The sequence below is a fragment of the Rhinolophus sinicus genome, chromosome 14 (genome assembly GCF_057876585.1).
Source record: "Rhinolophus sinicus isolate RSI-liver-muscle chromosome 14, RSI-T2T, whole genome shotgun sequence".
Taxonomy (NCBI): domain Eukaryota; kingdom Metazoa; phylum Chordata; class Mammalia; order Chiroptera; family Rhinolophidae; genus Rhinolophus; species Rhinolophus sinicus.
In genome coordinates this window covers 10,900,638-11,119,667 of record NC_142514.1, presented here as the reverse complement: position 1 = coordinate 11,119,667, position 219,030 = coordinate 10,900,638, and the positions used below count along the sequence as shown (strand labels likewise).

The 219,030-nt window shown below is 46.9% G+C and overlaps 7 protein-coding genes and 1 long non-coding RNA gene across 25 annotated transcripts; 5 read left to right on the top strand and 3 right to left on the bottom strand.

Annotated features, from left to right (window-relative positions):
• The first annotated feature begins 3,452 nt into the window (after positions 1-3,452).
• Positions 3,453-9,591, top strand: MFAP2 (microfibril associated protein 2). 3 transcript variants are annotated; one of them, XM_088790222.1, is made up of 9 exons: positions 3,457-3,612; positions 5,929-6,006; positions 7,062-7,148; positions 7,363-7,389; positions 7,491-7,577; positions 7,706-7,750; positions 8,496-8,583; positions 8,795-8,868; positions 9,075-9,591. In XM_088790222.1, exons 2-9 carry the CDS (start codon positions 5,970-5,972, stop codon positions 9,176-9,178), a joined length of 549 nt encoding a protein of 182 aa, XP_088646348.1. In that variant the 5' UTR covers positions 3,457-3,612; positions 5,929-5,969; the 3' UTR covers positions 9,179-9,591. The 3 variants fall into 3 exon arrangements, with proteins under 3 accessions (XP_088646349.1, XP_088646348.1, XP_088646347.1); XM_088790221.1 differs by having other exon boundaries at positions 7,059-7,148; XM_088790223.1 differs by lacking the exon at positions 7,706-7,750 and having other exon boundaries at positions 3,453-3,612; positions 7,059-7,148.
• Positions 9,592-10,729: 1,138 nt separating this feature from the next.
• Positions 10,730-58,132, bottom strand: CROCC (ciliary rootlet coiled-coil, rootletin). Of its 10 annotated transcripts, none has more exons than XM_088790214.1 (37): positions 57,937-58,132; positions 49,695-49,836; positions 48,342-48,496; positions 43,636-43,821; positions 43,456-43,539; positions 43,320-43,381; positions 43,070-43,235; positions 42,413-42,519; positions 39,245-39,481; positions 38,661-38,757; positions 37,952-38,035; positions 37,306-37,545; positions 36,270-36,469; positions 34,588-34,770; positions 33,561-33,705; positions 32,722-32,868; positions 32,050-32,280; positions 31,090-31,283; positions 30,687-30,814; positions 29,249-29,418; positions 27,524-27,703; positions 26,656-26,790; positions 26,130-26,273; positions 25,446-25,684; positions 24,805-24,964; positions 22,838-23,005; positions 21,302-21,674; positions 17,689-17,858; positions 17,467-17,587; positions 17,000-17,163; positions 15,666-15,881; positions 14,758-14,982; positions 14,182-14,331; positions 13,223-13,423; positions 12,882-13,013; positions 12,118-12,297; positions 10,730-11,358 (listed from the first exon to the last, which is right to left on the bottom strand). In XM_088790214.1, the coding sequence occupies exons 3-37, from the start codon at positions 48,474-48,476 to the stop codon at positions 11,272-11,274; spliced, it is 5,841 nt and encodes a 1,946-aa protein (XP_088646340.1). In that variant the 5' UTR covers positions 48,477-48,496; positions 49,695-49,836; positions 57,937-58,132; the 3' UTR covers positions 10,730-11,271. The 10 variants fall into 10 exon arrangements, with proteins under 10 accessions (XP_088646340.1, XP_088646339.1, XP_088646336.1 ...); XM_088790213.1 differs by lacking the exon at positions 57,937-58,132 and adding an exon at positions 55,463-55,593; XM_088790210.1 differs by lacking the exon at positions 57,937-58,132 and adding an exon at positions 52,438-53,244.
• LOC148755362 (uncharacterized) lies at positions 55,711-63,593 on the top strand. Of its 4 annotated transcripts, none has more exons than XR_016018551.1 (5): positions 55,711-55,851; positions 59,380-59,482; positions 59,751-59,888; positions 60,047-60,191; positions 63,137-63,593. It is a non-coding gene; the product is annotated as an uncharacterized LOC148755362 (long non-coding RNA). The 4 variants fall into 4 exon arrangements; XR_016018550.1 differs by having other exon boundaries at positions 59,751-59,901; positions 60,055-60,191; XR_016018549.1 differs by having other exon boundaries at positions 59,751-59,901; positions 60,047-60,150.
• NECAP2 (NECAP endocytosis associated 2) lies at positions 63,052-77,017 on the bottom strand. 3 transcript variants are annotated; one of them, XM_088790218.1, is made up of 8 exons: positions 76,859-77,017; positions 74,602-74,702; positions 72,251-72,355; positions 72,087-72,168; positions 71,023-71,131; positions 68,100-68,277; positions 65,021-65,123; positions 63,052-64,195 (listed from the first exon to the last, which is right to left on the bottom strand). In XM_088790218.1, the coding sequence occupies exons 1-8, from the start codon at positions 76,948-76,950 to the stop codon at positions 64,147-64,149; spliced, it is 819 nt and encodes a 272-aa protein (XP_088646344.1). In that variant the 5' UTR covers positions 76,951-77,017; the 3' UTR covers positions 63,052-64,146. The 3 variants fall into 3 exon arrangements, with proteins under 3 accessions (XP_088646344.1, XP_088646345.1, XP_088646346.1); XM_088790219.1 differs by having other exon boundaries at positions 65,021-65,108; XM_088790220.1 differs by having other exon boundaries at positions 65,021-65,105.
• Positions 77,018-78,180: 1,163 nt separating this feature from the next.
• LOC148755360 (spermatogenesis-associated protein 21-like) lies at positions 78,181-89,775 on the top strand. The gene is made up of 5 exons (XM_088791377.1): positions 78,181-78,534; positions 83,189-83,411; positions 85,083-85,234; positions 86,620-86,839; positions 89,476-89,775. The coding sequence occupies exons 2-5, from the start codon at positions 83,310-83,312 to the stop codon at positions 89,773-89,775; spliced, it is 774 nt and encodes a 257-aa protein (XP_088647503.1). The 5' UTR covers positions 78,181-78,534; positions 83,189-83,309.
• Positions 89,776-93,885: 4,110 nt separating this feature from the next.
• SPATA21 (spermatogenesis associated 21) lies at positions 93,886-113,445 on the top strand. The gene is made up of 8 exons (XM_088791375.1): positions 93,886-94,666; positions 95,097-95,185; positions 97,184-97,321; positions 99,363-99,434; positions 99,528-99,645; positions 111,653-111,828; positions 112,673-112,850; positions 113,388-113,445. Exons 1-8 carry the CDS (start codon positions 94,038-94,040, stop codon positions 113,443-113,445), a joined length of 1,458 nt encoding a protein of 485 aa, XP_088647501.1. The 5' UTR covers positions 93,886-94,037.
• Positions 113,446-114,206: 761 nt separating this feature from the next.
• SZRD1 (SUZ RNA binding domain containing 1) lies at positions 114,207-137,300 on the bottom strand. Of its 2 annotated transcripts, none has more exons than XM_088790205.1 (4): positions 137,206-137,300; positions 120,556-120,605; positions 118,562-118,816; positions 114,207-117,302 (listed from the first exon to the last, which is right to left on the bottom strand). In XM_088790205.1, the coding sequence occupies exons 1-4, from the start codon at positions 137,254-137,256 to the stop codon at positions 117,200-117,202; spliced, it is 459 nt and encodes a 152-aa protein (XP_088646331.1). In that variant the 5' UTR covers positions 137,257-137,300; the 3' UTR covers positions 114,207-117,199. The 2 variants fall into 2 exon arrangements, with proteins under 2 accessions (XP_088646331.1, XP_088646332.1); XM_088790206.1 differs by having other exon boundaries at positions 118,562-118,813.
• A 5,574-nt stretch (positions 137,301-142,874) lies between these two features.
• Positions 142,875-217,660, top strand: FBXO42 (F-box protein 42). The gene is made up of 10 exons (XM_088790204.1): positions 142,875-143,083; positions 180,469-180,735; positions 183,043-183,159; positions 190,426-190,560; positions 211,728-211,881; positions 212,688-212,798; positions 214,095-214,191; positions 214,672-214,728; positions 215,782-215,898; positions 216,410-217,660. Exons 2-10 carry the CDS (start codon positions 180,486-180,488, stop codon positions 217,523-217,525), a joined length of 2,154 nt encoding a protein of 717 aa, XP_088646330.1. The 5' UTR covers positions 142,875-143,083; positions 180,469-180,485; the 3' UTR covers positions 217,526-217,660.
• The last annotated feature ends 1,370 nt before the right edge of the window (positions 217,661-219,030 follow it).

Genomic DNA, 219,030 nt, shown 5'->3' with positions numbered 1-219,030 from the left:
CCTCCAAAGTCCTGCCAGCGTCGTTATTGGAAGCCCTGGTGCTATCCCCAGGCCCCCCTAGGAGCTCAGTAAATGTTGAATCAAACTGAGGAGGAGGGATATGGGGTGTGAAAAGGTAACTGGTAATAGGTACATCCATCCACATACCTGCACTGGGCACTGAGTCTTCAGCCAGCATCAGTTCAGGGTGGCATTTGCTGTTCAAGGGGAGGCCAGAGGACATAGGGAGAGGCCTGGGTTCGAATCCCTCCCCTCCCCTTAGCCAATTATTCAGGCATTGCTGGGGCAGTCATGTGCCAAGCACATGGGCTACACCGGTGAACAAAAACGGCCTCTGCCTGTGTGCAGTGTGTAACCTGATGTGAGAGATGAGCAGGGAAGGAACAAATCTCCATGGACGTTGGGAGAAGAGCACCCACATCTGCTACCCCCTCGAATAGCTGCCACCTCTGCTTCGGTTCGTCGAGCCAGGGGAGTGGGTAGAAGCAGCAGAGAGGACCTGGAAGCCAGGACTCCAGTGTTGGCAGCTTTGGGGCCTCAGTTCCCCCCTTTTGTTAAATGTAGAGGGCAGGGTTTCTGCCAGGAGGTTTCCTCTCCTACTCTACTTGGATCGCGCCTGGCAGCAGTGAAGGGCTAAGGAGGGCACAGAGGCCTGGATTGGCCCCCAGAGCCCTTAGCACTCCAGGGGACAAAAGTCCCTGCTATTCTGTGATAGACACTGGAGAGGGGGGTGGCAGATGGTTATTCATTCGTTCATTCATTTGACAAACCAGCACAGAAGAACAAATGATGCATGAGACATAGAGCAGTCCCCCCTTATCCACAGGGGTTACGTTTCAGGACCCTCAGCAGATGCCTGAAACCACAGGTAGTACCACACCCTATTAATACTACAGAGGGTGCCACAAAAATGTATAAACATTTTGGGGCGGCCAGATGGCTCGGTTAGAGCGGGAGCTCTGAACAACAGGGTTGCCGGTTCGATCCCCACATGGGCCAGTGAGCTGCACCCTCCACAACTAGATTGAAGACAACGAGCTGCCGCTGAGCTTCTGGAGGGGTGACCGGATGGCTCAGCTGGTTAGAGCGCGAGCGCTCAACAACAAGGTTCAAATTCCCGCATGGGATGGTGGGCTTTTAGTTTTCAACTAAAGATTGAAAATGGTGACTGGATTTGGAGCTGAGCTGCGCCCTCCACAACTAGATTGAATGACAGTGACTTACAGCTGGTGGGCTCTGGAGAGAAACACACTGTTCCCCAATAGTCCCCGATAAAATTTTTTTTAAAAAAGTAACATTTAATTATTCAAAAAAAATGTATACACATTTTAAGAAAACCATTAAAATTGTAATACTCAATATATACCGATAACAAAAGATGAATACAAGTCACATTTGACTTCTGCAATTACAAGAGATGCTCAAAGTAGTGACCATCATCAGATTCTAGACACTTCTGATTATGGCGAAACTACTGCTTGAGCAACGTTGACCAAAGTGTCCACCTGTATACATCTTTTTGGCACCTCCGATATGTTTTTTCCTATACATACATACCTATAATAAAGTTTATGTTAGGTACAGTAAGAGATTAACAACAATAATAAAATAGAACAATTATAATAACATACTGTAATAAAAGTTATGCGAATGTCTCATCAGTAAGCAAAATAAGGGTGACGAACACAAGCTCTGTGATTCCGTGACAGCGGATCTGATAATTGAGATGGCTACTTAGTGACTAATGGGCACAGAGCATATGCGTGGATACGATGGAAGAAAGGACAATTCATGTGCCTGCTAGACAGAGCGAGATGGTTTGAGATTTCATCACGCTATTCAGTACGGTGTACAAGTTAAAACTCATGAACTGTTTATTTCTGAAATTGTCTATTTAATATTTTCAGACCGTAGTGTTTCACGGGTTACTGAAACTAGGGAAAGCAAAACCACACATAAGGAGGGACTACTTTCTAAGAGCATTCAGTCTAGGGGACTGGCAGCTGAGGGTATGAGGGGGCGAGGAGATCTGATGACCAGGGCCTGAATCAAGGGGCATCCCAGTCTCCCCCCCCACCCCGAACCCCCTGCCTCAGGACCTCAGCTCCCATGACCAGGCAGGTCTGAGGACTGCCCTAGAGGCAGGGGACATCCACCCTCCCACGACCCTCTCCCACAGCCGATCTCTCCCGGGAGAATCAAGTGTACATTCATTCATTCCACAAATATTTACTGAAGAGCTGTTCTGAGCCTGGCACTCTGTCTAATGAGCAAAAACAGGATGAGAAAAAAACAGACCTAGTCCCTGTCTTCCTGTGGCTGAAAGGCTCATGGTGGGGGGAAGGGGCAGATTTCAAATGGTCCCACAGACATAGGACAACATGACAGCCATGAGCAGTAAAGCAGAAGATGCTTTAGAAACGTGACAGGAAGAGGCAAGGCTCCTCTGAGGAAGGGTGTGTTTGACCTATAACTGGAAGGAGGTGGACCTCACCAGCCATCCAGGAGGGAGAAAAGCTAAAGCAAAGGCCCTGTGGCAGCAGAGGAAGGGGTTTAGTGAGAGACTGCCAAAAGGCGGGGCGGCTGGATGGGGACCCGGCAGGGAATGACAAGGCTGAGTCAGACCACGATGAAGGGCCCTTGGGGGCCACAGGGGAGATTAGCCTTGATCCTAGTTACCATGGGAAAGCAGTGAAAGGCTTTAGGTAGAAGTACAGGCAAGGTTTGAGGTGGGCCGGGAAGGGCAGGGCTCACTTGGGAAGGCCCAGATTGGAGATTATTACAGAGTCCAGGCAAGAGACGGTAACTTACACCACAGTGGGGGCAGTGGACAGACTCAAAAGCTATTTTGGAGGCAGAATTAGTGGCCAGGTGCTGGATTGAATGCAGGAGCTGATGGCAGCGGATGAAGCCTGAGTAAGGTAATGTTAGATTGGTGGTGCCACGCTGAGTGGGAACACCTTTGAGGGCTAAGTCTGGGGGAGGGTCAGGAGGTAGTGGACTTAGATCCTGGTTGTATCTGAAGTGCCTTGGGGACATTCGTGGGGCCAGACCCAGTAGGCTGGAGCCCTCCAGCTGAAAAAAATGCTGGTATGGAAGCCAGGCATGGCCCAAAGATGGCTAAGGAGACCCAGAAGGCATAGCCAGAGAGGTAGGAGGAACACCAGGCCAGGGAGGGTATCCCGGAAGCTGGGAGAAGCCAGAGGGGAACGCAAGGCTTACTTCTAGCTGAGTGGCTGTGGGTGAACTACCTTTATGAACCTTGGTTTCCTTCCCTGTAAAATGGGGCAAAACACTCACCTCACCCACCTCACCACTGACTGAGGGCCAGATGTGATGGGGAGATGAGAAAGCGTTCTGCACAGTATGAAGTGTTGAGCAGACCTAACGCTGGCTCCTCAGGCGCCGCCCACTCCCCCAGGGCCGCCCCAGAAACGGGTTGAAGACCCCAGGGCGCGGCGACCCAGACGGCAGCGCTCGCGTTAGGACCCAGCGGATCCGGGGCTGGAGGGCGGGCGCCGGCCCGTCGGGGGCCAGGAGCGGGGCTCGCAGCTGGCAAAGGGGCGGCTCCAGCGGGCGGACTAGGAGCCGGCGGTGGAGTGACCCGGCCAGGTAGGCGCGGGCCTAACGGCGGAACCGGGCGGGAAGAGCTCGGGGTACCCGGGTCGCGGGCAGGGGCGTCGGAGAGCCTCCAGAGGCGGGTCCCCGACCCTGGGGGCGGCTGCCGGGGTCCCTGAACTCGGGCTGTCTGAGCAGATGCTAAGAGGGCACTTGGAAAGTTTGGGGTCGCTTTAGGCGGAGGGCTCGAGTTGCGAAGGGAGGAGAGTCCCTGTTTGGGGGGCGCCAGAGGTGGGGGCGTCGGGGATGGGGGTGGCTTTTGTTTGTTCTCCCTGGGAGGCTGGAATGTGGCGGGTGGGGTGGGGGTGTGTGGCGGGAGCGCCGGCACAGAGACGGGGAGAGACAAAGAGAGATCAGAGACTGGGAGAGCGCGCCGCAGCGCTTCCGTGGCTGATTGTTCCCAGCTGTGCGGGCCGCAACATCTGGTTTCCTCCAGCCGACCCCAGCCCGGCCTCCTGAGCTGGTAGAGCCTCCGTCTGAGTGAGAGTGGGGGCAGGGGGCTCCGAGTAGGCCCTGCCTGTGTCCCTCCCCCCGGAACCCAGAGGGGAGGGGGTCCACAGCTGTAGAAGGGGTGGGTCGTCTCCCAGGCAGGTCCTGGCCTCCCCCGCACCCCAAAAATCCATAGTGTAGAAGTGCTTGGAGATGTCCCCAGCTACAATTCATTACTCCCACTGGAGTCTCCTCTTTACAGCCACACCCCTTGCCCTGGATCCCTTCCCCCAATAAGCCTGGGCCTGGGTGCCAGACCTTCTGGGAGGAAAAGAGTCTGTGCAGGGGGCTGAGGAGCCAAGGAGGGGCTTTGGAGACTGACAGAGGCCTCTTCCCTCATACACCTCTCACTCAGGGCCTCCTCCTGAGTGGTGACAGCTTCAAGGAGCCTCACTACCACCAGCCACGGGGGACAAGGATGGGAGAGCGAGGCCCTGTGGGGAGTTGCAAGGAAGGAGCTCCAGGTCTTTCAGTCACTCCGTCCAGGAGGAGGCCAAGGGTTTTTGGAATGGGGATGGGGGGAGCCAGATGTCCCCTGCCTCTGGGGCAGCTTGTGACATGAGTCTCATCTCCTCCACCCACCCATTCCCCAGTTTCTTCACCCACCTCATCTGACTTCAGTGAAGGTTAAGGAAGGGAGTGAGATGTTACATGCATGAAATGGGCAGGGGGTCACGGAAGTCTCAGGACTGGAAGGAGGAAAAGATGCCTACGTTTCTGCTCCTTTCTTTCCCCTCTCCCTAGACTCCCCAGGGGAAATGGCAAAGTTAGGTTTCCAGTTAGCTTTCTGGAAGACCTCTCTTTGCTGTGGCAGGGAGGGGGCTTCTGGATAAATGACCCCTGTGGGCTCTTTCCCAGCCCTCCCAGCAGAAGGCTGACAGTCTGAGGTTGCCCTCCACTGAGCTGGAACTGGACGTGGGGACCTGTAGACTCTGCCAAGTCCACTGTGGGGCCAAAGGCTGGAGGCTAGACTCAAGCAGGGGTTCTTGAACTTCAAGAGCCTGGGAAAAGCTCTTATGTGTGTGTCCCCCCAAAATCACACACATAACACTTGTCATACAGTGTCAGCACCCCTAAGCTGGGTGACGTTATGGTCCCCTCCAGCGTTGCCCTTCTAGGAGCCAGAGAAACCCTCATTAGACTCCACCCTAAGTGCTTCCTGCTGCCGCAGACAAATAGACCACAGTCTCGTGAGTCTGATGGACAGCCAGGTCTTGGGAGGCCTGGCAGAAAAGGAATCTTTTGGGGGTGGGAGCCCTGCCCAGGCCTGACTCCCTTAGGGACCCTGGGGCCTATGCATGCAGTTTCCTGCCGAGCAAGGGCCCAGGCCTTCATTGGGAGCAGGTGGTGGGTTTGGCAGATGCTGCTGAGTCTGAGCTGTGATGTTAGCTGGACAGGGCTGGGGTCCCAAGGATGGGCCTGGGATCAGGGAGTCACATGATCAGTGTATTCGACACCTGGGGAGGTGCTGAACCAGAGGGTGGGTGTGGTAGTGGGTACAGAGAGTGGGGTCAGGGCTGGTGGGGGATTAGAAATGTCTCCTTACTGAGCAGGGCAGGGTAGGGTCTGTCCATTGGTCACGATCAGCCTTGGAGCCAAATTGGAGGTCTTGTCCCTTGGGACCTGAACACCCAGAGGGCCATCAGGGACAGCAGATGTCCCACCAAAGTAGTTCCCCCTTCAGATTCCCAGGCCCTCCATATGCCTGGCTTCTATTCCGAGGGCCTCCTTCTCCAGGCTGAATTCAGGGGAGCAGAGGTGGGTTCCACGGTCCTAGGTTAGTGGGCCTGGGATACAGCTTGTCCCCTCCTCTTCCTCCAGCTGTCCTCTGACACCAGCCCAGCCCGCCTCACCGTGTAGCCATGAGAGCTGCCTACCTCTTCCTGCTATTCCTGCCGGGTAAGTGGCTACTGGGGTTGGAGTGGGGGGCTCCCCTTATGTGGGTGAGAGTGAGGTTTGTGGGTGGAGAGAGCTGGCAGGGCCCTATGGACAGAACTCAGCTGCCCGGGCCCAGTGCCTCCTGCCTCCTGGACTACAGACTGGACTGGCCAGCCCCTCCCAAAGTCTGAGGCATTTCCTGGGCCCTCACCCCAACTGTCCACAGCAGCAGGCAGGCAGGATTCTGGAAAGTGGGCACACAACCAGGCTCCAGGAGTTCATGCATTTCCTCTTACTTACCGACCCTCCAGGAGCCTGTGTGCCAGACGGAGTAGGGAGCACCCCAGGCAGGGAGTCTGGAGGCCTGGGTTTTAGACCCATTTGGGGCCCAACCGCCCTATACAATCTTGACCTTAGAGGGGTCCCTGTTGGTCAAGTGAGGAATTATCAGCGGGGATCAAAAGGCCCTTCTAGGTCTAGGATGCATTCATTTAACAGATATTTTTTGAGCTCCTACTATGTGCCCAGCACTGGGCTAGGCCCTGGGGATATAGCAGTGAACCAGGCAGGGAAATCCCTGCCCTTGTGGTGCTGCCAGCGTAGGGAAGGGAGGCCAATATTATCAAGTAGACATGATAAATGTCTGATTGTGTTGAGTGCTATGATGGAAATAAACAGTAGGATGAGTTGGAGGGTGGGTGGACTAGTGAGAGCCTCTTAGCAGAGTTGAAATTTCAGTTGAGATCTGAAGGAGAAGGTAACTAGGATCATAGGCCTAAGGAGAGTCAAGTGCAAAAGCCCTGGGGCAGGCAGGAGCATGCGGAGTCCCAGGAACAGCCTGGAGGCCAGCATGGGGGAGATGGCAGGATGATGTCAGTGAGCTGACACAGGACCAGAGAGCGTAAGGGGCTTTATGGTTGAAGAAAGAGTTTGGATCCTGTGGGTCTGAAAGTCGGCTTATTGGCTCTTAGGGTTTTGCAGGCCTGCCTGACCTCTAGCTCCCCTCCCAGAAGTGCCTCAGGACCCTGCGTCCTGCCCTGCTGGGCACCCCCTCATGTTTTGCCTCCCCACAGCAGGCCTGCTGGCTCAGGGGCAATATGACCTGGACCCATTGCCACCGTTCCCAGACCACGTCCAGTATACCCACTATAGTGACCAGATCGGTAAGGCCTCGCCAAATGTCCCCCCAGGCCCTACCTCCCCTGATGTCCCCCCAGCCCTTGCCAAATCCCTTCGTGTGCACGGTTCAGCCAGGGACCGGGGAGGTAGGGTGATGGGAATCTCAGCAGGAGTGGTCCCTGGCTCACCTGTGACCTCCTTTCCCCCTGGGGCTGGGAACTAGCCTGACCCCCGTTCCATATTCATCTTTGTTTTCAGACAACCCGGACTACTATGATTATCAAGGTAAAGGGCGGGTCAGGGTAGAATGGGCAGGTGTCTGGGTGGGGGAGCCCATGGAGACCTGGGGGGCGGGGAAGGAGCAGACCCCTTATGACCTGTTGCAGAGGCGACTCTTCGGCCCCCTGAAGAACAGTTCCAGTTCCAGTCCCAGCAGCAAGTCCAACAGGAAGTCATCCCGGCCCCCACCTTTGGTAGGTCACAAGCTCTCGTCAACCCTGGGAGTAGGGGGTCTGTGCCAGGGATGGGAGAGGTGACCCCCGCATCCTGCCCTGAATAGACTTCCCTCAATGACCTCTGCTTGCCCCTTTCCTAACACTAGAGCCAGGAAATGCAGACACAGAGCCCACGGAGCCTGGGCCTCTTGGTAAGAGCTTTCCTGACAGCTGGAGAAATAAGCATGGCCCCGGAAGTTGGGGTGGAGTGGAGTGCAGCCCTGGTAGCACAGAGACAGCCAGGTTTTTTGCTCTTGCTGGGTAGGTGGTGGGGGTGGGAGGCTTGCAGATGTGCCCCAGCTTTAGGCCAGCACTCCAGGGCCCCCTAGGCAGCTCTGGGAAATCCCCCTGGGCCTGGCTGGAGACTGAGTTGGCTGCTGCCCTGGGAGGGGCCCCTGCTCCCAGACACTGGGGAGGGGCAGGGAGCATGCTGGGGGCTTCCTGGCAGCGGTGGTGCTCTGGCACGGGAGATAGGAGAGGCAGGAAGCCCAGGCTGCCCCAGCCAAGAGCCTGAGAGAGCGAGACTGGGAGGGGTCCTGTCTCCCCCTCCTGAGCTCAGGGGGGTGGTGTGTGTGCTCCTGTGAGGTTGGTTTGGACTTTTGTGACCCTGTGTGTGTGGGTGTGGATTTGTGTTTGAATTTATATGTTTGAATATATGCTTCAAGGTGTGGTTGTGAATTTGTGTATCTGTAAATACATTGTATAGAATTGGCAGCCCCAGAAAGTCCAATTTTGCGTATGCATGTGTTGGGCATGTGCGTCTAGGCTGGGCCCGGGGGTGCAGGGCATCCCTAGACCCTGAGATGAGAGGCAGGCTCCAGTGGAAAGGTTGGGGGCTGCCTCTCCAGCCCTGGGCCCCAAGCTGAAGCCCCCAGTCTGATCTCGCCTACCACCCAGACTGCCACGAGGAGCAGTACCCGTGCACCCGCCTCTACTCCATACACAAGCCCTGCAAACAGTGTCTCAACGAGGTCTGCTTCTACAGGTGAGCGTGGGCAGGGCCCTGGGGGCGGGAGAGGGAAGCAGCTCCAGCCAGCCCGGGTAGAGTTTGGGGAAAGAGTGAATCCTGAAGTTGAGCTCAACTCTGGTTGAGCCCTAGCCTGGGGGCTGCGACTCCCAGCTCCAATGCCAGGCCCTGTCCAGGCTCCCAGAGGCTGGGTGCGGGTGGGACTAACTCCCCCGGCCCTACCCCCCAGCCTCCGCCGAATGTATGTCATCAACAAGGAGATCTGTGTCCGCACAGTCTGCGCCCACGAGGAGCTCCTCAGAGGTAGGAACCCCCCCCCCCCAAGACCTTCCCCTCCCCCCGCCCACTTACCATTAATCCACATTGTCCACCCACCTGATATTTACTAAAACGTGTGTTATGTGCCCAGGGCCACTTCCAGGGGATCCTGAAATCAGGATCACCAGGGTTGGGGAGCAGTTTCCATTACCCAGCCCCACTCTGACCCCAACTCCTTCCTGCCCCAACAGCTGACCTATGTCGGGACAAGTTCTCCAAATGTGGCGTGATGGCCAGCAGCGGCCTGTGCCAATCTGTGGCAGCCTCCTGTGCCAGGAGCTGCGGGGGCTGCTAGGGTGGAGCTAGCACCCTGAGCCCTGGCCCCTCCTCGGATCTGGGGCCCTCAGGCACTGCCTGACCTGGTGCTTTTCTCCCCAGCCTGACATTCCTTTTATTCGTAACGTTAGTGGACTGCGTCTCCAGGGGTTGTGTCCGGCCCCTCCTCCAGCATATGGCTACCCCTGGGACACAACGGGGGCTCCCCACTGCCCAGTCTTTGCCCCCAGTTGGGGGGCATCCCAAGCCTCTTGGTGGAACCTGAGCCCCCGATATGCCTTCTCAATCCCTCTGAGGAGTCAGTCTCCTGAGGGCAGCTCCCTGAGGTAGGCTATGCCCCTCGCCCCAACTGGTCTGCTTGGATGTCCTACAGCCCCCGGGCATAGAACACCTCTGTTTTATACAAAATTAAAAACAAATTTTTACAAAAGATTCAGAGTCACTTTTCCAGATCAGAACACAGAGGGGGCAGCTAGTGCCTCCAACACTGCCTGTCCTCATTGAGCAGCTACCTGGCCCCTTGGGGAGAAGGGACTGTTCATATCAACGGTGGCCTGGCCTTTGCAGTCCTGGCCCTGCCTCCCCACCCACTGGCTTTAGTTCTGACCTTCCAGAAAGATGTGTGTGTGTGTGGGTTATAAACAGAAGGTTCAAGGACACAGCTTTGTCATTGTCAGGGCATGAGTTCCCCATCATCAGAGGGGTGCAAGCCAAAATGAGAGGCTACCTGTGTGGAAGCATAAGAGTGCATATAGGGTGTGAAGCAGGAGGTCAAGGTACATGGATTCTGAGATCGAGGCTTTGGGGGGAGGGGCTGGTGCCGTTTAGAGGGCAAGCCAATATAACACCTCCCTGTGACCAGCACGCAGGGACCAGGCTCTGCATGAGTGCTCAGCATACAGTCCTATTGAACCCTCCAGAAAGGCCTATGTGATGGGTCCTATAAATATCCCCACATTACGGACATGGAAACTAAACCCAGAGGCATTAAGTAACCCACCCAAGGGGCCACAGCTAGAAGTGGCAGAGCTGGGGCAGAACCTGACTCCATGGATTTGGGTAATTTCTCCTTGCAAACACTGAACACCTTCTACGTGTACTTCCTCATAACCATCCTATGGGGCAGGTTCCCATTTTACAGATGAGCAAACCGAGACTGACAGGATAAGCAGCTATGCCCAAACTCACTCAGCGGAGCCAGGCCAAGGTTCCACATTCACTCCCAGGCCTGCATTTGTTCACCAAGCTGCCTGGAAAGCCTGTCACTATCCAGAGGCTGGATCCCGTCCTGAGGAGGGGCCAGAAGGCCTCGGCTGGAAAGAGTCGAGCTGCACGGGTTGGGTCATAGCTCCAAGCTTCAACAGCCCATCTGTGAAATGGGGTGGGTGGCACTGGACCCTAGAGCCTCCCCACCCCGACATCCAGAGGTTGGTGGTAAGTGCCACACGCCTTCCTAAAGCCTCTCCACTCCCTGAGCCTGTCCCTGGGGACCCCATCCCTCTGGCCCCAGGCGTCTCCCTTCCCGTCTCCCAGGGGAACGCAGCACATTGATAGTAAAGGGACACGTCTGTACAAAACCGTTTTTAGAAAATGGGGTCTTGTTGCAAAAACACAGCAGTTTTGAACAGTTAACATTGTAAAAAGGTACAAAAATACAGGGACTCTGAACTCCAAAGAATTCCTGACAAACACTGAACTAAGGCGGAGAGATCTCTGGGAAGCCAGGGCAGAGCCTGGGTCGCTGACCCCTGCCCTAGGCCTGGGCACCCCTGTTCTTCCCCATGAGCCAGAGATTAGGGGGTCTCCCTGACCCCTGGCTTTGGCTCAGCCACTCTCAGGAGGGATCTTGTACAATCTGGAGTGGCTCATTGGTGGGCACCAAGGTGGTGGCCACAGATGGTGGGTTGCTCTGATGTTACCGGGAAGCCACAGTGGGCCTGGCCTGGCACCGAGGCCTTGCCCGGCAGAACTGCCCACCTGGCTCCTCCTCACCCCCAGGGGAGCTTTGGTGGCCCCAACAGGCCCAGTCTCTGAGTGGATTGTGCTAGTGAGGAGGTCCCCGTCCTGCCCCAGGCACGGGGCTGCTCTCCAGGACACCAGCTGGGAAGGGACTCATTTCTCCGGGGGGCCGGAGGCAGGGGAGAAGGATGCTGAGCTCCTTCGAAGCTCTTGCTGCAACTGTCCCTTCAGAGTAGACACCTGGAGAAGAAAGAGAAGGTAGGGCCAGCCCGGCCAGCCCAGGTCCTCAGTCTGATTTCAGAGAAAGGGGGGTAACTGCAGCTGGACCCCAGAAAGAACCGAATGCTGCCTTTTCCAGGAAAAAACTGGTCTCACTAAGAACCAGAGTATTTTCTCCCCTTCTCATTCTGTTCCATGGCTCAGTCAGGTATCCTTTGACTACTCAGCATCAATTTGGGGGCCACTCCATCTCCACTCACCACTCAGGCCCGGCCCTAGCCTGACCAGGGGTGGACCTGTGGCCCAGGCTGGCCCTGCAGACATACTGGTCAGGGACGATCAGGAAGGGGCATCCCCGCGACTTTGGCTGTTGCTCTAAGAGAAAGACCACCTCTCTCCTCTGGGATCGAGGGTTGTTGGGATACCCTGAAATCTGGAGCTACTGAGGCCACCTGTGCCACCCAGGGAGAGGGCCTGCCTGGGCATGGGCCAGAGGCGAGCAGAGCCATGGCAAAGGAACTGAGTTCCAAGGACCACTTGAACCCGTGTCTGCCATGGCTGACACCAGCATAGATCCACCAGACCGTTCCCGTGATGGGTGCCATTGACTTTATACCCAAAAGGTCACATTCAGCCCTCTTCCCCTTCTCCCCCTCTCCCTCCCCTTCCTCCTCGAGGTTCACACTCCCATCCTGGCCCAGACTCCCAAGGGAGGGGCAGGGGGAGTCCTGCTGGTTCTGCAGCCCCGGGGAGGGCCGGAGCCCCGTCAGACCTGAGTACCTGCTCCTCCAGCCCACGCACCCTCTGCCGGTGGGCCCGCTCCCTCGCCTCCAGGGTGCGTTCCGTCTGCACCTGGGCACTGCGCAGGCGCTCCACCTCCTGCTGCAGCTCCAACTGCTGCTGCTCCTCCACCTCCAGCCGGACGGGGCTATGGTCCTGCTCCAGTGCCACCACCTGGGCCTGCAGGAGAGGCCGTTAGTCGGGGCCTGGCCCTGTGTGTGCATGTATGTGTATGTGCAAGGGGGTGTCGGGCACCCCAGGGTAGGAGCCTGAAGGCCCCTGGGGCAAAGCCAGTGCAGGCAGTGGATGCAGGAGAGATCCTTGCTTGTCCCTGAGCCCCTGGCCCTCCTGGCCTGCATGTTAGGGTACCCAGACAGGCACGTGTGTACACACACATACACAGGCCCATATGCATACAGGCACAAAAGCAAGCATGTAAATACCTGTGTTTACACGGATGCAGGCATATGTGCAAAAGCCCAATAACTCCTACATACACCTACATACATGCCTCTATGTGTATGTGCAAGGCATGTACACACTCATGCCTCTACATGGCTGCAACACATGAACACAGGCTCACGTGCTAACCAGCCATTAGCATCTCTCTTCTCTCTGCTTTGGGCCGCCCCCTCCAGAGTCTGGGCTGGTGGGTTGTGAGGCTGGGGGCCCTGGGCTGACTATCAGTAACTCCTGGGACTGACTGCCTGGCACTCAGCCTGGGGTGGGGGTGGGGTCCAGGGCTGGTTGGGCAGGCGCAGGACCTCCAGCAGCTGGATCTGCCTCTGGGCCTCGGCGAGCTCCAGTTCTGCCCCTGTGAGCGTGCGGTCCAAGCGGCCCTTCTCTGCACTCAGCCGCACTGTGTCCTCATGGCTGCGAAGCTTCTCCCGCTCCACCTAGGTGGGGAGAGCAGGAGGGGAGCAGGGTGCCCAGGAAGGAGGGGGGTCTGGGGAGGGGGAGGAGCTCAGGGAGGGGTGTTAGGGTAGAGGCAGCAGGACCAGGGGTCCGGGGACCCAAGGCCCCCAGACCCTAGGGACATGCAGTTAGGACCAACCATGGCTAGGACCCGGAGGCAGTGCGGGGAGGACCCTGGGGAGCAGCCTACCTTGTCCAGTGTCTTTTTGAGCGCAAGCCGGTCCTTCTCCAGCCGCAGGGCTGACCGCTCCACCTCCCGCTTCTCGGCCTCCAGCTGAGCCAACCCACGCTGCAGGCCTCCCAGGCGCTCCTGCAACAGCTGCCGCTCGTCCTGCAGCTTCTGGACCTTGTGCAGGGCTGCAGCCTCAGCCTCTTGTCGCTGCCGCAGCACCTGCAGCAGAAGCCAGCAAGTCCCTAACCATCCAGGCCTCAGTGTGCACGTCTGACGCTTGGGCAGGACGATGCTACTCTAGTCTGCTGTGCCCGCTCACTCGGCGAGGTGACTGTGAGGGCTGCACCAGGGCACCATCACCTGAGGCCAGACAGCTGTCCTCTCTGCCCCTCAGTTTCTTTTTTTAAAATTTCATTTTATTTATTTTTAATTGGGGAATATTTGGGGACAGTGTGTTTCTCCAGGGCCCATCAGCGCCAAGTCGTTGTCCTTCAATCTAGTTGTGGAGGGCGCAGCTCAGCTCCAAGTCCAGTCGCCGTTTTCAATCTTTAGTTGCAGAGGGCACAGCCCACCATCCCATGTGGGAATTGAACCGGCAACCTTGTTGTTGAGAGCTTGCGCTCTAACCAGCTGAGCCATCCGGCCGCCCCTCCGGCAGTTCAGCGGCAGCTCGTTGTCTTCAATCTAGTTGTGGAGGGCGCAGCTCACTGGTCCATGTGGGAACTGAATCGGCGACCCTATTGTTCAGAGCTCACGCTCTAACCAACTGAGCCATCCGGCCACCCCTCTGGGCCTGTTTCTTCATCTCTATAATGAGGGTACCATGCTTCATTCCTGGGCCCATGGGTTGTGGGGGTTCCTTCTCCCAAGAGGCTGAGAACTGGGTTTGGATAAGGTTGAGATAGGTGGGAAGGTGCCCACCCCACCCCGTGAGTCTCAGAGTCCTGGGAACGGAAGGGTCTCACACTGGTCCTCACCTCCTGCAGCTGTTGCAGCTGGCCCTCAGCTTCCACCCGCTGCAGCTCCAGGTCTGCCAGCTCGCCCCGCATTGTCTGCACCTGCTCGCCCAGGGAGCTGTTCTGCTTCCGGGCCTCAGACAGCGCCTGCCGAGCAGCCTCCAGCCGTTCCTGGGAGATGGGAGTTGATGGTGCCAGGCTGGCTTGGGAGCCCTGAGGCAAAGGGCTCTCCGCTACTCTGTACCTCAGGCCAGACTCACAGCCCATACAACAGGTAGTCATCTCACCTGGAGGGTGAGCCAGACAGCAGGTACCCACTGACTTGCATAAGGTGGAGACCCCTCAGACCGGAACTCTCCTCTGGATCCCTCCAAACCTATACTGGTAGGCTGTTCTCTTTTTGCCCCCTAGAACCTCCTCTCATTGGCTGATGCTTTTATTAGGCCCTCCTCTCCCTCACTGATTGGCTTCTTTAGAAACACCCAGGGTTTCCAACTAACTGCCCATTGGCTGGCTCTCTCCCAGTCCCTCCAAGCCTGCCCTGTTGACTCACTCTCTCACTGGGTCCACAAGCAGACAGATCCGGAATCCCCATACCTGGAGCACTTGGCGGTCATGTTCACAGGCCTTCAGGGCCTTCTGCAGTTGCAGATTTTTGTCCTGGGTGCTGGTGAGGCTGGCACTGTTCTGGGCCAGGGCCTCCGTTAGACCCTGCACTTTGTCACGCAGGGCGCCTTCGCTCTCCTCCATCTTGGCCAAGGCCCCGCTCAGCCGGTCCACTGTCAGCTGCAGAGTCCCCGCCTTCACCTCACTGTCTGCCACCTGGCAGGAGAGCAGACCAGGCGGTAAAGTGGCTGTGCTCTCGTGGTCTCCAGAAAAACATCCAACCCAACCCAAGCTAATCCCACCTCTCTCTAGGCCTTCATCACTGATCCTCATTGTTCCCATGTGCTCCTACTGGCTCAGCCTACTGCCACCGAGGCCCTGTCCCACTGCTGGTTAACTACTCTCACCCAAAGCGTCATCAACCTGGTTGTCTCAGACCCTGTGGTCTCCTCCCTGTTCTCATTCCCCTCTCCTCCCTGCTACGGAGGAGAAAGGGTAGGTACCAAAACCCTGGAATTTTCGGTGTTCTTGACGTTGGTGGGTGGCTGTGCAGGGCTAGCAGAATTACTGAACATTCCAGTTAGAGATGAGCTTCCTGGCAGCCAAGGCAAGAGGGGAAATGAGCGAAATCTACGTCTCTAATTTGTCCCACATGTTTCCTATGAATACAGATTGTCATCAGCAAGTCCTAAATTCTAATTTTGGCTCTGCATCTTATTAGCTACGTGATCTTGGGCGATGACATCATCTTCCTGAGCCTCCATTCATCTATCAGTGAAATGACAATGATGATAAACATTGCCTCACGGGGCTGCTGGCTGGGAGGATTCCGTAGTCCCTGTAAAGCACTTGGCACTGGGCCTACAGATGAGGAGCCTCCAGTGGGGGAGGGGACCCACCTGTCTCTGCAGGGAGTCCACCCGATCCTGTAGGGCCTGGGCCTGGGCCTCACGGTCGCTCAGGCCCAGGCGGCTGCGCTGCAGTTCCCCCTCGAGCGAGCGCCGCTGCAGCTCAAGCTTGATGGTGCGGCTCTCAGAGGCGTCCAGTACCTCCTTCAGGCGCCGCTTGTCACTCTCCAGCTTTAACTCGTTGGCCTTCATCTTGCTGATCTTCTCCTGTGGGTGGGGGAGGGCTCAGGCCCCAGATGTCCAGCCCACCCCACACCTTCCACATCCCTCTGGAACCCTTCGGAGAAAGTGGGGAGCAGTCTAGAAGCTGCAAGTGTGTCCTGAGTTGATTCGGGCAGGAGCCCTGGGCTCTGCTGGGTTTTAGGGGATGATGCTCCTGCTTCCCCAGCATGGAGTCAGACGATGAAGGAGGCTTGGGGAGAGGGGAGAGAATAGGAAAACAGACTGGGGTCCTTCCATCCCTGTTACCACCCTGGAGACAGGACGGGGCGAGGGGGTGTTCTTACAACAGCCTCCCCAGGCCTGGCCCCTCTCCTGCCTGCTCAGAGCCCCAACCCTGCCATGTCTACACCTGGCAGCCCCACTCTGGCTCCTGCCCAGCTTTGTTCCTGGCCTCCTCTTGCGGCCCCTGCGGCTGGGCCCAAGGCCAGAGCTGGAGCCGCAGACACAACAACCCAGCTCAAGCTCGGCCTAGAGCCAGAGGCAGGGGGTGGGCTGTACAGGCAGCAATGGAGGGCCAGGGGAGGAAAGCGGGGAAGGGAGGGAAATCTGTGGCTGCAAGAAGGGCTCATATCTTTGGCAGCCTGGACTGTCACCACCAGGGCCTGTGCTTCCTGACACACACACACACACACACACACACACACACACACGCGCGCGCGCGCGCGTCCCCCAAACACAAAACCCCCAGAACATCACTCATGTGGCTACACAGAGATGAAGGAAACAGAGGTCCCCTGAGGACCGCCTATGTGTGGAGAGCTTATGTGCATCACCTCTGTAAGATAATTATCGGTCTCCCACTTTTACAGACGAGGAAAATAAGATTCAGGCAGCTAATAAGCAGCAGGGTTAGGCTTGAACCCAGGTGTGTCAGGTTCAAAAGCCCAGCTCTTTTCTTCTGTAGCTTAGTGACCTCAACGTAGAACAAGATGATGGACTCTGAACATGCTTTTGGAGAAAGAGTCACAGGCTGGTCCCTTCAGTGGGTGCTGAGAGATAAACCCAGGCAGACAGAAACAGATGCACACAGTAGGACTTACAAACATCCATTCAGGCAAGCACAGATTCCCACCTCGCCCCGCTGGTCCTCAGCTCCTGCCTACCTGGTTGGCACGGAGCTCACTCTCAGTGGTCTGCAGGCTCCTCTCCAGGGCGGCCACCTGGTCCAGCGCAGCCCGGAGCTCCCGCTCACTGCGACGCACGCTCTCCTCCTGCAGGGCCAGCTCCGCCTGGGCCCCACTCAGCCGCCCATCCACGGTGCGCCGGGCTGTGGACCCACCCCGGGTGTCAGGCCTGGCCAGGCACAGCCCCAAGGACTGAACCAGGCCACAAAATGCTGCCCTGTCTCCCACCCACCACAGGGCCTGGCTTTCTGAGTCCTTGAGGATCTGTGGGTTTGGACATGGGGTAGGGCTGACCAGGGATGGCCCCCCAGAGAAGACAGCCCCTGACTCAGGTCACAGTGGCCAGGGCAGGGATGCAGGAGCCACGCAGGGCAACCCCACAGCCTCCCACTTTAGATGCTAAGAGTACGAGAGAGCAAAGCAAGGACCCAGGGGGTCACACTCACCTTCCTCACTTTGGGCCATAGCCTTCTGCAGCTGCCTTGCTCGCGAGGTTGCACTGTCCCTCTCGGCCTCCATCTCAGCCAGCTGGTGACTCAGGGCACTCGTCTGGGCCCGAAGCTCATCCTGCAGCCCCAATATCGGGGGAGAGGGAAGACCGCTGCTCTGACAAGCTGCAGCCTCTCAGCCACCCGGTTCCCTAACCAGTCACTCATACCCAGCCTCACCCGTTCTCTCTGGGCGCTCCGCAGCTCCTGTATGAATTCCCGGAGGGCCCCCCGCACCGCCTCCGGCTCCAGGTCTGGAGACGTCGGGGAGGTAGCAGGTCGTGGGGATGGTGGCTCAGATCCAGGGCTGTGTTCCAAGGGGCTGGGGCTGCTGAGCCCTTCCCCACTTCCTAGAGGAGGAGATGTACTCAGGGAGGGAGCCACTGGCCTCTTCTGCCAGGATGGTGCCGGCAGGGTCTTAATGCATCCCCCCGTCCCTGCTGTACCCCATGAGCGTCCCACAGCACAAATCGGGTCCCCTCGCGCTCCTGCCCCACCCCTCACCGGCCCCCACAGCCCTCAGAGTCAAGGCAACTTCCTTGCTATCACTTAGAGGCCGTGTCCTCACCCCAGCATCAGCCTCTCACCCTTTACCAGCTGGCCACTCCGCATCACCCTTAGCTCCCATGTTCTGGGACATTCCCTCTTCCAGCACCAGGGCCTTTATACATGCTGTCCTGTTTTCTCCCCATAGCTTCTTTGCCTGGACCATTCATTTAGGCCTAAATGTAAAGACCGCTCCCCAGACACCTCCCTGGCCCCAGGCCTCACTGGGGTGAGCTCACCCAACCCACATGGAGCTCTGATGTCTGCTCCCTGCCCGGACCACAAGTGCCACAAGGGCTGTGTCCCGACACTCCATTACTTCAACATCTCCTTGTACTGAGTGCTGGCACTGGGCCAATGATTTCCCTACATCGCCTCACTTCATCCTCACAGTAATTTCCTGAGAGGTAAGGTAAGGACCAATTCCTCCCTTCATAGGCTGGGCGGGAACAAAGCAGTTACTTGGTCTCAAAGATGGGATGATGGGAACAGAGGCGGGAGGGGGCAGGGTGAACAGAGACACCTAGAGGTCAACATCGGAACTGCATGACCGGGTTCAGCCTGTTAGCATTCCTTTAGCATTCTCCTGCCTCTGCCAAGTAATACCCAAATTGTCGCACAGCACGCAAGGGACCCGCAGCAGGGGATCCATCCCCTCAGGGTAAAAGCCAACACTCTTGTAGTGGCCTGCAAGGACGTTTTGTGTGTTTTTTTAATTGGGGAATATTGGGGAACAGTGTTTTTCTAGGGCCCATCAGCTCCAAGTCATTGTCCTTCAATCTAGTTGTGGAGGGTGCAACTCAGCTCGAAGTCCAGTTGCTGTTTTCAATCTTTAGTTGCAGGAGGCACAGCCCACCATCCCATGCGGGAATTGAACCAGCAAGCTTTTTATTAAGATCTCACGCTCTAACCAACAGAGCCATCCTGCTGCCCCTCTGGGAGCTCAGCGGCAGCTCGTTGTCTTGGATCTAGTTGTGAAGGACGCAGCCCCCTGGCCCATGTGGGAATTGAACCGGCGACCCTGTTGTTCAGAGCTCGCGCTCTAACTAACTGAGCCATCTGGGTGCCCCTGCAAGGACTTCTTGAGCAGGTCCTTTGACCCCATGCCCTCACCCCCCCCTCCTCTCACCTTGCTCACTACACTCCAGCTACTGCTGCCGGTGTTGTTCCAGGACAGAGGTACTTCCCTCAGGGCTCTTGCACTTGTCCTCAGACTCTCTTTTCGCATTCTTCCCTTACCTATCACCTCCTCAGTGAGGCTCTCCCTGTCTCCCCCACAAACACCCCTAGTACACCCTGCCTTTGCCTTATCTTTAAAAAAATTTTTAAATCTGATTGGTGTCCTTACAAAAGGGGAAATTTGGACACGCACTCAAGAAGATCATGCGAAGACTGGAGTTATGCCGTCATGAGCCAAGGAACTACCAGAAGCTAGGAGGCCTGGAAAAGGTCCTTCCCTCGCACCTTCAAAGGGAACATGGCCCTGCCCACACCTGTATCTTGGTCTTCTGGCCTCCAGAAGCATGAGACCTAAATTTCTGTTGCTTAAGACACTGTTTATGGTACTTTGTTAGGGCAGTTCCAGCACACTAATACACTCTCAGACAAAACTCTGTACCCATTAAGCAGGAACTCCCAATTCCCCACTCCCCCAGCCCCTGGTAACCTCTAATCTACTTTCTGTCTCTATGAATTTGTCTGTTCTAGATATTTCATATAGGTAGAATCATACTATATTTGTCCTTTTGTGACTGCCTTATTTCACTTAGCATAATGTTGTCAAGGTTCCCCCATGTTGCAGCATGTGTCAGAATGTCCTTCCATTTTAAGGCTGAATACTGTTCCTTTGTATGGATACACCACATTTTTGTTTATTCATTCATCTGTCTACAGACACTGGTTGCGTCCACCTTTTGGCTATCATGACTAAAGCTGCTTATGGTCCAGTCCCTGTTTTCAATTCTTTTGGGACTATACCTAGGGGTAGAATTGTTGGGTCATGTGGTAATTCTAAGTTTAACTTTTTGAGGAATTGCCAAACTATTTTCCACAGTGGCTGCACCATTTTACATTCTCACCAGCAATGTCCCTTGACTTATTTTTCCTTACCTATTTTCCAGCCCTTACCACCACCCAATACATTCTATATTTCATTTATATATCACCTTTCTTATCTATTTCCATGCCTAGACTACCAACGCCATAAAAGCAGAAACGCTTGTCAATTTTACTGTGCCATCCCTATTGCTTAAATTGTAGTTGGCACATTGTAGGTGCTTAATAAAGTAATTGAATGAATGCATGTGATCCTGGAAGCTGAATCTGCAGATTTGAAAAGGCAATGACTCAATATCCCATAGTGCATTTCACACAGTTCTAAAATTCCACAGGTTCTATTCTAAGTCCTAGGAATCAAGATGTGACTGTTAGGCTGAGACAAGATGAATGCTCCCTAAAGGGGTGCTCAAACGCCCTTAAGCACAGGGCTGATTTTCCCAGTGTCATTCATGGGGCCTTGGGAGCAGGTGGAGCTGGGAGATTTCTGAAGGTGTTCCTAAGAGGGGTGTTGGGTTGGATGTGTATCTGTCTGGGGAGATATCAGGGTCAGAAGCCTGGTATGAACGGGGGTGGATCCAGGATGGTAGACTGAAGATGGGGTGCTGATGGAGAGAGGGTGGGGTCAATTATAGAGCATGGAGGCTCAAAGACTTGGAGGAGTTAGGAGCATCAAGAAGAGGCTCCCGGGCAGCCGGTTAGCTCAGTTGGTTAGAGCGCGGTGCTCTTAACAAGGCTGCCCGTTCAATCACCACATGGGCCACTGTGAGCTGCGCCCTCCACCACTAGACTGAAACAACTACTTGACTTGGAACTGTTGGGTCCTGGAAAAACACACTTAAAATAAATAAAAGTTTAAAACCAAAAAAGGGGGGGGTTCCTTCCATCCCACCACCCCCCTTTAAGAAGAAAAGACCTTTAAAAAACAAATTTAAAAAAAAACGAATTCCCTGGAAGACAGGATTCGAAAGGGAGGAGCCTCGGTGAGGGGACAGAGTTAAGACCCAGTTTCAAAAGAGGGGCGGGGCCCAGATGGGCGGTCCTCCGCTAGGAGGCAGGGACTAGCCAAAGGGGCGGGGTTTGAGGTTGCTCATCAAACGAGGGGCGGGCCTAGCCTGCGGCGGGCTCCACAGTACTAGACTTGGGGCGGAGAACAGGGGCGGGAACTCCAAGGCTCTGGCACACGGCTCACCTCCCGCGGGCGCGCTCCGGGTAGGAGATCCCGACACCCGCCGCGGGGCAGGGCTGGGTGTGCGGCCGAGACCCAGGCCGCGGCGCAGGGCCGAGCGCAGGCCGCCCAGCTGGGCCTCGGCTGTGCGCCGCTGCGCCTCCACGCGGGCCAGCTCGGCCTCTAGGCCTTGCGCCCGGCCCTCCGCCGCGCTCAGCCGTAGCCCCAGCTCCGCGACCTCGGCCCGCACTGCCTCCAACTTCAGCTCCAGGCTGCGGGCATGGCCCAGCTGCTGCTTCTCAGTGCCACGCGCCTCCTCCAGGGATCCCAACAAGCCTCGTTCCCGGGCCCGGAACTCGCCCTCTTGCTCCTGCAGCTTCCGTTGAGCTCCCTGGAGCTGGGGCAGGGGTGAAGCCAGGAGGTGGAGGTCAGCAAGGCCTCCCCCCTCCTCCCGCCAACCTGACGCCCCAACTCCCAGTCCCAGCCTCGAGCCCACCCAACCAAAAGTGGTGTGCACAGCATCTATTCCTTTAGTGGTCACCAAGCAGGAAAGGAATACACGGGAGTGTGGGAGGAAGCTATTAGAATTTTTTTTATCTCCCTTCTGTGTATATGCCTTATAATGTACAGTTTATAAGTAATAAACAGCTAACACTTCCATAGATAAGACTTCGTGCCAGGCACTAAGTAACTTTCAAAAAAAAAAATCAACTCTAATTACCACTATCAATCATCTGCATTTTACAAATGAGGAAACTGAGGCACAGAGCAGTTAAGTAACTTGCCCAAGTCCTCACAACTGGTAGCTGAGAGCTAGGATTCAAAGACAGGCAATCTGGCTCCAAAGGCTGTTCTCTTAACCACGAGGCCATACTGCTCTGAGTGCACATAATTTATCAATAAATCACACCATGGGGACATATACTGAAAAATTATTTACTGATGGAGTACATGATCACACACACATCCCTCTCTCTGGTTTAGAGAATGAGTCAACTTCTCCCGGTCATCAGTTTCACTGGACATATTTACTGAGCACTACCTAGATACCAGGACCTATGCCAAGGTCCTGTATACCTCCCCTGCTGTGCTAGCCCTTATCCCATGAGTGCTGTGAAGTACAGAGAGGTTAAGTGACTTAGTCAAGGTCACACAGTAGATTCAATGCAATAAAACAGCCAGAAAAAGCAGAGTGGAAAGAGTGCAGGCTTTGGAATCACAGACCTGCATGGTTGTGTGACCTTGCGTAGATCCCTTGACCTCTCTGAGCCTCTCTGTAAATTGGGGCGAACTGTACCTACCTGATGAGGCTGCTGGGAGATTCAAACGAGGTTGTCTACAGAGCGTCCCTCACCCCACTCCCACCTCTGCTACACAGTTCATGCAGTTGTTATTACTACTATTATATCTGGGGAAGAATCTCAAGGAGTAGGGGACAGGGACTAGTCCTAGGGAGCAGTTCCCACCTGCTCCTGCCGGGAGGGGGGAGAGAGGCAGAGCACCCTGCCTGCCTCCTAGGACCCACCCCACTCCAGGCAGCCAGCCCACCCACCTAATTACCTCCAGCCTCATGGCCTCCAGGCTGGCCTCACCCTTCAGCAGCTTCTGTCGGAGGCCCAGGGCCTCCCGTCGGCCCTCCTTTTCTGCCCGCTCACCCAGTGCCAGGCGACCCTGCAGCTCCACCAGCTCCCGGCTCAGCCTGGCATTCTCACTGTCGAGCATCTTCATCTGTGAGAAAGTGGACATAGGTAGGACTCAGGACCCATTCTCAGCATCCACAGCCCCTTCTAGGCTAGGGTGATGGTGAGTTGCCTGCAGGCTCCAACAGCAGCCTGTTCAGCTCTGCCTCTATACTCTGCCCAGTCCAGGCCTGGCACAGGGGACACTCAGGACCCACTGCTCTAGGGACACATACATCAAACACCACCCCAAATCCATGGGGTGCCCCAGATAACTCCACCAAGCTCAAGCCATGCCAGGCACCTGGGAACCAATGACCTCTGTTTGCCACCTAATCGTAACTACCTATCATGGGGACCAGGGGAGGGAAGGAAGAACCCCATCAGACCAGGAGTTCTGCAGGGCAGGAACCACAGCTCCCTGGGTCACCTTTCACCTATACAATGCCGGCTTGCTTAACATGTATCCAGCCCTATTCTACGCACTTCACTCATATTAACTCATTTATCCTCCACACAACCCTGTATGGGGTAGGTACTAACATTATCCCTATTTAAAAGATGAGAAAACTGACGCTCAGAGAAGTGAAGTGACTTGCCCAAAGTCACACAGCCCCCAAGCAGCAGACTGGGATTTGATCTCAGACAGATAAAAGGCAAAGGTGTGTTCTCAGGCCCTATTTCCCCACAGGAGTAGGTGGAGGGTAAGGCCTACCTACCCCACCGCCATATAGCGAGAACATGAGATCATGCTGTGGCATGCAAAGCACCCAGCAAGAGCCACAAATTTCAGGGACTACTCTGGTTTCCAGGATGTCACCCAACAGGAAGAGCCTGGGTAGAGAGGGCCATGGTGGGATGTAGAGAGGATTCGTTATTCATATCTCTGGGTGATGCAGAGCCTAGGCGCCCAATGGGGCTGAATGGGACTGTTTCCTGTTCTGCGAGCCTTCCAGACTGGGAAAGCCTGCACTCACGCCGTCCAGGGCGGTGCCCAGTATACAGAAGGGACTTTGTGTTGTTGTTGTTGAATTATTCTTTTTTAAAATATATATTTTATTTTTCAATTAGAGTTGACATTCAATATCATCTTATTTCAGTTTCAGGTGTAGAAGACACTTGTTCAATGCTTGTTCTTGTTGATGAGTTTGGAGATCATTTAGTTCAGAGGCAGCAAAGTACAGGCCAAATTCCACCAGCCACCTGCTTCGGTAGGGCCTGGCGCTAAGGATGCTTTTCACCTTTTCAAATGATTGAAAATGGTTCATTTTGTAAAAATAGTTGAAAGAAAATCAAAAGAATAGTATAGTATTTTTGACACATGAAAATTGTGTATAATTCATATTTCAGTGTCCATACTAAGTTTTAATGGGACACACTCCCACTCATTTACGTATCGTCTAGGATTGTGTTCTCACTGCAACGACACAGCTGAGGAGTTGAGGGAGAGTCCGTATGGCCCATGAAGCTGGAAGTACTATTGGGCTCTTTACCAAAAAAGTTTGCCAGCTTCAGATCTAGTTCACGGGTCCTGTACCTCTTGTTGTTTACAGATTCCTTTGAGAACTGGGCAAGTGCTTCAGACCCTCTCCTCTGAGAAATGTGAATCATATGTACACAAATGTACACACACACACACACACACACACACACACACACACACACAGTTTCAGGGGTTCAAGGACTCCTCAAAGCCCATCCATTAATACCCAGGTTAGGTAAGAAGGCTTGTTTCAGTTTAAGCCCCCAGTTTTATATACAGGGGAGCCTTGGCTCCAGAAAGGGGGTGCTATTGGCCCAAGGGCACACAGCTAGTGCCCAGGGAGGGTGCAGCGCTGGGGAGGGTACCTGCCGCCGGAGCTCCTGCAGCTCCCGCCGAGCCTCCAGCCGTGAGCGCTCCACCTCTTGCAGCCCAGCTCGCAGCTCCCCAGCCTCCTTGCCCACGGCCACCCGTGCCTCCTCAAGCAGCGCCAGCTTCTGCTCCTTGTCCTCGTTGGCAAGCTTCAGGCTGGAAGGGGCAGAGGTCAGAGGCAGCCCCAGGTTCTGGGAAGAGTGTGTGGCTCTACACAAAGTCCCTTCCCCTAATTCCTGGGATGGGTCAGACCGGCTCTTGGCCTGGGAGGGGAAGGTGCCCCACATTCTGCTGGCTCATGTGGCCCACTCCTGAGCAGACCCTACCAGGGCTGGGGCCCAGGCCCTTGCCTGGGAGATGTGGACCAGTGACTCAGGGTGCAGGCGTGTATACCAGTCTCCAGGGTGATACCAGCAGGAGGGGGGAGTCAGCATCTGGACCCAGCCCTGCATGCTGCCACCTTTCCCCTTCCTTCAGGTAGGAAAAATCACCTAAAATGACCCAAGTGCCAGGCTGTGGTTAGAGGGAAGAGACTCCCTACCTGTACCATGTCCCCCGAACCTTGTGGGGTCAAGTTAGCTTCCAGGAACTAAATTTAGTGAAGGACTTGTGGCTGGTGCCCCCCATGTCACCCCACCTGATCCGCTCGCTCTCAGCCTTCTTCACGGCAGCCCGCAGCTCCTCGTTGGACCTCCGCAGGGCCTCGCGCTCCTTGGCACCCTCACTCAGGCTGCGCCGCAGCTCGCCCGCCTCCTGGCGTTGGGCCTCGCGGCCATCCTGGCTCTCGCGTATCTTGCGCTGGGCCTCCAGCAGCTCCCGCCGCAACCCGTCGCGGGCCTCCTCCAGCAGGCGCAGCTGAGTCCGGAGCTCTTCTGCCTGTGAGCACAGCGGCTTGTCACAAGACAGGGGTTGCGCCCCACTAAAGCTGGTCCTTGGTGGAAAACTGGCCCATACCCATATCTCTGGCCACAGGGCACCGGCCCCATTGCTCTGCATCATTGACTCAGACCATAGGCATGAGTTATGATATGGGGCAGAGCGTGCTGGAGTCATGCTGGGGTTTTGCTCTGGAGTAATCAATCAGGATCATCCTATGGGTGACAACAAGACGGCAGGGACCCCACCAGCTCCTCCTTCAGTGCCCCGAGTCCCACATGTACACAACACACACTTAAATGCTTGCTGCCTCCTTTCTCAGTTGGCCGTTCATTTATCCTTGAATGCAGGGGAGAATCTTAACATTCTTCTGGGCCCCAGACGGACCAGGCCCCAGCAGCACTGAGGGGGTGCTGCCCAGAAGAGGGTGGGGCGCACGGCTCACCTCACGCACACAGGATTCCCGCTGCCTGCCCAGGTCTCGGGCCTGCTCTTGCAGCCTCTTCACTTCCTGGGCATGGGCTGTGGCAGCGTCCTCCAGCTGAGCCCGGAGGTCCCGCAGCTCAGATGTCAGAGCATTCACGGTGCTCTAGGATGGATGGGCTCCTCAGATGGTGCTGCGCCCTCCTTTCCCCTCTCCCCCCACCACTGGTTCCCAGCAGGGCCAGCTGAACTATCCACTTTCAGCTCCAAACACGGCCCCTCCCGCTGGCCTGCCAGACCCTCCGTGATCCCTCAATGCCTAGTGAGTACTATCCACGTAGCTGGTCTCTCCCGCAGACTAGGGGACTCGCAGAGCAGAGCTGTGCCACCTCCCTCAGATGGGGACTCCCAGGGAAGGGCTGAGGCTCCCCACACAGCCTGGAGTCTCCCCCAGGGCAGAGCCATGCCTCCCCTCAGACAAGGGGTTCCTCCAGGCAGGGCTGTGTCCCCTGGCTCAGATGGAGACCCGCCTACCCAGTCTACCTTACCCGGTCCTGCTCCTGCCGGCTCTGAGCATCTCGCTTCTGTCGCTCCATCTCCAGCGAGATGGTGGCCAGGCTGTGCCGTGTACCCATCAACTTTTCTGACAGCGCCGTCTTCTCGGACTCCTTCAGGGACAAGGCCTGGCAGAAGCGGGGAGCAAAGGGCCTGGGGTTGGTTGGTCTTGGGGGCATGCTCAGGTCTTTCCCCTACCCTGTGCTGGGAAATATGCCCACTGGGGACCTAGGGGCCTGAGTGGCCCACTACAGGTGGACCCATGGCAGAGGTGCGGGCTCAGAAAAAGGAACAGTAACTCTGGACATGGACGCAACTGATAGATCTTACTAACTGGCTACAACAGCCCTGAAGCAGGGTCTTTCCTTATTGCCATTTTACAGATGAGGAAACTGAAGCTGAAAGAGGTAAAGTGATTCGCCCAGGGTGACACAGCTGGTGAGGAGAGAAGGATGCAGTCTGCCCTGTCTCTGTGACATTATGGAAAAGTCAGGAGTTAGTTCTTTTTGAGGAGGGTCGGCTGATACATGTGGGCATCACAGGGATTGCTCGGGAGACAGCAATGGGGACTCCATGCCCAGTCTGGGGCGGAAGGAAAGATGGGGAGCTGTGGGTCAGCTTTACTGGAACTAGTACTCATGGGGTACTGTGGCTGCCACTCAGGAAACTCCCACTGTGTGCCAGGCATGGCTTACTGACATGGTTCTCAGAAATGCTTCACAAACACCCGTTGCATGTCCCCATCCTGCAGATGGGAAAACTGAGGCCCAGAGAGGGAATCCTAGCTCCTAGCTGTTGGGTGGCTGAGCGGGGACCAGCCCCAGAATAGGCTGATCGAGCAGCAGTGGGGGCCACACGAACCTGCTGCTTCTCACTCTCGGCCAGGAGGAGGCCTTCGTCACGTTCTTGCTGTAGGGCGGCGATCTCCTCACTCAGCTCTTCCTTCTCGGCCTCCAGCCGGGCCAGCAGCTCCTCCCGCTCCCGCTGCAGCTGACTCTGCAGCTGGGCCCGCTCTGCCTCCAGCTCCCGCCATGCTGCCTCCTGGGGGCCAGGCCCAGGCACATGTGACCCACAAGGCTGGGCCCAGGGAGCCTCTCGCCAACCTCAGGGCAATAAGGGCCACCTGTCCTCCACACCATGAGAGACCAGGCAGGTGACCAGGGAACTACCAGGTGGGGTGGATAATAAGGGCCGTGATGGGGACATGCCAGGGCTGTGCCAGCCCTAGGGGCAGCAGCCCAGGTCTGGGGCTCAGAGAACATTTTCTAGAGGAGAGATGAGAAGCAGTCAGCCAGAAAAAGCAAGAAAAAGGAAAGAACCCCGGGCCCAGAGTACAGCCCCAGAGACGGCCTGGAGGGAAGAGGAAACAAAATGTACAAGGAAATCATAATATTTAAGGGTCACTGGAGCTTGGACTACGAGGGGACGTGGTGAGCAGTGGCGCCAGAGCCACAGGCAGCAACCAGGCCAAATCAGGCCACGTGGGCTGTAGGGAGGGGCGGGCCTGATTCTGAGGACAGTCGGGACAACAGAGAACCTTAAGCCAGGCTGATAAGAAGCAATCTGAATTTTAGACTAGGGGGTGGGGGTACAGGGGAGATGGATTGGCTGTGAGAAATGCAGGGGGCTCGGGGGGTGGGGGGTAGCACAGTAGCAGGAAAGAATACCGATTTGGTGACTTAACTAAGAGCACAAGTTAGGTGAGGCAGGGGGACTAAAGAGGGCACGGGTTTGCTCCCTGGGGCCTGGGCGGGGTAGAACCCACAGGCAAAGAACAGCCCACTTGGGGTCTGAGGGCGGTGCCTGGCCCCAGCATCAGCCCCTAACAACTTTGTGAAACTTCAAATGTTTCACTGCCACTTGCTGGAGAAGTGTGATACGCTCTACCCAAATCCAAGAAGACTCCGGGGTGAATGGCGCCCCCTGGAGTCGAGCCGCAACAGCATGAATCTCTGCCAGAGGCAGTACTGTCCAAGATGGGGGACTCAGGTCCCCTGTCCTGAGGCCTAGTCTGGAGAGAGTCCTAGTACTGCAGTAACCACCAGCACTTAGGGAGCATGTTTTACAAAATGCCAGTTACTATACTGAGCCCTTTATATGGATTCTCTCACCTCGTCCTCACAATACCCTATCATTATCCCCATTGTCACAGAGGTGGCATGAAGGCAGAGACCTTAGGCACGTAACCAGTCTGTGGTCCAAACCCAGGCTATGTAACTCCAGAGCCATTGTTCTTAGACAGCTCTGTTCTGTCTCCTAATGAGCAGGCCCCTCACCTTTCTTATGTGCAAACAGTACTTCCTAGCAAATAAAAGTGCTTTCCTACTATACATTAGGTCAGCGTTTCCCAGTGTGGTTATGGACCCCTGAATCAGGTTCACCAGGGCTGGACCAGATTTGGGGCCTGAGAATCTGCATGTTTGATAAGGAGTTCCCGATGGATCCTCCCAGCAGCTCTCTGGGCCCCTGAAACAGAGATGAAGTCCCATTTCACAGATGTGGAAACTGAGGCCGAGTGAGAAGAATGACCTGCCTAAGGTCACAGAAAAGACAGTGGCTCAGAGCCCTGCCCACCCTGCCCTGAACCTTCTCTCGCTGGAGTCGCTGCAAGTCCTCCTCGTGGGCTGCCCGCTGCTCCCGCAGAGATGCTTGGGCCTCCCGTTCAGCCTGCACCAGCTTCTGGGCCATCAGCTCCTTATCCAGAGCCACCTTCTCTTCTGTAGTTGTCATCTGCTGCCGCAGGCCTGCCAGCTCCCCTGTGCAGGAAGGACAAGGGAAAAGAACAGGCTTGGGTCGGAACCTCCCTATGGGCCAGCAGACTCAGGTCAGTGAGCCATGTGGACAAAATCCCAGAGGGGAGAGGGCCCACCTGGTACCTAGGCTGAGTTCCCTGGAGAAGCTTCTCACCCTCTGTGCCTCAGTTTCCCCCATCTGCTGCCTGAGCTCACTGGTCCTGTCCCCCTCCCTCCCTCCCTCCCTGGAATGGCATCCGAGGAATGAAATGACTGACAAGGAGGCCCCCCAAATAGGGAGGGTAGCAGAAACATAACAACCCCCATTAGTGACTGGGTGCCTGGCTGAGCACGTGACAGATGTAATCTCATTACAGCTTTATAACACGCCAAGTTAGCTTATCTCAACCCCAATTTACAGATGAGGAAATGGAGGCTCCGAGGAGACTGGCAATTTCCCAAAGCAGCACAGCTTTCTTTAATGACTAACTGCCATGAACATGTGTATACTTGGTGGACAATTACCTGACAGCACCAACGGAGATGCCCACAGGGAGGGTACACCCCACTATGAACAACTTAAAAACCATCTCCTGGGTTGGAAACCCACCAGAGACTGTCAGCATTTCCCTTCCTGGTTCTGTCTATCTCAGCTGGACATGGACAGGAAAATTCATTTTCACATTCTTACCGTGTTTCCCCAAAAATAAGACCGGGTCTCATATTAAGTTTTGCTCCAAAAGACTCATTAGGGCTTATGTTCAAGGGATGTCATCCTGAAAAATCATGCTAGGGCTTATTTTCCAGTTAGGTCTTATTTTCGGGGAAACACGGTAGTAAATGTTTATTGAATGAGAAGAACCCCTGAATTCAGAGACTGGGTGGGGCATGTGGGGAGAAGCAGGGCTGGGATTGTGGGGCCGACAGTCATTCAGAAAGAAAAGCATCGATGGCTCCAGAGAACTCAGAACTGTCTAAGCGTCCTGACAACCACAAGCGGGAGGCCCTGTTAGCCAAGCCAGGCACCGTGCCAAGCCTTTGCATGCTTTCCTCACTGCATCCTGGCAACAGTCTTAGAAAGTGGGCATTATCACCTCTAATTGTCAGATGAGAACCTGTGGCCCAGAGAGGGAAGGGGCTTGCTCAGATCTAAGTGGCAGTGGCAGGATTGGAACACAGGTCAACCAGACTCCAAAGCCAGTGCCCCCAATTTCCATGAGACCCCAGAACTTGACAGGTTACAGTCCGGGCTGGAGCGTGGTGTTCCCCACCCATCCTCTGCCCTGCCATACCAGTCAGAGTCTCCTTGGCCAGCAGCAGGGCCTGCCCATCAGCTTCCAGCTGCTCCCGGCGGGCTTCGAGCTGGGCCAGCTGCCGCTGCACCTCAAACAGGCTGCTCTCCAGGGCTTCCTTCTCCAAGCTGCAGCACACACAATCCCTCAGGCCTTGGGACTCAGCCTCCTAGGCCCCAGGAAACGGTGGATCCCAGGGCGTGGCCAGCCGTGGGCCAGGTGCCAGCCTACCTGCCCAGCCGGGCCCACGCTCCCTGGGGAAGCCTGAGCCATAGCTAGGACGCGTTGGCAAGCTCAGCTCCTCAGTAACTATGCCTGTGGGCCAATGCCAGGGTGTGGCAGGTCACAGTGTGGCCCCAGGCAGACCCCCTCAGGGTGGGCTAGGCAGAGCCCAAGGCCTTACCGAAGGCGTGTGGCCTCCTCCAACAGGGTCCGGCCTTCACGCTCAGCTGCCGCCAGCTGCACCGCCAGGCCAGCCCTCTCCTTGGCCAGAGCCTCCTTCTCCCGGGCCGCCCGCTCCAGCGCCTCCACCTGCCGTTCCGACTCCCGCCGTGCCTGCTCCAGCTCCTGCTCTCGCCCATTCAGCTGTCGGGAGAGCTGGCACCCACCCAGACACTGTCAGAACCCCTCAACCTGCTCATCATGCAGCACCCCAAGCCTAGGCCTGACCCAGCCCTAGCCTGGCAGGCAGAAGACCTGGTTTAAGTCCAGGCTCTGCCCTAATGTGCTCTGTGGACTTGGACAAATCACAGCCTTCTCTGAGCCTGAAATGTACACACCTGGAATAACGAGGACCCTCACTCAGTCTGGGTCGTAACAGAACCCTTTCTGCACCCCAAAACTTCCAGAGAAGCTGAGTATACAAAACAGACCAAGGGAGAGCTGCTTTGCAGGCCTTAGAGTGGGGACCTGGAGCTCTGCTCCCTGCACCCCCGTGGCCCATCCCCTAGAGGTCTGTGTCAGGAACGCAGGCCCTCCAGGACAGACACATGGATCCCTGAAACCCTAAGGTCCCTTCCCGCTGTGATGTCCCAATAAGTCTAAGATTCCAAATTCTAAAATTCTCCACATAGTATATCAGTAATCTTTAGTGAGTGGTGACTCAGCTGTCAAGTGCTTACACAGGTGTCCTCTTCAGAACAGCCCTTTGTGGTAAGAACAGTTAGCCCCATGTTACAGATGGGGTGACGGAGGCATGGGGAGGTTGAGTAGCTTTCCCAAGGCCGCCAGCTAGCAGAGGTAGAGCTGGATTTAAACCCAGATTCAGGCTCCTGAGCCTGTGAGTTACCCCAGGACAGGGTGCAGGAGGCTGGGAGCCTACAACCCCTTCCCCACCCGCTCCCCATCCCCCACATACACCCACCTGGGCCAGCTGCTCCTGCAGTCGGCAGCGCTCCTGGTGCAATGTGGGGACCTGGTGCTCCAGGGCCTCCCGGGCCTGCTCTGCCACCCGCAGGGAGCCCTCCAGGCCCTGACGATCCACCTCCTGCTCCAGCCGCAGCTGTTCCAGCCGCTCCTGCTCCTCCCGTGCCAAGGTGGCCTCCTGCTCCACTCGCCTCTGCTGGCCTAGCAGGGCTGCCTTTTCCTCCTCCAGCTGTGGGGGCCCGGGGGGGTGCAGGTGAGTGAGCAGATCAGTCCAGACCCTCCACCTGGGGAAGAGGGTCCCACCCAGGTCCAATGACCAGCCACCCACCTATCAGTCAGCTCAGGGGAGGCTCCCTGGGAGTAAGGGATGGTGCGCTTGGGCATGTGGACACTGGGGAGGGGGAAAAGGGAGGAGGGCCCACGGAGCGTCTTTTCTCTCAGACCATGAGAGAGGAAAGACAGACAGATGGAGTCAGAGGCAGAAGGACAGAGACACAAAGAGGCAGGGACCAAGACAGATAGGGGCAGGGAGAGAGGGAGACAGGGAGATGTGCCGCCAGGCAGGGGGTGGGAGGTGTGGGGCGAGGCTGGGCCTGGGTCACCTCTGTGGGGTCTCCGAGTGGGGAGCACAGGTAGGTGAGGCAGGTGGGTGTGCTGGCACATGGCGTACCTGGGCGACAAGTTGGTTCAGCCCCAGCTTGTCCTGGGCGAGGCTCTCGTTGAGGGCGCTCAGCTTGGACAAGGAGTCCCGCAGAGACGCCTCTTCCGCCCTCAGCTTGGTCATGGACAGCTCGAGCTCCACGCGGCCAGCCTCAGCCTGCAGGGTTGGGACCAGGGAGGCCAAAGACATTCAGGTGAGGAGAGAAGGGGAGAGAAAGGGAGAGACGGGAAGAGATTGGGAATGGTGTACAGATGTGGAGAGACAGGTGAGATGGGGAGAAAGGCAGAGAGATGGGGAGAGGCAGGAGGGCAGGGAGAAACAAGAAGAGGCAGGGAGAGACAGGACCCCCAGAGACGGGGTCGGGGGACGAGGCAGACACTAGACAGAACAATCACTGTAGAAAGCCTACTGCCTACAGAGCTACTTGAAAGAAGCCGCACACCACAGAGGTGTGCAGGGCAGGGCCAGAGGTCAGAGGGTCCCCCAGAGTGGGGTCTAGGGGTGGCACTGCTCTGGGCCCAGACTACAGAGAGGGGGACCGGCATCCACCAAGGACTGTGCCCCCAACTCTCACAGACCCTAGGACCTATGTCCAGAGATCAGACTCGACCTGAACTACAGACACTTTCCCAGGAGCATCAGGAAAAGCTGGGATATGATCACTAGTAGAAGTCAATTCACATATGTATGGGATCAGAGGTCAGTCTGTGGCCTGGGTCAAAGGTCAGCCTGAGTCCAGAAGGAAGGGATCTGTGATCAGGGTCAGAGGTCAGCCTGAAATAGGGGTCAGTCTGTGGCCATGGTGAGAAGGCCTGGGGCCTGTCGTTGTGCAGCAAACAGGGACCCACCTTGGTCAGTGCCTCGGCCACCTCGGTCTTCTCAGCCTGCAGCATGTCCCGCTGCAACGTGGCACAGCTCAGTGCCTCCCTCACCTCCACCAGCTCCTTCGCCAGCCCTGAGCGCTTCACCTCCAGCTGCTCTAGTTGTCTATGGCTGTGGGACAGAGGGCAGGGGGTGCCCCCATGTCACTCTTCTGCTCTGAGTCTCCTGTAGCCAGGCAATCTGGAGCAAGCCAGGGGTTAGGCCCGAGGCAGGAGCCTTGGGGTCAAGAGCCTCACCCACAAGGACAGCCAGACCCACCGCCTTTGGGATCTATGACTCTGGGCCTCAGTTTTCACATCTGCAAAATGGGTAACACCAGTCTCGTGAAGTTGTTATAAGGATACATGACTCACTGTATATGAAGAGCTTAAACTAGTGCCTGGCATATCTCCCCAATGGCCTTCAGAAACAAGAATGATACCCACGACCGCTATGACTGTGACTTATGTCTCCCAGAAGTAAATAATGCAGTGGTTAAGAAGTTAATTCTTCAGAGTGAGGGGCAGAATGCTATGTTTGGGTTCAAATCCTGGCTATTCCATTAACTACCTGTGACCTTAGGGAAGTGACATGACCTCTCTGTTCCTCAGTTTCACCATCCATCAAATAGGGCTAATAATAGCTCCTACATCACAGAGCTAGCGTGAGGACACCCTAATGGCTTAAAATGGTGTCTGGCACATAGTAATATTAACATCAATACTGTAACTTTAGTTTTTTAAAAATACTAAAATTATTACTAATATTTTAATTATCATAGTTACTACCATCCACACACTACCTCTTACCAATTCTCTGATCCCAGGTGACTATACCCCCTTGAGCCTCAGTTGACGAAAACGGGGCTGGTGAGAAGCCTCTGCATCAGAGGGGTGCCACGAGGACTCCTCGGGATGGTAGGAGCCCAAGGACACAGCAGGTGCTCCCAGGGGCACTGCCGGGAGCCCCGAGGCCCATTCCAGTAGCCCTGGCAGGGAGGCCAGAAGCGCTCACCTACGCTCCAGCTCCCTGCGTGTCCGAGCGCTGTCCTGCACTGTGTCCTCCCGCTCTTCCTCCAGCTGGTCCCGCTGACGACGCAGTTCCTCCTGAGTCGCCTGCAGCTTCTCCCGCTCCTGCCGCAGCTCCTCAGCCTGCTGCTGGGCTTCCTGCAGGCTGTGGGCCAGGCTGACCTTCTCCCTTCAGGACAAGGGGAGGGGGAGCTGAAGGGGACGCTGGGGCTGCTCCCACTGGGGAAGATGGTCTTGCTGCTATCCTCCATTTGAGCCATATCCTCTGTCCTCTAAGGCACCTGCCTCCAGGAAGCCTTCCCGGATTCTGCCTGGGGCCGACTCATTTCATCCACATGTCTCTGAGCTGACTCTTCCCGGCAAATGGAACCTGGCTTCCTTTCTCCCCCAACCTACCCACTTGGAGGCCCAGTCGAACAGATGGAGGCACTGGCCTTATCGCCAAGTATGTCACCAGGCTGAAGAGGCCAGCCTAGGCTCCTGGGACATGTGGGCAATTTTGTTGCCAGCCCTGCTCGTCTATATGACCAGGAAATGCCACTATTGCACCCCGTGCCCCTCAACTCTGGGAGGCCAAATAGAGCTGGGTGTGTCCAGGTGGCACAGGTTCATGGTACATAGGCCGCAGCATGTGGTCGCCAGGACAGGGCAGGGAGGGGGCAGCAGCTGGGAAGTCTGAGGATCTGTGGAGCGTTGCCGTTTTCCCAACTCCGGCACTCAGAAGCAATAGAGGAGGCGTCTGGAGCACCTCCTTCCCAGCCAGCTGGGGTTTCCAGCTCAGGCTTAGGGCTGACTGCTGTCATACCCTCCACTGCCCTGTCTCTTCACTCAAAGCGGCAGCCTGGAAGCTTACTAGATATGAAGGCTGGCAGTAGGTGGGAAAAAGCGTGCAATGTGACAGTAAGTAAAAACAGAACGCAAAATGAGGTGTTCGCTGTGAGTATAACTATATAAAAAGCCCTTCTCCTTCTAAGGTATGGGAGGCATTGGTTTTGCTATCAGACGGACCCGAGTGCCAATTCCTATCTCCAGCCATCGCTGTGTGAGCTTGGATAAGCCTCTCAACCTCAGGACACTAACAGTTCTGCACTTTGTGAGTTTGGCGGGAAGACTAATTGAGTAAATACACGTAAAGCACTTCGCAGTAAGGCTGGCACACAGCAGGTGTACGGGAAACCTTTGCTACCTCGCTGCCAGGAAACACGAAGGGAAGCTAAACCAATGTGTTAACAGTGGTTAGAATGGGCAGGTGAGGCTGTGAGGAGGTCCCCCTTTTTTATTTCCCCTCCACTTTTCAAACTTTTTATTACGAAGAAAACCACCTAGAAACAACCACAACATCAAAAATAACCAAGCCGCTAAGAGTGGATAATTTCCTGTCTCAAAAATTTCTAAGAAAAAAACAACAAACAATTTTCTAAGAAATAGCATCTAGAATAATAGCACTGTCAACCAAACTCTTTGAAATGAGCACTTGAAACGTGGCTAGTGCAACCGAGGGACTGAATTTTCACTTTTTAAAATGTTAAATTAATTTAAACATTAACAGAGCCACATGGCTACTTATGACCATATGGGTGCAAAACCACATGCTGACAGGCTCAGGCTGGAGCTAGGCCCAGACGCTGACTTATTCTCCAGGACCCCCACCTCTGACCTCCCGGGCACCTGCTGAGAAGCTCAATGTTACTCCGGAGCCGCTGGGCCTCGCGTTGGGCATCCTCCTGGGCCTGGGTGGCCCCATTGCTCTTGTCCTGCAGACGCTGCAGCTGTTCCTCTAGGGCACGGCGTTCACCCTCGCTGTCACTCAGCTGCTTCCGCAGCGTACCCAGGAGGTCCTGGCTGGCTTCATAGCGCCCACGCATGTCCTATGCATGGGAATCACTGAGTCTGGGGGAGCCCTAAGAAGCCCCCAGAGACCCCTGGCTACTCTCTACTGGTTCCAGGGATGTACACCAGCCTACTCTGTGGTCAAGGCTGGGGAAAGGAAAGTGGGGTGAAACCCTCAGGATAGGTTTCCACTTCCCTTCATTGGGCCCTCACCACCCTTCTGTGTCCTCTGCCAGGGCTCTGAGACTATCCTCCTGGGGTGGAGTTCCAAGCTGAGTTCCAAGAGAAAGAGCCCTGGGCTAGCAGGGCCTGGCTACCCTGACCTAAGCCCCCAGGATGCCAGCCAAACTGCCAAGCACACTCCTTATCCGGGGTTCTGACTACCCCAGGACTCCTCCTCTTTGTATCCTGCTTCTGACTCTACCCCCAGGCTCCTCACTGCCCCCAGTTTCCAAGTTCCTCTCATCCTAGGCAGACTCCTTCTCCCAGGCCTTTTCCCAGGGTCCTGGCTCTGTCTGTCCAGTCAGGGCACCTCATCTCCCTTTCTATACCAAGCTCCTCCCTCCCTAGGCTCTGCCCACAACTGCCCAAGCACCTCCAAATCTGGGCCCAGAGTCTACCGGAGTTCTCAGCTACCTCCATGGATCCAGACTCAGTTGCCCTTTCTTGGGGCTCTGACTCCACCCCGGGATGCCTAGGCTCCTCCCCCAGACCCTGGCCCCGCCCCCAGGACACAAGTTCCACCCCTGGGCTGCCCAAAACCCTCTCCAGTACTTTGGCTCCACCCCAGGATGCTCAGGCTCCACCTCAGAATCCTGGCCCCGCCCCTAGGCTGTCCAAGTCCCTCACCCAGAAAACTCCGGTCCTTTCTTACCTGAACCTGCAGCTGGCGCTTATGCAGGGCAGAGTGGATCAGGGTGAGCACGGAGGAGTCAGAGCAGGCTGGGGAAGGGCCCCGGCGCGGGGAACGGCCGCGGCCAGGCGAAGAGCGTCGCTGTGGGGACGGGGTCCGGGGGCCGGAGAGCCCCCGCAGGCTGCCCTCAGACGCTTCGGCTTCGGCCGTGTGCTCGGAGCCGCTTAGTTGGACGCCGCTCTCCATGTCCGATAGGACTGCCTGAGGGTGGGGTATAAAGGCAGAAGGAGGACAGCGCAGGGTTAGTGGGTAAAGAAGCCCAGGCGGGTCAGTGGGGCCGCTGGGGGCCGTGTCCAGCTTCCTCCAAAAGCCTGCAGCAAATTCTAAGCTCCCTTCCTACAAGTCTTCCTGATTCCACCTCCACTAGCTCACAGCCCTCAGCCTGGTGTATAAGGCCTCCCATTTATTGCGAAGGCCTCATTCAGCCTTTCTCACAGATGGGCCTAGAACCTGCGGTGCCTCTCCCAGGCTGGGTCCCCAGGTTCCCCAACCACTTGCAGTTCAGCTCAAAGCCACCAAAGGATGTGGTGGCCACGGATTGCTTGGCCTTGCCTTGCCCAGGGCTCCCCCCCTTTCTGGCCTATCCCGGCTCTCTCCCACCTCACACCTGTGCCAGATCCCTCAGAGTCTGCTGCAGCCCCTCTCCCTCCTCTGTCTCCAGGGCCGCCTGCTCCTGGAGCCGCAGGGATTCCTGGAGTGGTGTTGGGGAGACAAAGCAAAGGTGGTCAGGGTCTCTGCCCTAGTCTAAAACTCCACTCATCTCCCTCCCTGGCTCCCCACCCATTAGGTGGCCTCTAATGCCAGCAGCCCCACAGTGTCCTCACTGCAGGCTAGGCCCAGAGAAATGCAGTGTCCTGCTCTAGGTCACACAGCCTATTGGAGGAGAGCTGGACATAGAACCGGGCCTGGCGCCACACAGGATGACCAACCCAAGCAGTACCCTTGAAGGCTGTCCCTCTGGTGGGGAAGCAGCTGAGTTCCAAGAGAAAGAGCCCTGGGCTATCAGGGCATAGGCATGAGTTTAAGTCCTGATTCCCCAGCTTACTGGATCTGAGACTCTGGACAAGTATTGCTCCTTGGGCCTCGGTGTCCTCATCTGTATAATGGGGATCATGCTATAGGGCTGCTAAGAGGATTAAATGGGATAAAGGAGGTGAATGTGCTCACACTAGGCCTGGCACATACTAGGTGCTCAATTAATGAGGGGTGAAATTGTCTGAGTGGGATGCTCAGGGGTGGCCCAGCAGCCCAGCCCTCAGCCTGTGTCCAGTGCCCCCATCCTGCCCTGCCACATCTCAGGGGCATCTGCATCTCACCAGGGCCTCAAGCTTCTCCGTGAGGGCCTTGTTGACTCGATCCTTCTCCAGATTCTGATTCTGAAGGCACTCCACTGTCAAGGTCAGCTCTGTCACCCTGGAGGTAGGGAAGCAACAGAGGTAAATGGGAGACCACCCCAGCTTCTCCTCAAACCCCCAGCTCTGTGTCCTTAATGCTTCCCCAAACCTAAGGTAGGGACCTTAGGACTCATCTCCATAGCTGTGTGATCTTGAACAAGTCACTTCTCTCTGGGCCTCAGACTTCTCATCTGTCAATGAGAATGCGGTTGTGACCTACTTTATCTCATGAAAAAGCACTCTGGGACTTGTCTAGCTCATAGGAGCTAGGAGCAAAACTTCTGGCATTGGAGGTTCAACTACTCGTGATGTACCCTGGGCAAAAGCCCTCTGGACCTCAGTCTCCCCTTCTGCCAAATGGGGTGCCTGGGAAGACTGGCTGAGCTCATACAGGGGAAAGGCCCGACCCCAGTGAATGTACCCCGTTCCTCCCTGCATCTCCAAGTGCACTCTGCAGGGAAGCCTGCCTCGTGTGGTGCCTACCAGGTCCCCTGGTAGGGACCCACCTGGCACTGAGGTCGGCCTTATCCAGGTTGCTTTGCACCTGCAGCTGGGCTAGGCCCTTCTCCTGGAGCACCTTGGCCCGTAGCTGCTCCTCCAACTGGGCCTGCAGCAGTGCCTGCTTCTCCTGGGCCGCCTCGGCCCGGCTCTCGGCCAGCCGCAGGCCCGTGCTCAGCCCCAGGCCCGCCTCCTGGACAGCTCGTGAAGTCCGGGCCAGCTCCCCTCCCAGCTGCAGCAGGTCCCTGGTGGAGAGAACACAGGACAGGGATGGAATGGGGGGTGGCCTCCCAAGGGTCAATCAAAATTACACTAGGATGTTATTTGTCACTATCAGATTGGGAAAAAAAGTCACCTACTGCACACTGTAGGTGAGGCTATGGGGAAACATGGCCTCCCCCTACACTGTTGGCGGGAGGGTTACCCCAAAGGAGGGCAATTCATCTCTGATGAATTATTTTTAATCAGTTCATTTTATTTTTTTTTCTGTACTGTTTTTATTTTTATGTAGTTTTTCACATATTTATTTTACTATTTTTTTATTTTCAATGACAGTTGACATTCAATGTTGTTTAACATTAATTTCAGGTGTATAGTATAATGGCTAGACATTTATATAATTTATGAAGTGATCCCTATCTATCCTGATTAGCCTAGTACCATACATAGTTATTACAATATTACTGACTATCTTCTCTGTGCTGTACTTTACACCCCAGTGACTATTTTGTAACCGCCAATTGTGCTTCTTAATCCCGTCACCTTTTTCATCCAGTCCCTGAAACCCCCTCCCACCTGGCAACCATCAGTTCTCTGTATCTATGAGTCTGTTTCTGTTTTGTTTGTTCCTTTATTTTGTTCTTAGATTCCACACATAAGTGAGGTCATATGGTATTTGTCTTTCTCAGTCTGACTTATTTCACTTAGCATAATACCCTTTAGGTCCATCCACGTTGTAGAGCTCACAAATTATAAATGGATCAGGTCTTTGACCCACCAACTCCACTTCTAAGAATTTATCCTACAGATATGCCCCAATGCATGGAAAATGACCTGTGTATAAGGTAAGGTGATCCACTGCAGCATTGCTCAGGTAAGAAATATTGGTAACAACCTCAATGACCATAAAAGGGGGCTTCTATGAAATAAATGGTGACACATCCATTCAGTGGAATATTCTGTAGCTAAGAAAAACGAATGGGGAACCTCTTGAGAGCCTAAAACGGAGCCACTTCCCAGTTATAACTATGAGATGAAGAAAGTATCTCCAAGTATTAAAAGATGAAATTCTACCAAGAGCACATTTTTTAAAAAGCGGTGTGTGTGTGTGTGTGTGTGTGTGTGTGTGTGTGTGTGTGAGACCTGCTGTATTTGCTTGTATAAAATAATCCTGGAAGGTCACTTAGGGAAGTGACTGGTCATACTGCTTGCCTCTAGGAGGGAAGAGGAGTGTCCGGGACACCGGTAGGAGGGAGCCTTTTCACCGTACACCCTTTTGGAATTTGAACCTTGTGAGCATACGAGTTATTCCAAAATAAAATGTTAAATTTTTAAATGCTAATGAAAAATAAAGCATATTTAGAATTCATCCTCTCCTTTCCTGAATGAACTGTACCACTCGGTATCTAATAGTAAAAAGAAGTGCAGGGCTGATCCAGTGGCTCAGGCGGTTGGAGCTCCGTGCTCCTAATGCCGAATCCTAACGCTGAAGGCTGCCGGTTCGATTCCCACATGGGCCAGTGGGCTCTCAACCACAAGGCTGCCAGTTCGATTCCTCGACTCCCACAAGGGATGGCGGGCTGCGCCCCCTGAAACTAACAACAGGCAACTGGACCTGGAGCTGAGCTGCATCCTCCACAACTAAGATTGAAAGGACAACTTGACTTGGAGAAAGTCCTGGAAGTACACACTGTTCCCCAATAAAGTCCTGTTCCCCTTCCCCAATAAAATCTTTTATAAAAAAAGAAGTGCCTCATATGGAAGAATTCCAATTAATACATGAAGAAGTGACAGAACAAGACAATCACGACTGTGCAACCTCTGATGAATGTCTGGATCTTGGCATTGACCATCAAGGGCTGCCAGCGCAGAAAAAGAGAGACACCCAGGTATTACGGCCTCCTCTTGCAAAGCACACAGCACTTAAGAGTCTTACAAAAGAAACCCAAAAAAACAAACAAAAGTACCCCGAACCTGAATCTGATCAAGCCTTAAATCCAACATCCAATTGACAGGAAATACAGGGGATAAAGGTGTTAAATGACACCCCAGAATCCAGACTGTGGGAATCTCTTAGGACAACTGTCCCAGTTTCCTGAACAAATAATTAAAAGACACTTAAAGGACAAATCAACCCATTGCATTTTGTGAACGTCTACAGATCCTGATTCAAGCAAATCCTAAAGATAAAAAATGAAGCGAAACCATCGGTGACAGGGATGAGTCAATTAGAAATTTGGACACTGATTGAATATTTGATGATTTTAACAAAAGATCATTAACGAAACAAAATTTTAATGTAAAAAGGGAAACACATTGGTCTACCTGCCTCTAGGCATTCTGCTTACCTCTGCTGCTCAAAGACGAAGCATAACCAAGCTCCCCTGCTTTTGATGCTCTCCTTTCCTGACCTCCCTTCACCTGCCTTTTGCTCCAACCCCACCAGCTGCCATATTCTCCCACCCCCAAGCCTTAGCTCAGGCTGTGTTCTCTGCCTGGCATGCCCCCAGTTCTGCCAGTAAAATCCTACCCACCCCTTGAGGTCAGTGCAAATTCCACCTCCTCTATGAAGTGTTTTTCTGACTTCCCTACACCTCCCATCCTCTGAGCATCTGGGACATTCTCTCCTTTCCACTTTCATGTCACTGACCGTTCACTTCCTCAGCCTAGAATTTTGGTCCGTATCTTTCCATCACTCGAGGCGGTGAGGATATGAGATGAGATAAAATGTACAAAGAACCTAGCTCAGAGTCCACACCTAGTAAATATGGACTGCCACGCTCATAGTAAGACTTTTCATTATTACTAGTTGCCTCTGCGTCTCCTAGGGCCTGGCACACAGTAGGTATGTTGATTTGGACTAAAGTTCAACCAAGTTCAACTTAAAAAGCAGGGTTGCCTCCCAACTGCTGCTGCAGCGTCTCCCCAAACCGCCCCCTCCGTCAGCCAGGCCTTACCTCTCAGTGGACATCTTCACGTCGCTGACCAGCCGCCGGACCCCTACAACCTGCCTCCAGAGGAGGAGCAGGCGGCTGTGCTCGTTGCTGAAGTAGGCATTGAAGGACTGAAGGGAAGACAGGCTGAGTAAGGGCCCACCGCTTCCTCCCCAGCTCCGACCACCCTGGGAGGCACTGTCACCCAGGGAGGGGGTCTTCCCATGCCAGCTCTGGGGCTGTGCACAGGGCTGTGTCAGAGCTGCCACTTCCATGCTCTCAAGCCTCCCTCTGGCACAGTGGGTTTCACTGTCTTCACCAGCTACAAGAGGCAGTGAGAAAGGGCAGAAAGGGCCGGGGACCTAGGTTTGCATCCCAGCTACCAGCTGCATGATTGTGGGCAGGTTACGTAATCTCTCTTTAGAAAGAGGTTGACGGCACCTACCACATACGATTATTATGAGGAATAGAAAAGAAATGCACACCTGGCATGTAGTACGCGCTAATCAAGGCCAGTTATTATTGAAACTATTTACCTCCCCTAAAGGGCTCCCCTGGCCAGCTGGGCACTCCCGCTCCCTCTCCTGAGGTCTGAGTCCCCCCCACTATACAAAGGCCCTTCCCCTCGGGTCAGGCTGGGCCCACGAGGCCCCACTGGCTTCCCAGCACCCCTTTGCCCACCTCTTCCTCGCGCCTCCATGCAGCCTCCCGCTGTTCCAGTTCCTTGCGGCTGCGTGTCCAGTCGCTGGTCACTTTGCGTATGTCCTCACTCAGAGCCTGGTTGGCTGAGTTCGCCTGGTCCAGCTGCTCTCGGAGCATAGCGTTCACCTGGGCCAGGCTGGCACTCCTGGGTGATACAAAAAGGGAACAGTGGGCACGTGGCCGGAGAGGACTGCTCTGCCAGCCGTGACCCCTCTCTGCTGTGCCCCACCTCTGCTGTTCCTCCTCTAGGCGAATGAGGGTGCTCTCCAGGTCTCGGCTGTGCTCTGTGTCCTGGGTGGGAGAAGAGAGGCATCAGGTTGGGCACGCAGAGGGAAGGGCCTGCCCTGCTCCACCCTGGCACCCACCCTCAGCCTCTGCTGCTCCAGCTCTGTGGATCTCTCCAGCAGCTGCTGCTCCAGATCCGAGCACTTCTTCTTATACTGGAGAATCTGGGGATGGGTGGGGAGCGAATGGTTAGCCCCGGGGGGTGGGGGCAGGGCAAAGTGAGCACAGGGTAGGCAGGAGCAGGAGTGGGCGGCCCTGACCTTGGCCTGCAGCCGCTGCACAAGCTGGGCCTGCCGCTGCTGGCCCTCCTGGTAGGCCTGCAGCTTGCGCCGGTAGGAGGCCTGCTCCTCCTGCAGCTGCCTCCGCAGCTCCACGCTCTGCCGTGCCAGCCCCCTGGGCTCCTGCGTTTCCAGCTCCCCAGACTCCAGCCGCACAGCCTGCTCCAGCTGCAGGGAAGGGCCCTGGGTGAGAGTCCTGGGCCTCCGGGGAAGGCAGGCACAGGCCTCTGCAGGGGGTGCCAGGCTGGGGCCAGACCCACAGTGCCTTGCAGGCACATGTGGGCAAGCCCAGGATGCAATGCACGTGTGCACAGGTTAATGCAGCCATGCGTGGACACACAGACAGGGCGTGCATGGACACACAGGTGGGGTGTGTGTGGACACATGTAGGTGGACCCACAAACGTGTGCATGCAAAACACAAAGATGCACCTGGGGGTAAACCTTAGCGGCCCTGGGCACGGCGAGCCTCTCCTCCAGAACAACCAACCCAGCTGTGGTTGATAAATATTAGATCTGTGCCCCTGTCCCCCAGCCCCGTCCTAAGTGAGCTCAGCAGAGCCCGGCTTTTTATTCCCCCTTGTATCTTAGACCTAGAACAGTGTTAGTGGCACATTTGTTGAGATCATGAATTAATGGCATAAGCACACGTGAAAACATTCAGACAGGGGCATCTATACATACATGCCTATCTGAGGGGACATGCACCCTCACAAGGCACACAGGCAATGCCAAACATCCCGAGTGACACGGATGAACTCGGCAGCCTGCCCCCACTCCCTGCATACACAGCGCTCCGATTTGTGAGAGGTGAGCACAGATGTTCTAATCTACGGCTTAAGAATACCCTCCCAGCCCCGGCCCGGCCTCAAGCTCCCACCTCTCCCTGACCTCAGGGGAAGCCTCTGCTGTAAGCCGCTTCCTCCACCCCCAGGCAGCGTGCAACCCCCTCATCATCACATCCTGTAGGCAGAGGCAAGAGGCCTGGCTCTGGCTGCCCCCACCAGCCTTGGAACCCCCTTTGCCCCTTAGGCACCTGCTGGCCCCACCTGTTGGGAAGGCTGCTGAGGATGAGAGGGACTAGCAAGAGTGACAGCGCCCAGGGAGCACCAGTGGATGACAGCCCAGCCCAGAGGCCTCTGACGTCAGCCCACACTCAGCATCCACCTCCCTACTGCCTGCTGCTCCAGCCTGGGTAGGGCATTCATACACCCACCCACGCCGGGTTCCAGGCAAGCCAAGGGCAAGGCCAGCTAATCTCACCCATGCTAATAACAGGGCCGGGCCAGGTTAGTGGCAGGTACAGGTTTCCTCCAGGCGTGGAGGGATCCAGTAGCCCAGGAGATGCTCAATGAATCCATGAGAAAGCTGAAATTGGCCACTGGGGTGCCACCCACAGGGAGGGGCTGGTGAGGGCTGCTTGGGGGCCTCATCTCAAGTTGGGGGGAATATGGTCTGAAGGTGTGAGGGGAGGTAGTATGCAGGGGGTCTCTGCCTGGAAGGGAGGCTGCAGGTCCATGACCAGTGTCTGCAAGGAGTCCACCCATGTCAGTGTCCACATCTGAGAGATGCTGTGTGTTATGTGCGTCGATGTGGGTGTACCTCACGGTGTGCGTGGGGTGTGTGTTGTCATTTGTCTTCACCTGGGACCGACCCTGTGTGTCTCTGTGTCTGGGCCTTCCTGGGCCAGGGTGAGGTGGCATCTGTGCTCGCAGGTCTATGTCGTGGTGACGGCGGTGGGTATGTCGGTGTGTCCCCACGTGTTTATGTGTTTGTATGTCTGTATGCACAACCGTATGTGTATCTGGGCACAACCATAAATGTAACCGTGTGTGTGTTGGTGGTATACATATCGGTCACTCTATGCTTTGTGCACCTGTATGTACCTTTGTCTGGCCGTGTGTGTCCATGAGATGTGAAACAATGTATTACTGTCTACGAATCGGGTATGTCATGGTGGTGTGACCGTGCGTCTGGGTGACACATTCCACGCCTGGGTGGGACTGTGTGTGCCTGGGTGGGACTGTGTGTGTCTGGCTTCTGCGGTGCCCAGTCCATCAATCTGAGCGCGTCCCTGGGGTGAGTTTGTGTTTCTGTGTGGTATGTTTTGTGCATCTGTGTGGGTCTGTGTGGGTCTGAATGTGGCCTGTGCAGTGTGTGATTTGCAGTTTGGACCAGGTGCTGTTTGCTTCTGTGATTAAAAGGGGTTCAGGCAGTTGCTGGGTGCTCCACCTGCTTCCCCAGCATTCACAGCCAGGCCCAGGCCACTCTCAGCCACACCTCACCCCTTTCCACAAACTTCTTCCCTCACAAAACAGCCTTTCAATTTTACTTGTAATTCAAAAGGGAAGCAGGGTGCCACCAAGCTTGGGATGAAAGAAGTTTACGGTCTCCCCTAGCAACCGTTGCCCTAGTATCCATTATTAGAGTCACTCTATCCAGGTTGCCATGGACACGGGGAGCCCAGGGGGTCCATCATGTCCTATGGAGCCAAAGGGGCAAAGCCACTCCCTCCTTCCCATCCAGCTGCCTCACCCAACACCTGCTCCTCAGGGACAAAAAGAAGGGTGGGCTCCACAGAGACCCTGAGGGCCTCCCTCTGAACTAGGAAGTGGCGCCTGGGAGCCCCTGCCTCAGTTTCCCTACATGCGATCAACAGGACACAGATCCTGACCTCGCCTCCACTCTCTTTTCCCAGGGATGCTGTGGGGTTTAAAGGGTCCGAACAACCTTGCTGACTGCAAGGTTGTCCACATGCAACAGTTTCAGCCACGGTGGCAGCGTGGGGACAAGTGGGCAGAGGGAGAGGTAGTGCCACAAGACCACAGAGCCCAGACCATGGGCCACATCCCAGCTCCATAGCTGACCTTGGGCCTATCGTGCCTGTCTCCCCATCTGAATAAGGTCCTCCAGGCTCCGATGTTTTCTGTGCGCCACTCCCCCACCCCCCAGGAAAGGCCTGCCGGTCATTCTCATCCAATCCCTGCCTCCAGGTGGGGCTGTGCTGACACCATCTCAGAGCACAAACACTAGGCTGCACATGCTATTCAGGGGCGTCCCCAGCCACATGCGGGAATTTTCAAGACTTCACACAGCCCCACTCTCTCACACTGTGGCCCCACCCCAGCAGCTGTGTCCTAACAGACAAGAGACCTGTTACTGCCCACCTCTTCTGCCCTTCCCCTGCCAGCCAGTGCAGCAGTGCTGGCTTCACTGTCAGTCAGAAGATGGCATTTCAGAGGCAGCCCCTGCCCCCGTGAACCGGACACTGTGCCAGGGGCCAAAAGGTGAAAGGCTGGGAGGGGGCTGGCTCAGGGCCCCACCACCACCGACAATGTGTAACTCAGGCCAGCCCGCCCTCCACACCCCCCACAAACCCTGGGAAAACTAGCTGCTCTGTCTCCAGTGCTGGGGCCCACTGCAGGCCCCCCACCCTGCTCCTCTGCAAGTCCCAACAAGTCGGGGGCTTGTCCAAGCGGGCAGATACCAGGACACGGGCACAGCCCACAACCACACACAGAAATGCATATCCCTCTTCCCAGTAACGGTATTCGAGACCCTGTGTGGACAGGCGGGCTCAGCGGCCCTTGGCTAATCTTGACTCTGCCAGTACCACACAAGGGACCCTGGGCCAGCTTCAGTCTCCCATTTCCAACATCAGACAGTCATGTCTGAGGTCCTTCCAGCTTTCCAGGGGCCAGCTGCCCTCCCTGGACCTCCCAATTGTCTCTTCCCATACCCAGGAAACTGCAGAGCCCTGGGTTGGGAGTAGAGACGTAGCCTTCAATGGCTGTGTGACCCCAAGCACAGTGCTTGCCCTCTCTGAGCCTCTGTGAAATGAGCATCACAGTGGTTCCAGCCTTGGTGCATTAAATGGAAAGCACCCAGCCCCTGCCTGGCACACAGTAGGCACTCAATAAACAGTAGCTACTATTAGGACTGTCATTAACACCCACACGTCTCCCATCTGCACACATACTCCCTCCTTCATGCAACCTTCCCACCAACTTTCAGCCATCATCAACTCCCCAGGGTCACCTCCCTCGAGCCTAGAGGCCCAAAGGAGACAGTGCACTGAGAGCAACCTGCGCCCCTGGCCCTGGCCCACCCCTACCGCCTGCCGCAGGCCCTGGGACCCCCACAAGCCTAAGCACAGTCCCCAGGGGATGTGAATCCTGTCTGGACTTGGAGGCAGGCCTGGCTTCTCCTCTTCCGTGGCTGGGCCTCGCCCCACGGGGAGGGCAGCAGGTCTGTGGCTGCCTGTGCCTAGCCCAGCCTGCCCTAGTGCCCGGCCACTGTTAGGTGGACCCCAAAGCCCATGTAAATGGGAGCATTAAGGAGATGTCCAGACACTCAAGAGGTGCCAGGGGCCTCTAGGGGTCCTATTCTGTGTGTCCCTGACCCCAAGCAGGTCCGGGACACACAGGAATGAAATACCCCTTGTGCCAGGCACTTTATTCCATTATCTCACTGATTCCTCCCAGCTCCACATCATTTTACCGTCCTCACTACAGAAAACAGACTTAGACAGCGGAGTGATCTGTTCAAGTCCATTCTAGTTGGCAGAGCCACAGGTCAAACCCAGGACGGCCTGAGTCCCCGTGTGCAGGCCTGCCCTGGCCTGGCCGTCTCCCTGCCCTCACAGCAGGGGATCCCCTGCCCCAGCTCTCAGCCCCCGGCAGCACCCACCCTCTCGCTGACCGCATTGTACTTGATGGCCAGCTCATCGCGCTCGGCACGGCTCTGGGCCAGCAGGTCCTCCACACGGGACAGCTCCTGCTGCAGCAGCTGGTTCTCCTCCTGCAGCGACATCATCAAGGCCATCTCTGTGGCTGGCAGCAGGGCTGGAGAGGGACAGCAGACACATGATTAGCTTCTATCTGGGTCCAGGGGGACATCCTCCCCCTACAGGTGCCCCCCGACCCATGACTGGAGGCAGGAGGACAGACCAGGCCCCAGGAGGAGGCTTGGTGGGAGTGGAAGCAGCACCAGACCACACAAACACAGCTGAAGAACAGAAAGGGGCAAAGCGACAGACCTAGGGCTAGACTTAGAGTGGACACAACTACAGCTTAAGTGTGACCCCAGCAGGCCTGGGAGGTGCAAGAGGAAGGCTCAGTCTCTAGACAGGAGACTAGGACCCAAGGTCTAGTTCCTTCCTCCTCCAATTACTACTCTTCTCTGGGCCTCAGTTTTGCTGATCTGTAAAATGGGTGAAATGGTAACCAGACCCTGCCAGGAAAGCCTCACTTAAGGGAAGGGTTTCACGTAACTTCTGAGGCGAGGGCTCAACATAGTGTAGGTCAGATTGTGAGGAGGAAAAAGAGGAGAAAAAGAAAGGCCAGAGGGAAAAATATTAGTGTCCTCCCTGTCTTGTGGGCTCCCCTTCCACCCAGGAGAACTGGACACACACCACAAGCCTCTAGGCTCTTCCGGCCTGGATGAGGGCTCTCTAAGTCCCTGTCTGGGGCTCCTACAGGCTCCAACATTCCTAGTCTCCCAAGAAGGCTGAGGTTGAACAAGGGCTGTGGCAGGAGCCCCAGAAACACCACCAAGGAGAGCTGCTTACATGCCAGCTGATTGCGTGCCCTTCCCAGACCCTCAAACCACATATGCAGTCGGGGTGCCACCCACCAGGAGGAGCAGGGGCCCATCAGCTGGGGCAGGGCCACCCCTCCGGCTTCTGCAAAGCCCTGAACTAAGCTGAACGGCCCTCCTCCTGTAATCTCAGGTTCAGCCAACTCACACCTTCCCTGGGAGGGAATGTGGAATTTGGGGTCTAAGTCTTTGCAGCAAGGAGGGGATGCTTTGCCCTGCCTTCTAGCAGCATGACATGGGAACAAGTCCGGGCAAATTACTCCTCTGAGCCTCCATTTCCTCATCTGTAAAACGGGTCCTTCCACCATAGGGTTCTGCCTACCTGCCAGTGAGTATTCAAGAAATGGAAGCTGCAATCATTATCATCACCCTGACTGTTGAGGGGGGTGTGAGAAGAGGTGAGATGCGGGCAGTGTCTATGCAGGGGAGAGGGCGAGGTGGTACCTGGGCTCTCAGGCTGGGAGAGGTTGCAGGTGACGATCTCCCTGACGCGGGCGGACAGGCAGGTGGGCTGACAGTCCTGGGCCGGGTCCTGTACACTCAGGCCCTTCTCCTGGCCCGGCCCCAGGACACTGCTCTCCAGTGTCTGCAGGGAAAGAGAGAGGGTCTGTGGGGGACCTGAGTCCCTGGGCTCCCTGGCCTGGGGGGCAAGGAGCAAAGTCCTGCCGCCCAAGATGTGGGTGCCCAGGAGGCCGGCAGGAAATCCCTCAAATGGAGGGAAGTCTAGGAGTTAGAATCGCAAAACGCCCCACGGAAGGACACGCTTGTGTACCCCCTGCCAGGGAAGGAGGCCCCCGACGAGGGCCAGAGAACCAAACCCCATCAGGGCAGCAGAGTGTTGGGGCGCCAATCCAGCTCCAACCTAGATGGGTGAGAATCCCCCTGTACCAGGAGAGGTTACCCCAATCCTAAAATCTGGGAGTAGGGACCCCCCACACCCCACAGGCCACAGGGAGTAGGGAGCCACAGTAGCTGAGCCTTGTGCAGCCCCCTGCCCCACGTCTGGCTAGGAGCTGCAAACCAGGGTCCCTGTGCGCCCCACCACCACACCACTCGACACCCAACATGCGTGTATTCCTCACCCACTCTTTCCAGAGCAGCTGGACAGGGGAGGGCACAGCTCCCAGGACCCACCTGGATAACCGTCTCCAGTGCCAGCTGGGCCTCCAACGACCCCTCCAGCCCCGAGCTCATGGGGGGAGGCTGTAGACACCCCTCTCCAGGCCCTTTTCTAGGGCCCCGAGACTAGATCAATCCGCCCAGCCCACCCCACAGCCAGACTGCTGAGTTGAGCACAGGGCAGATTAGGCTTAAATCCGGCGGCGCCCCCATGTGACCACGGCTGTGGGAGGGGCTAAGAGGGGCAGGGGGTGGGAAAGCAGAGGGGAGGGAAGCGAGTCAGGGGGGAACAGAGGGAAGAAGAGGGATGTAGAGGGGAGAGGAGTAGAGAAGGAAGAGGTGGGGGAGAAAAGGAAGGAGCAGAAAGACAAGGGAAAGGATGGACAGAGGGAGGGGGAAGGGACGGGACCTGGAAGTGAGGCTCCCCAAAACACACACACACACACACACACACACACACACACACACACACACACACTCCCCCTCCCCACACTCTCCAACTGCTGGGTCCTAGAGCCCTCCAAGCTCAGGACGGGGTCAGCTTTCTGGAGACAGGAACGGCCAGAGTCTTTGAGAGTTTGTTAAGAATGTATCTACAGGGTGCTAGGTGACTTTTCCCATATCCAGTGCAGGGAATAGAACACAGGCTGTGGAATCACCGAGACCATGCAAGGAAGGGAATACCCCTCACCCCTGTTCCCACACCCCTCAGCTGTGTGCCCCAGGAGAGCAACTTTGCCTCAGTGTCCCTAGTGTAAGATGCGGATACTACTGGCACCCATCTCATGGAGTTACCTGGGGGATTTATCGAGAACGTGTGACTCGGGCTGGTTCACAGCGAACATTCAATAAATACTGATTTCGCTCATTCGAAAATCCAAAATGTACAGTCTCGGTACCCCAGGGCCCTGGGGCTCAGTGGTCCACCTACCACCTCTCATTTTTCCTTCCCTGTGCCAAGGACGCTGTACAGCCTAGAGGTTAGGCCCACAGCTTTGGCCCACAGATCTGGGGGTCACATCAGAGTCCACTCTGCCACAGGTTGGCAGTATGATCTTGGACCTCTCTGAGCCTCAGTCTCCTCATCTCTAAAATGGGACGCATGGCACTTACTACATAGAGTTGTTGTGATGATTACATGGGTTGAAAGTTGTAGGGGTTTCAAACCACAACTGGTGTCTAGTGAGCGGTTAGTAGATGGCAGCTGCTGTCATTAGCATCAAGTGTCTGGGCTCCTGCTACTTCTCCACCCTTGGCCTCAGGGCACCCTCCACTCTACATGCTCAGTCCCATAGAAGGCATATTTGCATTCTCTCATTAAATCCTCAACTCAACCTATTTCCAGATGAGAAAATCGAGGCTCAGAGAGGTGGGGTTCTTACTTATTCAAGGTGGTAAGCCCAGAACCCCTTCCACTCAGGCCAGGCAGCTTCCCAGTAGTGCCTCAGGGCAAGGCCGGAGCCTTTGCATTTCAAGGCTCCACTACTGTGTCTAGGTCAGACCCAGGAATGCAGCAAGTGCTGCATAAATGCTCATCAGTCCAACCTGGACCCCTCACCCCCAACTAGGGAATCTGTCCTGCAAACGAAAGCCAGAAAACAGGACACACCAGGCCACAAAGAGAAGTGCCACCAAGTTGCCATGGCAACCAAGGCCAGATTTAGGCAAAACTAAATTCAGCCAGAAGCAGAGAGCTGCCACTACAAAACCCTGGGACCCCCATTTTCCCACCTCTTGACAGCCTCCAAAAACCCAGAAATGCCTCTACGGGCTACACACCTATAACCAGAGCAGAGGGGAGGCCGCAAACACTCCTAGGGGAGGATCTCCACTCCTGCTTACCCAGCTTGGCAGAGAGGGGTCCGCTAATGAACTGACGTATTGGGTGCCTTCCTCCAGCCAGTGCCCTAAAACACGGGGGAACGGAGCAAGATGCCTGAAGCCTGGGCATCGGATGATACCAACCCGTGGCTCTGCCCACAAAGTTCTCCCTGTAGAGTCCTACTGGGTAGTATAGGTCCTAAGAAATCATATCTAAACCCCGTGTGTATGTATAATTCTCCAATACCTGCAGTTTCCAACCCATTCTCAAAACAATGATGGAATTCCTCACTGGAAGGGCCTGGATGTCATAGCTTCAGCATCTGACTGCCAGAACTCCAAATTTGGTATGCCTTCCCACCAGCTGTGTGACCGTGGGCCAGTGACTTTGCCTCTCTGAATCTGTCTCCTCATCTGTAAAATGAGATAATGACAGTGCCAGCTTCTATCATGAGGATTAACTAAGATGACCCATGCATCACTGTATGCTTCAATATGGTGTGGCAGGCAATGCTATGTGTTCAAAAATATTTCTGCTTTTTCTTAGGAAAATGGCTAGAAGCCATTTCCCAGACTCCCTTGCAGTGAGATATGGCCATGTGATCCAGTTCTGGCCAGTAGAATTAAGACAGAAAGAATGTGTGCCACTTCAGACCTGGCCCATAAAAATGTCCCATGAGGAATTGTTTATCTCCTTGCCTGTCCACTAGCTGAAAGGAAATAACTCTGCGGTCCTGGGGGATGCCAGAGCCACAAGCTAGAAGGGATTTTAGGTCACCATGTAGAAAGCCATGTGCCAAACACCGAACAGGGATTTCCATAAATGAGAAATAAACTTCTGTTGTGTTGAGCCTCTGATATTTCTGGGTTTCACTATCTCATCACCTAGTGTTAACTTAATCATTACACACTGTTAAATAGTGGTTAAGCGTTGGCTATGATTAGTGTACTCATTACAATCACTAGTATCATTGGCTCTTACCAGGACCTAACCTAGAAGCCTGTGCCTGGTATACAGCAGACTCTCAGGGCCTTTGCACCTGCTCCATGGGTGGGAGCTAGCCAAAAAGACCCTCAAAGATGCCTTATGAGTGTCAAATATACCAGCTGCTCTTGCCCTCTTATGCCTTCTTTATTCTCCAGTGGCTGACTAGAAATTATAACAAAAATATTGAACCAACCATGAGCCAAGCCCTGTGCCCAAAACTTTGCATCTGTACCTTATCTATTTTAAACTTCTTGACAGCCTCGTGATGTGGTACTGTTCTACCCATTTTACAGGTAACAACACTAAGCCTCAGTGAAGTTAAATAACTTGCTCAAAGTCACCCAGCCATGAAGAGCTGAAGCCACAGGTGAGACCCAAGTATGCCTGGTTCCAAAGTTTAAAACAAAAACAGCAACAGCTACCACTGTGTTCTGCTTATTGGATGCCAGGTACCACCCTAGGTCTCTGGTGTGTATTATATAAGCCACTGCCATCTCTTGCTTGGACTGCTGAGATGGCTCCTTATGGGTCTCCCTGCTTCCCTACTTGTCCCCCACTCGTCTGTTCTCACAGTTGAGATCACTTCCCTCTTCTGCTCCAACTCTGCCCCCACTGCTTCCTATCACACTCAAAATAAAATTCAACGTCCTGCCACAGCAAACAAGGCCTGCCTGATCTGGCCCCCCGCTCACCTCTCCCACCTCATCTCCCACCCTCTCCCCCTTGCTGGCCTGCTCCAGCCTTGCTGGCCTTACTTGATTCTCAAACACACCAGACACACTCCCACCTCAGGGCCTTTGCACCTGCCATTTTCTCCACCTGGAATGCTCTTCCCCCTTCCTTTTATGGCTGACCCTGTATGCTTGTCAACCAGATAAAAATGTCACCTCTGAGAGAGCAAACCCTGACCTGCATCTAAAGCGGTCTCTGCCAGTGGATATTCACTATGTTCTCCTACACGTGTGCTGTCTGTCTCCTCCAAGGGCAGGGACCAAGTTGGCCTTATTTGCTGCTATCTCCACATTGCCGAAAGCCCAAAGTGCCATGAACAGCTGTTGAGTGAATGAATGCAAAGAGAAAAATAACAATATAGGAAACTAAATGAAAAAAAAAAAAATAGAAAAGAGACAATCCCCCTGGGCTTTGGTGGCCTCACACTGGGCAAGTCTTGGCCACAGATGATGTTACCCCCAAGACTGGAATCCAGGAAGAACTCCCAGTGAACGTATTCTAGCACCTGCCACATCCCAGGAGTTCAGGGTAAAAACCCAGCACTGTCTCTCACAACGGACCCCTGGATGGGAGTGGTGCCTAGTCTCCAAGGGCTGGCCTCCATCCCCAGAGTTTGAGAGACTGACGGACAGCTAAGGGTTTCTGACTTCTGAGTTTTTTCCTGAACCCCGCTTCTGACTGAGGAGGAGCTGGGTCTGGCCTTAACCTCTGGTCTGCTCCTGGTTTCTTGATTAAGCACCCGCTGTGAGCTCAGCTAAGGAAAATAGGAAATCTCAGGTAAAAACAGAAAGAAGGTACTTTCATGGAACCCTCCCCCACTGTCCCATTCACCCAGACAAATCCTGGCTTCTGGAGCTGGGGAGACTGGCCACCATAGCACGGTGGCCTCAGGCCCCATTTTGAGAAATCCAAGGAGTGAAAGGCCCAAGTCCCTGTACAGTCTGGCATCTTGGGCGACGAAATTGATGGCTCTGAGCCTCAGTTTCCTGATCAGTAAAATGGAGCTACTTTCGACTCGGCAGGGTTGCACTGAGATGAAATGACATCCCTCAGGAGAAGGACAGGGAAGGTGACCGGCCCTCAGTCAGGGATCTGCTGTTTGTGGTGACAATTGAGAAGGGCTTCCCACCGCATTTCAGCCCGGAGGAGCAAGGAGACCCCCGGGGCAGAGGGGCGCTCGTCGGGTGCCTGCAGGCCCCAGGGCCCGGGCTGGCTCCCGCCACGGCCCGCCCACAGGGGCCTGCGAGACCGGGGCAAAACTGCAGCAGGACGCGGCAGGATGTCTGCAGAGCCGGTGGACGCGCGCTCCCGGTGGCCGGGAGGGGTAGGGGGAGCAGCCGGTACGCCCTGAGCGCCCCCAAGGACCGAGACAAGGCTCCAGCCCGCCACTGCGCGTGCTCGCCTTCCCGCCCTCCGCGCGCTCGCCTTCCCGCCCTCCGCCGCGCCGCAACCTCAGCCCTGCGGCCCCATCCGCGCGCCCCCGCCGACTCCTCCCGCCGGAGCGCGCCCCGCGTGCTCGAGCCCCCGGGAGCGCGCGCCGCTGGCCTCCTACCTTCGTGCGCTGCCGCTGCCCCCGCCGCTGAGATTGAGCGGGTCGGACCGGGCGGGGCCAGGGGGCGGAGCCCGCACCGGACCCGCCCGCGTCCCGGGATCGAAGGGCGCGCCCTAGGGCGCGGGCGGGGCCGCGGTCGGCGTGCAGCGGGGTCTTTCCTTTTAGTGCTTACTGAAGACCGGTACAGGGTGTGGGCTCTTCGGACACGATCGCACTTACCGCTCCGGACAACCCAGCAAATAGGGATTATTCGCTCTTTATGTATAAAGGGGAAATTGAAGATTAAGCAAGTCGCGCAAGGTCTGGCTGCTGCAAGGTGGCAGAGCAGAATCGGAACCCAGAGCCAAATCGGAACCCAGAACCAGCTGCAGAGTCTCACTGAAGTCTCGGTTCGTACTCCTTGGCCTTAAAGGTCTTAAATTCCTAAGCTCTGGCCTCGACCGATCGCCCAACCCTCCTGAGGGAGCATTCCTGCCCGCCCCTTCGGCGCCCACTGTAGCAATACTGAGGCTTCAATGACATGACCTATCTTTGTTTTCCTGCTTGTCCAGCAACCTTGGATGAGGTCCTCTGGCCTCAGTTTGTCCATCTGTAAAATTGTGTAACCCCATCCACTGCCCATTTCTTCTCAAACTCATGCCGCTACTGTTGGGACTGAGGGAGTGTGATGGTGGCACTAAATCTATTTCTGAGATTTGGATCTCTGGAATAATTAAAATTAATAAGTATAACTTAGTTTGGGACTTTCTGAAAGCTTTCTTTTCTTTGCCTCTTAATGATTCTGCTTCCTATACATCGACTATCCTGTTTCAATGTTTCTATTTACTTACGCCCAGTGCTAGCCCAGTGACTTGGGAGAGGTTTTGCATCTGTATGGGATCCACTCTCCTGGCCCCAACTTAAATCTACATAACATATGCAAAGGTTGCCATAATCAGCTTTACCGCACCTTCTCCCTCCCCTGACTATAGGAAAACTTAAAACTTGAGACCAAACACTCGATGCAGTAGTTTCCAGCAGACTCTGCCCAGTCTACTCTCCTTTTACTTTAATAAATCTATATTTCTATCTGACTCGTGAATTCTTTCACGATCTGCGAGGGAACAGCTACGACACCTACCCCACCTGGGATGGTTAGATAAGACCATAGAGGAAACCATGCTTTAGAGGCTAAACAGCATGTGTGTTTCTTTTGTAACAATACATCAGACTCCATCTGTCTCCCTCTGTTCTTGAAGACATTGAATCAAATCATCCGTTTAAAGGGGGAGGGGGGTCTAAAGCTGTTGGGCTGAGTGAGGGAGGGACGTGCTTTGTTTGAAAGAGCATGTTGAATTTTATAATTTTATATTTGGAAAACAGCAAATACCCAGAAAAAAAAAGCAGCAGGCCTGCGACTAATGGTTCTGCGTTTCCCGTGAGGGGAAGGGATGAGTGTGAGTTTATCTTCCTCAAAGAGGAGCCTGATTTTTACATCTGAGAAACCACACTATAGGCTGCCTCTGTGCCCTTTGGGCTCTGTCACCCAGAGATGGCACAGGCAAGGCCAGGGCTGAGAGCTATTCGTCAAGGACATTGTGGTCAATCCCTGTGACTTGGGGTAAGGAGAGGTGCAAAGTTGGAAGAGCAGTTTCCCTGAGGTGTCCCTGGCCCAGCCAAGAGAGGCCTGACTGACCTCTGCCATAAGCACTGCTGACCCTCAGGTGTCCCAGCATGCCCCAGGTCTATATCACCCTATCTGGAGTCCCCAGACCTGCTGGGTTCCTACTAGCCTCTGACGGGCTCGTGACCTCACAGTCTACTTCTGACTCTGCCTGTCCCTGTGGAGCCCTCACTTCAGAGTGTTTCTCACAGCACCAGGGTCTTGCCCCTCCCTCCAGGAGAACTGCCTGATGTCTAGGTCCCTCTCCACCAGGTCTCTCTTGGTGACCAGTTCCTGAACCTCACAGGCAGCCTGCACTGGCTGGGTACCACCGTGCTGGCTGCTTCCTCTTATCTTTTCGCATTCTGTCCTCAGTCCCCTCTGAACACTTCTGTGAAGCAGGTTCTAGAATTATTTCCATTTTACTGAGACTCAGAGAGGTACAGTCACTTGCCCAAGGACACACAGCGGGGGGTTCAGCAGCTTCCAAGCCCACGCTCTTTCCTCTACACCATGCTGTCTTACATGAGATTCTGGGAAGGCAGCAAACACAGCTCCTCTCCTTGACCCTCTTACCCAAGGAGCCCACAGGAGCCTGCTGTAGGGAGGCACATACTTACACCAGCCTCCTCAGGAGGCCTCTGGCTCTCCTCTCTGAAGAGGCTGGGTCCCCTGCTGTGCTGACTCAGTGGCTTTGTTCAGTTCAGCCTGGCCTGCGGTCATTTGAGTCCCCAGGGCTGACAGCCACCAGTCATCCTGCCCCATACTCGGGTGGTGCCCACTCCAGCCACCCCAGGACCCACTACCAGAGGGAGTTGTGCCCGGTGCTCACCTGCTCACGGCAGAGGGTTCTAAATCTGCAACTCAGGTAACTGGGAAACAAGTGACTGAGTTACCACCCCCAGGTTGCTAAGGCCAAATGCCTGCCAAATCTGGGTGCTAGGCTGGGTGGACTCTGCCCACCATCAGCAAAACCACATTAACCAGGAGGCTTAGAGAACAGGACGTTCCGGTTAACTGGATTTGTGGATAGCTTTTGGTTAACTTGCCAAGTCTTTCTATAATGCCTGACTTTAATAACAAACAATGAGAAAAACCAAACGTCAGTCAGTAGGGGACTTGTACGTGTAAGTCATGGGTTGTTCATTTAATGGAATACTATGAAGTCATTCCAAATACTACAAAAGAGCATTCAATGACTGGAGAAATGGTTACAAGATATTAAGGGAAAGGCTTCAGAATAAGCCCATATTTGTAAAAGAAAAATATTTCTGTTTTTTAATATTTCTTATATATGGATGTAATAGGAACAGGATGAGAAGGCAAGGCACTGAAGTGTTGACCATGCTCTAATACCTTTGGGTGTTGGTATGACAGATGACATTTTAAATGTAGATTTTTCTTTCTTCGAAAAGATGGTCCATTTACATGATTGGAATTCAAATAATACAGAAAGTTATAAAAAGTCTCTCTCCCATCCCTGTCTTCCTGTCACTCTGTCTCACCCTGCAGGCAAGTTGTGGGGGGCTGTTTCCTATATAGCTTTCCAGAGCTATCTTAGACACATAAAGTATTTTTCCCTTCCCATTTTTTATGAAAAGAGAGCATATTGTATCTACACATTATTCTGTATCTTGCTGCCTGCCCTTGATATAGCTTGGTGGCCTTTCCTTATCAACATATACAGAGCTTTTTCATGCTTTGTTTCCCCCAAGGATCTAGTATTCCACTGTTCGGATGTACCTAAATGTATATAACCCATCCCATAGTGATGGACATTGTAGTGGGTAGACTGTAGTGAGTTGTATTGTATCCCTCCCAAAAGATATGTTTAAGTCCTGACCCCCGGTAGTTATGAATGTGACCTCATTTGGACATGAGGCCTTTGCAGTTATAATTAGTTAAGGATTCTGAGATGAAATCATCCTGGATTTCGGATCCACCTAAATCCAGGGGTGGGCCCTAAATTCAATGCAGGGCACACAGAGACACAGGGAGGAGACCATGAGTGGCTGGATGCAGAGATTGGAGTTAAGTTCCTGCAAGCCCAGGAATGCTTGGGGCCATCAGAGTCCGGAAGAGGCAGATTCTTTTTTTCTTTTTTTTTCTTTTTAAGGAGGGCACAGTTCACAGTGGCCCATGCGGGGATCGAACCGGCAAACTTGGTGTTATTAGCACCATACTCGAACCAACTGAGCCAACCAGCCGCCCCAAAAATTCTTGCTTAGAGCCTTTGGGAGGAGCCTGGCCCTGCTGACTGACATCTTGATTTCAGATTTCCAGACTCCAGAACGGGAAGAGAATACATTTCCGTTGTTTTAAGCTACCCAGTGTGTGGAAACTAATATGTAAGCTACCCAGCCACAGGAAGCTAACATGTAAGTAGGCTTCTAAGGCGGTGCTTCCTGAGCCTACCTCCTGGTATTCACTTTCCTGTAATCCCCTCCCCTCTGAGTGTGGATGGGACCTGCAACTTGCTTCTACTTAGTAGAATCTAGCGAGGTGATGGGATGTCACTTCTCAGATTAAGATTGTGACTGCTGTCTTGCTGGCACTCTTGCTTGCTCACTTCGATGAAGCAAACTGCCAACTGTGGGCTATGGAGAGGCCCCTGTGGCAAGAAAATGAGTGACCTCTGTCCAACAGCCAACAAGGAAAGGAGTCCTGCCCTCCCTGTTGAGCCCTAAGATGACACTGCAGCCTCAGCGGATTCCTTGACTGCAGCCTATAACATCTGCGGAGGACCCAGCTGAGCTGCGCCTGGATTCGCAACCCACAGAAACCGTGAGACATAAATGTGTGTTGTTCTAAGCTCAAAGTGTTGGGGTGATTGTTACACAGCAAAAGAAAACTAATGTAGACATGTAGGTTATTTCCAATCTTTGCTCTGACACTATTACAGATGATTGTTGATATTCTTTGTGTTGTTTTCATATTTACAGTACATCAGTACTCAGGAAGAAAACATTGAAGTATCTCTGCATTCAAGTAGCAGTGAGGAAAAACTGGCCTTTTCCCTACTCCAGGCGGTTCTGCCCAGAGCATGGTATCTTCCTGTCACTTCCTGCTCAAATCAACTGCTATTGAGTACGGACTGTGTGCCCAGGATGCACTTCAGTGGCTTCCAATCACCTGTGGAATAAAGCCCTTCCCTTGGCCTGTATTCAATACCTGCCATACTATGGCTTTCTTTCTTTTTCTTTTTTTTAAGATTTTATTGGGGAAGGGGAACAGGACTTTTTTTCCAAGTCAAGTTGTTGTCCTTTCAATCTTAGTTGTGGAGGGTGCCGTTCAGCTTCAAGTTGTTGTCCTTTCAGTCTTAGTTGTGGAGGGCGCAGTTCAGCTCCAGGTCCAGTTGCCGTTGCTAGTTGCAGGGGGCAGAGCCCACCATCCCTTGTGGGACTCAAGGAATTGAACTGGCAACCTTGTGGTTGAGAGCCCACTGGCCCATGTGGGAATCGAACCGGCAGCCTTTGGAGTTAGGAGCACGGAGCTCCAACCACCTGAGCCACCGGGCTGGCCCTCATACTGTGGCTTTCTTAATCCACGTGGAGGGAATAGGAACTTCCATATGTTAAGTAGGTCTCATGTACCATCCCTGTAGACAGCACAGCTCAAATAGATCAACTTGATTAAAAGCATGGATGCTGGAGCCAGACTGCCTGACTTCCAACCCCAACTCTGCCACCTAGCAATTATGCAATTTAGGGCGAATTACATAATCTCACTACCCTTCCATTTCACCATTTGTAAAACTGGGATGAGTAGCAACCTCTTGGGGTTGTTGGCATGGTGAAATGAGTTTTCTGTTTAGTGCACAGGGCCTAGCAGAGTAAGCATTACATACTAGCCACTATCAACAATTGGAACAGTAAGGCCCAAAGGAACATGTTAAGTGACCTCTTGAGGACATGCAGACATGAAATCTGTCCAGATTCCTTTCTCACACACTGACTCCCACCTCAGAGACCCTTCGCTCACCTCCTGTATTAGTTATCTATTGCTATGGGACAATATTACCACACACTTAGCAGCTTAAAACAACTCATTTACTACCTCAGTTTCTGGGCAATTTAGCTGGGTCCTCTGCAGTTGCAATCAAGGTGTTAGCCAGGGTGGGGGGACTCATCAGAAAGGTCAACTGGGGAAGTACCAGCTTCGAGCTCACAGGGTTTGGCAGCACCGGTTCCTTGCAGACTGCTGGACTAAGAGCTTCACTTCGGGCTGGCTGTCAGCCTGCTCTTGCCACCTTGACCCTCTGACTAGGGCAGCTTCTTTAAAGACAGTAAGACAGGTAATTACAGCCTCATGTACGTAATCATGGAAGCAATACCTTGTCATCTGCCTTATTCTATTGGTTAGAAGTCAGATCTAGCCTACACCCAGAGGGGATTACACAAGGGTGTGAACACCAGGAGGTGGGGATTGTGGGGGCCACCTTATAGTCTGCCACACCTGTGTATCCAGACTCTCCCACTGTAGAGAACAGCTCAGGCCTCACAACCCTCAAACCCAACCCCCACCTCCTACCAGTTTTAGCCAGCCCCCGCCCCCACCTGTCCCATTTGGAAACTGCCTTCAGGCGTGAACTTGAAGAGATGCCGGTCCTGTAGCAGCTGTTTTTTTCACTTGGGAGTCCAGTTGGTGATGGAGAAGCACCAATCTGTCCCTTACCCTCCAGACCCTTCAAGGTACTTTTCAGGTTTGATCCTTGATGTTTGTTTCCTCATTATCATGAGTGACGATTCTGGGCATGCTACCTGATTCTAGATAAAGGTGATTACAGTCAAACTATAGGATGGGCACCTGTTAGCGCTCTATACACCTCGTCTGAGTGATGCTTGGGTTAAGCAAGGAGCCTGTGGTCATCCATCTAACCAGGAGACAGCCTAGATCCAAAGCCCAAGGTCTGTCTCCAGAAACTGGTGCTTAACTTAGAAATAAATGAACAGATTTTTCTAAGTCTAAGCTTTCTCATTTCCAGCTTCTAAGCGCTTAGAAAGATGGGAAGTAACGGGAAATAGACAAAAAAGCTTTATCCTCCTGAGAATCCTGATGCAGTTTCCTTATCCTTATTAAATGGGCATGGGGATCCTCAATTCTAATTGTCTTTTCCGCTCTATACTCTTCATTAGCCAGGGTGGCTATTTCCATAACCAACAATAAAAACTGCATCTTTCTGGGAGGCCGGGGGGTTCAGTTAGTTAGAGCGCGAGCTCTGAACAACAGGGTTGCTGGTTTGATTCCCACATAGGCCATTGAGCTGCACCCTCCACAACTAGATTGAAAACAATGAGCTGCAGCTGAGCTGCTGGAGGGGCGGCTGGATGGCTCAGTTGTTTAGAGAGCAAGCTCTCAACAACAAGGTTGCCGGTTCAATTCCCACACGGGATGGTGGGCTGCGCCCCCTGCAACTAAAGATTGAAAATGGCAACTGGACTTGGAGCTGAGCTGCGCCCTCCACAACTAGACTGAAGGACAATGACTTGGAGCTGATGGGCCCTGGAGAAACACACTGTTCCTCAATAAAATAAAATAAAAACAAAGAAACCCAAAACTACGTCTTTCTTACAGAACCCTCAGGCAGAAGTGCAGGGACCTTTTTTAGTGTTTGTTCTCTGTGTGCCTGTGTGCCCTTACTATTTAGGGAGGTGCTTCCACAGGAGGTTTTGGTGGGAGGCAGGGGCCCTCTCCCATGTTAGAAGGCAAAGAGCGCAGAATGTCCCAGAATGGCAAAAAGACTATACTCTTCTAGATACATAGAAGTAACTGGTTGCCTTCGGGCAACAGGACCAAATTCTCTTATTTTGGCCAATGTGACACCCTGGCCTAGGCTTTGTATCTGTACCCATGATCAGTGGTGAGAGGTGGCTGAAGAGTCCAGTTGCAGTATCCTGTAAGGGTCAGGGGGCCATACTGCCAAAAACATGTTCGTCTTTGACATACATTGACAGAAGTAAAAATACTGATTTATTTTTTCATCTTAAAAATCTGGTCCCATGAAAAAGGCGAATGAATACTTTTTCCCTCAGAGCTCTGTTATGCATAGTCCCTGAAGGAGAAAAGAAAGAGGATATCTGCAAACAAGGCACTTCAGAAACCACCAAGAAAACCCCAGTCCGCCAGGAACTGCACGGTGAGCCGGTGAACCCAGAGAGCTGCCAGAGGATAGGAAGGCCGAATCCCCCACCCAACCCCCCACCTCCAAGAGGAAAGCTTCTGCTTTCCTGCCCAGACGCTGTTCCTCCGGCTTCCAGGGCCCACCGTGGTCCTGCATTGCTGACCTGGCCTGGCAGACATGGAAACCAGGCCACGTGGCTGAGATGAACACTGCGTCCTGAAGCGCGGAGCAGCGCCTGTGGCCAACAGTGAGGAATGCTTTCAGAGGAACTTGCTGGGACATATTGCAGGAACGGTCCCTTTAGCAAAGATAATGAGTTAGTGCAGATCAGCATGTGAGCCAAGCAAGTATTAAAATGTTTTAAAAAGCTGGTTAACACTCCTGATTTCCCCCCGATTGTCTGTTCAAGCGGCAGCCTAGAAACCTGCTCGAAAGCAGGAAGGAAGCCCTCCTCCGAAGGTGCCTTGCCGGAAGTGGCTACAGCCAACCGGAGCACAGAAAGCCCCCGTTGTGAACAGAGATCACGTGACACCTGTACCCCCTGAGAGCACAGGGCTGATCGGAATCCAGGCAGCACATGCAACTGTTTCCTTTGCTGTTGGTGGCTGGTGTTTAATACGGGTCATTGTGATGGAAGAAATAGTCTCAGTCTCTCTCACGTCAAGAGAACAGACAGGGTAAGGATCCCGGAGTGTTTCTTCCCGTGTTCTGGTTGCATACTTGAATCCCAGGAAATGGAGTGATACGGTGCCAATTTACTGCCTCACATGTTCAGTCTGTCAAGAGAGTCAGGCAAGGAGGAAAGGAGAGTCATGCTCCAAACAGAGGCTGGTCAGGGAGTGCTTCGGCCTCCTTCCTTTGGCCCAGATGAGGCAGCTCCTTTCCAGAAGTTGTATGAGGATAAAAAGAGTTGTGCTCAGGTCAGAATTGGACCCAGCCGGTGCCTGACTGAGTCTGGCTGGAAGTTGACCTGTAAAGGGAAGATAGGGAGGGGTGGAAGGGTTTAGATGTTTGAAAATACAAAGCAGATAAAAAGGTGGCTCCTCTCTGGACAGAAAGAGCTCCAAGATGTCAGCCCTGGAATATTCCAGAGCAGAGGTCAGCAAACTATAGCCCAGGTACCAAATCTAACCCTCTGCCTGTTTTTGTAAATAAAGTTTTATTGGTACACAGTTATGCCCATTCATTTACATATTGTTTGAGGCTGCTTTTGAGTCAGAAGAACAGAACCGAGTAGATGGAACAGAGACGATATGGCCTGCAAAGTCTAAGCTATTTGCTATCTGGTCTTTTAATAGAAAATGTGTGCTGACCCTGTCCTACAGCCTGTCCATATAAACAATGGTATGACAGGTTGTTAACCTCTTTTCATCCTGACCCCAAGTAAAGGCTTGAAATTTTATGGAGCCAGAGAAGGCAAGAGACCTTGTCTTAGAGATCTAATGAGGATGGGCCAAGGCTAGACCCAGGTTAAGTCTCAGGCCATTATTCTGGGGTAGCTGGGGGAAGGCGGGGGGCGGGAGGGCAGGGAGGTACTGGTGACAAGCCGAAGCACTTAATGAGGTGGCTTAAAGACCAGAGAGTTGCCCAAGGTTGCTCCAGGCCACCTAGCAGTGGAGAGGAACAAAAAGCCTTCAGGGAGAAAAATGTGCCACCCAAGCGCACACTCTGGGGCTCTGTCCTCTGGCTGGCCTGATAAAGCCCAAATCAGAGCTGCTGCTCCCAACATCAGAAGGATGGCTTCTGGAGAATCATCCCAGGTTTTTAGAGAAACAGAGAATGTGACCCTCCTCACCCTGTGGATTTCGTGAAGTCTCCCCAGATGTCAGCAGCGGCAGTAGTGGCAGGCGTGGGTTGCGGCCAGGACACAGTGGCACCTCCTACTGATGTCCCCAAGTCTGATGGGTAGGAAGAGAAGAGGAAACAGGAGTCAGATTTCTCCTTTTGGTTGTCTCAGTGACCCTGAAATCAGTGTCACGATTCCAGGTGGCTGAGAAAGACACACACAGAGACGTGCTTTCGGGCAACAAAATAGCAACAAGCTGCCACGTTTCTACCCTCTTCTCAAGAGCCCTTGAGGGCTCCTGGAGAAAAAGCAGAATGCCACATACGAGGTGGAGGGAAGGGGTGCTGGTGCGGGAGAATCACATGTCATCTATCACGCATACCTGAAGCTGACCCTGCCTTTAATGGTTTATGTTGGAAATCTGTTTAAAATTTACTATCTCCTGGCCTGGCTTCTTGAATAGAAAACTGCCCACCCAAAATGCAAGGTCATCTTCACATAAAACCCTCAGTCCAGGATCTGGATCAACCAGCTAAGAAAATTATGTCAGACTTGTGCCAAGTCCTGGGAGCCCAACTAGTTAGGGATCGGAGAGAACCTTCCAGAAGAGGTACCACAGCAGCTGGTATCTGTGTATTTCTTCACGGACGTGGCTGGCATGAGGGGGCTGCAGCACCTGCTTCTGTGCTTTGCTGGCACCTCCGCCAGTGCTGTCAACTGTCCTTTCTGAAGGCCCCATGCCTGCCACTCTCTGCCTTCCTAGCCAATAGCTATTTCTAATCTGCTCTGGGTTGGGAAACCAGATAAAACTTGGGCTCTCAACGGTTTAGTTTTTCAGTTCACCAAGTGCTGAATGTCCATTATCTCACTGGAACCTCACCACAGTCCCTGGGGGAGGATAGGCCAGGACCAGCTATGTGACTTATGCAGGTCACGTATGTCTCCGTTTCCTTATCTCTAAAACGGAGACAAGAACAGCGACTACAAATGTTGCAGGACATTTGGTCTTTGTGGAACGCTTAGAACAGGTCCAATACAGGGACGATAATGACGATAATATTAATAAAATGAGGATTAACAAATGTGAGAAATTACAAGGTTATGGGGCATTACTCATGAGGGCCATACGTGGATTACCATCTTTGATACTCACAAGAAACCTATATTGTAGGTATCATTACTACCCCCATCCTACAGATGAGAAAACTGAGGCACAGGGAAGTGGCAATTTTCTGAATATCACACGACTGGTAAGCTAGACTTGGAACTCAGCCAGCATATAGGCAGCGCTCAATAAATGTCAGCTAGTTATGACTCTTATTACCTGACACCATGTTGGTTGCAGACATGCTAACTGCCTGTCCTGTACATTAGAACAGAAGCCCTTGAGGGCAGGGATTTGGCGCTGTACTGACAGTATCCCCAGGGCCTAAAACGCTACCTAGCACATAGCAAGTTCTTCATATTATCTGTTAAAAATGCACCAGCAACGAGAGAAGGCCTGTCAGTGGCTCTCAGACCTTAGTGAGCATACAGATAGCATTAAGAATGCAGATTCCTGGGGCGGCAGGATGGGCCGGATGGCTCAGTTGGTTAGAGAGTGAGTTTTGCACAACAGGGCTGCAGGTTCCATTACCACAAGGGCCAGGGAGCTGCACCCTCCACAACTAGATTGAAGACAACGAGCTGCTGCTGAGCTGCTGAGGGGCGGCCGGATGGCTCAGTTGGTTACAGTGTGAGCTCTCAACAAGGTTGCCATTTCAACTCCCACATGGGATGGTGGGCTGTGCCCCCTGCAACTAAAGATTGAAACAGCGACTGGACTTGGAGCTGAGCTGCGCCCTCCACAACTAGACTGAAGGACAACGACTTGGAGCTAATGGGTCCTAGAGAAACACACTGTCCCCCAAATATTCCCCAATAAAAAAAAATAATAATAAAATAAAAGAATGCAGAGTCCTGCCCCTGCCCAGGGGGTCCTATGACCTCACTCTGAGAACTAACTGCTTAAAGAATAATTCCTGGGGCGGGGGGCTCACTGCCTGCTACTCCTGCCACCCTCCTGGCCTGGGGTGTTCCCCACAGGGCTGAGGCTTGAAGCGCAAACACCTGATAGGGGAGCCAATGCTGTGATACTTAAATTGGCAGGCTTCCGGCCTGGATTCTGCCTCCAAGAACCTGGTGAGTGCTGTGTGGAGAAAGTGGGCTGGTGACAATCACCCAGCCTGGGGAAGGCAAGGAGTACAGGCTGGACCATCCAGCAGGGTGGGGAGGTCAAGGCAATGGAATGGCATCCCAGCTCTATCAGAGGCTAGCACCAGGCACTGCCGTCTAGAATTCTGGGGTCTCTAAAAGGCATTCCTTACATCCTGAACAAGCACCACACAGCTTGCTGGGGGAGCTGCCTCTCAACTGCTCAGCCCCCTGATGGCCTCACCGAGGAGCTTGATCCAAACTGAATCTCCAATTTTATTCCCCACCACTCACCTTGGAATACTTATGCTGCATTCACCTCCCCAAATATACCAGTGGCTAAAAGTCTGAGCCCTATTCAGCTCTTCTCTGTCTTGAATGCCAAGCATCCCCTGCCCCAATCTCCTTTCCTCAAGGCCCAGCTCAATGCCACCTCCTTCATGAAGCCTCCCCAGATCGCCAGCTGGTTGAGTCTGGTCCTCATACATTTGCTCTTTGTGCCCGTGACTCCTCTCTCCTACTATACATGAGAGCCCCCTGGGCAGAGACCGCGTCTCTATCACTCACTCACTCAAATACTCACTGAGCACCCTCTGAAAACCAGGAAGCCACGTGAGGACTTCACAGCAACGAAAGAGTTGAAGCCCCTGCCCCTCAGGGGAGGCCAGACACCCAGAAAGGGTAAGTGGTGGGTATCGGGACAGAGGAACCCCTTACGCAGTGTGGGCAGGATCAGCTTTGTGGCGCTCACATTCCAGTTTGTCACATACAGGTACTGAATGACGGATTCATGTGAGCGAAGGAGGGAAAGCCATGGGGCCCCAGCTGCCGGGGGAAGAAGAGGAACCCCCAGGTGTACACTTAGCAGCAAGTACAGTCACCTCTGAGCACTGACCTGAACCAGGAGCAACTGCTGGCTGGACCGGGGACCCCCCCACAGACAGATGCTCCCCAGGGGGAGGGACCAGGGTGGGGATTTTCCCCCCGGGGGGAGGGGGAAGCAGGCTCAGTCCTCCTGTGCTGGCGGGCCGGGCTCGGGGACTTCCGGCTGCTCCTTCCTTCTTCTTCATGTTCTAAAGAGAGGAGAGGGATGTGAACCCATCAGTTCTGCTGGAGACCCACTGCTATCAGAAAACCCCACGAGGAGGGCCCAGGTGACCCGCAGGCCCCCTGGTGTCTATTCAACCAAAAGATGGTCAAGAGCCATCCAGCACTCTCATTGTTATGAGCTGTATTCAATGCCTCACAATTCCAAGGCTATCACAGATACATTTGATTTTAAAACGCAGCACCGGACTTTGTAAGTCATCAGGGAAATGCAAATCAAACCTACAATGATATACCATTAGGCACCCACCGGAATGGCTAAAATATAAGAGTGTCAAGTACTGAGAAGGGTGTGGAGCAATCAGAACACTCACACACCAGTGGTAGAAGTTCCACGAGGAAAACTACTCTGAAAAACTGTTTGAAAGAATCTATAAAGCTGACATATGAACCGGTGGCCTTGCAGTACTCCTCCTAGACAAACGAGCTCTGACAATTAAGTTTGCAAACTTGTTGCAAAAATGTTGCTAACCTTTTTTGATATCAGAAGGATTATTCATTATGAATTTGTACCAACTGGACAAACAGTTAACCAAGTGTACTATTTGGAAGGGCTGAAAAGGCTGCGTGAAAAAGTTAGATGACCTGAACTTTTCGCCAACAATTCATGGCTCTTGTATCATGACAATGCACCAGCTCACATGGCACTGACGGTGAGGGAGTTTTTAGCCAGTAAACAAATAACTGTATTGGAACACCCTCCTTACCCATCTGACCTGGCCCCCAATGACATCTTTATTTACCCGAAGATAAAGGAAATATTGAAAGGAAGACATTTTGATGACATTCAGGACATCAAGGGTAATACAACAGCTCTGATGGCCATTCCAGAAAAAGAGTTCCAAAATTGCTCTGAAGGGTGGACTAGGCCCTGGCATCGGTGCACAGCTTCCCAAGGGGAGTACTTCGAAGGTGACCGTAGTGATATTCAGCATGAGGTATGTAGCACTTTTTCTAGGATGAGTTCGCGAACTCAACTGTCTGACCTCGGAGACCCCACAGAAATGCACACACGTGTGAACCAGAAGACATAACCTCAAACATTCACTGCAACACTGCTGTAACAGCCCCATCCTGGAAACTACACAAATGTCCACTACCAATTAAATGGGTAAATAACTGGATACAGTCTCGCAATGGAATATGTCACCACACGAGGATGAACAAACTACATGCGACGACGGGGCTGCTCTCACAAATACTACATAAGAGAAGGAAGTTATACACAAGAGTACCATGTGTGTGATTCCATTCATACAAGTGGAAAAGAAACTCCAGGGTATCAAAGGCAGGACAGTGGTTCACTCGAGGTAGGCAGTGACTGCAAGGCAGCAGACGGGCTTCCAGGATGCTGATATCTGCTTCCTCATCTGGAGGACAGTCTGTGAGGGTAACTTTGGTTTTTAAAAATTCACCGACTTCTCCATTTGTAATTTGTGCTCTTTTCTGTATGTGTGTCATACTTCAATAAAACATCAAAAAAAAAAAAAAAAAAAAACCTGAACACCGAGGGCGAGCCAGAAACCAGTCCCTACTCGTAAGGAAAGCGGCTGCTTCCTCAAATGCTAAGACCACAGCCCCAAGTCAAAACTGTCAGAGAGCTCAAGTGAGTCCAGCTGTGCCCGTTATTTCTAGCTCTATGACCCTGGGCGAGGCCCGGAACTTCTCTAAGCCTCAATTTCCTCGCCTGTAAAATGGGAGAAGGTTTAGTTTGTACGACAAAGTGCCTGAAGACACTACCTGGCACACAGTGGACGCTCAGTGACTGTTAGTTTCCTCCCAGCAAGAGAAAGAATCACATGCCAACCAGTCCACTGGTATGACCTGCATTTCCTCTTAAGGGCCAGCTGGCCAACTTCAGGTCCCAAATCATCACTAGCACGAAGCAGAAGAGAGGAGAAAGATAGGAAGAAGAAGAGCATTATTTAAGGGTTACAAAGTTTCTTCAAAATCAAATCCATTTGGTCCTTGGTTTCCCCCAAATCACTCCAACTCCACCCCTGCAGTGCGTCAAGGCAAAGCCTTGGCCACCTGGCCAGTCCAACTTGTTCCTCTTCTCAACAGGAGCTGATGGGGAAAGCCTGAGCGGGGCAGCTCAGGACGAAGACACAGGGAGCCAGGACCACCACCAGTAGAAGCTGCCCAGGACTCCCCATGCCCACGCTGATGCCCTCCTGCCCGAGCGCTCCCGAATCTTCCTTACTCAAGGCGACAGGCCAAGACGCAGCTTGGGATGGGCACATTGACCCCACTCTAATAGCCAGGACAGAATCTCCAGCTCTGGCAGCAAGTGACTCACGTTCCTTCTCATTCAGAAGCTTTGCACATGCTGTTCCCTCTGCTTGAACCACCCTCTGAACCACCTTCTCTTCCTTACAGGTCACTTCTTCCAGGGAGCCTTCCCTGGTTCACCTAACTCCGGGCTATGCGCCTTTCCTCTAGGAACTCATGGCACTGAGGACACCCCCCCAGGACATAGAACCTCTCCGGCCATGTTGTAATCACATCCTGACCTGTCCATCTTAGCTCAACTCTGAGCTCCACGACAGCAGGTGCAGTTACCTGGCACAAGGCAGCTGTTCGATAAACATCTGCTGAACTGATGGAACTGAATTGTGAGAGAGAGTGATGGGCTCGGGGCTGGGCTTGGTGTGGTGGCCACAAGTATCACCTAATCAGGACCAACCCAGCCAAGCAAGGGTGGGACTCACCGCAATGTTGAGCTTGATGGTCTGGCCCTCCTTGAAGCCTAGGTCCAATTTGGGGCCTTGGTCTGGGTTCTGGGCTTGTTTTGCAAACTCACACTGCTGTTTTACCCACCTGGGGAGAGGAAGACAAAGGTGAGGAAGAGACGAGCCGCCCTGCCTGAACACACTGACTTCACTACTACCTGCTATCGGTCCAGGACGAGGCTTTTATTGCAGCAGGGTGGTAGAGCAGCACAGGCTTGGGAGTTAGGCCTGACACTGACACTTAAGTAGCTGTATGCATATCAGTTTCCTCATCAGCAAAATGGGATGACAATTCTATTACGTCTTAAAGCCTGCTATAAAAATTCAATGAGATCACTTATGTAGAGGGTCCTAACGCTGGTCTTTAGTAAATCTGAGAACCTGGCCCTCTACTCCCCAACACTTGGCATAAGACAAAGTCTCCCCCACCCCCACCCCCCGGCCAAGGGCTCATGAGGTAGACGGTGAGACCAAACAGAAGTTCAGGGAGGAGAGAGCGACACAATGGTCCCCCAGCCCCCACAGAACACCCATCCAGCAGCCAGCTGGGGCAGGGAGACCAGGACAGGGAAGAGCCAGAGGCATCCTGTGAACAGCTGCACATTTTCCACTTGCTGGAAGCCGGAGGTGAAGGCCTGCAGATGGCAGGGGAGAAGTCTTTCCTGCCCTGTCTTTTAGCTTCAGAAAGGACCACTGGGGCATCTGTTGGGTGGCCTGGAAATCCAAGCACTACTTAACTATATCACAGAGGAACAGGCCCAGAAAGGCCACAGGAGCCTGACAAGGGAAGAGATGTGACCCCTCAGAGGCTGCGCCAGCTGGCTGGGTGACCGATGGAACGCGGGAAGAAGAGGACTTCGCAGCAGAGATGAGGACCGGCAGGGCACTGAGGAGCCGGCCTGCCCCAAAGGAGAAGTCAGTTTCCCTGAGGCTCTGCTAGAAGACACACCACACACCACCTCCTGGGTGTCCCAACCTGGGAAACCACCCTGTCCAGGGACAGAAGGGAGGAGCACGAGCACGTACGTCCTGGAACCACTCACTTGAAATGGTCCTGCAATGCAACATTGAAGTCGAAGGCATCACCTCGGTCCCCAAAGCCAATTCCAATAAACGCCCGTCGCCCTGGGGGACAACACATGATCAGTTCCACTTTTCAGAGGCTGAGAAACTTTTCTCATGAGGAAGCACCAAGACCCTCACGTACCGTTTCCATCTTCAATGCGGATCACGAAGTACCTGCTGGAATCCGTCACGCTCTCCACAGCTGTGCCAGGAAACTGATCCACTGGGGCCTGAGCAAAGAGCTCCCCTGGAAGACAAGTTAGGGTGAGCCTTGAGCCCCCTCCCAGCCCGATGTTTCTGTCATACTACTGGGGTGTTTTTCCTGCGAGGCACATGGGCAAACCGTACTCTGGGATGCAAGTCAAATTCATTCTGGGTGAAGGGGAGACACAGGACTATAACTGAAGAAAGGTTTAAGTCAGAGGTGGTTTACAGTGTTAGTATTTTCAATTTAACTGCCAAACATTTCAAAATCAAATTACATGTAAAAAAATCCATATTTCTGGCTTCTCTTAAAATCAAAAGCTCTAGCAATGCTGGGCCTCCATTCCCACGTGAGAATAATGGGCTGGAGCTGCTGGCCACCCACCCATCTGTCTCACCCTCTTATATTACCTGCTTGCACCCTGATGGCCCTGGAGCAGGTGGGCCCTGGTCCAGGTATATCACACCTGAAAAGGCCTGGCACCTGAGGAAGGGCTGTAGAGGAGCCAGTGAACACAGTGGAAAGGAGGGAGGAAGGTTTTGCACCCACAGGAGAATCTGAAGCAGGCTGACTGAATTAAACTCAGGGCAAAATAATGATTGGTCTTAAAGGAGCCCTAGTGAAATGTACCCCGTTGTCAACTACGGCTCTCCAGGAGGCAGTGCAACACACGCCTTTTGTGAGTATTTCTAACTGGTATCATTCTCCCATGTGCTGATCTTTGTTGATGCTTTAAGTATTTAACCAAATATTTTCTACTGAAACCTGTGGTTCAGAGGTTACTGTGCAATCAAGGCTGAATTGAATCAAAATCGGTGGTCCTAGAGTCTCTAGCTTCTTGTTAATTTCTCTGCCCCCTTTGTTTGGTACCTGGGGATCGAGGACTCACCTAGATGCCTTCAAACTAGAGCAGTGGTTCTCAACCAGGGGTGATTTTGTTCCCTTTCCCCAAGGGACCCTTGACAATGTCTGGAGGCATTTTTGGTTGTCACAGCTTGGTGGTGCGGATGGGGGTGTGCTACTGGCATCTAGTAGGTAGAGGCCAGTTTCGTTGCTAAATATCTTAAATTTGACCTGACAGCCCACAACACTCACCTCGCCTCAAGTGTCACTAGTACTAAGGCTGAGAAACTGTGGCCTAGCGTGACTGGAAACAGAGACAAACGTGACCCAGTGGGCATGACCCCCCGCTAAGAGCATCCTCTCAGCTCTGAGCAGGGGCTGTTCCTCTAGGGGGTCACCTTAAAGTCAGTTCCCAAGGCCCCCAGAAAACAGGTGTTGCCGTTTCCTTGTGATACCACCTGGGACATCCCTGCAACTCTCAGAGTCGGAGTTCTCTGGCCTGGCCATGGCGGCTGTCCCTTCTAATTCCTCTGCAGACAATGGTCACCCTGCCACCCCCATGCTCCACAACCAATCAATGCTTTGGGTCACTCTGCAGTTCACAAAGCAATTGAATGGGTTTCCAAACTGGTGAAGAAGAAACTAATGGGTCCCCATTTCAACAAAAACAAGGCCAAGGTGCCAGAGGTCATGGGGCTCACCCGAGGTCCCGTAGCTCAGACACAAATGATGCAGTGCTGAGAATTCATTTGCCTATGAATCTTTGCACTTTATTCCACCCCACAAAGAAAAATTTCTACGTATTAGAAAAACAGATGACCAAATGCCGAGGCGCTGCACCAAGCAGGCACTGTGCCCAATCCCTGCTCTGGGGGCCGGGCTGCCCTCTGCAGCTCACCCAGAGGCACTGGTGGCACAGGACTTCTGGAGAGATTTCCCCTAAAGTGCATGTGCCAGCTGACCCCAACACTGCCCAGCTTAGCTCATCTTCTCACCAAAGAAAAAGCTGAGTAGGCCAGTTTCCAGCTCATTCAGTTAACGGGCGTGGTCAGTCTGGGGAGTTACCACTTAGCTGATAAACAGAATTCCTGAGTGAGAACCAGAACTCCACAGCAGAGGGCTGTGCGTCTTCACCCAGCTTGTCTCAAGACAAGCTTTGGGGCTTCCCTCTTGGGACCAACCTGCAGGTCTCCTCTCCTTAGGCTCCAAAATTAGTATTTTCTTAAGGACCCTCCAAAAGAAAAAGTGCTTGACAGGAAATACTGCCTTTAACACCTGGGGATACTGGTTACTACAACCAAAGTTGGGGAGGATGGTACACTGGGGTCTTTAATTTCCAGGACAGGTTCCCATGACCCCGGAGTGGCCTGGCCAGGCCAGGGCTGCCTCTCCCTTCACAGAGTGGCACGGCACCTCAGCCCCACACAGACTTCCCTTGCCTTTACCTGTGGTTCTGTCCTCCAGCTTGATGTAGGCCACCTGCCCTTTTGCAGTGATCCGCAGCCGGCCACTCCATGATGGCTGGTCCAGCTGCCACTCCGCAGCCCTAAGGGTACAAAAACCATTGAGCCTCTGCTGGAGGCTCCCTTCTATGCTGAGGATGGGGATGGGAAGAGCATGTGGAAGGCTTGCGCTAGACATTGGCGAACTTTCTTTGAAAAGGGCGACACAATCTGTCACAAACACTCACTCTGCCATTGTACAGTGAGAGCAGTCATAGGCTGTACGTAAGCGCGTTGGTGCTTTAAGTATTTTAAACGAATGGTTTCTATAGAGTGTGGCTGTATGTCAGTGAAACTTTATGTAAACACCGAAATCTGAATTTCATGTAGTTTTCACATCATGAAATAGTCTTCTTTAAAAATTTCTCCAAACACTTAAAAACATAAAAACCATTCTTAGCTTGTGAGCCATACAAAAACACAGTGGAACGTAGTTTGCTGACCCCAGTTCTAGATTACAAGTCTAGAGATCTTCTCTGAAGTAGGAATTCCAGTTTTATTTCTATAGAGGAAGCAGCTCCTGGGGCTTGTTTGTTGAAGACAGTGCTAGGCTGATGTGGTCAGAGTGATCATTTGGGACCACTGAGACCATCGTGGAGAAAAAGTAGAGAGGGGAGCAATCATTAGTAGAGAAAAGGAGAGCAACAGTACACGAGAAAAGTGAATGGGTATTTAAGAAACATTCTCAAAGGTATCCTAGGCAGAAAGAAACCAGGAAACCATGGACCTATCGCAATACCGTTTTGGCTCTTTTAAAGCAGTAACTTCACATTTTAGTTCTAAGAAGCCGCTCAGTAAAATCCCCTAATAGCAAGAACCTTGGGTGTTTCCAAGAGGCTTTTCTTGGAAGTCCCGAGCATACGGGACACACTATAACTGTGGACGTAGGTTGTTTGGAAGGCCACACAAATGCAGACTCTCAATTCACAAGTCAGAAGTCAGCAGGCTCAGTTTCAATTCCTCTTACTGGGGTGACAGGCCTTAGATTCAGGCTAAGCAGAGCTCTGAGGTTGAAGGACATTTTCCTCTACGCCAAACCGGCCAGTCCTGACACTTGGTAATCTTGTTCTCTGGGGGTCCAAGAGGCATCAAACCCATTCTACTGAAAGTGGATGGGGGCAGGCAACCATCACTGGTTTGGTGCTCCCTCTCCAGTGATGACAGAAAGCAAATGTGTTTTTGCTACTTTTATACTATTTTTATACTATTTTTAAATTATGTTATGGATGTAGCAGGTGTTCAACAAACTATTTGTTCATTACCCAATCAGCTATGATCCCATTAACACAACTGGAAATTAACAAGCGGAGAGATCTGTCCACACTCCACCATCCTTTTGCAGGCCAGTCCTGTATTTCCAAATAACTTGAACAAATACTCCCTTCGAGAGCACACACACCCCCTCACCCCCCCAACCCCCCCACCCCCCCGCCCAGTGGCACAAAATAGCCATAGGCCAGGTTGTCTTTATCAGGTACTTTTTTTTTTCTTTTAATATTTTTCGTCTTCTTGTGATAGGTAACACATACACATGGTAACAAAATGCAAACAGTACAAAAAGGTACACGGTGAAAGTGAGCCCCTTTCAACCCCCGTTCCCTTCCAGATACTCTACGAGTATATGTGTTTATTCGTCTCAGGAACATTTCTCCAGAGAAGTGTGGATGGATTCCTCCCAACTGCCACAGGCAGCGATAAAGTATCAAGTTCACACGAAGGGAGCTGGGCAGGGAGGGGTCCCTGGGCTTCCGCCATCAGTTTAAAAGCTCCCGGGACCTGTCCTTTCGGCCGGTTCTGGGCTCCCTTCCTTCCCCTCCGGGATTTCCGCCCGTGATAGGTCCCCTCCCCCCTAAGGCTTTTCAAGGATCCCTTCAAGGCCACCAGCTAGCTCTGAAAGAAAACAGTTTGTGACACCACCACTCCCGACCACGTTTAGGGTCCCTGGCAGCCCACCGGGTCCCCAAACACTAGACACGGCTTTAACGCCTTTCCCGCAGCCGGGAGCTCGGTGCGCTGGACCTAGACGGCCAAAAATCTGGGCTTCCCTTCCTGCTCTGACCAAGAACCGGGAGAAACCTGAGCATTACCTCCCCTCGCCCCTAAGCTGGCCGTAACCATCCTCAGCTCCCAACAGTGGGCGTGCCGGGCGGCGGGGAAGGGATTAAGTTGGGGCTAGCCTGGCCCGGTGGTGGGCAGTCACCTGTAGCCACGGTTGGTGGCCCGCGGCGGGATGCGGTAGATGTGCACTTCTGGCTTGACGCAGAGCACCGACTCGTACTCGCCCTCCTCCATTGCGATGCCCGGAGCCCGCCAGACTTCCGGCTCCTTCGCAGCCTGGGGCGGGCGTACCGGAAGCGGCGCGACTCTATGACCTGGGTCAGGCTAGAGCGGCAGCTCGGGGCCTCAGCACCTCATCGCTCCGGCGCCCTCTGCTGGAAGCCCTGGCTCAAGACATGCAGCGGTCGGACCCAGGAATCCCCTTGATGGGGACCGGGGTTCTCCAGGGGCTTTCCCCTCCCACAAGGCCTCGTGCGCGGCAGAGAAAAAGTGTACAAATACCTGTTCGAGTTCTTGTTTTCACTTCTCTTGAGTATATATCTAGAAGTGGACTCGCTGAGCCATATGACATTTCTATGTTTAGCTTTAGGAGAAGCCCCCAAACTGTTCCACTCCAGCTCCACCATTTTACATGGTCACCAGCAGCGTACAAGGGTTCCAATTTTCCTCATGTTCACCAATACTTATTTTCTATCTTTGGTCATAGTCATCCATGAGAGTGTGAAGTTAATCTCTCATTATGTGAATTGGCGTAACTTCTAATTTCAATTTTGCTCATTACCCGGCTTCTGCACATTAAAGAAGAAATTGAGAAATGACCCAGAAAATGATATTTCTTCCTCCCAGTTCTTTGATCCTGACTCTCATCTTTCTAAAGTCCTGGAGGGGCAAAGACAGAACTCCCCTTAGATGATAGCGGGGGAGAGGTATTAAGAGGGAGGTGAGGACACACTCCCATGCAATCTTATCCCCTCACATTCTCACCGGTCTGTTTACATGTCTGTTTTCCCACTAGACTGTGAGCGTCAATGTAGGGCCCCGTCCCTGCCACCTGTGGACTGCATTATTTAGTATCCTGGCAGTAAGTGCTCAGTGAATGAGTAAATGACTGTGTGTGTGTGTGTGTGTGTGTGTGTGTGTGTGTGTGTGTGTGTCCTGCGGGGCAGCATGCGGGCCTCTGGTCCCGCTCCCCGCATAACACAGGATATGGTGAGGCCAAAAAGGGACACCCACGGAGACATAGGTAGGGGAGTCATACCACTATAGTCTCACTGGAGGTGGGGCGAGACATATGCAGTAGTAGCCTCATGATCCACAGTCCGCCATTCACCTCTCTGCCTGCCAACCAACCAACCAATCAACGCAGCCCCACAGTTACATCAGTAGCCAATTGGCTAACCGGTTACAGCTGATGGCCAACCAATCACAGTTGATGGTCGTTCACTACCTGAGCCAGCACCTCCCCACGCAAGCCCCACAGCCTGGAAACTCCTCACTGGGACTCTGTCCCCACAGTGTGTGTTTTCAGTTGGCTGCTTTCCAAAGCCAAGGGGCAATTTGGGAATGGGCCGCTGTGTTTTCTCTTTCATACTCTGATTCCTTACATGTGCTGAGTAACATGGGAAAATAAAGTATCACAGAAGGAAAGCACCTGGACTCACTGAGTCAGAGAAACTTCCATCTTGGAGAGCACCTAGGACCAGCTTTGGGGTAGTGTCTACCATCAGCTCCGAGTTCCATCATTTCCTCTCTGGAAGCCAAGCAGTGGGAAGCTGGCCCTCAGTGACTCTTCTGGGCCTTGCCATGTGGCTGCCACAGGTAGGAAACCTTTCTCTCATCAGCCTCAAAGGGGATCATCCCTCTGTGCCAGGGGCAGCCAGGCCTTACAATGTGTTCAGAGCATTTTCAGTTCAGTTCAGTCTAACAAAGATGGGCATTGAGTGAGTACCTACCAGATGCCAGGTGCTGGGTGCTAGGGCCACAGAGATAAGGCTGACCCTGCTCTGCCTTCCGTGGAGCTCACAGACCAGAGAGGAAAAGAGTCATTTGCAATGCAAAGTGAAAAGTGCTATGACAGAGGAAACTCACAGGGGCCTGTAGGAGTGAAGAGAAGAGAGACCCACTCAACCTGGGGGCAATCAGGGAAGGCTCTCTGGAAGAGGTTACCTTGACAATAATCCCTGTGAGGTAGACAGGGCAAGGATTGTTATCCTTATTGTGTAATGGAGGCCACGAAAACAGTGACAAGCCCAGGGAAACTACAGTGCCTTCTAGTTGGAGGTCAGACAGTCCCGACCACATGGCTGGACATTCCCTAAATGCGTTCCTAAACCTCTGCTGCTGAGAATAATTGGACCTACCATCTACTCCCAGGTTAACTACAGTATTTACCAAACAAATTCAATTCAACCCAACAGGCAGAGAATAGGCTCAGAGAGAGCCCATCCTATGTGTGAGGAGGTGAGCAGGGTTGTAAAATCTCTCTGTGATTTATCCAGCTGTTTTCTTTTTGGTCCAGGGCCAAGGGGAGGGGGGGTTGGATGTGAGCAGTTTTCCTTGGTGGCCTCCAGACATATATATTATAGGTCACTTATCATCTTTCTCTGTTGTATTTTGCTACCATCACAAACATTTTATAAGAGTTCACCCGTTTCTCAGATGGGGAAAATACTTATAAAAGAGCACTCAATACCAAAACAATTTTGAAAAAGAACAAAGTTGATGTGTGGAATCTGAAAATACAAAACAAACAAATAAAACAGAAACAGACTCATAGATACAGAGAACAAACTGATGGTTGCCAGAGGGGAGGCGGGTGGGGTATGGGTGAAAAGAATGAAGGGGCATAAGGTGTACAAACCTCCAGTTATTAAGAAAAAAGTCTCATGGATGTAATGTACAGCGTAGGAGAAATAATAAATATTATTTTAATAACTTTGCACGGTGACAGATGGTTAATCGACTTATTGTGATCACATCGTAAGAAATATGTCGAATTACCTGAAACAAATATTATATTGTATGTCAATTATACTTTAATTAAAAAAAAAAAAAAAGAACAAAGTTAGAGGACTCACACTTCCAGATCTCAAAACTTACTAATGAGCTACAGTAATCAAGACAATGTAGGACTGGCATAAGGCTAGACATATAGATCAAGGGAACAGAACTGAGAATCCAGAAATAAACTCTCACATTGACAGTCAGTTGACTGTTCGTAAACATGCTAAGAAAAGTCAATAGAGAAAGAACAGTCTTTTCAAATGATTCTCGGATGATATATCCACATGCAAAAGAATGAAGTTGGACCCCTACCTCAAACCATATTCAAAAATTCATTCAAAGTGGATAATAGACCTAAATGTAAAAGCTAAAACTATACAACTCTTAGAATAAAGCATAGACATAAATCCCCATGACCTTGGCTTTATAATAAAAAGAATCTAATGGAGTCTTAAATAGGACACTAAAAACATAAGCAGCAAAAGAAAAGTAGATAAATGGGACTTGAACACAATTGAAAACTTTTGTGTTTCAAAGGACAAAAAAGAGAAAATACAATTCACATAACGAGAGGAAAACATTGCAAATTATATATCTGACAAAAGACTTGCATCTAGAATATACAAAGAACACTTACCATTCAATAATAAAAAGACAAATACCCAATTTATATATGGACCATGGACCTAAATAGACATTTTTCCAAGGAAGATATACAAATGGCAAGGAGCATATGTAAAGATGCTCAACACCATTAGTCATTAGGGAAATGCAAATTAAAACCACAGTGAGATACCACTTCACATGAACACATAACTCTAGGATGGCTAGAATTATTTTTAAAAGTTGGGTAATAACAAGTCTTGGTGAGGATGTGGAAAAATTGGAACTCTCATACACGGCTTGTGGGAACGTAAAATGATGCAGCCACTTTGAAAAGCAGTCTGGCAATTACTCAAGAGGCTAAACATAGAGTTACCATATGACCCAGCAATTCCACTGCTCGTCCGTATGTACAAGAGAAATGAAAACCTGTTCACACAAAAATTTGTACACAAATATTCATAGAAGCATTATTCATAATAGCCAATAAGTGGAAACAAATGTCTAGCAACAGATGAATGGATATACAAAATGTGGCATATGGGCCATAAAAAGGAATGAAGGGCTGATACAAGCTGCAACACGGATGAGCCTTGAAAACACTTTGCTAAATGAAAGAAGCCAGTCACCACAGACCGCATATTGTATGATTCCATTTATATGAAATGTCCAGCATAGGCAAATCTATGAGACAGAAAGTAAATTGGTGGTTGCCTGGGGTGGGGGGTGGGGTACAAGAGATGAGGGGATGGCTAAGCGGTGTGGGCTTTCTTTTTGGGGTGACAGAAAATGTGCTAAGGGTGGTGATGGTAAAATTCTGTTAATATACGAAAAGCTGTTGAATTGTATACTTTAAATGGGTGACTTGTATGGTCTGTGAATTAAATCTCGATAAAACTGTGAAAAAAAGGGAACCAAGTGTCCTGAAAAGGGGGCACAGTCTATATTGGCCACCCACCCCCCTCAAATCTGTCCTCAGATTCCATGCCTTTCTGCTGGGGTTGGGGTCTTCCCCTTCTTGCCCAGATTCCCACAGTTTGTGAGATTCCAATGGGAACAGACACGGGGTGCTGGATCCCTTCTGGAGCCTCTGCCCTCTTCAAACTTCAGCTTGTGGAATATTGGGGCCTGAGAATTCTGAGGTTGAGACTGCGCTTTCTGAGGTGGAGAGAGTGAACAATGGGGGGCGTGTTTGAGGGGTCTGGCTGGGGGAGGTTTCTCCAGATGGGTCATCCACCCCCGGCGCTGGAATGCTTAGGGAGCCCTAATGGGAGAGAGGAAGGGAGAAGAAGAGAGGAACTCCAAAGGAAGAGAGAGGGACTTGGTCATAGTACGGCCTTCTCTGAGCCGGGTGAGAGCCTAGGTCCTTTGGGATGCGGGAGCTGTCACCTGGGGTGGGGGAGGTCACCTGGGAGCAGAGGTCTTGTTTTCATTGTGAGGGTGCAGGCCTAGCTGCAGGAAGGACTGGAGGGCAGGCAAAGGTGGGAGGAAAGGAGGAGAGAGGGGAGATTTGGGTCAGGAGCTATTCGGGGCACCTCCTTTGTGTTCCTGATAAACTGAGAGCCATCAGAATCCCTAGTGTATTTCCAAGGCCTGATGCCGTACCTTGCATGGGCACGTGTCCGTTAAACAACTCCTGACTGCGGGAGTGAATGAACGAACGGCTTCTTTGGAGGCAAGGTAACATGGCGAGATAAGCAGTCTTAGGCGTCTCAGAGCTCTGGGTTTGAATCCAGTTCCTTTGCAGGCCAGCCGTGTGGTCTTGGATAAGACACCGGGCTACCACCTCTCAGCCTCCGTGTCCTTATCTTTAAAACAGGGCTGAACCCACTGACCTCCCAGGGTAGTTAGGAGAATACCGTTTGCCAACATGGCCAGTGAATAGGAGGTTCCTCCTTGGATGCTGGCTGGCCTGCCATGACCTAAAGTGGAAGAAGCACTATCAAGAGCCTCAAGGTCACATGGTCTCACTGGGGGGGTAGGAGTTACCCCTAGAACCTAGTTAACCGTGAAAAGGGGTCTGGGATGCACCCGTCGTGGTGGTGTTGATGTTGCCTGAAAGGAATTGAGAGGCTGAGGTGGTTGGAAGCTTGGAGAAGAGGTGGCAGCTTGAAGGATGGGGCGGGGGAATGTTGGAGGGACAGAGAAGTTGGAGACGGGCACAGAGGCTGGGGGTCTGTGACATTAGGATTGCAGAGTCTGCCCAAATTAAAGCAGAATGTTCGTGTAGGAAACGGCTGTACAGCGTAATATGAGGTTAGAAGGGAGAGGCAGGAGACACACTCAGAAAGGCTTTAGAAACGGATGTGTCCAGGGCAGGGTGGGGGTGCTTTGGCAAACTATATATTTCCATTGGAGACCTTAGGGTTCCCCCAGGCAGATGTCCCCAACTCCTGTTCCTTAGCCCCAAGAAGAACTTGGAGTTTTCATCGATAGCAGCAGCAACTGTGATGTTCTTGGGGGGGGGGGGGTCTCTTTAAAAATGCACGTTAGTATATTAAAGGCTCTGAGAAGTCCTGCAGGAAAGAGCCTGCTAAGTTTAACTTAACTTCGCACACTCCAAACACATTTGGCCTCAGAACACGTCTTTTGTGCTGGGACCAATATTCCAAAGAACACCATTAGGAAATGCTGCTGTAGGGGAAAGTTCGTGGGTTTTGGGATCCAACAGGCTGTGGTTCGATTCCTGCTCTGTGACCTAGTCATGTTGGACCTTGGGCAGTCACTTTGCTTCCCAGAGCCTCCGTTCTCTCAGTCATTGTGAGAATTAGGAAACATATGCGGGTAAATTGCACATGGCTAGCTCTCTGGTTTTACTGTGTTTGCTTACTGTGCTGCCTCTTGAGTCAGGTTCTCTGTATTACAGGCTCCAAGTGGATTGCTGGAGAGGTGGTTAGGGAATGGGCTTGGTGGAACTTTGATTGGACTTCTCCTGTGGTACCCTCGTTGGCCCTGGCACAACAGACAACAGAAACACCGAAAAGTACATGGAGGGTAGGATCAAGTCTCCAGGGATCCAGCCAAGTGCTGGCCTGAGAACCACCAGCAAGATGGCTGGTGTTGAGCCCGCCATGTTAGGAGTCAGCCAGGTAAGGACCTGCACCTTATGTTCTGACCCCTCCACTCCCAAGGGCATTTTTCCCCTGCCTTGCCCAGCTTCCTTCCCAAGTGCTTTAATTAACACTCAGTTATAAGTGACACCAAACCCAATTCAAATTGGATTAGGCAAGCAAGAGAACACATCTGCTTGGGTAATTGCCAGATCTACCGGTAGACTTCAGGTATGGCTGGATCCAGGTGCTAAATGAGTGTCGCTTGGCTCTGCTTTCCATTGTGCCATTCCCAGGTAGGCATTCTCTGCAAGGTAGCAAGGATTGCCCTGGCCACTCCAGGCTTCCGTCTTCCTAGCTTACATCCTCTGACTTAGCAGCCCCAGCAGGAAGAGAGCCTCTTTGTAATAGTTGAAGAAAGTCTGGTATCACTGTCATTGACCCAGACAGTGGTCACCTACTCATCTGAACCAGTCACCGTGGCAGGGCTGAGTGGCCTGGATCTCTTGGTATAATGGAGCCAGAGGTGACACTCAGGTAGCGCCACTGAGCCCCATGGGCTGAATGGAAAAGGGGAGGACCCCATAAAAAGAATGCTGGCTTCTGTTACCAGAGAGATGCTGGGGTACAAAACGGGAATTGCCTTCCGTGGCCTCCAGCTCCCCCGTACCACCTTTATTCCCCTGACAACTGCTCATGGCTTCCATCTGTGCCCCTCCCCAGCCCCCAGAGTGCCTCCTAAACCTCCATCGCACCTCTCAGCCTCTTTCCATCAATTTTTTTTAAGTGCCAAGTGCCATGAACTGAGAAGCACAGAGAAAAGACCCTCCGCCCCATCTAGTGCCAAAAATGTCACACACAAAAAAAGTCATTTTTTGGGGTTAAAAAAAATGGGTTAAGTTTCATCCTCTCCCTGTTGCGTCTGTTATAAATCATGGCTTCCCCCTGGGGCCGAGGAGAGGCCCTGAATGGAGAGTCTTGACAGGAGGCTGGGGTAAACATTCAGGGCTTCCTTCACCCACCCATTCATTTTTTTCAACAAGCATAGTCAGGGGTTCCTGCCATTCAACCAGTCATAGGACCTTGGGCACGTCACTGCACCCCTTCATGGGTGTGTCATGGTGAGGACCGACGGGGGTGACATCTCTGAGGCACCTGGCACAGGCCCCACCTACTGGTCGGTGCCCTTACTGTGGGCTCACTTCAGAATCTTACAACAATTAGCATCAAGTGATTGAGTCAGGTTGCCCAGAATTTGCTGACTCAAGTGAGGCTTGGAGCTGGCTCTAAGTCACCGGCTCAAGGTCACCCAGCTGGGGAGTGATAGACCAACATGGGCATCACAATCCGGTTCCAGAGCCTGACCTCTGGAGTGGTGGAAATTGTGGCAATCTCTCTCGGACCTCATGAGGGTCTCGAAGTCCCTGAGGGTGCTCTGTGAAGCCATCCTCCGTGGGATACCCTTGGCTCAGGTGCTACTCTGGACTTTAGGTTCTTTCCAGAGCCACGAGTGACCGATAGCCTCTCAGCTGGGTCGGGCCCTGCACCCCAGCCTCTCTCTCCCTGCCTCTCATCTCCTCTCCTCCCCCCACCCCCACACGTTCCCCAGTTAGGCACGGGATCTCCCTGTCCCTGAGGCTGGGACAATGCCCACAAGTGAGGCGAACCCTCCAGAATGAGGTGCCAGTGCCATGGGCATCTTTGTTTCAGGTCGTGTTACAAGATGCTACAGAGACAGGCAGTGGGAAGGAGCCCTCGTCAGCCCCAGAAGGGCCAGAGAAGGGGCCCGGACACAGAGAAGCATCAGAGGAGGGGCTTCCAGAGCTCAGAACCCTGGAGCAGAGGCATCCAGCATACCCAGGGTAAGCTGGGGGCTTCCGAGAGAGCAGGTCCACCTGGGGCGGGGGGAGAGGGGAATGAGAACTCCCAGACCAAGGTGGACCCTCTCAGACACTGTCCCTGACCTTCTCTTTCATCACACGAATCACACTAAGTAATTATTTGTGTTAGCCTTTGTCTGAGCTCCCCCACTGTATCACAAGCTTCTGTTATGTGTCTTGGTCAGCCATAAGTCCCTCACGCCTGGAGCTGTGCCTGTCACATAGTAGATTCTCAATAAATATGTATTCACTGAATTAATAGAAGAATGAACAAAAGAGAGGCTGAACGACACAGAAACACACACTTACATGGAATTACTGTTATTATTTTCTAAATATTGTATATTTTTAAACTTTTCTGCAGTGAGAATGTATTCTTTTTAAAAAGAGAGAAAAAAGCGAGAGCCAGAGAGAGGCAAAGTGAAAGGCCTCAGAAATAGGAATAGTCAAGATGGGTCAGCTTATTGTTTAAATTTGATTATAACCGAAAACCTCTAAATAATCTCTTCTACATGAAACATTATGGGACTCAATAAAAGCCAGGTGTGAGTGCCCCGAGACAGGTACTGCATATCACACTGATGAAAATGAAAACCATTTCACACATCTGCTTAAACAACTGGGCAATTTGTTTAAGCTGAGTTACAACAACAGTTTTTCCCTTCATCCATTTCTAGAAATATGCCCTAAAGGCAATAATTGGAGATTCAAGCAAAGTTTTATGTGGAACGATTTTCACTGTCATATTGTTTTAACTAAAAAATTGGAAATGCCAGGTGCTCTAAATGCCCACAGTTGGGGAATGGTTAAATAATTATGATTACTTATAAGATATGGAGTTTTCTGCTTTCATTAAAAAGCATGTTTATGAAGGATTTTTGGCAGGGGGAAAATTTAGGCTATAATGTTAAATGAAAAAAAGATTGCAAAATTGCATATGCAATCTAATTTTAACTATGTAAAATTAGGCAATTACTTGAAGGTGGTAATTAAATAAATCCCCATTACAAATATGCCTGTGTATCCTCAGGAAGAAGACTGGGGGAACTACTCCAAAATACTGAAGTGAGATTGATAGATACAGATTCAAATCCTGAATCAGTTCTCTCTGATTTCTCTTCCCCCCCAAAAAAAACCAATAAATAATAATAAAAATCTTAAATCTTAACTCCCCTAAACATTGACACCAAAGTGTCTGTACTTTGGGGAATTCATGTCAGTCCTTCATTTGTTCTCCCAGGCATTAAGTTTGCACCTATGGTGTACCTAGTCCTGCACAGGTACTCTGGGAACTATAAAGAAGTATAAGAATATAAGAGTAGACCCCAGTCCAGGAGCTGAGGTGACCCTTTGTCTGTTCTCCCCAGGAAGAAGCAGTCATCTTGGGCCCCCCAGGAAGGCCCGGAGGAGCTGCAGGCAGGCCAGGCTCAGGTCAAGCCAGGAAGTGAGCTGGGGGTGCTACCTTCCAACGTGCCGGCTGCACCTGAAGAGCTGCAGCAGCAGGGCTCAGGGAAGGAGACCGAGGACCAGCCGGAGAGACAGCAGAATCCCGGGACAATGGAGGGTCAGGCCCCTGAGAGCTGCCAGGTAAAATCTGCAGAGACCTGGGCAGGAGGGCATGGAAAGGCTTCCTCACAGGGGAGAGGAAGGAGGCCTGGCCCCGTGTCCCCCATTCGGGTGCACTTGTGTCTGCTCCTCTCTGTGCCCTGGAGATGTCAAGCATGCAGTTTGTGTGGGTCATTGGGATATTCTGGATAGTCCTTGATGGTCTACAGCAAGCCTTTAAAACTTGTTTCCAGAGTGGCCCCGTAGTGCGTCAATGGGTGCTGGAGGCAGGGAGGAGGTGTATGTGGGGGGGGATTGTGACACAATTAAAATTGGGACATGCTGGGTTTAACGAAGCTCAAACAGGTGTCTTTGTGCCAGGATATCCTAGAAACTGTCTTAGCTGCTGAGCCTTGTGAGACCTTGCAAGAGATTATTAGAATATGGTGGCTTTTCTTTTCTTTCTTTCTTTCTTTCTTTCTTTCTTTCTTTCTTTCTTTCTTTCTTTCTTTCTTTCTTTCTTTCTTTCTTTCTGTCTGTCTTTAAACTTTTAGTTATTTTAAGTGTGTTTTTCCAAGACCCATCAGCTCCAAGTCAAGTAGTTGTTTCAATCTAGTTGTGGACAGTGCAGCTCACAGTGGCACATGCGGGGATCAAACCGGCAACCTTGTTAAGAGCACTGCTCTCTAACCAACTGAGCCAACCGGCTGCCTGTGGCTTTTCTATTAATAACTTATTTCACTACAGAATATCTTTTGACTTGTGTTCATTTTAAGGTTTTGTGTTTTTAAACAGCTTCAGTGAGGTGTAATTGACATACACTTGCATATACTTCACGTCTACAGTTTGATATTTTAGACATGTGTGTTTATATCCATGAAACCATCACCACAATTAAGAAAATGAACATATCTGTCACCCCCCCAAAAGTTTCCTCGTGCTCCTTTGTCATCCCATCCCTTCGCCCACCCACCTCCCATCCCCAGGCAACCACGGATTTGTGTGCTGTCGCTATAGATTTCTTTGTATATCCTAGAATTTTACATAAATGGAAGCATACAGTATTCATTTTTTTTATGTGGCTTCTTTCACTCAGCACGATTATTTGTCGATTCATCTGTATTGTTGTATGGATCCATACCTCATTCGTTTTGTTGCCGAGTAACATTCCATTGTATGGACATACCACAATTTCTTCATCTCTGCCCCTATTAATGGACACTTGGCTTGTTCTCACTTTTTGGCTATTACAAATAAAATATTCGTGTCCATATGGCCACATGCTTTCACTTCCCTTGGGCAAATAAATGCTTAGGAGTGGAATGGATCGTATGTATGGTATGTGTATGTATAACTTAAGAACTGTCAAACTTTTCCCTAAAGTGGTTGTCCCATTCTACATCCCCATCAGAATTCCAGCTGTGTCCCCCACCCCAGGTTGGTATAGTCCATTTTTTAAATTCTGAGCATTGTATTAATAGGTGGGTAGTGTATAGTGGAATCTCATGGTTTTAATTTGCATTTCCCTAATGACTGATGAAGACGAGCATCTTTTCATGTGCTTATAGGCCATTTGTATATCTTCTTTGGAGAAATATCTCTTCAAATACATTGTCCATTATCTTAATTGGATCAATCATTTTATTGCTGAATTGTAAGAGTTCTTTATATACTCTGGATACTAGACTCTTATCAGATATCCAATTTGTGAATTTTTCCTTGCAACTCTATGGATTGTCTTTTCACTTTGGGCCCTTTATTTTTTTTTTTAATTGGGTCGTTCGCTTTCTTATTATTGAGGGTTCTTCTGTATTCTGAATACAAGCCCTATATCACATATGTAATTTGTAAATGTTTTCTCCCAGTCTGTGAGCTGTCGTTCCCATTCTCTTAACAGTGATTTTCAAAGAACGGAAGTTCTTAATTTTGATGAAGTCTAAAATTAAGACTTTGTGCTTTTGGTGTTATTTCTTAGAAATCTTTGCTTAACCTAAGGTCACATCGGATTTTCTTTCATGTTTTATTCAAGAAGTTTTATAGCTTTAAGTTTAACATTCAGGTTTGTGATCCATGTTGAGTTAGCTTTTGTACAAGGTCTGAGTGTTTTTCACATGGCGATCCAATCATTCCAGCACCGTTTGTTGAAGATTACCCTTTCTCTGCTGAATTTTCACCTTTGTCTAAATCAGTTGACCACATAAGTATGAGTTTGTTTCTGGACTCTGTGCTTTGTTCCATTCATCTATTTATCTATCCTTATTCCAACACCACACTGTCTTGATTATAGTTGCTTTATAGTAAGTCTTGAAATCAGTTAATGTAAAAATCCCCTTTTTAGAGAGTGCCACGAAGAATTCTTACCCTGTGAAACGTCCCTTAGGGGATCCCATTTACAGGGGATCATCTCACTTTCTCTAGGTTCCCATTCTACCTCCACAGAGAAGCAGGGGCTCTGCCTTTGGGTAGACTCTGCCTCCTGTGGGCCTCAATTTCCTCCTCCCTCAAAATGGGGCCACCAACTTGTGTCACCTTCTAGGGGTACTGGGAGAACTCAGTAAAATGATGCTTGCGGTGGCTGGACCAGAGTAAGCATGTGGTAACTGGTCTCCAGGTGAGTGTTGAGGTTCACCTGGGAGGCAGGATAGGGCTCCTCATATTGGTGTCCTCGTCCTCAGCAGGGCCCGGAGTGTCAGCCCACCCCAAGTCACCAGGCAACAAATGGGGCAGATATAGTGCAGCCAACAGAACCTTCTTGCACCTTGGACAGCTGTGCAGAGCAACTGGAACACAAGTCCCCCAAGGAGACAGGCACCCCACACATTAGGCCCCAGGGGGCTCTGCCAGAGCCTGGCTCAGGTGGACATGGGGACAGTTTCCAGGAAGCGATGCCCCCAGTGCCCGTGGCAACTCCGAAGGAAAAGACTGCCAACTCCTTCCCACCATCCACGCCAGGACCTAACACACCCAAAGAAAGGTAAGCCATCCTCTGATGCCACTCCCTACCCCACTCCCTGACTCCAACAAGATTGTTCTTCTGCTAAGTTATGGGTGAGGTGAATTCTAGTCCTGGCTGCTCCTGGCCTGATGTAGGACCTTGGGCACGTCATGCCTCAATTTCCCCATCTGTATAATACCGTATTTCCCAAAAAATAAGATCTAGCCGGACAATCAGCTCTAATGCGTCTTTGGAGCAAAAATTCATATAAGACCCAGTATTATATTATGTATATTATATTATATTATATTATATTATATTATATTATATTATATTATATTATATTATATTATATTATATTTATTATATTATATTATATTATAGATCCGGTCTTATAGTAAAATAAGACTGGGTCTTATATTAATTTTTGCTCCAAAAGACACATTAGAGCTGATTACCTGGCTAGGTCTTATTTTCGGGGAAACACAGTAGCTCTGATACCAGAATTCTTTGTTCTGTGGGCCTAACATTAAGGGTCACGTCCCCACATGCGTATGTGAGGGAACGAGGCGCTCCTCTGAGATGAGAAGGCCGGGGGAATGAGGCTGGGGTGGTGGACCTGAGTGTCCTAGGAGCTGAGAGAAGGTGGGTGCAAGGGGCAAGCCTTGAGCTGAGCCCCTCTCCCACTGGGGGTTTCTCCCTTGTTTAGGGGCAAGACTGTGGAGACCAAGCAAATACTGGGTCCCGTTCCTCTACCAGTAAGTAGAGCCATAGTGGGGATGGGGGGCAGGGAGATTTAGGAGGTGGAAGGGGCCAGGGGCAGAAATGGAACAGTATTTGGAGTCACACTGGGGAAGGGGTGAGTGTGTGCCTGTGTGTTTGTGTGTCTGTGCACATATGTACATGTGTATACCCGTGTGTGCATCTTGGATGGGAGTCAAGGATGTCCTTACACTCTGGAGCCCGTGGGTTCACCCCAGGTCATGGCTTTTTCCACGTCAGCATGGATTTCTTCCTCCCATTTGCTCTCAGTCACAGCACACAACCCAAAGCTTCCCTGAACACCTGGGGGGCTTCCAACCCCTTCCCCACTCCCCACCTCCACCAGCTCTGCCACTTCCTAGTTCCTTGACTCGACTGGGCAGCCCATGAATGCCCCCCAGTTGTCCTCAGCCCCTGTCTCTTTCTGCTGTATTCGCTAGCCAAACCCCAGCCCTGGCTAAACCCAGTCACCCACTTATCCTCCGCCTGCACCTGAGCAGGTCAACACAGTTGGAGAAGAACCCTGTCATTTTGTTTTGTTTTTTCTTGTTTTGAAAAGCCCTGTCTTGTTGATGGGTTTCACTCTCAAGCAATGATCGCTAATGTCAGAAGCTCTTGACAGTGCTTTGCTGTTCCCCGGCCAGGCCGCCCTCCCCTTCTGCTCCAGGATCTCATTTCACACAGCATTCCTCCTGCCATGTATCTGGGTGGATGATCTGTCCTCATGAGTTATTAAAAGCTGAGGAGCATCAGACGAGAAGAACCACTGCATCTTCCCACCCCCACCCCACCACTCCTGCCTTCACCTGATGACAGTGGAAGCCATGAAGATGGGCCCCTGCCCCCCTCAACCGCTGGCCCCCCATTTACTCATTAGATTCCATCCCCCACCCCTCTCTCCCTTATGATCGATGCCTCCATTTCTATAGGATCAGTCCCACCAGTGTACGAACACGGGCTAGTAGCTACACTATTAGAAAACAAACACAAACCCTTCCCTTGGCCCTCCCTCCCCTCCAGTTACTGACTGTATGTGTTGTTCGGGTGGATCTGAAGGTCACGGAGCCACTGCAGGCTCAGGAGTAGCAGAGCAGTGGCAGAAAAAGAGCTACACAGCGGTCAGTCCGGCAGCATGGGCAGGACACGTGGTACCAGGTGGTAGGGCTCAGGGCAAGCAGAGAGAGGAATCCAGAAAAGTGGCCAGGAAAGATGTCGGGGCTTTGGCCTCATCCTTCACCCGAGCTGAGCACCTGCCTGGAGCCAAGCTCAGTGCTGGGTGTGGAATAATCGAGGAGGTTCTGAGACAGACCCCTACCCTCCTGGGGCTCAGGCTCTAGATCTGAGATGTGGCCACAGGCCCTGGACTTTGGCAGCCCTGAGGTCAATGGGAGAGGTGATGACAGACTGGGCTCATGGCTGCCATCTGGGCTCCCCACCTGGGACCTCTCCCACCACAATGGAGCACGGGTTCCAGAACTGTTTTTGATGCTTGTTTGTTTTAAGCCTGACAGAAATTGAGCATTTGCCCTTAATTCAGGAAAACAGTCGATGGAGTCTTTGGCAAGGGGAAATCTGAGTCTCCTTTCTGGGCTGCAGAATTCTCAACTGTATTTATTTTCAACACCTCTGTTTGCTGAGCACTTACTTTGCGCTATGTGCTTTATTCACATATCTCACTGCTCAGATGTCACTGAGAAAAGTGACATCCTCAGATTCGCTGGGTAACACCAATTTAGTGTGGACGAGGTGGCCAGTCATGACACTGGAGACTGAATGCTGAATGGAGCTTACGTTCTAGTTGGAGGGGGGACCATTAAGACGTGAACAAATAACTCCTTTTTCTATAGACAGCAATACTGCACATGAAGAAGGACAGGGGGCGGGTCTTGGGGGCAGGTGATGGATTCTCTGAAGGAGGGCTCAGTGGTCCAGGAGGTAACACTGAGTCAAGGCCTTAATGGCAGAAAGGACCGAGCCATGTGCAGATCTGAGAGGACATTCTGGGCAGAGCCAGCAGGAGCAGCTAGGCCCTGACGGACATGAGCTTGTCGAGACCAAGCCCAGCGGAAGGCCAGAGTGGGGGAAGGAAGAAGCTAGGGAGGGAGAGGATCGGAGATGAAGTCAGAGGGGTGGCAGGGGCAGATCACCTACACCTTGAAGTCCAGGCTGAGCGTGTGGAATGAATTGTAAGTCCACACTAAGCCATTGAAAAGGTTTAGGCAAGAGAGTGAGAGGAGCTGATGTAAGCTGGAAACACTGCCGTGGCTGCCGGGTGGATAAGGAACGTGAGTGGGGGCCGAGGGTGAAGACGGGCAGCGCACCAGACAAGCGATGGTCATATGCCTCGGCTCAGCGTGGTAAGAGCAGAGGTGCAGGAGGTGGATGGCTTTGCCATGGATTTTGGAGGTGGTGCCGTAGGACTTGCCGACGGGCTGCCTGGTGGAAAGGGAAGTTGGAGAAAGAGAGGCATCAAAAGCGCCTCCCGGTCTGGGGCCGAAGGAGCAGGTGGTGTCATTGACCGAGTTGGTGACACTGGGGAGGGAGTGCATGGGAGGAAGCTATGGTTCTGTGGGGGTCAGGTTCTAGACACCCAAGAAGAAATGTCAACGAGGACGTCTGGAGTTAGAAAGGACGGAGAAGTCAGGATTGGAGATGTAGGTGGGAGCCAAACAGAGGTGAGCTCTAGGGAGGGAGTGAACATAGGCCGGGAAGGAGTCTGAGGAAGGGTCTCCACAGCATTTAGAAATGGAGCGAGAGCAAGGAAGAGCCAGCAGAGGAGGCGAGGGAGGAGCAGCCCATGAGAGCGGGGGAGTCCAGAGAAGAAAGCGTTTCCAGAAGGATGGAGGGCTCATCCGTGGCTGTCACTGCTGAGAGCTGGGCTGTGAGGAGGGCAGAGCCCTGACCATGGCCTTGCAAGAGCAGCTGTGGGGAGTGATGGGCGGAAGCCTGTTTGGAGATGGGAGGATAGTGGAGACGGAGGACAGCCAAGTCTTTCAAGGAATTTTGCTCCAAAAGAAGAGTGGAGAACTAGGAGAGTAGCTAGTAGCTGGAGGGGTTTGTAGAGTCTGGAGAGTTGTTTTTTTTTTTTTTTTTGTCTTTTAAAGAAGGAAGATAATATAGCATGTTTACATGCTGATGGGAGTAATTGGGTGGGGAAGATAGAGCTGGCACTTTAGAAAGAGACAGTGGCAAGAGCTGCATCTTTGATGGATACTGGAGCCCACATGGCATGTATTGGTTGGAGGTGGGCTGGGGTCAGCTCATCGCTGTAATGGGAGGGGTAGATGCGCATGTTGCTGGATTTGCTGAAGGCATGAGTGCCGATTGCTGGCTGGATGTGGATAAAAGAGGCAGACAAGGTCCTGCCCTCATGAAGCTTACCTCTGGTCCGGTGGGCAAACAGCGGGCGTGGACAGGTCACTGCAGAATGTGCCAATTGCAGCGTAGGAAATAAATGAGTGGTGAGACCCAGAATAATTCACTCAAAACCATAGCTCGGAGAGATAGGAGGTGGCAGAGCCCACGTCAAGTGCAGGGGAACACATGGCCTGGGGGCCTACTGGGAAGCATATGAGGTTTGGGGGACATCCTCCAGGGGCCCAGAGAAGAATCCCCTGGAGAGTGGGTGGCGGGAAGAAACTTTGTGGGACAGTTTGGCTGGCTGGAGGCCTCCCCCATTCCCTCCCCCTGTTCTGTCCCCAGGAGGTGAGGGACATTGGAGAAAGGAGGGAGCTGGACAATGCCCAGAAGCAGCCTCAGGAGACCACAGTGGCCACGGGTGCCCAGAACCTCGGGAACACCTGGCAGGGTTTCATGAAGTGCTTGCTGGAGGTGGAGGAGGAGGAGGAGGCCACACAGCGGAGGGCCACCAAGGCCCTGCCAAGCCGGAAGTCCCCCAAGACCCTGACCCCGGTGCCCACCTCAGCCCCAGTTGGCAACTCAGCCCCGAACCTGCCTCTAGCCCTGCCTCAGACTCCTGCCTCGGCCCCTGCCATGGCCCCATCCTGGGCCAAGCTGCCGGTCCCTGGGCCAATCCCTGCTCCTGTGGGAGCCCTGGTCCCAGCCTCTGTACCTGTCACAGTCCTGCCAGCGCCGGCCCCAGACCTGGGCTGGAGAAGGGCAGAACTCTTGCACCAGGGTGGTGAGAGGAGCTCGAGCTGTGCCAGGGCACGGTAGGAGCCACCCCCAAAGGGGCGTCCAGGATCGAGCCTGTGTCCCTGTGGCCCTGGCATCTCTCTCCCAGACTCCTGTCTCTGCCTATTTTCCTCTTGTGTCCCTCTCTCCATTTCTCCTCAGCAGCATGTACTCTGGCGTTCGCAGCTCTGTATTCCCGTATCTAGGTCTCCTTTCCCATTTCTGGCCCCTTTTCTCTTTCTAACCCCCCACAAGGGTGTCCCTTCTCTCATCTCCCTTCATCTCGGTCTCGCTCCTCCTCTGGGTCACTCAGCCCCTCCTGACCTCTCAAAGCCTCCCCAGGGTCCTTCCCATGACCTTCTCTGCCTTGGCTTCCCCCCTCGCCACCCCTAGCTCTGGGTGGCAGCCTTGGGGGGTGGGGAGGGGTGACTGGATGTGTACCCTGGACCCGAGTTCTGTCCTCTGCAGGCAGGAGCTCGGAGAGAGCAGCCTTCTAAAGTTGTGTCAGAGCTGGGAGGAACGGGCTGAGGAGCAGCTCACACTGAAGCAAGAGGAAGGTGAGGCAGGCTGGGCCAGCGAAGCCCCTGGCAGGGGCACGCAGAACCCTCAGTCCTTTGGGGTTCACAGACGTGGATTGGGGGGTGGTTTACAGATCATACCACTGCCCTGTGCCTGCCACAGCCCTGGGGAGTGGACCCAGCGGGATTCTCTGGCTAGAGGGACAGTGCAGAGTGAGACCCAAACTCACACACGGCTGGGCGGGGGCCAGAAATCATGCTGGGTCCTATCCCTTGGGGTCCAGTTCTCTTCCCAGTTCCAGGGCCGCCTCTCTGAGTGATTCAAGCAAGACTGCCAAGCGCTTTAGGTTACAGAGGTGTTTCTGCCTCTCTCCACCCGAGCCCACCTACTCTGTTCGTCCTCTTTAGAAGCAGTCTGGATGGGACGCAGAGCTCCAGGCCCCCCACCTGTCCTAGACCATCTTTCACCCTTTAACAAGACTGCCTGGACAGGTCCCCATTTCCCACCGCATCCCACCCCCACCCCAAAATGTAAAAGTCCTGAACCCCCACCCTGGGCAAGGCACCGTGCCCTTTGCTCTCCATCGTCCTGGGGGTGGACCCTGTGACTCCACTTACCCGCCCTGGGAGGGGAGTGATAGCTGCTTCCCTGGGCGACCCAGCTTTGACACTGTGTCCAAAACACCATGCAGTTTAGTTGATCAGATCTGCTGCTTTTGAGAGTTGTTCTGTTTTTGTTTTTTCTTTTTCAGCTTAGCTGCTCACAGCATGTCACCACTTACCCCACCCCATATCCTAGCCCTACCACTTCTCCACGTTTCTGTTCTGTGCGTCAGAGGCTTATAGTGCCAGGCACTGAATGAATGCAACCACTCTTGGAGGGTATACTGTTGTTACGTCCATTTTACAGAGAAGGGAATTGAGGCTCAGAGAAATACAGCGACTTGCCCGTGGCAACTGCATGAGTTTGCTCCGGCGGCTGCCCTAACAAAGTACCGCAAACTAGGTGGCTTAAAATTTATTTTCTCATAGTTCTGAAGGCTGGAAGTCCAAGATCAAGGTGCTGGCATGTTTGCTTTCTCCTGAGGCCTCTGTCTTCGCCTTGCAGATGGCTGCCTTCTCTCTGTGTGTTCGCATGGCCTTCCCTCTGTACACATGCATCCCTGGCATCTCTGTGTGTCCAAACCTCCTCTTGTAAACACGCCAGTTAGATTGGATGAGGGACCACCCTAGTGGCCTCATTTTAACTGAATCACCTCTTTAAAGACCCTCTCTTTAAATAGAGTCACATTCTAAGGTGCTGGGGGTTAGGGCTTCAACTTATGAATTAGTGTGGGGGGGGCACAATTCAGTCCATCACACAACCCAACTTGTTATGAAATGGCAGAGCCAGTCTTCTTACTAGAATCTTGATTCTAACCCACATTTTGCTGTGGGCTGAGAAACGAGACATCACACATGTTATGACCAGGACACAGCTTTTGTACAGTTGGCACTGCTCTGAGACTTTCTGGGTATCCTTCCCGGTCCGGGGCTCTGGTCCGACAACTGAAGCTATCCTAGAAGCCATGTCCATGCAGGAAGTGACCACAGAGCACCAACGTCAAGGGCGCAGACAGTCAGCAAGTCTGGTCACCTCATCGCTGAGCCTCAGTTTCCCTATCTTTACAAAAGGAACAATTATTCTAATTTTGCAAAGCTGTCGTAAGAATTAAATGAGAACATGGTTATAAAGAGAGCTTAACACAACACCTGACACATAGCAGGGTGCCCTAAAGTGGGCGTGCTCCTGAGGCAAAGTGAAGGGCGCTAATTAACGTAGCTTTGCCACACCAGCTGAGCCCATGGCCTGACCTTGTATAGAGAATGGAGTGTGTAGATGGGACCACACCCCTCCACTTTCACTCTGTTAGTTCCTTCTCCCCTCCACCCGGCCATGGAGGTAGAAGACGCAGGGCAGGTGGGTGGTCGGAGGGGATGGGATAAGTGGTGGAAACCAGAAAGGTCCCCACTTCACATAACCCCCGCCTGCCCCAGCCTTCCGCAGTTACTTTGAGATCTTTAGTGGCCAAGGCGAGGTGGACGCACGCAGCCTGGAGAATATTCTGCTCCTTGTGGGCATCTCCCTGACGCCGGCCCAGGTGGAGAAAGCCCTGAGGAGTGCTGACATTGATGGTGAGTGGAGGGGAGGCTTCATTCTGAGTCCCAGGCAGGGCCAGCCTCACGGGCTGTGTGAGACCTGTGCGGTCACACAGGGCTCCATGTTTAAAGGGCCCTGCCCTTGATTTAATGCTCGCTGTCTGGAAATTCTTCATCATTTTTCTTGCATTTTCATTTTGCCCTGGACCCCACATATTACGTAGCTGGTCCTGGCCCTAAAAGTTAATGTTCTCTGAGTACCTACTCAAGGCCAGATTCTGGGGACCCAGAGATGACCAAGTCCTATCTCCTGACCCCAAGATGTCCGTGAGCTCTGAGATCCCTTCCTTTTAGGTCCACGTGTGTGCTTCATCACACATTCCCTGTGACTTGGTCACTCATTTTACCGGCTGTGTGACCTTGGACAAATCACGGAAATTCACCAAGCCTCAGTTTCCCCATCTGTACAATGGGGCTGTTGGAGGTGTGTAAGACCCATCTCACCAGGCTTCTGAAAAGATTAAATGAGATAATCTAGGCAAAGCATTGAGCACAACACCTGGGGCACAGAATGTGTCCAAGAGACATTAGCTGCTGGTATTATGCGTCCACCCCATATGAAATGCCCACTGTGTGCCATCCCTGTGCTCCATACTGAGGATAAAGAGATGTGCCAGACCCTCATGACCTGCGCTGGAGGTGCTCACACAGACGGTGACACAGAAGGAAGAGTCACCCAAGGAAGCGGCATTGAAGGCTTAGAGGAAGGGAGCAGGAAGGAAGGCTTCTGGAGGAGGTGGTGCCGGAGCCAAATTTGCAAGATTCAGCAGGAGTTAGGCAGGGAGACGAGAAGGAAGAAGGATGTCCCCAGTGGTAGAAATAACCGAGACAAAGGGAAGAGCGTGCAGGGCACGGTGAATCACACATGGTTTGGTTGGCTAGACTCCGAGACGGGGAGCAGCGGGGCTATGGGGGGGCCTGGGCTCCTGACCACTATATATCCAATTCTGCTTCCTTCATTACTGCGCACGTGCGAATCCTCACACGCAAGCCAGGAACTGACCCCAGCGCTGCCCCAGTGGGACCCTAGGCAACGGCCTTCTTTTGTCTGCGCTTCAGGCCTCATCTGTGACTTGGGCATAAGAGTATTAAGCACCCCCTGAGGGTGGTTTCAAGGCTTAGAGACCATTCATTCATTCGTCTAGTAGTTCAGTGAACATTTGCTAAGACCTACCTGTCTTAAGTCCTGAGGACACAGTGCAGAACAAACCAGACCCAGTTCCTGCCTCCCAGAACCTCCATTCAATTCCAGATCTTCCGAGTGTGTGGCTAAGTACAGGGGTTTTATGAGAGTGTTTGATGGGGGATCTGACCTGCGGTGATCCTGGGGTGGTCTGACTTCTCTGAAGAAGCAGTGTCAAGGAGGGAAGCATTAAGTGAAAGAGTTGAAGGGTGGTGGGAGAGAATTCTAGAAAGAGGAAGCAGCATGTACAAAAGCGCTTAACAGGGAAGAAGGTGGCCCCTGGTGAGGGAACAGGTTAGTGCTGGGAACTGGGCATCAGGTGAGGCCGGAGACAGGTAACAGGCAGGTCTAGCAGGGCCTTGAAGCACAACATGGGAACCTTGTGTGTATATAGGTGTTCTCCTGCAGTGACCAGCACCCAGTAATAATAATAGCCACTGACATTTAGTCCGCATGTATTCTACGTATGACCCTGTTCTAAGCACTTGGCCTCATTTTAGCTTCCGTGAGATGGGTGTTATGGATGGGAAAACGAAGGCTTGGTGGGGATGAGAGCCTGCCAAGGTCACATGGGTAGTAAGTGGTGGACCTGGGGTATGAAACCAGACTGCTTGCCTCTAAGACTTAAGTTCTGGCAGCTTCTCACCCAGGAGATTTTAATTTTCACTTTCTACTTCTCGGTGTGCACCATGCTTTCTGCATTCAATATGAGTGACTTTTATAATCAAGACCAATGAATAAATACTAATGATGACGCCTGGCTTGTAAGGCCTGAACCCGCTTTGGGAAGCCCTAGCCACCCGCCCACACACCCTATTCTTTTGGCCTCCACAGGAGACGGTCGTGTGTGCTTCAAGGACTTCTTGGCCGTGATGACAGACACCAAGCGCTTTTTCTGCTCCATGGGTGAGCAGGGACAAACCCAGGGCAGTCAGAGCTGGGGGAAGGGGCATCCAGGGCTACCACATGCTAATGGCAGCCACCATCCCATGTCCCCAGAACAGAACGCCCTGACGGACATGGCTCCCCCGAACCCCCACACTCTGCTCTTTGAGATCCTGTCTCTGCTGGTGGAGATGCTGGCCTTACCCGAGGCAGCCTTGGAGGAGATCACCAAGTGAGTAGGGCTGGTGGCTGGAGGGGGGAGGGTTGCGAACACAGAAATGGCACCTAGTCTTTGGCAGCTGAGTACTTTTGATAGTTAGGACTCTTAGTGGCAAGTGAAAGGGACCCAAATAAAACTGACTTCAGCAAGAGGGGAATGAATTGGCTTGTGTAAGTGGTCGGGGCTTCAGGAATGGCTGGATCCAGGAGACCAGAAGATACCATTGAGGTTTTATCTTTCCTGCTCATCTCTGTTCATTGGCTTCAAGCTCAGCGAGGCTCTTCCCACAGGGAGAAGGATGGCAACCGGCAGCCCCACACTCACACCCTCTTAGTTTAGCAACCTCAGCAGCAAGAGAAATTGTTTCTTGCAGTACCCATACAGCAATCCCAGAAAAAGAATGCGATGAGGCCTGCCTGGGCCATAGAACACAGAGATGGAAGCCTCCCCATATTTCCAGGGTGGGCTGGTTGGGGGTTTAGTGGCTCATCTAAGGAAGAGATGGCTAAATACAACATGAGCACTTGGGCGCTAGAAGCAAAGAGTGAGGGCAGAATGGCCCAGCTGATCTGTGTATCACACAGAGGCTTATCCTTGACATTCAGTAAGTTGAGTCATTTTTTTTCCTACCGCAGACAGAGCCTTTTCCACATGGGGTGGGGGTGGGGGTGGGGGTTGCAGGCTGCTCCAGGAACACCAACTTAGCAACCCCCAAGACAAGAGATCTACTTTCCTCCCAGCATCTATAAATCACTCTAAATGTATATCACTCTAAAGAACATTAATGTATAATTTTAAGACCAATAAAATAAATTCCCATGTGTCCATTTTCCCTTTAAAAATAGATCATTTCCAGTAATCTTGAAGCCCCCGTGTGCCCCAACCCAATCACAAAACTTTCTCCCAAACACGAACTAACCATTATTTTCTTGCTTTTTGTTTTAAAATTTCACTGCTTATTTTTTCCCTCATTGCTTATTGAACATTTCAAACATACAGGAAAAGTTCAAAGAATTCTATAGTGAACACTTACATGCCCACCATCTGCCAAAGGTTCTATTACCATTTTGCCATAGTTGTTTGCTCTCCTATCTATCGCTCTATTTCTTCATCACTCCATACTGTTCTTTATTCATTTCAAAGTAAGTTATAGTCCTTTCCCTCTAAATGCTTCAGTATACATATCATTAACTAATGATCAATATTTGCCTAGGGCTTTTTGTTGTGAAGGTATAATTTACATTTAGTGAAATGCACACGTCATCATTATGTGACTCTCAACAAATGCCCACACCCCGACAACCTGAATCCCTCTCCAGATGTACAGAACTTGACTGTCACCCCACAAAGGGCCCTCATGACCTGCAGGGGCGAACCCACCCCTGCAGAGGCAAGCCCTCTTCTAATCTTTTCCTATTACACATTGGTTTTGTCTGTTTTATGACTTCACATAAATGGAAACGTACAGTATGTAGTCTTTTTCCAGCTTCTCTCACCCAGCATAATGGTTTTGAGACTCATCCACGCTGTTGCGGTACCAGTCGTCCACCCCCTTTTTATTGCCGTGTAGTATTCCATTATAGGGGCGTCACAGTTTGTTCATCCCTTCTTTTATTGCTGGACTTCTGGGCTTTTCGCAGTTTGGGGTTGTAATGAATAAAGCAGCAATTAACATTTCCGTACAAGTCTTGTTATGGACACCTATTTTTGTTTTCTTAGATAAATACCCAGAAGTGGAATTGCTGGGTCACAGGGTAGGGGTATGTTCATTTACAAGGAACCACCAGAACTGTCTACAAGTGGCCGTACCGTTTCACACTCCCACCAACGAAATAAGAGAGCTGCAGTTGCTCCATCTCTGGTACAAATTCGGTATTGTCAGTCCTCAATTTTAGTCATTCTGGTGGCTATGTAGTGGTGCTTTTTCTTTCTTTCTTTTTTAAAACTCACATTTGTTTGTATTCCTGCATACTTCACTTAGTTTTTCATATATTTGAACTTTATATGAGTGGGCTCATACTGTAAGTCTTCTGTCACTTGCTTTTGCTCCTCAACATTACGTTTTTGTGATTCATTCATATTCTTGCGCATAGCGATAGATCATTTATCATTTTGACTGCTACCTACTATTTTGTAGTATGACTACACACGTAGACAGCTTAAAAGAAAAGGAAAAGGATTTCTTAAATCTGGAAAACAAAACATTAAGAAACCAGCAACGTTTCAAACAAAAAGTCATAAAATTATAATCACCCTCATCAGTTCAGTCTTATGTACCTGAGTTCTGTTCTGCTTGAACTTGGATTAGCCGTTTTCTGAATCCATCAGTTTTTTTCATCAGAGTTCTGGAAATTCATACCCAGTAATATGATTTTAAAGTTATCAGAAACCTGTAATCCAGAGTACTTGTCAGTCTTTTTCATAAATTTCCTTGAAGACGTAGTATTTTTGCCTTCAGTTAACTGCAAAAGCTTTCAGAGAAGAATCAGAATAAAACCGTAACTGTGAATTACAAAAGACTTAAAATGGCCCTGGTTAAAGATCAGATGAGCATTCACTTAAATGCAGTTAACAAGGATATTTGATTATTTTTTGTAATATACATTTTAACATAATTGGAATTATGACTGGTAACAGTATACCAAGACATATCAGATTCCTAGGAATTTTATACAATTTCTGGTACACTTATGTTGACAGAAGAATGTTTAAGTGTGTAGAGAATTTTTGTAATATTTTATTTGAGCCCAAACTGACAGCATCAGTCCGGGAGCAAGATCGCAAATGCTCTGTGGAATAACAGTTTTGCGGCTCTTTCATGCATTTGAAATAAAGGAGGGAACGTAAGGAAGATTGCGTGAAGGTGGGAGAAGCAAGGCAGGGATTGGATTACAGGACAGTTAACACAACTGTGTGCTCTCTTGAGGGTGGTTGCACTTATTTCAAAGGTGTGTTATCCTAGATACACAGAAACAATGGACAGGTCTTGCTTAAGGCAAAGTTAAACCTTTTACTAAAAATGTTATATGCCTGGGACATAACTACCCACCATGACCTGCCCAGTTCGGAATTTATGATCAGACCATCCTGTGAGGTTACTTTCCACAGAACCCCTTTTTCGTCCATACACAGGTTAACAACATGTATCCATACAAATATAACTTAAAGATTTAGTATCACTTATTATTTTAAAATGTTTTCCATGTAATTTAACATTAAGTAAACCTAAATAGTTTAATATCTTGTTGTATAAGGTGAGAGGACAAATTCTTTTGAGAATTTCCAGGAACCCTCTGTTATTACAGACTCAAAGGGTCCACTTGCCTGTGTGCACTCAAGCCAAATAAGATACAAACAGGAGACTGCAGCAAAGAAAGAAAAGGTTTATTTAAGGAATTGGTGTCAAACCCGAGACACAGGTGAGCGAGCGACTGCTCTCATAAACCTGGCTCCCCAGTGGCCTCTAGTGGCCAGGTTATATAAGGGAAAAATCATTCACCGTGGTGACTATGGGCGTTGGGGCTGGGGGCTGGCTTTACTGATTGGTCAGGACCAATGCAGGGAGCAGTTGATCATGGCTTCAGATCCTGAGGTGAGTCATTGCATTGTTTGGTCCCATCTCCAGGGAATGCAGTCCGTGGGGCCGTTGCGCTTTCATGAGTCCAGAGCTGAAACATAACTGATGTCAAGCTGTTAGCTTTGTTTTATTAACACCTTCTTCCAATTTGAGGTTTAGTTATTATATCCTGGTCATGGTTGATAGACCTGAAGTTTTATTCTTAAACGAATTTGGTGTTGACCGGAACCTAACGTCCTCAGGGCCTAATGATTAAAAGGAGTGGACATACAGAATATGCATAGGTAGGAGGGTCTGGGGGACAGAATGCAAGTGAGTCATAATTCTCAGGATAAACAAAGCCGGCTCGTATTAAAGCAAAATGCTTGCTAAAGAAATGAAGTTCAGGGGCCAGCCCGGTGGCTCAGGCGGTTAGAGCTCCATGCTCCTAACTCTGAAGGCTGCTGGTTCGATTCCCACATGGTCCAGTGGACTCTCAACCACAAGGTTGCCAGTTCAATTCCTCGACTCCCGCAAGGGATGGTGGGCAGCGCCCCCTGCAACTAAGATTGAACACGGCACCTTGAGCTGAGCTGCAGCTGAGCTCACGGATGGCTCAGTTGGTTGGAGAGCGTCTTCTCAACCACAAGGTTGCTGGTTCGACTCCGGCAAGGGATGGTGGGCTGTGCCCCCTGCAACTAGCGATGGCAGCTGGACCTGGAGCTGAGCTGCGCCCTCCACAACTAGATTGAAAGGACAACAACTTGACTTGGGAAAAAGGCCTGGAAGTACACATTGTTCCCCAATAAAGTCCTGTACCCCTTAAAAAATTTAAAAAGAAAAAAAGAAATGAAGTTCAAGGTTTTGGTGCCTCTTGCTATCTGACAGCAGGGGAGGGGCTGCAGCTTTTAACACCCCCACCCGCTGCCATGGGTGTTTCTCACAGGCCCTGAGGAGAGACTTCTTAACCACCACAACCAAGGAAGGATATGAAAAGAGGCGAGTAGACATAACTCCTTTAGAACAAAGGAAATTAACTTTTGATACCCATGCATTGGTTCAGGACTTGGAAACTCAGGGATCTGACAAAGCACAAGCAGAAACAATTGTATCAGCATTAACCACTTTCTCAAATGTCAGCTTGGATACTACGGTATCTATAAGGAGATGGTCGCTCAAGTTCAACAGGAAATCACAGTACAACAGCTAATGGCTCATTTGGACGCCATCAGGAAAGATATGGTCATCCTAGAGAAAGTGAATTTGCAAATCTGAGAATGGAGAACGAGAATGAAACCAGTCGAATCAGAGTAGATAATAAGCTGGCTACCAACCTAGAAAGGAGCACAGGAACAGATATGTTTACAGAGCAAGAAAAGAAACTTATCAACTATATGGTGATGGAAAGAGAATTGACGCTGGGTGGTGAACACACAATGTGATAGTATATAGACGATGTATTACAGAATTGTATACCTGAAATCTATGTAACTTTACTAACAATTGTCACCCCAATAAACTTTAATTTAAAAAAAAAAAAAAGAAACTTAGGGAAGCAACCACAGAATTTACCAAAAAGGATACCAAAACCAAAAGTATTATTTCAGAGACCAGTAATAAAACCGACTCTGAAATTGCTTCTTTAAAAACACGAATGGAATCTAACAAGCTTGAGACAATTCATTATCTTGCAGCCTCAGTGTTTACTTGCCTGGCAAGAGCATTGGGATTTTATAGAATCTGGAAATCGCAGCAAAACGACTATTTTCTGCCCCTATTGCTGCTGCTGTTGACTTCTTAGAAGCTTCACGAGGAAAGATTTACTTTGACCATTGAAAGTTGTAGCAAAACTAAATACAAGATTATTCAAAGTACATATAGACTAAAAAGAAATGTTTTAGAATGAGATGTCTTTTGTCTGTTGATGTGTCTTTATTACGTTGAAAGGCTGCCATTCAAAACCTGATTAATTTTGTCTTTACCCTTTTGATAGTTCATAGAAGCTGAACCAGAGTTTTCTTGTGTTTGCTTGAACAAGAAATTGTGTAAATCATATAGGATTTCTGCTGCCTCCATATTCTATTATTCAACTTTCCGGACAACTATTACACAATTACCTTTTCATATAAAAATATAACAAAGTTGTTTGGCTTTTAAAAGTGATTTACCATATAGCTGCAGATTGTTTTGTTTTGTTTGTAGTGAACAATAAAAACAATACAAGGCGGCCAGTTGGCTCCGTGGTTAGAGCGCAATGCTCATAACACCAAGGTCGCCGGTTCGATTCCCACACGGGCCAGTGAGCTGCGCCCTCCACAACTAGACTGAAAACAACAACTTAACATGGAGCTGATGGGTCCTGGAAAAACACACTGTTCCCCCAATAAAATAAGTAAATAAATAAATACAATACAATACAATACATTTTAAATAAAAAAAAAGAAATAAAGGTCATGTACGGTTACATTAACTCTAGGAAGTCTCAAAGTTTGAGGTCAAAAGACTTTATTTGGAATTTGATTTTGGGAAGTTTGTAAAATATCTGAACACTTCATTAAATACATAGGATCACAGATTACTATGAAACAATACTTACATATTTAATAAGCGACAATAAATGATTTTAAAAGGCAACTATGGAAAGTTACATAGTTGTAAAAACATCTTAGCTCTTTTAATATTGAGAAGACTCAGTTTTTTTTAAGTATTTAAAGACTTGACAGACAACACGAAGCATAAGAAATTATTTTGATAAAACATGGAATCTTTGCCTTTTAGCGAATTACTTAAGCGGTATAGAAAAATATTTAACAATAATCCTTTGGACAACAAGAATATGTCCTTTTAACAGGTAAATAAAATAAAATTCTAGTTTTGTATAAGTAGTTGCTATTAAAGCTCGTTGTTAAAAACCCTTATAATAAATAAATATATTTAATTTTAGCTAGCATGACCACACAAGATATCTTTCCCTCCCTCCCTCCCTCCCTCCCTACCTCTCTTTTTCTTTCTATATCCATTTAGGCTTTTCTCCTTTAGTTTCCCCTTTTTTATTTTGAAAGAACCTTTAAATATCCTTCAAGTAGGATAAAACCACTCTTTTTCCTTAACAAAAATACATTTTTCGTACCTTCCCTTACCACAAATGCATCTTATTTTCCTTGCATACTTTTTTTTATCCTTATTATTCTTATTTACTTATAGTTGTTGATGTAAGAAACGTCCACACCTGTAAAGAATTTTTGTAAGAGTTATTTGAGCCAAACTGAGGACATATGCCAGGGAGCACAATCTCAAATGCTCCACAGAATAATAGTGTAGCAACTTCTTTTATGCGTTTGAAATTAAGGAGGGGACATATAGGGAAGATTACGTAAGGAAGGAGGTGGGAGACAGCAAGGTTGGGATTGGCTCTCTTGAGGGTGGTTACATCTTAGAAGGAGGGGTCTGCAAGGGTGGTTCATACATCAGTGTACCCCATGCATATTTTGCAACTCTTTCTCTGCAGAGCTCCCGTCTCTTTGGTATTCTGATACACTAATTCATCCCAGTGGCTCCATCCTCCTAAACTCCAATGTCTGTCTCCTTACCTCAGTGAGTCTACTGTGTTCTGCTTGGTATATCACCACTTGCACTGCTGTCCAGAAAATATCTCCAGAAAAAATTCCAGGGAGATTATAAGGCTCACCTCTTGGTTTCTCTTCTGTCTGGGATCCCAGTTTTGTGCTGGCTGTTGTCTAGTGTCTGACAACAGTTTCATATATTTTGTTCATGTATCTATTTATGGGATTTGGACAAGTTTAGCACCAGTTTCTCCATCATGGCCAGAGACAGAATTCTGTTCATTTGTCTTCAATTTTTTTTGTTTTCTGTTTTTCAGATTGATTTCTATTGATCTGTCCTCCAGTTTACTAATTGCTTTTTCTGCTATCTCCAACGTGCTGTTAATGTTAAACCCATTCAGTGACTTTTTCATTTGTTATTATACTTTCTTGTTCTTGAATTTTCCATTTGTTTCATGTTTACAGTTTGTTTCTCTGTTCATTAAGATCACATTTTCCTTCAATTATCTGAATATATATATAATTGGTTTGTTTTTTTTAACTTTTATTTTAAGTGTTTTTCCAAGACCCATCAGCTCCAAGTCAAATAGTAGTTTCAATCTAGTTGCGGAGGGCACAGCTCACAGTGGCCCATGTGAGGATCGAACCAGCAACCCTGATGTTCAGAGCTCGCGCTCTAACCGAGCCAACCAGTCGCCCGTCTGAACATATTTTTGATAGCTCCTTTAAAGCTGTTGTCTACTAAATCTAACATCTGGGCCATCTCAGGGTTGCTTTTTATTTGAGTTTTTTTTTCCTTACTATGGGTCACATTTTCTGTTTCTTCATATCTGATTATTTTTTATTGTGTCCTGGACATTTTGGATAATATGGTTTGAAGACTAGATTCTGTCATCTTCCTTTGATGAGTGCTAATTTTTGTTCTTATAGGCAGTTCAGTTACTGGCTGATCATCTTGAATTTGTGTAAGCTTCATTTTTTTAATTTGTTAGGGCATAATTGTAAAAATCCAGGTATTTTTCCTAAGCCCTCTAACTTGGTAACACGCAACCTCCAAATTCTTTTTCTCTTGTAGATATTCGTTTTCAGGCAGGTCTGTCATAGGCAGGGGTTGGCAAACTATGGGCTGTAGGCCACATCCAGCCTGCTCTGTTTTTATAAATTTTTATCAGAACACAGCCACACACATTCATTTACATATTGTCTATGGATTCTTTAATGTTACAATGGTAGAGTTGAGTAGTTATTTTTCATCACTTCTGTGGCGGTGAAATTTATTTCTCCTTGTAATTATGCCAGGTATTGCTCTTTATTTCATGTTTAGGATTTTGTATTCCTTGAATATTTTATCATTATAATCATTTGTGTCTCTAGTATGCTTTTTGTCTTAAGGCCTAGTTTTCAAAATATATATATTTTAAATTGTTGGGTTTTTTTCTTTTGTAATTTTTTTTTTATTGGGGAATACTGGGGAACAGTGTGTTTTTCGAGGGTCCATCAGCTCCAAGTCAAGTTGTTATCCTTCAATCTAGTTGTGGAGGGTGCAGCTCAGTTCCAAGTCCAGTCACCATTTTCAATCTTTAGTTGCAGGGGCACAGCCCACCATCCCATGCGGGAATTGAACCAGCAACCTTGTTAAGAGCTCGCGCTCTAATCAAATGAGCCATCTGGCTGCCTCATAAAATATTAATATGAGTATACCAATTTCCTTTTGCTTAGTGTTCAACTGATTAACTTTAACATTTGAGTTAATTTTTAAAAATTTAAATCAAAGTAATAAGTACATTGTTTAAAAAGCCAAATAAAAATTAATTAATTTAAAATTTTTAAAAATAAATAAAAAGCCAAATAATCCATAAAGGTTTATAATAAACATTTGTAGTTCCCTATCCCAGACCTTACCCCACTCCCCACTCCTTGAAGTCTTCCTTCCAAAGGCAAATGCTTGTGACATCTTCCTTCCTTCTAAATGATACACATGTCCTACAGTATTTTGCTTAGCGATTTTTAGAGTCTATTGACTCCCTACGATGGTAAGGATTTAGCTGTCAGATACAACTGTCTCCTGAGCCCCTCTCCCCATTCCAATATATTATCATTTTTGATTAAATAAGTATTTGAAGTTTTTATTATTATGGTTATGCAATTATTCATAGCTGATCATTTTGGTATACTATGGTTTCATTTCTTGTTTATTTCCTGAAATAGGCAATTGCCTTTTTTTTTTTTCCTTTGTACCACTCTTGCACCTTCCTAGAACTTTTTTTTCTTGGAGGAATGTTCTAAATAGTTCAATTTTCCTATTTTTTGGATTGATTTCTCTTTAAGCCTGCTGTAGAGCTACCATTTTGGAAGTCTGTTGTCATCCTAGGAATTCTTTCTTTCCTCTGCTTAGGATTCTCTGTTTGCTGAATCACGTCTTACTCTTTCTTGGTTTGTTTAGTTTCCTTTTTTCAAAAGGAACAAGGGAAGGGCATGTTTCCCCAGTAGCTGTTTTTGGGTTAGAAAGGCAGTAATTCAGCAAGAGGTACAGAAATGTCATCCCTCGAAAGCTCTGTCTTTTCAGCCATAGCAACCCAATCTAAACTGGTTGTTGTATATGGCAGTTGCAGTGCCATTGTGGGATCTCCTTCATCTTCCTTTACCTTTGCCTCTCTCCTGTATTAGATTTCCTGTTTTCTGTATGTATCTTTTCTTTTTTGGTTTAGGCCCTCATTTTTTGGAAGAACATGCCCTCCAGTAGCTTCTTGAGAAAGCATGCATGGGAGGTGACATTTTTGAGATTTTGTACATTTATTCTACCCTTAAATGTACTGACTAGGTTAGCTGGGTATAGAATTCTAAGTGTATTAGTTAAGGAATAGGCCCCAGTGTACTGTAGTTCAAACAAAATAGTTTATTTCTTAGATTGACAGTCTAGAGGAAGCAGGCAGGAGGACAAGTTCCCCCCAAGCACCCAGTTTCTTCCCAACTTATTGTTCCACCATTCCCTAGGTCAATCCTATAAGCCAACCTACCAACAACACACCTGAATTCAAGCGCACAGAAAGGGCAGAGGCAGTGGAAAGCAAGTAATTTCCTTTAAAATTATAACCAAGAGTTGCACACACACTCCTCATGTCCTACTGGCCCTGTGGAGTGAAGTTATTTTCTAGTCCATCATTTTATTTGGTGTGTTGCCTTTTCAGGTCCCACTTTTACACAGGGGTCTAGATCCAATCTCCATATGAGAGCTCTGGTATTCATTTTCTATTTTCTGTGTGTGAAACCCAACAAAACCCCAAATTTCAGGCCCCAGGGACTGGCAAAGGCCCCAGTAGAACCATCAGCTTAAGGGTTTCTCAACGCTCTGAGCAGTGTGCCCACCCCTCACCACTGCCTACAAAGCCCCAGGTTATCTGGCCCTGCCATCTCGCTGCCCACATCTCCCCTTCTCTCTCACACACCAGGCTCTAACCCCTCTGACTTCCTTGCTGTTCCTAAAGTTCACCAAGCTCTTTGCAACCTCTTGGCCTTTACACATGCCATTCTCTCTGCCTGAAAGACTCTTCCCCCAGATATCCATTTGGCTTGTTCCCTCCCCTCATCTGCTCAACTGCCATCACCTCCAAGACTTTTACTGACCACTATGAGCAAAACAGCCCCTCATCACAAGCCCCTACCCAACTTTTACTTTCCCTCGGAGCACCCATCACTACTGACATGCTGTCACATTTTGTTTATGGTCTGACACTCCTACTTGATACATGCCTAGGTAGTAGGTTTAGAAAGTGATTCCAGGGAACAGGAGTGGGGAAGGGACGTGAACAGCAGAGGAGCCAATGCAAGGATACATTATTGAGCCACCCACACCCAGGATACAGGAGGTGCTCAAAGTGGTTCCCATCAGCGTCCAGACACTTCTGATTACGGCGAACTACCGTGTTTCCCCGAAAATAAGACCTAGCCGGACAATCAGCTCTAATGCATCTTTTGGAGCAAAAATTAATATAAGACCGGGTCTTATATAATATAAAATAAAATATAGTATAAAATACTGGGTCTGATATTAATTTTTGCTCCAAAAGATGCCTTAGAACTGATTGTCCAGCTAGGTCTTATTTTCGGGGAAACAGGGTACTGCTTGAGCAACGTTGACCAAAGTGTGCACTTGTATATATTTTTTGGCACCCCCAGCATGCCCTGTACCACTCTTTCCCAAGCACTTACATGAGTGGCCAGCACACAGCAAACACTCCTTGAATATTTGTTGAATAAATGAATAGTGCTGCAGACTAGTGGAGAAAGGCAAGTAGTGGTGAGTTAAAATAAAGTGGGCTGTGGGTTACCATGGAGTAAGTACAGGTTGTCAGGGAGTCCGCAGTGGGAGCCTAGCTAGTCTGCAGGAGAAGAGGACTTCCTGGAGGAGATAGCCCTTAAGCTGGAATCTGGAAGATGAGAGGGAGTTAAGTGCACAGTTGACATACAAAACACTTGCACATCTAAGTAAAAATACGAGCTAATCGGTGACAGAAATCTTAGCTAACATTCACCAAGCTCTTTCCATGGGCCACACACTTTGCTGAGTGCCGATGGGCCTTGTTATTTAACCCTTTCTCATGTGGACTATTTGATCCGTTTTACCCAGGGGAAACCTGAAGCTCAGAGAAGTGACTTGTAATGACAGGGAAGAGAGAACCATTTCCGCCCATTTTTACGTAGGGGTGACAGGCCCAAAGCAGAGCAATGACTTGCCCGTGGTCACAGGAAGTTAACGGCAGAAGCTGGAATGAAAACCCAGGTCTCCTAACTCCTGGGCTTGTGTCTGCTCCAGAGCTGGCCGGATAGAACAGGCGTTCAGTGAGGGCAGAGGGTGAATTAAACAGGGCCAGGCTGAGCTGGGTGGGCACTGCCTCCCCAGCTATTACCAGAGGAAGCTGAAGGAAGGCACCAGTAAGGCCCGAGAGATGGAATCGACCATAGGCCAGCTGCGGTCCCGGAAGAAGCTGCCCCACAACCTGCAACAGGCAGACACCTTGGAAGTCCCAGAACGAAGGGTCCTCAGAATCCTGAGCCGGCTGAAGCAGCAGAATTACGGTGAGGGCCCTGGGCATGGTGGGGGCTCTGCTCTCCTGCCCACCTGGCCTCTGTCCTGGGGCCCCCACACAGCCAGGCCCGGGAGCTGAGACACATGCTTGGGCCGGTGTGCATCGGTCAATGGGCTGATCACTCCGCCACCTCCAGCCCTCTGACAAAGGCCTTCTGCACGGACTCGTCCCAGTGCCTGAGCCCTGAGCACAGCTTGGTCCTCGGTGCCAAGAGCCTGGACTGAGAAGGGAGGGTGATTAGCATTCCCAGCTTATCATTTGAGCACCCACTGGGGTCACTCGCTGTGCTAGGTCCTTTGCAGATGTGCTAGAGTTTAATCCTCATAATACGTACTTACTCCATTTTCCAGATGAGAAAACAAAACGGTAAGTTTTAGCAACTTGCCCAAGGCCCCACAGCCAGTGTGTCAGAAAGGGGAGTCTATACTTAGGTCTGACTCCAAAACCTGTGCTCTTTCCACTGTGCAAGGGGGCCTCCCCGTAATAGTAGGTACCATTTATTAGATACCTACTGTGTGCCAAGTGATGGGGCTAGGAGCTTTCCAGAGTAGAGTGGGCCTACTAGACTTTGCCAGGACCCATCGCAAAAGACATCCGCTCCTTTTTAAGCTCTTAGCCCTTACACTGTGTTCAGCACTCAGCAGAACACTTTGCATCACTGTACCTTTCATTCTCAACATCTACTGTGAGATGGGTACCACTGTCATCTCCAGCTTATAAAGAGGCGCAGAGGTAAATTTACCCAAACCCACCCAGCAAAGCCGGGATTTCACCTGGGTATGCCAGGCATGCTCTCATGCATTCCCCTCTCCTGCCTCCTCCTCCCTTGCCAGCTGCCAACCTGCAGAGCCCCTATGCCCAGGTGCCCTGCATCCCACTCTGCCCGAGGCTGGACAAGAAGACGGTCCGCCGGAAACAGGGCAGCCACTACATGCTGGACCAGTTCACCCCCACCAGCCTGGGCCCGGACATGCGTAACCTCTTCTTCAAGTCCAGGTCTCCAGGAAGCAGGTGGGTGCCTGAAGGGTGGGGGCCCAGCCCAGGCCCATCCACTTCCTTCCTTACGAGGCCCCTGGCCTAACGTGAAGGGACTCCATCCTTCCAAGAAATGATGCTTGGGAGACTTGCTCCAGGGAGGAAAAAGGAGAAAGGACAGAAGTGGGGGGAAAAACTAACCTTTCTTGAGGGCCTGTGTACCAAGTAGACTGTAAGTCAGGGTCCCTAAGCTTTCCTGAGCCTGGGACTCAGTGGCATATACCATCTTTCTCTTAGGCTGGCACTCCCTGCCTTTCTTGTCAGGGGGTTTAATTCTCAAGTCCTTACCCAAGTCTGATTCCATGTTCGGAGTAGCAGGAAACAGGCTTAGCAGCTGGGAAGCTTCCCTTGCAGCATTCCCCTTCCAGCGTTTTGGGGAGATAAGAACACTGGACTTGGAACTAGGCCCAAGCCTGACTGCTGGCTCCATCACTTCCCAGGAAAGGGGTCCTCTCCCCTCGGGACATGGGGATGGCTCATCTCCTCCCAGCCTTCTCCCCCCTCTCTCCTTAGGGAACACAGCTCGGATAGCCGGAAGTGGCTCAGTTCAGTGCCGGCCCGAACCCCCTGACCTGCAGCGTCCTGACTGGGCAGCTGTCCCGTTCAAGCCTGCAGACATAGGGTATCAGGCAGGGACGGCTGCTGCATTTTGCTTTTATGGCCTGGTAAGCCAATAAATATCAAGAAACTCAGCCTCTGTGCCTGGTGCTCGGGCCTCTGCCCTCTGGGCACCCACTTGCTTCTTTGAGATCTTGGTATCAAGAAAGACGCCCCACCCTGGCCCCCAGGTTCTCACCCCTCCACTCAGCTGAGTGCCGTGCCCCAGGCTTCCTTGGGCTTGGGAGCCCCTGGAACAAGATGGACCTCAAAACCCTGCCCAGGGTCGGGGGCTCCTGCGAGAGGCGGCCTGGGTACAAAGTCCTGATCTTCGGTGAACTCTTGAAGGACAGAGCGGACTCTCCTCAGAAGTTTTTGTCCTTTGGACTAGGAGCCCCACTAGGACAGGAAACCTCTCTTCCCTCTTGCTCGGAGCGGTGAACATAAGAGAAGTACCTGGGAAAGACCTAGGCCCCTAAAAGGGGCAGACCCCATGGAAGGACCCGAGGGGCTTCCGCCACGCTCTCACCAACAGCCCAGGCCCTAGAGGTCCCCTTCCCCTGGAGCCTAAGGATGTGGGTCCTTGCCCCCCAACCCACAAACCACCCCAGGCCTCCTTCTCCAAGAGAGAGAGAGGGAGCACCTCCCAGGGACTGAGCAGAGGCCCCCCAGCGGTTAAACAAGCAGTCACAGCAAGAGGTCAGGAGGCCAGGAACTGAAACGAGGACAAGGCTCTGACAAGTTTAAAACATGTATTTAAAATACAATTTATAAAATGCTTAATCTGCCGACTCAGGAGCCCGCGGTGCGGGGTGGGGTGGGCAGCTGCCGCTAGACCAGCAGAGCAGGACTGCAGGGGTAGGCCCTCCCTCCCCTGCCCTTCTGTTCAGACACCTAAGGAGCCCATGTGCACCCTTGGGATCACATGGCCAGAAAACAGGACCCCAGAGGCTTCCGGAGTTTCTGCTTCCCAGGGAGGCTGGGGCAGCCCTGCCGGCCCATCCCTGAGCAGAGCGTCCCCAGATGGGGCAGAGCCGGGGATGGCAGGGCTGGACAGGGCAGGGCGGGGCAGTGGGCTCTGGAAGGGGCTGATGGGAGCAGATAGGGTGTTGCCTCCTGCCTGCAGGTGGGGAGCACCCTGATTGAGTGGGCTAGAAGGGTTGGTCACCAGGCCCAGACCCCCAGCTCCTTTGGTTATAGGCTGACAGAGTAGTGGCTCATGGGAAGCGGTTAGCTGGAAGGTCTGAGGCTGGCTCATGGGGTCAGGGAAGAGCCGGGGGAAGGCGGACAAAGGGGGGGGCAGCAGCCTCAGGTTTCTGCCCCCCCTACCCCCGGGGGTTTTCCGAGCCAAAGCCTGCAGCTTCCTTAAAAAAAAAAAAAAAAAAAAAAAAAAGGAAAAAAAAAGCACTTAAGGAAAGTTACAGCTACCACACACACACACACACATACACACACACACACTCCAAACCGTTCTCCCATCTCCCCTCCCACCTCCCCCTAATACAATAGTTTCCTGTTTTCATTTCTTTCTTAAAAAAATTTTGCCTGCCACCTCTCCATCTGGGAGCCAAAGGTATGACTGCTGGTGGGTGGTGACAGGCACACGGCGGGCAGAAACCCATCTTTGGCCGGAGGGAGGGGGGAGCGCCAGTCCCTTCTACATCTTCAATCCACACACACCCATCAGCCATCTTCCCTCTGGCTCCCGGCAGGGGAAGGCGGCAAGAACAGGTGGTCCCAATGGCTGAGCAATCAGCACTTCCGGCCTTCCCAACTGGCCTACCCCTACCCTTCTCCAACTGAAAGGAGAGTCTCACCTTGGGCCAGAAACCACTCTTACACGAGGGACGGACGCTACACAGTTAGAATGAGGAAACCTGGTCAGGACAGTGGAGCTATAAAGACAGCAGCCAACATTCTCCCTTGCCCACTCCAGGAGGTAATTCCCCATCAGAACAGTCTGTGGGCACAACTCAACACGCTCGGGTCCTTACTGACTGAAGCTCCATTCCAGCTCTGCTCATGGACCATTTCTGGGCTTCACAGTTAGAAGCCTGTGCTGCGGACTAGTTGCTGATTCAACTAGCAGCTGGCCCTTCCTTCTGAGGGGACGATGGAGTGTGACATGGCTTGCTGTGCCTGGCCCACATTCCCACAGGGCAAGGCTGAGAACCAGGCGAACCAAAGGGGAAGTGAGCCTGCAAAACCGAGCCTGCCACCTGAGCCACCACAAGCTGCCCTAATCACAAAATGTCACACCAACCACTCCAAAACTCATCCACTGAGTGGGGAGGCTGGTGGCTGGCTGAGGGATAAGGCGCAGTGCAACGGAAGAAGACCAGAAAGCCTGAGGAGCCAGACGGAACACACACAGGGCTGTCCTGGGCAGCTGCCCTCTTAGCCTCTTCCGCCTCCAGGAGCCAGAGCAAATCTCTAGGCTCCAGGGACAGAGGCGAGACTGCCTTCATTCCAGGCCCTCACTCTGGAAAAAGGGGGAAGGGTAGCCTAGGTCTGTGGGGAAGCAGCCTGTCACCACCAGGCTTCGCAATGCACAGCCCATCTTCCCACATGTATTCAGAATGGCCTCCTCCCCGGGGACTGATCTCACAAAGGAAATGTGCCAGCTGTGGTTACAAGCTGATGCCATCCAGAGATGGCGTTCCTCAGACACCGTCTGACCACCCCAGCGGGAGGCTGAGTCCTGGAGCCAGACTCTGTCCTGGCTTTCCTTGTGCTGATGCAAAATACTGAGCGAGTCTCACCTCCCTTACTTCTAAGCTCAGGGGGGCGGTCTCACTCCCTGCTCTCTTCTAGAAGTAGCAAGGCTGGCTGGTAGGGAACCACCCTGAGGGGTATGAGAAAGGGAAGTCTGTTCACTTTCCCCATCTCCCAAAATACTAGAGGTGGGGCTGGCACCCTCCCCAAGCTCTCTGAGCCTGTAGAACGAGCCCAGTCTCAGGTAGGGCCAACATGCCCTGGGACTTAGCTGGGGGTAGGGAGGCATAGGCCTGGGGTGCTCATCTGTCCTGGGGGCAGAGAGCCCTGCCCCTTTTCTGGGCGGCAGTAGGAATACAGAAGCTAAGCTCACCAAAATCCTATTGGTTCATGTTCCTAGTGAATTTCCTAGAAACATATTTAAGTAGAATATCAAACTACCCCTTCTCAATTAAAAATTCATTAAACTGCTAAAACTCCTCCCATGCACTTTTTCTTGCAAATCAGATATTTGTATAAACAAACAAAAATAGAAAGGAAAAAAAAGGAAGGGTATTTTTAGCTAGAACTCGCTTTTAGGTGATAAGGACGTGCACTTGGGGTGGGTGGACGGGAGTTCTCATTTGAGCTTTGAAATCCCAAATTAATGAGCATGATAAACTTATTGCTGGCACTGGCTTGACCCCAAGTGGCCAAGTGGCACTGCCTGACTCTCTACTCTGAGTCCTCGGTGGGTCCCCCCAACCCTTCCCTAAACCCCACCCTTTCCCTTTCCATTGACTTGGGACAGCCCTTATAGATGTGCCAATCACAGTGGGAAGGGGGCAGAAGGGGGGAGGTCACAGTGCATGGGGTTCAAGGTCACAGTGGGCAGAGCAAAGGGGATCACAGTGCAAGTAAATCAGGTCGTTCCCTCTGCTCAAGTCCAGCTGTCTGCCACGGCAGTGTGACCCGTGGCAGACGACCCAGGAGGTGGTGACGGCGGCAGCAACCGCATCTTTCTTCGCCCGCATTTATCTGCGCTGTTTGAAGCCTTGTGACCCATCGGGACCCAAAGGCTGTCTGATCACGTTATTCGGCTGCCTGCTGTCTTCGGGTTGGGAGATCCTGGGTGGCCTGAAAGGGAGAAAAGCAGAGGGAAGCCTGAAAAAGGATATAAAACAGGTCCCCAAATCTTAAAACCAACCCCCCCTGAAGCTGGGGCCAAAGTCACGGTGGCTATTAGCCAACTCTGGCTTCCTGGGGCCTGCTTCTTTGGCAAGCAGACACAGGGCACCTCCAGGTTGGGGAGCCCTGGTATGGGGCGGGTGCCCCACGTCCACCTCTTGCTCCTGGAGCACGCTTCCCCCCCGTCTGGCTCACCATCCTTTCTCTGCAGGCAGAGGGAGTGCTCAGGGCCCAAGCTGTCCCGAGGCAGTGACCACGGGCAGCGACCCTGCATAGAGCCATGTGGCACCAGATTCCTGAGTGCTGGAGCCAAGGGCAAGACCCCTCACCCGGAGCTCAGCAGTGCCCAGCACCTGCATGGCTGCCACCCTGCCGCTCTCCAATTATGGGGTTAGTGGCTGACTCCTGTTGCTACGGAAAACTAAAAAGAAAAGGACTTTTTCTACGCTGCCAAGTGAAGGCACAGAGGAGAGACGCGGAAGCCTAACTACCAAAATAATGAAGAGACGTACAGAAGGTGCACAGATTAATTCTTTACGTGCCACGTGCCAGAATACCGAGCCCAAGTGGGCTCTCAAAATTAGAAGAGGCTGTTTGAACAAATACTGCTTTACCAGGAGGTGACAAACTTAAATACAACCTCTAGAACAGCAGAGAAAAAAAGCCCAGGAATAAAAAAGAATTTAGAAAATTCACAAAAATATCATTCGGGGCTATTATGAGACCCAGAGGTAACATTTCAGCACTGAACTGGGCATTTTCCATTGTGCCAGGCAGGTTTCCTATACTCATGTAATTGCACATAACTTGATGAGACACGTATTATCGTCCCATTTTTCAGATTAGGCTATGAAGGCACAGAGAGGTTAAGCAGCTCTATGGTAAGTAGAAGTAAGTGGCAAAGGCAGGTTCCAACCCCAATAGATTTTGACACCAAGTCCATGCCTTGAAGCTCTAGGCCACACTGCCCCGATGCCCCAACAGTGTAGTGTGCCAGCAAATCACGACTCCTCCAAGCTTTCGGAAGCATCCAGCCAGTGCAGTACAACGAACCAGCCCCACCAGGTGGGCCAATGGCCAGAGCTGCGATGGTGCCAGCCCTGACTCCCTGGCTTCTGCTCCATGCAGCCAGGCTGCTCTCCGCCCCTCCCCTTCCAGGTGGCCTGGTGGTGGAAGGCTGGATGGTCAGCCCTGCCAGCTCCACTCACCTGTCGAGGATGGGTTTCTCTTGCTCCTCCTCAGGGCTGGCACTGCCCAGGATCCGCTTCCGGGCCTCGGCGTACTCTGCCTCCCGCTGAGCTAGGGACTTGACGGGAAGGGCTGGCCTGCTGGTGGAGTTGGGGCTGCTGACCACACCGTTGCTGGTGGGCCTCTTGAGGATGCGTATCTGTGGGGGGGGCCCCGTGGGAAGGCTATCGTCCTGAATCACAATGGGCACTTTGGGAGGAGATTTGGATTTCCTGCTGACAAAGAGCAAACATGGCTTCACAAGTCCTACCCTTGACTGCGGAGGCCCCAGCCATGCCCCACACCCACCCCTCATCACTTTCCTCCTCCTCCCCTCCTATTTCTACTCATTATTCTCTGGTCTCTGACCAGACATCAAAATTCTCACTCCTCAAGAAGGGTTTCTCGAAAGAGCAACCTTGCCAGAAGCTCACACAGTCTGCTCCTCGGCCCTAAGCCCGGGCACAGGGGGCTGGAACACCGTCTCACTTGCTGGGACTTCTCGCCCTGTTCATCACAGTTACACCAACCACTGTTTGGCCCCTGTGGCAAAACATGTCATGTCCAGAATCCGGTGACTTCCATTAAAATCCCAGCTTCCCTACACAGACCAGAGTGAACCAGGCTGGTGTGGTGGGAGCCCTGTAGCTTGGGGGTCAGCGGGAATCTTCCAACCAGCAAGGTCTTCCACCACGTGTGCTCAAACCAGTCACACCCTGCCAAGCAGCCCACTCCGCCATCCCTGCCTGGCATCAAGACAGGATTTACCAAACTGCCTCCGCCTTCCGGTGAGTGACCTGAGCCTCCCAGACACACTGGGCAGAGTCACCTGCCTCGCCAGGGCTCTCTGGGACCTGGATGCGGCGGGGCTGGGGTGAAGGACGAGCCTGGAAACAGGCTTGGCAGTGCTCAGAGGAGAAGCACTGTCCAAGGCTGGTGTGTGTGCACATCGGGCGATGTGTCCACAAGGACAGGTGGAGAACACCAAAGAGGAAAAGAAACAAAAGCCACGGGAGGAAAGGGATGCAGGCAGGAATGACCGCCCTCAACAGCCACGGAGACACACCCCCAGAGCAGTCAACGAGCTTCTCTTCAGAACCAAACAGCCCACAGGAGTCTTGTTTTCAGAGCCTTGGCTGTCAGGAGGGGTAGGGACTGGAGGAACTCAGCTGTCAGGGGAACTGGAACAAGTCGTGGGTTGGGCGGGAATGTCATGGGCAAGGGGACTGTCACCAGGTGTTAGTGTAGTTGCTGAGATGAGCATTCAGACAAGGAGCGAGCGATCTGATCAGAGGCGGGGAGCCAGGAAAGCGAGTGGGCGGGCAGGGCACGCCAGAGGTCCCTGGGGAATGTCTGTGCAGCCCATTAGGCAAGTCCAGAGAAGCCCTTTCCTCCTCCTCCCTGTCACCTGTCCCTGTGGGAGCGGACAGGTTACCTAAGCCCAGAGACAGACTGCTGCAGTCCACTTTCACCTGCTCTGGAAACCTGCTTCCTCGGCTGCTATGTGGGTGGGGAATGAAGCCGTCCTTAAAGGTCCAAGAATTTCCGAGAACCTTTTCTTCCAGGACACCCCTATAATTCCCTACGCCACCAAATCACAGAGGGCCCCGAGAAATCATCTGTTCAACTTCCTATGTCACAGAGAAAGAAACTGATGTCCAGAAGGGAAAACAACTTGCCCCAAACCTCAGCGCAACTGGGAGCAGAGCTAAGCCTAAAACCCAAATTTCCTGATTTGTCACCTCCCCACTTTCCACCACAGCACCTCACACAGGGCACCCTCTGAGGTAGGAGGCAGGTGCAACACTCCAGCTTCACTCCCCAAACCTCAAGCCACCATGTCCTTGAGGGCTGGCTTCGCTTGCTGCCCAGGGGCCTGACCTGCTAAGCCTAACGGCCAGCTGGAGAACACCGCTGACTGTCCAGCTCTCAAACGGCAGAGAGCATGGGTCCTCAGACCAGATAGCAGCCTTACCTCTCCTTTTGTGTGATCTTCAGTTTTTTTTCCAACCGTCTGTCTATTTCCTAGAGGAAAAAAATGTATATAAAAAGTGGAAAAATCTCTCTCAAATAAAAACTTATGTCTGTATTTTCAGAGCTAAGGGCAGTAAACTCTCTGGCCAGGGACGTGACTGTGTCCTTCAAGGTAATGGATGCGGACCTGCCTTGACCAGACTCTGGGGTTTGGGGACCTCACTCCCTGCGGGTTCATCTCCCTCCATCCCCACGGCCTTGGTGACAGGTCCAGACCTCATCGTTCAGCTGGGTTCTTTGCATCGCCATCACCAGCCTCCTGACTGCCAATTGGTCCGGTCCTTCACAGAGCCACGGAAATCAACTTTCTGAACACACATCTGGCACTCACTTCCCCACTTAGAATGCTGCATCTACCTGCCAGATCAAGTCCAAGCTCCTAAGCACGCCTCACCTGCACCTTCCTTTATCTTGTTCCTGTTTTACACCACAGCGAAGCTGAGCTCTTACCAACCCCCAGAACCCAGAGTGCTGGTCCACCTGCCTGCAACGTCCGCCCCCCTTGCCAACGCCCATTAACCCTGCAAAACCCAGCTTGGCTGTTCACCTGTGCTTTGTGAAGCCTTCTCTGTTCCCATACAGTTCATCACCTGCTCCTCAGAGGTAAGCTCTCCCTGGCACATTCCTTCATGATCACATGTATCACATATTTATCATCTCTCTATTTTTACTGTCAAGGATTTGAACTCTCTGTAATTAGCACCTAGCGGAAGGTCTAGAACAAAACCTTCCGTCTAGAAGGCTGAAGTCTGTGAAACTGGATGGCAGTCAGCCCTCAGCACCAGAAACCTCCACACACTCATGCACGAGCATCACAATGGACAGGGGGCAGCTGTGCACAGAGCACAGCCCCCATGTCCAGGCTCCTTGGCTGTCCACTTGCTTTTTCTTCCAAAATGTTCTACTCAATTGTCTTCAGTGAGGGCAAGACCATCTAGCTACTGGAGGGGGAGAAACTGGATGCAAAATTATGTATTTCTCTGGAGAGAAGATCTGTAACATTGGTTCTCAACCAGGGGTCATTCGGCAATGTCTGGAGACACTTTTGGGTGTTACTACTGGAGGGAGGTGCTACCGGCATCTAGTGAGGAAAGGCCAGGGATGCTGCTAAAATCCTACGATGCACAAGTGTCCATAGTGCTAAGCTTGAGAAACCCTGACTTAAAAGATACATGCGATTTTCAAAGGCGTCTATTACTCGCAAAATGTTAATAAGAATGCATTAGTACAAAGTCTTTGAAATTTGCTGAGATCCACCTCAGGGCCCAGTGAGCAGCCCGTTTTCACAAATGCTCTGTATGTCCTAAAAATGGCCTGTATTCTACAGTGAAGGGTGCAGTTCAAGCCGGTTAACTATATTGTTCAGTTCTTCTAAATTCTTACTGATTTGTTTGATCTACTGACTATGGAAAGAATCAAGAATTATTCTTTCGGCCCGGTGGCTCAGGTGGTTGGAGCTCCGTGCTCCTAATGCCGAAGGCTGCTGGTTCGATTCCCACATGGGCCAGTGGGCTCTCAACAACAGGGCTGCCAGTCCAACTCCTTGAGTCCCACAAGGGATGGTGGGCTCCGCCCCCTGCAACTAAAATTGAACACGGCATCTTGAGCTGAGCTGCCGCTGAGCTCCCGGATGGCTCAGTTGGTTGGAGCTTGGGCTCTCAACCACAAGGTTGATGGTTTGATTCCTCAACTCCCTCAAGGGATGGTGGGCTGCGCCCCCTGCAACCAGCAATGGCAACTGGATCTGGAGCTGAGCTGTGCCCTCCACAACTAAGACGGAAAGGACAACAACTTGACTTGGAAAAAGCCCTGGTAATACACACACTGTTCCCCAATAAAGTCCTGTTCCCGTTCCCCAATAAAAAATCTAAGAATTATTCTTTCTAGTAAATTAAAGTTTATCATTATGAAGTGAACCTTCTCTGCCTTAAAATTTATTAATATTAATAAAGCCATGCCAGTTTTCTTCTGGTTAGTATTCCCCGGACATGTGCTCCTCTCTCTTGTACTTTGCATCTTTCCAATGTCCTTATGTTTGTCTCCTACAACCAACATGAAGCTGGGCTTAAATCCAGTCTGACACTGACATGTGTTCTGATTGGTGCTGAGTTGTTAAAAATGTTTCGTTTTTATTGGAAGACCCAAAATATATTTAGGCAAGCACAACAGGCTGTATTCTGCGGGCTGGGAAACCTCTAGAATGAAAACCTCTCATCAAGCTTGGAACACAAGTTGATGCCCAATGACCGAATGGAAAAGGGGCACCGAGAGTGAGAGAACGACCTAGACGTTTTCTGTGAACTGACAAGACAGACACTCAGAGAAAATCTCTGCCCACAGCACAGTCTGTGTCAGAACCGTAATTCTTCTAAGTTTTTTCCTTTTTTTTTTTCAATACTAATACCAGTGTCACTGCCTGAGTAAATATTATGTCTCACGTTAGTCTAATGACCGTTACCTTGTAATGGCTTTTCGAGGTTTCCCACAAATAACTTATGGTTTTAAGGTTCCACACGGTATCATTTTACTCCAATCTGAAAATGAGGCTGCTGATTCGAGTTCCTCCATCATAAATGCAAAGTTTTCCATCTGTGGGCTGTAGATGCCTTCAAACGGAGTCAAAGCCAAGTGCCTCCCCAGGCCAGGCCCGTGACCGAACCCCACAGGCAGGGAGCACCGTGGGGAAGCGACGGGGCTACACGGCACCAGTGAGCACACGAGCTGTTATTTTACAAGAAACCCTAATTCAAGATTTTTATGGAAAAGCTCTAAATTTCTAAACCTTATTACATGACCCCTTGTTTTCTTATCCTTGTCAGGGCCAAATAAGATATATAGGCAAATGGGCCTAATATATTAGCTGGGTTTTTTTTTTCCATTGTGGTAAAATACAGATTACGTTAGCTGAATTTGAGGGGTGTCATCCGGGCTTCCTCTCAGGAGAGCACATCGCTTCCTTCTTTCTCTAGGGCCTCAGGGAAGACAGAGGATCTGCCCAGGCCCAGCCAAGGGAGCCTGGGTGGAGAAAAGCCCTTCCAAAGGGCATGTGGACTGTGCCCGAGTCTATCCCCAAACTAGAACATGCCCGGCACACTTGGCATGTAAAACTACTAGCTTTAAAAACGATGCCTTATGTCAATATAATGTTGTACGGCTATCAATACACTTTCCCAAACACTCCTTTTCTGCTCATACCAACCCTGTCTGATAGACAAAGGAGCTTTTAGCCTTCTGTCAGATGCTGGTAATGTGGCTGAGGGAAATTAAGGAACTTACCCAAGGTCCCAAATTATGACAGTACGTCATAGAGGCAGCCCTAGAACTAAATAAAGCTTTTGGAGGCCCTACCCCAGGCTGCCACACCCTCACAACTGCTCACACCCCTGGAAACGCTGGTTGATCCCTGAGATGTTGACCCTCTCTCCTCCCCATCGTCCCTGAAGCCACACCGCTTCCCGGCGCTCCAATAACTAACACTCCCATCAAAGTCCATCACATCAGGCAGGACCGCTTATCAGCGCTGAGGGGGAATTCTGCCATCAGATTAGAGAATGGGATCTAACCCAGCGGCTCCGGTGGAAAGCTGATCCTGGCCACCTCCAGATGGCCACTGGACACCAGCGTGCTCAGAGCCGTCCAAGCAGGGGAGGGAGTGCTCTGTGAGCAGCTGGAGAGGGGACTGCATCGCGCTCTGGATTCTGTCCAGGTATCATGAGTCAGTCCATTCTCTCCTTGCATAAGGCCATGCAATCAATCTGCTCTCAGATTCGTGCTCTGAAGAGCTGGACCAAGTGGAAACTTTCCTACAGGGCGCACACAAGAATATACGTCTCCAGAGCTGCAACAGCCCAGTGGAATTAAACAGGCCTCAGAATGTCGTGTGAGGAAGCATCTAGATGTGGGCCCCAACAAGGAATCTTATCACCTAAGGGCACCATCTCTTTTTACAAGGATGCAGAGAGCCCTGGCCCAAGGTCAAGCCTCCTCCTGTGTTAGAAGCACAACCTTCACGGCTAGTGAAAGAAACTCATAAGCTCATCAGTCTTGGACTCTTCGTGAGGAAGGGTCACAGGGGACAAGGCAAGTGTTAGGGCATAAGCACATCAGAGGTGAGGTGCTAAGAACGTTTGACTTCCTATGGCTTCCCCTGGAAAGGCTCTCTGTTTTTTGCCAAGTAGCACTGAGCAGACTCCAGAAGATGACGCTCTGTGCTCTCATCAGTGGAGTGGCCTTCTATCGTTGGGTCAAAATCCTAAACAAAAGTTCTGTTGTTATCAAACACAGGTATCACTTGCCCTGTGGGGTTACACCTCTACACAAATGAGGTCCATGCTTCTTGGTCTGTGAAAGACCAAGTGAAACCAAAAGGAAAGAGTGGAGGCAGGACGTCAGGAAGAACCACAGTGGGGAGCACGATGGTTCTGGACAGAACTGGTCCCTAGTGAGAGGGAAAGGAGAGGCCATGGCCAAAAGGTGAATGAAATCCTACGTCAACATCGCAACGTCATTCACGGAGGAAGAGGCACAGATTCACGGAGGAAGAGGCACAGCTTCACGGAGGAAGAGGCACAGCTTCACGGAGGAAGAGGCACAGCTTCACCGGCTGCTGATGCCCTTAACCACGTGTGAGCCTTGGGCAGAAAGTTGGGGGATGGAAGCACACGAGGGGAAGAGCAAGGAAGGGGACACCGCAAAGAGCCTAATTTGTAACACAGCCACACTCTTCAGAAGGAACAAAGGAGACAGAGAGGATAGGAATGTATCTGCAAGGACAGCAGGTTACAAAGACAGGGCCATTCCTGTGACATTAAAAAATGGATGAGAAAGGGAAAAAGGTGAGAAGGGGGGAGGAGAGGAAGAAAAGCAAAGGAGAGAAAAAAGAACTAGGCCTTGGTACTGTCTTGATTGGAATGTTCAAGAAAGAAACAGAGTATCAGTTCACCCAGGGGTGATGAGGCCCTGGGGGACCGATGAAGCCCTGGAGGCAGAGTGAACAAGCCCAAATCTGCACCTGTTCCACTAGGGGGGTGGGGGTGGGAGTGGGTGCCTGCTTTCTGGTGCCTGCCCTGCCATCACCTGCTCCCCTAGGCCTCCCCGCTGAGCTGCCCTGCTCCATCACCGCGTCCTCTGGTCACCAATGCAACTGACACACTCCTAGTACTCCAAGTCGTCCTGCATACATGGAGGTCTAAGACCTCCCCCTGGTTCCCAGCTCTGAGCTAGGAAGTAATTTCCTTTTTATCAGCAACAGTTGCCACGTAACTTTTCTCAGATAATTTGCCCCTCTTGGTCAGTCTGCATTTCAGAAGATGACATTTTCTGATCTTCCTCTCAAATTCAAGGAATAAGGACTGGTCTGTGCTCTCTACATGTAAACACGGGGGGGGTGGGGGGGGGGGTTCTGAAGAAGAGACAGGAACCCCGAGCATACAAGGGTTTCTCTCAGAACCAGAGCGGACAGGTCCTGTGATCACAATGCCACCATGTTAGGTAAAAAGGCAAAGCGAAGATGCAGAAGGTGAGAATACCTTCCGACACACCCCGCCCTGAGCCCCACCATGGCAGGCAGTGCTCATACGGGACCAATCTCTCTAAGTCGCGGGCAGGACATCAGCGCCCATTCCCCTGACTACAGAGTCCCCTGTGCCAGGGTCTCCTGGGAGAGCAGTCTCCCCAGCAAGGCACCTATCTCTCCTATACCATGTCTCTGGATGGGATTCTGGCTCCTCCCAAGTGGACCCTAATTTCACTTAGGAATAAAGCAAAAGAACTCATTGAACCAGCAAAACCTGGTGTAAAACTATCAGAGAAAAGAAAAGAGTCTCTGTACCTTTAAAGTGTATCACTGGCTATGTTCAAGTGCAGCCTTGCAATCTACAGAAACTTTTCCAAACAACTTTCACATTGATTAGTTTATAATTCTGTGTTTCACCCCCGCCTTGTTTCTCTATGTCAGTGGTGTGGCAGAGCCCCGCCCCAGCAGAGCTGGCCACCTCCAGTGCCCCTGCTTCTTCCATACACACACACACACACACACACACACACACACACACACGCTAACTCCAGAGAGGGAAGCACCCAAAGTCCTATCACCCCCAGGTCTGATGCTACAATGACGCTTCAAGATCAGTCAGGTTCAAAAACATTAACTCAACTCCTGAGCAAATATGACTGGATTAAATCAGAAGAAGCAGAATTCAGAAGCTGAGAAACAAAAAGATCTATGGGGGCACATGTAGGTCATGAACTCATCCGTTGCCTTTTTAATACAGACTCAGGTTAGTCTGTTTGAAGGTTCCATTGGCTACCAAACATTCTTCCTTCCTCTGTTACTCCCACAGCAAGGACAAACATTCCACTTTAAGTGGGCCCCTGCAGGGCACAGGATATAGTCCTAAAATCCCCTCTAAGGAAGTCTATGCTTTGTTAATGTATCTCGAAGACCATTTTCCTCTTGCTTCGTTGTAACAAAAAAAGCTGGAGACAAACATTTATGGAAAACTTACTCTATATCAAGTAGGAGAATTGCTAGATGCTGGAGACCCAGAGGGGAGGAGGCAGACCTTGCTGATGAGCAGAGCCCAGAGGAGGGAGAAGACAGATAAACAAATCAGTCGTATGAAGAGTGTTTTGGAAAGAAATGGAGAGCGCACTCCTGCTACGACAAGTCAAGGAAAGCTGCAGGAACTTGAAGGACGAGAATTTCAAGGAGAAGAGAAGAAAGAGGCATAAAACAAGTTGGGGAGAAAAGAGAACGAAAACATGAATAGAGGGAAAGGAAAAGGAAGAACTCAAAATAAAATACTTCCTAACCTAAGAGATTCCAACCTAGAGCGGCATCGTACAGTGAGCCCATCTCTCTTAACTGAGGTCTGGAAAACCACCTGACATTACTTCAGCTGCCGTCAGCAACGGTCTTTATTGGTTGGTATCAACACTATTCACCAGACACTGAGATTCCAAATACTCTCTACGTGTCCAGAAAAACTTGGAGGGAAAGACACAGAGTAATCGCTTTATTTTCATTTTGCCAAGTAAAGCTATTAGGGGCCAGTCATCTACTGGCACGGTCACCATGATGTCACAAAATAAAGGACATGAAATTAAAAAGAATGCTACTCAAAAATCTGCTGCAGAAAATTAGTTAATTCCTACGGCCAGCAAGATACGAATTTCAAGAAATTAGGGGTACCAGAAAACTACGAAGGGCTTTGGGGTGGTATGCTGCAAAGACAAAACAGTTCTTACTTGTTTGTAAGGGAAAACCACTTCCTGCTTTCTTTCCCAAGTTCGCTACAGCTTTCAGGATCTCTCTGCGCCTGCCCAGGAAGAGGAAATGCTTTGGGCACACTCTCCAGCTATGCCACCCAGTACGGTGGGGACCGCCACGTGCCTGGAGAGCACTTGACACGTGGCCAGTCCAAACTGAGGTGTGCTGAAAGCGCCAAATGCACAGTTCCCAGACTTAGTACAAAAAAAGAGTGTAAAACAGTTAACATATTTTCAATACTGATTACAGGTTAACACAATACTATTTTGGACCTATTGGGTTCAATGAAAAATATTAAATTTCACCTGTTTTTTATCCTTTTTAAAAGTGGCTTCTAGAAATTTTAAAATTAGATATAGGGCTCACAGATACTTCCATTGGACAACACTGCTTTGGATCTAACCTTAGAATAAGATGTATAGAGGTATTAATACATCTGCTGTACATTTACTCTTTCAGCAATGAGCAACTGAGCACCTTAGGGACCCAGGGGACACACTGATTAGTGACGCGCAGAACCTGCTCCGATGAGTCCTATTTGTCATGATGGCATAACAGCAACTAGCAAACCAACAACAGCACCAGCCACAGCCCAGGCGGCAGTGCTGGGCGCAGGCCCTGCTGAGTAACCTTCACCATCTCACTGCAATGCAGCTCTCTGACCCCACCGTCCACTGGAACTGTTCCTGTCAAAGTCACCAATGGCCTCCACCGCTGCCCAATTCAGTCTCTTCATTTCCCTCAACCTCTCAGCCGCATCCAACAACGCTCCACGCTCCTCTCGTAAAGCACTGTCTTTACTTGGCCTTCCAGGCGCCCCTCTCCTGGGCTCCTTCCTCCTCCCTGGGAGCGCCTTCTCGGACTCCATATTCCATTTCTCCTCTAACAGGAGGGAGTCCTGTCCTCTCCTGACCCTTCCCAGTTGGAGAGTTTGTACGTCTCTTTTGTTGACTTATTAAGTGATCTCATCTAGATCTCACTGATATACAACTGCCAAATGGACATTCCCTACTGGATTTCAAAAGGTACCTCAACTTATACCTCAAACCAAACTCTGATTTCAGCCCCTCACCCATGCCTGCTTCTCCCACATTCCCTCTCCCCACCTCATCTCAGGGACTGCAGCCTTCTAGCAGCCCAGGCCAAAGCCGTTAGACCCCATCATCTCTGAGGCCCCCTTCACACCCCACGTCAGCAGATCTTATTGGTTCTGCTTTCAAAACAGATCCTGAATTTTCTTAGCACTTCTGCTGCTGTAACCACGCTGGTCCAAATGATCAAAAGCCTTCAAATGGACGGCTCCAACAGCACCTACTGTAATCAGTCTCTGTGCTTCCTCTCTTGTCCCTACAGTTCAGTTTACACAGCAGCCAGAGTCATCCTTTTAAAAACCAAGTTAGCCTCTGCTCACCACACTCGCGTGGCTTCCTATTTCAAGGTGACATCCATCACGGCCCATTGGTCTGTCTCGACTGCATCTGGCTCCCTGCTACCTCTGCCCTGCTCTCCTACCACTTCCCCCTTCACCCACTCCTTCACATCGGCCCCCATTGCTCCATAGATAAAGCAAGCACGCTCCAGCCTCAGGGCCTTTGCACTGGAGGTTCCCTCTGCCTGGAGTTCACTTCCACCAGTTTCTGCACAGCTTGCTCTCACTTCCCCCAGGTCTCTCTGCCTTCCATATTTGAGAGGTCTTCTCAGATCATTTTTTTAAAAATGGTACCCCTGCCAGTCACTTTCTACGCCCCCAATGTTTCATTTTTCTTCCTTGTGTGTATGAAACATCATTTACTGTTTACTGTCCATTTTCTCCCCTAGAAGGTAAGCTTTGTGGAGCCAGAATTTGAACTGAGTCTACCTGGGTCTGAAGGTAGGGACACTATCTATACTCAAAATAAGAGCGTTGGCTGCTTCAGGCATTTCTCAGCAGCAGTGGTGGCAGCCGGGTTCTCCACGCACCCACCACAGGTAAGAAGGCACTCGGTCCTCCCTTGACCTCCTCTCATCCTCACCACAGCCCACAGGATGTACAGAAGCCTGCTGCGCTCAGAGGTCAAGTGATTGCCTCAGGCCACTTCACTAGCAAGTGACAGAACTGAACGCTAAACCTCAGCAGGCGAAAGCAAACATTCAGGAGAGTGGCTGGTGGATGGCCACAGGAATTAATTAGGGAGGACAGAGGCTGACAGGTAACACCAACCTGCCCGCACCCCAGGCCGGCGTCCCCAAGGAAGGGCTCTAGCAGTAGCAGAGCACAACAGAGCTGAATTCTGAAGATCTTAAGTCTATGAAGAAGTACCCACAAGGAAATAATTCTTCAGCAGAGAACAGGCCCAGTTTAGATGTATCCCAGGTGGAGGGCCTCAGAAACTCTGTAACTGCCGTCTTGAGACACGTATTGGTCTGGCTTTGAGTGCCTCTTCAAAGGGTCTCCATGGGGGAGGGAGTCCATACAGAGCTTTACTTTAAAGGAGTATTGGTGGTGAGCCCTACTCTTGGAATAAAACAGGGGGTAGAGTCTAAGAGGGCTCCCCTTTCTTCATGTTTACTATTGCTTTTCCCTTTTGGTTTTCACACAACACTAAGTAATACAACTGTCAGAAGAAACAGTACATTAGTCCTCAGGGGAGCAAGAAAGAGGCCCCTCACTCCGCCAGTCTTAGGAACTTTGCACCCGAACTGGACAGAGGCCACGCGGACAGTGGCTGGCCAGCCAGGGAACAACGTCCTTTACACTCAGGGCAACAACACTCTCTGTCCAACACCCGCCTTGGAACGACGCTGCATTTACCGCTCAGCACCACATGAGACAGATGAGTCCAATTTTACAAATGAGGAAAATAAACCTGAGAGAAAGCCAGGCAGTGATTTGTCCGAAACTCAGACCTGGCACTTAAACCTGAGCCCAGTCTTCTGACTTCTATTGCCACAGCTGCTGAAAGTGGGTCACTGACTGGCAGAGGCGACTTTGATAATGAAGACAGCAAGGCTCCTCTCCCAAAGGAGATATTAGGCCTTCAGGCAAAGTCACTACACCTCCCCCCCCCCCCCCAAGTTCTATTCTAACACCAATGGCACGCTCAGCAGAGGCAGCAAACAAGGATTCCAGGGCCAAGCCAATAAAGAAATGGCTCCACTGGGCAGGCCGAACACAATAGGGAACAGTAACATGGGGGGGGGGGGGCTGTGGAGGAGAGGAGGGCAACCAAGACCCAGGTAAAGGGATTCAAATTCAGTCTTTAAAAAACAATGTGCAACCTCCCCCCTCCAAAAAAAAACCACTTTAGGCCAAATACCCAGGGGATGCCAGTCTGCAGGGACAGATACAGGGGTCCTAAGGTGGCAGAGTTGTGACGTCTTCTCAAGAGACCTAGAGCAAAACTGATGTATATTATCTCTTCCCATTGGCCAGATGTTAAAAAGTTATTTCCCATTCATGACTAGGATTTTAACCAGCACCTCAACTGCAGTCACTCTTCTTAGTATTACAACCAACAGCAGTGTTGTCCTTTTGGCTCTTAAGTCCTAGTTTTTCAGAGACACAAAATTTATCAGTTCAATCGTCCAGGCTACAGAAGCAGGGTGTGGATCTCAGGAGAAACAAATAATACTTCAAAGGAACTAACAACTAAGCATAGTGAAGCACTTAACTAGTTAATTATTTACTAAGAAGCAAAGGTAAACGAATTGTCCCAAAAGGTCCCTACAGTGAAGCCAACAGCCAGGGCTGGGATAGACCGTTGTGATTTCCTCTCCTGGACAATGGCAGTAATAGTTTCTACCCTCACTAGCTCACAGATCCCTTTGAATGTGACAATGAATGAAGGTAAACATGCATTCCACCTGGCCTATAGCGAGCCCTCAGGATGCTATCTAAAAAGGGGCCTATGGGATTTGGCAGCTTACGGGCAGTGTCCCTTCACCAGTGAAATGTGCAACTAGGTGGCAGAAACAACTGACAGCCACAGGATCACACGTGCTTTCATTTCACAAGGCAGGAAGGCCGGAGCATGAGCGATGGGGAGTTAGCTCTCAAGGTCTAGGAAAAGTGGTGACAGCCCTGACCTTTCCAGACTCAAGTCGTAACTGTACAATCTCATCTAAGGATCACGCCTCTGAAGAATGCAACTTTAACTGTACATATTTATTATTCCTCTTAGAAAGGAACGACTGTTATTTCCTGTGTTCATTTAATAAGGGAAAGAGTTCTGGGTGTGGGGAAGGGATGACAAACGGTGAGGGACATTTTGAAATGTCTTACCCTCAGGGATAGGATTCTTTGTTTACATACAGACCACTGTTGGGATTTGTTGCTAATTGTGGCAATTAGAAACACTTGTAGTGGTTGGTTTTAACCTTTATCTTCCCATCAACACCCTGCATAGAACTGGATTTTACAGAGAAGCAAGGTTGGGCAGAGGCTAGCAGAGCTAAAAACACTTGAGATGAGAAATCTCTATGGTTACTACTTAAAAAAAAAAATTTCATTCTGTATTTGGCCACAGATGTAAGTAGCTAAACTCCACCTTCTCCTAGGAAACCAACAAGTCAGTAGTTGTTCTGACAAGCAAAAATTTTCTATTCCTGTAGGTAAACTGTGCAGGAAAGAACACACTACACTTCGTGAAGGTTAGCGTAGCGACCTGATATAGCCAGAAACCGGTGCTAACTGTGTGGGGGGCCCCCCACAGTGGAAACTGGAAAGAAAAGGCTGGCCCCAAGAATATGGTTGAGTCATCAGACCTAAACAGTGCCTTCTCTCTTGCAGGAGTTTACCGAAAGCTTTAGAACAATACACCAAGTTCTCTCCTGTTATAGAAGGAAAAGCAAGCAAGCCTGTGATTGCCCGAATTTTCAGCCCACAGCAACCATGGCAGCTCTTTTGAACAGCCAGAGCACGCTGAGAACAGGCCCCCATGCAGCCTTAATGAAAAGGGCTGAGAAGTTACGAGTGAAAAGCTCATTATCCTCCTTCCTTTGAAATCACAGAGAAACAGACCTTTTTCCAGAGTCCCAGGGACAGACTGCTTAGCGCCATCATATGGAAACCGGTCAGTTGCTTTATAGGACCTCACAGTCCCTAGCACTGCATCTTCCCCGAAGGACCAGGAAGAGCTTAGAAACGGCTCCTTCAGGCCCAGTGCATCAGGGTTTGCGCTTTCTGATAACACAAATCTGAAATGCCTTCTTTAATATACAGACATAAACCAGCACCAGGTGGCCCTGAGAGAACTGTTATTTGCCCATTACCCACAGCCACTGCACACATTCCATAATGACAGCAGTTACAGGTAGTGCTGGAGACCCCAAGTAAGGTGGCAGCCATGATTAGGGAGAATGGCTTCTTCTCTAAAGAAAGACAAGTAAATCAAAGTTTTTATCTCTTAAATTAAAATCTAACTACATCACTGCTCTGCGGGAAACACTTTCAAAGCTCTCTTCTGCTTTGAGGAAAACCTCCAGAATCAAGTACAAGGAGGCCCTTCCGGATCGGGCCCCTGCATACCTCTCCGGCCTCATCTCTTTCCACTGAGGCCTGCCAACCCCCTACCCTCCAGCCAGGACAAAATACTGCAGCTCTTCCAATGCTGGACTCTCTTCTCTCGCTGCCTCCTTTCCTATGTGGCCATTGGCACTACACTCTACCTGCCCTCCCAGACTTACTGCTTAATCCAACTGGTCCTTTGAATCTTAATTAGGCATCGCCTTCTCTACAAGACTGTCTCTGATCCCAGCCATGGTACCCCACCTATGCCTCTTCCAAAGAAAGTGCTGCCTTATCTGTTTGACTCCTCCCTGGACTGTGTGTGCCCAATGCCGGGTGTCCAGCAGGTATGCCATGTTTACTGACACCTTCCTACGGGCTTACATACCACCCAGCATCACTGATGGGGTCATGTTTAGATGACTGGCTGAATGAAGCTGCAAAGAAAACACAAAGTTGAATTCTTAGTCCAGAAGACTTGTCGTCCTTTAACTTACTTAAGATGCCTCTTCTTCCAATGGCTACATGACTTGCCCTTGTGAAAAAGGATAAAAGGCAACTTTCGAGATGCAAGGAAATTAGAGAGGTTGCCAATGCTTTATTGCCAGTCCAATTTTGTTCATACACCATCTACCTTCCCCTAGGACTGGAGTAGCTCATTACCAACAAGATGGACTAGCATATATATATACACACACATACATATATATACATATATATACACATATATATAACAAGAAATATGAAGCTTCAAACCATCAGAAACTGAGCAAACTATTCATCTGCTATTTGGGGAGAGCGCAGACGTCTTCCAATTACAAAATGCTCTATTTGTCCCTTGAGATATGCTTACGACTCAGGACACAATTTAGAGTTTGCATCAACATTAACTCAATTTTACATTTTTATTTCTCCCGAAGGCAGTATATTTTTAAAGCATTTTCTTGGTGAAATTTAAGTTATAGTTCTTGAATTGTCCTTTGATTGGGGATGTAACTCCTTGGGAGGAAACAGGTAAAGGAACACTTTTACATTAGGTTAAGTGTTCACTATACTAACTAAAAGCAAAGAGCTGCCTATTTATAGAATATATGAGGTGCTTCTCAAAGTCAAAGTCTTTCCAAAATGACACAATAGGACTGTATTGAGTATTCTGAAGATATGCAGGAAGCAATGACCTCAGATGTACTGACAAGAGAGAAATTCTAGCATGATGTCAGAAACTTTTTGTGGTGGAGGGCAGGGATCAAAAGCCTATACTTTCAAGGATTAAAACTGCTTCTGGATTACATAAAGTTTGAATGTTCACTTTAAGAATTAGTCAACCCCCATTTGCTAGTCCTCTTGCCACCCAGGTTTATTATTATTATAATTATTTGCAAGAGGGGAGTAACTTAATGCTCATTACCATGTATCAGTTGAAAGGCAGAGTAACTTGAAGCTAAGACTTTTAAATATGCAACTGGCTACATCTGAAAGACATGTACAGTCAGTTGGCATCTCAGTGATGTGAACACAGTTTCATCCCCTCTCTGGCTCTCCCTCCTTCAAAAGTGCACATTTATAAGACCCTCTGTGAAGTGTGAAAAGAGAATCAAATTCATGAGAGCCTTCAAACATTAAGCCCAAGGTAAATATATTAAAAATGAAAGTTAATGCCCAACTTCCAAGTCTTCCGCAGGCCCCCGGGTAGGAGGGCAGAAAAATGCTAGAGAATGAACCCAGCTTTGGAGTCAGACAGGCTGAGAGTCAAATCCCAACTTCCCCACTTTGTGTGTGACCTTAAGCAAGACAGGTTACTCCCTAAACTCGGTTCCCTTGTTTATAAAAGGAGGATAATGCCTCTTCAAGTTTCAATTAAATAACAGGTACATAAGGGAACTTGCACTTTGGCAGTTACTGCTCATTTTGTCAATGAGGCAAGGTTTGGGTTCCATCTCTGTACCTGTAGCTTTAAAAAGGATTTACTAAAATAAAGGATAGTAGAGAAAATACTGGACAAGCATCAGAAAGATCTAAGTTAAACATCTCTGGGGTGTATTCAGCTGTAAAATGCAGTCCTGGGCTAACAGATCTCTAAGCAACTCACCTATCTGAAAAACTAAAGTAACCCCCAGATCTGGAAGCCTACATTCATTTTTGTTCTTTTCATTTTATTATTTGTTTAACATGAGGAACTCATGTCTCTTCGAAATAGGTGAGGGAAAAAAGAAAAAGCCAAGATGCTCAAGAAATTCATCATTTGAGTCACACCCAAAACGTAGGCCACGCTTTTTTGCAGGGAGCAGGCATGAGGGGTGTCTGAATGATTCACTAATAGTGGTAGGCAACAACAAACTCCTCTACCGGAAATTCTGCATTCTCTGACACAAAGTCACTGCTAAGCACTCACTGCCTAGCACATAGCAGACACTCAAAAATGTTTCTTGATTGAATAAATACCAAAATGACACCTGTTGCTCCTATAAAAACTTTGAATTGCTCTCCTTACTCAAGACAAAATCCAGGAAAGACGGTCGGCACATAACTGTACTAAATACCTTCGGAACGAATTAATCCTTTATTCTCAATTATGCTAAGTGGAAAAACAAACACTGTGGGGGAAATGCTGAACCACCAAAAGAAAGGGGAAAAAAAAACCCCTTCCAAGCCAAGTGTCAATATTCCTGTAAAGATACACCCACTGCTGCGAGGGTCAGTTTCTTGGTCTCTTCCGGAGCTGACAAGCACCCTCAAAGGCGCTTGGACATGAAAACCCGGCTCCTGTTCTACCCTTGTACACTCGGCTCTCCCCGCCCTACTCCCAACAATTAAACCTTTAAGGTGGATGTCACTCGAGCCAGCACTGAACAGACATAAACATGGGGAGGTCAAAATGACATCTCCCCATCTTCACAAGGATCACCATAGAACCACAAAATCTGGAAAGATCAAATTAATCACGAACCTAATAGAATTGCCTGTTCCGGCTTGGGATAAACTATTTTCGTACAGCTGCTGGAGGCAAATAAAAACTCCAAAAGCAAGTCGAACTGTCTGTCCATTTTCCCCTCCTCTCCCAGGAATGCGGCTACTTTATACTGTATAAAACACACACACACACACACCCTCCCCCGCTCCTTGACCCCGGCGAGCACACTCCGAGACCCTCCCTCCGGGATCAGATCGTTGGGTGATCCCCGGGGAGAAGGGCTGCCCGCTGGCCTTACGGGTCTGGCAGGGTCTCCGGGAGACCCGCCTGCAACTGGCTTTCAGAGTAAAACTGAAAGAGAAAAAAACCCCAGACTCGCCCACCGTGGCGGATGGCGCAAAGCGGTGGGGGATTTCAGTAGAGAGTTGAGGGGCCCAGAGACGACTCAATTTCCCTTCCTGCCCTTCTCAGGAGCCCGGCATGCCGCCCAGGTCCACGCACCACCCGCACACCCGACACACACACACGGTGTCTCGCTCATCAGAGCACATGAACTTTAAAATGGTGCCTCGGGCAGGAGCGGGGGGGGGGGGGTCCGACAGGAAAGGAAGGGTCAAAGAAGCCCGGGACGAGCTAGCGGGCGCGGGGACTAGGATGAGACCTTGGGTGGCGGGTGGGGCGCTCCGGGTGACGCGCAAGTCGGTGGGGTTGGAGGGAGGCGCACCCGGCAAAGGTGGAGGGAGAAATGGAACGCGGCCCCTTTAAGAGGCCTTCACAGCGCTCAGGGACCGGGGGCCTCTCCACCACCCCGGCCCGGCGTGTGGGGCCCTTCCTTGGGGAGAACCATCCCCGGACCCGCTCCCGGGAGGCTTTCCTCACGCCAGGTCCCTCCCGGCCCTGCCCCGGGGCGGCGGCTCCTCCTTACCCCGCTGTCTGCCGCCTCCTCCCAGCTCTCAGCGACCTCCTCATCTTCCATCTTACTCGCCGCTTCCCTCCTCCCCCAACCCCCTCCACGCGCCTGCGCCCTGATACGCGCCTCCGTCGCGGGCGCCGGCACGCAAGGCTTTACTCAATGGACCCCGCCCCCTGCCAAGCACGGAAGAGGCTCCAGGCAAGGGCCCAAGATCGTCCAGAAAGCCATCATGGAAGAGGGCAGATAAGTTAAAGTTGCCATTTTCCTTAATGGCAACGTGTTGCATCTCATACTGAACGGGAGTCCCTGTGAATCTTCGTCTTGAGTACGGGAAGTGTGTTCTTTGGAATCATCTTTTCTAAGGGCAGGCGATTACTGAAAAACAAAAATTTTTAAAGTGAGTTGTAGTTTTCATAAAGTGCAGATTATGGTTTTTTTCAAAATTCTGAAAACATTTTTTATCTCAACAAAGGCTGAATAATATTGGCTGATGCATAAGAAATTTTATTATTTCTATCTGATAGGGTGAAAATGATGACAGTATTTTCTGCTCATAAAGCAGTATTTCAAGCATCTATCAATGTTACTTTATATTCTACGTGAGGTAAAGACGTTACTGTTATTTGGTAATATTGCACCTGAGCTGGACAACCGGAAAAACCACGAAAGTTCTCCTGAGTCTTTAATGACAGATACATACATTAGCATTACCTTTAAAATGCATTTATGCATCTTCCTAAACAGTGTTCCTGTTTTATTTTTCTCTGGTGTATAAGTGGAGACCTTCGACTTTAAAGTTCAACTTTGGACACTTCCAACTTGAAGGAACTGTAATCTTATGCAAGTTACTTAAGGTTTCTGTGCCTTAATTTACCCCGAGTGTGAAAAAGAGAGAGAATAATAATAGTAGTAGCTGCTTCAAAGGTAGATTGTGAGCTTAAATGAATTACTATGCTGAGAAGCTCAGAACAGTGCTTGATCCATAGTAAGAGTTATCATTATGGGGGTGTTGTGCCTGCCTTAAGATTTATAATTTTCACCTCTCTGACCAGTGTTTCCCAAATCACAAGATCGGGGGGAAAAGCAAACACCATGTGTTTTTATTCTCACTGACATGTTCCTGTAGGCCTGTCGGTATTAAAAACATGCCATTCAGTAGTCTTGCATTTGGCTACTATAATCAAGTTATCTGAGTTGGAATGTGTTTTTTAGCATGTCATGAATTCTTCTGAAGGAACAGCTTCCTGTTGTGAAATTTGGTCATTTGTGTTCCTAATGATTATTATTATTGTAAACTGCAGTTGTGTGTTGTTCATTTAGAAGTTAAAGTGACATGCTTACTAATTCTCTGGTTTCACCATTTCCTACCTCTGAAATACCATTCATCTCTGGGTCTGTCCTTAGTCCACTGTTCTTACCTAGATGTTCGTGGTGTAAGCCACCCACTGGATGCTAAAGACTTCCAAAGTTGATTTCTAGCCCTGAACAGACCTGGTGTTTCTGATTCATACATATAGGCGTCTTATTGGCATCTCCACATGCATCTTCCACTAGCAGCTCAAATTCTCTACGTCTAAAATACAACACCTGACCAACTTCAAAGATAAAGATTTTGTCTTGTTCACTCTCTGGTACTATATTTACTTTGAATACATTCCCTCGTGAACTATTCTTTTAAGTGAATTATCCTGACTGAGCCTTGGCAACAGCAAGGTGGATGAGACTGTCTATCCAGACATCACTTAAGTCTCACTCTTGAGATGTGATTAGATTTTCATAAATGCCACTGACTGGCAGTAGTGACTCACAATAGTTTTAGGCTTTGTAGCTATAGCCTGTTACCAGCAGAGGGAGATAGTTTCTTACAAAATTTTATATTTGGCAGTGAGCCTTAACAAAGGAATTAGTTGGGTATTCCTGGGACTGAATTTTCTAGGAGACCAAGATAGAGAGATCTTGGAGAGGTCTCAGAATGCTATAAAGGAAATAGCTTTTGTCCCACCAAATGAGCAATCAGGAGGCCAACCATAGTTAATCATATGATCTTGGGCAAGTCCCTTCTTCTGAAGAATGAAGGGATGGGACTAAATAAACTCTAAAATTGAGGAAGTCGTGGAGGTTTCTTTCTCTAGGGGGAAAGCCCAAAATTTTGAGGCAGTGGCATATACAGGTATTGACAGAGACCCTAAAAGCATGAGCTTCTCCTTCTTGTAAAATATGTTTGATACACCACTGATGTGTGAAGTTTAGAGACTTGCACTCAGAACAGCCAGTACCTTTGATACACCACATAAAACATTCTGATATGTGATGGGAATATAAGAGCAAAGCCCATAGTGAGAAAAGTTTCCATCTGATGCACAAGCTGAGGCTATGTGGACAGTTGTGTTAAGGTATAAATGGCAACTTACCAATATTTAAAATGTACTTTTGCTCCAGCAGTTCCATTTCTAGGAAATTTGCCTGTGGATACATTTGCTCATATGTAAATAACAAAGTACAAGGATATTCATTGCTACTTTGTTTGTAGGCACACAAAAAATGGAAGCAAATTAAATGTCCATCCTTAGAAGATTTGTTTTAAAAATATATGATACAGCCATGTAAAGGAATCGAATGTAATTTGTTAACAAAATTAAGATGGTCCTAAATATCAAAAGGACTATAGTTATAATAAGTTAAAAAAAAAAAGCAAAATACGCTATGTATAATTTGCTGCTATTTTTAAGTTTATTTATTCATTTATATGTGTGTTTATGTATCTATGTTTGGAAAGATATCAGAAATTTGTAACAGTAGTTATTTTGATGGAGGAGAGAGGTTTACCTAGCAGCTATGGGACTGGATGGACTTAATTTTTATTATATGTTGTTTTGTACTTTTTTAATGTTGTTCTAGGTGCATAACTTACTTATTCTAATATATATATATATATATATATATATATATATATATATATATGAAATGAATTTCAGTGATTGATCAGTGGGATGGACTCTGAAGGAAAACTTTTTGTTTATACTTAGAGAGGTGACGGCCACCCCTCTCATTCTAGCCTCATCCCTTGTCTCCTCTCCAATTATGTCCTAATAGGCCTTCACCTGCAGAGAGATTATTCTAAAATACTATTTTCATTACAAATCCTCCCTGCCCCCAAATCTCTACAACCTAGGAGGTAATATCCAGTTTTCCTCCTGATATTCCAGACCGTATATATAAACTGACCTCAGTCTTACCTCTTCCTATTAGTCAGAAGCAACAGTATGTAGAGTTCAAGAGCATGGTCTTTGAAGTGAGACCATCTTGGTTCAAACCCTGCCTATGACCATGGATTGAGCTACTTAATCCCTGTGTTTTTATCATCTGTTTTTATCGTCTTCAGTTTTATCATCTGCAAAATAAGCACAATAATGGCACCTACTTAGTAGCACACAAGATTACATAATAGTGCGGCTGGATGGCTCAGTTGGTTAGAGCCCGAGCTCTCAACAAGGTTGTCAGTTCAATTCCCACATGGGATGGTGGGCTGCCCCCCCTGGAACTAAAGATTGAAAACGGCAACTGGACTTGGAGCTGAGCTGTGCCCTCCACAACCAGATTGAAGGACAATGACTTGGAGCTGATGGGCCCTGGAGAAACACACTGTTCCCCAATATTCCCCAATAAAATTTATTTAAAAAAAAAAAATTGTTCTCTTAAAAAATAAGATTACACAATAAACATTAACTTATTGTTAATTTTGCTTTAATAATACTTTTAGGCTTATCATAATTTATAATTTTACATTGATTTGCTTGTTTGTTGTCTGTCTCTCCCAGTAAACTGTAAGGGCCCTTCATGAGGACAGAAGCTTTGTTAGTTTTATTTAAAAGTATATTACTATATATATCACATGATTTGGCACACAGTAGGTGCTCACTAAATATTTGTTGACTGAATGCCCTTTTAGTTATCAAATTCCCAGTTCATTCATCAAATATTTAGTGAGTTCCTACTGTGTGCCAGTCTCTATATTAGGTGATAAAGTAGTGAACAAAACAGACAAAAATTCCTGCTGTCTTTTAGCTAGGAGATTCAGGGTAGAATGATTCTGTATTTGAACCTGTCCTGACATGATCCAGCAGTTCCAAACTTAACAGGGCATCAGAGTCCATAGAAAGCTGTAGAAAAGGTCTGAGGCAGGGTCTAAGGTGGGCTCTGGAACCTACATTTTTACAAGGAAGCACTTAATAGCTGGTCCAGTGTTTCTTTTTTCTTTCTTTTCTAAAGAACTTTTTTTTAAAGAGCATGTTTGTTTGTTTTTTTAAACTTTTATTTATTTTAAGTGTGTTTTTCCAGGACCCATCAGCTCCAAGTCAAGCAGTTGTTTCAATCCAGTTGTGGAGAATGCAGCTCACAGTGGTTCATGTGGGGATGGAACCCGCAACCTTGTTGTTAAGAGCACCGCGCTCTAACCAACTGAGCTAACTGGCTGCCCCTGGTCCAGTGTTTCTAACATTGAGTTCTGACAGGGTATTTTGGAGGGTGGTGGGATTGGTCACAAGTTCTGGGACAATTTTTAAGCTTGGGTTTTTAATGACATGATTTTAATATTTCCTTTACCATTTGTAATTGCCAAGTTTCTCTTTTGCAATGACATTTCCTAATTGAAAGACTTGAGTTTCTTAAATCAGTGTTTCTCATGCTGGGATTCCATGGGTGTATTCCCAGAGGTCTCTGCATTATTCAAGTTTGAAGAACACATATCTAGTGATTTATAGAGTGAGGAAGACCCAAGTCTGCTCAATAGCACCTTGCCTTCACAACTGGAGAGGGGACTGATCCCACCCTGTGTCCCAAGAGCTATCCCAGAAGGTCCACTTTATCCCAGAATGATGGGCTGGGCTTGAGGTTCCTTTGGTTTTGTTCTCAGTGGTGCAAAAGATGAAGTCTGAAGCCATTGGGCTCTCTATCTCTCGCGTTGCCTTAGACCACGTGCTGTTTGGATGGGTTCACGAAGGTTCTCACCTACACACCAGGTTGCTGCCTTGAAAGGGGGATTTTGCTGGACCTCACCGCCTGGCCTGGTGATAGTGACAGTGGAAAGTACAGGAGCTTGAGAACCAGATATGTCTGAATTCAAATCCTACCCTGCCTCCTCTCCCTCAAGATGTGTGGCCTTGGGAAAATGACGGATACATTTCTGTGCCTGTTTTCTCATCTGAAAAATGGAGCTACATAGTAACGAGTCACACAGTGGTTGCTGCAGTTAAGGGAGGCTTCACTTGCACAACCACGGCAGGGAGTTTCTTTCCTTCAGCTGACAACCAAGAGCATTTTGAACCGCCACCGACTTTCCCTGTGCTCATCGGGCCCCCGGAGGTATTAATACAAATGAGTTAATTCCGGCCAAATGTCTATCACGGTCTCAAGCCAGTTGTCCCAGATACTGTGAAGGAGAGTGAGTGCAGACCTGAGGTCAGCTCTAAAGACTCAAAGGAAGGCGGCCGCAGAAGCGCGACGTTTCTTCACTCCAGCTTCGCTTTCCCAAGTGGCGTTCCAACCTCCCGAGAACCTCCGCCCGGGGCCACGCCCCTTCCCCAAGTGGCACCGCCCCCAGGCTGCCCGCGCGGGTTCCCCGAGCTGACGTGCGCGCGCGCGCGTCCTCCGCGCCGGCCTGCGGCGCATGCGCATTCCGTGCTGTCTTCTCCTGGCCGGAGTAGCAGCGGCGGCGGCGTTTGAGTGCAGGAAGATGGCGGCTCCAGGAGGCTCGGGGTCCCGCCAGCTGTGAGGACCCCTGAGTGCGGCAAGCGCGGCCTGAGGCGGAGCGCCTCTGCTCTGGCCCTGTCCCGGCTACCTCACCATTGTCGTCAGCAGAGCTAACCCGAGAGCGTGGCGCGGGCTGGGCCAGGTGAGGTCTCTCCCCCTCCCGGGGCCGCGGCAGGGAGCTGGCGCTTCTTGCCCTTTATGCCCGGGTCCCACAGCGGGCAGTGGGTTCCCGGGGTCCGGCGCAGGCCCTGCCCCCACGCTGTGGTCGGTGCCGGCTGGGCTAGACACCTTGCTGTCGTCATCCTCTGCCTTCCTGGGTTGGGCAGGGAGGAGAGAGCCCCTTTCCAGCCAGCGCTTGGGATGGGAGTGAACCTGGCTCCTTTTCTCAAGCGAGGCGGTTGTCGTGCCCTCAACGGGGCCACGAAAGGGTGTGTGACCAGGGCATTGATGGCCATAGGGATGTCAGGTAATCTTGCACCAGCCCGCGAATCTTGAACGCCGTGCGAGAGAAGCCGGAGTCCGGTGCTTCCAAAATTGGGGCTGCGGCGAGGGGCCAGCATCTCTGAAGCTGCAGCTGCCAAGGAAAGATTTTGGAATTGGCCTAAAAAATAACAGACAAGTAGCCTTTCTTCCCCTTTAGCTTTTTGAGCGTTCCCCCAGCGAAGTGGGAACTGGGAATCTCCTTGGTTTGAGACAGCAATCCACGTTGTGGCTGTGGAGGCCTGGTGAGAATCGTTTGCAAAAGGAACGGTGGAGGTTGGGAATGAATGTATAGATGAAGAAAAAAATGGTAAAATCTTGATAGTCTCTGCAGAATAACTTCGGTGCTAATGAAGCCCTCGTACGTTCGAAACCTTTGGATTGTTAAGATTTGGAATAGCCCATTGCTTTTGTCTGTAAAATCTCCCAAATTTTATTAGGAAAATAAAAGCTTAATTTCTTCATTGCCAAAGCCTTTGGACTTTTCTGTGGTAGGATTCTGATTTTTCTGGATGAAGATTCAGACAGTTCTCATTTGCTGGCAAGGACCTTGTACTGTGCTTGTTGTTCCTTTTTAAAGAACTTTTTGTTGTTAAAATGCTAATTTAGAGACTAATATAGTTTCTCTCAAGAAGGGAATTTGAAGTCTTATAGTCTTTTTTTTGAGGAATGATGGCTTCAGTTGAAATTGTGCTATGGGGAATTGTAGAGGTGATGGCTTTGAGTTGGACACACCAAATACCTTTCTTTTGCAACTTACATTTTTTTTTTGCTTGTGATTAGGAATAATGACATCATAGGACAAGGAAAATTTGGGAGGAAGTACCATCATTTAGAATTGAACATTTAAAATGCAGTCTGTAGATTTTACAGTGAATAGTGCTGCTCAGTGTCAAATTCCTAACTTTGAGCATATTCCTGTGTATAATCTGAGTGGGTGTCCTTTCATTTGTATGTTGTCATTTCTTACCTTGTAACTGTTTGCTTTTGACAAGCCTGGTGTAAATACGTTACTCAATCTACATTGACCCACTGGTGTTTTGTCTACTTCAAAAAGCTTTCAGTTGTTAAAACGACAACTGTTTAGTTTAATATTAACTAATTCTTTGACCATTTTTTTCCTTTTTTAACTCCATTTCCATGAGATTTGTAGATTTTCTTAGTGCTTTTGCTAATGACATACGTAAACCTGAACCAACAACTCTATTATAGAAAATTGGAGAGCCACGCTATATTTCAATTTCCTAATAATAAAGAGTCGTGAAATTAATACAGTAAAATCCTAGTGGTTTGACATTTTGCTTCTTCGCATAATGTGTTGCATTGTTGTGCTAAATCATCATCAAGTATTGATGCAACTTGATGACATCAATGACATCATTCACTCTTTAGCATTTTGCCTTTTGTATTTCTTACCTTCCCAGAGTCACAAAAAGAACAGGGTCAGGAAAAATAGCTTAGGATGCTTCTTAATGTCTGATTTCAGGAAGAGCCTTTGGCCAAAATACTGTTTTATGTAGTTAAAACCTTTCTGTAAAATTCAGAGCTGTGTGATTCCTACCTATTATGAAGCAAGCACAAAAAATGCTAGCAAAAACTCTGAGTTTTCCAATAACATTGAGGTCCCAAGAAGTTCTCGCAAAGATGAACAAATACATGATTATCTTTGTGATTTCAGGGTGGTTTAGGTCAGTGAATTAACAACTCTTTATAAAACCAGAAGCCATTTGCTTAATAATGCTCTTCCCACTTCACAGGATTGTTATGTGGATTGAAGAGGTGATGTTTGTGAAAGGGCTTTGTAAAATGAAAGGTAAACAGTGTAAGATTGATTGTTCAGTAATCAATATTATGAAAACACCTACCTAGGACTCTGTGTGTTGGGCATGTTGGGGAGCAGGTACTAATGATTCTAAGACAAGACAGCTTTTGTCTCAAGTTGCCTCCAGTCTGGTTGGGGAGCCAGACAAGGAAACCAGTTAAGTACTGTACAGTACAGTGTAGGAAGTGCACTGAATCCAACCAAGAGAGTCAGGAAGGCTTCTCAGTGCCGGGATAGCTTTCCCCAATCTTTCCTATTATTCTGAAGAAAAATCTGCCTTTTGTGAGTGACTTGCTTTTTACAAAAACTTAAAAAAATTCTATGATGAGTTCTTTTCTCCTTTTATTCATTCCCTGTCATGACACTTCCCACACAGTATGCCCCAGTTATGGTTTTGCATTCTCAAAAATCCAAGAGTCTTGGGAGAACCTTGCTGAGAGTGAGTCATACACACAGGCAACTAACACAACCATTGCAGCTGCAATTAAAATATCTGAGATTACTGAGTGTTGGTGACTTTAAAATGACGATGCTTTTGTTTTTGTTTTGTAAACTGGTACATGAAGTACTGTATGATTTTTAATTTCATCACATTGAGTTAATGTTTAGTTGTTAGTTGCTTAGGATGTTGTCTGTAAGTGGTTATTGCTACTGTCTCTCCCAATAATAAATAAAGTGAGAAGGTCCCTTTCCTTTCTGGGTGAAGCTGACAGGTTAAGCCAGCACTAAACTATTTTATAGAATCTATTAATATGTGTATTGAGGTTGCTTAACGTCTCTTGTATTGAACTTCTGTATCCCAGCACAAGTTCCTCATCTTAGTGCCGTGGTAGTTTTATAATTAGTTTTCATGTTGGTGCCTATATTGCAAAAATTTTATGAATTTTGGGATTTAAGTAGACTCTTTAAGTGGTGCAGTATTAATTGAACACGTACAATCTGTGTCTTCACTGAAAATGAGTGCTTTAAGGTTGTGGTTGACAGAAAAGTGAAGGTGATATGTTTGTTCATTTTCTATATTATGACACGTTTGTTACATGTAGAAGGATATGACCGACAGACAAGTCATTTTAAAATTGTCCAGTATTAAGTTTATAATACAGCTTATTTAAAAAATTGTTTCTTCTGACGTTCTTCTAAATGGCTTGTAAAATTGTAACTTAGTGGTACTCCTATAGTTTAATTTTGCATTTCCTTACTCATGCATGTATTGGAAAGCAAATTTACCTCAAATTCTAATTTTTCCTATATTAAATCCTACTTTTTACTTTGTAAAGTTTTATCCCAAGTTTTCACTTAATTTTTTCCCGTGTTGCTCTCCTGTGTTTTGCTATCTTGTGGTGCTTCGATGCTTGTGTGTGTGTGTGTGTGTGTGTGTGTGTGTGTGTGTGTATATAAATCTGATAAATGTATAGCCATTATATTCAGCAGTAGTTACTTGGAAAATTTTATTACTCTGGACAGTAACTTATTTTCTCTACTAGTAACATATAGATTTGAGGTAGTTCACTTAATTTCTCTAAAGGCAAACAAGTTTTAGTTTTAGCTAATAATATTCCCTTAGAATATTTAATATTTAGGATACTTTTTATTTCAACTACTCTAGGGAATTCACTATTATGGCATACTCTTCAGATTTGTTTATTCTCATTTTAAATGTTTAATTTGCGTTGCTATTTGGAGAACAAGGAATTTTTTCCAGAATGAACCTCTTGGTGTATTGTTTAGAGAAAGATTAATGTTAAGTATGAATTTATCAATACAGTTTTTACTAAATGTGCCTCTCCCATCTGCTGGCTTTTCAAATGGAAGTCAAAGAAAATGAAATTTATCCTTCTATTTTAGTATTTTTTTTAAAACTTTTTACTAGTAGTCTTGCTGTCTCTTTCCCGAAAGGAGCAATGTTTTGTCTTGTCTTGGGATCAAGCAGTATTGTGTTTGCAGTATGTTCTGTGGGACCACTTTTTTAGCTTTTGTTTTGCGATACGTAATAACATCTTTCCAAATAGATCCTTTGGTCTAGTCAGGGTCAACCAAGCTGCTCTCTTCCTTATTATTGAATCTAAAGTTTTACATTCCTGTGGGTCCTTCAGATTTTGATTTGTCTATCTTCCTCACCTCTCCCCTCTTTCTCAGTAGCTGTAGTTAGTTCTCTATTCCAAAAGTGTGTTTCATAAATAATAATGGAATTTTGGAATATAATTCCCCATAGAGATACATAATGACAGGTGGGTTAGAATTTCACATTTCGTTTAACTTAAAATTAACCTAATGGTAATGAAATCTTGAAGGCATTATGCTAGGTGAAATCAGCCTGACACAAAAGAATAAATATTGTGTGATTACACTTCTGTGAGGTACCTAGGGTAGTCCAATTCATAGGGACAGAAAGTAGAATGGTAGTTACCAGAGGAAAGGAGGGAATGAGGAGTTAGTGTGTAATGGGTGTAGCGTTTCAGTTTGGGGTGATGACAAAGATGGTTGGTGGTGATGGTTGCACCACAATGTAAGTGTACTTAATGCCACTGCACTACATACTTAAAGATGGTTAAAATGGAAAATGTTATGTATATATTACCACTGTTTAAAAACAGGTAGCTTAATGGTTTACTGTGTTCTGTGAGCTGGCTTGATAACCAATTATTTTAACATGGTAATTAAGATAGGCTTTGGCCCCAGGTAGACCCAGGCTCATGTCCTCGTCTGCTACTTTCCTTAGGTATGGACCTTAGCTTCTCGAAGCCTCGGTGTTTTTCATCTATAAAATGAGGATAATGATGCCTCTGTTATGTGACAATTCAATGTGGAAATGCATGTGAACTTCTTCACGCATTGCCTAGCAGATAGTAAATGCTCAAATCTTAAACAGTATTATTACATTATTTTTATGGGATATTAAAACTGGGACAAGGGGAACTTCCCTCCTAGCTTCCTTATAGTGTAGTGGCATCCCTGTCCTGCAGCAGGAATCCATGTTTTCTTTTTGCCCCTGTGCTTCTCTTTCTATCCTTGATTGAAAAACTGGGGCTATTTATGGCTTCATTTGACACTACTGCTCTGATGTCTCTTAAATCCATCTATATGTGATCTTTCTTTTACACCTGTTGGTTTTCCAGGGACTGTATAGAGCGTATCCTCTAACTCAGCTGTCCACGTGTTCACAACTGTGGAGTTCATCATTTCCTCTCTCCTCCCGTAAGATAAAAACCTTTACCAGCCAAGTTCCCTTGTTAATGTTGCCATTCCTGTAGGTAGAATAATTTTATTCTGGTCTGATAGACTGTAAAACTGGGAATCATTTTTTTATACACTTTTTTATCTCTTGTGTCCTGCCATGCGTGTATTTCTGTGTTATCTTCCTCAGTATCCCTCAGATTCTCATGTTCCTTATCATGTTTGCTGCCATAACTCTAGATTCAGGACTTTTATGAGGCGAAGGCAGACTGAATTAGTGTTACAGTTCTTAGCTGGTCTTGCTGCCAGTGCTCTGTCATTTGCTAGTTGTGTGATCTCAGTCTCCTTCATTTTGAAAATGGAAATTACAATTCCTACCTCATGACATATGTGTAAAATATTTCACTAAACTCCTAACACATGGCAAGCACTCAGTAAACAGTGGCTGCTATTATTTGAGTTTTTCTCCTTGGTATTCTTTGGAAATGGTTCAGATTGAGGTGACAGTATGATGACAGACCAGTCTTAAAGGACTACTATTTGAAAGTTTCTGATCAAGAATCTGTGGTAACTCATTTCCTAGGTCTGCTACTTATTTTTGAAGCTTTCCATATGGTCTTCATTATACATTTCCAGCCTTCTTTTCCATAACACGCATCATGCAGCCTAGCCAGGATAGTTTCACTGCCTCCTATATATATCATGTTCATTTGTACAACGGGGACATTCATCTTCCTAGGTAGAAGGCATTTTTTTTCATTTAACTACCCTTTCCAGCTCTGTAGAGTATCTCCTGTATGTTCGACCATTGAACCATTGTGGTCCTTGCACAATTAGGTTAAAGTTCATATCCTAAAATATTGTGCTAATTAATTCCAGCCAAATAGCTTAAAAAGGATATATCATGCAGTATAATTCATATGTAATATTTTCCGTGCCTTGTAGGCACATTTAGTGCTAACACATTAGGCACTCAAACATTCATTCGGCATATACAGCGGCTCCTTGACATTTTGTCACACATTGTTTCCTTGTAATTTTGATGAGATGCCACAGGAGCTTAACTCTTGTTTATATCAATTAGCCTATGGTAAAAATGATTTTGTTGTATGTTACTTTGCTTAAAGTTGCAGAACCTTCGATGACGTTAAGTAGGACTTACTTTATTTTTGACTCTATGGATTGGTGTTCCTCATGAGTTTTCTGAATCATTACGTGATCCCAAGTGTCTGTTGAATTTTTCTTGACTTTTTGTTGATTGGTCCAGATACCCTGTAAGGAAACATGTTATAGTTATTTTTTTGAAGATGATTTTAAATTAATTTCAATGACTAATTTATACTATCTCTTTAAAAAATGGAGTAATTTTCTTTTTACAAAGCTGTGTAATCATAAGTAAATTAATTTATCTGAGCCTTCAACTTGATTGAAAATCTTGAATTATATTTTATCTTTATTCCTTTGTCATTACTCCATTCCATTCATTTATCCATTGTCTGCTACTTGCTAGTTACTGAAGGCAGTACATACATGAATTAGACATATAACCCATACTTGTTGAGAAATATGTGTACCTGATTATTATACATGGCAGAAAGTGAGAAGGAAATATAAAGGGAATTCAGAAAAAGATTTCTTCTAGTTGGAAAAATCAGGGAAGATTTTCTAGAGTAGGTGGTGCTTGAGCCAGCCTGGAAAGAGGCCAGTTTACACATATCAAATTGTATCCCAGAGTACCAAGGGCAAAGGATCATGGAGGTAGGAAGGAAGAGTCTCTATTAAGATTCAGTTTGGCTAAATGATAGAGGATTAGATTGGAGTAGGCAGAGGCACACAAAAAGTGAGGTTAGACCCAGATTGTGGAGACTTTAAAATGCTATGCTAGCTGTGGAACAGTTGCTCAAAAAAATTAAACATAGAATTACCATAAGATCTACTTTTAGGTAGATGAGGTGTGATCAAAAAATATGGTGAATGTTTAAATTAAAAAAAACTTTATTACAGTAAAAAAACACATTGCCATTAATCCCCCTCACTTCAAACACATTTATCCCCTCATTCTTGCCACTTTCTGAAGCAGTTCTGGAAGTCCTCTTTGGTGAGTGTCTTTAGTTGTGCTGTCATGGCTGCCTCAGTGCTCTGAATCGATTCAAAACGTTTTCCTTTCATGGTCATTTTGACTTTGGGGAAGAGCCATAAGTCCCACAGTGCCAGATTCGGTGAATAAGGTGGATGAGGACACACTGTAATGTTTTTATTTGACAGAAATTGCTGTACCGGAAGTGATGTATGACATGGAGCGTTGTCATGATGGAGGATGAAGCCATTTGCCCATTTCTCAGGACATTTTCTACGCACGTCATTTCTTAAATGCTCTAATAAGCCCTTATAATTTAAGAGTTCACTGTAGTATTCCTGGGTACAAACTCAGATCGCACAATTCCATCAAGGTCAAAAAAACCAATTACTCGTAACATCTCCTTGATGTTAGATTTTGATTGATGCGCTGTTTTCTCACGAGGAGAACTGGGTGATTTCCATTGAGAATTCTGAACTTTGGTCTCAGAATCATAACCATAAACCATAGACCCATAGAGAAGTTTCTTCTCCTGTGATGACGTGTCTTAAAAAGCTGGAATTTGAAGCAGCAGGATCGCACAACTCCAACGAAATTGACAAACACTGTTGCTTTTGTTCGACATTCAAAATGTGTGTAACAAATTTTGCACTTACCTCAAGTTCAAATCTCTTGTTAAAATGCTTTGAATGGAACCATAAGGGATGTTCAGATCCTCAGAAATTTCCGTAATAGTCAATCACCTATTTGATCAAATCATTTTGCTTACTCTTTCAACATTCTCTTGGGTTTTTTATGTTGGAGGACGTCTTGATCTCTCCTCATCTTCAGTTGATTCACAACCATTACGAAATCGCTTGAAACACTTGTAAACCGTCTTCATGGTCACTGCAGCATCACCATAAGCTAATTTTAATATTTTGTGTGTTTCTTTAGCACTTTTTTGCAGTTTGAAACAAAATTTCATGTTAATGTATTGTTTGTGATCCATGATTTATGACACACTTTAAAACACATTTTCCCAACTGTAGCTCACATCTGACTGACTGCACTGAACAAGTTGAAACTTGTCACACGCTGCTACTAAGGTTCAGTGCGCCACTTCCCGTATTGAAGATCTCTGTCTTTCCATTGGATCACAGTCGGCAGCAGCAGTCACCGTATATTTTTATCACCCCTCCCCCATATAGCCAAAAGAATTGATAGCAGGAGCTCAAACAGGTGTTTGTAGATCAATTTTCAAAGTAGCGTGTTCACAATAGCCAAAAGGTGAAAACAACCCAATGTCCATCGGTGAATGAATGGATAAACAGAATGTCGTCTATATACATATAGTGGAATATTATTCAACCTTAAAAAGGAAGGAAATTCTGACACATATTACAACATGGATGAACCTTGATGACATTATGCTAAGTGAAATAAGCCAGTCACCAGTAGTCAAATACTGTATGAGTCCACTTAGATGAGGTACCTAGACTAGTCCAGTTCACAGAGACAGAAAGTAGGATAGTGGTTACCTGGGGCCGAAGGGAGGGGAGATAACGGGGAATTAGTGTTTAATGGTTGTGCAGTTTCTATTTGGGATGATGAAAAAGTTCTGGAGATGAATAGTAGTGAGGCTTGTACAATGTGAATGCACTTAATACCATTAAAATGTAAACTTAAAAATGATTAAAATGTTATGTATACTTTACTACAATAAAGAAATTAAAACTAAAACACAAAAAATGTAATGCTAAAGACCTTGAATACTAAGAAATAGGCATTGAGGAATTGATGAGAGCTTTTGACCCAGATTTGCACCATAAAGATTAATCCTGAAGCAAAATAAAGGATAGATTGGAGAAGGAAGGAGTGAGCAGTGGGAAATCCAACTAATTATCTGTATTGCAGTAATTTTATTAAGAGGTGATTTGGTCTTGAAGGGCAACAGTGGAAGGGATTGGGAAGAACGGTAAATGTGAGAGAAATTTGACAACTCATTAGGTGTGGGAGAAAAAAGAAAAGGAAATAATGTTCAATATGAATTTGGTGTCAGCTGTCCAGAAGGCAATTGAAAATATGAAAATGGGGAGATGTAGTTCAGGAGAATCAGGCCTAGAGATGACTTTTGGAGTGATTCGTCCGTCCATCCGTCCATCCACCCCTCTGCCCATCCATCTATCCATCCATCCTCTTGACCATGTTTGATTGAATCTGCCTTTTGCCAGGCGTATCAGACGAACACATTAGTCTGTGACCTCAAGGATCTCACAATCCAGTGAGTCATTCTCTTAGAAGTTTTATTTGAAACGATGTGTTTGCCTAAAGAGAAGAGGTAGCATGGAAAGAGAAGGCAAAACTGGAATTTGAGGGGCCACCTCCACATTTAGTGTATGAAAGGATAAAGGAAGCCTCAAAATGAGGGGCCAGAAAGGTAGTAGAAACCAAGGGGAATATATAGTTATGAAGAATTAAACTGAATTTGAGAAATCAAAATAGTGATAACAGATAAAGTTGGAAATTTTTAGAAATTTATTCTTTAAAATAATTTAAAATTTGCTCTTTCACTTCAGTTTGTCTACAGGAGTAATGATAGTGTGATCTGAAATTTTCTTTTTCTCTTGTGCCATTTTTCATATTTTTTAATCCATAACTGATGGAGATAGAATTACATTAGTGTGCCAGTCAGCTGTGCTTTCAGCTTTGGATTTCTGCTGTCAATAGCAGAAATTGCCAATTGGAATTTGTGTCCTTAGTTTTTACCTAAGAATAAAATATTGTCTTCCTTCAATTTAAATTGGTCTGGGTCATAATACTTTCTTTTTTTATTATGGTAAAATATACATAACATAAAATTAACCATTTAGCCATTTTTAAGTGTACAGTTCAGTGGCATTAAGTATACAGTCATCCCACGGTATCCAAGGGTGATTGGTTTCTGCACCCCTGAATATACCACAGTCCTGAGCCTCCTCCCCCGCCCCCGCCCCCTATGACATATATGTGTGATTTTGTATTTCTTTTTAAATCAGATTTTGGTAGGTAGCAAACATTTGCAGAATTTGGTGCAATTGTTTTGTTTGGGATCTGAAAAACCACTTTTTCCTTCAATTCTTTTAAGTTTACAGGTAAGTCCTTGTTTTGGCCATAACACTATGTAAATAGGAAGTAATATAATTACGCTCATCTGTTTTAGTTAAGTAGGCTTTTCTTTATAAAATTAAAATAAACACTTAAAAATGTAACTCTAGGGTTCCTTCGGGTACTGCTGCATTTTATAAAAATTGATGTAAACAGAATTTGTGGCTAAGCTGATTTTAAGCAAGGCTTTTTTTGTGTTAGACTTTTTGAATTGGAATACTTTAGTCAAGAAATTAACTGTGGGACATTTTGGAGGAAAATAGAAGAATATCTTTTATCTTCTAATATAAGCAGATAAGCATTAGTATAAATAAAATGCCTAGGTTTAGTTACTTTGTCAGTTAATATAGTTTCTATACTAATTCTTTGTAGAGGATCATAATTGGAAAATTGTTTGCATTTTGCAAATTTAAAAGAAAATGTTTTTATCTACAAAGTGTTCTCCACTCAGAAGGCAGAAGTATTATTTGTACAAAGTAACAGCAACAAACTCAAAATGAAACTAGAGATTGTAATATCATTTGGAAATCAAGAAATTCAGACTTTTTACATGATGAAAGATATTTTTAGGAAACTAGAGATAACAGCGTGAGATTTTAAATTGTGGGATGATTACTTGACATTAAAAAGATAACAGTATAGGGCACACTGTTTTGCTAACCAGTTTGAAATAAAGCTGAGTATGTTTTCATTTTTTGTGCTTATTAAAAACATTTGTTCATTTAATTTGTTTAGAATATACAACTGCTTTCTTCAAAGGAAACTTTAGTAAACACATCTTGTATAAAGTTGGTATATATGGTAAAACATTTATTTTCACTACTGGCTTGTTTAAAATGTTTTGCTTTAACCATAACTTCTGCAAATAGAAATGTAAATCAAAGTATAAAAAACATTTGAGTATTTACTATATGCCTTATACTTTTCCAAGAGTTTACATGTGTCAAAGCAGTTAATCTTCACAGTGACTGTAGGAGATAGGTATTATTTTTGCCCACATTTTTTTTTTAAGATTTCATTAAAAAAAGGGGAACAGGGAAGGGGAACAGGACTTTATTGGGGAAAAGTGTGTACTTCCGGGACTTTACCAAGTCAAGTTGTTGTCCTTTCAGTCTTAGTTGTGGAGGGTGCTGTTCAGCTTCAAGTTTTTGTCCTTTCAGTCTTAGTTGTGGAGGGCGCAGCTCAGTATAATATAATGAGGGCGCCCTCAATATAATATAATATAAGACCGGGTCTTATATAATATGTAATATAATGTAATGTAATGTCAGGTCTTATATTAATTTTTGCTCCAACACCATTTATTGAAGATACTGTCTTTGTCCAATTGTATATTCTTGCCTCCTTTGTAATAGATTAATTGACCATATAGACATAAATTTATTTCTGGGCTCTCTATTTCAGTTCCACTGATTTATGTATCTGTTTCTATACTAGTACATGCTGTTTTGATGACAATTGCCTTGTAGTATAGTTTGATATCAGGTAGTACGATACCTCCAAACTTGTTCTTCTTTTTCAAGATTGCTGTGTCTATTCAGGGTTTTTTGTTCTATATGCATTTTAGGATTCTTTGTTCTAGTTCTGTGAAAAATGCCATTGGTATCTTGATAGGGATTGCATTGAATCTATAGACAGGCTTTGGATAGTATGGACATTTTAAAGATGTTAATAATTCTTCCTATCCGTGAGCATGGTATATGCTTCCATTTATTTGTATGTTCTTCAGTTTCTTTCTTCAATGTCTTATAATTTTCCAACATAGGTCTTTTACCTCCTTGGTTAAATTTATTCCTAGGTATTTTATTTATTTTTTTATTTGATGTTATTGTAAATGGGATTATTTTCTTAATTTCTTTCTGATAATCATTATTGGTGTATAAAAATGCAACTGGTTTCTGGATATTAATTTTGTATCCTGCTACTTTACTGAATTCATTTATCAGTTCTAATAGTTCTTTGGTGGAATCTTCAGGGTTCTCTGTATATAGTCCCATGTTTCCCCGAAAATAAGACCTAGCTGGACAATCAGCTCTAATGTGTCTTTTGGAGCAAAAATTAATATAAGCCCAGTCTTATTTTACTATAACATAACACTGGGTATAATATAATATAATATAATATAATATAATATAATATAATATAATATAATACCGGGTCTTATATAATATGTAATATAATGTAATAGAATGTAATATAATTTCAGGTCTTACATTAATTTTTGCTCCAAAAGATGCATTAGAGCTGATGGTCTGGCTAGGTCTTATTTTCGGGGAAACAGGGTATGTCCTCTGCAAATAATGACAGTTTTACTTTTTTCTTTCCAATTTGGATGCCTTTTATTTATTTTTATTAATCTGATTACTGTGGTTAGGAATTCCAATACTATGTTGAATAAAAGTGGTGAAAGTGGACATCCTTGTCTTGTTCCTGATTTTAAGGAAAATGCTTTTAGCTTTTCCCTGTTGAGTATGATGTTAGCTGTGGGTTAGTCATGTATGGCCTTTACTATATTGAGGTATGTTCCCTCTATTTCCACTTTGCTGAGAGTTGTTTTTTTTTTAATCATAAATGAATGCTGGATTTTGTGAAATGCTTTTTCTGCATGTACTGATTTGATCATACAAGTTTTAGTCTTCATTTTGTTTATGTGGTGGTTCACATTAGTTGATTTGTGGATGTTGAACCAACCTTGCATCCCAAGAATAAAGCACACTTGATTGTGGTGTATTATCTTTTTAATGTATTGCTGAATTCAGTTTGCTAGTATTTTGTTGAGGATTTTTGCATCTATGTTCATCAGGTATATTGGCCTATAATTTTCTTTTTTACTAATGTCTTGATCTGGTTTTGGAATCAGGGTAATGCTGACCTCATAAAATGAGCTTGGGATCTTTCCCTCCTCTTGAATTTTCTGGAATAGTTTGAGATGGATAGGTGTTAATTCTTCTTTGAATGGCTTCATTTGTGAAGCCATCTAGACCAGGATTTTTTTCGTTGGCAATTTTTTGATTACTGATTTGATTTTGTTAGTAGTTATCAGTCTGTTCAGATTTTCTGTTTCTTCTTAACTTAGTCTTGGAAGATTGTATATTTCTAGGAATTTATCCATTTCTTCCAGATTCTCCAATTTATTCATAGTATTTTCTTATGATTCTTTGTATTTCTCTGGTGTCAGTTGTTACTTCTTTTTCATTTCTGATTACATTTATTTGGATCTTCTCCCTCTCTTTAAACTTGATGAGTCTGATTAAAGGTTTATCAATTTTATTTATCTTTTCAAAGAACCAGCTCTTGGTTTCATTGATCTTTTCTATTTTTTTTTTTTTAAGACTGTATTTCACTTATTTCTGCTCTGATCTTTATTATTTCCTTCCTTTTATTCACTTTGGGCTTTGTTTCTTCTTGTTTTTATGGTTCCTTTAGGTGTAAGTTTAGATAGTTTATTTGAGGTTTTCTTTTTTCTTTCTTTTTTTTTTTTGAGGTAGGCCTTATTGCTATGAATTCTCCTCTTAGAACTTCTTTGACTGTGTCTCATAGATTTTGGGTTGTTGTGTTTTCGTTTTCATTTGTCTCAAGATATCTTTTGATTTCTTCCTTGATCTCATTGTTAACCCATTCATTGCTTAATTGCATGTTATTTAGCCTCCATGTGTTTGTGTGTTTTTCGGTTTTCTTCTTGTAATTGGTTTCTAGTTTCATATCATTATAATTGGAGAAGATGCTTGAAATGATTTCAATCTTCTTAAATTTATTGAGACTTGTTTTGTGGCTTAACATATGGTATATCCTAGAAAATGTTCCACGTTCACTCAAAGAGAATGTATTTGCTGTTGTTTGAGGGTGCAGTGCTCTAAAAATGTCAATTAAATCCACCTAGTCTAATGTGTCATTTAAGGCCACTGTTTCCTTGTTGATTTTCTGTCTGGATGATGTATCCATTGATGTCGATGGGGTGTTAAAGTCCCCTGCAATTTCTGTATTACTGTCGAGCTCTCCCTTTATGTCTGTCAGTATTTGCTTTATATATTTAGGTGTTCCTATGTTGGGTGCATAAATGTTTACAAGGGTTATATCTTCTTCTTGAATTGATCCCTTTATCATTATGAAATGTCCTCTTGTAGACAGCATATATATGGGTCTTGTTTTCTTATCTGTTCATCCACCCTTTTTCTTTTGATTGGAGCATTTAATCCATTTACATTTGAAGTGATTTTTTTTTTTAAGCTTCAATTACTTTTTTTTTTTTTTAAGATTTTATTGGGGAAGGGAACAGGACTTTATTGGGGAACAGTTTGCACTTCCAGGACTTTTCTCCAAGTCAAGTTGTTGTCCTTTCAATCTTAGTTGTGGAGGGTTCTGTTCAGCTTCAAGTTGTTGTTCTTTCAGTCTTAGTTGTGGAGGGCGCAGCTCAGCTCCAGGTCCAGTTGCCGTTGCTAGTTGTAGGGGGCATAGCCCACCATCCCTTGCGGGACTCGAACCGGCAACCTTGTGGTTGAGAGGACACGCTCCAACCAACTGAGCCATCTGGGAGCTCAGCGGCAGCTCAGCTCAAGGTGCCGTGTTCAACCTTAGTTGCAGGGGGCAGAGCCCACCATCCCTTGCGGGACTTAAGGGATTGAACTGGCAACCTGAGCCACCGGGCCGGCCCCTGAAGTGATTATTGATAAATATGTAGTTGTTAGCATTTTGTTATTCGTAGTTCTGATCTTTTTTCTTTTTACCTTATTCTTAAGTCCCATTAACATTTCTTGTAATACTGGTTTGGTGGTGATGAACTCCTTTAGCTTTTTCTTGTCTATGAAACTCTTTTATCTCTCCTTCGATTCTAAATGATAGCCTTGCTGGGTAGTCTTGGCTATAGGTCCTTGATTTTCATCACTTTGAATATTTCATGCCAATCCTTTCTGGCCTAAAAAGTTTCTATTGAGAAGTCGGTTGACAGTCTTATGGAAGCTCGTTGGAGGTAACTAGGGTTTCTAGGCGGGAATTCCCGCCCATTCTCAGAAATTTTTTTTCGCCTTCCCGTTCCCGAATCCCGAGAAAAGTTGATCAGGAAATCGGGAATATCGGCTCCTTGAACCCAGTAATACTCATAATGGGAAATAAATATAGTATTCAAAATGTATCTCTTAGACATTTTTCCTATTTATCTCTAGGGTTTCTTGGTCTTTAACCTTTGGCATTTTAATTATGATGTGTTTTGTTGTGGGCCTCCTGTTCATCTTGTTTGGGCCTCTGCAAACAGTATTTCTGTACATTTTAACCACTAAAACAGCACCTTTGTTTTAAGGATTCTTGTAGAATCACAGTTTTCCACTGTTTTCAGCAATTCCTTATCAGTAGTATGCCTTTAATTAGTGCACAGTAGTTCAGTAAACCCTTTTTCTTTCTTCCTTCTTTAACTTTTATGAAATGGAAAATTTTAAATATGTGCATAAATAGAATAATGTAATAAATCTTTGTATACTCATCACTTAGCTTCAAAAATTACCAACATTCACCTTAGTTCATCTATTTCTCCACTTCTGGATGGGGGCAGTGGAGTAATTTTAAAGCAAATTCTAGATAGCTCATTAGTAATTAATACTTAATCACCTTTAACTGATTTTTATTTCCTTTCATATATTTTGCAGCCCTTATTGAGCATGTAAACATTTAGGATTGTTATTTTTTTTTAATGCATTGACCCCTTTATCGTTATGAAATGTCCTTTTTTTTTTTTGTAATATCTCTTGTTTTGAAGTCTGCAATGTCTCGTATTAGTATAAACACTAGCTTTCCAATCCTTGATGTTTCTCTTATATTGTTCCCATCCTTTGACTTTTAGCCTCTCTGCACCTTTATATATTTCTTGTAGACAGCATGTAAATTAGGCTTTGCTTTTGTTAGCCTGTATGATAACCTCAATCTTTTGATTGGAGTGTTGAAACCATATATATTTTATGTATTTCAGTATAGTTAGATCTTAATCTACTATTTTGCTATTTGTTTTCTCTGTATTATGTGTGCTTTGTTTCTCTCTCTTTTCCTACCTTCTTTTGGATTAAGTAATTGAATATTTTTTAGTATTCCATTTCATCTACACTGTTGGCTTATTATGCTACACCTCTTTGGTGTGTGTGTTATATGTTTATGTGTGTGTGGTTCTAGGGTTTACAGTATACGTTTTTAATTTATGACAGTTTACAATATGCATTTTAAATACATAGTCAGTTATACAGAGGTAAAATATACCTCTTCACATATATTACCCCTTCCCTTGTTCCTCATTCTTTGTGCTATTGTTGCTATATATATTTTTTCTATGTATGTTGTAAACCTCACAATACATTATTTTTGCTTTAAAGTCACCTTTTAAGGGAAATTTAAAATTAAGAATACAAAAGTCTTTTATATTTTCCCATATACGTATCTATCTTACCTGTGCTCTTCATTTCTTAGTGTATATCCAAATTTCTAGCTGATACCATCCTTCCAACTGAAGGATTTTAACATTTCTTGTCGTGCAGGTACACTAGTGTCTGAAAGTATGTGTATGTATATATATATATGTTTTTTAATTTTATTGGGGAACAGTGTGTTTTTCCAGGGCCCATCAGCTCCAAGTCATTGTCCTTCAATCTAGTTGTGGAGGGCGCAGCTCAGCTCCAAGACCAAGTTGCTGTTTTTAATCTTTAGTTGCAGGGGGCGCAGCCCACCATCCCGTGTGGGAATTGAACCGGCAGCCTTGGTGTTGAGAGCTCGTGCTCTAACCAACTGAGCCATCCGGCCGCCCCTGAAAATGTTTGTTTCACCTTTATTTTCAAGCATATATAATTCCAAGTTGATTTTATTTTCTTTCAGAACTTTAAAGATGTTATTTCCTTGTTTTCTGGCTTCATAGTTTCTGACAGTCATTCTCTATCATGGTTTTCAGCAGTTTGTTTACGATACGCCTCGGTGCGGTTTTGTCTTCGTGTATGTGTTGTAATCTGGCTTGGTTCATTCAGAATAGTATAACAGGTCAGAAGAGGTCAGATTCTTAGACCTGTGGGTTTATAGTTCTCATCAAATTTGGAAAAAACTTCACTATTATTTCTTAAAATCTTTATCTCCCCCCTTCCTCTCCCCCGCGCCCCCTCCCCCCTCTTCCCCCCCCCCCCCCCCCCCCCCCGCTTTTCCACCAGGACTCTTAATTACATGCATGTTAGACCTTCTGATATTGTCCCAAATGTTACTGAGGCTTTGTTAATTTTTTTCAGTTTATTTTTCTCTCTGTTTTATTTTGAATACTATGTTTATGTTGCTGTGTCTTAAATCTCAACTGATTCTTCTGCATGCTCTAATCTGCTGTTACAATAATTATATACAGTGACATTTTCATTTCATATATTGTTAATGTCTGGAAGTTCCTTTTTTTCTTTGAAATGTCTTCCATTTCTGTCTCTAATATGGTTGTGTCTCCCTTTAAGTCCTTGAGCATAGCAATACTAGTGTACTTCTTATAGCTGTTTTTATGTCTTCTCATTCTACCTGTCATTTCCGGGTTTGTTCCTATTGACTTTTTTTTTTTTTTTTTTGTTAAGTGGTTTAAAGTGGAGAGAAGTTTATTAGGAAAGATAGTGTACTCTAAAGAATTAGGAGCAGGCCGAGCACTGAAAAAAGCAGCTCAAGCAAGGCTCAGGGCTCAAGGTGGCATTATTATTATTAAGAGAGAAAGTACACTCCAAAGGAGTGTTTGGAGAGCGCCCTGAGCACAGGCGAGGCTCAAGAGAGGGGTTCAAGGCTCAGTGCTCAACAGGGCTCTGACTTTTCTCTTAGTATGAGCCGTGGTGTTTTTTTTTGGTCTCTTGGCACATCTACTAATTTTTGGTTGGGTGTTGGATGCGTGTCTGGCTTTTATTGTCTTTCTTTAAAGTGTTTTGGCTTGTTTTGGTAGACAGTTGCCTGCTGCTCACTTTTTCATCTGTTTGAGGTCTATTTTTAAGTCTTGCTAAGGTACATGGAGAGTAGTCTTCATTTCATGGACGGTCCAGCTCCATACTAAGAGGTGAACCATCTGGGGTTTCGACCAAAGGTCCCAGGTGATCACCAAGAACTCTATACTCTGACTTGCTGGAACTTGAATTTCTCCCAGCTTGTGGGCTGTGAGAATCGCTCAGCTTTCAATTTCCCTGTCATTCTTTGCCTGACTTTGTGGACTTTCAGTATGCATGTGTTGTCCAATACTAGCAAAGACTCAAGAGGATACCATGTACATTTCTGGAGTTCTTTTTCTGTGTGGCCTCCTTTCTGGAATTCTGCTCCACAAGTTCCAGCTCTTCAGCCTCCCTGGACTCTCTTATCTGTCTTCTCAACTCAGAGAGATTGTTGGGCCCTTTTGGTTCCCCCTTCATTGAGGTCCAAAAATTGCCTCTAGGCACAAAGCCTGGGCAGTCAGTCTTTTGACCTTCAGTATGTCCCACAGTCTGGATTTGTCTAATTGTTTCCTCATGGTATCATTTAGTTTGATCTAGAAGCATGATTAAATTTAAAAATTTAGAGCAAGAATGTTTCACAGGCAGTGTTGTTGCACACTTCTCATTGTATCCCTCATGAAGCATAATTTCTCGTGGTCTTACTTCTCAGCTATGCTCAGATTGAGTTCTGGGTTCATATGGTAATAGCCTGATCTCTCCATAGAATGTTTTCCATCAACCAGTCATATAATGGTTTTAGTGCCCTTTGTTGGTTATAAATTGTTAACCGTTTGTGAAATGGTAATTTCTTTATTCTGTCATTCCTTCTTCATCTAAATGGAATTTCTCATAAGGAACTTCCCCACATTAACTATTTGGTTACTCTGTTGGTTAATGTAGGAAAGCAGAAAAAGGACTTGATTATTTCCCTTTATTTAGCAGGTTTTAGCGTAATCATGAATTAGTCCCTTAGCAGCCTTCCTTGGTGACTAATGAGTTTTCTTTAGTATCATTATGAACTTAAGATTTAAAATATTTGATGTGTTTGAATCCATAGTAGTTTTGTTTTTGTGTTTTGTTTCCTTTTAGGCCTGTGGGGGTTGCCTCTGTGTTTTTGGGTAGGGTTCTATGTGCTTTTGACATGACGGCATTCATTTTTAATAGTCTCTTTGCTTTCAGCACAACAAGATGTTCCAGGCTCATCCTGTATATTTCCTGCCCCAATTTTAGAAACAGCCATTTCTCCAAGGAAAATAGAATATAAAGACAACAATCTGGGTGCTTGGGGTACTCATTGCTACTGAGGTGTCATTGCTTCTGAATCTTTTTCAGTGGACAGGGTTAAGAAGTACTGATACTTCTGATTCAAATGTACAATTACAGGGATTTTAATTTAATCTCTTTAATTTTATACTTCTATCTTTTTTGTGCTGAATATTTTTTAGTTTTTTATGGTGTTAACGTATTTATTTATTTGCTTTGTCCTACATGGTACCAATAGTAGTTTCAAAATAGTAATGACAATATTGTTATTACATGTAAGACTACTAAATAGAGCTTTATTTTTTTCATGGATTATTTTTATACTTCAAATATAGCTCACAAAAGATATGTAGGCAAAAATACTGTATTTTAAAGCTTCTTGACTAATTCCTCTCTTTGGTGTTAGCCACCAACTTGATATAAAATTTAAAATTAGGTCGTTTTATTTCTTAAAATATTTTTTCTTGCTGATAATACCTCAAGATCACTGTTAGACTTTCTAAAAGTTCACTTAATGGGTGTTTGCTTTCATCCAAAGAATTTCAGTGTTAACAAGAATAGAGAATTTGAATGTTTCTGCATACCTGTTCACCTATATGGTTTATCTTTATGCACTAACATTTCTCCTCTTTGATGTTTTAATTTATAGTTTGCAGCTTAAAAGAAGTAATAGAAAAGTAGATAACTTCTAATAACCTAGGTATTATCTTTCTTTTGTACAGTAATTTATTGTGTAGATGGGAATTCTATAAGTATATTGATTTTAGAGTTTGTGAACTGATCCAGAATAGTAAATGTGAAATAATAAGGGCATTTAGTTTTATATTACGTTCTTACATGTGGATTTCTTTTAAAGAATATTTGAAAGTCAGTTCTTTAGAATAGACCATACAATTGACCTTTGGCTCCAAACACCAGTGAGATGTTTTATGAGGACATTAATCTTGTCTATAGATCAATTTTTTTAAAAACATGTATTTCCTATATGTATATTTAAAAATTTTTTTATTGGGGAACAGTGTGTTTCTCCAGGGCCCATCAGCTCCAAGTCGTTGTCCTTGAATTTAGTGTGGAGGGCGCAGCTCACTAGCCCATGTGGGAATCGAACCGGCAACCCTGTTGTTCAGAGCTGTTCAGAGCTTGCACTCTTACCAACTGAGCCATCTAGTCGCTCTGTAGAATCAATTTTTTCTTTTTTATGGATAAGTTTTTTGTTTTTGTTTCTTTTTTTAAAGATTTTTTTTTTTTAAATTGGGGAATGTTGGGGAACAGTGTGTTTTTCCAGGGCCCATGAGCTCCAAGTTGTTGTCCTTCAGGCTAGTTGTGGAGGGCGCAGCTCATCTCCTAGTCCAGTCACTGTTTTCAATTTTTAGTTGCCGGGGGTGCAGCCCACCATCCCAAGCAGGAATTGAACTGGCAACCTTGTTGTTGAGAGCTGGTGCTCTAACCCACTGAGCCATTCCGACCAGCCTTAGAATCAATTTTTAATGAAGTACAAAATTCTGCCTTCACAGCTTTCTTCTGTCTGGTAGCTGAATTTGATGTTATAAGCTTTCTTTGAATACATTTATATTCTGTACAGTCTCCACTTACTTTTATAAAAGCAGTACAAAATACTGCATTTTGAAATTTCTGGTAGATTTTGTTTTTTAACCAGACAATTGATAAGTATGCAAAATCAGTTTCAGAGATCATAGCAAAATTTAAGGAAGGTGAGAGATGGAAATTAGTTTTCCTGACTCCATCTTTGTTTTTTGTTGTTGTTTTTTTAATTTTTTATTGGGGAACTGTGTTTTTCCAGGACCATCAGCTTCAAGTCAAGTCGTTGTTTTCAATCCAGTTATGGAGGGTGCAGCTCGCTGGCCCATGTGGGAATCGAACTGGTGATCTGGGTGTTATGAGCACTGCGCTCTAACCAACTGAGCCAACCGGCCGCCCTTGGCTCCATCCTTTTAAATGTGGACTCTTAAATTTGAATTACGGTGTTAAAGATTTTCAGCCTTCGCTGCCCATCTGAAATACATACAGTATGATACTACACATCTAAAAAGGCAATTGGCATTGGCAGTTTTCGCTTGTTCCCTATTTTAAGGCATGTTATCTGCCTTAAAGCAAAATTCTATCTGTACATGTTGCATCTTGATTGCCTTTTGCTGTTGCCTTTGTCTAGACTTTATTGGAAACCGCAGCAATAAGAAATGAAATAATGGTTTTTCTTAGGCAAGTTGTTAATGAGTGGAATTGTGACTTACAAATTGGTGAAAAGTAGAAACTATCTGTATTATTTATTTAATGTTGGCTTAGGTCTTGTAGGCCACCTAACTCAACAAATACTTATACAACTCTAAGATAATAAAGATACTGCACAAAATGAATAGAAGGCCAGGAGTACTGGATTGGCTGGAGGGGATGGGAGAATCTCACAAAAGAGATGACTTAAATAAGGAGTAGAGGGGGTGGCCGGTTAGCTCAGTTGGTTTAGAGCGTGGTGTTAGTAACACCAAGGTTGCCAGTTTGATGCCCGCACGGGCCACTGTGAGCTGCGCCCTCCTTTAATAAATAAATAAATAAATAAATAAATAAATAAATACATAAATACATACAAACATACAAAAAAAAAAAAAAAAAAAAAGGAGTAGGAATTTGCCATACTGGCAAGGAGGAGAGGGTGTTTTAGGAAGAGGGGCTGGGCAGCAAGAGCAAAGACCAGACAGAGATGGGAAAAGAGCTTAGGGTATTTCAGGAACAAGAAGTACAAAATGACTGAATTGAAATCTGTTAGAAACACTCGTTAATCTTCTCATTCTTAATCCCTGGCATGCTTTGCTAGCTGTTGCTTGGTACTTTTATTCATTTCATCAAAATGTTGATAGGAAGAATTAAACCAAATAAGATATTGTCTAGGGTCCAGGAGTATAACTTTATTTTACCTGGGTGGCGACAAGTTAGGAAGGTGAGTGAAATTAAGCCACCTACTGGAGAGGGGAGAATCAACATCAATTGTTTAAATCTGCACTGAAGATTTTTCTTCCCTTTTTTTCCAATCCAATCATTTATATTCTATGAATTCATGGATATTTATTTTGTACTCAAATTGTTTGAGCTTTGGCCATCAGGAGCTCTTTCATTTGTCTGCTGTGTCCCTTTGACTTCATTCTATAAATGTTGTCTTGGTTTTGGATCACATTCTTACTTTCTGGCATTACAAGATTAGCCATCCAAGTTTACCTTGTATATAGTTGCTGTCTCAGTCCTAGATTCTGCAGTTTCACCAGGGGGCCCTGGTTCCTTTTATTGGAGAATGGTATTAGATAGAAATCAAGATCTGGGTGCTATGCTCATTGCTACAGGGCTGGTGTTGCTTCTCCGCCTCTCAGTACAGAGCAAGGAAGTACGTGTGTGTGTACTATCCCATGTATATAGACATAATTATGTAAATGTTTCTATGTAGCCATCTGTATATTAAGTTAAACATGAGTTCATATTAATGCCTCTCACTTTAATCCATTATCACATGATCATTCTACACTTTTCCCCTTGCTTATCTATAAATTCCCACTGCAACTGTGAGAAACTTGGCTCCAGCCATCCACCATTTATTTACTTACTTGTTCAATTCCAGTACACATGTATGGCTGTATTAGAATTACTAACTCTGCTCCTGTGGGAAACAGTTTCATCAAGTCAAGTCTAGTGCTCATGTGCTGTTCCTTTTGCATTTAGTCTCACTCATTTCCAAAGTTATTTAGGTCGGCACCTTTTCCTCCACGTATGGCTGTTTTACGTGTTTGTGATAAGTTAGATTCTTTTGTCATCGTTTCATTCCTTCCTAATAAGTTTTTTTTAATTTAATTTTCATACATTAAAGTTCACTCTCTGCTGTAAAGTTCCCTGGGTTTTGACAAATGTAGATTGGGATAGTAAGTTTTACTTGAGTTTTAAACTGCTTAAAAACATGGTTTGGCAAAATGACTTTAGGCCCTATTTTTAACTCTCAAGTGCTATGATTCTAACTTTTTTTTTTTCTTATTTTGGCCTCCCTTTAATGTTTTTCTTCTGGAATTTATCATTATTAAAAGTTGGCAATTTGTGCGGGGTGGAGGGGTTTGATTTCTTTTCAGCTAGGCCCCTGGCAAAACACAGATTTCCTTAAAGGAGTAGCTGTGTCTTCGAAGAATCCAGGCATCATAGAATCTACAACTGAGTGATAACCGTTATTCATAATCTGGTACAGAAGAGTATCCTGGCGTTTTTCTCCCTGATCGTTTCTGTGTATTATCCCTGTTGTTCATTTTACAGTTTTATACTTAGGAGGTTGGCTCATTTGCTTAGCAAGGAGTTCAGGGGCAGCAAGTAGTTCAAGATTTAGTTTTATTTCAGTTACTTCATCAGTGAAGGAAAACCTATTTTATGTGCTATTCCCAGTAAGGCAAACTGTCTTACAAGTGCAGATGACTTTGTGCTTTTGGTCACAAGGTGGGTCATGAGGAAGTATGGTCTGATAGGAGCCCTCCGTCACTAAACACTGAGCACCTCACGAGTACCCTTGGCAACCAGAAGTGTGTCCGTAACATTAACCTTGTCAGTAGGGGACTTTGTGATCTTCCTTCATTAAAGTATTAATAGTGATAAGGTACCTACTCGTGCCAGGTGTGCAAAGATGAATGTGCCTTACTCTCTGCCCTCAAGTAGTATACAATCTAGTGGGGAAGAAAGGAAGTGAAAATGAAATTTAGAAGTGGGTCATAGAGATGGGCTGTGTAAGTGAACAGACTTTTTGGTGACATCTGTTGGAGATTAGAAGAGGTTAAATGGCCCGTTATAAATTGAAAGTTTTCAGAGCAGATGTACCTTATTTAAGGGTATTTACCCATTACTTAGATGACATCTATATAGCTCATCTCTACATTTTGTCAGTGGTCTAATTTTAAGCTATGTGAGAAAGGAAACCTATAGTTGATTCTGGCTAGTATATTTTCTCTTAGATGACAGACATTTCTATAGAAAAATAGAGCTTAATCAGAATTAACTCAAGAAGAAACAGAAAACTCAAGTAGTCCTATTCCAAAGGAAATGGAATCAGTGGACAGAAAAATCTCACAAAGAAAACTCTAGGCCTCTGTAATTTATAAACAATTTCTGTCAAATATTCAAGGAACAGATAATTCTGGTTTTATATAACCTCTTCCAGAGAATAGGGGGTAAAAGGGACAGTCCTCAAATCATTTTATGAAACTATGATTTGATTCTAAAACCAGAGATGGAGAAGAATGAAAAATTATAGGCCATGTCTTTTATGAACATAGATGCAAAAATCCTGAACCAAACATTAGCAAACTAATCTAGCATTGTGAAAAATATTGTAGGGGCCTGGTGGCTCAGGCGGTTGGAGCTCCATGCGCCTAACTCCGAAGGCTGCTGGTTCGATTCCCACATGGGCCAGTGGGCTCTCAACCACAAGGTTGCCGGTCCAACTCCTCGAGTCCCGCGAGGGATGGTGGGCTCCGCCCCCTGCAACTAAGATTGAACACGGCACCTTGAGCTGAGCTGCCTTCCGGATGGCTCAGTTGGTTGGAGCGCGTCCTCTCAACCACAATGTTGCCAGTTCGATTCCTCGAGTCCCCCAAGGGATGGTGGGCAATGCCCCCAGCAACTAGCAACGGCAACTGGACCTGGAGCTGAGCTGCGCCCTCCACAACTAAGATTGAAAGGACAACTTGACTTGGAAAAAAGTCCTGGAAATATACACTGTTCCCCAATAAAGTCCTGAAAAAAAAAATATTGTAAATCATGGCCTAGTTCAGTTTATCTGAGGAATGCAAGCTTGTTTTAACGTTATAAAATCAATTGATATGACTTATTTCACCAACAGATGAACAGAAAACCATATATATATATATATATATTTTTTTTTTTTTTTTTTTTTTTTTTTTTAAAGATTTTATTGGGGAAGGGGAACAGGACTTTATTGGGGAACAATGGTCAAATTGTTGTCCTTTCAATCTTAGTTGTGGAGGGTTCTGTTCAGCTTCAAGTTGTTGTTCTTTCAGTCTTAGTTGTGGAGGGCGCAGCTCAGCTCCAGGTCCAGTTGCCGTTGCTAGTTGCAGGGGGCACAGCCCACCATCCCTTGCGGGAGTCGAACCGGCAACCTTGTGGTTGAGAGGACGCACTCCAACCAACTGAGCCATCCGGGAGCTCAGCGGCAGCTCAGCTCAAGGTGCCGTGTTCAATTTTAGTTGCAGGGGGCGCTGCCCACCATCCCTTGCGGGACTCGAGGAATTGAACTGGCAACCTTGTGGTTGAGAGCCCATGCTCCAACCAACAACTGAGCCATCCGGGAGGCAGCTCAGCTCAAGGTGCCGTGTTCAATCTTAGTTGCAGGGGGCAGAGCCCACCATCCCTTGCGGGACTCGAGGAATTGAACTGGCAACCTTGTGAAAACCATATATTTTAATAATTGCAGCAAAAATGTTTGATAAACTGTTAAAACTTATTTATGACTTTAAAAATCAAATCAAATTAAAATCACTTGCTGCATACACTGTAGTTTACATGGTGAGGGTGTAAATTGGAACAATTTACTTTGGAAGACGATTTGACATTACCTAGTAAAGGTGTACATGCCTATACTCTACACCCAATAATTTCACTCCTAAATATGTCCTGAAGAACATTGTTTTCAACCTGTGGCTTGCAGCCAGTTAGGAAGAATGAAGATAATTTAATGGCATTTGACCAACAATTTTCTTAACACAATAGAAAACATCAGTGTACCTCATTGTAAGGGTATTATTTTTGCGTAACTTATTCCCAGTTACGTATCTGTTTGTGTATGTGAAGGTGGACTGATTTGTGAGATAAAATGTATTTTCTAACTGTGGTTGCTGTCAAGAAAGTTTGCAAGACTACTCTACAAAAACTGAAAAATGCTCATTATTTCACAAGAGCAAAATATTAGAGACCGTTGATTTCTTTCAACAGTAGAGTGGATAAATTGTAACGTTCTCATACATTGAAGTTTTGCAGTGAAAATGAGCTACAACTACATCCAACAACTAAAGAATATATTACTTAGGAATATATTTTTGTTATATATTGGTGAAACAAAAAAAGTAAAGGAGTGATAAATAATGATTACTTCTGGTCGAGTCAGAGGTGGATGGTAATGAGGGGGCATATAGAGGCCTTCTAAAGGTCCTAGAGATTTTCTGTTTCCTAGCTTGGATATGGGTGCACAGTGGTTCATATTATTTTTTATTTAAAATTAGAAAGAAAATTTTTTTTTAATTGGGGATTCTTGGGGAACAGTGTTTTTCCAGGACCCATCAGCTCCATGTCAAGTCATTGTTTTCAATCTAGTTGTGGGGGGCGCAGCTCAGCTCCAAGTCAAGTCATTTTCAATCTAGTTGTAGAGAGCGCAGCTCACTGGCCCATGTGGGAATCGAACTGGCAACCTTGGTGTTATGAGCGCTGCACTCTAACCACTGGGCCAACCGGCCAGCCGTCCACCTGCAGCTCAGCTCCAAGCTCAAGCTGCTGTTTCCCATTGGCCCGTGTGGGAATCGAACCGGCAGCCTTGGTGTTATAAGCACTGCAATCCAACCACTGAGCCAACCAGCTGCCCTTATTATTTTTTAAATTGCACATCTGTGTTCTGTACAGTTTTTAAAAATGGTAAAATAAACAATGTAAAATTTACCATTGTAATAATTTTTAAGTGTACAGTTAAGTGGTATTGAGTATATTCACGTTGTTGTGCAACCCTCACCATTATCCATCCCAGAATGTTTTCATCTTCCTTGACTTTCAACTGCGTCCCCACTAAACAGTAACTCCCTGTTCTCCCCTCCTTCCAGCCCCTGGCAACCACCATTCTTCTTTCTGCCTGTTTGAATTTGCCTCTTACTCTAGCTACCTCATATAAGTGGAATCAGACAGTACTTAATCTTTTATGTCGGGCTTGTTTCACTTAGCATAATTTCTTCAGATTTCTCCCGTGTTATAGTATGTGTCCAGATTTCATTCCTCTTGAAGGCTGAATAATACTCCATTGTGTGTGTGTACCACATTTTGTTTGTTCATTTACCCGCTGATGGATATTTGAGTGTCCACCTTTCTGCAATGGTGCTGTGAACATGGTTGTACAAATACCTGTTTGAGTCGGTTCTTTTGGGTATATATCCAGAAGTAGAATTGCTGGATCATGTGATAATTCTGATTAAATTAATTTAGGAAATGCCATACTGTTTTCCACAGTGCTTGCACCTCTATACAGTTTTGTATCTATGATACATTTGGCTGTTAAAAATTAATTTAAAAAAGACAAAGTCTCCTTCTTTCCCTCCTTAGAGATGACGCTCTTAAGTTTGATGGGTGTCTTTCTGGATCATTTTCTATGCGTTTATATACATAGGTATCTCCTCGTTTGTGGATATATAATTTTGATTTGTTCTTTTGTCATTGTTGTTGATCTGGCTGTGAAAGAGTTGTCAGGGTGCTTCAGTGAAAATAAAAGTAAGTGGGATCCAACCCCCTCGGCCCCCTTCTCCAAGATTTTGATTTGGTTGGTTTGTGTGGACTTAGGAATCTGAATTTTAATAGTTCTCAGGTGGTTCTGATGGGCAGCCATTGATTTATTCCTTAACATAAAGAGTATTAATCATATTGTTTTGCATTTTTTGCGTAATAGTTTGTCTTGGAGATCTCTTTATGTCAATATATGCTGAGATACCCAAATATTTTAAAACTAGTGCTTTAAATTCTGTAGTTTAGATATGACATAATTTACCTAGCCATTCTCCTATTGATGGACATTTATGTAGTTGGAAGTTTTTGTCATTACAGAAAAGATGCAGCAAACCTCCACCTGTGTATACAACTTTGTGCACATGTATGGGTGTTTGTGTTACAAAGGTACCTGAAAATTAATTTGCTGAGTCAAAAATTTTGCACATTCTAAATTAATAAATATTGCCAAATTCAGTGCATTCTTGAACTTTTCCTGTTTCTGCATGAACTTTTTCTTCTGAAGATGGAAATACTTATCCAAATATTTCTGTGCAATAGCAGAAATACTTGTATTAAGATATACAGATATGTTTAGAAGAAATTTAAAATCAAAGTAGAAATTGCCTTTAATTTTTTTTAATTATGAGGGAAACTATTCCTTTAATGATATAAACCTGATTATGCAAAATAAAATGAACCTGATTTTTAAAAAGTATTCCTTCCATTGAAATAGATCTGCAATGGATGAGTGAACCAGAAGATGTTAGCCCTTCTTAAAACAAGCCATAAAGTGGTGATTGCTTTAGCCATCCTTAACCCAGGGGAGACTTTTCTTTTCCTTATTATTTCATAGGCTTTCCTCTGAATCTCAAAGAGTTTTCTAACTTACATCATTTTGGAATGAGGTTTGGACTTGTTTCTTTTCTTTTTTTTTTTTAAAGCAGCATAAAATAGCATCGTGTGTGAGAACCTGTTTAAAACTTTAGCTTCTACGGGAAGTTTTGAAACTCTATGGTTTGACTATATCACCCCCAATAACAGTAATAAAATTTGACTGATGTACTACTCAGTTGCAGTTTAAAAGTGAAAAAAAAAAAAAAAAGTGCTACAGTTAAATCTTGTTAAAATTATAGACCTTAAGACTTCATTGGGGCGGGGGTTGGGGGGGTGGGCAACATGAGTAAAAAAGCATTATACATTTAACAGCCAACTAAAGGAAAGAGCAGCTAAGCTATTTCTAAAAGAAACCACATTGCTTTCATCTTTTGTGAACTCTTGCCAGTAGCCATCGTCTCTTTCTAGCATTAGGAAATGGTTTCCCAGCACACTGGGAACAGCTAGTTTTAATTTAAATTAGCCTAAAGAGAAGATAGCCACTTGGTAAAAACAAAAGTTAGTCTATATAACTTGTTTTAATTGTCTGTGGGATTTTTTTTTTCCACAAAACTAATAAGCGGTAAATGAAATATCATAACATAGTAGTGGTTCCCAAAAATACTGGTTCAGGTTTATGTTGTCTTGAGGGTGTGTGTGTGTGTGTGTGTGTGTGTAAGGTTTACTTTCTTGGAAGGGAAAGCCTTAGAGGTTATGATTTTCCAACTTGTTCAGGTTTTTAAATGTCCTTTTATGAAACTTACGATAATATTAGATGGTGGGGAGTGTGTGAGTGTATTTTGGGTGTTTTTTTGTCCTTATTTGGGAAAATGAAGTTATTGACCCTATGTCAGTCCTCTCCTATGTCAGTCCAAAAAAATTGCTGATCTGCGACATTCAGAAGTCTGAGAACCACTGTGATAGAACCTTTCCCCAAAAGGCTGAGAGAATCTGGCATGCAGTGTTCTTTGCATACTCCTCCGGTGTTGTCAGAGTAAGGGAACACGATGGCTGAAAAAGCTGAATATCTTAAAAATAGTAATGATTTGCTTAGATAGTGTGCATTTTAATTTAAGAATAAAAATTCCTACTTCTTCATGCCCCATTTTTACCCTCCTTTTCTAGTTTTATTTATTTTTAGCCATCCGAACTCTGTGATTTTACTATTTTTTATTTTAATTTTTGATATGAAATTTCTGTTTTTCTCATCAGAATAGCTACATATTAACATTTAGGTTTTGTTGTTGACTCTAAAATGAATTTGAAAAACTGTGTTTGCTTATTCATTCAGCGGCCTTTTGCTGAGTGCTTATAAAGATGAAGGAAGTAGAATAATTCTCTGTTGTCTAAGGAGAGAGGAGAAGAGAAACAACTGCAGTACAGTAGTCCCTCCTTATCCGCTGTTTCTCTTTCAGTGGTTTCAGTTACCTAGTTAACTATGGTCCAGAATTATTAAATGGAAAATTCCAGAAATAAACAATGCATATGTTTTACATTACGTATTGTTCTGAGTAGTATGATGAAATCTCTAGCCATCCCACTCTATCCTGCCCAGGATATGAATAATCCCTTTGTCGGGCGTATATGCTACGTGTGTCTTAGTCACTTAGTAGCCACCTCAGTCATAGATTGACTGTTACAGTATCACAGTGCTTGTGTTCAAATAACCCTTGTTTTACTTAATAATGAACCCAAGTTGCAGGAGTAGTGATGCCTGCAATTGGCATATGACAAAGAGAAGTTGTAAAGTGCTTCCTTTAAGTGAAAAGGTGAATACAGTACAATATTTTGAAAGAGGGACCACATTCACATAACTTTTACTACAGTATATTGTTATAATCTATTTTATTATTAGTTATAAATCTCTTACTATGCTTAATTTATAAATTAAAGTTTATAATACGTATGTATATATAGGAAAAAACATAGTTTATATAAGGTTTGGTACTATCTGAGGTTTCAGGCATCCACTGGGGGTCTTGGAATGTGTCCCCACTGGATAAGGGGGGACCTACTGCATAATAATTGCTAGTATGCAGGCAGGGACTTAGTATTGTGGAACAGAGAGGGAGAGGTAGGTGTTCTTTGAGCATTTCTGTAGCCTAATATGATTTTGAGTTAACACAGTGATTAATGTTACAGTATGGTTATTTACCCCCTTTGCATTTTTCTTACTTTCTTAAATAATTATTTTTGAGAGGAAAAAAATTTCTAAGCCCAGAAAAATGCACCTTTTAATGCCCCTTTTTCCCCTCTACCTCCTTTCTGATTTGTACTACAAACGAAAGCCATTTGTTTCAAATCATTGCTTTATGTTAAATTATTACAACCAGAATTATTCTATACTTTGTATATCACTACTATCTTAAAATCTAAAATTCAAGCTCTCAGAAACGTAAATTTGGATATTAAAATTCCATTATACTTTTTCTATCCAATGGAACATTTTGGTTTTTTTAAAGATTTTATTGGGGAAGGGGAACAGGACTTTATTGGGGAACAGTGTGTACTTCCAGGACTTTTTTTCCAAGTCAAGTTATTGTCCTTTCAATCTTAGTTGTGGAGGGTGCCGTTCAGCTTCAAGTTGTTGTCCTTTCAGTCTTAGTTGTGGAGGGTGCAGCTCAGCTCCAGGTCCAGTTGCCGTTGCTAGTTGCAGGGGGCACAGCCCACCATCCCTTGCGGGACTCGAGGAGTTGAACTGGCAACCTTGTGGTTGAGAGCCCACTGGCCCATGTGGGAATCAAACCGGCAGCCTTCGCAGTTAGGAGCACAGAGCTCTAACCGCCTGAGCCACCGGGCCGGCCCCAAATGGAACATTTTGCTGAATGTAGAATGTATGGTTCTCCATATAGAATTTGTAGAACCTAGAGTATCTCCATTGATGATTGAAACCAGTACTTTTTCTTGACCATTTATACTTAATAATGAATCCTTTGGCTCCTACATATGAATATGGAGAATGGCTCTAAGAACTGGTCCATTTCTACTCTTCTGTAACAAAGTGCTTTTATTTAATATCAACCATTGTAAAGAATGATGGTTAGTTTGGGGAAATACTTTATTTTCTGTTTCACTAAAGGGGATTTTAATTGTATAACACACTGATGAGTTAACCATTAAAAAAAAACCTCACTGCAGCTGATACCTGTTATTAAATTCGGAATGCTTTTAAGAAACAGCCCTCTGAATTTAATTGTCAAAATAGCTCAGTTTGCAATAATAGTTATGCCAAATTATTTTATTTCTAGACTTTTTTGTCAAATCATTGACTGTCGGGAAGTAGGGAATGTCCAGGTTAGGAGCTTCTATTAATATAGGTAAAATATTAAGTGGTATGTATGTACATGTGGTAAAACACCCATCAAGTAAAAAATAGATTTTACCTTTTTGTCCTAAAGGTGATTCTGTAAGCGGCAAAGAATATTAGTTCAGGAGACAATAATTTGAAAATCTTCCATTCCTCCCCGTTCCCCCGTTTCATTCTCTGAAATCCTACCTATGCTTCAAAGCTCAGATATTTGCCTCTGTTTAACGTCCTCATACTAGTTAGAAGTCATCTCTTCCTTCCCTGAACTGCTAAAGCTTCTTGTTTTGTGCCACAGGGCTGTCCTGGGTTGGTGTTCTCTATTTAAGTGTCTGGCTCTTCCTGAGCTAATCTCTTTGAGAGGAAGTAGTGGCATATCCTCTTCTTGTAACTCCCATGGGCTCTGAGCACAGTATTTTCACGCATAGCAAATGTTCTGTTGATGTTTGTTGAGTGCCTGAAGTAAGGTAGAAATTTATATTTTACCATTTTCCCCCTTTTTATATATTTTTCATTTGACTTAGTACAATGATGATAACAATGGTCTATTCGTAAGGAGATTTATTACCATCTTAGATTGAATCATATTGTGGTCTGCTGGAAAGCCTCCTTTGACAGTATTTATATTTTCAAGAGTAGCATTCAGTCCTTTGTAGCTCACGTTAGTGCTGCTGAGATAAGTGACCTCATGAGTTCATAATGACATCTGTGCAAGATTGCTACTTTGCCCCTGAAACTTCAGAAGCCCTCATGCTGAGGGAAAACTGGGTGCTTTCCATTCAATCTAGCTATACATTCTTTAGTTAAGTCTCAGTGCTTTATTTTACTATCAGTAAGAAATTCCCTTAATTGCATTTTTTTAACCTTTTGAAGTTGTGAAGAATAAGCTTGATTGCATTTTAAATCTTCGGCTTCCTTTTAGGTAAGTGAAATGCATTCTAATTTTCATAAAGGTGTGATTACTCCTAGGGGATCGTCAGATGTCTCGTAGTATAGAAATCACAGGCACGATTAATCATATTACACTAGGATTGGCAATTACTTTTTACATGGATCACAAACTAGTTATATTCCCATTTTGAATTGCTTTGAATCGATTTCCTCTGAGTTCAGAGTGGTTTGTTGATATCTGCTATTTTTACAGAATCTTTATGAAGTAGGTGGGGAACTTTCATTACTTACGGCTATGGAGGTTTTCCTGTCTTACTCTGTGTTACTTGCCTTGGGTCACACAGCATCATAGCTAGAAATAGTAGCCAAATCTCCTGATCTCAAAATTTTAACATTAATTTGTACTTCAGAAAGATTTTAAAAGCTGGTCAAATTTAGTTGGATGTAGTATAGTAACTTTTCAAAGGAAAAGATGCTACTGAGCCTAATAAATGGTTTTTTCGATACCATTCCTCTTTCACTAGCATGGGTCATTGGGTATGCGTCGGGAGTCTGGCAGCAGACTCTCAGGCCAGTGTACACCTTAAAAGGTCAAAATTCAAGGAACCAGAGAGGTATATTCGTTATGACCAATAAAATATCTTGACAGCATCCAGTGACATATAAGGATAGGATCTCCTATTTCCTGGATGTACTAATGATGTAATTTCTATTATAAAATAACGTGAAGTCAGCACAAGCGTGTTGTGAGTAGAAATGTCAATAATCCTTGGCTCATTTATGTATGTGCTGCCGAAGCAAGCACTGCCCTTGGTTCATTTGAATGTCTAGTGCTAGGAAGACAAGGGGCTTAGGAAAATGGTCTCTGCCCTTAAGGAGCTCAGATGCCTGTAAATTGACTTCAGATTGTGGTTTCTCCCAAAGACTTGATCTCTTTGGGGAAGCTGAGAAGGCCTCACACAAGTGTGAAGGGTGAGGAAGATTTCTCTTAAAGACTTTCATGAAAACCACATTCATTATGTTAATACACTTACGTGTGGAAATGTTTTGTAGGGCTTCTGTTGGCACGAAAAAATGAAAAACTGTTTCAGAATGCCTCTGTGTCCTCTGGGGGTATGAGTGATGATTTCATTACCTAATCATGGAAGTGAAAATGAAGGGCTGTGCAAATTGATGCCGGGCATGTAATTACAGAGGAATTGCATCTGAGCCCATCCCTGTATGTTCTCATTGGCATGTGCTCAGGGCCAAGTTAGCAGACATGCCCTCAGGAGCCTGGGATTCGATGCTTGTTGTGGACGGCGGACGGTGAAATGGCTGAGTGGTGAGAATGCTTAAAACTGGGCATCACAAAAGTGTGAGTCCCTTTATTTACGTGTAGGCTTGCTAATTGTACTTTGAGATTTGGAAAGGGAGTACATTGTCTTATTGAGCCAAATGGATCTATTTTGCTTGGGGAAAAAAGAGTAATATAAGTAACGTTTTGCAGCCTTCATTGATTCAGTTTGTTCTGAAGCAGACCCTAGGCTCACAGTCTGTCAAGATGTTGTATAAAGGGGCAGCTGTATTTGAGATGCTGTGTTTAATTCAGACGTGGAAAATGCAGCCAAACTCAAGGAATCGGTTTCTTTGAACTCTTTTCATTGGTGAATTTCAGGGCTGATTGGGGGTTAAAAATAAAAGAAAGTTGATAAATGAGGTAAGATAGCCAGGGAGACGAGAAATGGTAATTGCAGGGAAAGAATAAGAAGGAATATGGGATGTATATTTTTTCCAGTAGAAAAAGTCACATTTTTTTTTGGTCAAAATAATTCTAATTTTTGTTTTATATTTTACATGACTGGACTCTTCAGGATAGGAGTTAGGGCTGGAAATGGAAAGCCTTCCTTCTAGCAAGTTAAGCACGAGCTGGAACAGCTTACCCAGTGTAGGGCAGAGGGCAGAGGGGCCAACTACCTAGGATCCTTTACCTAATACAGCTTACAGTGAGCCTGTTACAGGACTTCTCTCCTTTTGGAGGATGGAGGGAACTGCCGCTGTCTGTCCTTTGCCACCCCACCCCACCCCCGGCCCCCCAGCCAGTTAGCCATCATCACCATCAAGATTCTAGCAGGCACTTTGCTAGGACACATGGCAGTATCATGAGCTAATCTGGTGGATAAATGATCTTAGAAGCAATTTCATGAGTTTTGATTCACGTTTTCATTTTCCTGAACGTGATCACTCTTCCAGTTTTTAAGATGTTGTACCTGACTCGTATATGAATTCCCGGAGTGGTAGCGATGAGGTGGGAGGTTTCTGTTTTTTGTTCTCCCCAACCTCCTCACCTTTTGGAACATTTCATATTTTTCATAACACCCCAAAGAATATTTCACGATTACTTTTTGCTTCCTATTATTTCTTGCTCTTCTCATCAGTGGTAGAGGGAATGCTAGGAACCTGTAAGGTGGCTGGCATAGTGAATGGTCTGGGCAGGTGCATGTGACCAAGGAGAATAGATACGGTAAAAAATAATAAAATGAACTCATGCCCCTTCAAGAAAGGACTTGCTTCTCATCTGTAAGGAGTGTAGCTAAAGAAAGCTGTTAAGTCCCTTCAGCGTCTGCCTCAGCTTTGAAGCCAAGGTCACAGTCTTCCCAGAGCCGCCCCAGCCAGGGCTGAGCAGAGCAATGATACCCGGTAAGAGCCCCCCCTTCTCACCTGGTGCTCGAGTCCTCTCACGGCTGCGCTCGCTCCTGAGCTTTCTGTTGGACAGTCGGCAGCTGTGCATCGCAATCTGATGGCTCCTCCTGCCCAATACGGCTTCCTCCTCTTCTCACAAGAGTTCTCTCCATTAAACCTTTTTCATTCCTAATTCTAATTTAGCGTCTGCTTCCTGGATAATCTAACCTGTGACACACTTCTTACGTCAATCACTGTATGTCCTTCATTTTACTCTTTTACCTCAGGCATTGTGTGAAATATCAGAGTGGTGTAAATGCATTGCTTGCCTCTGTGCATGGATTTTAGCGTGCTGTACTCTTTCTAGAAAATTGAGGGAATACAGATAGCACAGGGAAGACGTTTGAAAATCATCATAATAATTTTTTTAAATTCGTTACCTCCACTAGAGGTAACTGTTGATAATGGCTTATTTTGTAAACTTTAGAGAAGTACAGTAAGCATTTAGTATTCAGCTTGGTGAATTTTTCACAAACTGAACACATCTGTGTAACCACTGCCCAGTGAGGAAACAACTTTACCAGCACCCCAGGAGCCAGTCTCGCTGTCTCACTTGCAACAGTATAAATTGATTTTGCCTAGTTTTGAATTTGATATAAGTGTGGTCATGTGGTATGTACTCTTCTGACTTCTTTTGCTCAGTATTATGTTCGAGAGATTCATGTGTCTGTGGCTCCTTGCTGTATAGTATGCTATTGTGTGAAAGTATGACAGTTTATCTGTTCTATTGTTGATGGGCATTTGTATTGTTTTTGGTTTTTTACTTCCTATATCTGTTATTTTTCTCGTATAAATATTGCCCTGTATGTGGTATTTTAGCTACATAAGCCTATTCGTGGAGCATTTATTGTCTTCTTAAGTGAATTGTGTAAAAGCTAGAAAAACTTTTATTTTTAAAACCACATTCTCAGAATATCGTTACTCTTTGTAGCACCCACAGTTAGTTTTTCCTTCTGAGTTTGAGGTCTTGAATTATCTTACTGGCCGAGGGAGACTAATTGCTCTTCCCTTCACTGTCTGCCAGTCAGATCCTTGAGTCAGGGAAATTGTTAGAGAATAAGTTTTCTGGTTTTATGGTTATACCAGAACCTGGCTACCATTCTGGTTTTCAGTGGAGAGAAAAAAATACAATGAGAAACCTTTAGGGATTTTAAATATTTGGGATGGGCTTGGTACTTGAGCTGCGCCTATCAAATTAAGGTGGCTCATGAGTAGTGTGGGAAAGTGCTAAGAACAGATTTCGTGTTGAAGGTCTAAAAGAAATCATGAACAGCTTGGGTGCAGGAGCCTTGAGCGATTTCAGAGCTTCTAGCAGTGTAGACTGATGTTTGTTTCTTTTCCTCTATAGCTGTTGAGTGGAATGTCATGGCCAGCTCCTCAGACAGTGAAGATGACAGTTTCATGGCCGTGGACCAAGAAGAAACTGTGCTGGAAGGAACAATGGAGCAAGATGAGGCGCCTCACCTAATACTGGAGGTTGAGGAGATTAGACATAATAGGTCCATGTCTGAGCTGCCAGAAGAAGTTTTGGAATACATCCTGTCCTTTCTTTCACCATACCAGGAACACAAAACGGCAGCCCTGGTCTGCAAACAGTGGTATCGACTGATCAAAGGTACCGTGGAAAGTGGAAAGGTTTATTTATTTAAAATTTATTTGAATAAATATTTTTAAACTCCCAATTTTATTTTCTCTTTTCTCCCTTAAATTTATTGTGGTTCTAAAATTTCATGTTAGACCGTTAACAAATATTGTACATTTTCCTTTTCTCTTTATCCTGGTTAATTTTATGAGCAGCTTGAATACTATAGTATTCAATCAATTTGCAGTTTTAAAACGAAGATTCTTTTCTGCATATTCTTAGAGTTGATCTGGTAAATTGTATTGTTCTTGAATAGGCAGAGCATGGATGGCGATGGGATAACAGCAATAGCTGACGACCCTACCGCCTCCCGTTGTCAGGCGCTGTTGTTAACGGCATCTAGAGTAGATGAAGGAACTGAATGAGGCTCAGGTGGATAACTTACCCCTGCTCACACAGGTCGTAGGTAGAGGGTCAAAGATTCACGTCAGGCCATCTGTCTTTAAAGTCCATGTTCTCTATGCGGAGACCCTAGTGTCTTTTCAAGCAGCTGATTCTGTGCAATTGTGAGAGCATTTACCCCTCGATTTTATCTCTAAACAGCACAGGCCTTGTGTATATGTTTTCCTTTTAAAATGAGTTTTTCCTTTTTTGTCCCTCCGTTTTCTAATCAAGATTTCAACTTTAGCTAAATGTTGAGGTCACTAACTATGTTGTATTTTTAATTGATAGCAGTTATTTGGCTTCATTCCATTTTAGGTGGAAAGGGCCCATTTGTTTGAATGAAGATGACGAAGCCAGTTGAATAATCTTTGATCAAAGCAAAAGTTATATCAATTTGTTCTTTCCTAGTGGGGACAAGGCAGCTAAGGATAGAGAGAAAAACCTTTAGATAAGAATCAGTCTTAAAATCTTTTCCTTGCATCAGGGTGGTTCTCGTGGGGCAGGCGGTCCTTGTCAATTACCCAAAGTCCAACCTGGAGGGCTAAGGACCAGCTGTGTTGAAACTGCTTGCTGGGCCCACCTACACTTATCTGTTCACAACTGGTAAGACTGGTACGCACGGCCTGCTTCTGTTGGCAGAGTTAATGGACTTTTCAGGAGAGGCTGGCTCCCTGCGCTGTGAAAATTGATGGTTCCACCTCGAAAATAGAGGTGGGAGAATCACAGACAAGGGGTTGTGATCTAGTCACATACATGAATTTATTCTTAGGCTTCATTTGGCATTCATGTTACTTTGGTCTTTTTTTTTAAGAGAAAGGAACTGTAACCACGTGTTCAACAGTTTTAGATCTTCTGGGGGAAGTCACTGCCAAGACAACTTTTTTTTCCCTCTCAATTACTGTGTGTCTGTCTTTTATTCATTACCACTTTAATTCAACGTTTGCAAATCTGTGCTATTTACTTCACCAGTGTATAATTGCTGTCACATATTAAAAATAATGGGTCTGTTTAATGTTCCAATTTTTAACTGTGAGTTCAAGCAAGGGACAGTGATCGTCATTGGGAAACGTGTAAGTACAGCGATCCTGCTTCTGGATCCACTGAGGTGGCATAGACTCAAGACTGATACAGTCTTTTAAAGTGGAACATAACTGGTTGTACTCTTCATTCAAAGTGTTGCTTTTTAAATAAGATTGCATGTGTTAGAAAAATAGATTGTTCCACGCACATGATGCTCTCTTTTTTAAAAGCAGACTTTGTTTTTAGAGCAGTTTTAGTTTTGTAGTAAAATTGAGCAGAAGGTTCAGAGATTTCCATATGCCCCCTGCCCTACACATGCACAGCTTCCCCTACTATGCACGCGCTCCGCCACATGGTACATTTGTTATGAGTGACGAACCTACATTAACATGTCAGTATCACCCTAAGTCCATAGTATCTCCTTGCTTACGATGGAGAATGCTCGATTGCCACAGTCTAATGATAGATATTTACTGAATACCTGTTATATTCCAGATACTGTTTTACCATACTCTTTCTCACAAAGCTAAATTGTCCCCCAGCCCCTTGACTTTGGAGTAAATAATGCCAATTACTTTGATGTGTGGTGTCATGTTATGACATTAAGGGTACAGAGTTAGAGTGTGAGCTAATTTTATAACCTTGAGCAAGTCATTTAGCCTTTCCGAACCTGGTAAATGAAAGGATTGGATCTTCCAGTTTTGTAAGTCTAGGATTCTGTTTTCTTTCTTTGAATGAAAAAAATCAAATAAATTTGGAGTTCCTCAAAGAAACTTATGTCTTATGAATGATAAGACATTTAAATAGATGTAGTTTTAATAATTTTATTTACAAGTGAAGTGTCCAGGCTGAGGCATGTGTTATTTTTGTCTTTAGGTGTTGCCCACCAGTGTTATCATGGTTTCATAAAGGCCGTCCAGGAAGGAAACATTCAGTGGGAGAGTCGGACGTACCCTTATCCTGGAACCCCGATCACTCAGCGGTTCTCACACAGTAAGTATTTACTATGAAGGGAGCTCTCACCCTGTTTCTGTTTCTAAAAACTACTTTGGAGGCATGTATTTTGTCTGACTCCCCCGCCTTTTTGAAAAATTATTATTAGCCTCAGATGTACAAAGCAACATAATGATTAGACATTTACAAACCTCACAAAGTGATAACCCCAGCTAGTCTACTACCCATCTGACACCGTACATACGTAGCTACTAGAATACCATTGACTATATTCTCTATTGCTTGACTTGTTAATAAAGAGAATGTAAAATGAAGATTTATATTAATTTTACCGTCAGAATTGGTGAAGAGCCTGAGACTAAATACATTGTAGGCACTTTGGTATAATTTTATATTCTGCTTTTTCATTGAATTTTTCTAGTATCTCTACTGTGAAGGGGTCAAGATGTTATGCTTAAATTTTTTAAAACATCTGACATCATGTAAGGAAAACAAAGGAAAGGCATGCGTGAGGGTATTTTCTGAGATCCTGTTTAGGGAGTAGCCAGAGCTTAGCACTAAGTCTTACAGTAATTCTTTATTTTAGCATGTTCAGCGAAGACTGAGTTTGACTGGGGTCACACGATTTTTGAATGTGAAGGTTATTGATTACAAAATGCAAACTTAAATGGTAAAATTATAAATGTCCTGGCAAATGGATGTAATTTGGAGTCTTTTAATTATTCTAGAACTACCTCTCCATTTAATTGATTTTTGTAGACACACTTTATTCTATTAATGATTCATTACCTCTCCATCAAAGTAAGATTGAGATGTGGTATATCTTAGGCCAGTAAATGTATACTTATTAATGGTTCTGCATAAGGAAATCTCATTGAGGGGAAGGGGGGGCACCTTCTAGAAAGTTCTCATAATTACTGCTTTAGTCATATTACTTCCCTGTTCAAAAACCTTCAGTGCCTGTCCATTGCCTACAAGATAAAAGCTAAACTTAGTCTTATATTCAGAGCCCTCTTTAATTTGAGCGATGTCTAAATTTACCACTTCGTCTCCCAACTTTTCCCAAGAGCCTCCTCTGTCAAGCTATCACTTTGCTGTACTTGTTTCTTCCTCCTGGGAGTATTCCCAACTACTTCTCAGAACCCTGCCTCTCCTTGAAAACTCAGTGCAAGTTCTAGCTCCTTCATGAAACCTCCTCTCAACTAACTCTCTAGCCCACAGGAAAAAACTTCCTATTCTGAGCTTACCCTGTTGTTTGGCACTGAACTCACAACGTCTTTCATTGTTAGCTCATAATATGTATGTGTCTTCTTTTTTTTAAACTATACTTTGAACTCCTGAGGGGAAGGAGTGTGTATTGGTTATCCGTGTTGCATAAAAGGTACCCTGAAACTTAGCAGTTTAAAGCAACAGTTACTATCTCTCATCGTTCCTGAGGGTCAGGAAATTTGGAGTGGCTCAGCTGGGAGGTTGTGGGTCAGGGTCTGTCATGCAGTTGCAGTCGTCACCAGAACCCTTGATGGGGGCTTGGCTTAGGGGCTCCGCTTCCAGGCTCACTCAAATGACTGTTGGCAGGAGGAGTCCCATACTGTCGTGTACTTCATAGAGCTGCTCACAGCTTGGCAGCTGGCTTCCCACCGAGTCAATGAGCTGAGAGAGAGACAGGGCACGCCACGCGCCGGAAGCCACGGTGTCTTTTACAACCTCATCCCTGAGGTGAACGCCATCATCTCTGCTGTGTTCTGTTGGTCACCAAGAGATTGTGGAAATACCAGAAAATCGAGGATCTTTAGACGCCACCTTGGAAGCTGACTACCCCAGATCACAGTTATGCTCTGTACCCAGAAGACAGTTCAGTAAATAATCAAAACTCATTATCTTTGAATGGGCTCTAAATAGATCAAAGGAATAGGCCAAACTATTGCTGTGTTTTTAGTTCTCCCGAGGAACTATTTTCACCTGTGCTGTTGTAAACCTCCTAGAGCAATAGATCTCAAAATGTGATTCCTGGACATCTGGGGAGGAGGGCGTCTATGAGACCCTTTTGAGGATCTATAAAGTCACAACTTTGTTTTAAGCTGTCAGTGTGGCAGTGAAGAACGCAGTGATCACTAGAGTCGAGGGCCCAGCCTTTGGTGGATGCCGGGCTGCGGCCGCTTTACTCGGCCTTGCTTCTGCACTTAGTGCAGACGTCGACACAGTGAAAAGGGCCATTTACTCCTGCTTCCTCCCCTGTTTCTCTCCTCCACCTTATTATTATTAAAATAGTTTTTAAAGGTTCTTGACTGTTTCAGGAGTCCACAGACCACACTGATAATCGCTGCAATAGACTATAACATGAATCCTTGCTGAGAATACTTAATGAAATTGCAGGAGGAGCCATGTTAGGTCCAGTGTTTATTAAGGAAGCAGTAACTTCAGTTACCTACAGATAATTGGAATAAGAAGTAAAGACAGGGCCGGCCCGGTGGCTCAGGCGGTTAGAGCTCCGTGCTCCTAACTCCGAAGGCTGCCGGTTCAATTCCCACATGGGCCAGTGGGCTCTCAACCACAAGGTTGCCAGTTCAATTCCTCGAGTCCCGCAAGGGATGGTGGGCTCTGCCCCCTGCAACTAAAATTGAACACAGCACCTTGAGCTGAGCTGCCTCCCGGATGGCTCAGTTGATGGTTGGAGCGCGGGCTCTCAACCACAAGGTTGCCAGTTCAATTCCTCGACTCCCGTAAGGGATGGTGGGCAGCGCCCCCTGCAACTAAAATTGAACACGGCACCTTGAGCTGAGCTGCCGCTGAGCTCCTGGATGGCTCAGTTGGTTGGAGCCTGTCCTCTCAACCACAAGGTTGCCGGTTCGACTCCCGCAAGGGATGGTGGGCTGTGCCCCCTGCAACTAGCAACGGCAACTGGACCTGGAGCTGAGCTGCGCCCTCCACAACTAAGACTGAAAGAACAACAACTTGAAGCTGAACAGAACCCTCCACAACTAAGACTGAAAGGACAACAATTTGACCATTGTTCCCCAATAAAGTCCTGTTCCCCTTCCCCCAATAAAAATCTTTAAAAAAAAAAAAAAAAAAAAAAAAAAAGTAAAGACAAGGTTTTTAAAGTCTGAAGACTGTAACTTTAAGACAGTTTTTTTGAAAAAATCGTTTTAGAACCCTAAGTGAGGGAAATCAAATGAATCTGGGTAAAATAAAAACCAGAATAGGAAGTATTCAGAGATGCATAATTATTATAACAACAGTACAGCTTTCTGATGAGAGAGGGAAAAATATTTTTCAGTTAACTAGCTTTTGAAAGAGTATTACCATAAAGTAGAGGCAGTTGTTTGAAGGGGGAAGGGAAAGGAATAATGCGGTGAGAAAGCCCACAGAAGTTCAGAGATTGGTAGGTGGTTTTTGTTTTTGTTTTTTGGCTTAAACAACAAATTTATTTCTCAGAGTTATGGAGGCTGGAATTTCAAGGTCAAGGTGGTTCCCTGACCGGGGCTCTTTTCCTGGGTTGCAGACAGCTGCCTTCTTGCTGGGTCCTCACACGGAGGGCAGAATGAGAATCCAGAGATTGCTGCATTTTGATACTTCTTTTTACTTAAAATTTCTTTTCAAATTTTCCCTTGAAATCCAAGAAAAGTTACCACAGATTTTTTTAACAGGTGTCTTTGATGCTCCTCCACAAAATTGTTGTCTTATTGGAGGACAAGCACGTTCTGTTCCTTGACACATCTGTACACCTTTCACAACACCTGGCTCATAGTTGATAATCTCTGAAATTCTATGGAATTAAATGTAACAAAGATATGAGCAGTACAGCTTCTTTCCTATGTAAAAGTCTGGGACCAAAACGGAAGGGGAAGTAAAATGAAGCCAGTTCTCGTGGTTTTTTGGTGAGTGTGTGCATGACCAGTCACGCAAGCCTTCATTAATATAAGATGTCCTTTCAGATTGATGTAGGGGTCTGTTGAGTCTTCAGCATCGTGCTTTGAAAAATGTTTTAATGTTTCGGCTCCAAATGTGGTTAGGTCATTCCACACACATGCTAATCATATTCTTGGCAATGGCCAGCCGGCCCAGACTGGATAACCAACCTTGCTTGTTCCATCGTTATGTAATTATAGTCCTTATCAAATGTGTCCTGGCTTGTAGATGTGAGGCATAGTCTCTTTAAGCATGGGATAAATGCCTCAGGACCTTTCCCTGGAGACAAGAGGGAATTTAACATCTGAAAGGACAAAAGTCGGAGTTCAGTGGACACTTACTGAGTGACTACCAGGCACCATGGAAAACAGGAAACCACCGGAAGACCTTGCACTTGAGAAGATTGTAATAGAGTAGGGAAGTATCTGGAGTACTGAAGAACCGTTTGCTTATTGTGTGTAATTATGAATAATTGACTTGTCTTTCAGTGGGGTTATTAGATATTAACTCGAGGTATGTGTCTTGCAATAATTGTTCATGGAGCAATCAAACCCATTTCTGAAAATTGAAGAGATTGAGCAATTGGAATAAACATTCTTAATGTTATTTCCTAGCAGACTGTTCTTACTGTACTATGAACTATAACTTTTGTATAGCACATTCCAATGGTCTAGATGTTCTGAAAGGAAAATACTCTGCTTGGGTGGAGAACTTTGGTAAAAGGGAAATGACTACTTGAGCACTGGTATTTGCTTAAATTCTTAATTTTTTTTTAAAACGCCCATTGAACTTGTCCGGTTCCCCCACCCCCACCCACACCAGCATGTAAGTGTCTTAAATAAAAATAGACAATAAACAAAGTTCAGTAGAATGCCTAAAATATTTGAGTGTATTATTGATGACCATTTTCTCATTCCATTATATCTGAGTTCTAAACATAGCTGCCTAAATTGACTCCCTTCCTCTTTGAGCTTCGTTGATAATTGACTGCTGGACATTGAAAATACAGTGTGTGAAACTTGTCATTTCAGTCATAGTATTTTTGCATAGTCTGGGCTGTGCCTTCCTCTTCCAGAAACCTTTGTTTGCTCAAAGAGAAGCAGGAAAATGTGATTGCCTTATTTTAGTATAGGATTAAAATACATGTGGTCAGAACCTCATGGGGCCCAGCTGCTGGCTGGGTTTTCAATCCAAATAGAGAAGAAGAATGTTTGCTACCTCTTTGATAAATAAAGGCGCTGAGCTCTTTTGCTACACAAAGGAAGCAGCTGCCAAGAGTTGATCTTTGAAGAATAGTGAGGCATAAATGAGCCCTTGACTCTTTTAGTTATGAAATCATGGATTTGTCTTATAAAACATTGTTATAATGGACACAAATTAAGGTTTCAGAAGCCGTAAAACATTGCTAATTTCTGTCCTGGAGATATGGATTATCAAGAGGAAAAGAATGTTCTTTTATGCCTCGTACCAGTTAGTTCAGTCCCAAATTGTGCATTTGTTGGAGTAGCTTGTTCAAGAAAGGTATGAGAAGACCACACTGTCTGAAGCTCAGCTCCTTTAGTGGGATTAAAATGTGGTTCCAGTAATTATTGTTTTGGTCTAATGTCATCTAATTTGATCCTTCGTTATTTGTAGTTTTTAACAAATCTGAAACATGAGCAATGGAATTTCATATAGGATTTTACTTCTTAATAGACTTTCTTACTGGAATGTGGATTTAAAAAGTGATTTAGATATAGATTAGAAGTTATTTTCAAAGACAAAGGCAGTCAGTGGAAGGTGAAAGTTAATTTAAACCTTCATGTAGCATTGTATGTTTGAGTTCTGGGAATGTAGTAATTATTTTGTAAGTGTGAGTTTACTGATGATTAGCTGGTGTTTCATTTGTTCACATCTCTGGTCTCTTTAATTTGTTCGTTAATTTGAAAAGTCTGCAGCTCCGTTATTGCACAGTGTCAGAGACGTGATGATTTGAATTTACTCCTTCCACTGACTGAGATTACTGGATGTAGTGACTAAACACTCTTTTTATTACCTCTAAACTCCTCCAGTTTTCTGACGTGGCCTTCCTAGTGCAGAGGTTCATTAAAGGGTGGGCTGAGTTAAGAAACAAAAGTGGTCGTTCCCAGAGCTAGTGGATATCACATAGATAATAGCAGTAGCATTTCCTTTTTTCTGAACTTGAATTAAGTGGTGCCAGAGTTCAGAAGAGCTCTTAAAAACATTGGTGTGCTAAACTGAACTAGACCTGTGAGTAAGCTGGGTGATCACAGAAACCCTGCACTAGTGGGTTGAATCTCTGAATTCCCCCTTCCCCTTCCCCTTTCCTTTTATATGACCCTTAACGGTTCGAGCCTAGTTGCACATGAACATTGTATTGAGAGGTCTTTTTTCCCACTGGTATGCATGGAATGAATGGAAAGGGAATTTTTGCTCGGCCTTCTTCCTGGGATCCAAAATGGTAAATGCAGAGACTGTAAAGAGTGTGGTGATCTTTTCCAAAGGGTAGAGGCTCACATGAGCTTCCAGTGAGACGCAAAGTGGAAGACCTTAGCTCTCAAGCCTGTCGTCTAGACTTTGGCTCTGGTCTTCTCTGGTTTTAGGGGAATAGCCCCCCTCACAATCATTGCCTCTTTTCTTTGGAATGGTGCCCATTGTTGAGGTGTATATAATCATCTAATTAAAAGGGTTCTTCTCAGAGACCTTGGTGTTTTTTAAATGTTACTTACTGCACTAGTTTTCTACTCAGTACCAACCAGCTTGCCTTGGTGACTTTTGGATACACCTAGGGGCTTAATGACTGTCGTGCTTTTTCTCTCGGTTGCTTTGGGACCACACTGCTTCTGTGATCCCTGAGCTACATTGGTCTTTCTGTGTGGTTAGTTCATGGCATTGATTGCAATTGTTTTTTGTGATTCTCTTTTATATAAAGATTTGTCTGTTGGTTTGTGCTCCGGGTTTTATTTGAAAATAAAAACAATAAGAGAAGGACTAGAGGAGAGAAATGGGAAGGCAGAGTACATCTGTTAGCACTGTCTTTCCCTAGGCCTAGAGGATAATGACGTACATTGAGATTCATTATGCAGCATGCTGAAAGTCTGTTCATTGATCACCCTTAATCCGAATTCTCCTGTGCTCTTGCCGGAATTATTTCATAACATTGCTATCACTTTGCTTAGTGTGCTCAGAAATAACATTTTCCTTGCTTTTCCCGGGGCCTTATTTTATAGGTCAATGTGATACTGACCAACCTGAAGACAGGAGGCTGGTTATAGAAAGTTGGTGCCTGGTAACAGAGTTGCAAAAGATGTGAACTAATTGATCGTTGAAAGATAGGGACGATATTAGAGGAGCTTCAAAATTAAACATTTATTTATTTATTGTTTTTCTTTCTAGGTGCGTGCTATTATGATGCCAACCAGTCTATGTATGTGTTTGGAGGCTGTACCCAAAGCAGCTGCAATGCTGCCTTCAATGACCTCTGGAGACTTGACCTGAATAGCAAGGAGTGGATCCGACCTTTGGCTTCAGGTAAGAGAGAAGATGCTCATCTTTGCCTTCTTACCAGGTAACTCCCTTTACATTGAAACTACCTAATCCTTTTTGGTGTTGGTCTCAAGGACAGGTTAATGGGGCTGAGGTTCTTTGTCAGATATGCTGTGTAAATTCTAAGAGTAATATGCTTGTGTAAGGTCTTTGAATTTTTTAAAAGTTTGTACTTTATCATTAGTATTGGTGCCCTGCCAACATTGCTGTACTGTTGTGTGAATTCTTTTGCGTGGTTTTCTCAAGTACTCGTACAGGTGTGATAGGTTCTTTGGTATGAAGTTGAAGTAAGAGCAGACACACAGAATCGTGAGAACTGGAGTTGACTGACAGAAGCTATTGTCCCAGGGCTAAGATCTCTGAATGTCTTTTGTTGTTGCCAGCTCAGATATTTGGGGAGTGTATGGAACATGCCTCTGCTGGTTACTCTGAACAGCTCAGGAGTGTGGGAAGATTCCACAGTAGGTGCATCTCTGCACAGTCCCACTACGCCAAACTTCTGGCAGAAAGAAACAAGATTATTTTCTCCTTTTTGACCTAAGCTTTTTTGGGGAAAAGAATAAAAGCACAATTGTTTTTGCGCTCATGCGGCTGGACAGTTTGAAAAGACACAGTTTGAGGGGCTGAAGTGATGGAGAAATAGTCCGCTGAGTACAAAGTATTCTGTTAGCTTTGTTAGCAAGCTTTTTCCCAAGCAGTCTTCATTTGGCTTCTCAAGTTTGGGATTCACTCTGGGACTACGGAGATCGGGTTTTCCATGTGCAGATTCCCAATTTGCTTAGGTCTTGATTTACTACTTTGATTACCAAATGGGAGGCAACATGGTGTATTAAAGGGGCACTGGACTAAGAGTAAGGAGACATGAGTTTTATTTCCTGGCATAATCACCAATTCTCCATGTAACTGTGAAAAAGCTACTGAATCTCTGGGAGATACGTATATGGTGTAGGACTAGGTGATTCTATTTTTAAATGGGTTGGGAAGGCTAGTTTATCTTTCCCTTTAGTTCTGTAATGACTGCTATAAATGTCTAGGCCAGGGGCTTAAAACCGTTTTATGAGAAGGAGCTACGTTTTGCTTTCCCAAAGCTGTAAAAGCTCCTGTTCCTTCCCCCTGCAGTAGGCAAACAGAGGAGGGAGGAGCATACTGACCGTGGATACTCGCAGGTGAGACTGGGTTTTGTACAAATGAAGCTCTTTATTAAAATTATTGGAAAGATAAACAAGTGTCAATCTTTTAAAAATTTTAGAGGTTAGTACTGTTTTAGGGCCCTCAGGATTTTGCACTTTGGAGAGTTTCCTTTTCTAGCCCTTTGTTCTCTGTTGCACTTAGTGCAATATTGATTAGTATTTGGAATCACAGATTCTAAAAGGCAGGGCATCTTTTCAGCTCACGCATCCTATTGCCACTGTATTTGTTGTCCAGGTTCCATTTCAGAGCAGCTTTGGTTCCAGTCACAAAATACTAAGACTGCCTTTCTCCATTTTGTAACCAAACTTGATGCTTTTGATAATTTGGTGTGGATGTTGCTCTTTTTTGTAGAAGTGGAGCTCTGGACTTTGGGACCTTAGTAGCCTGTTGTCAACTACGTTGCTTATTTTTCTTTATTTGTCCCTATAAGATGGACATTTTGTTTTTAACCACTAAGTTTAAAGACTGTGTTTTGAAATTTCCAAGATAGAAGTATCAGAGAAATAACTGACATAGTAATTAGCTTCTACAAAATCTGAATTTTTAAAAATACAGTGTTAGACTGTTCCCTTTTATAAAACATGTAAGCTCCTGAATGTTTAAAGTAATTTTCTAAGGAAATATCTCAATCTAGTTGCCACATCACGCTAATCTACAATTAGAGCCTAGTTTTCGAGGGGGGAAAACTGAGCGTTTTGAAATGTCTACTTAGAAAAAAAAAGAGCAAACAAATAATAGTTTAATAAAGAGTCCCATGAGATTCTCATTTAGGCAGAAATCCCATGGGAAGATCGCCTGAGGAAATATTTCTATATGCTGTCATGAGTCCCAACCAAAATTACTTCCTAACTGAAACATCAATGAGTCTTTCTGAAACAAAACACAGTTGTTGGTAAGTCTTGGTGTGCCTGAGTCACCCAATTTTGTGCCTGGAGGTGGGTAGGTTGGAGGGTGGCGGGGGGGGGGGGGGCTGCTACTCACCACCCTTTGGTGCCAGGTATGAAGTCTTCTAGCATTTGAGCATTTGCAAGCGATGAGTATTTAATGCAATAGCTTTAGCTGTGCTTGGTCTTCAGAGTGTAGCCGTTTGGGAAGAGCACCATCAGACGAGCAGCGGAGAGTCTTGACAGATGCGACTGCGCCAGTTGTCTTTTTACCTGTTTGTTTGGTTCTGTTGGGATGAGACTAGAGTGTTCTCCTTTTGGTTGGCATCTTAGTCAGCTCAGGCTACTGTAACAAAATGCCACAGACTGGTTGGCTTCAACAGCAGAAGTTTATTTCTCAATGCTGGAGGCTGGAGGCTTGAGATCAGGGTGCTGGTGAGGGCCCTTTTCTTGGCTTTCAGACAGCTAGCTGCCTTCTTGCTCTGTCTTCACACGGCAGAGAGAGTTCTGGTGTTTCTTCCTCTCATAAGAGCACTTACCCCATCATAGGGGCTCCACCCTCGTGACTTCATCTAAACCTAATTAGCTCCCAAAGGTCCCATCTCCAAATGCCATCACATTGGGGTTAGGGTTTCAACATACGATTTTGGGGGGATACAGTTCAGTCCATAGCAGTTGGAGTTAATGCGACTTGCCAATGAAACCTTGTCTTGAATTCCTTTTGAAATCATAGAAGTGCTCCATCTAGAGAGCGTGGAGGCAATGGGTGCTGGAATGAGAGCGACCCCCAGCAGCGCTTCTCAGACGTTCCCAGGGAAGCAGTTCCTCCTCCCTTTTACGCGTGCTAGTGTGGTCCCTGCCCTCATGGAGCGTGTACTGTAATGGGGAAGAAACAAAAAACGAGTAAGCAAATTGTTAGAAATTATGAAGGAAACAAACAAGGAATGAGATACAGAATAAGAGGGGAGAGCTACTTTAAACAGGAGACAACATTTTTTTTTTACTGAGGTCTGAAGGATGAAGAGTGGAGGGAAGTGAGAACAGCATGTGCATAGACCTGGGGCCAGTGAAAATAGGACATTTGGAGGACCTACAGCCACCTTTGTGGACGCAGCATAGTGAGCAAGTAGAGGAGCACCGATGGCGTGAGCATGTAGACCAGGTTCTGTGAGACTGACGTTTTGAGCAGAGGACTGTTATGACCCAATTTACATTTTAAAGAACACTTTTGCCGCTCTTTAGGAAGTGGATTGAAGAAGGCAAGAAAATAAAACAGAGAGAACAAATAGGAGACCATCAAAATAGTACAGGGGAGAGACTGTGGTGGCTTGGACTGAGTCTGAGTACTGGAGATAAAGAGACGTGGAGGAATTTGAGCTGAATTTTTATATTAAAATTGATGGGACTTCTTTTTTTTTCTTTAATTTTTTATTGGAGAATATTGGGGAACAATGTGCTTCTCCAGGGTCCATCAACTCCAAGTCATTGTCCTTCAATCTAGTTGTGGAGGGTGCAGCTCACTGGCCCATGTGGGAATCGAACCGGCGACCCTGTTGTTCAGAGCTCGCGCTCTAACCAACTGAGCCATCCGGCCGCCCTGATGGGACTTCTTGATGAATTGGGTATGGGAGGGTAAGAGGGTCAAACAAGGCTGATTTATATTTCAGGTTTGTGTAGCTAGGTAGATAGTGGGACCATTTGCTGAAATGGAGAATAAATATTTGGAAAAAGTTTAGTTTTTGATCTCTTGAAACATTTAAGTTGTGGTATCAAGTATTAGTTGTTATGAGGGTTTGACATTTAAAACAGAGGCTTGACTTCTTAAATGGCAGCACAGTTTTTCCTTTTGTTCAGTTAATTCTTCTCTCATCCTTCATTTGTTCATGCAGCAGGTATTTATAGATTGCCTACTCTGTGCCCAGTATTATTTTAGATGCCAGGGATATATTACTTAACAAAACAGACAAAAATCCCACTTCTAATGGAGCTAAAGTCAGATGAAGGAGGCCGTAGTAGAAATGTCAAATACATACTCTAGTATGTTAGAAGATGATTAATGCTGTTACAGCAAAACTATAGCGTGGTACAGGGGATCGGGAATAGGGGGGTTATATTAATAACGAGGGTGATCACGGTAGACCTCATGGAGAAGGTGACATTAGAACAAAGACTTGATTTATACAAGAAGTGAACCATGTGGATATCTAAGGAAAGAACATTCCAAACAGAGAGAATAGCCAGTGCAAAGGTCCAGAGTTGGAGTGTGCTTGGGACAGTCAAGGGATAAGGAGGAGTCCAGTGTGACTGGAACAGACTGAACAAAGGCGAGCGTGCTAGGAGAGGAGGGGGACACAGTGCAGGAGAGGGTGTTATATGTGGAAGCCTTTCTGGCCATTGGAGACTGGCAGATTCTTTGAGCAAAATGGCTGGTCACTTAGGTTTCTGAGAAGACTGTGTAAGAGGGCAAGTGTGGCAATGAGGAAACCAGCTGAGAAGTGGTGACAGTAACCGAGGTGAGAAGTGAGAAATGATGGTGACTTTCACTAGGCTGTTTGCAGAAGGAGAAAAACTGGGTGGATTAGGTAGAGCCGGGGGGGATTCGCTCTTGGTTGGGATATGGAACGTGCTCGCAGGATTTTCAGCCTGGGCGTTTGAATGAATGGAGCTGCCATTAACTGAGCTGGGTGAGAGGGTGAGGGGTCAAGTTCAGCAAAGTACAGGAGAGATGAGAAGTTCAGTTGGAAACATGTTAAGTTTGAAATGCCTTTAGGACATCCAGGTGGAGGTGTGTGTGGCTGGAGTTCAGGGGAGACATTTGTCTGGATACCAAGTGAGGGTCATTAGACCCAGGTGGATATAAAGCCCCGAGACTGGATGAGGTTACCAAGGGAGTGAGTGAAGGACAGGACGCTGAGTCTGGCGCCTCCAGCATTTAAAAATCAGGAAGGCCAGGGGGAAGTAGCAAAAGACTAGAAAAGGACCCCTGGGGAGGTAGAAGAAAACCAGGGCAATGTGGCATCTTGGAAGCCACCATGCTTGAAAGTGTTTCCTGAAGAGGAGGAAATAATCAACCATGTCATAACGCAGACGAGAGGTCAAGTCAGATGAAGACTGAGAATTGATGTTGAATGCAATAAAGAGTATTGTCAATGAGTGGTAAAGACGAGAAAGCCAGTTTGGAATGGTTTTAAGAGAATAGAAGAGTTGAAGACGGTGCATACAAACAATATATGAATTTTTTTGAAGAGTTTTTCTATAAAGGAGAGCGGAGAAATGAGGTGTTAAGTGGAGATGACTAGGATTGAGAGGGTTGTTTTTTCAGATGGCAGATTTTGTAACATATTTATATGCTGATGGGAGTGACCTCGAGGGAGGGGCTGGTTTGGATGGAGAGGAAGACTTGTTAGAGCAGTGTCCCTGAGTAGTGAGAAAGGCAGAATCTACCTCCCTTCACGTGGAGGGGTTGGCCAGGGATAGGAACACGAACGGTTCATCCACAGGAACAAGAAGGAATATATGGTTACAGATGCCAGTGAATGGCTAGATGTGGCAACTGGTGGTAGTTCTCCGTGATTGCTTTATCACTCAGAAAAAAATAATTGAGGGTGGATTACAACAGAAGCCGTTGGAAATCCTGGCCTGGAAATCCTGGCGGATGATTATGAATGTACAATTGTGTGCATTGTAATCTTTGCCAGGTGGTTCTAGGAAGTTGAATTGTTTCCCCTTCTGGTATTAAGGTAACACTTTAATTTTTTAATCGGATTCCTTTGACTCAGCCTGTGGTCAGCTCCCAAAGCAAAGGAGCAGATCTTGGGACAGGTACTTCAAAAGAGTAATGTTAAACCACTGTTTCTAAAATGCCCTTTATTCATACTGAAGTTAATTTTGGCATCTGGTTCATGTATAATATTATCATAATTTACAGCCTTTTTGGTTACTTTAAATCAAGATAAAAGTTTTCAAGTAGAAGTTTTTACACTTAAAATTTGAGTGTTTTGGTTTTCAATACTTCTTAAATATTAGCCCACACCCATTTACAAAAGGGGAACAAATTTCAGTTTTAAAACTTTCCATAGTTAGGAGAGTCTGTAAATGTTAGGAACAGATTTAAAGCTTAGCCTGTCATCTCTGTTAACTAGTCCTGGAGCAGTTGATTTTCCCACCAACTCTCCCCATAGAATCTTCTTTCCGAAAAAAATTTTTTTTTCCTTTCCATTTTCTCCTCTTTCAGTCACACATGCAGTTCCAAGCGATGGCTTGTGGTTCAGGCCCTTCGTTTTAGAAAAAAACGCACTCAAAAACAGGTATATAAACTAGATTCCTGTCCCAGCCTTGACCTTGCCACTCCTGAGCTACTTGCCTCTGAACCTAATCACTTCTGCATTCTCTGGGCCTTGATTTCCTTTTCTGAAAAAGAGGAAGAGACCACTCATCTAAAAACCACAGAGATCACCTTTATCCAAATCACCTGGGAAGCTTACGTAAAGTTTAGATTCCTTGGCGTCATAGCAGACTCACTCAACTAACCTCAAGGGGCTGGGAAGAGAGTAGTGGATCTGAATTTTAAAAAAGAGAAAATGTCCCCGTTGATTTTAAACCTAGCTAAACTGGGAAATCCTGAATCCCTACAAAATCTTCTTGCTCTCTTACTGTGCAATCTGCGACCTCACTCCATTATCATAGTCCATTAGGTGGGTGTGTAATGTGTCACACTGGACTCCTGAACGGTTGCTAAGGAGGAAGGATGGCTGCTCTGTGCAATCTTAGCTGCTGCTTTGTAGAAACAGCTGCTACCTTTTACCCCAATCAGTCAGGAGTGGCCTACTGTCTGAGGAAGAGCTGTGGGAGGGTTCTTGGGGTGGGGTGTTGGGTGCCCCAGAAGCCGCATATATACTATCTAACCTTCAAACCAACCCAGTTAGGTTGGCACTACTGTGATCCCCATTTTACAGATGCAGAAACTAAAGCTCAGTGAATCACCCAGTAATTTACCTAAGATTACACAGCCAATAAGTGATAGTGTGTGATTGAAACCCCAGATTTTGTCTAAAGTCTGTGTTTTTTCTACTATGCCATATTGTGAGTAGTTTTATTTTTTCTGTAATTTATTTCATATTATTAAATTTTTTAACTTTTTAAATGCTTTTTAATTTTAAATAGAACAAAGTTCCCATATGCCCCACATCCAGTTTTCTCTGTTAGCATCTAGTCATAATAGTGCATTTGTGACAATTAATGAACCAATATTAATACATTATTATTACTAACAAAAATCCATACTTTATTCAGATTTCCTTATTTTTTAAAAATCTAATGTGCCTTTTCTCTTCCAAGATCCCATCCAGGATACTTAGTCTTCATGTCGCCCTAGTTTTTTCCTCTTGCTCGTGAGAGTACTCAGACTTCCTTGTTTGATGACCTTGACAGTTTAAGTTCTGTCAGGTATTTTGTGCACTGTCATTCAGTTTGGGTTTGTCGGATGTTTTTCTTGTGGTCAGACTAGAGTTACAGGTTTGGGGAAAGAAGACCACGAGGGTAAAGTGCTGTTCTCATCACACCATATCAGGGCGATTTATCAGTGTTCTGCTTACCTTGATCACCTGGCTGACGTCGTGTTTATTAGATTTCTCCACTGTGAAATTATTTTGTCCCTCCTATAAAATTCTTTTCTATGGTTTATTCTTCTTTCTTTTCCTGGGATTCCCTTTTCTTTGTTGTTGCCCTTGGTCCTTGTCATTCCATTGAATTTGGGGGGAATAACTAAGTTCTTTGTCTGTTATGTCAATCTTCAGAGTCAGGACAGGAAAATGAGCAGAGGGTGTCATTTGAAGAAACCTTTTCACACCTTAGCGAATTTTAAAATATCAACATGCCCTGCCTTTTTAAATTTTTTGGTGGGGAGCAGGATGCCGAAGAGAACATACCTCTCTTATTATGACCTAACACAATCAAGCTCTTTCTAGCCACCCAGAGTCAGAAGAAGCTCTGTTGGAAATAATTGTGCTCCTTTAAGGCTGTTCCCTAAAAGAATAATCACATCTTCCAAAATCACTGAGTAATCCTGCAGAAAAGCTAGTTTACTTTTGGAGTCAAAGGCAGGAAAAAGAAAGAGTAACGGTCATATCAAATGTATATAGGAAGGCCAAGATATCTGCTGGAGAGTGCTAGAACTGTCCAGAAATAACTACCCAGAGTGTCACTGTTTCTCTTGCTGTGTAAATGATACACCTTAAAAATGATGTACATAGAGTTCCTGTATCCATTGATGAAGCTTTCTGTTCTGTGTCTAGTGAAAAAGCGTAGTCTTAGGTTCTCTGCTACCCTTTCCTGAGCCTGTGGTAATGTCGCCAGGAAATGTCAAGCAAATAAGGGAGCCTGGAACTGATACCTGGCACCTGGTGTAACCAAAGCAGCTGACAGGAGCGTGTTCTGAAAAAGATCACCCAGTCCTTCCCTGGGCTGAGGTCCCCAGTGTTAATACTGACACCGAAATAGCTGGATGTGGAACTTCTTAGCATAACGTATTAGTATATTCATAATCATTAGATTCTGTTTTGCATTTAACCACTTTATACATATTCAGACAATACCATTATATGCAAATATGTTTCGAGAACGCCAGGTCTGTGGAGATATGAGAGAAGTGGATGCTTGTCAACTGGTAAATAGTGGACCGTGTAACAGGGAGACGTGCCTGCCTTTCAGATACACTGCAAGCTTCTATTCTCTCTTAACAGATTATTGATCTCACTGTTATAATACTTTCTTTGTGAATGAGAGGGCCCAATTCTACCTATGGATCTTTTCTTGATTTCCAAATATATTGATTACCACAATGTGTTAAAATCTGTCCTTAGTGTTTTCTGTTCTGTGTTGAAAATCCTGCATTCTTTAACTTTTATTCATTTGGCCCAATTCATGAGCCTTTTCTATCCTTCCTTAAAACCCTCTAAACCTTTTCTTATTTTAGATAGAAATCCAGAGTGTCACTGAGAATAAGCAGTGACTTCCCTTAGACTTTTGAGCTTTCATATCTATGCATTGTGATCCTGTCTGCCTACCATTTTGACATCCAATTTTTGGTTGCTCTTGGGTTCCCTGTGCAGTAAAACTCTCAGACTGTGTAGTGTTTCTGTTTATTCTCAGGTACACATAATTCCCCCCAACAGCACTGTGTGTTTTATGACCATGATAAACTTCATTTTGTCTGATGCCCTATCCCTCTGTATCTCCAAATGCATTCTAGATATATTAACTTCATGTCCTGAATGAAACTGAAGAAATCTAATCCTATATGGTGGGATGCAAAAGATATTATCCTTGAGTTACTTCTAACTTCTGCTTCCCCATGAATGACCCTATTGGTTTCCAGGACACTTGGAAATACCATGTACCCATTCATGCCCAGTGCACATTGGTTGGCTATCTATTCTCTATATATAATCAGAATCAGGCCAGTTTCTCAAGTTTTCCAGCTCTTGTGACTTTGAGGGATTTTTGTAAAGAATCTACAGGGTGCTCTTCCTAGGTGGGTGAGAGTTGTGATTGGTCATTTGTTAACTTAAAAATATCACTTTGAATGCTGGGAGACTACTTGATTTTTTCAAAGCTCAGATGCTACCTCTTATCTCTTCTCTGGGAGATGAACTCTTGATCTCTGCTTTAATTAATGCTACTTTTCATACAAGTAGTGCCCCTGATAATTTCCTCTTTTCCATAGTTCTCTCTGGAAGTGATTATGGACTATGGATTTTATATTTGATTTGTTGGCTTTTACACCGTGTTCCTTTTTGCCTTCTCTCCCATTTTAGTAAGCTTCCTGAAATCCCACGGCCCAATCTTAAAATGTTTCTTGCTATTTGATTTACATATGTGAGTTACAGGCTGGTTGCATTTTATGTGAATAATGTATTCTTGAAGACCTCATGTAATGAATTTTAATTCTGACAGTGGGTTGCTGATACTTCTGTTTCCTGGTGAAAGTTGTAGGTTGCCGCCATGTGACAGCAGTGTAAACAGGGTTTACAGTTCACTCTACCAGCTTTGACAGTAGCCAGTCTTTTTTTCTTAGCAATATTTTATTAAGACATAATTTACATATAGTAAAATGAACAAATCTTAGGTGCACAACTCAAAGACATTTTTACATATGTATACAGCCATATGTCATCACCTACATCAGGATAGAAAATACTTTTATTACCTCGGAAAGTTCCATCATGCCCCTTTCCTGTTAATACCATGCCTTGCAGAGGTAACCACTGTTCCAACAGATTTTTTTTGAGGTTCATCTTGGTTTTTTTTGAGATTCATCCGTGTAGTTGCATCTATCAGAGTTTATTCCTTTTTATTGCTGTGAGTATTCCATAATATGAATATACCACTTTTTTTTTTTTTTTTTTTTTTCCCCATTTTCTGTTGATAGCTACTTGGGTTGTTTCTACTTTGAATATAGCTGCAACAAGCATTCTTATATAAGTTTGTTTGTGGACATATGCACTCATTTCTTACTTAAGATTTAATTGTCAGCTTTAAGAAATATTCTAGACATGGGAAGTATTGATTGGAAAGAGTTCTCTATTCACTTAGTCCTGCTCTAAGTGGGAAGATCTGATGATATAACTAAGTATTACAGAGGTTTGGGGAGGAAAGACCACTTGGCTAATAATTAAAGGTACTAATTATTAGGACCGCATGACCTGAAGTGATGGCAGGAATGTGTTGTGGGAAGGAGGGAGGATACATGGTAATACCATTAAGACCATGGTTTTTGATCAGGCAAACAGACATTTGCATCCAAATCTCTGTTGCATAGTAACTGGGTTATTTAGCATCTCATTTGCATCACCTTTAGGGTAGATATGGTAATACCTACCTTTCATAGTTTTTGTTCAGATTACATACACTACAATACTGGTTATTGTATTAGGCTGGTGGTTTTTATTAAGATGATGTGCTTTTGATGAAAATAAGTATGAAGTATTTGAATCTCCGCGTCCATTTTTTTGTTTTCATAGAAGTCACCCAGGGCCCAAACTCCACTTCATATGCCAATGTCTATGAATAAGGCATGGGATGTTACTTAGGTGACTATTTTAAATTCTTTTTGTATTAGCTTCTTCCTGATCCATGGACCCGGTCCTGGTTAATCTTTACGAGGTGGTGATTTCTCCTTGTCTCCTCCAGCCCTATGCAGTCCTGGAGCAGCCTGCTCTGTGGTGGTCTCGGGAGACGTGACTGAGAGGAGAACCAGTGGGTTCCCCTAGGAAAGGAAGGAATCCTTCCTGTCTATTTATAAAGTTCAGATCCTGGGGGTTTTCCAGAATACATGCTTTTCTAAGGTGGGTACGTATTCTCTCCTGCTGGAGAGAAGAGTGGGAAAATTTGCATAGCATGAATCTGAGTCAATTTTGGTACTCCGGGGCAGAGAATAAGATTATACCATATTTCAGCTTGGCTCTCTCCTGCCTGACTAGGATTTTCCTGTTTTGACACCAGGCCAGAAACTTTATGACTGGCAACATTGTTTTCACTTCTAAACAGAGCCACTTAAAAGAGTACCCCCCCCCCCATTAGAACTGCAATTAACAATTTATCAGATTAAACTGAGACTCTGAACCTCTTCTCCTTCCCCAGAAATTGAATCAAAAGACTACTTGAAATGGACAAGGAACTATTACTGGTTTTCATGTTGTTAATTTTTAGCTGATAAGTGCTGCCCTATTCATCAAGCAGTCTTTCACTTGGGTTTGTTGAGAAATGCAAACAATGCCAATAGGGGATTTCTTTTGTTCCTGCCTGTGGCATATATGGTTATACAGGACTTAAAATTTTCTCATGCCCGTTACAAAAGTTCCTCTAGTTTTGGATGTTCTGTAAGTGACCTGAGGAGTGACGTTTTTAAAGATGTGGGTATAATTTTAATAAAAATGTGTACACCGAAGCTTAAGATCCAAACAAGCTTTGTCTGATATCAGTAAGTTGTTTTGATGTCAATCAGTAACTTTCTGGCCATGTTGCAACTGAGGAATAAAATAGGAAAAGCGAAAAAAAGGGCGGGGGCGTGTGGGGGCAACACCTAAAGAAGCATTTGGCCTTTCCCCTGGGAAAGGCCTACTGATACTGATGGCTCCAGGTAGGTTGTGAGAACTGGAGCCGGTTCTCAGCACGACTCGTAAGGGATGTGTAACCATTGGGCTTCTGTGGATGGGTTCAGTTCAGTAAACTTTTTCATGAAAAAAAATAGCTCCTGTCCTCTAGGATAGTATAATCTTATTGGGAGACTTATTTCAACAGTGTGCTAAATACTCAGATTGAGATAGATACAGGATGCCCCTCCCCGTTCACCCCTCCCTCCCCGGGAGGGCCCTCCGCCCAGCACAGGAAGAGATGGTGCTGGCAGGTGCTAAGAAAAAGCAATGTCTATGCGGAGGAAGTTAGTTCTTTTGCATCCAGTACCGTGTCCTTGGTGACTAACTGAAATCTCTATTTTAGACTGAGTTAGTTAAAGGGCACACGTGGCTGGAACCAAATCTTAGGAAGGAGGAGTTGAAAGGTTCTGTAGTAACTTTGCAAAAGGATAACTTGATACTACCTCCTACTTCCCTTCTTTAAAATAAACATTATATTTATGTATCTTCCATGGGCATCGATCTAAATGCAAACACTTACTGTAATTATATTAAAACGGAACTATTGTTGTCATCAGAAGAGAAATTGATATCTGTTCCAGGCAGAGCCCCTGTGGTCCGACTGCAACTTGGGAGACCGTTCTGAACAGTTACTTGTCTTCAAGGTGTCCACAGCCCAAGTGAAGTGTTCTTCTCAATTTTCATTTTGTCTCCTTATTCCTCAAACCATAAAACCATGAAACATGCTTGTCTTGTTCCTATTACAAAGTATTACCCATAAAATCAAAACAGTTTAGAGATATAAGCAGATAAATGATAACCCCAGCAGTTTAAAGAAAAACTAAAGGGTTTCTTGCCTCCTAAGTTGTAAGTCCCAGCCTGTCCTTTTATGCTCTTGAGGTTTTCTGATTCAGATGCTAATGTGGTATTCTGGGAAATGCCTCTCCAAATTATTCTTCTGACCTCTGATCTCTTGCTATCAAGGTCAGTCACTTCACACACTACCATAATGACAGCTCTATCTAGCCACAGGCTTGAGCAGCTTCCCGAGACCCAGCTTGGGTCCTATCAGCAAAATTAATCTCTCCCCACCCCCTGTACAGACACCAATTCAGGCTCCTCACTACCACCGAAGTGTGTCCATCTGGTCTTATTTTGCCCTCCAGGCCAGTTTTGTGTGGGAAGGACCAGTGTACTACATCTGGAGTGAATGCCTTTGATTGGACCTGCACTGATAAAGTGTGTGTGTGTGTGTGTGAAGAGTCATGACTAGGAGATGGAGAGTATGATCGGAAACATCAGTGCCATTACTCATTCCCTCATGTCCCCTCTGGCATCATGATGAGACAATAATTTGAAAGCATTCAGGGAAAAGCTTTTGACTGCCAGTTAAGAAGCAGTTAGACTATACCCCCTTTAAAAAGCAAATCAGGGCCGGCCCAGTGGCTCAGGTGGTTAGCGCTCCATGCTCGTAACTCCGAAGGCTGCCGGTTCAATTCCCACATGGGCCAGTGGGCTCTCAACCACAAGGTTGCCAGTTCAATTCCTCAAGTCCCGCAAGGGATGGTGGGCTGTGCCCCCTGCAACTAAGATTGAACACGGCACCTTGAGCTGAGCTCCCAGATGGCTCAGTTGGTTGGAGCGCAGGCTCTCAACCACAAGGTTGCCGGTTCGACTCCCGCAAGGGATGCAGGTCCCCTGCAACTAGCAACAGCAACTGGACCTGGAGCTGAGCTGCGCCCTCCACAACTAAGACTGAAAGGACAACAACTTGACTTGGAAAAAAGTCCTGGAAGTACACACTGTTCACCTTCCCCAATAAAATCTTTAAAAAAAAAAAAAAGCAAATCACACACCAGAACATCCTGGAATTCTGGAATTCCATGAGCTCAGTAGAAATGTTTTTGTCCAGTGCTTTTCTTCTGGATTCATTAGTATGTTAGTGAGTCCCACAGTTAAATTTTTCATGCTCATAGTTTTCTTGTTTTCAAACTTTACCTCTTATAGTCCATGATTCCTAGTTTTAGGTCTTTCTTTTTTCAGAGTCTTGGAGAACTATTAGCAAGTCGCTTATGTTGCTATAAGTAAGTCTTAAAAGTGATTTGCCTGAAAGCCAGCAGATGGAACAATTTTTAAAATTTATTTTGCAGAGTGTAGGTTCAGTGACATGTAGATGAGGACGACCAGGGAAATGTTTGTACATTGACAGTGTTAAAGTCATTCCTTTCAGCACCCCTTTAATCAAAGCATTTGTGTCCAGGAAAACCGACTTTGAACCCTCGTCCTTGCTCTACTATCAAATTGAAGGGTCCCATGTAGTCATATACAGTGTGTATGCACAGAAAGAAGTCTGGATAGATTCAGTGCTAAGAAATATCAACTGAACTTGAATGTAAGGCAGAAGGAGGCCTGCGTGCCCTTTTAACGTCATACTGGAGCCTTGTCTTGCAGGGTCACTCAAGGCTGATTTCACTTTCTCCAGCGTGGCTCTTCAAGGCTCGTCCCTAACATCAGCTTCACCAGGGAGCTGGTCAGAAATGCAATTTCTCAGACCCCACCCCATCCTACTAAATAAGAAACTCAAAGAGGGGTCCAGTGAGTTGTGTTGTAACAAGACCTCCAGCTACTTCTGATGCAGCTAAAGTTCAAGAACTACAGCTCTAGGGGAATGGAAACTATGATTTGTACCACCTTAACAATAAGCTAATACTAATAAATCATGATCAGAGTGTGCAGATATAAAAATAATTTTAAGTCATGCGTAAAATACGGACACCCTCAGTTAAAACAGGTGTTTGTTTTATCGTATATCAAATAGTTGAGCTGCTCTTCTTGTCCTGGGTTCTATGTGAATAGAAACTGCATTGTGGGAAAGTGGCATAGAAACCAAACCAGAATTTGCAATTGCTTCACTGTTTTACCATCTTTGCAAAGTAAACAGGAATGCCTTGTAATTCTACCACTGCCTTTCACATGTGAGATTTTCTTCTGATTCATAGGAACCTTGGGAAACATCTGAACCAATTAGCAATTTTAGGGAATGTTAGTTCTGTGTAGAGGGTGCCTATCTGATCATCCAGTTTCCCACAGCTGCCTTTTTTGGCTTGTGCCTTGTTTTGAAATTTGCTCCATTGATCATATCTGCTGTGCGATTAGGAGGCCTTTGGCGTGTTTGGGGAGTGAAGCCGATGAGGAGAAGCACTGACTCTGGGGGAGCAGGCTCCAGTAACATGTCCGTCCAAGTTTGATATGGGCACATTTGGTACTGGGGTGCTTGGTGAGAAGCTACATGGGAGGGACACCCTTTCTTCCTCCACTTTTCCCAGTGGCCTCATTATTTTTGAAGGCGGGCCAAGAAATGTCCTAATGAGTGTAAAACCTTCATTTATAAGTTTTCTTGAAGGAAGAATGGTTTTTCCATATGTCACCATGGTGGTGATGGATGGGCCTTTTAACTGTGGAGGGTCTACTGTCAGAGTACCCTGTATTGTACAAGATTTCCAACGAATCCGTCTCTAATGTAGCAGGTGGGTGTGTTTTAATAAAAATTTGGTAAACAACTATGCCGTATCATTCAGGATACCCTGTGAACAAACTGCACGCACATAGGTGCAATTCTTCAAACTTTAGGACCTGACATTCTATCTAAGGACATTCCATAGCTAAGTTAGTTGTTTCCCCTGTCTAGTAATATATGGTGATGTATTTCTGTTTTAAAGAAAGATTAGAAGTACTGGGCGTTTATAAGTAAAAGGCATTTAAATAGCTTACTTTTCTTAGGACTTTAAAACAATGAATAAAATATGTAATTTGAACACGAGTTTTCTTGTTTTTTTTCAAAATTCTAGTAAAGATTTATTGTTTGTTTTCCACTTGGCTAAAGAGACTATTTAAGATATAAAAGTTGCCAAGGTTCATTGTCCTCTGCAGTCTCTGATCTCACCATAAATTTAATTTGCTTTGTGGACCTTCCATTAAGGTAATTAGAAGGAGAGTTAAAGACTCTGCTTTAAACAAATTCAAAATATAAAATACGTAGATTTTTGGAAGTGATAAAAGTAGGGACTCTTTATGAAGGCTTCACAATATTGAATTAAAGTAACAAGAATTTAAAAGTATCTGATTTGCAGCAAATAATGCAAACACGCATAATTGGGTCATAGAAAACTTGATACACCTGCATCTTTGCCCTCTTGCTGCTGAATTAACTGTATAGAAGTTGTATGTTGAATTCTGTGCCCTCCCTCCCTCCTGCTTCATTTGTTCTTGTATGGTAATTTTTTCTCACATTCCTTACAAATGGAGGTGGAGAAGCATGATTAATTTAACTTTTAGCATGACTCTACTTAGTTGTGGAGATATTTAAGTAAGATGCTGATGTTAAAGTTTCTATTTGTGACATAAAACAGGCCTTGGAAATGCTGGATGAGGGAGTTCTCCCACTCTCTGGGATAAGTAGGAGAGATTTTTGGCTTCCTAAAATACCAAGACATTTGGGAAGTCGTTTTGGAAACCCCTTACCTGAAATAATCCATAAGGATTGATTTATCATTGTCACTGGCCCCAGCTTACCTTTCCTTGGAGAGACCAGAACAAGTACAGGGTCCTGCAGTAGCAGCAAAGTATGACCCAGAGCCTTGTGGAGAAAAGAGGCCCTAGGAATAGCCTGTTCCGTTTACTTATCTCTCTGTCTAATCTAGGTCTGTGGCTTACCTAATTAATTAAGACTTAGGAAAGAGCTTTTTCAGCTTTGAAACACTCAGACTTTTTAGGGTGTCTGACATGTTTGTGGCAAGTACTCGTCAGAAGGAACATATCTGTGTGCATGAAGAGCAGTCTGGTATAAAGGTTAAGAAGATGATTTTTGCATCGAGATAAATGGATTGGAATCCTGGCCCCACCACTTATCAGTTCTGTGAACTTGGGAAGTTATTTAAATGAGCTGTGCTTCAGTAATCTCATCTGTAAAATGGGAATAAAACTAGGCGTTCGGAAAGCATTAAATTAGTTAATACATGTAAAGCACTTAGGAAGGTGCCTAGCGTATAGTAAATGCTCAATAAATACTAGGCATCCTTAGTAGCAGTGGTAGTAGTTGTAAGTAGCAGTGATTGTAATTTCTCTGAAAAGTCAATCAAGTCACACATTCGCCCCTACAACCTTCCCCATACCCTCTAAACATAGGCGCAGTTTATGAATGTAAAACCCTTTGTGTAAAGTAGAATTTCCTGTAATGATGGAAGGTGTTCTATGTCTGTGCTTTCCAGGTCGGTAGCCACCAGAGCCATGTGGCTAATGGTAAGTGTGCTGGACAGTGTGGGTCTGAGGTACAGCCGTTCCTCAGGTTTGATTGTATGTCATGTTTTACTAGCGCTCTTTTTAAGTCTGTGAATGGTTTTTCTCTTTAAGAGGTATGTATTTCTTATACTACATTTGTAATCTCTTTGAACCCAGAACTGGTAAACGTTGGTTTGCCTTGCCTCATAAAATATTGATAATTTGTTTTAAAAGATGTTACAGGAAACACATTGTACACATGAAGGAGCAAACCCAAACTCGTCTTACCATGTTAACCATTGTTTTTGGTTTTCAAATTACATTTGATGTATTAGATTTACCTTCCTGGGACTTGGATGACTTCCCTTTCCTATCCTCTACTGTCAGTTACAATTTTATTTCTATTGTACTTTCTTGAGCTAAATAGTTATTCTGCAAGGAATACTCTGATCAAATACTGATCAGAATACTCTGTCCACCGGTTCAGCTCTGTTCTCATAGACTGTGCTATGCAGATAGCAGTACCATCAGATAGACAGATGTCTGTGACTAATTGACCTGGTATTAACGTCGTGTTCATTTGCTTTAACAATAACAATAAGAATACCAGGCACTGTTCTAAATGCATTACATGATTTAACTTATTTAAGCTTCACAACCACTTTATGAGGCAGGTGCTGTTGTTAAATTGCATTTTATAGATATGGAAACTGAGGCAGGAAACTGGCCTGAGCTTCATAGCTAGTTATGTGGCAGGGCTGGGATCTGACTCCTGGCAGGCTGGCTTCGGAGCCTGCGGTCTTAACCATAGTTCCTTATGTTAAACCTTTGGTGCTAGTTGTGTTTTGGAATTCAGAGTTTTTCAGAGTTTAGAAGGGGAATATGATACATATGCCTTTGCAATACGTCTGGTGGAGGCTGCAGCAGCCCCTCTAATCAGTCTTAACTACGATTCCGACAGCAACACATAGCAGATTAAATAAAGAGTATTCAATAGCCTCGTCATTTCAGGTCAAGTTTTGTGGCCAGATGAGTTTTGAAAAGAAACTTGGACGATTTTGGAATTTCAAATAAGGGATTGAGAATCTACTCTATATAACCTCTCACAGAGGCCGTCATCAAACGGAGTGAGTTGTAGTGAGGTGCTGGAAGAGAGAGTTGCATAGAATTCATATTTCTCACTTTAAACAACTGAAATAGCTTTCTTTGTTTTTTCCTAATCACAATGAGCAAGGATCACTTTTTGCAAAGTTCAGCCAATACAGAAAGTCTTTTATAAAGAAGAAAATGAAAATCATCTATAATCTTACAGTTCAGAGAGATCAACTATTTATCGACCTTCTAGACTTTCTTTTATATGTAATGAACATACACAGGAAATTTGATTGTTTAAATGGGCTCAATTTGCATGGATTCAAATTCCTTCTCTGACACTACTTGGATGTGTGACCTTGGGGAAATTAACCACTCTGTGCCTCAGTTTCTTTATCCAGTCAGTGGGGATTACAGTAGTGCCTACCTCCTCGGTTGTTGTAAGAATGAAGGGAATTGTGTGTATAGCACTTCGCACAGTGCTAGGAGCAGAGCGCCCGTCGCCTGGTAGCTATTATCAGTCCATGTTTTGTCACTTGGCTGCTGTCCATTTTTACGTCATAGAGTGTGCTCATTCTAAGACAAATAAAGGCCATATAATTTGTAGTCGCCACGTAGTATAGTTTTATATGGATATTCTTTGATCTGTTTGAACACCAAATTAGCATCGTTGTATCTATTTTTTTCATTTGCCCATCTATCTCATTAGATTAATCCCTAAAAATGAAACTGCTGATTCAAAGCATATGCACTTAAATTTTTTTTATACAAATTGCCCAGTTTACATTAAAGATTCTACTTTTGTTTTCATGTTTTTGCTATTTTGGGGACCCGTGGTCTGCTGCTTCACTTTTATACACTTGATTTTAAAAGCCAGGATTTCCAGTATCTCAAATCCAAATCTCAGTCTGGAAGGCTTTTAAGTTACTATTCTGCCTAAGTCTGTTACTTATTTTATTTGCTTTTCCCAAGCTTTCCACAGTACTTCTGAGTTCCAAGGTAAAGGCAAGAGCTTGAGGCTTTGGTATTTCACAAATTAAATCATCTTTGGGTAACACTAGCATTTTAACGAGACCATTATATTAGGTTTTCTAGTTGGGCTGGGGGGTGTCCTCCTTGGAAGGCACAGTTTTTAGCCAGAAATCATGAGACTCTGTGAAGGACAGCAGATCATGAGTAGCCCCCTTCGTCACGATCCTGAGGGATGCGAGGGTAGCAAGAACTAACTCATGGAATACGGCCGTCAGTGTCGCAGTGTTGCTGACTGACACGGGCACTGTTCCTAGAGGACTCATTTCTGTGGTGAGACCCTGTTGGATGGATGTATGTCTGTTCGATGAGGAAAGTATTCACAATCGCTGATGCCACAAAGGTTTCAGATGCTCGCTCCGTATCCTGAAGACTGGCGCCTTCTCAGGGAATCATGTGAAGTTACTCTTACGGAAGGCAGTGCTCTGTTCCACCTTTTCAGCCTCCAGACTTTGTGATTGACAGCATGACGGCAGTCTGAGCAGGGCTTTGCAGACCATGTTCCCATTACCCCGTGCTGAAAGGGGAGCCAAAGCGGAACACCTCAGCTGCTATCAGGTTAATATACTATTGGGATTCCTTCTGCCTAAGATTGCCTTTGAAAAAATGGATCCCACAGTTTTAACAACAACAACTAATTCTTTTTAATTTCCAGTATTTACTGATACCTGGATATTGACACAAAGTACTTTGGTCTTGAGCAAACTAAAGGTGGCATGTAGAGTAAGGGATTGACAGAACTAGCAATTTGTTTCCAAGACCAAAAGCTCTGAAAAGTTACGCTCCTATGGGACATATTTTATCCCTAAAGTTTTCCAGCATGAGTCAGATTTCTGTTGTTTCAAAATTTGGTCAACATAGTTAGCTCAGAGGTCCTGAGTTTCACTTGGTGTAAGGCCTGCAGTTTCACTGGAATGCCTTGGTATCAGCCTCGGAAGTCGGCTCCCATTTGTGTTAGGCCCATAGCTAAGGGTCACTAGAGGTCACTATGTTAACATTTCACTCAGGACACACGAGAACTGCATTCTGCTTCCTTTTTTTACCTATGTTGGTAGCAGCAGTTATTTTTAAGTGGCATCCAGGTGTCTAGCCTCTCTACATACCCATCCCTGAGTCACTTACATTCTTTCCTTTGTGATCTCTACTAAGCTTTTTAAAGAGATGGGCAGGAGAATCAACATTTATTGAGCACCTACTATGTGCCAGGCACTGTGCTAGGTGCTTTGAATGTATTATTTAATATGCAAAACAGTCTTTTGAGATAAGTACTTGTACCCTGAATTTCAGCGGAGCAAACTAAGCTTGAGAGAGGCCATGTAACTTCCCTCAAACTCAGGTTTCTCTGTTTTAATTATAAAAGATGTAAAAATTGGTGATGGTTTTCTCTCAGATCTGCAAACCCAGTTTTGTCTCTTCGTTTCCCTTATGCTGTATAGCATTGGTTTCTGTTTTGCCGCTCTTCCAGGGAAAGGTGATCTGTAGACAACCTACCTTTGACTTGTCGTGAGAGCCTGAATCCTAACCTCGTGTTACTGACTTCTCCCAGGGTCCTATCCTTCCCCCAAAGCGGGAGCAACTCTGGTCGTGTACAAGGATCTGTTGGTGCTGTTTGGTGGCTGGACGAGGCCAAGCCCGTATCCCCTGCACCAACCAGAGAGATTCTTTGATGAAATACACACTTACTCACCCTCGAAAAACTGGTAAGCCACAAAGGTGTTTTCAGTCTGGAATCCGAGCTTTTAAATGAATGGATTCCTTGTCTTCTTTTTGTGTCCAAAAATCTCCTCGAGGATTTGATGAAAGAATTTGATACACTCTTTTCCCAGAAAAAAAATATTTACATATGCACAGATTTTGCCCTGCAGTTTCAGAGGGTTTCCAGGACCCCGTTAAAACCTACAGTTAAGGACCCTTATTCCAAAGAGAAAAAGTGGAGGAGATTGATTCCTCTTCCAAGAAAAAGGAATGAGCCGGTTGACCAGGGAGCCCTTCAGCTCTGGCTGCTAATCCCCAGGAGCGCTGCAGATCTAGGCGGTCCCTTACTCCCTGCTGTGTCCCCGACACGGACTCCCACTTGTTTCACAAACATGTCTTTTTTGACCAGCCAAAACCCCTGTTCCTTATAACAGACTACTTAGTACAGGGCTCTTGGTAGCTGCTACTGATCAGGACTGTAAAAGAAGTGGCAAGTGGTGCTCCTTCAGCCCATTAGGCTGAAGCAGCAAAGGAACCGTGACGGAGTCCCTGGTCACTGTCTTCTCATCGCTCCACTCTAGCTCCAAGCCATACACATGGAGAACTTGAAAGTGAATGCACCTTTAGCAGCTTGGTAGAAAAGGCATAAACACTTTATGCCAGCCCCCATTTACTATTCTCACAGTATCTCTACTAAAGGTGACAGGATTGTCATTTTAATTGATGCCTACTTACTGTTTTCCACCTTAAACACATAAGACCAGAGCAGATGGTGCTGACTTCTTGACTTCCTCTTGTCTTTTTATATTAGGTGGAACTGCATTGTGACCACCCATGGGCCACCCCCCATGGCTGGCCATTCCTCCTGTGTGATAGATGATAAAATGATTGTCTTTGGTGGTTCCTTAGGATCCCGGCAAATGTAAGTATCTTTGGTTTGCCCCCTGTCAACTTGCAGGTAAATACTCCTGGGAATAACAGGTCAGAAAAGTGAACTAGTCGGGGTCTGTATTCCTGAACATGGTTCAGATCCATCCAATTAGTTACCTCGCCTTAGTATTCCATCTTTTGATCCCCTAGTCACAGACCAATAAGTTGGAAAACTTGCTCCATAGAATCAGGGCTGGTTAGAGTCTGTCTTCGTTGGGTGTGTGGTTCTGTTCATTGGGGTCTCCGCCTTGTCTGCTGCTCCCTGTGCCTGCAGAAGGCCACCTTCCAAGACACAGAGCTTGTGCTTGCGCTCCCTTATGACACAGCTTGTGCGCTTTAGAGAAGGGGGGAGGTGGCTTGACAGGACAGGTGGAATGGCTCTCTCTCCAGATGGGACAGGTTGGGGGAGCCAGAAAACTGTGTCAGGTCTGACCTACTTCTGTGAGGCTGTTATCCATACCCACGGTCCTCTCCACCTCTGGCCACAAACGGTCAGCTCAGGCCAGAGTCAAGAGCCAGAGCTGCCCATCTGAATGATTCGGCAGTGGCAACAGCAGCGGTCACTTCCGTTGTACTCTGAAATGGAAGTTGATGAGCGCTGTCAGCAGTAAAACCATTCCAGACCCAACCCTGTTCTCTCAGGTGCTCTCTACCTTCCTATTTTAAAACATTTGTGGAAGAGACTGTGTGAGCAACCCTCCAGATGAGAAGGGTGAGGGCTTAAGATATGGGAGCTCCTGGGTCCCTGTATGTGAATAAATGGCCTTACGAAGGGGACCGTAAAATAGAGGCAGCCATCTAGGAGTTTGTCCTTGCCGTACTGGTCCCTTGAGGGTTGGAGATGCCAGTTTGTCCTTGATAAAGCTGCAGCTCTCATTAGCCGTGGTGAAATTACCTTTTGTAGCCCGAATCAATAAATCATTATCTCCTGGACAATGATAGAGTTGCCTTTTGAATAATTTTTTTCTCTTCCTTGTGGTTTTTGCTTTTAGTGAAGACTATCTTCACCAGTAGCTATTTCCTGCTCTCACCAGTTAACTCTTACGTTACGTATTAGTGTGTGACTACACACATGACGCAGACAAGTAAGGCCGTATGGGTCAGTGGAAAGAGCAGAGGTTTGAAGGTCTCCAGGTGGGTTCCAGGGAAAGGAGCAGAAGTTGAAGCACTGACCATGAGCGTGGCACTTAGTGGGGCATCTTTATAAATGTGACTTCATTTAGATCAGTCAGCTCTTGTGGTCCCTGGTCGATCCCAGCTCCTTCATCCTTATGTCTTGTCTTCACAGGAGCAATGATGTCTGGGTCCTTGACCTCGAGCAGTGGGTGTGGTCCAAGCCAAACATCTCTGGTCCCAGCCCTCATCCTCGAGGTGGCCAATCTCAGGTGCTCAGGAATGAAAATAACTAGTCAGCAAACACTGTAGCATCTTTCAGTTAGGACGGGAGAGGGAGGAGGGAGTCAGGGAAGTGCCAACATGCATAAGCCAAAAGAATTTCTCATTATTTTTGCTGGTATTTGCTTTTCAACTTCCAATGGGTTACATTTGTTTTTAGTGGCTTTATATTATGCTTCTCCCCAAAGCCTTTACTTTGCTGCTTCGTTTCTTAGGAGAACCCTGTATTTTATGTGGTTGTCACTCTCATGTTAATATTTGATCAACAAAGAATATACCCATTCAGATGAATCATCAGTAATTTGCTCACAGGGATCAGAGTTGGCATGGGAGAATGGAGGGCTTACTGGTAACTAGAAGAGAGCATTTGGGAGCTGGCTAGGTTGTTTTCATAACCTATACGACTGAAACATAGGCGGTCAGATGCCTGTGTCTTTATAGGCTTATTTTAAATTTCTTCCTCTTCCCAGATTGTCATAGATGATGCAACTATCTTAATCCTTGGAGGGTGTGGCGGTCCCAATGCTGTGAGTATTGCTGGTGTGGCGTTCCCCTGCACATGCTGCTGAGCGTTCAAAACTTGCTTCTCCTGTCTCGGCTTTCTCTGTCTCTTTTTTATTATTAGTTCCAAGTGTACAAAACAACATAATGATTAGACATTTACACACCTTACAAAGTGATAACCCAAACAAGTCTACTACCCATCTGACACCGTACAGAGCTTACAATACTATTGACTGTATTCCCTATGCTGTATTTTACATCTCATGAAAAAATATATATATATAATATATATTACATATATATAATATATATAATATATATATATGATCCTGTCTCGTCTTGTGAGAATGTGCAAGATCATTTCTGTGGCATTTTCATTTTCCATTTGGGTATGTAGCCTTTGTATTTTCTAGCCTTTTTCTTCGCTCTTTTTTGGGGGAGGGGAGAGGGGCTTTTAATCCGGGGTATTCATCTCTGAATATTCATATCTATATTCTTCCTACCCCCACGTCCTCTTTGGGCTATAATGTTTGCTGCTATCATTTTGTCAAGGACGGGTGGGACAGAAAAGTAGGTTGATAGTTGCCAGATTTTACGGAATTTATTTTAAGAATGCAGATTCATAAAGTTATGGATACCGTGTTTCCCCGAAAATAAGACCTAACCAGAAAATAAGCCCTAGCGTCATTTTTCAGGGTGACATCCCCTGAACATAAGCCCTAATACGTCTTTTAGAGGAACAATGAATATAAGACTCGGTCTTATTTTCGGGGAAACACAGGATGTATTATCTATCCATCCTCCCCCATATACATGCATACAGACAACCATAGGCAAAATTCAAAACCACTTAACATTGATTCAAGGGTCACAAGCACGATTTCATGTGCCCAGCTACTGATAATATATGAATCAATAAAGGCACAAATCAATGAATAACCAAAGACTTTGCTATTCTTTCTGAAGAGCCCACATACTCTCTAGACCAGACAGCACAATTTTGAGATTCCAGCTCTGTGTGTGTGTTTTGTAACATGAACCACACCTGAGTCCTGTTGTTGGTTCTTCTCTTACAGCTGTTCAAGGATGCTTGGTTGTTGCACATGCACTCAGGTCCCTGGGCCTGGCAGCCACTCAAGGTAGAAAATGAAGATCATGGGGCCCCAGAACTGTGGTGCCATCCAGCTTGCCGGGTAAGCGGGGAACTGACAGGCCTGCAGGAGGAGAGGCCCTATACTGTACAACCGAATCCACTTGTCAGATTTCTAAGCAAATTTGTGTGGAAATTGAAAATATCTTGACGTCACAAAATAGGTGGACATTAACCATAGCTCCTTGGGCGTTTCTTACATATATGAATCACTAGGAGAGAAAACTCAGTGGGCCCCATTCATCCTTTCAATCCCAGCTATAAGCATGTCTTTGTCTAGAAGATTTTCTCCAGGGTCCCCCAAACAAAAGCTGATTCCTCCCTCCACTCTATCCCTATTCAGTAGACATAATTCTAATGATAGCAGATGTCACACTATAGCAACAAATTGCTCCCGTGTCTGTCTCCCATTCTAGCCTAAGAAGCAGACTACATTATTTTCATCTCGTATCTCAGGTACCTGCAAGATGCCTGGCATATCCCAGATGTTCGTGATAAGACGTTTGATAGTTGAGTGAATGATCCGAATTGAGCCCAGGTCTTTTGTCTTCCAGGTGGGCCAGTGTGTGGTGGTCTTCAGCCAGGCTCCCAGTGGGAGAGCCCCACTCAGTCCCAGTTTGAACTCTCGCCCATCACCTATCAGTGCCACTCCTCCAGCCCTGGTTCCCGAAACCCGAGAGTACCGTTCTCAGTCTCCAGTAAGGAGTATGGATGAAGCTCCGTGTGTTAACGGCCGCTGGGGAACACTGAGACCCAGAGCTCAAAGGCAGACCCCTTCCAGTTCCCGGGAGGGGAGCCTTTCCCCAGCCAGAGGAGATGGCTCTCCCATCCTCAATGGTGGGAGTTTATCTCCAGGCACAGCAGCTGTCGGTGGCTCTTCCTTGGACAGCCCTGTACAGGCCATATCTCCTAGCACTCCATCTACCACTGAAGGATATGACCTAAAAATGGGACTTTCTTTGGCCCCTCGACGAGGGTCACTACCAGATCAGAAAGATCTTAGATTAGGATCAATAGATCTGAATTGGGATCTGAAACCCGCTTCCAATAGCAATCACCTGGATGGCGTGGACAACAGGACAGTGGGGGGAAGCATGCGACACCTTCCTGAACAGACGAATGGTGTGCATACCCCACCACATGTGGCCAGCGCCCTCGCAGGAGCCGTCTCCCCAGGTGCCCTGCGGCGGAGCCTAGAAGCCATCAAGGCGATGTCATCCAAAGGCCCCTCGGCCTCCGCAGCACTAAGCCCTCCTCTGGGGTCTTCTCCAGGCTCCCCCGGGAGCCAGAACCTGAGCAGTGGAGAAACGGTGCCCGTTCCGCGGCCAGGGCCTGCCCAAGGAGATGGACATTCCTTACCTCCCATTGCCCGTCGTCTGGGCCACCACCCTCCACAGTCCCTAAATGTTGGCAAACCCTTGTACCAGAGTATGAACTGTAAGCCCATGCAGATGTACGTGCTGGACATTAAAGACACCAAGGAGAAGGGGCGGGTCAAATGGAAAGTGTTTAATAGCAGTTCTGTGGTGGGGCCTCCTGAAACCAGCCTGCATACGGTGGTCCAGGGCAGGGGCGAACTCATCATATTTGGAGGACTCATGGACAAGAAACAGAATGTGAAGTACTATCCAAAAACAAATGCCTTGTACTTTGTGCGAGCAAAGAGATAATATGTTCTAAACCCCTTTCCCTTTCTGTGGCTTTTAATTTGGAATTTTCCAGCGTGCAAGCATTTGGACTGAGAATTGGGAAAACAAAGGACAGAATTACTCCCATAAACCAAAACCCCAATTCCCAACCTCACTTACTCCAGATCAAATCTCCATTAAGAAAAAAATTATATATAAATATATATTATATAGCCAACTCTGTTTACAAAGAGGGAGAGATCTCCGTCCTGGTTCAGATAAAACTGTTGCTGTGTTTTAGCAGAGGGTGTGCTGCCTTTTTCTACTTTGCTGGTAACTAGACCAAGAATTTAGGGAACAGATTAATATCAGATCTTTCCTAAAGAAACTGAAGAGCCCTCTGTAAATCTCTATGTGGCCTTCTCAGAGTCAGAAAAGGAAAGGGCGTGTGTAAGGTGCACAAGTGGGGGCTCCAGGTGCTGGCAGGAAAAGTGACCAATAGAAAACTGTTCTTCCCCTTCTCTCCAAACCCAGAGGACCTGTGAGAACTTCTCTTTGCTAGAACGCTGTATGCCTGGCCCCATTCTGCCCTTGGTGACTGAAGACAGTTCCGCAGCGCGGGGTTTTGTTCCACGTTTGTGTGCCAGGATCATCGTGACACAGTATGTCTGCAGTGACACTTGTCCACCTAGTGTCCATTGGTCTTTTGAGTGCTCCCTCCGTGTCTCAGAAAACATTTTGGTATCTGTGGAATTTTCTGACAGTCGTACTTCGTTGAAAATTGCCCAAAACCACATTTGTTCTCCTTTTTCTTTTAAAATTTGATCTTCAGAGGCTGCCTTTCTTTTCTTTCCTTCTTCCCCTTTTTTTTCTTACATATGCAGATTTTTGTAAAGCCCTAAAACCTTTCTCACTTTTTGTTTCTTTTACAAAGCTCAGGGGCCCAGAGAAATCTCTTAGAAATATTTCTGGAACACTTTTCTCTGGTGTCACTAAGGGGCCCGTAGGGAATTCCAAGTTGCCAGTATCATGAGAAATCCTTGAAGCATCAAAAGATACTGATTTTTCCTTTATGGGCTTCTTTTTACTTCCAAAGCACATTGGACACACCCATCCATATTTGTAAAATGTGGAAATTGATCCTGAGAAGGAATCCCAGTAACAAGTCTTTCTAGAAATTATTTTTGCCTTTGTTGTGACGTGCGTTTTCCTGCCTGGTTATTAACTGGTGATTGGGTAGCGTATCGTGTGCTTGGCCTCTGTGGTGCATGGCTGACCTTGGCAGCAGCTCCTGCGTTCTGATCGTCTTATTCACGTGTCACCCAAACAAGGCTTGAGTTTTTACTTTCACTCATTTCTGAGATAAGATGTAACCAACTAGAGCATTTCTTTGGTTGATACAGGAAGTTACAAGTCACCTACCAGTCTCTAAAACCACAGCCTGGACACACTGAAACCACTTAAATGTGGGTTTTTGGTGATTTCTCATCATGGAAAGAGGGTTTTTTATTTTGCCTTTAGGATTTAAATTTCAAAACATTCCATTT

Excerpts from the sequence above, each read along its gene's own strand:
- FBXO42 (XM_088790204.1), top strand. The coding sequence starts at position 180,486 with ATGGCCAGCTCCTCAGACAGTGAAGATGACAGTTTCATGGCCGTGGAC. Across the intron at positions 214,192-214,671 it reads CTCGAGGTGGCCAATCTCAG|ATTGTCATAGATGATGCAAC; the intron begins GTGCTCAGGAAT and ends TCCTCTTCCCAG. Across the intron at positions 215,899-216,409 it reads GGTGCCATCCAGCTTGCCGG|GTGGGCCAGTGTGTGGTGGT; the intron begins GTAAGCGGGGAA and ends TTTGTCTTCCAG.
- NECAP2 (XM_088790218.1), bottom strand. The coding sequence starts at position 76,950 with ATGGAGGAGGGCGAGTACGAGTCGGTGCTCTGCGTCAAGCCAGAAGTG. Across the intron at positions 72,169-72,250 it reads CCGCATTGAAGATGGAAACG|GGCGACGGGCGTTTATTGGA; the intron begins GTACGTGAGGGT and ends GTTGTCCCCCAG. Across the intron at positions 71,132-72,086 it reads GCATTGCAGGACCATTTCAA|GTGGGTAAAACAGCAGTGTG; the intron begins GTGAGTGGTTCC and ends TCCTCTCCCCAG.
- MFAP2 (XM_088790221.1), top strand. The coding sequence starts at position 5,970 with ATGAGAGCTGCCTACCTCTTCCTGCTATTCCTGCCGG. Across the intron at positions 7,149-7,362 it reads CCACTATAGTGACCAGATCG|ACAACCCGGACTACTATGAT; the intron begins GTAAGGCCTCGC and ends CTTTGTTTTCAG. Across the intron at positions 8,869-9,074 it reads CCACGAGGAGCTCCTCAGAG|CTGACCTATGTCGGGACAAG; the intron begins GTAGGAACCCCC and ends CTGCCCCAACAG.
- SPATA21 (XM_088791375.1), top strand. The coding sequence starts at position 94,038 with ATGGCCTGGGGGCCTACTGGGAAGCATATGAGGTTTGGGGGACATCCT. Across the intron at positions 95,186-97,183 it reads CACACTGAAGCAAGAGGAAG|CCTTCCGCAGTTACTTTGAG; the intron begins GTGAGGCAGGCT and ends CGCCTGCCCCAG. Across the intron at positions 112,851-113,387 it reads TCCAGGTCTCCAGGAAGCAG|GGAACACAGCTCGGATAGCC; the intron begins GTGGGTGCCTGA and ends CTCTCTCCTTAG.
- SZRD1 (XM_088790205.1), bottom strand. The coding sequence starts at position 137,256 with ATGGAAGATGAGGAGGTCGCTGAGAGCTGGGAGGAGGCGGCAGACAGC. Across the intron at positions 120,606-137,205 it reads AGGAGGCGGCAGACAGCGGG|GAAATAGACAGACGGTTGGA; the intron begins GTAAGGAGGAGC and ends TTTTTCCTCTAG. Across the intron at positions 118,817-120,555 it reads AAGATCACACAAAAGGAGAG|CAGGAAATCCAAATCTCCTC; the intron begins GTAAGGCTGCTA and ends GCTCTTTGTCAG.
- CROCC (XM_088790207.1), bottom strand. The coding sequence starts at position 50,444 with ATGAGCTCGGGGCTGGAGGGGTCGTTGGAGGCCCAGCTGGCACTGGAG. Across the intron at positions 49,837-50,384 it reads CACTGGAGACGGTTATCCAG|ACACTGGAGAGCAGTGTCCT; the intron begins GTGGGTCCTGGG and ends CTTTCCCTGCAG. Across the intron at positions 43,540-43,635 it reads TGCAGCGGCTGCAGGCCAAG|ATTCTCCAGTATAAGAAGAA; the intron begins GTCAGGGCCGCC and ends ACCCATCCCCAG.
- LOC148755360 (XM_088791377.1), top strand. The coding sequence starts at position 83,310 with ATGGAGGGTAGGATCAAGTCTCCAGGGATCCAGCCAAGTGCTGGCCTG. Across the intron at positions 83,412-85,082 it reads CCATGTTAGGAGTCAGCCAG|GTCGTGTTACAAGATGCTAC; the intron begins GTAAGGACCTGC and ends TCTTTGTTTCAG. Across the intron at positions 85,235-86,619 it reads AGGCATCCAGCATACCCAGG|GAAGAAGCAGTCATCTTGGG; the intron begins GTAAGCTGGGGG and ends TGTTCTCCCCAG.